We start from the raw sequence: 288,358 nt of genomic DNA, 5'->3' as shown, positions 1-288,358 counted from the left end.
GTCAATCGGGCCTGGTGATGCTTCCTGGGAGGGGAGGCATTTCTACGAGCGAGGCAGTGGGGACCACGCCTCTCTGCCCCTTTGGCTGCCTGCTTGCTGGGACGCTGTGCCAGGCTCCAGGAGCAGCACCATGTAGGCTGCTTGACCCTGCGAGCTGGCAGTGCCCTGCCATGTTCCCGCTGACCCTGGGTTCACTTGATTCTACACCCACCTGCCTGTGATCTCCCTGGATCCCACGTCACTCTTCTGTATCATCGGCTCTGTGACCCTGAAGGGGGCTCCAGCTAGCATCCCCTGGACTTCAGTTGCACTAGCATGGGATGCCTTCTTGCTATAAGATTATTTCTGGACAAAGAGCTCTTTCTTATACACATATGAGTGTCACGGGTTTTGTATCTCAAAACAACCCAGCCTAACATAGTGCTGTGTCAGGGTGTCTCCTGAAGGCAACATATGAATGTAAAGTAACATCTCTCTTCTTTCCACAGTTTCCACACATGATGGTTCCTAGCAGACTAGAGTCCCACAATCCACAAAACCCCACCGTTTAGCAATTACCCAAAGGCAACTTTGCGTGCAATGAATGAAGCTGAGACTGCCTTTGGAGCTGGGCTTCTTCTGGGGAAGACCCTCTTTTTTTTTTTTTTCCTTTTAGTTTTATTGAGTCGTACTTCACACAATGCAATTTCATCATTAAATCATATTAAGATTTGTTCAGTCAAAAAAAGGGGTTCAGTCATTGCCACAGCCCGTTTCAGAACATTTTCTTATTGTACTCATGCTTGGCTCCCCGTTTCCCTAATTCCTCCTTTGCTGTGCCCTTAGGCAGTATTCAGTGTAGTCGCTGCCCCTTTAGATCTACCACCCTGGGTTTTATATACAGGAAATCATACACAACGCAAACAGCAAGCAAAACAAAAACCTCAATGATGACTAGACAAAAATCTCTCAACTGAAAAGAAAACAGAAAATAATAAAAATAATTTTAAATGGGTCAAAAGGGAAATCAAAGGGTAGGATATTACATTTTAACCAGACTGCATCTGCCATAATCATTTTACCATGCTCGCCCTCTGAGAGCAAGGCTGTTCACCTCCCTCCGTTATGGTCAGAGGGGACTTACTGGGGGCTTAATTGGTGGGAACCCTGCAAATGGATTTGGGGCTCCCACTGTCAGTTAAAGCCTCCTGCAAACAGGATGTTCGCATTTGAACTGCTGATACCACTCCCTCTTTTGGATATGGATTTTATCATTTACAATTCTTGGATCACACAAGCTGGTGTGTTTCCTCTGGGTGGGTTTACTTACTACTTCACTTAGATGGCTACTTGTTTTAAGATACGCCTTTTAAGACCCAAGGCACTAATTGCTAGGCACCATCTAGGGCAGGAGAAGACCCTCTTGTAAGTGAAAAAGGAGACTTGACTTTGTATCATCCATGGAGAAGTGTTATAAAAGTGTAAGACTGAGGAGTTGATATTAAGGGCTCAAGGAGAAAGCAAATGTTTTGAGAATGATGATGGAAACAAATGACAAACGCGCCTAACACAATGAATGGATGGATGTTTATGGATTGTGATAAGAATTGTAAAAGCCCCCAATAAAATGATTTTTTTTTTAAAAGAGGCAAGACGGCTATCAAAAGAGATAGTGTCTGGGGTCTTAAAGGCTTGAAGGTGAACAAGCGGCCATCTAGCTCAGAAGCAAATAAGCCCACATGGAAGAAGCACACCGGCCAGTGCGATCACGAGGTGCCCAAGGGACCAGGTATAAGGCATCATGCAAAAAAAAAAAGATATAAGTGTGTGTATGTATGTGTATATATGTGTATATGTATATATGTATATGTATATATATATATATATCATATTAAATGAAGGGGGAAGTGCAGAGAGGAGACCCAAGGCCCAAGTGTCGGCCAATGGAGATCCCCTCATAGAGGGGTTTAGGAGAGGAGATGGGTTAATTAGGGTGTGAGGTAGTATCGATGAAGAACAGCTTTCCCCCAGATCCTGGATGCTTCCTCCCCCCAACTACCATGATCCGAATTCTACCTTGCAGGCCTGGATAGGACAGAGGCTGTACACTGGTACATATGAGGGCTGGAGGTACAGGGAATCCAGGGTGGATGATACCTTCAGGACCAAGGGTGTGAGGGACGATGCTGGGAGAGTGGAGGGTGAGTGGGTTGGAAAGGGGGAACTGATTACAAGGATCCACATGTGACCTCTTCCCTGGGAGAGGGACAGCAGAGAAGGGGGGAAGGGAGACTCCGGATAGGGCAAGATATGACAAAATAACGATGTATAATTACCAAGGGCACATGAGGGAGGGGGGAATGGGGAGGGAGGGGAAAAAAAAGAGAACCTGATGCAAGGGGCTTAAGTGGAGAGCAAATGCCTTGAGAATGATTGGGACAGGGAATGTATGGATGTGCTTTATACAATTGATGTATGTATATGTATGGATTGTGGTAAGAGTTGTATGAGTCCCTAATAAAATGTAAAAGAAGAAAAGAGAAAAAAATGATTAGGGCAAAGACTGTACAGATGTGCTTTATACAATTGATGTATGTATATGTATGAACTGTGAAAAGAATTGTATGAGCCCCAATAAATTGTTAAAATTAAAAAAAAAAGAAAATGATTAGGGCAAAGAATGTACGGATGTGCTTTATACAATTGATGTATGTATATGTATGGATTGTGATAAGAGTTGTATGAGCCCCTAATAAAATGTGGGAAAAAAAAGAGGCAAGAAAAAAAGACACCCCTGAAAGTTAATAAACATTAGGAATCAAAATATATAAACTAAACTCTAAAATACTATCAAGCATTTTATTAAAGCTTGGAAAATGTGCAAAAAAAGTGTAAAACCTTTTTCTTTATAAAATGATGCTTTGCATAGCAAATGAGTAAAACAGGACTTGCAGTAGATCCTAATAGCATTAAAAATCAGAGTAGAATACTTAACTATGAAGCTAACGAAATGTCATGAAAACTAGAGCAACAGGACAAAAGATGGAGAACAGAGAAATGATGAGAAGGCCAATCTGTCTGGGAGAGCTGATCTCTGAGTTCTAGGAGTTCCAGAAAGAAAGAACACAGAGCCACAAAGAAAGAACTCATCCAAGAAGCAATTCAAGAATAATCAAGGGCAATGGTTACCAGGAGGTGCCCACGAGATCGCCAGAAAATTGCATGAAAATTGGTCCAAGCCAAATGACACTGCCTTGAAATAACAGGATAACAGAGACAAAAAGCTGATCCACGCTTGCAGAGAGCTTTTCACACCTGAGTTGAGGAAGGAGAGAGGCCCTTGTAGATGTGCGGGCAGGGATGGACAGAGAAACTCTGACCATGTGAAGTAGTTTATTGTGCCAACCTGGCCAATAAACACATGTGTGGTTAATCGAAGGGCGGAAGGATAAATGACTCTGTGAGCCTCGCCTTTCTAGTTCTCGGGTCTCTTGCTTTCTGATGGTCGGACCAGGGTGCAGCTGCGTTAGCCAGTTCCCTGCTTCAGCTGGCAAGGCTCACTTCCTGCAAGACATTCCTGAGGAGAAGCCGCATGGACCTACCCCGATGCAGCCCTGGGTGCTGGAGCAGCCGTGTGGAGACATCTGCCAGCCCTGAGATGCCCACATGCTCACTGATTCGGCTTTCCTCCTGCAGTTGGCATCATTCCGTGTATTTTGTGATTTGGAGGAGGACTTTGTAGATTGGTGTTGGACATATGGGCTAATGTTGGACTTGTGGGTTTGGGCAGCACTGGGTTGGGATGTTTTCTTGATGTACACTTACCCTTTATACAAAACTCTCTCCTATACATGAGTTTCTGTGGATTTATTTCTCTAAAGTTCCCACACTATCACACCATGTGACATTGTTGTCCACTAAATACATTGATTCTATTACTATGGAAAAAAGCAATAAACGAGGGGGTATAAAAAAACAAACAAAAAACCACGATTTTTCCCCAAAGTTATGTATTTAATTTTTTCCCCTTCAAAGTACTCTCCTTCAAAGTATTCTCCATGACACTTAATATATTTGTCAAATCTGCAATTCCATTTTTGGAAACATTTTTCAAACTCATCTGTTTGGATGGCTGACCGTACCTCCCTTGCTTTTTTTCGTCACCTCTTCTACGTCATCAAATTGCTGTCCTTTGGTGTCCCTCTGCATTTGGGGAGACAAAAAGAAGTCCCATGGAGCGAGGTCAGGTGAGTCAGGTGTGTGGGGCAAGCGAGGCATGCTGTTTTTGGCCCAAAACTGATGCACTAAAATGGCTGCGTGAGCAGGTGTGTTGGCAAAATCAGTGGCCCGAAGAGCATCGTCTTAATCTTTGATTTCAGGTGATGAACTTTCTTGGGTGAGGTCACGATGGTGTCTTCCACTGGTTTGATTGATGTTTGGTTTCAGGGTCATAAGACTAGCACCATGTGTGGTCACCAGTGATGACCTTGGGGGAAAGTCTGGGTCACTTGGGAGCTGTTCTTTCAAGGCAAGGAGTGCTACCTGTCGATGATCTTTCTGCTGGTCAGAACCCGAGGCACACGGTTCACAGTGACCGCTCTCATTCCCAAATCTTCCGTGAAAATTCGCTGAATCAAGCTTGCAGGCAGTCCAGATTCCTTCCCCGTCTCTTCAGTGGTCCGTTGTCCTCATCGTCATCTTCATCATCATCGTTCTTGTCAGTTTCAAGCACAAGTGCATGAATTTTGTCGACATTTTCGTCTGTTCAGGAGTTGATGGACGTCCAGGACAAGGTTTGTCATCAATTGACATTTCAGCTTCTTGGAAATGAGAAACCCACTTGTACACTAGTTTTTCCCATAACCCAGTGGAGCTTTCCTGGGTGTTTTTTTTGGTGGGGGGGCTACTCCCTTATATGTAGGGATGTACTTTTGGGGCAAGGGGGCATTTGTGGGGACCACTTGTTTTGATCATCTACAACCGCACTTCCCTTTTCTGGGGAATGTTCCTGACCCTACCTTTCTCACATACCTGTGTCATGTGTTTCAGACTGTGGTGTATTGGACAGGGTTCTCTAGAGAGACAAATCAGATTGCTAGTAATTATATATAAATATATTTCTAAAGATAATTCAAGAAATAAACCATTAAATAATATACAGATAGATAATACAAGAAATTAACTGTTAAATTTTAAAGCAGTGAGACACTAGCAGTCCTTCAAGTTTTGAGAGCTGCCAGGTACAGTCCCCTTCTGTAGAGAGAGCTGGGCTATATATACCCAGGCAGCAAACAGCAAGGCAGGTCCCCAACTGTCATCAACTGTCAGTCCCCAGCTCCAGAGATGAACATTCCAATCGTGTGGGCTTAAAGGGACCTCAACTTACAGTGACACAGTCCACAGGCTAGGCATCCCACAAGGTGGTGTACCCCTTTAAACTGAGGCACAGAACAACCAAGGTGAGGCTCACCGAGCCATTTATCCCTCTGCCCCTCAGTTATTCCTACTTGTGTTTATCGGCCAGGCTGGCACAATAAACTATAGCAATCCACCCCTTGCCAGCCTGGCACCTGTACACAATTCTTTACCAATACATACTTATATAATTTCCAGATATTAATGAAATCACACTTATACTTATCATCAATCATCTATCATACATATAAATGAAAACACACTGAGTCAAATTATATCTGATATAACATACTTGAACAAAGGAAATATACGTAATAATCACATACAAAGAAAATACATTGACAATTACAAGCCTCGCTTTGCAATTGATCACATGGTCGTAATTGATAGGCAGGACTACCTTCTACTGCTACCCATTCTGTATTACCTTTGCCCTCAGCAAGCACCTCAGCTGGCTGTGGTTTTTGGCCTGGCGGGGTGACCCAGACCTTCATTCCTGAGGGGTCTGGGTCATTATAAGTCCTGTCAGGATTGAGTTGCTGTAACTTACCATTTACTTTAATAACAGGGCATGGTAACACTAAGAGTCGGCCTATGGGATCTCCTGGATTCCAGACATACTCTTCTTTACCTCCATTATGTAACACCAGTCCAATTCCTCCTTGGTAATCAGGATCAATCACAACACTTAGTACGGTGACGCTCTTCCTGACCTGTTGTTGGTCCAAAGGCATGAGAACCGCAAAGTGCCCAGGGGACAGTCTCAGCTGCCAGTTCAGTGGAATCCGTGCTGTGTTTCCAGGTGGGAGAGTTCCTTCCATTGGGACCAGGACCTCCAGGCCTGAGGAACACAGGGTTGCTGGGACAGGAAGCAAAAATGCTGCAAGGGGATCACTAGGAGTAATAGCAAGTGGTGCCACTCCAGCCTCCACCCCTTGGTTCCTGGATCCATGAATCCTGGCTATTGGAGACACAGCACCATATATTGGCCGCTGGTTTAGAGCGTATATAGCTTCCTGGAGAACATTGCCCCAGCCCCGCAAGTTGTTGCCACCTAGTTGGCGCCGTAATTGTGTCTTTAGGAGCCCATTCCATCGTTCTATCAAGCCGGCAGCTTCAGGATGATGAGGAACATGATACGACCAGTGGATTCCATCGGAATGGGCCCATTGCCGCACTGCATTTGCTGTAAAGTGAGTTCCTTGATCTGAAGCAATGCTATGTGGGATGCCATGCCGGTGGATGAGGCATTCTGTAAGTCCGCAAGTAGTAGTTTTGGCAGAAGCATCGCGTGCAGGGAAGGCAAATCCATATCCAGAGTAGGTGTCTATTCCAGTAAGAACAAAACCCTGTCCCCTCCATGATGGAAGTGGTCCTATGTAATCAACCTGCCACCAAGTTGCTGGTTGATCTCCCGAGGAATGGTCCCATATCTTGGACTTAATGTTGGTTTCTGTTGCTGGCAAATGGAACACTCAGCAGTGGCAGTGGCCAAGTCAGCCTTGGTGAGTGGAAGTCCATGTTGCTGTGCCCATGCATAACCTCCATCCCTGCCGCCATGTCCACTTTGTTCATGTGCCCATTGGGCGATAACAGGGCTGGCAGAGGAAAGAGGAGGACCAGTCTCCACAGCGCGTGTCATCTTATCCACTTGATTATTAAAGTCCTCCTCTTCAGAGGTAATCCTTTGGTGAGCGTTCACGTCAGATACAATTACCTTTACTTTCTTGGCCCATTCAGAGAGGTCTATCCACATACCTCTTCCCCACACCTCCTTGTCACCAATTTTCCAATCATGGTCCTTCCAATTCCCTGACCATCCAGCCAAGCCACTAGCCACAGCCCATGAATCAGTATATAATCTCACATCTGGACGTTTTTCCTTACATGCAAACTGAACCGTCAGGTGCACTGCTCGAAGTTCTGCCCATTAGGAAGATTTCCCTTCACCACTGTCCTTTAGGGAGATCCCAGAAAGGGGCTGTAGTGCTGCTGCTGTCCACTTACGAGTGGCACCTGCATATCACGCAAAGCCATCCCTAAACCAAGCATGACTTTTTTGGTCTTCACTTAAAGTATGGTAAGGAACATCCAGGAGGCCATAGGTGCAGACTGGGAGAAAGGAGGCAATGTGACAGGAGTGGAGACTGTTGGCATTTGGGCCACTTCTTCATGCAGCTTACTTGTCCCTTCAGGCGCTGATTTGGCCCGATCTCATATATACCACTTCCATTTAACAATGGAGTGTTGCTGCGCACGTCCAACTTTATGATTACGTGGGTCAGACAATACCCAGTTCATGATAGGTAATTCAGACCTCATGGTGACTTGGTGGCCCATGGTGAGGCGTTCAGTCTCCACCACGGCCCAGTAACAGGCCAACAGCTGTTTTTTAAAGGGGGAGTAGTTGTTTGCAGAGGATGGCAAGACTTTACTCCAAAATCCCAATGGTCTACGCTGTGATTCACCAATAGGGGTCTGCCAAAGACTCCACACTGCTTCCCAGGCTTATGAGTCTTCACCTCCCTCGTTGTCAAAGCCTCCCTCAGAAAGTTATACCCAGGACCAGAGCACATGGCCCTGGCTTCCTTGTAAGTAGTTCCGTTCCTGTAGCTGCTGCCCAGGATGAGTTCACCAGGTGCTGGACACAGAAAAAAGGAATGAGAGAGCTCAGCATCCAGAAGGCAGATGAGAAACTTGGCAGCCTCTGAGCTCCAGGATGCACTTGTTCCTGAGACCCAACTTAACCCTTACATTTCCCACAGTGATGGGGCATTTATCTCTTGGAACAGAGGGTTGTGAATAATATAGAATGTAGAGAGGCTGACCAAACACTTGCTTGCCTAATAATTAATCATCTCACTGACATTGATTGGATAATTATGATATGCTAAGCACTAGGTAAGTGCTTCTAGTGTATTATTTCATTTCATCCTCCCCAGAGCCTTTGAGGTAGGTCCTGTTATTATGTCCATTGCACAGATGCAGAGATGAGTACACAGCCAGAGGGTACTTGTGGAAGTTGTTCTTAGATGACATGAAGTTGACATGCGACCTCATGCACAGCAGAATTAAACACTTCCAGGAGAATGTTTCAGAACTGACGGTGGAGAAGCAACCCTTTTAAAATATAACTAAACTATGAAAGTGTAAGATATGTGAATTAGACGCATATTCCGATAACAATCTCACCGCCTTGTTTGCTCCTGCTTTCCTCGCAGGGGAATGCCCTTTCCCTGGACTCAAACAACAAACCCCCCGCAGTCAAGTTGATTCCAACTCATAGCAGCCCAGCGGACAGAATCCAACTGTTACTTAGGTTTCCGAGACTGTCACATTTAATGTAACATTCAGTGAGCATGCAGCCATGAAATGCTGGCCATTGTTACTCCTAGGAGCTCTGGCGGTGTAGTGGTTGTGCACAGTGAGCTGTGATCCATCCTCACGGTCTGCAGTTCAAAAGCACCAACTGCTCATTGGGAGCAACATGGGCTTTTCTCCTTAAGTTACAGCCTTGGAAACTCATGAGGACACTTTCAGGTCGTTATGAGCCAGCATGGACTTAAGGGCAGTGAGTTTGCTTGTTTATTTTTAATTGCTGTTGCTAGGAGCTCTGGTGGCACCGAGGTTATGCTTTGGGCTGCGTTCCACAAGGTCATCGGTTTGAAACCACCAGCCATGCCGAGGAAGAAGCGGCGGGCTTTCCGTGGCCAGAGAGAGGGGCAGTCTCGGAAGCTCACAAGGACGCTTCTACCCAGGGCTATGGGCCCTATGGGTTGGCATCAGCTCGATGGCAGCGAGGTGGGCTTCATGATCATGCCTGGAAAGCTTGGGTGGTGCAAAGGGTTAAAGCACCAGGCTGCCAGCTGCCAATTGAAAGGACGGGATTGACGATGATGATTGTCGAAGCTGCTCAGTACTTCAGCGCCTTGCATCTGGAGACGGGTGTCTTCCACGGCGGCGGTCTCCAGCCCTGGCTTCTTCAAATATAGCCTCTTTGGTAAGCCCTTCACTTGCAATCCCTGCAGGGCCTGCTTGAAAACAAACAAATAAACCAAACAATCATTCCTGTGCGTGGATTCTAAGTGTAGAGCTGGCCACGGCTGGTCTTTCGGAGAGGTCTGTCCAAAGAGCCCCTGGGTAAACGGACGCCTCCCACGCTGAGTGAGCCGTCATCTTCTCTATCGGCTGCCCTGGGGCTCTGGAGACGGCAGCTCTCCGGGAGGCCTTCATGTGTTACTATTTCCCTCTGTCCTTCCAAACTACATTCTGGGTCTACTTTCCAGTGTTATCATTTTTCTTTTGAAGCTGGAATGTTGGGGCACATTTGAGCTGAATGTGGTGACAGATCAATAAAGAACCGAGGTGTGGTTCATCCAGTCATACCTCACCGGCATGTTCTTATCAATATTGAAATGCGACCATTGAGGAAACTCGACAGGAAGAGATGCTCAGTGTAACATGTAGCTGTAATCCCTTTACAAGCCGTGTCCATTGCGAATGAAAATGGCAATAGCGGAGGAGAGGAAACGGTTTACACACACACACAGGCGCACACACACAACCACATGCGAAACATTTGCTAGCATTCATATTTTCTAGTGCCATTCCAGTGAAATGTTATTAATAACCTAATAACATGTTATTAGGTGGAACAATTTCAAAGGTAGTCAAGAACAAGCAGTCTGTGAATGTTAATTTGGCTCAGCCCAAAGTAAAGAAAGGGTGTAACACGTGTTCTTGTACACACAGCCCAAGGGCCCCTCACTCGCCCGCTGTCCCCAAATTTACCCCAGGCCTGACCACGGCACTCAAGCACACGTCCCCCTCGCCAGATGGACCCATGCCGTCCTGATGACAAAACGGCCGCTCAGGTTACACTCCTCACAGTGCCCGGAGCCAGGTCCCCGAGGGCCAGCCAGCCGAACTGCTTGTACCAGGAGCACAGAATTTACTGCTCCTTCTGCAGCAACCCCGAGCACTGCCCACGACCTCCTTCACCTGTGACCCTAACCGCAGGAGGACTTTACATTACTAATCTTGGAGGCTAGTTGTGATCGCTCTGTGCTAAGTCTTGACCCCGTCGGAGAAAATGCCAGTAAGTTGGGCGCTATTTAAACACACGGGCACATCATAGAGCCCTGGCGGTGTCTGAGCTCCACCCTAGGCTGCTGACCACAGGGTCCTCAGTTTGAAACCTCCAGCTGCTCTGAGGGAGAAAGACGAGGCTTTTTTACCACCATGAAGAGTTACAGTCGTGGAAACCCGCCCTGTCGTATGGGGTCAGAATTATTGATGGCAGTGAGAGCTTAATGATGTCAATTTCTGAAATAAAGCACATCTATCCCTTAGCACACAGGTACCTTCAAAAGCCAAAGGCAAGTTGTTTTAAAATCCTCTTTCTTTCAGTGTCACTTGGTGGACTTTTATAGCATAGTGATGATTGAAAATCGTACAGAAAAGCTGAAGGTATGCTCACTAACAAAATTAAGTCAGTACATGCCTCTTACTGTAAAGGCAGTTGTGAATGTATATTCCATCTGCAAGTCATACCGGTTTTCTTTAGGATGGCATTTTGTACACACAGAACATCACAAAATGTGTTTCAGAAATTTGCTGTTTGGGGACATTTGTCTTCAAATTAGTATCAGGTACTTTATTATTATTATTTCAGAAAAATGGGGAAATGTTATAAACATGTTACCCTTTACGATAAAAAGAGTTAGCAACTAATTGCTTTCTTTTTCTTTACTGTAAAAAATGTTTGTAACTTCATTAGGATTAGATGCTTAAACATTTCTACTTTCACAGCTTCCTCGCAGAGAAACGAAGGAACCACGTGGACTACACCAGCTGCCATTGGCTCTGTTCGGACTGGCAGCGGCTCTGTTCGGCTTGGTAGCGGCTCTGTTCGGACTGGCAGCGGCTCTGTTCAGCCTGGTAGCGGCCCGTCAGCAGAGTAGAATGACTCCCTAGGGTTTGAGGCCGTAAGTCTTCAAGATAGCCTCCCCGTCCTCCTCTGGGAAACACTGCCATCGGTCAAGGCTGACTCAGAGCGACAAGAAGGGCTGGTGAAACCAAAATGCTGACTTGGTGGTGAGAGTCCAACTGAAAGCCCACCACGTGCCCAGGATTCCTCACTGATCAAACTCACTCCATCCGGTCAATGCCAGCTCACAGCGCCCTATAGGACTGAAACTCTCTCCGGGAGTAGAAGCCGTGTCTTTCTCCCATGGAAGCGGCCGGTGGTTTTAAACGGCTGACCTTGTGGCTAGCAGTCCAACGGGTAGCCCACTCTTTCCCTAGGGCTTCTTCGCAACAGAGTATTCCACCCCGTCTTAGAGCAAGTGCCTGTTGGGTAATAAGGCACGGAGAGTCTGTTCATCCTGTGGCACTTGCCCAAGTTTTGCTTCATACTTGGGAGAGGTACGTAGGAAGCCAGACCTGGTTGATGTGGGGAAATGTTTCCAGCAATTTCGTCCCCCTACCCACCCACCCACTGCTTCCCTGTTAATATTGCCAGGCAGGTTTCTGCGGGGCATCTATGCCTTCGGTCTCTTGGCAACCAGCTCCACTCAGATCACAGATGCCAACAGCCTGGGGAGGGTCAAAGACAGAGCAGTACACAAGGCTCTGGCTGCAGGGATCCAGGAGGCAGAAAGGTTGCCGGATGGTCTTCACTGACGTGCTCAGGTGGATCACAGTGTTTATCCGATCAATTTCATCCGGGGCTGCAGCTTGTGTTTCTGTCCTGGGAGAACATTCTGGCAGATAGTTCTGCTGGGGGCCAGTTTCCCCTGGAGTCACATCACCTGAGATGAGAGACCGCTGGTCAAGGAAAGTCTTGAAGAAAGCCTGACTTCTGGTTCCGTAGGCATGAGGCCTTGGGGCAGGTACCTGCTGCAGAGGCGCTTTAGCTGATGGGCGATGTCACCTTGACCAACCGTAAGGAACCCGTGAGCACTGCACGCTCTAGCAGCCTGGACAGCGCCTCAGAGAAAGAACTGGGCCACCGAGCTCTTTCTCATGTTAATGGGTTAGCACGTTTTGTTGTTGTTGATATACCTTTAAGCCACTTTTAAACTATAACCATTCCGCTCCCCAGTAGAAGTGCGATTGTTAATAGAATGAAATATTAGTGTTATGGGTTGAGCTGTGTCTCTCCAAACTATGTGTGGAAGTTTTGGCTCTGTAACTGTAAATGTAGAAACGGATGAGACTCTCTGCCCCTGTGAAGGTTTACAGTCTTGGAAACCCCATCGTGGGTCCCTATGAGTCAAAATCAACTCCGTATCAGTGGGTTTTGGGTTTTTTAGACCCGTAAATATAATAGTACCCGATGCAAGCCAGGATGTTTTCCACTGCCTCATATGTGTATGAAACGTGGACATTGAATAAGGAAGACTGAAGGAGGATGGATGCATTTGAATTGTGGTGCCGGAGAATATCGAAAATACCACGGACGGCCAACAGGACAAATGGATCTGTGTTGGAAGAAGCATGGCCAGGGTGCTCCTTGGAGGCAAGGATGCAGGACTTTGTCGGACACTCTTTGCACACGTTTCGGGAGAGCCCAGTCCCTGGAGGACATCATGCTTGGTGAAGCAGAGGGGCCGTGATAGAGAGGAAGGCCCTCCAGGAGATGGGCTAACAAGATGTCTGCAATAATGGACTTCAGGATGGAAACAATTGTGAGGATGACACAAGCCCTGGCAGTATCTTGTTTGGCTGTGCATGGGATCACTATGGGGTGGAACCAACTGAATGGCACCTAGCAAATGTAATTCTGTTTGGAAAAGGAGTTCCCTTTCTTGTGTTATGTGGCAGTTACCTAATCCCCTGTCAACTTGCGAAGGGGTGGAGTCTAGTCTGTCAATCAGGTTGCAGCTTGATGACCTCATTTGGAGGCAAGACAGAGAAATAGCTCACTGGAGGCCAGAAACACTGTCTCTGCTAGACATTCCTGTTGACAAACCACATGGAGCTACACTGATGGAGCTGAAGGAGCCACATGGAAACCCACACCAGTGCTGAGATGCTTCCACCACCACTGGATCCACAAGACTTACTACCCACTGGCTTGTGATCTTCCTGCATTGTGCATCATTGCACGTGTTGCGTGAGTTTGAAGAGGAATTTACAGACAGGTATCAGACATACGGGTTAATATTGGACTTGGGGACTTGATCTGGATTGGGCTTGGATGGTTTCTTAATATACAATTACTCTTTGATATAAAGTGTTCTATCACACATCTATGAGTGTCTCTGGATTTGTTTCTCTAGTCAACCCAGACTAACACATGTTAATTAGGTCATTCCTGAGTAGGGTGGACTTGAAATCTAATCTCTCCGAAAATCGCAGACAGGGCACAAAGACACACAGTGGGGACAGAGGAAGACAGAATACAGAGACACCTGCACCTACAGGATGCTGGCAGCTTCGAGAAGATGAACTAGCCACACTCTGGAAGCAGACTTCTAGCTTCCTGAATGTGAGAAAATAAAGTTCTGTTCTGTAAAGCCACCCATTTAGGAGGAGCCTTGGTGACACAGTGGCCTACAAATTGAGCTGCTAGCCACAAAGGCAACAGCCGGAAACCACAAACTGCTCCGAGGAGAAAGGTGAGGCTCTTTGCACCTGGAAAGATTCACAGCTTTGGAAACCCGGTCCTACAGGGCCGCCCTGTAGGGTCGGAGTCAACTCAATGCAAGGAGGTTGGTTAGTGAGTACTTAGGACGTGTGAGTCACAACAGCACTTGATCACTGCAGCAGGCACTGTGCGATCAGGGACGTCTTGATAATGGCATGTGGTCGTTAGGTGCCCTTGAGTCAGTTCCAGCTGACAGCGACCCTGAATACCACAGAGCGAGACCCTTCCAGCCCCGCAGCAGCCTCGCAGCTGCTCGTACGGGTGAGCTGCTTGTTGCAGCCCCTGTGTCAATCCAGCTTGTCAAAGGGCTTCCTCCTTTTCGCTGCGAATAGTCAAGCACAACTGTTGAGTGTTTCATACTCTATGTACACTTTATTGATTTGTCACAATAACTGTCAGATAGCATCATTCCAATTTTACAACCGAGGCCCCAAAAGGTAAAGCCACATGGCTAGGTATCATGGACCACAGGTGGTGGGACCAGCAGGAACCAAGGCTATTGGACTCCCAGTGTCTGTCTGTCCCACTCTGCCCACATTGCTCCAAGGTAAATCCTTATGAGCAACATTTAACAGACAAACAAACTGGGTTCTGTGGAGGTGGGACAGAGACAAGGTTTAAAAACGATCCAGAAAGTGTCAGAACCTTGGGTTTATGTGTCCTTTGGAAGAGTATCCAGTGCTGTGGAAGGTCAAGACCCTGATGAGATGACCGTGATATAAGGAGTTGGCTTGCTGCCAGTTGTCAGTCAATTATTCTATTTTCAGGTTGATACCAAGTTGATAGCTAGAAATTGACCACAATAGGAGTACCGACACCATGAAAATTGACAAATGCAACAAACCAGAGTGGCCTTACTACCCCAACAGGCTAATTGTTCAATACCACTGATGATGGCTGGCATGCTTGGTAGGTAGCTAGATTTAGGGATGGGGGTTGTCCCTCCCAGGCCTGCAAAGGCCCCCATAAAGGAGGTTGGAAAGAAAACCATTAGACACCTATGAAGACCCCCCCAAACCTAGCATGCTCATACTCTAGGGCCCGAGTGGTCAAATTGCACCCAGGCTCAGGTGGGCTCACCCAGGCAATGGGGTCAACCAATGCCTTCAACCACACCTCCCCAGCCAGAGGCTTGAAATACCCTGGCGGTGGAAGGCCTTCCTCGCTTACCTTGCTCCTGCTCAGTAGCAGGTCGCAGGGTGAGGGCACACATGCACTGCCTGGCGTGCCCCCTTAGGGCCCACTCCAGGCCTGCTTGGGGCCCAAATGCGCCCTCTCCAGGCCTACGCTCCGGCCCCCTCACTCTGTGGCTTCCACGCCCTCTTGCCCTGCTCTCTCTACCCCTAGGTCCCTGGGTGTCCCTCCCCCAGTTTCGCTCTTTTCCATAAGGTTGCGCATGCCCAATTGTGAACCCCTTTGAGACCATAAAGCCTGAAGCGTGTGCTTGTCCTTCATGAAAACCCACTTGGATCACAAAACGGGCTTTGGCGTGAATTCTTTCATCGTGCGAAGCCAAAAACTGAGGTGTTACGTACTACACGCCGACCACCACTTTCTACACAGAATCATTTCCAATCTGACGTTGATGCTCTTAGCAGGGACTGAGTTGGTTCCGACCCACAGTGACGCTGTGTCCAGTAGGAGAGAACACAGCCCGGCCTGCACCATCCTCACCGTAATGGTCCTGCTGGTCCAACAGTGTTGGAGCTCATCATTGCCGCCCATCTCCTTCAGGAGAGTTCTCTTCTGTCACTGAGCCTCTCCCACCGTGGCGGCCTTCTCCGAAGACTGGCCCCTCCTGATGACAAGAGACAAGTATGTCCCAGGAAGGTGGGTTTCCCCTCACCATCTGATAAGTCTTGCTGAGGGGTGGCGGTGTTAGTTGCCAACACGTTCGTTGACTACCGTATGATGATCCGATGTGTCACAGAAAGCCACAGGGCCCAGCCTCTCAGCTTTTCATGATTGCTCCCGGTCATTCTTTCTGCTGCAATGAGAACCCATCTCACGGAGAGCTGCCCCCATGTTCCCTGGCCCTCTTTCTACCGACCTTGATGTCCTTTTCTCTGGGCGAGAGCTTCCTAGAGTTGACTCAAAAAAGCACCCAGGATGAGGAGGCTCGGGTCTGAGTTTGCGGGGATGAGATGGGCATGTGACCGCTCTCTGGCATTCTGTCCTTGATGGTTGGTAGGTAATTACGGAGGGTCAGACAAGGCCTACGGCATACGGGTGTGAGTTACAGTTCTACCAGCATCAGCAGTGGTTCTCAGAAACGCCTAGAAGGATGTCATATTGACTGAGTCTCTACTTTGTGAGTTTTATGAGACATTCTGATTCTTCCAAGCTTTGGGGAGGAGTCAGAGAAGGGCAAGATTGAGCAGATTTTAATGGTCTCTTAGCCATTAAAAATGTAGAAGGTGACCTGGGGAGGTGATCTTAATTTTTTTATTTGGCAAGAGAAGCTGCTATTTAAAAGTGGCTGGTCGTTTCTCCCCCAAGAAGGACACAGCAAATCACCTAGGGGTCGAATGGCTTTGTCCAGGGAAGCATCCCTGGGGCGGCTACCATTAGTTATGTAAATGTATGTACAAGTGGCATTCTGTGTGCCTTGACAAAGTCTGTAACTCCAAATGGGTGTCTAATCAGAAACCTGAGGAGGGAAGGAAATTTGCATTCTGGAAATGTCTGACTTGGGACCCCAAACCCTTTGAGGGGCAGAATTATAAGACCATCCCCCAAAGGACTGAAATATATGTGTATATATATATATTTTTTTTTCCTTCTGGAATTGCTGTTAAATGTTGGCCTTTGCTCTAAACTCTGTCCTTTATCTCTCCTCCCAGATTTGAAGTTGATTTAGAAAAATTACAACATACTGCTACACAACATTAAAGGGTTGGGGCTAAAGGGCCACCCTAAGGAGCCCTGGTGGCCGTTTTAGGGTACAAAAGAGACTCAAATCCCAGATATAATTTAAGGAGAGCATGTTTCTGGCTGAGGGACACCACCAGCACGAGGTCATCAGAAATGGACACAGATTCACATCACACTTACAGGTGAGGCACTACCGAAGGGGGAATGGAATCACTATGTTAGAGTGGACAAGACTGATCAGGCAATCAGGGCGTGACTTGTCGCTGTGTGACACCCCCACCCCCCCACCCCCACAGTGCTGCTCTCCTTCAGGGACACGCCCAGGCAAGCACCTAAGCACCTCTGGGGTGCTTAGAAGCCAATGGAGGTCATACACTTTCCAGTGCACTCTGCCTGAGGCCAGCAGCCAGTTCTTGTTGGGTTTCTGGGTGGGGTGCCTTGCTTTGCAGCAGTGAGAGAGTTCACCACGTCTGTAACCTAAGTGATTTTGATGAGGGAAAGGAAAGTTTCAGGGATTATTGTCTCCAAAATGTACATGCTGTTTCTGGAAAGTGTACAAGGCTGCGCAGAACTGCACAGACTGAACTTGAAAACCCACGTGAAAAAAAGACTGAAACCAGAACAGGGCTCATAGGAAGCAGGAAATTCCCAGAGACTGAGAGAGGTGCTGGGCTGTGAGCCCTGCCTTTATTCCTGCCTCCCCACTGGCTGGGGAGGCGTGGTTGAGGGTACTGTTAGACCTTAGAGGCTGAGTTTAGACACACCTGTGCGATGTCATGTTCCCCGGGTGGCGGCTAGGTTTAATTTCACCTGCGCGTAGGTGGTCCTAGTCTGCGCATGCTCAGTTTGGATTTTCCCATAGGCGTCCAATGGACTCCTGATTTCCCTGCAAGCCCCCTGGCCATGGCCCTATGCCGGTATCTGGAGAGACCCCACCCCCACCCCGCCCACCCGCCTTGGTCCCTATTCGGGCTACCTAGCATTTTCATCCCTCGCATTTTTCATCCCACATACGGACTCTGCAAATGGATCTCGGACTGTCACTGTTGGCCATAGCCTTCTGCAAACTGGGTGCTCAGAATCTAAACTCTAATACGTGGCACAGTGATTAAGCATTTAACTGCGAATCTAAAGGTGGGCAGTTCCAATCCACCAGCTCATTCCGACTCACAGCAACACTATAGGACAGCATAGAACTGTTCCACAGGCTTTCCAAGGAATTTATTTCGCCTGCTCACTCAACTCGCTGCCATTGAGTCAGTTCTGATTCTAGCTACCCTAATAGACAAGGCAGACCTGGTGGGCTTCGGAGACCGTAACTCTATGAGAGTAGAAAGGTTACAGGCTTAGAAACCCTCTGGGGCAATTGTCAGATAGGGTTATTATGAGTCAGTATGTTTCGGGCACACACAAATGCAACGAACACAGAGACCACCACAAACTGCCCTGCCCCTTTAATTTCCATGTCGTTTGTTGTTGTCAGCTGCGGGGGTAGGGGGGGTCTGTTCCCCCTGGCGGTGACCCAATGTACAATAGTCATCCTCACAGGTTTTCTGTGTTTGAGCCCATTCTTGCAGCCACTGTGTCAGCTAATTTCCTTGAGGGTCTTTTCTTGGGCTCGGGTCCTCTATTTTGTCAGGGTCAGCTAGCGGTCTGGCTGACCTATCATCTCAAACGGCCTCACCTGATCCATTCCACTGGCCGGATCAGGGTCAGCTAGCGGTCTGGCTGACCTATCTCAAACGGCCTCACCTGATCCATTCCACTGGCCGGATCAGGGTCAGCTAGCGGTCTGGCTGACCTATCTCAAACGGCCTCACCTGATCCATTCCACTGGCCGGATCAGGGTCAGCTAGCGGTCTGGCTGACCTATCATCTCAAACGGCCTCACCTGATCCATTCCACTGGCCGGATCAGGGTCAGCTAGCGGTCTGGCTGACCTATCTCAAACGGCCTCACCTGATCCATTCCACTGGCCGGATCAGGGTCAGCTAGCGGTCTGGCTGACCTATCTCAAACGGCCTCACCTGATCCATTCCACTGGCCGGATCAGGGTCAGCTAGCGGTCTGGCTGACCTATCTCAAACGGCCTCACCTGATCCATTCCACTGGCCGGATCAGGGTCAGCTAGCGGTCTGGCTGACCTATCATCTCAAACGGCCTCACCTGATCCATTCCACTGGCCGGATCAGGGTCAGCTAGCGGTCTGGCTGACCTATCTCAAACGGCCTCACCTGATCCATTCCACTGGCCGGATCAGGGTCAGCTAGCGGTCTGGCTGACCTATCTCAAACGGCCTCACCTGATCCATTCCACTGGCCGGATCAGGGTCAGCTAGCGGTCTGGCTGACCTATCTCAAACGGCCTCACCTGTTCCATTCCACTGGCCGGATCAGGGTCAGCTAGCGGTCTGGCTGACCTATCTCAAACGGCCTCACCTGATCCATTCCACTGGCCGGATCAGGGTGAGCTAGCGGTCTGGCTGACCTATCTCAAACGGCCTCACCTGATCCATTCCACTGGCCGGATCAGGGTCAGCTAGCGGTCTGGCTGACCTATCTCAAACGGCCTCACCTGATCCATTCCACTGGCCGGATCAGGGTCAGCTAGCGGTCTGGCTGACCTATCTCAAACGGCCTCACCTGATCCATTCCACTGGCCGGATCAGGGTCAGCTAGCGGTCTGGCTGACCTATCTCAAACGGCCTCACCTGATCCATTCCACTGGCCGGATCAGGGTGAGCTAGAGGTCTGGATGGTCCATCCCAAACGGAGTTTATTGTATCCTTGTTTCTTTCTTTAAAATTTTTTTGTTTCTTTCTTTCTTTATATCAGAACATCAGTTCTTAACAAGGCTATGAGAATGTGAAATCTTAGAGCTATTTTTTGCAGTATATGGAATATTTATTACAATTTACAATGCACACAGCCTTTTGTCTGTCTGGAAATGCATCTAATAGAAACAAAGGGAGAAAGAAAGAAACAAGGAGACAATAAAAGGACAAAATAAAAGCACCTTTAGGTCGAGATACAGGGAATCAGGAGGAGGGTGGACCAAACCCAAGGAGGTACATGTTGGTCTAACACCAAAATGGGAAAAGAAGGGAGGGGGAAGGGTTGAAAGTGAAATGATGACAGAGATGGAGGGAACAGGGCACTAATCCACCCAGAGGGAGAGTACTGATCTTGTCTCCACAGAATTGGGAGTGGGCACGCAGACCCTACCATGGTGCACCAAACAATGAGGACAGCGTGATCACATGGAAGGATACATGAAAAGAGAGAGCTACAGGGCTGGCCCCAACCAGACACAAACTGACCCCTCCCTGGAAGTGGGTGTGGTGGAGCGCAGCACTGAACCTACAGGTTGCGGGGAGAGGCCAGTATGCCACACCCACATGGAGGCAGGCTGGGAGGGAGGGAGAGAAAGAGAGCCGCACTGGACCCCAGGCTGGCACACCAGGTTCGGAGGATGACGTCCCTGCGGGGAGCTAATGGGACACAGAGGGGACTGGGCACCTACAACAGCACGGGTCGCGCTGTCCCCTTACTGGAGCAGACTGCAACAGAGGACATTTCTGGGGTCACGTGGTGGGGAGGCAGCGCGGTCTGAACCCCCAAAATGGAGCGAACCCAGAAGGGAACATACCAGGTCAGCAGCTGGAGCAAGGCAGAGCTGGAAGCCCCTGAGGAGCCCCCAAGGGGATGCTCCAGGCCAGAAGGGGCAGCTCCTGGACAGTCTTGAAGGCCAGCTAACATACCCAGGATTTTGTATATTTCTTCTCTCACTCTTTTTTTAAATTTATTTTTTCTTATTTATTTACTATTTTCATTTTTTAAAACCAGTACACCCTTTGTCATAGTCGATGTATCTACCTATATAGGATAGGTACAGGGAGGCAAGCCCGAGAAGATAGCAACGGGACCAATTGTCCCGGGGAGACCTGGAAGGTGAGGGCTGTGGGGAAGGGGGTGGGGAGCAGGCAGCGCCATGGACAGGGGAACAACTGGGGGTTGAAGTCAATAGCAAGGAGGAGATAGGGATCTGAGGTGGGGTAGGGGGTGTCGGAGCAAGAGCAAACTAGCTAAGCGGAGGTACCAAGAGGCAGAAATAAGGGAAAAGTGACAGTGGGGCAGGAGGAAGGTAAAAGGAAGTCGAGAAAGGACCAAGGAAACAAAGCAATGGATAGCGGTATAAACATAGGTGTGTACATATGTAAATACATTAATCCACAAAAATAGAGGTAGTGGCCCATGTACATATATTTATACAGCAATGCACTCAGGTAGGGGATGGACTTTGGGCCTCTGCTCATACCCTCCCTCAATACAAGAACCTTTTGTTCTAACCAATTAGCAGGCTGAGATGTTCACCCTTCTGACACAATTGCTGGAGACAAAACGGGTGCATAAGCCAATGTAGTGAAGAAGGCGGATGGTACCCGGCTATTAAAAGATCTAGCGTCTGGGGTCTTAAAGGCTTGATGTTACGCAAGCCGCCATTCAGCAGTGAAGCAACAAGTCCACATGGAAGAAGCACACTGCCGGTGTGATCATGAGGAGTCATAGGGACCAGGTAATAGGCATCAGCAGATATACAACATACAAAAACATATTGTTGAGAATGAGGGAGGCGGGTGGAGCAGAGATCCAAAGCCCATCTGTAGACAGAGGGGCCACAGGGAAGGAATGAGTCACCAGGGTGCAGTAAAGCATCGATGTAACAGACTATACTCCTCTGGTTCCTTGAGGCTTCCTCACCTGCCACCACCATGACCCCAGTGCTGCTTCTCATTTCAGACTAGACCGGAACAGGAACACAAGTATAGAAAGGAATGGAGCTCACTGCACACACAATCCAGGAACAGGAGTGGGAATAGTGATACCAGAAGGGAAGGGGGAAGAGGGGGAAAAAGAGAGAACCAATCACAATGATAGACACATAACCATACACCTCTCTATAGGGGGAAGAACAACAGAAAACATGGGGGAAGGAAGACAGCAGTTAGTGTGAGAGATTAAAATAATAACAATGTACAATTTATCAGGGGGTTATGAGGGTGGGGGAGGGAAAGGGGGGGAAGAGCTGATACCAAGGGCTCAATAGAAAGTAAATGTCTAGAAAAGAATTAAGGCAAGAATGTACAAACATGCCTGATTCAATTGATGTATGGATTGTGATAAGAGTTGTACAAGACCCCAATAAAATGATATTTTAATATAAAAAGAAAAAATATAGGAGCATAACTATATAAACGTATAAAGGCATGCCTAAAAGTATATGCTTCTATAGATAAAAGTATAAGTATAGCAGCTATGTTTGTTTTGTTTTGTATCTTCACTTCGGCCTGACGTAATGCCTTCATTCTACTATCTAAATGCCCTGTGCACATGGATGTGGGCCAGGTGACGCTCAGAAATCATAAGCTAGTGAAAGGTGGTCAGCGCAGCCTCCTTTCTGGGCACAGTGAGTGTGCCACGCCACTGACAACACTGCAGGCACGCTGGTAGCTCTAAGTCAAGGCAAGGAGTCAGAAAGGAGAACACTCAACACAGGAGCACAGAGGTTCTTCAGGCCTTTTGATGGACAATTAGGTAGTTTTTATTTCAGGACTATTATAAGGGAATCTGCTGTAAATGTCATTTCATTTATCTATATTTTAATTATGAAATTTTAGAGACAATTGATAAGTGTCACCAAATACCCTTTTGGTCCCAATTAATTAAATCTTAAGGGCTTAATTATGTGAGTATAAAATATAAATTTTTATTCAAAACCATTTTATTGTGAGTTTATACAGATATCATATCATTCCATGGTTCCATCATATCAAGCAGTATTGTACAATTGCTACCACAGCATCAAGTGAGCATATTTTGTGATCTAGAACATTTTATAAATTAAAACACCTTGAAAATAGTGCAAATATCTTTGTTGCTGGATTTTAATTGCTATTATTTTGTATTTATAATATGTAGATTTTTTCATCATTTTACTGGGGCCTCATACAACTCTTATCACAATCCATTGTGTCAAGCACATTTGTACATTCATTGCCCTCATCATTCTCAAAACATTTGCTCTCTACTTAAGCCCTTGGCATCAGCTCCTCATTTTCCCCCTCCCACCCTGCTCCCCCTCCCTCATGAACCCTTGATAATTTATAAATTATTATTATTTCGTCATATCTTACACTGTCCGACGTCTTCCTTCACCCACTTTTCTGTCGTCTGTCCCTCAGGGAGGAGGTTATATGTAGATCCCTGTAATTGGTTCCCCCTTTCCATCCCACCCTCCTTTCACCCTCCCTGTATATATAATATTTTTATAGACATATCTTACTCATTCCAATATATTCCTTCCCTTCCCATACAGTTCTGTTGTTCAATGCCACCAGGTGGGGTTATACAATCATCAATGCTGTCAACTCCCCTCTCCCCATCTTCCCGCCCTTTCACTTCCCGCACCCTCAGGGAACCATTACTCTTGTCACTGTCTCTGAGGGGTCATCTATCTTGAATTGTGAAGAATTTTATGAATGCGTACACACACATTGAACATGAACTTGAACACAATTTTATGTTCTTTATCAAGTTTACATATTAAGGTTATTCCAGTTTTACAAAATAGAGTTAAAAGTACTTATCTCTTCTTGTAAAAACTGTTAGCCTTTAATGAACTCTTCCTAAAGGTCAGGTATTAGTTTAAAGTTGGGTCGACAAGCTCTTTCTGTAGCGTCAGATAGCAAATATTTTATAATGTGCAGAATGGAAGACAAAATCGAAGACAATAATCTGGTTCACAATGGGTTAAAGTGTTGACCGATTAACCAAAAGGTTCCCACACATCACTGCCCTTGGGAGAAAGGTGAGCTGGTCTGAGCCCACTCAGGTTACAGTCTCGGAGCTGGGGAGCAGGTCCACTCAGAGTCAGTGGGTGGGCATATGGAGAGAGAACCAAATGTTCCATGCACATTTCAACGACATTTAAGATGAAAAGAACCATTCTTGGGGTCAACATTATTAACTACTACAAAACCAACCTCACCTCCAGCGAGTGGATGCCGATTCACAGGGTAGAACTCTTTACAGGACTGGAAAGTCTCATTTTTCTCCTGAGAAGAAGCTAGTGGTTTTGAACTGCCAACCTTGTGGTTAGCAGCCCAACACTGAACCCACTGTACCACAAACACTCTACGCAGTCCATCAATCAGCCTTTTTTAATTCTTTATTCTTATTGCAAATTAGAGGGGGGCTTACATTTCAGATCAACAGTTTAAATGACTAATCAACATTGCCCTCAGCAGCTCCCTGATAGCTCTTCTCCCTCCTACGGACTGCTCTCTCCCATTACACCCTCCACAGCCCAGCCTGGGCTGTATTTTCCCTCCTCTGCCTTCCCCTACTGGGCTGTCTGCACAGTTGGCTCCCTTTGGTAGGAAAGCCTTATCTTGGTATTCTCCCAGATGCGACATGAACTCATGGAACGTGTATCCTGACTGGGTAATTTCATCACACCTGATGCTCTCCAGGCCCATCTGTGTCAGGAAGTGCTTTGTGGGTTCCTCATTGTTGAGCGATGTCCAAGATTCCGTTGTGTGTCTGTGTCCGAGTTTCTTTATCCATTCTCTACTGATGGGCATTTTGGTGGCTTGTACCTTCGTGCTATGGTGAACACCGTTGCCAGGAACGTGAGGGTGCAGTCACCCTTCTCCACGACTCTGCCCAGAATGGAGCCGTGGAGTTGTGAGACGTTCCCTTCTGGAAGATGCCTGTGTTTTGCTTCAAAAAGAGTTTTAACACATTTTTGTTATACTGTATATTATAATTGAACTTTTCATTGTGAAAATGAAAAACAAAAGTTTCCCCAGCTCCCTACCCTTCACCTCCTTCTCCCCACCTCACTTCAGGAGGGTGATCATTTGTAGTTTTTGAGTTTAAAGTGCTACTTATCTTCAAGCTGACCGCAAGAGCAAGTGCTGAGTGAGCGCATGAAGCGCCATTCAGTCAAGGTCTTGCGGAGGGAGCCCTGGTGGCGTAGAGACTGTGTGGGGCTTCTAACCCAAAGGTCAGCTGTGAGAGTTAAGGTTCATTGTGCCAACCTGGCCGATAAACACAGGTGGGATTAATTGAAGGGCGGTTTAATTGGAGGGCGGAGAGAGAAATGGCTCGGCGAGCCTCATCCTTCTTGTTCTCTGGTCTCTTGTTCTCTGATGGTCGGACCAGTGCGCGGCTGCCTTAGCTGGCAAGGCTCACTTCCTGCAAGACATCCCTGAGGAGCAGCCACATGGACTTCTCCTGATGCAGCCCTGGGTGCTGGAGAAGCTGCGTGGAGACCCCTGCCAGCGCTGAGATGCTTACACCGCCACTGGATCCAAAGAATTTCTACCCACTGGCCTGTGAACCTCCTGCATTTGGCATCATTGTGTGTGTTTTGTGAGTTTGAGGAGGACTTTGTAGATCGGTGTCAGACATATGGGCTAAGTCAGACTTATGGGCTTGGACTGGTCTGGGTTGGGATGCTTTCTGAATGTCCACCCCTTAATATTAAACTCTCTCTTATACATATATGAGTTTAAGTGGATTTGTTTCCCTAGTTTACCCAGACTAACACATCAGCAGTTCAAAATGCCAGTCATTCCAAGGGAGAAATATGGGGCTTTCTATCCCTGAAGAGTTACATTCTCGAAAACCCACTGGGGGCAGTTCTTCCCTGTCCTCTAGGGTCGCTCTGAGTCAGAAAGGGACTGGGTGGCAGAGAGTTGGGAATAGTCCTGGAGACTTGCCCAGCCTCAGTAGGTCTAGTAAATTTGGATACGTTTAGAATTTGAAATTCTCTTCCTCTTGTCTCTTCTTTTCTATCTGGCTGTATCTACTGCCTCTATCTACGGATCAGAATAGTAGGTAATGGCAGCCATGTGAAGTATATTGAAAGTCTCATGGACTTCCAAAAGAAACCCAAAAAAATCTATCTTGGAAGAAGTACAGCCAGAATGCTCCTTATAGGCAAGGATAGAGGTAACAATTACAGGGTAGGAGAGAAGAGAATCTTCATCTCAAGTATTTCTTTTTTGAATCATTTTATTGGGAGTTCTTACAGATGCTTAATTAAATTAGATCAAGCATAATTGTGCATTTGTGGCCACCATCAGTTTCAAAACATTTGCCTTCTTCTTGAACTACTTGATAGTAGCTCCTCTTTATCTCCTCCCTCCCCCGCCCCATCTCAAGTATTTCTATCAGGGGAGACCAGCCCTTGGTCAAGGACAGCATGCTTGGTACAGTAGAGGGACAGTGAAAAGAGGAAGACTCTTGACAAGATAGATGACACAGAGGCTGCACCAATGGGCTTAAACATAAGAACAATTGTGAGCTTGGCCCAGGCCCAGGCGGTTTCATTCTATTGTACTAGGAGTCAGACAGAGTCCAGGGCACCTAACAATAATAGCCAGGCACCATCTAGTTCTTCTGATCTCAATAGTTTTTCTTAATGCAAACTGTACGAAGTAAAATAGGAGGAGACCTTGGCCGGAGGTGTTATCACAGACTCTTCTGCTCATCAGGAAAGACGTTAGGTGAGGTGTGTGTGCGTGCGTGCGTGCGTGTATGTGTGTGTGTAGATTTGGGCCCTTCTCACAATGTCTGTGGATTCTTAAAAGTATTCTTAAAGTAGGAAGAGATATTCCTGAAGGTAAGTGTTTGGGTCGGGTCTGAAGTAGTCAGCCCCCGTTTGGACTAAGCTGAAGCAAGTCCGGGCCCTGCATGAGCTTCCCTGCACACCCCCAAGGCGCCAGATAAGATAACCAGTGAAACCAGATGTTACTGGCTCAAAGAAAGCAGCAAGGAGTCCACCAGCAAGGAGTCCACCAGCAATTCTCCTGGTTTCCACACCATTATGCTAATTATCCTACATTCCTCACCACCCCTTTATAGTCCTCACCCCCAGCTGCTCTAAGCAAGACTTCCCTGACCTGTTGGCCTAGGTCACTGAACTCGTCCATCCGGGAGCTCCACCCACCGAACACAGCTATTTCTGTTTCTGCTCTCCCTTGTCCTGTCATGTCCATGTTCCTCACTGTTCCTTAGTTTCACCTTTACAGTAAGAAGTAGAGAAGCTGAGGCCTGGAGGCCCGAGAGAGAAAGGTTGGCAAGTTCAGGGAGCTGCAGGGAGCTGTGGGCAGAGGGCGGAGCAACACCAGATGAGATTGGCAGGGCCAGGGCCAGAGGACCAACAGGTCCTAGGTGTCACAAGGGGAATGTGGGCTAATATTTTTGTTTGTTTGTTTTACTTTCATTTTTATTGTGGATTGAGTGAAGGTTGACAGAGCAGATTACCTTTGAAGAGCTCTTTGGCTAAAAGCAACTGAATCTCCCCAAACTAATTTAAGGGAGAAGATGAGTCTCTCTAAGAGAACTGATGCAATCTAAGAACAACTAGATCCTGGGGAGGGAAGAGTGAAAAATATTCTGGGGATCCCAATGTAGGAAAGTGTGGACTGACTCTGCTTAGGAAGGACAGCTTTTTGTAGTGGGCTTCCACCCTGTGCCAAGAATTGCTCTCAGAATCTTACATGTATGACTGAAATTTGCTAGCAGTTACATTGCATTCTAGAATTGATTTCTTTTTTTTACATTTTATTAGGGACTCACACAACTCTTATTACAATCCATACATATACATACATCAATTGTATAAAGCACATCCATACATTCCCCGCCCCAATCATTCTCAAAGTATTCGCTCTCCACTTAGAATTGATTTCTTTATTTTATACACTTAACACTAATTCATTCACAATACCCCCAAAATCTTTGCATGTTGCCACTTGAGTTCTGAGTGACATGATGGCGTTTACTTGATCTTCCCATTGTGGATTCAGCCCTGACTTCAATTTTATCATCGAAACACTATCATCCAAACTGATACATAATGATATTTTTAAAATTCACTAATGTCAAAAGAATTTTTTACCATGTTGTTCACTACCAAGTTTAAAAGTACATAAAACAGATTTCTCTAAAATGGTTTTTCAAGAATCTTCTTTAGAATGTAACTATGTTCTCCTGTACATTGGGGGATATTGCCACGATCATGGTCCCTTGGATTATTTTTGCCTAGATTTAGGTTTGTTTTTTTTAATTACTTCTATTGAGCTCTAATTAACACATCATAAAGTTCAATACTTCAATTATATTAACAAGAGTGGTGCAATTATCACCATCCTCAACTTTAGAAAATTTTCTTCCTTCTTGTACCCACTGATGCCGACTCCTCATTTCCCTACCCGCCCTTCATGTAGCCCCAGATAATTATTATTTCAGTCACTGTCTTCATAAATCCACTCATCCTGGCTTTATACAGAAACGTCTACAAAACAACGACACAGGACAACGACAGGAAACAAACCCAGGAACAATGATGACACGAAATAGAGAATGGCCTCAATCTAAGAAAAAGCACAGGGTATTTAAAATTTTAAGGTAAATTGAAAGTGGGTCCAAAGGGAGCTCTAATGTCAAGGCATCTAACAGTCCAGTCTGAGTGCAGCTGCTAAGAGACACTTCTCACTGCTCTTGGTCTGACATTAAAGCTGTTCACATTCCTAGTTTATGGACAGCGAGGAGCCACTGGGGACTCAAGGATCTTGCAAGTGGATTTGGGGCTCCTACTGTCATCCACAGCGTACTGCAAACCAAGGTTCAGCATTTAGGTGCTGATACCAATCCCTCCTCTCAGTTAACCTCTTATGGTTTGCAATCCTTAGCTCACACATCTGGTGCGCTTCCTTTGTGTGGACTTAATTTTCTGAGGATGTAATAATTTTTCCTTAGTCAGGTCATCTACTAGAAAACTCCTCCCAAATGTTCATAAGTAGATCTATTTTCATTGTAGTGATGGAAAAATCTAAAATAACAGTTATTTGTTCCATGGACTGTAACCCTGGAATTATATTTTAAAATAATTGAATAATATCTAACATGTCTTCCTTTGGTCATGCATGATCTTATTCACTATGATTTAAAGTATTTTCCTTTGTCTCTCAATCCCTAAACAATGTGTAATATTATTTTGTGTCAGTGTTTATATTCTGTGGAAATGTTCTGCCATAATTGTATCAAATTTTGCCACGGTTTCTTGCCAAAGAAAGAAAACTCCCATTTTCACATTCATTAACTTTCTTGGACAAGCTTCTAAGCTTCAGATATTCCTCAGCCAAAAACTGAATCATAAGTATCATGGAGTCAATCGCAACCCTTATTTTTTTCTCATTTTCACATGGTTACATATTTTTTGAAATTAGGTTTCAGTTTGGCTGGTGAGTGTTTCACTTTAGTCTTGTTTATTAGACATATGCAATAAGTGCCGCCAATCTTTGCAGTCAGTCTCAGTCGAGTGTTGATTTGAAATTTTTGCCATCTCCAAAGATTCTATAATGTAGACAAAATATGAATCCTTTGAGATAGAATTAATTAGCCAAGACAGAATGATTTCCCTCCTAGAAGAACTGTGAATATTATGTTTCCAAACACTCTCTATCTGTGCTGCTATTTGCAAACTTAAAATTTTTTCCTTGAGATAGATCATTTCAACCGGAGTTGCTGTTTATTATGCAAAGTAGGTGTCAGGTACCTGAATAGGCAGAAACTGCACTTAGCATAATGACTTCTTCTTGCTGCTCCAGCGCCCATCCTGCTTTTCTTTGACGTCTATCATGTATAGAAAGGAGAAGATAAACTCACCTCTTGCTTCTTCAATGACATATTTTTGCTATAACTCGTGTCTCATAATTATTTCATTTTCTTCTGCAATTCCATTAGTTTCTGCAGATATTGTGATACAGAGGAGTTTTTCAGGCTCTGGCCAGTAAAGCGGGCTGTGTCAATTGAAGTCTTTACCAGCGGTGCAAGAGTTGCTAAATGACATATCCTGCTCTGTCTGAAAAGAGCCTTGGTGACGCTGTCAGATAAGCACTGGCCTGCTACCTAAAGGTCAGCAATTCAAATCCACCAGCTGCTCCGTGGGGGAAGTTGAGGCTATCAGCTCTCTAAAGAGTAACCCTGTACAGTATAAGGTCTCTATGAGTCAGGGTCAACTAGATGCCAATGGTTGTGGTCTGGGCTTTTTGTGTGTGCTATATCTAATTTCTTCATCTCTAAAATGAAGATAAATGACACTGTAGAGTCAAGATTGATTGTATGAGTGTTTTAAGGATGCTTAAAACAATGCCTATATCATAATAAGCAAATATATATATACCCAAACACACATACATAAAATACACATAAGGGGACTTTAAAAAGTTCATGAAAAAGTCCATTCTCTGTTATTTTACATTTAATTGATTAGTTTCTTTACTTTCACAGTTTCACTGACATGTAATCCACAGGTCATATACGTCATTGGTTCAATCACATGTCTAAGAGTTGTGCGACCATCACCACAGTCATTTCTAGACATTTCTTCTCCCTCATACTTGTTATTAGCACTCCATTTGTCACCCACCTCCCTCGCCATGTCCCTTTGAAACTACTAATCCAGGTGTTCCCACTATATAGGGTTACCTATCCTGGGTTTCATATACAGGAAAACATACAAAATCAAAATAAAACACAAACAAAGGGGCCAACAACCATGACTGAAAGAAGCAGAGATAAACCTCAGTAGTAAACAAAGTAAGAAAATATTAAAAACTGGAGCAATTATACATTGGATTAAGAGGGAGATCAAATGACAAGGTGCCACATTTGGGGCCTAATTACCATGACAGTCAACTACCCTGCTCGGTCTGATAAAAAAGCCTTTCCCATCCCTAGTTCCTAGTCAAAGGGGATTCACTTGAAGCTTAATCTATATGGGGGACCCTGCGATATATAGCCGAGTGCAAATCGGGGGTTCAGAACTTAGACTCTACTACCGTTCCCTCCTCTGACTTTGGTTTTTACTATTTACAATTCTTGGATCACATAGACTGATGTGCTTCTTACATGTGGACTTAGTTGACACCTCCCTTGGATGGCTGCTTGTTTTAAGACAAGCCTTTAAAACCCCGGATGTTATTCTTAGATAGGGGCACTGTGCTGTCGCCCTTACATCTTGTGCCCATGTCGTGGGCACAGGGATTGACCAGGGCCGTGCCATGAAAGGGATTGTGCTGAGATCAGAGCTATGAGTAAGTGCAACTTCAAAGCCCAGTCATAGACGGATGGTTACGTTTGTCTCTAGTTCACTGTAAAGGCAACATTGTTACCTTGTTGAAGGAAACGATAAGCTATATTATATATCCAAGTGTGGCCTATGGTAATTCTACTGACACTACCGTTAATGTAGCTGCTGGTATAGAATTTAAAACACTGCCAAGAAGAAGAAAGTATAGATATGACTGTTTTTTTTAATCAAAATACATGGATGGTTGATTTGTACAGATTAACAATTTAGGTGAATGAACACTATTTACACAATTTTATGGGGGTTGGAGATAGGGCAAAACTCTCAATAGTGTTCATTCATAAGGCAGAACTAGACATGTCATAAAAAAGCAAAGAGAGTAGGGAAACAGCACATACATGGCAGTCTTGAGTTGTCATTTCCTCATGGCATGAACTTTGAATGTTTTACACAGGGTTCTCTAGAGAGATAAAACCAGATTGCTAATAATTATATATATATATTTATAAATATAGATAGATGTATAACACAAGAAATGAGCTGTTAAATTATATACAGATAGGTAGATACATAATATAAGAAATGAACAGTTAAATTATAAAGCTGTACAAATGGCTCAGTGCAACTCACTCCCGTGAGACAGTTGTGAGACACTGGCAGTCTTTCAAGTCTTGAGAGCCGCCAGGTAGTCCTCTGTAGAGAGAGCTAGGCTATCCCAGCACAGGCAGCAAACAGCAAGGCAGGTCACCAACTGTCAGCCAGGTCACCAACTGTCAGTCCCCAGCTCCAGAGATCTACATTCCAATCGTGTGGGCTTAAAGGGACCTCAACTTACAGCAACACAGTCCACAGGCTAGGCGTCCCACAGATAGTGTATCCTTTAAATTAAGTCACAGAAAAAACACAAGATTGAAACAACTAAAATTGCCATTAGTGGAAGAATGGAGAAATAAACTTTGATGCATACACACAACGTTGTTAAAGAATAACATGAAACTGTGAAACACTTCCTGACATAGATGGCCTTGGAGGATGTGGAGGATGTGATGCTGAGTGAAGCTAGTAAAAAACAAAAGGAACAAATATTGTGTGAGACCACTGTTATGAAAAGAATTTTAAAGAAAATGCTTCATGCCCAAAGAAAGAGAATTTGATGGTAACTAGGGGAAGGTGAACCAGGTGGCAAGGGCAGCGGTAGGCTAGGGGTCGATGGGTGTCCACTCTGGTGAAGGAGAAGTTAATACGCTATGAAAGAAATGGGGTTCAAAAAGGCTGGGAAAGGGAAGCAGAGCAAGCCACTGGGAGGATCAATAAGTTGTTTAAATTGGTGAATGCAAGAATGATGATCTGATATGTAAAATCTCTCCTAAGTCACAATTTAACAAAATAAGAATGATATGTATGTGTGCCAGTTAGATTTCATGTCCATGTGCACCTGTGTCAAAGGGTAGGAGGCGTCCCATCTATCAATCAGGTCACAGACTGATGATGATGCCTTGGGGGTGTGGCCTTTTTATAAGTCAGACTCTGGGAACTTCTCCTTCCTCTCTGGTCCTTCACCTTCATCCTCTCTGGGACTCTGTGTCTGCCTCCAGGGTGGGCCCCTGTGGGCCACCAACCTGAAGAGCTATCAGTGTGCCCTGCCATATTTCCACTGATCTTGGATCTACACAACTGCCAAAATCATAATTCAAATGTATTGATTATTCTCCAGTCATTGTTTAGCTTTCACATGGGTACAAGGAGATTGAAAATACCATGGCTACCCCACCACACTGAGGCTAAACACTGGGGGCGTGCAATGGAGCGGCAGGGGAAGCAGAGCAAGGAGGTCTCGAGGGAGTATAAAGGATGGGCTTTGGGGCCAGGACGTGGCACCCCATCAGACTCATCCGGAAAACACTCCAAAAGGTCAACAAACAGACCTCGAACTACTAACAGGCATTTTTTTTGGCTGTCTTTTTGTTTTATCTTTTTCTTTTCTTTTAAATTTTGTATGTCAGTGGCTTTTGTTTATTAGCTTGTCGGTGTTGCTGCCATCGACGCCATGTTCTTATGTGACACTTTGGTGCTGTCAAAGCCATCTGCATTTTAATGCACATATTACTATATCTGCAGGTCCACCTAGATGAGATAGGCTGGACAAACAATCTGAGAAGAAAATAACGGGACCAACGGTCCCAGAGGGACATGAGAGTGTGGGAGGTAGGGAAAGGGAGGAGGTGTTGGCCAACCCAGGGACAAGGGAACAATGAGTGGTTCAAAACCAGTGCCAGGAGGGGATGGGAGGACTGGTAGGGAGTGACCAAGGTCAAGGTAACTGAGAGGAATTACTGAAACCAGAATGAAGGCTGAACATGGTAGTGGGACAGGAGGAAAGCGTAAGGAAATAGAGGAAAGGAGTAGGAGGCAAAGGGCATACGTAGAAGCCTAAATACAGATGTACATATGTAAATATATTTGTGATTATGGGGGAAATAGACCTATGTGCATATATTTATAGGTTCAGTAGTAGGGTAGCAGGTGGACATTGGGCCTCCTTGCACGCATTCCCTCAATACTAGAGCACCTTGCTCAGCTAAACGGTCGTTCCATGATACCCACGTTCCTGTCATGATCGCTGAAGACAGATGTGTGCATAAGCAAACGTGGTGAAGAAAGCTGATTGTGCCCAGCTATCAAAAAGATATAGCGTCTGGGGTCTTAAAGGCTTGAAAGCAAACAAGCGGCCCTCTAACTCAGAAGCAACAAAGCCCACAGAGAAGAAGCACACGAGCCTAAGTGAACACGAGGTGTTAAAGGGATCAGGTAGCAGACACCAAAGAACAAAAACCATCATTGTGTGATCACCTTCCCCACATAAACGCTGAAGACGAATGTGTGCATAAGTAAGTGTGGTGAAGAAGGCTAATAGTGGCCGGCTATCCAGAGATACAGCATCTGGGGACTTAAAGGCTTGAAAGAAAGAAGCGTCCATCTAGCCCAGAAGCAACAAAGCCCACATGGAAGCAGCACACCAACATGTGTGATCATGAAGGGCTGAAGGGACCAGGTTTCAAGCAACAAAGGCAGGGGTGGGGGGGTCATATCATCGTGAATGAGGGGAGTGCATGATGGGGACCCAATGCCCATCCGTAGACAGCTGGACATCCCTTGTAGAAGAGTAGTGGGGAGGAGATGAGTCGCTTAGGGTTCAGTGTAGCAATAATGAAACTCACAACCTTCCTCTAGTTCTTAAACACTTCCCCCCCACCCCCAACTATCATGATCCCAATTCTACCTTGCAAACCTGGTTAGACCAGAGGATGCACAGCAGTACAGATGGGATCTGGAAACAGGGAATCTAGGACAGATGGACCCCTCAGGACCAACAGTGAGAATGGCGATACCAGGAGGGAAGGGGGTGTAGAAAGAGGGAACTGATCTCAGGGATCTATGTGGCCTCCTCTCTGGGGGATGGGCAACAGGAAAGTGGGAGAAGGGAGATGCCGGGCAGTATAAGATAAGATAAAATAATAATTTATAAATTATTAAGGGTTCATGAGGGAGGGAAAGCAGGGAGGGAGGGGGAGAGAGAAAAGGAAAATGAGCTGATTCCAGGAACCCAAGTGGAAGGCGAATTTTGAAAATGATGAGGGCAACGAATGTGTAAAGGTGCTTTACAAAATTGATGTATGTATGGATTGTGATAAGAGTTGTATGAGCCCCAATAAAATGATTTATAAAAAAACAAGAAAGAAAAAAGAAAATACCATGGCTTGGGTCAGCCACACCATAGTCCTCAAAGTGATGTTTTTGCCGGTGGTTCCCAGAGTTGGCATGCAACATGGCAGAGTGTTGGCCCAAGGTCAAAGAACAGGAGGCTGATGAGTCAGATAGAGAAGTCAGACCCGGAAAGAAGAAAGCAGGCTTTCCACAGTGACTATTTAAATGGGACATAGGTCACAGACCCAAGGAAGTGGCCTTTCAATTGCTGCAAGATTGTGGACCTGAGCAAAGGGGTTGTACCCCTTCCTAATCTTATCACTGATAGGCTGCTCACAGCAGCTCTCTACACCATGTGAGGTCACATCCTGGGGGATTTCTGAGCCTCAAGGGTCAAACCTGACCCTGCCAAGCTGACACAAAACCCAAGGTAAAAGTAGGGACAATCTTTGGAGGCAATGGACCAGCATATGGACATATGGTCATTCTACCCAAAGACCCAAACCTGTTGATTCTTACTCACGGTGGCCCGTGTGTTTCAGAGTGGAACTGTGCTCTATGGGGCTTCAGTAGCTGGGATCTTTCATAAGTAGGTTGCCAGGACTTTATTACAAGGTGCCTCTAGTTATATTTGAATCATTGTCCTTCTGATTAGTAGCCACGTGCTTAACAGTTAGTGCCAAATCCTTTATTTACCTATCCGGGGAACTTTCAAGTGATTGAAATATATAACAGCAAAGCACTTCCATTCAACCTTTCCATCACGTCTCCCGTATTCTCCCCACTGCTGAACCATCTTCCCACCATTCACCTCTCCTCATTCAAAAGCAATTATTTAATGTACACCTTCAGAATTGCCATGATTATGAATGACAATAATATTTTAATAATATAGCAAAACCTGTGAGAACTGGCATCCAATAAGACTGCCTTGCCTTTTCTGGTCTCTGAGTTTTCCACCTTTCCATCTCTCTATAAGTTGAAAATATTTGAGTTTTTCTTCTCTGACAGATTTCTCTCTTACATAGGGTCTAGCTTTCACAGGGTTTACTGTATTGGTTTTTTTGTGTGCATGTGTGTGTGTTCAAGTTTAACTGATGAGAATAGACCTTTAATTTTTTTCCATAGTCGTATGTATATGTCTAGTCAATTGCCTCTACCTAATGTATAATATTCTATAGTATGCATGCACCTAATATTTTCCATGTACACAACCCCCACCCCTGCCAGAGATAGATACCGGATACCTCATGGTCTCTGCAGACACAAACAAAGCTACGATGGACGTTATTGGGATCCTTGTCAATATTCTTTGGGGTATCTGAGAGGAGGCAATTGTTAGATCATGTTGCTGTCAGCTGCCATTGGCTAGGCCCCTGACGCGTGGTGACTCCCCGCGTGGCGGAATGGAGGCTCTGCTCAGCACCATAGCAACAGGCAGACCTCCACTGTCAAATGAGAGGGAGCTGCACACGCGAGGCTTTGACAAGGAATCAAACCCAGGCCGTTGATATGGAAGGCGGGAATTCTACCACTGGGCCACCATTGAGCCCCTGCTGAATGAGAGCAGATGCTTGTCCTTATCATGATTAAATTCAGCTATCCGGATCCCTAAAATGTCTGCACCAGTCTGTACTCCCACCGGCCGAGCCTGAGAAACCCTCTATGCCTGCCAATATTCAGATGGTCCGGCTTTCTTTCTGCCAGTTTAATAGTGTGAAGTCTTATCTCACCATGGCTCTCATTTGCATTTTTTCTGATGACTAATAAACCTGGACATCTCTTCCTATGCTTATTCGTCTTTTGCTTTTCTTTTTCTGTAAATTGCCTGTTCGTAGCCTTTGTCAATGATCTGCAGGAATTTCGTGGCTTTCAATCCATCCTTTGTCAGTTTTCATTGCTACAAATATCTTCTCCCACTCTGTCTTCTAGCTTTCTCCACAGTATCCTGTTTCGAATCGAAGTCCTCAATTTTAATATAATCAAAATGATGCTTGCTTTTGATTTAAGTTTATTTAAGTTCCATATGCTCCTACTTTACAAATATATGTGTCTGCCTATATTTTCTTGGATTAACTCCAACTTTGGTCTTTCACCTCTTTGCTCCATTTGGAGACTGCTTTGCATGTCCACAGTTCTAGGTGGTCACCGTGCTGGTTGTGACCCGCTTTGCCGAACCCCAGCTGCTCCATAAACCTTTCTTCCCCGTTGATGCCGTGCTCCCTTGGATGGCGTGCCTCTCATGTTCACTCCCATTGCATTGATTTATGAATTCTCTGAATACTTCTGATAGCTTTCAGATGGTTTTGTTGGTCCTTCTACATCTGTCACATTCAAGCAGCCCTTTTACCGCTGAAGTGAGGGTTCCCTCCCCTTTATTACTTTGTTCATTTTCCCAGTAATATGGTAAACAATAGTGATTATAAGTCATCTTGGTCTTATTGCCAGTTTAAAGAGGAAGCGTACCAAATGTCTCCATTAACTGTACCACTTGCTGTAGATTTTTGGTATAAAACCATTACCAAGTTTGCCTTTCTAGTCTTAGTTTGTTAAGTTGGTTTTTTTTTTAATTACAGGTGTTGAATGAACTTTATAAAATGTTTTTTCCCTCAAATCAATTGAGATGATCTTGTGTTATTGCACCTTTGAACATATGAACTAAATTGACATATGTAAAACATGTGGCATCATACTTTTTCCATGGAATGAATCATACTTGATCAAACCATATTATTTTTAAAAATTAGTACCAGGGGCTAATCAATGACACTATTAATGGAAGATCCTTATGCTCCAGAGAGGTGACTGATAAGATTCTTTACTATAATGACCAAGGAAGTCTCTAAGGGGCCCCAAAGTTAAACAAAACAATAACATAGATCTGGGAATGATTTTGGGCTTGCACTATACCCTAGATCCAATTTAAGAACCATCTAGTTCTTACATCCTGGCCCTGTTGATACTCACCCCCAGGAAGGAAAGACAGAGGTATGGTGCTGTAGCAAAGTGTGGTGAAGAAATTAGATGGTGCCCATCTATCAGAATAGCATCTGGGGACTTTAAAGGTTTGTTTCCAAACAAGCAACTATCTAAGTGAGATGTCAACCAAGTCCACATAGAAGAAGCACACCAACATCCATGATCCAAGGATTGTAAATTATATAATCCAAAATCAAAGGAAGGAATGGTATCAGAGCTTGAATTGTGAGATACTGGTGTGCAGAAGGCTATGGACAAAAGTGGAAGACCAAGATACGTTTTGAGACCTACATGGGAAACAGACCTCCGGTGATTTTCTCTCTCCATAATCGAGGGGTGGGAATCAACTGATTACAAACAGAGAGAGTCAAAGAGATGACTATAGGAGATCCAAACGATAAACCTGACTTGAACAGTTAAAACCTTGTCACTTGATCCCTCTTCTGATATCCTTTGGGCCTGATGTGGTTTTCAATACTTTTTAGTTAGTTTGTTTTTAAAATTTGGGTTTGTCTTTGATGTATTTTGTCATTGTGGGGGGCCCTCTTGAGTTTTTACAGGTTCGTCAGTAGATGAAGCCCAGGACTGATGAACCTATAGAGACACCAAGTAGAATAAGGGTTCCTGGGGGGTCTGATGGGGAAAGGGGGTAAAGAGGAGCTGATATCAAGGGGTTCAAGAAGGAAGAAAATTATTTGAAACTGATTGTGGTGGTAATTGTACAATACTGCTTGATGTGATTGAACTATGGAATGGTGTGGTGTCTGGATTTGCTCCCCCCAAAATAAAAATCTAACAGAACAGTCATACCATTGCCAAGATCTAGTATGAAGAGAATAACAAGTCACAAACAATATTGTGAATGGAAAAGGGACTAAACTCCTGGTAAAGCATCGATTCAAAACATATGCGAGTAAACTTGATGCCAATGAAATAAAACATTTGTATATACGGGGAAAATGACTGGAAAATAACAGAATAAAATTGAGTTAAAAATAAAAAATTTAAAAATCAAATAATCTTAAAATATTTGAGATTATATGCTTTAGCATTTGCTCTAGAAAAATGAAAACTTATTTCATACAAAAAGTTGTACATGCATGTCAATAGAAGCTTTCCCCGTGGAGTTTTATCCTCTCAACTGAAACAATCGAAATTTCTTTCAATGGTTGAACCTGTGGTGCAGCCAACCAGAGAATACTACACAGCAGTCAAAAAAAAAGAATGTACTATTGACATATGTAATAACTTGGATGGAACTCAAGGGTATTGAGTGGAGTTTTTAAAAAGAGCAATTCCAAAAGATTGTGTCTGAAAAAATCCTGTAGCAAGGTCAAGTTTCTGGTTGTGACATTGTACCATAGTTACACAAGGTATTTGCCTAAGGAGAGACTGGGTGAAGGGTACACAGGTCTTCTCAGGGCACATTTTTTTTCCTTTCGACTTCTTCTGAATTTATAAAATTAAGAAGAAGAAGATGGTGAACAACTTTACACAAAGAAAGCACCGGATCCTGACAGTTTTCCAGTCTGTCAATTTTCAGTGAAGAGATCAAGATAATACAAGCTAATCTATTTCAGAAGAGAGTGGAGGAGAAGGTGGTGGAGATTCCATCTCAAGTGATTCCATGAAGCCAACATAAACTTGATGCCAAATCCAGACTGAAGAACAGAAAAAGGAAATTACAGACAACTAAGTATTAGCAAGCAATATCCAATGATGAGTAAAGACAACATATTGTAACCAAGCCTGAATTATTCCAGGAATAATATACGAGCACCTATCTCTATATTAGAAGATCTCTAACTCACTGACTTCAAGTTGATGCCGACCGAGATGTTAGTTTATTGTGCCAGCCTGGCCGATAAACACATGTAGGATTAATTGAAGGGCAGAGAGATGAATGGCTCAGCGAGCCTCGCCTTTCTTGTCTCTCACTGTTTGATCATCGGACCAATGTGCGGTGCCTTGCTTGTTCTGTGCCTCAATTTACAGGGTACACTACCTGTGGGACACCTAACCTGTGGACTGTGTTGCTGTAATTTGAGGTTCCTTCAAGACCTGCTTCACCACACAATTGGAATTTATATCTCTTGAGCTGGGGACTGACTGTTGGTGACCTGACTGATGGTTGGTGACCTGCCTTGCTGTTTGCTGCCTCTGCCTGGATAGCCTGAATCTCTCCACAGAGGACTACCTGGCGGCCCTCAAGACTTGAAGGACTGCCAGTGTCTCACAACTGTCTCATGGGAGTGAGTTGCATTGAGTCATTTATACTGCTTTATAATTTAACTGTTCATTTCTTGTATTGCATATATATCTATCTGTATATAATTTAACTGTTCATTTCTTGTGTTATCTATATCTATCTATCTATCTAGATATAGATATATAAATAATTAATAGCAATCTGGGTTTGTCTCTCTAGAGAACCCTGTCTCATACACTGACTCACAGTGACCCTATAGGACAGGGTAGAACTGCTCCTGTGGGTTTCTGAGACTGTGACTCTTTATGGGAGTAAAAAACCTCGTCTTTCTCTTGCAGAGTGGCTGGTGGTTTCAAACTGCTGATCTCACAGTGAGCAGCCCAATGTGTAACCACTACACCGAGGGGCTTCTGGAAAATCTATAGATATTTTATTATATATACATATTAAGGCAAAAAAATCATATAATCATCTCAGCCAATGCGAGAAAGCATTTGACAAAACCCAATATAAATTTGAATGGAATCTGTCAACCTTGAGAGCCCTATTGGCTTGTGGGTTATAAATTGTGCTGTTCACCACAGGGTCAGCAGTGTGAAACCACCAGCAGCTCCCTAGGAGAGAGTTGAGGCTTTCTGCTCTCCTAAAGAGTAATGATCTCAGAAACCTACAAAACAACTGTACTCTTCATTGTGGTTGAGAAGAATTCTAATAGACTCAATGGCCAGTGAGCCGGTGCTGATTTTTGTTGTTTTTCAGTAACCTCTTATGGCCGACTCTGGACCATAACAACTATTGATAGCCTTGAGAAGAATGGGAATAATTGAAGCAGTGAATTGTGTTCATGTGGATCCTGTACGTGGATCAAGCGGCAGTTGTGTGAACAGGACAGAGGCAGACTGCGGAGTTTAAATCCTGAAAGGTGCGCGTCAGGGCGGTCTCCTCTCACTGTATATGTTCAATCTGTAGCCTGAGCAAATCATCAGAGAAGCGGGACTAGATGAAGAAGAACTGACATCAGGATGGGAGGGAGGCTTATAACCACCTGTGATATGCAGATGATACAACCTCGCTTGCTGAAAGTCAGGAGGACTTGAAGCCGTTGCTGATGAAGGTCAAGCATGGGAGCAGTCAGTATGGATTACAACTCAATGTCAAGAAGACCAAAATCCGTACAGTAACTGGACCATCATGATGAATGCAGACAAGACTGAAGTTGTCAAGGATTTCATCTTGCTTGGATCCACAATCAATGCTCTAGGAGACAGCACACAAAAGATCAAATGACACATTGTATTGGATTAATCTGCTACACAAGATCTCTTTAAAGTGTTGAAAAGCAAGAGGGTGACTGTGAGGACTAACTAGGATGTGCCTGACCCAAGCCACGGTATTTTCAACGGTCTCATATGCCTGTAAAAGTTGGCTTGTGAAAGTGGGCCATTGAAAAAAAAAGAAAGTGGGCCATTGAAGAAGGAAGTGTGAAGAACAATCAATGTATTTGGATTATGGTGCTGGTGAAGAATATTCAAAGTACCACAGACTACTAACAGAACTAACGAATCTGTCTTGGAAGAAGGATAGCCAGAATGCTCCTTAGAGGCAAGAATGACATGACTTCATCTCACATACTTTGGACATATTGTCAGGAGAGACCAGTCCCTGGAGAAGGACATCATGCTTGGCAGAGTGGAGGGGCAGCAAAACAGAGGACGATCCTGGATGAGACAGGCTGACAGAGCGACTGCCCCAGTGGGCTCAGACACGTGAACGATTGTGGGGCTGTCGCAGGATGGGGCGGTGTTGCCTGCTCGTGTAGGTAGGGTCGCTGTGAGCCGGAACCCACTTGACGGCACCGACAACAACAACCCGAAGAGAGCTCTGCTTTATGAAAAGCTGACGAGAAAGGCTCTTACAGATGTGGAAACTTTAGGAATCATCTCTTCAAAATCATGACTAGATCGCTACTTCTATTGAAAAATGTGGTGGTCACGGCCTCGCCAGTGCAATAAGAACATAATAAATTCAAGGCATTCGTATTGAAAATTGAAGTATTGAAGAAGTAAAACTGTCCTTATACTCAGATGACGTGATTAGTTTCATAAAAGAAAATGAAAGAATCTATCAACAAGTTATTAGAGTAATAGAAGGATCATAGCAAGATAGCTGAATATAAAGTCAGTATGCAAAGGCAGTGATGGCTGTGTATACCAGCATGACTTCATGATGTAACTATATAAAGAAAACATTAAAGTATCAATAAAACCATGACATCATCATGAATGAATTAATCAAAAGAAGTTTAAAACTTACGCATAGAAAATTATAAGACATTGCTAAAAGACATTAAAGACAACCTTTAAAAGAGTTAACCTATATGGATAGTAGGAAGATATAATCTCAGGAAAATGTCAGTTTTCCACAAATTGATACGTAGGTTCAAGACACTTCCAATTAACATCCAAGAAGAAAAACAAAATAGGAGGCCTCTCACTCACTGATTTCAAAACCTAGTTCCAAGTCAATGTAGTCCAAGCAAGAGGCTATTGGTACAATAGATATATAGATCAATGGATTGTAATAGCAAACTCAGAAATGAAGCCAAGCACCTACAGACACCTGATCTTTTTTAAAAGATCATTTTATTGGGGGCTCTTACAGCTCTTATAACAATCCATGCAACAATTGCATTAAGCATATCTGCATCATCATTTTAAAACCTTTACTCTCTGAGCCCGTAGTATCAGCTCCTCTTTTTTCCATGCTCCCCCACACCTTCATGACCCTTATTCAATTACAAATTATTATTATTTTTATATCTTACACTGACCGCTGTCTCCCTACCCCAAGTTTCTGTTGTTCATCCCCTGGTGGGGTGGGGTGGGGTGGGGGTGGGGGGTTATGTGTTGATCATTGCCATCGGTTCCCCCTTCCTCCTCTTCTCTTCCCACTTTCTCCCTGTCCTCTTGGTATCACTACTCCCATTTCTGTTCATGAGCGGTTTATCTGACCTGGATTCTGTGCAGATACCTGCTTTTTGATAAGGGATTTGACCACTTTTATTGGAGAAGAGATTTTTTTTTTTCAAAAAATGGTGTCAGTAAAATTGGGTCTCCATTTACAAAAGAATGACTCAGGATCTCGCACTGTACAAAAACGAACTCCAGATGGATTCAAGCCCTAAATACAAAACCTAGAATTATAAAGGTCATCAATGAAAAAATAGGGACAAATTTAAGGGCCACAAACAAGGCATAAGCACACTATCAAATACAATGAAAATATAAAACCCCTCAAATTTCAGAAGGCAACATGGAGCCCTCGGATTGCCTAAAACTATGACATTTGCGTACACCAAAAGACATTATCAAAAGAGTAAAAAGAGAACCCACAGATTGGATTTTTTAAAATTAACAATGACACATTGAGTAAAATCTATAGAAAACTACTTCTCAATAAGAAAAACATGACTAATTCAAGTAAAAATGGGCAGAAGGCACAAATAACAGAATTTATCAAAGATGATATCCAGGTGACCCACAATCATATGAAGCAATACTTGCAATCACTAGCTATAAGAGAAATGTAAATTAATGCACCCATGACATTGGCACTGATAGAAAAAATTCAAAAATCAGAAAATTAAAAAAATAATCAGAAAATTACAAATGCTGGAGAGGATGTGGAAAGATTAGAGCCACATACACTGGTAGGAGGATAGCAAAATTGTGCAACCACTATGTGAGGCGGTATGAACTTCCTTAAACAACGGCACAGGTAAGCGCCATAGAACCCGCAGTCTTTCTACTTGGTGCTCACCCGGAGACACAAAGGACAAAGCATGAATAAATATGTACGCACTGTGTTTAGGGAAGCACTGTTCATAATAGGACAGAAACGGGCGGGATCCACCAGTAGGCTCATCTGTGAGGAATGGATGAACTCTAGCACATGCAGATGGCGGACTATGCGCATCCCTAAAAATGCCTTGCTGAAAGGGTCGATCACCTTAGGACACATTTGGAAGATATTATGCTCAACAAAGTTAGCCCAGCCCATCAAGACAAACACTACAAGAGCACTAAGACAGAGGAGGCATAGTGTTCACACCAAACAAAGCAAACTGGGATGCTTACAGGAGGCTGGAGGGACAAAGAAGAAAAGGGAGGGGTGGAATCCAACAAGATTAGACGGACATATTGATTCACACACATACACACACACATCTGTGCATATCTAAATAGATAAACCCATGGAAGAACTAGAATAGCCAAGACTTAATTTTATATTTTAATTTATTATTACATGTGTTTGATATTTTCCATAATAAAAAGATTTAAAATTTTTTTTACTCTTATTATAATGACTCCCATATATACACATCATACACCTTTAAGAATGATCCAGTTAGATCACTCTTGTTTCTTCCTACCCTCTTCTACTTCCCCTACGCGAGATTATTTTGAAGCAGATGTCAGACATTACATCATTTCATCCTAAATAGGGAAATCACTTTCAGTGTTTTGACAATGTAGTTGCACAAGGATTCCTTTTGTTTTCCAGTTAAATTACTCACAGGCTCCAGTAAAATAAAACAGAAGTAGAAGCTAGATTGTCTTTTTCTTAAATAAAATGTCAAAATCCTTTCTGATCTTGTCATCTCTGTAACACAAATAAAATCTATAAATAAATACAAGAAAAGATGAATTAATTACTCTTTCTTTTTAAACAACTCAGAAGAAAATGATCGATCCAAATACACAAGCCAAATGGACTACCGGATTGATCTATCTCAGACATGGTATTTAACCTTAATGGTATTTAACCTATTTAATTTAGTCTTACATTTTGTTAGATGCTTGTCATAGCTATGAACATTTTGGTCTGCAATAAATTTTGAACTCCCAAGTATGTTCAGTTTATGTGTAGATTGTTTGTGTTAAAGAATAAAAAGTATACACACACATACACACTCTCAAACCCACACCAAACTTAGTACTATTGAGTCAATTCTGAATCACAGTGACCCTAAAGGAGAGGCTAGAACTGCACCTCTGGGTTTCTGAGACATAAATCTTTACCGGAGTAGATAGCCCCATATTTCTCCCGAGGAGTAGCAGATGGCCTTGAACTGCTGCTGACTTTGCAGTTAGCAGCTCAGCCCACTGTGCCATCAGGGTTTCTCTCTCCTCTCCTCTCCTCTCCTCTCCTCTCCTCTCCCCTCCCCTCCCCTCCCCTCCCCTTCTCTCTCTCTCTCTCTCTCTCTCTCACACACACACACACTCAAGATAAAATTTTGTATAAGTAGTGAAGTTTTCCTAGGGGCTGTCTATAGGAAGTAGTCAGAGATATCCCAGGCATAATGTTGCTGGGTCAAGTTAAAAGAAAGAATATTTGAAAATTTCATCTACTACATAACTTTATTCCTGGAGTAGCTAAATATACTGAAAACAGTAGTCACGTTTTGATTGTGTCACCCATGCTTCCAATGACAAGGTGAAATGTTTCTGAAATATCTTATCTAAATATATGGATGATACCACATGGAGAAACAATCCACTTAAAAGGTTTTTATTTTGTGGAAATAATAACCTACTTTTTTGATGATTTGACTGAACATAAAAGCCTGCATGCTGGTAGATCCTTAATCATTTCCAAACATTATTCATTTGAAAGGCCTGACGCTTGACTTTCTCAGTTGTCATCATTTCCTCACAATAGGGCAATGCCTTCAACGCCACAGCACAGCCGTTGGCTCTGAGGACTAACCCTGGAGCACCGTGAGTAAGTACTTGTGTCTGGCTTAATATCAATTGGCACCGAGGGGAAGATAGCTCACTTCCTCTTCTTGGTCTGAGGCCTGCATCTGCTTTATCAACCCGCTCACCCTGGGGGCTATTATCTGCCTGCTGACCTGGATTCATCCAATGCTGCAGCCACAAGCCTGACCGGTCCTTCACCTGTCTTTGTTCTTCCTGCTTCCTGGGTTCTGTGGCCCCAGCAACTTCATGAGTCAAGAAGAACCTCCAACTTAATATCTGACCCACGAACTTGGACCAGACTGGACTTAACTGCTTCTAAATTGTGTGAGCCACTTTCTATCCTTCTATTGATCGATTGATCGATCTCTCATCACTGTTTTTGCTTCTCTAAAGAGTCCAGCCTAACACACCATATGATCCAGTAATCCCTCTTTTAGGTATTGTGCTAGGCAGGATTCTCTGGAAAAACAAAAACAGAACACTTATCCATATATAGATAGATAGATAGATAGATAGATAGATAGATAGATAGATAGATAGATAGATAGATAGGCTTATACAGTGTGGTCGTTACATAATCTGGTGTCAATTTGAGACTTAAGAGTGAAGGGTGGAGTTTAGCCTGTCGATCATGTCACAGCTTGATGACCTCATTTGGAGGCGCTAGAGAGATAAATAGCTCCCTGGAGGTGGAACACATGCTCTCTCCCTGGAAGACATTACAGCTAAGAAGACACATGGAGCTATGCCAGTGCCCTGAGCTGGAGGAGCCACGTAGAGACCCCTGCCAGCGCTGAGATGCTTACACTGCCACTGAATCCATAAGCTTTTCCACCCACTGGCCTGTGATCTCCCTGCATTGGACATCATTTCATGTGTTTCATGAGTCTGAAGAGGACTTTATAGACTGGTATCGGACATATGGGCTAATATTGAACTTATGGACTTGATCTGGACTGGGCTGGATGTTGTCTCAATATTAAATTGCTCTTGTATATAAAGCTTTTTCTTATACACATTTGAGTGTCTATGAATTTGTTTCTCTAGTCTACCCAGACTAACCCATACAGCGGGAAGGAATATAGCAGCTAATTAATCCACACTGCAGTACAGAGGGTTCTGTTCAACTCACTTCCGTAGAACAGTTGATATACTGGAAGTCTTTCAACTCACATGGGCTGCCAGGTCCCAGTAAGTAGACAGTAGAGTCGTTCCTCTCGGGCAAGGCAAGCAGAGTCTGTCCACAGGCAGCAAACAGCAGGGTGGGTCACCAACAGTCAGTAGCTCAGGAGATTAATGAAGCAGGCCAGGACGGGATATCAAATGCAAGCAATGTAAGGTGACAGGATTCACCAGCGTCAAGCTCAAGCCATGTATGCACCAGCAGTGTGGTAAAGCAGGTCTTGAAGGAGCCTCAAGCTCTAGCAACACGATCCACGGATTGGCTTGGCCTACAGGTAGTGTAGCTCACAGGTTGAGACAGAGAACTAGCTACAGCAGCAGCACACTCCAGCACACTCCCATCACCAGAGAAGAGAGCGGGGTCAGGCCTTGCTGAGCCATTTATCTCTTTGTCCTCCAATCAAACTGCGACCTGATTAATCCCACATGTTTTTATTGGCCAGGTTGGCACAATAAACCTAACTATCAAAGGTATAACTCCTAGAGAAATAAGAATTCTGACAAAAATAGTTATGTATACACCCATTTTTATCGCAGCACTAGTCACAATTGCAAAAAAGATATAAACAACCTAAAGGCCCTTCGGTAGAACAATGGATAAATCACCTTTGGTCCAGACACACAATGGTAAACTACACAAGATTAAAGATAAAGAATCTGTGAAACACTTCATAATACATAGGAACCTGGAGGACATTATGCTCAGTGAAATTAGTTAATCACAAAATGGCAAGTATTGTATGAAACACTATTATAAAAAGACTAGAAGAGTTTCACACTGAAGGAAACATTTCTAGTAAAGATCAAGAAATCCTTTCTAGTAAAGGCTAGTAAAGACAAGAGAGGAAGAAGAGGGGAGAAGGGAAGTCACTGAGCAGAGGGTAGGTAAGTGCTAACTTGGGTAAGGAGAGGCAGTATACAAGAGGGAGGTTAGGAAAGAGGCATGGGAAGACACCGGGAGGTTTGCCAGAGTTCAAGGCAACAGAGAGGAATCCTGTTATGTACACAATCCTACACTAGTGGTGATCTATAAGCAGATGCTTGGATAGATACCTAAGGTGGGAGAGGAAGAGGGAGAGTAGGCCCACATATATATAGGTTTAACAAAAGGTATTTGTCTATGTGTATTATTAGTATTTACCTTTGCCATAAATATATCCATGAACATGGTGGAGCATAGGACAAGGTGACAGAAACTTCTTAGATCTAACCAGACACCCAAAGAAATGAGTTCCTAAACCAAGGGCCTCATGATCATATTCTTGAAAGACGCTAAGGTAAATGGACGCAACAGAGTTTACAAAGACAGCCTTCTATACGTTGGTGAGTAGCGACTGGGGTCTTAAAAGCTCACAAGCAGTCAACTAAGGTGTAACTATTCATCTCTCCATATCCAGAGCTAAAAAGAATGGAGAAAATTACAAAAAAATTAGTCCAATGAGGTACTGGACCCAACAAACATCAGTCTCCTCAACCCTGAAACCAATGAGGTGGTGCCCTGGCAACCACTACCAACTGCTTTGAAAGGACACATTAGAAGGCTCTGGTTAGACTCCCATTTAAAGCTAGACTCTGGGCAACCTTGTCTTTTTATGCTGGTCTTCTTCAATGGCCCATCACAATGCCCACCACTTAAGCCAATGGCCCACAACAATGCCCGTCAACCCTGGAAGTTGTCAGTGGCCTGTCATATATCCTGTGAGGAGTTGGTTCTAGAAAAACAAAATCATAAGGCGGCTCTGGTGAGAGTGGGAGGGAAATGTAGAACAAAACTCAGAATCAGAGAAGAGAAAAGGTTTACTGGTCATAGAGAAATGCGTGGGACTCCCAAGACTGGCTCTTAGTAACAAGTCTGGAACTGAACACACTGACTTAAGGTCATGTCATCAGTCATTTCAGATCTAAGGGCAGCCCTTATCGTAGGGAAGAGGAATGGAAACAGGAAACTCAGGGAGGAAGTGGGATAAATGCTGGTACATTGAGGGGGGGGGGGGAGCAGTGGATGAGTTGAAAGAAGACGTGTATAGGTTGTTGGATGTGAAACTGGTCCTAGGCTCTAAAACCCTTGGCCTAATTCACAGCAAGAGGTTTTGTTTTTCTTAAAAAGAAAAATCGAATTAAATTTTTTAAAAAGTAGCCATAGTCTTTGTTACTCTAACAAAGAATGTTTCCGAGAAGACGCTGATAGGACTCATTTGTGAGTGATTGATAACAGGGTTCCTTGTGATCGCCATTCTACTGGGAAGTAGATGGAGCCCTCTCAGAAGCAGGATTGGAGGGTCTCACTCTCAGCAAGAGGGCTCATCCTCTGGGCCCCGAGATCCGCGTACATCGAATCTCCTTAATTCGGGAAACAGCAGCGACAGAGACATGGAAGCCAGCAGGACCAAGATGCGGAACAGGAGCGAGAAGCAGACTTTGCAGCCCCCAGAGCAAGCAAAGCTGAGTGTTTTTGGATCCGAGGCTGCCTGTGAAAGGAGGAGCCCCAGGCCCTGAATCGGAAGAGCTAGCTTTGCTGACCCTCTCTGCTAGGGTTGGACGCTGTCACGCTGAGGTTTGTGGTGGACTGCCATGCCCCTGATTGCTATTTATTGGTAGTCCTAAAAGAGAATTCCAACATTGGGCGGGACAGGACAGGAGTTTAAGGGACATGCTCCAGACAAGCCAAAGATCCGAGAGAGACCTGCCAGCAGGCTAAACTGTCAAGAGGCTATCTGGCTGTCGGAGTCACTGGAAACGTCCATCGAGTCATGCAGCATCCCCTTGGGTTCCAATGATCCGCTCTTGGTGGTCTATGTACACTCTCCACACACAAGTATGTGTTTTGGAATCCCCTTCTTCTCAATAGTATCCATAGTTTTATGATCTGCTCAGTTGAAGGCCTTTGCATAGTCAGTAAAACACAAGTAAACAAATAGTCTCTGCTTTTGGCCAAGAGCCATTGGACCTCAGCAATGATGTTCCTCATTCCGTTTCCTCCTTGGACTCCAGCCCGAACCTCTGGCAGTTTCCTGTCAATGTAGTCCTGCACCGTACTTGAATCACCTTCAGCTAGAGCTGATTTTCACGTGATATTAATGATATTGTTGGATAATTGATTCACCCTGTCAGGTCAACTTTCTATGGAAGGAGCACATGTATGGATCTCTTCCACTCGGTTGACCAGGTAGCTGTCTTCCAATTTTCTCTTTCTTTCTTTTCAATTTTCTTGACGTAGGCTAATGAGTGCTTCCAGCGCTCCGTCAGTTCCTTGAAACGTCTCCAATATTACTCTGTCCGTTCCTGACATTTGCTTTTCACCGAGGCTTAGTATGGCTTGGATTTCTTCCTTCAATCCCAGTGGTTCTTGATCAGTTGGTACTCCTGGAACGGTTGAATGTTGATTAATTCTTCTCGGTGCAGTGACTGTGTATTCCTGTCACCTCGTCTTGATGGTTCCTGTGTCATATCATGTTCCTCCCCATATAACCCTTCAAGATTGAGGTTTTATGTTTTTTTCTTGAAGCTTTACTTTTCTTCTCAAGTCCTTTCCGCCGGAACTATGCCGTGTGGGGTCTTCCCTTCTGGGTTTCTAATGTCAGATCTTCACACATTTCATTATGATGCTTCTTTGTCTTTGTGAGCTTCCTTCCGAAGCTTTCGGGTCAGCTTTTACTGCAGCATTTCTTCCATTCACCTGTGTAGGACTCCTTTTATGGGGGGCTCTTACATTATGGGGGCTCTGACAGAGATCGTAACATCCATTCAATCACATCGAGCAGTCTTGGACAATTGCTACTACAATCAGTTTCAAAACATGTTCATTCTTCTTGAACTCCTTGGTATCAGCTCCCCTTTATTCCCTCACGCCCCCACCCTACCCCCCAGGAACCCTTATTTATTTATTCATTTATTTATTTATTGGCATATCTTACACCATCCAATATATCCATTCCCATACAACTCACCCCTCAAGAGGGGTTATATATATAGTCATTAAAGCTATCAGATCCCTCTTCCCCACGTCCTGCCCCTCTCTTCCTCTACCCGCAGTGCTGTACTTCTGATGTTGGGGTTGGAAGGGGATTAGAGGGTGGGCAGTTGACCACCTTGCTGCCGTCGGCTGAGGATGTTCCCAGAAATGGACTTAACTCTGTGTTCACAGCCAAAAGAAGACTAACGCTCAGCTCTGGATCTCCAGCCTCCTTTGGATCTCTGGCCTGCTCCAGATCTCCTGCCTGCTCATGGATCTCCTGCCTGCTCATGGATCTCCTGCCTGCTCATGGATCTCCGGCCTGCGCTGGCTCTCCAACTAGCAGCCACATTCTCTTCATTTTCTGATCTAACCATGGGAGCAGCGAGCGGGTGATTCTACATGGGCACCATCTTCCCAGAATTCCTCCCATTCACCTTAACGACTCTATGTTCAAGAGCAACTTCCAATGGTCACTTTGGTCATTTCTTTATGTCCTATCTGTTTAATAACCTTTTGTTTCCTGTATGATGTCCTTGATGGTGCTCGTGGACTTTTCTTTTTTTTTTCAGCTTCAACTTGAACTTGCATTTAAGTAGTTGCTAGTATGTTCAGCTGCTGGCCTTGTTTTGGCTGACAATATTGATTTTCTCCATCATTTCTTGTCACAAAAGTAGTCAATTTGATTCCATCTGGTGAAGTCCATGTGTATAGTCCCCACTTAAGATGTTGAAAAAGGGTATTTGAAATGAAGGTCATTGGTCTTGTAGAATTCTATCGTGCCTCTCCCCCCCCACTTCATCTCTATTACCAAGGCCATTTTTCCAAATAATGATAACCTTCCTTTTTGTTTCTAACTCTGGCATTCGAATCACTAGTAATTCTTCATGCAGCTTGATTGCATGTGTGATCAACTTCAGACTGAAGAAGTTAGTAGAACCGGCTTTAGTGGTTGGTGAATACATTTGAATAATAGTTGTACTAACTGGTCTTTCTTGTAGGCAAGTAACGATTATCTTATCATAGACCGCATTATGCTGCAAGAGAGATCTTGACTTTTTTTTTTACAAAGGCGATGTCATTCTTCTTGCATTTGCCATTCCTGGCATAGTAAAACACGTGACTGTCTTTTTAAATGGCTAATACAGCTCACAAATTCCTGAGATACTGATCTTTCAAAAAAATCATTTTATTGGGGGCTCGTACAATTCTTATCACAATCCATACATCCATCCATTGTGTCAAGCACATATGTGCATTTGTTGCCATCATCATTCTCAGAACATTTGCCTTCTACTTGAGCCCTTGATATCTGCTGCTCATTTCCCCCTCCCTCCCCACTCCCACCTACCTCATGAACCCTTCATCAATCATATATTATTATTATTTTGTCATATATTACACTGTCTGATGTCTCCCCCCACCCTCTTCTTTGCTGTCCCTCCCCCAGGGAGGAAGCTATACGTAGATTCCTGTAATCAGTTCCCCCTTTCTACCCTACATTCTCTCCACCCTCCAGGCATCGCCACTCTCATCACTGATCCTGGAGGAGTCATCTGTCCTGGATTCCCTGTGTTTCCAGTTGCTATCTGTACCAGTGTACATCGTCTGGTCTAGCCAGATTTGCAAGGTAGAATTGGGATCATGATAGTGGGGGTGGGGGAAGAGAAAGTATTTAATAACTAGAGGAAAGTTATATGTTTCATCGTTGCTACCCTGCACCCTGCCTGGTTCATCTCCCCCACAACCCCTCAGCAAGGGGCGTCTGGTTGGCTACCATTGGGCTTTGAGTCTCCACTCTGCACTCACCCACATTTTCAATGATATGATTTTTTTGTTCCTTGATGCTTGATATCTGATCCCTTCGACAGCTCGTGGTCACACAGGCTGGTGTGTTTCTTCCATGTGGGCTTTGTTGCTTCTGAGCTATATGGCCACTTGTTTATCTTTGAGCCTTTAAGACCCCAGATGCTATATCTTTTGATAACTGGGCACCATCAGCTTTCTTCGCCACATTTGCTTATGCACACGTTTGTCTTCATTGATCGTATCAGGGAGGTGGGCACCAACTGATATGGTTTTTAGCTCTTTGATGTCTGATAACTGGTACCTTCTGCACCTCGTGGTCAGACAGGCTCGTTTGCTTCTTCCATGTGGACTTTGATGCTTCTCAGCTAGATGGCCACTTGTTTATCTTCAAAGACACCGATCTTTATGTGTTCTATTTCACTTTGACTCTAATTTTCCTAGAGTCCTTTGTATATTGCATGTACTGATTATTAATGGATGTTTGTAGCCATGCTCACTTGTGTGTATAGAAATATATTTATATCAAGAAGTGGCCCACACAGTTGTAGAAATGGGCAAGTCCAGTCCAGCTCAAGTCTGTGGGTCAGATGGGAGTCAGAGGCTTCTCCTGACTCCTGTAGCCACAGGGGCTGATGAACAGGAAGCAGCAAGACCACAGCCTGGTGGATGCAGAGCTGAATGAATCAGACATTGTTGAGTGAAGACAAGGTCAGCAGTCCACTGATGGCTATATCTTCTCATTTCTCAGTGGTTCCCCATCAGCAAATGAAGATCTCCAAAGCTTTACTCCATCCAAGTCATTCAGTCAACTCTGCTTCCCCAGTCATATTTTGAGTGCCTTCTAATACCAATGAGCTCATTTTTGGCTCTCTATCAGATAATGTCCCCCTGCTATTGCTGTAGTGCTTACGAGTTGGGCTGCGATCCAATGGTCGGCAGTTTGAAACCACCAGCAGCTCTGTGCCAAAAAAAGTCAGATACTCACATTGGGTCCCTATGAGTCAGCTTCCCTTGACAGCAGGGAGAAGGGATACCTGAGACGTGATAGGTCACTACTCTTTCCTAGTCTGTTCTCCATCCGGAAGCTCTGCTGAGGTCTGCTCACCACAGTCGACCCTGCTGGTATTTGAAACGCCAGGGGCACACCTTCCAACATCACAGCGGCACTCCTGTCACCACAGTGGGCCAAGCTGGCGGATGACTAATGCTTCTCCACTCAGTCTTGCAAGGATCCCATGCTCATTGCAAACTGCACTACGTAAGTGGCTGATCTCATTTTCTTTCAAATCCCATCTTGGTTGTCCGTTGCATGATAAGGGCCAGGCTGAATTAATTAAATCTCACAATGTGAGTTTTCATGTGGTTCTCACTTTCCCACTTCTCCAGCACCCTCTACAGCACCCTCTCGCTGGCTCTATTTAGAGCTCCATCAGACCACACTGTCTTTTAGACCAGCCCGGGTGGTATAGTGTATAGTGGTTATAAGTTCGGAACCACCAGCCAACTGTGTGGGAGAACGACAGGATTTCTACTCTGTAAAGGGTTACAGTCTCAAAAACTCTCAGGGGGCAATTCTACCCCTGCCCTATAAGGTAGCTGTGAGTCAAAATTGACTCCGTGGCAGTGAGTATTTCAGACCATCAGCCACAGAGCACTTCTTTGGTGCTAATCCTTGGTGCTAAGCCAGAGCTCCTAACTCCAAAGGACACTGTCCTTGAGATGGCCCAATAGGCAGATGTCAGCCTCAAGCTCAGGGCTCCAGGTGGCCTGCTGGCTGCTACTGTCCTTTTGGATTTGATAATTTACTGGAACACACTCAGAATCTCATGGAGAGTATACTATACTTAAAACTGCAGATTTATAAAACCCAAAGGGATTCAGAGAGCTATGTAGGGTGAGGTTTAGAAGGGTCCACATTGTATGCCTTCTATGTTCCAAGAGACATGCATACCTTCTTGAGAGATGGTTTTCCCCCCAGCAACCGGGAAATCCATTTGAGCCTGTAGGGTTCCAGACTCTCACTGGCCTCTCTGGCCAATACAGAGAGAGGGCACCAGGCTTCCTAAGTCTATTCAACCTCAGGTCCCTTTGGGCTGGTCAGCCTTTCCTCGTGAGCTTCAGGAGTAGCCAGGCTCTCAGGAATCCAGAACAAAGAACAAAATTGCCTTCTGTACCTCACATTATATTATTTAGTCTCCACATAGATAAGTTTTCAGTTGTTTTTATGGTTAAAGAACATGATATGAGGCTATGGATTTTTTAGGAAATGTTCGAGGCTTGATTTACAATGTAATGTCTGTTCTATATATGTTTAAAAAAACTATAATTCTCTGTTGGTTAGAGATAGTATTCTCTATGTAAATCTCTATCAGTCAAGGTTTTTATTCTGTGGTTCAGTTTTCTATATATTCTGAAAGAAGTACAGTGTGTTATTATCTCTACTATCATGATTGTCTTGCCTATTTTTTTCTGGTGGCTCTGTCAGTGACAGTTACTCAGACTGGATTTGGTGCATAAATTTCTGATGATCTGTAGCATGTTTTAACCTCAATATTTTATGTCAACCAAAAACATTAACAAATGTAATCAACTATTAAGATTTCTACACTAGCTTTTTTTAAAGGTCCACATTTAGATGGCATTTCATTTCTTTTTAAGTGTGTCTTTTATAATTTGGAGTTGCTGGGTAGTGCAAATTGTTGATGTGCTCGGCTCCTGTCCAAAAGGTTGGAGGTGAGAGTTTGCCTAGGAACACCTTAAAAGAAACATCGAGTGAGCTGAAAAAATTCATCCAAGAAAACCCTTGGGAGCCCAGTTCTGCTCTGAAACTTGAGAATTTTCTGGGTTGGAACTCAGTGGAAGGCAACAAGTTTTTAACTTATTTTTAAACTCGTTTTATTGGGAGCTCATACAACTCTTACCACAATCCCTGAAGGCAACTCGTTTTTATCATTTCATCCAATCATAGAGCCATTATCTCTTGCTGGCAATTTAAACAATTCTTTGTCTCCCGGAACTATTCCTTGGCATGTTCCCCTCTCTTTCTTTTGCTTACTTACTATGCTTTCTCTTTTACATTTCCTAACCAAGTTTTCTACTACTATCCACAAGTTATAAATATAATTTTATTTGTATGGTGCTTGTGCTTACCCTTAAACTCATATGTATGGTAATTTTAATTGCTAATAATTTCTTTTTTTCTGTTTATTGTTTCTTTAAAAAATGTCCTTATTAAGATAGACATTTTTTGGAACCGATTACAAGTATCTACATATAACCTCCTCCCTGGGGGATGGACAACAGAAAAGTGGGTGAAGGGAGACATCGGACAGTGTAAGATATGACAAAATAATAATAATTTATAAATTATCAAGGGTTCATGGAGGAGAGGGGAGAGAGAAGTGAGGAGGGAGGGGGAAAATGAGTAGCTGATACCAAGGGCTCAAGTAGAAAGCAAATGTTTTGAGAATGATGAGGGCGGCAAATGTACAAATGTGCTTGATGCAATGAATGTGTGTATAGATTGTGATAAGAGTTGAATGAGCCCCCAATAAAATTATTTATTAATAATTTTAAAAAGATATATATTTAAAACCATCTTATTGGGGGCTCTTACAACTCTTATCACAATCCACACATACATCCACTGTGTCCAGCACATTTGTACACATGTTGCCATCATCATTTTCAAAACATTTTCTTTCTACTTGAGCCCTTTGTATCAGCTCATTTCCCTCCCTCCCTAATGAACCCCTGATAATTTAGAAGTGATTATTTTTTTCCATGTCTGATAATTTCTAAAGTGCATCCATAGCTATATCTTTCCCTATATTTTTGATATTTTGGAAGTATTTTTATATTTTGTCATTTGCTATTGGATTCCATACCCCATTATGTCAATGTTTCCAGAATTTTAGTCTTGAGCTTTTATTTTTAATTTTTCATCCTTCTTTTTGTGTGTGGCATATTTCTTTTTTCCAGCAATAAACTTCCATTTTGATTTCAGCAGGACTTTTGCACTGTTCTGATGTGATTGTACAAGCCACTCTCAACCCTTACTCACACATTACCTTTAGTTTTCCCGAGGTGTCTTATTTAGAATTTGAGATAATTTATTCCCAGACCTGAGCCAGTTTACAGACCCACAACCCCTTGAATGAGGACCCTGCAACATCACCGAAGGTCTATACTGTTAGTCTTTCTTCTAGCCTTCCCAAAAGGGACCTGCGGCCTTTCACAAGAACGACTGTTCACTAGGGGAAAGGAAATAATCAAACTTTTCAGGGATTACTGGACACTGGATCAGAACTGACACGAATTCCAGGAGACCCAAAGTGTTTCAAAGACCCACCAGTCAGAGTGGGGGCTTATGGAGGTCAAGTTATCAATGGAGTTTTAGCTCAGGTATGCCTCATTGTGGGTCCAATGGGCCCCCAAACCCATCCTGCGATAATTTCTCCAGTTCCAGAATGCATCATTGGAATAGACATACTTAGTAACTGGCAGAACCCCCATATCGGATCCCTGAAATGTGGAATAAGGGCTATCATGGTAGGAAAGGCCAAGTGGACACCATTAGAATTGCCATTACCTAGGAAAATAGTAAACCAAAAGCAGTACCGCATTCCTGGAGGGATTGCAGAGATCAGTGCCACCATCAAAGACTTGAAAGATGCAGAAGTGGTGATTCCTACCACATCCCCATTTAATTCACCAATTTGGCTTGTAACGAGGACAGATGGATCCTGAAGAATGACAGTGGATTATCGTAAACTTAACCAGGTGGTGGCTCCAATTGCAGCTGCCGTTCCAGATGTGATTACATTGCTTGAGCAAATTAATACTTCTCCTGGTACATGGTATGCAGCTATTGATCTGGCTAATGCCTTCTTCTCCATACCAGTCTCAAAGGATCACCAGAAGCAGTTTGCCATCAGCTGGCAGGGGTAACAATATACTTTCACAACTCTCCCCCAGAGGTACATCTACTCTTCTGCCTTGTGTCATAATTTAGTTCAAACGGACCTTGATCACCTGTCTATTCCACAAAATGTCACACTGGTCCATTGTATAGATGATATTATGTTAATTGGACCCAGTAAGGAGGATGTATCAAAGACTTTTCATTGGTACAATATTTGCGTACAAGAGGTTGGGACATTAACCCAATGAAGATTCAGGTACCCTCGACATCATTAAATTTCTAGGGGTCCAGTGGTGTGGGGAATGTTGAGCTATTACTACTAAAGTGAAGGATAAGCTATTACATTTAGCTCCCCCAATGACTAAAAAAGAGGCACAACGCCTAGTGGGCCTCTTCAGATTTTGGAGGCAGCATATCCCTCACTTGGGTGTTCTACTTCGACTTATTTATCAAGTGACATGAAAAGCCTTCAATTTTGAGTGGGGCCCAGAACAAGAAAAGGCTCTTCAACAGGTTCAGGCTGTCGTGCAAGCTGCTTTGCCACTGGGACCATATGATCTGGCTGACCAAATGGTGCTAGAGGTGTCAGTTGTAGATAAAGATGCAGTGTGGAGTCTTCGGCAGACCCCTATTGGTAAATCATAGCGTAGACCGTTGGAATTTTGGAGTAAAGTCCTGCCATCCTCTGCAAACAACTACTCCCCCTTTGAAAAACAGCTGAATGCCTCATCCTGGGCCACCAAGTCACTATGAGGCCTGAATTACCTATCATGAACTGGGTATTGTCTGACCCACGTAATCATAAAGTTGGACGTGCGCAGCAATACTCCATTGTTAAATAGAAGTAGTCTCTATGAGATCGGGCCAAAGCAGGGCCTGAAGGGACAAGTAAGCTGCATGTAGAAGTGGCCCCAATGCCCACAGTCTCCACTCCTGTCACATTGCCTCCTTTCTCCCAGTCTGCACCTATGGCCTCCTGGGGAGTTCCTTACCATACTTTAAGTGAAGACCAAAAAAGTCATGCTTGGTTTACGGATGGCTCTGCACGATATGCAGGTGCCACTCGTAAGTGGACAGCAGCAGCACTGCAGCCCCTTTCTGGGATCTCCCTAAAGGACAGTGGTGAAGGGAAATCTTCCCAATGGGCAGAACTTCGAGCAGTGCACCTGACGGTTCAGTTTGCACATAAGGAAAAATGTCCAGATGTGAGATTATATACTGATTCATGGACTGTGGCTAATGGCATGACTGGATGGTCAGGGAATGGAAGAACCATGATTGGAAAATTGGTGACAAGCAGGTGTGGGGAAGAGGTATGTGGATAGACCTCTCTGAATGGGCCAAGAAAGTAAAGGTAATTGAGTCTCACGTGAACGCTCACCAAAGGATTACCTCTGAGGAGGACTTTAATAATCAAGTGGATAAGATGACACGCGCTGTGGAGACTGGTCCTCCTCTTTCCTCTGCCACCCCTGTTATCGCCCAATGGGCACATGAACAAAGTGGACATGGCGGCAGGGATGGAGGTTATGCATGGGCACAGCAACATGGACTTCCACTCACCAAGGCTGACTTGGCCACTGTCACTGCTGAGTGTCCCATTTGCCAGCAACAGAAACCAACATTAAGTGCAGGATATGGGACCATTCCTCGGGGAGATCAACCAGCAACTTGGTGGCAGGTTGATTACATAGGACCACTTCCATCATGGAGGGGACAGGGTTTTGTTCTTAGTGGAATAGACACCTGCTCTGGATATGGATTTGCCTTCCCTGCACGTGATGCTTCTGCCAAAACTACTATTCGTGGACTTACAGAATGCCTCATCCACCAGCATGGCATCCCACATAGCATTGCTTCAGATCAAGGAACTCACTTTACAGCAAATAAAGTGCAGCAATGGGCCCATTCCGATGGAATCCACTGGTCGTATCATGTTCCTCATCATCCTGAAGCTGCCGGCTTGATAGAACGATGGAATGAGCTCCTAAAGACACAATTACGGCGCCAACTAGGTGGCAACAACTTGCGGGGCTGGGGCAATGTTCTCCAGGAAGCTGTATACGCTCTAAACCAGCGGCCAATATATGGTGCTGTGTCTCCAATAGCCAGGATTCATGGATCCAGGAACCAAGGGGTAGAAGCTGGAGTGGCACCACTCACTATTACTCCTAGTGATCCCCTTGCAGCATTTTTGCTTCCTGTCCCAGCAACCCTGTGTTCCTCAGGCCTGGAGGTCCTGGTCCCGAAGAAAGGAACTCTCCCACCTGGAAACACAGCACGGATTCCACTGAACTGGCAGCTGAGAATGCCCCCTGGGCACTTTGGGCTTCTCATGCCTTTGGCTCAACATGTGAGGAAGAGTGTCACTGTACTAAATGGTGTGATTGATCCTGATTACCAAGGAGGAATTGGATTGGTGTTACATAATGGAGGTAAAGAAGAGTATGTCTGGAATCCAGGAGAACCCATAGGCCGACTCTTAGTGCCACCATGCACTGTGATTGAAGTAAATGGTAAGTTGCAGCAACCCAATCCTGACAGGACTTATAATGACCCAGACCCCTCAGGAATGAAGGTCTGGGTCACCCCGCCAGGCCAAAAACCACAGCCAGCTGAGGTGCTTGCTGAGGCAAAGGCAATAAAGAATTGGTAGTAGAAGGAGGTAGTCCTACCTATCAATTACAACCACGTGATCAATTGCAAAAGCGAGGTTTGTAATTGTCAATGTAGTTTCTTTGTATGTGATTATTGCATTTATTTCCTTTGTTCAGGTATGATATATCAGATACAATTGGACTCAGTGAGTTTTCATTTATATACATGATAGATGATTGATGATAAGTATAAGTGTGATTTCATTATATAAGTATATATGGCTAAAGAATTGTGTACAGGTGCCAGGTTAGCAAGGGGTGGATAGAGATAGTTTATTGTGCCAGCCTGGCCGATAAACACAAGTGGGTTTAATTGAAGGGTGGAGAGATAAATGGCACGGTGAACCTTGCCTTTCTTGTCTCTTTCTCTTTAATCATTAGACCAGTGTGCAGCTGCCTTGCTTGTTCTGTGCCTCAATTTAAAGGGCACACTACCTGTGGGATGCCTAGCCTGCGAACCGTATCGCTGTAAGTTAAGGTCTCTTTAAGACCACATGATTGGAATTTACATCTCCAGAGTTGAGGACTGGCAGTTGGTGACCTGGCTGAATGTTGGTGACCTGCTTTTCTGTTTGCTGCCTGTGCTGGGACATCCTAGCTCTCTCTACAGAGGATGACCTAGTGTCTCACAACTCTCTCACGCGAGTGAGTTGCACTGAGCCATTTGCACTGCTTTATAATTTAACTGTTCATTTCTTATATTATATATCTATAGCTGTTTATAATCTAACTGTTCATTTCTTGTATTATATATCTATCTGTATATAATTTAACAGTTCATGTCTTGTGTTATATATCTACTATCTTTATAAATATATATATATATATATATATATATATATATATATAATCATCAGCAATCTGGTTTTATCTCTGTAGAGAACCCTGTCTTGTACAGAATTCATCGAGAGCCTTGACTCTGTGACTTTAGGTTTCTCCTTAGGTTAGAAAGTAAATCCTTTCGTGTCAAATATTTTTTCTGCTCCATTCTTTCTTCCTCTCTGGGTTTCTTTCCAGTTCTGTGCCTGTTACATGATCTCATTCTTATCTTTAGAACGCTGTTCTTTCTCTTTTTCCTTCCTGTTTGACTCAGGGTACTTTCTTCTGGCCTGGGTCTACATTTATTAATTCTCTCTTCAGCTGTGTTTACTCTGCTGATAGTCTCAGTCCATTGGAGTCCTCATTTCTGTTATCATATTTTCAGTCTAGAACTTCCATCTCGTTTTTTTAAAACACTTTCCGGTTTTCTTTCTTTTTTATTTAAAATCATTTTATGGAGATCACTTGCAGCTCTTACAACAATCCAGACAGCAATTGTATCAAGTATTTTTGTACCTATGTTGCCATCATTATTACTTTTTAATCGCCATCATGATTTTATAAACATTAATTTTCTATTTGAGCCCTTATCAGCTCCTCTTCCCCCCCCCTCCTCTTGTGACACCTTGATAAATGATAAATTATTATGATTTTCCTATCTTGACACTGGCTGCTGTCTCCCTTCCCCCACAGTTCTGTTGTTCATTTCCCTGGGGGATGGGGAGTGGGCTTGTGGTTACGTGTCCATCATCGCAATTCGTTCCCCCTTCCTCCTCTCCTCTCCCCACCTTCCCTCCTGGTATCGCTACTCCCATTTCTGCCTCTGAGGGATTTATCTGACCTGGATTCCGTGTGTCATGAGCTATTATCTGTACCTGTGTACATACAGGTAACCCACAGTGAAAGGCTATCATGAGGTTATGATAGTGGGTGGTGGGTGGGTTTGAGGTAGCTTTAAGGAATATTGTGTTTCATCAGTGCTATATTACACCGTGGTTGATTCATCCCTTCCTTGTGACCCTTCTGTGAGGTGATGTCCCATTGTCTACAGGTGGGTTTTGGGTTTCTGCTCTGAACCCCTTGTTCACAGTAATCATTTTTGTTTGTTTGTTTGTTTTGGGTCTTCTGGTGCCTGTTACCTGATCGCTTCAACACCTCATGATCTCACAGGCTAGTGTGCTTTTTCCATACGGACATGTTGCTTCTCTGCTAGCTGGTCGTTTGTTTAACTTCAAGCCTCTAAGACCCCAGACGCTATATCTTTTGATAGCCGGGCACCATGAGCTTTCTTCACCACATTTATTTGTATACCTGCTTTGTCTTCAGTGGTCATGCAGGGAGGGTGAGCACACAGAATGCTAGGTTGTAAGCAACCTAGCAACAAAGTGTTCTTGCTTTGCGGCAGGGCTTGAGCAGATGCCCAAAGTACATCTACTACCTCAACGTATTGCCATATAAATATGTGCACATAGACTTAATACCTCTATTTTATGAATTAATGTATTTACATCTGTACACGCTTATGTTTATAGCTCGATCCATAACTTTGCTTCCTAGATCTTTCTTCTGTTTCCTTTTACTTTCCTCCTGAAACAGTATCATGCACGCCCTTCTTCTGCCTCTTAGTAATTCCTCTCAACTAGATTGCTGTTGCTCCAGCACCCCCAGGGTCTCTAGGTCCTCCTTGTTGTTGGTTTTAATTGCCTCGCTGTTCCCCTGTCTATGGTGTTGTTTTCTCACTGCTCCCTTCTCCTGCCTCCTCCTCCCCACAAGTCCCTCTGGGACGTGGGGTCTGTTGCTTCCTCCTCAGGCTTGCTTCCCATGCCTATCTTACATCGGCAGGCAAACCAACAATAACAGAGACAAAACAAAAAGAAACAAAATATTGAGTAAAAAGAGAGAAAAAATAACTAGCAAAAAAGCCCTGACAAAGCATACAAAGTTACAGGTCGGTCCACTGACCTTTATGCCTATCTCCCATCAGTCCTGGGGGGTCCCGGGCACTTCCCTCCTAGCTTGAAGTCTATTTCAGGAACTCCTCAGGGGGTTTATGGGTTTGCTTTGTTCCCGTTACTGAGCTATGTTCCCTTCTTGGTTTGCCCCACTGTGGGGGTGGTCAGACCGCACTGACTCCCCGCCGCATGTCCCCAGTATTGTCCTCTGTTGCGATATGCTCCAGCGAGGGGACATGATGTCTTGAGCTGTTGGTCCTCCAGCCCTCTCAGTGCCTTAGCAGACGCTCCCTCTTTCTTTTCCTTCTTGGTTTGCTTCCGTGTGGGCGTGGCCGGCCGGCCCCTCTGCCCAACCAGTAAGTTGAGAGTTGTCCTCTGTCACACATACTTCTAGGAGGGGTCAGGTGGCCTCTGATTGGGCCGGCCCTGTAGTCCTCCCTGTTCAGGAGTTGCTCCATGTGGTTACGTTGCCCTCGAGGTTTGGCACCGTGGTGGGGTCAGCGCTCCCACTCCCATTTCTGTGGAGACATAACCAATCCCCTCCTCCTGGGTGGTTTAGTGCCCTGCTTCCCCAGTGCCATCTTCTCCCTCTCCCCCCTCCCCTGCTTGTTCTCCCTTCTCCACCCCACCCCTTTCCCCGTTAATGTGTTGGAATGACATACACACCCTTGGGTTTGGCCTGCCCCATGCCCAACTGCCTGTACCTCAACCCATATAGTGTGAGATAAATGGCTTTTCTTACATACCCACTGTGCTGATTATACTTACCTCAGTGGACTCGTTGTACTTGTCCTTTTGTGATTGGCTAACTTCGCTTAGCATACTTCCCTCCCACTCTTCCCATGAGACAGTGTGCTTCATGAGATCATCACTGCTCTTTAGGGCTGCATACTACTCCATTTTGTGTATGTGCCAGAGTTTTCTAATCCACTCATCTGTCTGTGAACACTTAGATTGTTTCCAAGTCTTTGTGATTGTGAGCTGTGCCCCAATAAACGCGGAAGAGCAAACAACTGTTCCGGTTTATTTCTTACCTCTTCAGGTTATGCCCAGTAGGAGGGATTGCTGGGTTGTAAGGAGCCATCACTCAATCTCCATTTGCTTTAAATATCACCAGATGACTTTTCACAGTGGCTATATGTATTTATACGACCACCAATTAAATTTTTTCAGTCTCCTATTTTATCTTCTTGAATATCTAATGGGCACCAATATCTAGGGTTCTCCGTGATTGTGTTCATGTTATTTCGACTTCTAATTTTCATGGTCACTTTTCTTGGTGGGTTTGATATTGTAATTGCACAATTTCATAATTTATAAAAATAATTCGAGGCCTAGGATGATGCTCTCTTTCTCCAGAGAGCATACAGTTTGTTTTTCTTCTGACAGGCATGTGGAGACATGGGCTCTGGGATCACCTTAAGATAACATTAAATTTGAGATCATTTGGAGCTGGGTTGCAATCCCTATATAGGCTTGTTTATATTGTTCACTTTTGCTTTCAAAGGTACAATATTTTGGGATCACAGTCCAAAGTGAATTTTGTTCACTAAGCTCTTGTTCTTAGAAGGTCTGGATTCGTCCCTGGACTCCTAGCTACATAACTAGTTACATTCTCAGCTGCTACCCCACCGAGAAAAGTAGTCCCATGTGTAGGATTTGATGCCCTTTTGTGTGTCTCCTGGTTCTGATCCTGGCTCAGGAAGTCATCACTAACTGTAGGCTTTCCAACAATTTCAGGTAGACATTTTCCATGTTTCCCTGGGTTTTCTAGTGTTCCTTACCGGTAAGTAAGTCAGAATGATCTAGTGTGTCCTTCCTAGAACCCCCCAAACACTCCTCCCTTCTGCTTCTAGTGGGAAAAACATGCTGATACTCAAGGTCTGTTAAGAAACAAAATAGCCGTGAAAAATATTAACAGTGTAACAATTGCCCAGACATCAAAATAGTGAGCAGAAGTGTCACTCCACAGTACTCGTGCTGTCCTTGTCAGTTGCTGTCTAGTCACCACAGAATTATGGTGTCCCCACGTGCCGCAGAACTAAACTTGTTGTTGGGTTGGTCCTACAGCATCCCTCTCATTGCTAACATGTTCAAGTCCATTGTTGTGGCGACTCTGTAGTTTTAAGTGCCTTCTAAACTAGGGGGCACATCTTCTAGCACTCTACAGTGGCTCATAGGGTTTTCGCTGGATAACTTGGGGAAGTAGATCGCCAAGCCTCTTTCTTTTTCTTTTTTTAAGGCTGTCGTCATAGGCGGGCTGCTCTGCTGAAACCCACTGCAGCCCTACGTGTAGCAAACTGACAGTTGAGTAGTGGAAGGAAGATTCTACAAGCAAAACACATATAAATGTAGCACAAATCAATACAAAAGTTAAAAATTTTTCTTTTTGAAAATCACGATAACTCCAGTTTCCTGCCTGAGAATGCTTATCGTTCAGCTTACACATGCTACTTTATAGTAACTGTCACCAGCGGTCTTATGAAATTTAATCAATGAATATGGCCCTTCTAACCACAATTCCTTACATGATGTATTATTAAGTCTGGACTCTATGCCTGTGGCTATAATTCCATTTGGAAGTCATTTTCTTTTACAAGATTAGAATAAAATGTATCTTAGGCCCTACTGTCGCTGTGGAAGGCATTCTCTGTTATAGGTTTAGGGTGGGATGTGTCTTTAAGACAATTTTACTAGCGGGTGTGACTTACGACACCATCATTCATTTTCCTGGGAGGTATGGTCAGTTGAAAGACAAAAACCTCCCTCCATCAGAGCCATGCCTCAGGGTATAAGAGCCACCTGGAACCAGAGAGAACGCCCAGGCCCATTGGAAGAGCATGTTCCAGATCTCGGTGTGCAGTGGCAGAGGCTGAGCCCAGAGGGCCGAGGGACGGTGGCACAGAGGCTCAGGAGCAGCATGGAGACTATGGAATACCTTCTCCTCTGGCCTAAGACTGTGGGACTGTGAGCCAAAGAGATAGGCAGGCTGACTTCCTGGCCCACAGAGGCAGACACCAAGGGACCGAGGTGGCTGAGAGACCAAGGACCAGAGAGAAACTTGATTGCTGGCTGAGGAGAGGTGTTGCTGTGGACCAATGACTATACCCTTACTAACCACTGCTCCTGCCTTACAGGAACCTATTACCTTCCCTGATAAACTATCATAATTATGAGTATGGTCTGTCAGCTCTGTGTAGCCATTGCGATGATTAGCAAACCCAGCATAGACGTGGCGTGCTGTAGGAGGATCATCGGCATCAGAGGAAGTAAAAAGATCAGAGCATGGAAGCAGGGCTGACTGAGGTCAGAAAGGGCTCGTCCCATGACTCAAAGCACTCGCTATCTTGTGCTGCTATAACCGAAATATTACAAGTGTTGAGCAAACAGGCATTTCCTGTAGAAGTTGGAATTCAGAGGTCTGGTTGTAGGGAAAGGTTTTCTCCCAGGAAGGTCCGCTCTCGCCTTTCAACATCTGCAGGCCTGCCATTTTTGGTGGCAATGAGTTTGGTTTTTTAAGTTTTACAGGGCAGGCTCGAGCTGACTTTAGGCCAGTGGTTCTCAACCTTCCTCACACTGCGACCCTTTTAATACAGTTCCCCATGTTGTGGTGACCCCCCAACCATAACATTATTTTCGTTGCTACTTCATCACCATCATTGTGCTACTGTGATGAATCGGGTGACCCCTGTGAAAGGGTCGTTCAACGCCCCCAAAGGGATCACGCCCCACAGGTTGAGAACCGCTGCCTTATGGGTTTCAGGGCTCCTGCTTCTGTTATCTATAAGGACAAAACGAGTCCTCGTGGTTTAGTAGTTAGGAGCTCCATTGTTAGAAGGCCCGTGGTTTGACCTCACCAGCTGCTTTGTAGAGGAAGGGTGTGAGAGTGCGTGTCTCTGAAGATGCCTGCTTGGAAACCCAATGGAAACCCTAGGCTCTGTCCCTCGCCTGTTGTCAGAACGTCCTCCACGACAATAGGTTTACATAAGGTTCGTGACAATGGCTACACGGAAGGTGGTCACGAATGAGAGCCAACTCAAATGCAACTGAAAGCAATAGGTTGAGATGAATGACTAGGCGTTCGAGTGTTGAAATAGGGAAAGGTGGGCCTCAGGGTTGTATCCTTCCACCATACTTTATTAACTCTGCATGCAGAGGACATACCCTGGCTAGCTGGACTATCTGAAGAAGGACATGGCGCCAGGGGAGGAGGAAGGCTCATTAACAATCTGCAATATGCAGATGACACAATCTTGCTTGCTGAAAGCGAGGAGGACTTGAAGCACTTGCTGATGAAGATCAAGGACTATAGCTTTCACTATACCTCAACATCAAGAAAACAAAAATCCTCACTATGGGACCAAAAAACAACACCATGATAAACAGAGATAGGATTGAAGATGTCAAGGATTTAATTTTACTTGCATTCACAGTCAACACTCCTGGAAGCCACAGCCAAGAAATCAAATGGCATATTGCACTGGACAAATTTGCTGCAAAAGAAAGACCCCAGCCAAGTGTTGGAAAGGCAAGATGTCACGTTGAGGATTAAGGGGTGCCTGACCCGAGCCCTGGTATTTTAAGTCACCTCATATGCACGCGCTGGTAGATAATGAATGCACAAGGAAAACTAAAGAATAGATGAACTTGAATTATGGGGTGGGTCAAGACTATTGGACTGGACTGTGGGAGGAATGAGCGAATTGGTGTTGGAGGAAGTACACCAGAATGCTATGCAGAATTGAGGATGGTTCAAGTGTAGTCTTCAGTACTTGGGACATGGTGTCACGAAGGACTGATCTTGGTAGAGCGTCAGTAAAGAAGTGGTAGGCCTTCAATGAGATGGATTGACAGTGTCTGTAACAACGGCCTCAAGGATAGCCAGGCTTCTGAGGATGGCACATGAAGAAGGGAATGGTGCAGTCGGCTGTACGTAGGGTTGAGCTGGGTTACACCAGGCACCAAACCACCACACAACACACAACAGTTTTAGGCATGACTGACATTTTTTAGCCAAACAACTTCTAGGAAACAGCCTTAGACTATCTATCTGGAAAAATGCTACTTTGGCTTATTAGTCTATGCAAGCCTCAGTTTTATCATGGGTTCATATCATAAGTATTAAAAAAATTAAATCTTAAAAAAATCATTTTATTAGGGGTTCATACAACTCTTATCACAATCCATACAATCAGGTATTTTTGAAAATGAAATACTGAATATGAATATGAGTGCCTAGTACGCAGCAAGCATTTGACAAGAGAGCTTCATGGAATGGCTGGAGGTATGCTTTGGAGACAGTTTTGGCCTGGGCAGGGAGGGCCTTCATGTCTTTTGAGCCCAATTCCTTCAAGGATGGGTGATGGGTCACGGGGCCACATGGTGGTGGCTAAACCGACATTAGAATTTCTTTGCCTGAGTAATAAAAACTAAATTTAAAACTAAGGAGTTCAGTCATGTATCTCGGAATGAAATTATGGAGCACAGAGCCCAGTAACATTCTGGAAACATTGTAACTTAAAAAAAAAAACTATCTGCTGTTTCCTCTTTCTGTTTTCTTACTAGGACTAGTTAGCACTTTCAAGTGTACCGGCCCAGGGTGCTAGCTGCTTTGTCTGCTTTATTTCATAGAATGCTGTTATCCCCTCTATGTTTCAGGGAAGAAGACAGAAGCTCAGAGAGCTTAAGGATGCAAAGGAGTCGGATTTCAAAAGACTTTGTTCTTGCTCCAGAGCCAGATGTTTGAATACAACCTGTTCTTTTAAAGGATTATTGAATTTTGGTCATGCTTGGTCAAGTAGAGAGGAGGCAACGTTTATTGAGTACTCACTTGGTGTCAGGCACTTTATGTATTGTAATTCATTTACCTTTAATCACTACCCTGTGAGAAGAGGGAGCTACTCAAAGAGCTGAGAGCCAGAGTTACCTGCTTAAGTAGCCAAGCTCAGATGTCTAACTTCCCATCTTGTGGTTTTTGGTTTTTAACAAACATGAAAATGTCACTAATTTAAATTAAGTGCTAATTTTCTCATGCACTTGTCCCAATAGGATGTTAACCATTGTTTGAATTTTTTTCACTGGATTAATTATATTTCAAAGTTGCCTTTTATTAGTTATCCTTTTCTCATCTGTTTAAAATATTTCCATGGCCCTGTATTTCATATACCGTAACATTTACCCAAATAAAGCACACAATTCAGCGGTTCATAGCAGTCACAGGGTTGACTGTCAGCATCACTACCGTCGAAGTTTAGAACTTTTTCAACACCCCCCAAAAGAAACTTGATGTCTTTTGGCTATTCTTCCCCATTCCTGCTCCTCCACTTCCCAGCCCCATGCTATTACCGTCTTTAACATATTTATTAACTATTAGTGATTTTCCTGTTTGTCATTGCTTATTTTTGTTTACTTTATTAAACATTGACTAGAGAAGTTCATATATATATATATATATATATATATATGAAACAAAAACCAAAAAACAAGAAAACAAAAACCAAGCTAAACTCACTGTCACCCAGTTGATGACACCTCATAGTGACTCCATAGCCCAGCTAGAACTGCCCATGTTAGTTTCTGAGACCGTAACTGTTTACAGGAGTAGAACGTCCCGTCTTCCTTCCCTGGCTGGTAGTTTTGAATTGTGGACTTCACAGATCACAGCCCAACAAGTAACCACCATATTAGCCATTTGTCTACTATTCAAGCCCATATCAAACTCACTGCTACCGATTTGATGCTGACTCATAGTGATCAACCGGGTTTCCAAGACTAACTATGTACTCGAGTAGAAAGCCCTGTCTTTTTTGGGTGGAGCGGCTGGTGTTTTTGAACTGTTGATTATGCGATCACAGCCCAATGCTTAACCACCACACTATCAGGCCTCCCTTATTTGTCTACTACAGACATTGCAAATATTTTTGACCATATTCTCATTTGTTCTACTTGTTGTTAGCATTTCTCATTGTCTATATACTGAATTTTTTCAGTTGATTGATTTTTTATTATGAATCAAAGGTTTTTATTCACAACGATTAGGTTTTTCTCCACAAATTAGAAACCCCCAATATTTTCGCCCAGCCTTTTAGAGCCTGTTCTTTGCTTGTTTCAATCCATCAAGAAGTTAGTTTGAGGTAGAAAACTAATCCCATTTTGATGATTTGAAAGTCTACTTTTTTTCTGTGGCCGACAATGGGGACATTCATGGTCATTTGGGTGTAAGTTGCACAGAGCCGGTTTAATTTTTTACTGTCGCCATCTTGAAATTCTGAATTCTTGAACAAGGGGCCCTGCTTTGCAGGGAACCCTGAAAATTATGCAGCTGCCCTGCTGAGGAGTCTCCGACCCTGTACGAAGCACTCAACATAACGACCTTTATCATTGTGACAACAGACTTGTGCGTGTCCAAGAGTAAATTTCAACCCATAGCAACCCGGTGTCCGGCAGAGCTGCACTGCCCATGTGGCTTCTTAGCCTGTGACCTTGCTGGAAGCCCACTGCCCTCTCTTTCTCCTGTAGCCTTTTCGTTAGCAGTTCAGGGTTTAACCACTGATCCATCGGAGCGTGCTTCACTGGTCCCCGCCCCGGCCCCAGGTACATAGAGTAAGTATCTTGAACAGTTCGTGGTGTGCTGGTTAAAGCCCTCGCTGCTTACCTGTAGGTCAGTGGTTCAAATCCACTGGCCACCCAACCGGAGAGGGATGCGGTAGTCTAAAGACTACAACCTTTACACTCTCCCCATGCCCCATTGCCAATGGCCATTGGGCCATCCACTATGGGGGGGGGATGTATATACACACATTCATGTATATATGAATATATAAATACATAGAGGCTATGGAAATGGAAGCAGGAATATGAAAACTGTCGAAATTTGGGAGGGAGCTGGGCGCCCGGGGGGGGGGGGGGGCGGTGGCGCGGCCGCGCGGGAGCTGGGGGCCCAGCGCGGCGCGCACGGTGCGCGCTCAGGTGCAGGCCGGCGGGAGCCCGCCTGCTGCTCTCGGCGGCGCGCGTCGGCCTGGCGGGCGGGCCCTCGCGCGCGCAGCGGTTGTGTTTCCTGTGAGTTTCCCCAAGTTCACACAGGCCCCGGGTTGGCATGGCAACCGGGCAACCTGTTCCAGAGCCGCCTGCCTGCTCCGCACATGCCGCTGCCACCGCCGGCGCCGGGGCCGGAGTCTATCCCATGATGCACCGCGCCAGCCCAGTCCCCAGTGGGCCGCCATGTTGTCGGAGTGAAAGGTAAGGGGGAGCGAGAGCGCCGGAGAGAGAAGATCGCGGGGCTGAAATCCATCTTCATCCTACCGCTCCGCCCGTGAGTATCTGCCCCGTGCCGGCCCCAAACGCTGCGCCGGACCCCTAGCGAGCGGATTGTCCCCTCGTATTGGGGTTTGAGAGCGGTTGGCGGGGTGAGAAGGGCTTTGGAAAAGCCGCCGGGGCCCTGGCCGAGGCTCCTCACTCGCCGTTCCTCGTACATGTTTTGGAGTCAGCGGCAAGGCCCCTATTGTTATCAAAGGAGGGAGGGGGTGGGGAGCGGGTGGAAGCGAGCAAAATGCCGGAGGTTTAGGCCCAGGCCAGGGCACGGACGTGCTTCTTGGTTCTGCCCGGCCCTGGTGGGCGCCCGGGAAGGTTGAGACGTGCCATTTGGGGGGCCTTTTCGGTGGCTTTGCGAAGCCCGGAGCCTCCTCTGTGGCCGTGTGGTGTAATTCCGTGCCACCCTGGATTTCTTCGACTTCTCGAGCTCCCGTGGCAGCGCTGGAGGAGGAGGTGGAGGAGGAACAATAAATCGCTTCGGCAGCGGCCATAGCCCTCGTCCACTGGGGAGACCCACCGGGCGGGCGGGGGGGTGGGAAACCGTGCGAGCCTTAAACGGGGAGAAGTGGCCATCAGGAAGTTTCCGATCGCTCTTTGGCTCCTGGGTGCTGGTGGCCTTTTGTTTCCGTGAGAGCTGATGTGTGGGGTGGGTGCTTCCTCTTTTCCGCCGCCTTGTGTTGTGGTGTGTCTCAACTCAAAAGCAGGGTGCCTCCTCGCCCAGACAGACAATGCGAGAGAGTTGGAGCCCTCGAACGTGCTTGGTAAACACAGATCATTTTGTTGGGCCCGTCTCTTCGCTCCCACGTCCAGCTCGCGCAACTTTTCTTCCATTGGCGTCTCCCCCCCCCCCCCCCAGCCCACAACCTAGAGCGGCTTTATCCTGCCCAGAAGTTGTTCCCATCCTTGTCGAATTAAGAAAGACGGTTCGTAAGCTCTCCTTATCAATTCACTCACTTCCGACCCTTAGTGAGATTATTGAGAGAGTTTATGAGGCTTTAAAAAAATAGTTCTGTGTTAAAGGCAGTTACTCCTGAAACAATGGGTTTGTCGCTGTTGGGTTGCTTTTTAGAAAAATGTTAAATGAAAGCTCTTAATAGATTGACCAAGACAAGGCAAGCTGGGGGCGGGGGGGGGGGGGGGGGGCTCCTGCAAGCAGATTTATTAAGTGAGAGAACTATTTTGGCCCATGGCTAATTTTAACTTCCCAACACACTCTTGGGAGCTGTTGGTTCTTTATCTGGATCTTTGGGACAGACAGGAATTCTGAACTTTGAGTTAGAATTTTGCCTTAGCAGCCAATGAATTCATTTTGTTCACGGCCACAGCTTTTTGGAGTTGGAATTTGTTTCGTTTGGGTCTGAGTTGAGCAGCTTTAAGAGAAATTTATGACCCCAGAATGTTTACTCCATGTGGTGAGAACAAACAAATACCTTTTAAACCACAAAGTATTTTAGTAAAGGTGAACCATGTAGATAGGGGACAGGGAAGGGGGGGGCGCGGCTCTGAAGCACACCCTACCAGAGATAGTGAAAACAACAACAAAACCTAGCTTGATGTATGTGGTTTGAAGACTGGGAAGAGGAGCTGGAGTCAGCACTTCGTGCCAGTTACTTACTGAGTATTTATTTGAAAAACGTAACCCTTGTGAAAACCACATTTCAAACACTTTTACTACAACACTACAACTTTTTAGTGAGCTCCAAGACTTCCTTAAAAGACCTTAGCAATTTAAATGTGTTCTAATATGTAGGTGGATGATTTCTTAAATTTTGCCTGGTAGTTGCCCAGAAATTACAGAACCACTCGAGACGCATCTTTTACTTGCTTAGGTGTTTGCTCCCTCTCTGGCTGTCCCTTCTGCCAGGTTTTTTCTTGTTTGAGCAACTTGCCGCATTAGGTGAAGCAGGAAGTTGTTTCAGGGCACACAGATAGCTTTACAGAAGTCGATTGTTTTGTTTGAACATTTTAATGGGAGGCCCCCCCCCCAAAAAAAAATCCCTTACTAGAATGATGTTGTGTTCAGTGTGATTTAGTGGGAAACATCTTTTTAGTAGAAAAGTATCTGAGAGAGCGATTATGGCAAATAGATTGCATTTCGCTGCGCACTGCTACTTTAGGAATGCTCCCCACTGGATCAACGGTCTATGGCCATAACTGGGGCATGCATTGAGGCGACTATTTAAACCTACCCAAACGCTTGATGTCTTGGCTCTGTTTGGGTCAAAACAACAACAAAAAAGTAAACCGGAGAGAGAGGAAGAATTGCTTCCATTTTCTAGATGATGAGAAACGGGTTCTAAGAGGTTGCTAGTTAAGTGGCAAACATGGATCTTGCTCTACAGCAAACAAACTGTTAGGCTGAGGTTCTCTTGTAGAAGACAAATGGACTAGGCCAGTAGTTGTAGTGGAAGGGTTGAGTTCTTTTGAAAGTCCTACAAGAGGGCCTTAGGCTGATTTGCAAGGACTGAAGATGGTGAAACCAGTGCTGACTTTCTGGTTCTGGCACTGAGCACAGATAAGATTTGATCATTCAGGAAAGCAGAACCCAGAGTGAGCACAGCTAGACTAGCCCAGTACCCTAGTAAGGTTCTAATGGATTGGAATTAACTGAGGCTAGACATTTCCAAATTTGGCTTTGGACAATTTGCAAATAACATTGTGTTCAAAACATGAATTAGTGTGGGAGAGTTCTTTTCTGTCAGGAAGTTTAGTTCCATAAAGAGAAATATCTTAATAGATTTCTCATGAATCTTGTGAGGTTGTTTTTGAAAGGGAGAGAAAAGACCTCAGTAGCAGTGAAGTATCAGGTTGACAGCCTTGGAAATCAGACTCTAGTGGCTGTAAGCCAGCTACGCTCCATTGTAACTGATTTCTTTCTTTGAAACATTTTTTACAATATTTTAAGTACCCACTGCTTACAAGCGAATGTAGTTTTTGATTGTAGCATTAAGTACCATAAATGTAGCATTGAGTAGTAATGCTTCATAGTAACATTTTTTCCTTTGTAACATTTAAAAAAGTATCTTAAATATTCATGACTGACACATTGTTCTAGCTTACAAGCAAATGTAGTTTTCGATTGTAGCATTAAGTACCATAAATGTAGCATTGAGTAGTAAGGCTTTGTAGTAACATTTTAGGATTCTTGGTTGATCCTTCCGGAGTACAGTAGCAGATGCAAGTGAGAGAAATAGTGCCCATATTGGATTACTGGGGAGCAGCAAAGGCTTTGAAGAAAGGACTAGGTTTGGGTGCAAAATCTTTACGTTTGAATTGCTTCTTTGCTGCTCAGTAGTTGAATGGCCTTTGGGGCACAGGCACTGGGCACATCACAGCTTTTCTGTATACTAGAGGTACAGAAATCATACACCAGCTTAAAAAATCAAAACCTTCAAAACAAAACTTTTTATCTGTAAAATAGGAATAACAATTCTTTCATTGTTTTCATGATGATTAATATCTGCAGCATACTTGCCACATAATTACTGGTTTTGAGGCCGTTGGGCCTTACAGTGAGTCCTTCTATGGCAGTAAGGTGACTGAATTCGGTTTGGTGAACTCCTGTTTCTAGTTGAGTACTAATGGGGTGCTGACATAAATAAAAGTGTATTGGTAAGTGATTGGTAGAAATAATGAATTTTCCCCCACTGAGGAGGAGATTTACACTGAGTACGTTGCTGTGATTCTTGCCAGCAGATCTTGTTTCTTTGAGCAGTGTCCTAGGAATGAGCTGAACCTCTTCCCTTTCAAGTTTAGACAATTGGAGTCATTGGGAATTATACATAAAGTTTAGGTTTTTGTTCGGCTCATTGGCCCGTGTCTGCTCTAACTGTACAGTTGTGAAATTTTGACGGTAAGGTGAATAGTATCAGTTGGCTTGCATGAAATAGCTTGAGTAGGAAAGCTGTTGATTGACAGCTGCTTCTACATTGTTACCTTTTGATGATTGGCATCTGCTTCCACATGGTTACTTTTGATACATCTTTTGTTGTTGTTGCTGTTTTTGAGTTGAGTATCTTGCCAGAGTGCCTGCCACTATTTACTGGTAGTGAGAGGAGTTTTTGGAAAAGTGGAATTAAAAAACACTGGCTCTCCCCTCAACTTTAGGAAGCCCCCTTGCATTTCCATAAATATATGTTCATCAACTTAAAATGGAAGATTCAGTGTAGAAAATTGTCATATACATTTAGCTGCTGGGTAGAAACTGTAGATGATTGTACTGCAGAGAAGGCATGAATTCCTATTTTTATCCTGCTGTTAAATTATAACGTTTAAAAGAATGCAAACGGAGTCTTTCGAACCTGTCTGTCTATCCTCAGGTGCTGGTGGAATGAGCGTTGCATGTGTCTTGAAGAGGAAAGCAGTGCTTTGGCAGGACTCGTTCAGCCCCCACCTGAAACATCACCCTCAAGAACCAGCTAATCCCAACATGCCTGTTGTTTTGACATCTGGAACAGGGTCCCAAGCGCAGCCACAGCCAGCTGCAAATCAGGCTCTTGCAGCTGGGACACACTCCAGCCCTGTCCCAGGATCCATAGGAGTTGCAGGCCGTTCCCAGGACGACGCTATGGTGGACTACTTCTTTCAGAGACAGCATGGTGAGCAGCTTGGGGGAGGAGGAAGTGGTGGAGGCGGCTATAATAATAGCAAACATCGCTGGCCTACTGGGGATAACATTCATGCAGAACATCAGGTAAAAAAAGTTCACTATTTCAGCTTTCAAACTCTTTTATAATCATTGTCCACTTCCGATGCTTTCAGTAAATGTCTTTAAAGCCTAAAATGCTAATTTAGTATGGCCTGAACAGTCACTTGTTTTAAAGGATGATTATAATTTGTCACTGGGTCATTTACCCTTCCGTGCTAAAGCTTAAAATGGCCAACTCACTTATTCATAAAAGTCTTAGGATTGCTTTTGTGTGTACAATGTATTTATTTCCGAAACTACTCCCCCCTCCCACTTTGACACACAGATGTGTAAGAACTGCTTGGCCAAGTATATATTTTAGAATCGTGTCTGGTGGGTGTGGGTAACTTTTTAAACAAGATAGTATTGTTGAAAATAATAGCAAGTTAATAAAATAGCTGCTAAAATGATATGTACTTGAACTAGAACTGGTATTTTTCTAATGTTTCTTGCCAGACGACCTGGTTGTAGCTTTTAGGTTTTAATCAGCTTTGTCCTCTTATTTTAAACTCTTGTTTGGTTTTGCCTAATTTTAACACCTTACAATCTTATTAATTTGAAACCAGTCTATTTTACCGAGAAGAGCCTTTAACCTGCTCTGGATTTCTTAACTTCTTGAATGTGATGAAAGGATTAGCATATTTATTCAGGCTATTTGAAGTATAGATTGAATTTTTGAAGACTCGTTTTCTATTGAGGGGCTATGTTTTGCCAGACCTCAGGTACTGATGTGTAGGCAGACCCAAGTACACTTGTAAATTTGAGTAGTCAGTTGTATAACCCCCCCAACTCTTTCAAAAAGGGCAGCCAGGGTAGCTGACCCACAGTCAGAAGGAAGAGCCAGAGCACCCCCTCGGACCGGCAGGAATTTAGCGAGCATAGTGATGATGCGGGGTTGGATTACCAGCAGTCTTCTGTTTCATAAGCGCCTCCCATTACAGAGAGAGGATAGTATGGAACCTAAGGCAGAGGGAGCTTGCTCCTGGACTCTCAGGGCATTTGTTTTTGTCTTAATCTTTATTTTGTGTCTCTTTATTTGAGGGCCTGCATTTCCTTGTTTCCTCCTTCCTTGTTGTCTTGAAGGCAAATATCAAATGTAATTTATTTTGTGCTATCTGAACCCCTGGAGTTTGGTATATGCCAATAGAGCTTCAGCGGAAATTTATTGTATACACTAGTCCCTATTCCCTTAGCCTTTCAATAAAATGGAGAATAAAGGACATGAATTGAACTCAGGAAATAGCAGGGTTTTTGAGTATGTGAGTGTGAAGTACTTTATGCAGATTGGATTGCTGGCAGTTAAGACAACTGGAGTGGATGAAGAGTGAAACTTACTGCATAATGACTTCTGCAGCCCTGGGGTGAACAATGGGAAGGGAAAGTGTGGAACTGACAGGCACCGAATTTGGTGACCACGTTTGAAATCCTTAGGTCTCTGTGGGCAAATCAAATTCTCCCCCTCAGCCTTTGTCAGAGGGAAGATTTAAATAAGACCTGGCTGTGATGTGCATGCAGATCAACACGTTTTTTGAAGGCTCCTGGGCTCTCTTACGCTGACCCCATTTATGAGGTATTGTACCTGACTTACTGTACCATCTAGGTCAGATTAGTAAATGAGCGTTAATGTAAAATGGCAAACCTGTGTCCAGGAAGCAAAACCAGTGACCCACCTTAGAATTCACACATGAACAGTACTGTGGGACTCTAGGGGAAGTAGCTCTGTTGCAGATGTGAGTCACATACGTAGTCATTTGGGTTACATCTTGTCATTGCTATGTTTATTTTCTATGCACCTTTCCCAGGAGGTGTTTCTGAAATTTTTATGTTGATTGAATGAGGGAAGAACAGTGCTTTAGGATTGCACTCAGGTTAGAGCAGTGGATCTCAGTTCTGCTGTTCTGCTAGGAGATGGATGTTAACAGCAGGTGAAGGACAAGCAGTAGTGGACCGGTACCGGGCAGTGGAAGTTCTGAGGGAGGCTGAGCACGCTGCTCTCTATTGATGGGAGGGTGTTTGGTCTGTCAGGTAGTTCTAGGAGAAGAGAGCCACCGATGATAATAGAAACTTACTAATAAGCACTTAGTATGTGCCTGAGGACCCTTAGTGGCTCTGAGGACTGCTAGCCATCCGATTGGCAGTTCAAATCCACTCCGAGGGAGAAAGATGAGGCTTTCTATTCCTGTAAGGAGTTACCGTCTCGGAAACCGCCAGGAGCAGTTTTATTCTGTCGGATAGGGTCACTATGAATCAATATACTTGATGGCAGTGAGGTTGTTTTTTTTTTTTTTTTGAGAAGACTAAGTCTTGCCTGTATTTGGTCTTAACAATAGTTTTATGAGGGAGTAGTCTTTTTTTTTTTTTTAAGAGATGGGGAACCAGAGCTTAATTCCCAGGTCCCCAAATCTATTCTTTTTGATGATTACAGAGCTGATGCTGTGTATGTTATTGAGCCTCCCTAGCCTTAAGGACAAAACAAAACTTACTGCAACTGAAGCACATTCCAAGGTCAAAGAATAGTCTCGCCAGATTTTGCCTTGAAACTTAGAGCTTATACACTTAATAATAAAGAGATGAATACAAGTAATGGTGTTTTTTAAAGTCCACATGAGCATTTTAATTTTGTTACTTGCGTGTCCTAAGTAGTAACTGTGGGTTACTTATCACTATAGAGACAGATGACGCACTATAAAGTGATTCTGTTGTTGCTATATTATTCCATAACTGCTGAGCTGAAGCTCGTGGGCCTATTTCCTCAGGTTTTTAAAGGCCCTTTGGCATAATGGAGCACAGTTCTAGGATCGCTACCAGTAACCCAGCCCCTGCCATCAAGTCCATTCCAACCTGTAGTACAAGGTAGAACTGCCCCTTTGGGTTTCTGAGACTAGACGGCTTTCCAAGAGCAGGGAGTCTAAGTCTTTCTTTCATGAAGGGACTGGTAGGTTCCAAGTACTGACCTTTTTGTTTAGTCTGCTATGCCACCAGAGCCCCTGAGAGCCCCAGAAAACAGACGACAAGAATATCATAGGCAGTGATGACCTGTTGGAGGAAAAGAAACCACATCTGTGACAGGAAGCGCTACTCCATTTCTCGCATTGCGACTTCTGTGTTACTGCTGAAGAAATTGAAGTGTGGGAAGCTTTCGAAATTTATCTGGGGTCAGTCTTTCAGAGTTTTCAGCAAAACTTGAGATTTATTTTATGCCTAAATTTAAAAAGTGACCATTCTTAATAACTGTATGGGCAATGACTCTTTTTATTTAAACTTTTTTCGTTTTACTCTGTAAAGCTAGGATTTTTTGCCTAGGAAAAGGAAAGAGTTTTCCTAGCAAATCCTCTTAATGGCTCAATTTTTTCTCTTAAGAACGAACTATTTATGTTGTACTTAAAATATATATGACTGAATTAAAAGTTATTTTGTTATTCTTGAAACTATAACAGCAAAACACACCAATTCAACAGTTTCTACATGTTGAATTCAGTAAAATTGCTTATGTTCTTGGAGTTTGTGACCATTCTCAACTTGTTCCTTCTCCTTCAACATAAGTGCACTGCCCCATAAGGTTCCTATTGTATCTTTTGAGTTACTGTTACCATTTGGAGCCCTTGGGGATAGCTAGTTCTGAGAACAGTACAATGCCCAAGGCAGGCATTCTTTACTAGGTAAACTATGTGGCTTTATGAAGACTTCAGGAGTATTTTTGGTTTAAGATAGAGCAATTGTTTCAGAGGTTCACCTAACCTCCATGGTTCTAGAAAGTCCAGAGTCTGAGATTTTTCCTTTCTGTGTTTTGCATTTCTCCCCCTTTTGATCAGGATTCTTTTACAGAATCGTAGATAGAAATGTTCAGTAATGGTAGCCACACACCCATGCAGTTCTTCTGATGGTTGATGAAGAGAGCAGTTGTTCATGGGGGCAAATAGCCACCTTTCTATTGCCAACTCCTTCCTTCTTCCTTTGTGGTTCCAGGGCCATAGAGGCCAATTATTGTGCCCTGAATGGTGACTTGCTAGCTTTTATGACTTCCTTTTCAGAACCGAAGGAGCCCTGGTGGTTTAGTGGCTATGACTTGGGCTGCCATCCGTGATCTGCATGTTTGGCAGTTTGAAACCACCAGTAGCTCCATGGGAGAAAGATAGGGCTTTCTACTCCTGTCAATCAGAGGGGGTGTGTCTGAGTCAGCTTTTGACTTGATGACAGTGAGTTTGGTTTTTTGATTTTAAGAACAGAAGCACTAACCACATTATTAGGTTAACTGGGATGCCCCATGAATCTATAACCCCCACACTTCCAAATCACGGAACCGATTGTATTGGTTTTATTTCAGAAGTTTGAAAGTTGGCAGAATTTTTGCATAAGGCCCATTAAGTAGTAGTTTACAACATTAAATGTGTGAGAACGTGTGTTGAAAATAGCACGTAATTCTTTCAAAATCTTGGAAGAGATCTAAAGTTAAGTGAATTTTAGAAAAAAATATTTTGGGGTGAAGAAAGGTGTTCAGATTTATTTGTATACTTATTTAAAAACATTTGCAGTACATGAAAACTGTATGATCTTTCTGTATCTTTTTTCTTATTTAAGAATATAAAACTATGAAGTATCAGTTTAATGGAGTGGTTCTCAACCTGTGGATCGCGACCCTTTTGAGGATCGAATGACCCTTTCACAGGGGTTTCCCAATTCATAACAGTAGCAAAATTACAGTTATGAAGTGGCAACAAGAATAATTTTATGGTTGGGGGTGGTCACCACAATATGAGGAACTGTATTAAAGGGCTGCAGTATTAACCACTGGTAATACATAATACTCCATTTAGTGTAGTTAGAAACTGTGAATCTTTATTATTACTATTTTTGGCCTAATAGGTCTTTGGAGGTAAGTGAAGAAAAGAAGTTTCAGGAAACTTTGGTTTGGCTTGTGTGTAATTAGAAATTTCTTAAAAATTACGATAATGAATGTGGGTCACATGCTATGGAATAGTATAGGCCTCCCTTCAAAGTGAATATTTTTAAATGTTTTGTATTGGTTTTAACTAATTTTTATTAACTAAGAATTTTTCTCTGAATAACTATAAAAAGTTTCATCATACAAAGCCCAAAGTCAAATCTTTTGATTTATTGTAATTGCTTTATTTTAGTATTGTGAAATTTGTTTTCTCTGTAAACTACTCTGAGATAAAGGGGATGATGAAACTGGGAAAAGATATTTAAGGTCCTTTGGTTGAGCTCTGTGGCCTTTGCACTGGATTGTAAGGGCCAGAGATTGGTAGAAGCTCTGCCCTTGGAAAGGGAATTTAAAGAACCATTACATTGAGCTTTCTTTCTTTTTAAAAAATCATTTTATTGGGGGCTCATACAACTCTTATCACAATCCATGCATACATCTATTGTGTAAAGCACATTTGTACATTCATTGCCCTCATCATTCTCAAAACATTTGCTCTCCACTTAAGCCCCTGGCACCAGCTCCTCATTTTCCCCCTTCCTCCCCGCTCTCCCCTCCCTCATGAACCTTAGATAATTTATAAATGATTATTTTGTCATATCTTGCACTCCCTTCACCTACTCTTCTATTGTCTGTCCCTCAGGGAGGAAGTCACATGTAGATCCTTGTAATCCGTTCCCCCTTTCCACCCCACCCTCCCTCCAACCTCCTGGTGTCACCGCCACTATCACCATTGGTACTGAAGGGATCATCCATCCTGGATTCCTTGTGTTTCCAGTTCCTATCTGTACCAGTGTACGTCCTCTGGTCTAGCCAGATTTGTAAGGTAGAATTGGGATCATGATAGGGGGAGTGAACAGGAAGCATTTAGGAGCTAGAGGAAAGTTGTATGTTTCATCATTGTTACACTGCACCCTGACTGGCTCGTTTCCTCCCCAAGACCCTTCTGTAAGGGAATGTCCAATTGCCTACAGATAAGGGTTTTGGGTCTCCATTCCGCATCCCCCATCATTCACAATGATATGATTTTTTGTTCTGATGATGCCTGATACTTGATCCGTTCGACACCTCGTGATCGCACAGGCTGGTGTGCTACTTCCATGTGGGTTTTGTTGCTTCTGAGCTAGATGGCTGCTTGTTTACCTTCAAGCCTTTAAGACCCCAGACGCTATATCTTTTGATAGCTGGGCACCATCAGCTTTCTTCACCATATTTGCTTATGCACCCATTCTGTCTTCAGCGATTGTGTTGGGAAGGTGAGCATCATGGAATGCTAGTTTAATAGAACAAAGTATTCTTGCATTGAGAGAGTACTTGAGTGGAGGCCCAATGTCCATCTGCTACCTTAATACTAAATCTATACATATATACACATAGATCTATTTCCTCATCTTCATATATAAATATATTTACATATGCACATGCCTTTATTTAGACTTTTATAAATGTCCTTTACCTCCTAGCTCTTCCTCTATTTCCTTTTACTTTCCTCTTGTCCCACTTTCATGCTGAGCCTTCATTAGGGTTTTAGTAATTCCTCTCGGTTACATTACCCTTGGTCACGCCCTACCAGGCCTCCTTCCTACACCCTCCTCACCACCGATTTGGATAAGTTGTTGTTCTCTTGTCCCTGGGTTTATTAACACCACTACCTTTCCCCCACCTCCCCCTCTCCCATGTCCCCGTCGGTCCAGTTGTTTTCTCCTCCAGATTGTTCATCCAGCCTATCTTATTTAGACCGACCTGCAGAGATAATAACATGCACAAAAAGAAGACAGAGCAACACCAAGCAACAAAATAAAATAAAACAACAGCAAGCCAATGACAACAAAACAAAACACATCGACAAAGAAAAGCTTGTAGTTAGTTCAAGGACTGTTGGCGTTTAGGAGGGTTTTCCAGTCGAGTCTGTTGGGGGGACAAGCCCTGGCTCCAAAGTCTAAATTTGCTATTCCCTGGGGACTTCGTTGCTCTGCTCCCCTTGCTGTTCTGTTGCCCGCCCTTAGTGTTTTGCTTCGGTGTGGTGGGATCAGATCAGGCGAATCGCCACACTGTCTCTGCAGTGTTGTCCCCTGTAGGGTGAGCTTTCTTTTTTACAAGCAGTCTTGGCTCTAGGGTATTGCACAGCCTATGAGAGAAAATGCTAGGTAGCCAGGCAAAATCAGTGGATGCACTTCATTTACTCTTTGACTCCGCTTGTGCCTTCTTTTTCTTTAACTTGGTGTCTCTGACTTCCAGTTGTATAGGGACACCCATGTCTGACATGTCTCCTATTCTCATAACGACTTTGAGTTAATCCTTACCTTGTAATGAAAAGGTTTTAACTTCCCCAAACTATGAACAGTCACATTTGCCATGGAGGCCACCCTGACTCATACCGACCTGTTGTGTGCCAGAGTAGAACTGTGCACACGTCCAACTGTGTTTGCGAGGCTGATTCTACAGAAGTGCATCTCTGGGCTAAAGCACTCCTGGGGGGATTTGAACCACCATTCTCTCGGTTAGCGGCTGAGCCTGGTAACCATTGCATCACCCAGGGACTCCTCAAACTATGGAGTCTGCTATTCCCTAGAGATAATTAATTGTCTTTCCCTGCTGATGAACTGTTCGGTCTTATTTTCCTGGGTGGATTGCTTAGCTCAGCATTTGGGCCAATGGCATTTATTTAACAGCATGGGCCAGGCAGGATAATTTATGCTCTTATACTTTCTTTATACTCTTCTTTGTTTTCTTTATACTCTTAAAAACAAAATTTAACTCACTGCCATCAAGTCTATGCTGATTCATAGTAACCCTGTGAGAGAGGGTTGAACTGCCCCATGAGTTTCTGAGACTTTTAAAAAAATACATTTGAGACTAATTTTTTTTAAAGGAATAGAAAACCCTGTCTTTCTCTGTGGAGGAGCGACTGATGATTTCAAACTGCTGACCTTGCTGTTAGAAGCCCAACTATGCTCAAACAGTTACAGTATTGGAAATTCACAGGGGCAGTGTCCTGCAGGGTTGCTATGAGTTGGCAAGGGTTCCATGACAGGGAGTTGGGTTTGGTTATTAGACACATTGATATGTGACATTGGTTACATTTTATACAGGGTGTCAACATTATTTTGTGAGCCAGTCTTCCATTTGGCAGAAAGATGGCCTCTGGGTGTGATTTCTGTTTAGAATTTAAAGGGTATTTTAGGGTGATGGTCTTAGGGGATAGACGATCCTGTAATCTCTGTTGGTCCATTTAAGTCTGTTTTTTTCCCCACAGAATTTGAGTTTTCTTTATTTTCCTCCTATGGTATCTGGGACTATCTATTGCATCTCTGGTCATAAAGGTTGGTGTAGTGGTAGCTGACGCCACGTCGTTCTTGCGCTTTAAGGATATGTGACCCTGTGGTTCATGTAGGCTATGAGTCCTGTAGACTGCTTTCTTTGAGTCTTTGGTTTTCTGCTTTCTCTTTTGCTCCAGCCGTGTTTAGACCAATAGTTGTATCTTAGATGGTATCATACTATTTTTCATTCACAAAGAATCGATGTTATACACTGGTTGAGAAGGCTCATTAGTAGACCTTTATTAATTATTACTTTAAGAATTATTCCGTTTAAAAAAAGTGTATGCAGTAGTTGCTCTTCTCTTGCTTGTTTCCACATTTTTAAAAATTGTAAACTAAGTGGAGGCTTACATTTTGGAATATCAATTTTGTATCGTATAGTTTAAAATACTAGTCATAACCTCCAATATTTTACCTTTCACCTGCTTCTTGCTTTCTCCCACTGTCGGGTTACTACCCAGTATTACACCCAAATTAACACTGTCCACAGACTGTCTAGCCTTCCTCCTCCCTCCTTGTCCCTCCTGCCCTTGGCCGCACCCACTGTGTGTTCCCTTTGGTGTGAATGTCTTTCTCTTGGATGTATGTGCCTGTGTACGTGTGTACGTGTGTGCGTGTAGTTTCCCTTAGAACAGCAATCTCATAGAGTATTTGTCCTTTGTGATTGACTAATGTCACCCAACATGATATTTTCCAGGTTTGAAAGGTTTTGGATATGGAAGTAGGGAAAAAGAAATGTGATAGGTGTTCATGAGATGTGACAATGGGAAAATAAGGCTATGATAGGAAAACAAAGTGGGATAAATTTAGAAATGTGCACTAGAATGATAGATTGATTATAAAGTTTCCTGAGTGTCCTTGTGACCTAAGAAAAGGAGTAGCTAGGTTTTGAATTTCAGTGATGTATTTGGCTAAGGGCTGTATACAGGCAGTCTCCAGATTACAAACTAGTTCGGTACCTAAAATAGTCTTTAAGTTACATTTACATGAAGATGTAACAGTTCGGTTCAAACCTGATGTCAGTTCATCAAACTACATACTCCGTATGTAGTGACCCTTTCTGTGTGCAAAACAAACACTTGTAGATACACTAAAGCATCTTTAACTTTGATGATAATGTTTGATGTGTTTGCCAACTTGTTATGAATCATTTTATGTTCCTCAAAATTTTCATGTTACTAAGCAGCCCTTACTTATCATGCTTCTACATAGATACTCAATACTTTTGTGAAGTGTCAGAAACATGGGACGGACGCTCTCTGTTTAATGCAGTGCCCAGAAGGTAGTAAGTACTGAGGGTGGGGTAAGGATTGGCCTCATTTTTTCTGGGTTAGAGTTGTGGGCTTCTAGGCTTCTAGGGACTAAAACAAAAAAACGAATGTCACTGTCATGTGGTTGATTGTTGCTTTAAAAAGCTCATGGAAAAATTCCATTTTTTGACAAATTCTTTGAAGTCCCTCTAGTAAAGGAAACCTTGGATAGATAGATACCACCCTAGCTGTAGGTGGTGGTTGGGGAACATTGTGCCTTAATCCTTTACTTTGGGTACACTAGCTCATTCATTTCAGCAACCTACTCAAGTGTTGGGATTATTGCCCCTAAGGTATGAATTAGTAAATAGCGGCTCAGAATAGCCCTCGTCATACAGATAGTAAGTAAGTGGAAGGGTGGGGGTTTGAAGTTTTTATTTCTGGACTCCAAGCCTTCTGTTGCTTTTGTTAGTTGAGTTGGCTGTCACAGCGATCTTATATATAAAGATCAGTGCCATCTTCATAGATGATCGCATTGTTTTTATGGTGCCCCACTTAGTTACACAAGACTTGGTGTAAATAGCAAAAGAAAAAACATTAAAGGGATTTCTGACCCCTCCCCTGTTTCTTTTTAACCTTTATCTTTTTTGTTTAGTGTAGAATCATGAGACCATGTTTTTTAACTCAGTACACAGCTGTGGACTGCCCTGGCATTTTGCTCCCTGCTATCAGTATTATTCGGTGCCCTAGGGCACAGTGGGTTAAGTGTTGGGAGGATAACCTGAAGTATTTTGGTTCAAACCCTTCAGCTGCTTCTGTGAAATTTACAGTCTCAGAAACCCTTGAGCAGCTTTACTCTGCCCTGTAGTATCTCTGTGAGTCAGAATTGATAAAACTCAGTAGTTAAGGGTTCGTACTCTGAGAAGTGGTGGTCATTGATTAGCAGTGGGTTTAGTATTTGGAAGTTTGTTAGCACATGTGCCATTGATGATAAAGTTTGCAGTGGAAACATGAGTTATGGGCCTTTTCCAGAAAAACATTTTAAATATATTTTAGTGTAGTACGTTTTGAGAACTGTTAATTTTGAAATACCTTATTATGGGTTTCATAAGATTCAACAGGCAAGGATTTGTCTAGCTTTTAGTAAGTGTGCTTTTATGGTTCATATACCTTTTTTTAATGCTTTAATGAATCTCACCAAGAAGAGATTTTAGGCTGGTAGAGATTGGTTGCCCCATGATATTTTCGCTGCAGCTTTTAAAAGTGTAATTCACCCATTTAAAATGTACAGGTCAATGGTACAACTACCATTACCATTTAACTCCAGGTAACTTTTCAGCACTCCCAAGAGAAACCCTGTTCTGATTAGCAGTCACTGCCAATTTCCACCCTTCCCCAGGCCCTGGCAACCACTTCTCTCGTCCTCTCGGGATTTGCCTATTCTGGACATTTCATCTCAGTGAAATCACACTATATGGCACTTTGTGACCTTTCTCCGTAGCTGTTTTTCAGGCTCACTCATTAGGTACAGCATGTAGCATTACTTCATTTCTTCTTGTTGCTGAACAGTTTTCCAGTGGTCTAAAGGAGCCTTGCTGGTACAGTGGTGAAAATGCTCAACCACCAACTGTTAGATTGGGTTTGAATTCTCTAGCCACTCCATGGGAAAAGACTGACAGTCTGTTAACCTGTTGTCATAAAGCTTTATGACATGGAAGCCCAGTGGGGCAGTTCCACTTTGTCCTATAAAGTTGCTTGGAGTTGAAATCGACTCGGCCTCGTGGGTATTTCGGGGTTTAGTATGGTTATATCACATTTGATTTATATGTACATTAGTTGATGGACTTTGAGGTTGGTTTCACTTTTTGGTTATTATATATAAATCATGTAGGTTTGGACATTGCCTTATGAGTTTTTATGTGGACATAGGCTTTCATTTCTCTTTTGGATACCTCAAGATGTTTAGAGGAACATGCATTTCTAGTGGCAAATACAGAAGTGAAGTGGTGCTGTGGGTAGTGCTCAAACAAACTCACTGCCCTGGAGTCGATGCCGACTCGCAGTGGCCCTCTAGGACAGGGGAGAACTGCCTCAAAGGTTGACTGTGCAGTAGAAAGAAGAGATCAGGTTTCTCTTAGTGTACTTTAGGGAGCAGTTTTCTTCTGTCCGGAAGGATCACTAGGCCTTTTTGACTTGTACACTGGTGCAAATGCTGTGCACAAGGGGGAGCTGGGAGGGTTCGTTCTTCTGTAATGGTGCACTGTAAGTTTGGACTTCTTCCAGGTGACAAGTTTTGCTGGGACATAGAAAGAAAAGAGTTGCTGTTGCATTTCTATCCATGGAAAACGTGTTTGCTGGTTAACGGTGTAAATAAACTTGTTAACAACAGGGCATGGACTGCTCCGTTCTAGTCTCACCTCCTGAGAATTCGTCCCCAGGATTATAATGTACAATTTATAATACATAACATATAATGTATATGACACCTAGATATAATACCTTACGAATTTTAATATATACATAAGAATCATCTGGGGATTTTAACGCTTATTAAAAAGCCAAGAAACTCCCTGCCATTGGATTGATTCCAACTTACAGTGGCCCTTATGGACAGTAGGACCGCTCCTGTGGGCTTCCAAGGCTGTGAATCTGTAATGGAACAGAAAGCCTCACCTTTCTCCTCAGATGGTCCTCTTTTATTAGGGAGCTAAAGCCATTCCCGGAGGTCACCTTTCAGCCAAATAATAGATTGGCCTATAAAACACACCGTAGCACCTGTGAGGCTACTCAGGTGGCAACATTTATCCAGAAGCAAAGGTGAAAAGGCAAGGGAGGGGCAGGAAAACTTGAGGTATGGAGCCAAAATGTCAAGATAGAAAAGACGGAGAGTCTCTGCTGACACAGTGCAGGGACAGCAGCCAGTGTCATAGAACAATCTGCATTAATGGCTGATGGGAAAATAACTATTAGCTGTGTAAACTTTCACCTACAACACAATAAAAGTGTTTTAAAAAAGGTAGATTCTGAACCAGTTTATCTAGGGTGGAAAGACCAAAAAAAAAAAAAAAATCGGACTCTCTCTCTGAGGGAGAAAGGCAGACTCTCAGCAGAAGTCTTACCTGAAATGAACCACTTGGACCCCCGCCCTGGTTTACAGCCCTGAGAAGGGAATGCTGAAACTATAGAGAACAAGTATTTTTATTTTTTTATTTTTATTTTAACATTTTATTGGGGCTGATACAATTCTTTTCACAGTTCATACATATACATACATCAATTGTATAAAGCACATCTGTACAGTCTTTGCCCTAATCATTTTTTTTTCTCTTTTCTTCTTTTACATTTTATTAGGGACTCAAACAACTCTTACCACAATCCATACATATACATACATCAATTGTATAAAGCACATCCATACATTCCCTGCCCCAATCATTCTCAAGGGATTTGCTCTCCACTTAAGCCCCTTGCATCAGGTCCTCTTTTTTTTCCCCCCCCTCCCTCCCCTTTCCCCCCCCTCCCTCCCCTTTCCCCCCTCCCTCATATGCCCTTGGTAATTTATACCTCGTTATTTTGTCATATCTTGCCCTACCCGGGGTCTCCCTTCCCCCCTTCTCTGCTGTCCCTCTCCCAGGGAAGAGGTCACATGTGGATCCTTGTAATCAGTTCCCCCTTTCCAACCCACTCACCCTCCACTCTCCCAGCATCGTCCCTCACACCCTTGGTCCTGAAGGTATCATCCACCCTGGATTCCCTGTACCTCCAGCCCTCATATGTACCAGTGTACAGCCTCTGTCCTATCCAGGCCTGCAAGGTAGAATTCGGATCATGGTAGTTGGGGGGAGGAAGCATCCAGGATCTGGGGGAAAGCTGTGTTCTTCATCGATACTACCTCACACCCTAATTAACCCATCTCCTCTCCTAAACCCCTCTGTGAGGGGATCTCCATTGGCCGACACTTGGGCCTTGGGTCTCCTCTCTGCACTTCCCCCTTCATTTAATATGATATATATATATACATATACATATATACATATACACACATACATACACACACTTATATCTTTTTTTTTTTTGCATGATGCCTTATACCTGGTCCCTTGGGCACCTCGTGATCGCACTGGCCGGTGTGCTTCTTCCATGTGGGCTTATTTGCTTCTGAGCTAGATGGCCGCTTGTTCACCTTCAAGCCTTTAAGACCCCAGACACTATCTCTTTTGATAGCCGGGCACCATCAGCTTTCTTCACCACATTTGCTTGTGCACCCATTTGTCTTCAGCGATCCTATCATGGAGGTGTGCAGTCAATGATATGATTTTTTGTTCTTTGATGCCTGGTAACTGATCCCTTTGGGACCACTCGATCACACAGGCTGGTGTGTTCTTCCATGTGGACTTTGTTGCTTCTGAGCTAGATGGCCGCTTGTTTATCTTCAAGCCTTTAAGACCCCAGTCACTATCTCTTTTGATAGCCGGGCACCATCAGCTTTCTTCACCACATTTACTTGTTCACCCATTTTGGCTCCAGCTGTTGTGTCGGGAGAGTGAGCATCATAGAGTTCCAATTTAATAAAAGAAGGTATTCATGCATAGAGGGAGTGTTTGAGTAGAGGCCCAAGGTCCTTCCGCCACCTTAATACTTGACCTATAAATATAGACACAAAGATCTATTTCCCCAACCTCCTATATATATTTGCATGTACATGTCTTTGTCTAGACCTCCATGATTGCCCTTTGACTCCTAGCTCTTTCCTCCATCTCCCTTGACCTTCCTCCTGCCCTACTACCATGCTTCATCGCCACCTGGGCTAGAGTATACCTCTTCTCTAAGCAACCTTACCCTTGATCATTTCTCACCAGGCCTGCCACTCCCCCTTCTCTACCATTTGGGGTCCCATGTTTTTCCCTTGTCCCTGGGTTTGTTAACACCACTTCCTTAGCCCCCCTACCCCCCAACCCCAAGTCCCCCCGGAACTGTCGGTCCCGTTGTTTTTCATCCAGATAGTTCATCCAGCCTGTCCTATTCAGACAGACCTGTGGAGTCAATAACATGCACGAAAACTAGACAGAGGAACACAAAGCAACAGTATACAACCAGACAACAAAACAACCAAAACAAACCACTGAAAAAGAACAGAACAAAACAGTTCACAAGAGAAAAGCTTGTAGTTAGTTCAGGTATCGTTTGCTGGCCCTTAGGAGCGTTTTCCAGTCCAGTCTGTTGGGGCACCACGCCCTGGCCCCAAAGTCCACTTTCAGCATTCCCTGGGGACCTTGCCACTCCATTCCCTTGCTGTTCCACTGCACTCCCCCAGTGCTTTGCCTCGGTGTGGTGGGATCAGGTCAGGTGCAATTCCCACACTGTGTCTCCGGTGCTCTCCCCTGTATCGCCCTTAGTCACTGAGGGGCATCATGTCTCATAGTAGGGCCAGCCATGTTGTTCTCTCTGTGGACTGGCTGCTCTACTCAGGAACATCATCATCACGGCCTGGTGGGCCAGGCTGTGCTCCACTCTCTCCTCCTGCCCCTTCATCTGCTCCCGTGTGCTCTGATCAGATATGTCCATCTCCCGGAGCTGCAGAGTCAATGTCGTCCTTTGGAACAAATTCTTTTTGGGGGAGGGGCAGGAATCCACTTAATTTATGGTGCTGGGGCCAGCCTCCCAGACCTCTCCACTGGTTCCCTCCTCCACGCCGGGATATTGTATTCACACCTTGCGACACTGGGTTGAAGTCTGGTCCCACTTTCCCTGTGGAGATATAAACCATACCCTCCCCTTGGGTGGATTAATGCCCCATTTCTGTCATGCTGATTGTACTTACCTCAGGGGACTCATGTTGTACCTGTCCCTTTGGGTCTGGCTTACCTCGCTTAACATAATTCCTTCCAGCTCTTCCCATGAAATAACGTGTTTCATGTGCTCATCGGTGCTTTTTAGTGCTGCATAATACTCCATTGTGTGTATGTGCCAAAGTTTGCTAATCCACTCGTCTTTCGATGGAAACTTAGGCTGTTTCCAAGTCTTTGCTATTGTGAATTGTGCCGCAATAAACATTGGAGCGCATATGACTGGTCGTGTTTTATTTGCTGCTTCAACCGGGTATATGCCCAGTAGAGGGATGGCTGGGTCGTAAGGTAGATCAATTTCCATTTTCTTTAGGTATCGCCAGATTGCTTTCCACAGTGTCTGTACAAATCTGCACGACCACCAGCAGTGGAGGAGGGTTCCTACTTCACCACAGCCCCTCCAACACTTGTTGCTCTCTGATTTACTGATCTGGGCTAGCCTCAGGGGTGTTAGGTGGTATCTCATGGTTGTTTTGATTTGCATTTCTCTTATGGCAAGGGACTTCGAGCACTTTCTCATATATTTATTGGGCATATAGATCTCCTCTCTAGTGAAAGTTCTTCTCATTTCTTTTGCCCACTTCCTTAGGGGGTTAACTGTTTTCCTCTTTTTGCAGGTCATGATGGTGTTGTAGATTTTAGTAATGAGCCCTTTGTCTGACGTGTCATTACTAAAAATCTTCTCCCAGTCTGTGGGTTGCCTTGTCACCCTCTTGGCAAAGTCTTTCGAGGTGCACAGGTGTTTTATTCTTATTAGATCCCATTTGTCGATTTCCAGATCACCTGTGTGTGTCCCCTTCCCTGTTGCAGTGAGCCTATGTGCTCCCTGGGCCAGTGCTCTGAGATTAGTCCCGATTCCCTCCTTAATGGTCCTGATGGTTTGGGGTTTGACTTCTAGATCTGTGATCCATCTTGAGTGTATTCTTGTGCATGGGGTGAGGTAGACATCTTGTTTCAACTTTCTACATGTGGATATCCATTGTTTCCAGCACCACTTATTAAAGAGGGCATCTGCTTCCCACTTGACGTTTTTGGGACCCTTGTCGAAGATCAGTTGTCTATATGCTGATGATTTTACTCCTGGGCTTTCTATTCTTTTCCACTGGTCTGAGTGTCTATCATTGTGCCAGTACCATGCTGTTTTGACCACTGTAGCTGTGTAGTAGGCATTAAAATCAGGTAGGGCGAGTCCTCCAATTGTGTCCTTCTTCTTGAGGAGTTCTCTGCTAATTCTGGGTTTCTTCCCTCTCCATATGAAGTTGGTGGTCAGTTTTTCCAATTCTTTGAAGAAGGTTGATGGTAATTGGATTGAGAACAAGTATTTGAGAGCTGTGGTGCTAACTAGGTACACTGAATCGATCTGCTAATGGCACACAATTTTTCTCTTAAAAAATTCCCTAAGGACTTTAATAAGGTGACTGTTTATTAAGTTATTTCTAGTTATTGTGTATATGTAAAAGCTCTTAATTAAGAAAACGTCATTTAGTTTGTTACTAGTTTGTGGATTCAAATAGTCTCCCCCATCCCCATTGCTCAAGTTAAGGGGGCACTACTTTATCAAAAGCCAGGTATAGTGCAAGATAATTGAATTAGTGTTCGTATAGTTCTTTGAAGAAACAGTTTTATAATGGGAGGAGGAGGTTTTCTAGAAAATTGTTTAAAAAGGAGGACTTCATTTAGGGTGTCCTTGAAGATGCGTGCTCAGGTGAGTTTGAGTTTTCCAAACATATCAGAGCAATTTTAATCAGTTACAGTTAGTTCCTTCATCAATCAGAAAAGGAGCCTGTTTATACACAAGGTCTTCAAAAAATTAGTGGAAAAATTCTATTATGTTTTAATTTAATTCTGCTTTTCCACAAACATTTTGAAGCTCTCTTATGAATATCCACTAAAAGTATCATACATGGAAAAAGGACTGGGAGGAAATACCCCCAAATATTGTTGCTATTTGTGTGGATGGAGGATTATAAGTAATTTCTTTATCTCGTATTTTCCAATTTTCAAACCCTAAAATTTTTAAAGGCAAAAATATAAATTATTATGGACTTAAAAACTCATTTTAGGAGATTGACCTGCCATACTGAATGGAATAGAATAACTGATAACATTTTCAGTGGGCTTTTGTTGTTTACTAGAAAAGACCTTGGAAATCTGAACTTTTCCCCCAAAGCAGTGATCTCCTCTATATCAGTTACATGTTTTAATAGAAATCTTTAGTAATTGTGTTGAACAGAGGTTGCTAGAATAGGTTATGTACATTCAGTGAGGCCTAGAAAAAAGTTTAGTATTGCATGCTTCCCTTCTGTATCCAGAAGTAATAACAACATGTACTTATATAAATCATATGCCAGAATTAGTCTAGTTTTATATGTGTAGTTTGAACTACCATGAAATAGATGTGGTTTTCAACATTACAATTTTATGAATGGAGAAATTGGGGTCAAAAAAGTCAGGTAGTATATGTAAAGATCTCATAGCCAATATATATTGGTGGTGGCTAGTTCATGCTTTTACACTAGGCCCATCAGTTCAGAGACCTAGTCTTCATCTTGGAATTAGGTCAGTTTCCCCTTAAAACACAGACCATATATACTCGGGTATAAGCCACGTTTTTCCAGCACATTTTTTTTAAGACATTAGGGGCTCATACAACTCTTATCACAATCCATACATACATTAATTGTGTAAAGCACATCTGTACATTCTTTGCCCTCATCATTTTCAAAACATTTGCTCTCCACTTAAGCCCTTCGCATCAGGTCCTCTTTTCCCCCGACCCCCTCCCTCATGAGCCCTTGATAATTTATAAATTATTATTTTGTCATATCTTTCCCTGTCCGACATCTCCCTTCACCCCCTTTTCTGTTGTCTGTCCCCCAGGGAGGAGGCCACATGTGGATCCTTGTAATCAGTTCCCCCTTTCCAACCCACTCACCCTCTACTCTCCCAGTATCGCCCCTCACACCCCTGGTCCTGAAGGTATCATCCGCCCTGGATTCCCTGTGCCTCCAGCTCCCATATGCACCAGTGTACAACCTCTGCTCTATCCAGATTCGCAAGGTAGAATTCGGATCATGATAGTTGGGGGAGGGGATACATTAAAAAATCATTTTATTGGGGCTCATACAACTCATCACAATCTATATACATACATCAATTGAGTAAAGCACCTTTATACATTTGTTGCCCTCATCATTCTCAAAATTCGCCTTCGGCTTGGGTTCCTGGAATCAGCTCATTTTCCTTTTTTCTCTCCCTCCCTCTCCATTCCCCCCTCCCTCATGAACCCTTAATAATTTATCAATTATTATTTTATCTTAACCTACACTACCTGGTGTCTCCCTTCACCCACTTTCCTGTTGCCCATTCCTCAGAGAGGAGGGTATATGTAGATCCCCAAGAACAGTTCCCCTTTTCTGCTCCTTCTTCCCTCCCGGTATCGCCACTCCCACCGTTGGTCCTGAGGGGTTCATCCTCCTAGATTCCCTGTGTTTCCAGATCCCAACTGCACTGCTGCGCATCCTCTGGTCTAACCAGGTTTGCAAGGTAGAATTGGGATCATGATAGTTTTAGTGGTCCAGCACATTTTTAATGCAGTTTTTGTGGTAAGATTAGGTGCTTTGGCTGATATTCAGGTCGGCTTATACTTGAGTATTTACGGTGCATTGAACTTGTCGACACAGCACACATTTTTAAAGCTTGTTCCTCATTGAACTGTAACCCAGGTATACTAGTAAAGGAGTCTTTGGTGCTGTGGGGTAAGCACTGGACTCTGCTATTTACAAAGTTGGTGGCTTAAATCCATCAATTTCTCTGAGGGAGATATATGAGCCTATCTGCTCCCATTAAAAATGTATGGTCCCAGAAACACTACACAGGGTCATTATGAGTTGGAATTGATTCATTTTGGTTTGGTTGGTTTTGGTTAGCAAGAGTTTAATTTGCACATCTAATTGTAAAGAGCCCAATACTTGGTGTATGCTCAGTAAGTGCATCATGAAACTCGTCCGTTTTCTTTCTGTCTCCATATCCTGTTTCTGTAGATGGCACCTCAGTACAGGGAATCCTCTTCTAATCCTGCTTCCTGTCTCAAATAGTTCCAAAGTGTCTCCATGTTACCTTATCTGGTAGGCTCAGCTTTCTGACCTGAACATTTGCAGTACTTCTCTAATTAGTTTTCATTCTTTTACCCTTTTCTTCCTTCTGACTGTTTTCTATGTTGGTGGTATAGTGTATGAGTTGAGCTGCTGACCGAAAGGTTGGGAGTTCAAACCTAACAGCTGCTCCACAGGCGCACTATGGGATTTTCTGCTCTTGTAAAGGGTTACAGCAGGGGTTCTCAACCTTCCTGAAGCCACAACCCTTTCACACAGCTCCTCAGGTGGTAGGGACCCCCAACCATAGAGTTATTTTCGTTGCTACTTCATCACTGTCATTTTGCTACTGTCATGAATTGTCACGTAAATATCTGATGTGCCCGGTGTATTTTCATTGTTACTCATTGGACATCATGAAAGCATAGTGATGAATCACAAAAACAAAAAGTAATTATATATTGTGAAATATTTATTTCTAATGACAAATTAAATTTAGTCTCAAAGCATGGTGTCTTCATGCCAGGTACTTATGTGGGTGTATCTGCATATGGGCGGACCTACCTGGAGATGGATAGAGGAGCTGTGTCTTGGTTCCTGAGACCATCAGAAATACGTGTTTTTCGATGGTTTTAGGTGACTCCTGTGAAAAGGTTGTTTGACCCCCTCCCAAAAGGAAGTCACCAGCCACAGGTTGAGAACCGCTGATTTACAGCCTTGGAAATCCAAAAGGGGAGGTTCTAGTCTGTCCTGTAGGCTGTCATGAGTCTGAAATGACTCTGGCAGTTGAGTTTCAGAACAAAATTGATACAATTTTTTGACATTTGTTAGAACTTGAGCTTGTTGAAAATGACTTCTTTTTCTGGGTCTTGCTATTAATGGAATATATTTGAATGTCCCCCCCCCCCCCCGCCCTGACAGGTTTTACGAAGGTTTTACAATATTTCCAAAGACACAAATGTCTTGCTCTTGCCTGAACAAAAGCAAAAAACATTTCCCTTGTTTTCCTTGCTTTTAGGATAACTTCCAAGCATGAGAGTAGACCATTTCAGGCGTTGGCCCAGCTTCCCCCTCCAGTCTCTGTATTGACACTTGACTTCAGTTATACTGAAATATTTGTAGCTTTCTGAACCATGTGCTATTTTTGGTCACTCAGTTCCTTAATACAGTAGTGCTATTTTTAGTCGTGTAGTTTAGTTTCCTCTGCTTGGAATTCCCATTCCTCCTCATCCACCTGGCCACTTCCTAGTCTTTCAGGTTTCAACTAAGTTTCCTTATCTCTGGAATATTCTGCAAGGCTGATGTTTAGTACAGGTCTTATTGGATGAGCTAGCTTCCTGTATTGGAGTTGGAGTATTTCCTTCATCATTGGGTATTTCAATAAACAGATTCTTGGGTCTAGTTCCAGACCCACTGAATCATATGTTCTTTAAAAAGCATTCCCTGGTGCTCCTCGTGTATATACCTTGGTTAAGAAACATAGTGATGGTAACTTTTACATCTTCCAGCTTTAAAAAAAAATCATTTTATTGGGGGCTCGCACAACTGTTATCACAATCCATCCATCCATCCATCCATCCATCCATCCATCCATCCATCCATCCATCCATCGTATGTCAAGCACATTTGTACATTTGATGCCCTCATCATTCTCAAAACATTTGCTTTCTACTTGAGCCCTTGGGATCAGCTCCTCATTTTCCCCTCTCCCTGCTGCCCCTCCCTCATGAAGCATTGATAATTTATAAATTATTATTTTGTAATAACTTACACTGTCTGACATCTCCCTTCACTCACTTTTCTGTTGTCCATCCCCCACAGAGGAGGTTATATGTAGATCCTTGTAATCGGTTCCTCAATCTTCCAGCTTTTTATCCCCAGCACCAGCCAAATAGTATGTACCTTATAAATAATGAATAAACAAATAACTATTTGAGAGCTTATTGAAGATAACTTATGTAGTAGAGTGTTTTACTTTGTAAAGTATTAAGATTCCATTTTTCATGGATATGGAACGGGAATGTAGGATCTTGACTACTGAGACACCGTTGTACTTGAATTACCTTTAAGAGGCAACTTTGGTTTCTTTCTGCTGTGGTGCTGTTTGCTTTTTAACTTTGGGATTTTCTGAGCCTTATTTTCCTTTTCTTTACAGTAGCCATTAGAGTCAATTCTGACTCAAGGAGCCCTTATGTGTGTCAGTGTAGAACTGTGCTATGTAGGGGTTTCAGACCCTCAGTTGTTTGTTTGCTGGTTTTTCTTCAAAGGTCCCTCTGAGTGGACTTGAACTGCTAGCCCTTTTGGTCATTGGCAGCCAATGGGAGAACATTGTGTCTGTCTGCTGCTGTAAAGATTTACAGTAGGATTGCTCTGAGTTGGAATCCACGCACTGGCAGTTGGTCTGGCTTTTGTTTTAGGTATTCTTTGTTTAAAGAGCCTGGCGGCACAGTGGTTAAAGTGCGTGCTAATGGAAAGCTGCCAGTTTGAACCAACTAGTGGTTTTGGTAACCTTCACCAGAATGTCCTTTCGGTATTTCTTTGTGATATCATTTACCTGCTCAAGCTGTGTTGTCCTTCACCTAGCTACTTTTCCTATCACTGAAAAATAACAAGTATCTTCTATCAACAGCAGTGCTTACCAGAGTGGGTGATGCCCCTAGGGCACTGGGATGATGGGATGTGTGGAGGGGCACTGCAAAAGCAGACACTTTGTCCTGGATTATGGGTTCAACGTATCTTAAGGGTTGCTTGGATCAGTCAATATGACAGCCTTCATTGCTTCATGTGTCTACATTTGATTTTTACTTTCTAAGAGCTTTTTGACTATGTTTATATTTATTACTGAAGAAATGCTTTCATGAATGAAACTAATTACTGGGATTACTAATTTATATTTGTGCCTAATTGACATGTATCTGTAGAGGTAATTATACCACACAGAGACTTTAGAGATTAGAAGGCTTAGAAGAAAATGAATTTGGATATATATTTGTCTCCTTAAATGGATGTCAGCATCAAGGGTCGGAGGTAAAATGTCAATGGTTTCTGTTATCTTCGTTGGGGAAATTGAAATGCATCAAAATCACATGTCCCGTAAGCCTACTGTTAATACTTTCCTATGTTTTATGTCCATTTATATCTCTGAATGTTCTGTAGAATCTTTTATTTTTCTATCGGTGAATATATTATCTTCCTAGATTTGTATGTCTTTTAACTTTATTTTTCACAAAGCATAGGGTTTTTAAATATTTTTGGCTTTTTTCACTTTATCTTCTGAAGCTATCACTTGGCCAAACACCTGTGTTTATTATATATTTCTGCTCTTATATATTTATATTTTCATCTTTAATTCATCTGGAGCTTATTTCTGATAGGAAAGGATTCTACTAGTTTTCTCAAGTGGGTAAGTAAGGATCTTAGCCTCATTTATTGATTTTTAAAGACCTGCTTTATAATAAATTAAGTCTCCCGTGGTTAAACAGCTGGCTGCTAAACAGAAGGTCAGCAGTTTGAACTCACTAGCCCATTCTACAGGAGGAAGACATGGCAGTCTGCTTCGATAAAGAGTACAGCTTTGGACAACCTAGGGGTCAGTTTTACTGTGCCCTACAGGGTCTCTAGGTGTCAGAATGAATTCAAAGACGGTGGGCTTTGTTCTTTTTAAATACGCGTAGGTCAGAGGTCTTATAGATGGCACACATGGTTTTCACTTGGCTCCTAACCTGAAGATTGGTATTTGAAAGAAAGGGGTTAGTGACTTGCTTCTTCCATGAAGATTACAGCCAAAAAGACTGGGGAGTAGTTCTACTCCATAACACATAGTCACCATGAGCCAGAATTGACTGGACAGCAACACAGCACAGCAGCAGCAACAACATATAGATGGATCCAGGAATGAGGGTAGTTCATTGATAGAATATGCTCTCCTTACATGCTGGAAACTTGGCCATCAACAGTGGAAGCTTGTGTATTGCTGATACTGGACAGGTTTCAGCAGTTCAGACTAAAGACAGATTACAAAGAAAGTCCTGGTTATCTGTTTCTGAGAAGCAGCTACTTCAAACTTCACGACTCAGTGATCTGACCCACAATTGATTATGGAAATGGTGTAGGACACTACAGAGTATACAAGTAGTCTCTTGACTTTGTTTTATTGATATGTTATCCAATCTGACCTTAAAGGAAATCTTCTTTCATTAAAAAAAAAATTTTAGTGAGGCATAATTGACACAAATAAAATGTAATCTGCTACCTTCCCATGTATTCACAGTCACTTTTTAGAAAATGAAACTATTTTAAGCAATTAAGATGTCCATTTTCTTCAGAAATAGGCTATAGATGTAGGTAAAGTGATTACTGTTCTCAATTACTGTTCATATGACATTAAATATGGAGTCACTTTTGGAAATATAGTTTCCTGAGCATGATGAGATATTTCTTTTTTTTTTCTTCCCTCTAGTTCTTTATTTTTTTAAATCATTTTATTAGGGGTTCATACAACTCATCACAATCCATACGTACATCAATTGTGTAAAGCAAATTTGTACATTCATTGCCCTCATCATTCTCAAAACATTTGCTCTCCACCTAAGCCCCTAGCATCAGCTCCTCATTTTCCCCCCTCCCTCCCCGCTCCCCCCGAGATATTTCTTTAAAAAATAATTTTCTTGTGGTAAAAATAGGAACAATTTATTTTTGCAATTCTAACCATTTCAAAGTATACAATTTAATGAAGTTGATTACATTCACCATGCTGTGCAACCATCCCCATTCCTGCTGCTGCCCAGAGTTTTCCATCACTCCAAGTAGAAACACAACATTCCTGTAAGAACTCCCTGTATCTTTCCCTCTCACCAACCTCGGTACCCACTGCCTCAGTTATGACTCATAGCAGCTTGAGAAGACAGACTAGAACTGGTCCCACAGAATTCCAAAGCTCTATGTGGAGTTGGTGAGTTTGAACTTCACCTATAGCAGCTGTGTGCTCTAACCACTGAACCACTAGGGCATTCCAGCCCCCAGAACCACAAATGAACCACCAACTGCCACCCCTCCCTTTCCCCAGGTTTAATTAATTAACTTCATTGTTCTTGAGTGAAAAATACTATGTGGTGGCCACAGCTGGAGCTGGGGCCCTCTACACAGAGCCTCTGGTGTGTTAGGGTTTTATGTGAATTTCTGTCCTGGATACTTGGCGAATCTGGCCTGTTTCCAGATGCTGAGGGTGAAGTAGTTGAAGGTCTTAAAGATGGTGTCAGAGGTAACCTTGGCAAAGTTGCTCAGGGTGGCATTGCAAGCCCTGGCTGAGGTACAGTAGTTGTCAATCATCAGCAGCAGCTCCTTGGCCCCAGAGTTGAGGACCAGAGATTAGGTGCCCCAGGATACTGCTGCGTCTGCTGACTATCTTGCAGAGTGGGCTCGAATTTGCCAGTCTTGTGCCCCTGGTGGTAGACTTGCTGCACAGGGTTGCTAGAGAGCTTGACCGAGAAAATGAGTCCCCGGGGGTAGCAATTGCTACCTCTTTAGAGGTGGCTGTTCTTCCTGATAGCAATGAATGCCTTGGACCTTGATCTGACTAGCACCCTCTTCTGAAGATAACAGCTTCTCAAAACTATCTTTCAGAGGTAGAAAGTCATTGATCTCAGATTTCCTGATGGGCAGGGAGAAAAGGTAGATCTGCTCCAGGGACTTTCTGACTTGGGGTGGGGGTAGGGGGGAGGCATTCCTTGTCCTCAGCATTGCTCCTGAATTCCTCAACCACAGCTGAAGCCAGACCTTGGCAGCTGTGGCTCCCATCCCTGGACTCCTGGACTGAATGGTCTTCTTGGTACACCAATGCCACTTGCTATTAGGTGCCAATAAACTTTTGTCTCCATACATTTACCTACTTCAGATATTTGATATATCATTGATGACATCAGGTAAATCTTGACTGAAAGCAGAAAATATCAGAACGATGTTTATGTTTTATTCACTATTCAAAGGCATTCAGTTTTGTGGATCCTAACAAACTATGAATAACGTTGCAAAGAATGAGGATTCCAGACCACTTCATTGTGCTCATGTATATAGAACAAGGGAGACTGATAGAAAATCAGGAAAGAGGTACTTCAGGTTTGCATCCTTTTAATGTTATTCAGTCATGATGCTAAGCAGATAATCTAAGAAACTTAACTAAGCATTAGGATTGGAGGAAAATTCACGAAAAACCCACGATTTGCAATATGCAGGTGACACAACCTTGTTTTCTGGCAGTGAAGAGTGGCTTAAAGCACTTAATAATAAAGATCAAAGCCTGTTACATTTCAACATAAAGGGGAAAAAGATCCTTAGAACTGGACCAATAAACAAATTCATACTAATGGAGAAGAGATAAAAATTTCTAAGGATTTAATTTTAGATGGATCTATAATCAATGCTAGAAGGAGCAGCAGTCAAGAACTCAAATGATGAATTGCATTGGAAAAATTTACAAAATATTCCATTGGAGTGTTAAAAAGCAAAGATGTCAATTTGTGGATTGAAGGTGCCCCTGACTCCAGCCATGGCATTTTCAGTTGCTCTCATCTGCACGTGAAAGCTGGGCATTGAATAAGGAAGACCAGAGAAGAATTGATGCATTTGAATCAGAGTGTTGGTGAAGAGTACTGAATACACATGAACAGCCAGACCAGACAAATGTCTCTTGGAGGAAATACAGCCAGTTGCTCTCTAGTAGCAAGGATGATGCGACTGTGCTTTTGCCATATTACCAAGAGGGACCAATCCCTGAGGAAGAGCATCATGCTTGGTAAGTTAGAGTCAGTAGAAGAAAGTGAAGACCCTCAATGAGATGGGCATAGTCCTTATTAATTGGAACCCATTGGACAACACCTAACAAGCACCACCACGTTTTGGTGAGCTGATTTAGAAAAGTCAGCTATACAAAGTGGAAGTCGGCTCTTTCCCTCATACAGACGGACTTGTCATCAGTTTGAATTGTTTGCAACCGGTAGTATTTCGTTATATGGTTGTATTACATCATGTTTATCCATTTCAGCAATTATTTCCGTGAGGGAATGAGTGTCATACTTTATTACTTTTACGGTTTATCTTCCTGTAGCTTTCATACATGAAACACATTATCACAGATCAGTTTGTAGTGTTTTGGAAAACAGGATTCAGTTATGTCGTAGTTTTTTTCCCTTCCCTCTTGCTCTACTTATCGACGTCTATAGCTTTGGGAAAGTTTGGTCAGAATGCAATTTTTGCAAACAATATTGCCGAAGCCTTTTGATCTGCAGCCTCTGGTCTTTTTGCCACTTGAAAATTTATTTCAGCTATGCATTTTGTTATGGTTTTTGAGTCATGAATGATGATTTTTAAGTTGCTAGCCTTTTGTTACTTCCTCCTAGCAACTGCATGTTTTATTTGAAGTTTTGATTTAGATAATTGTCTCACACTGAGTTGTGAGAAATAAAATAATAGATGCATTGTAATATTTGTCCAAGTTCCTCCAGTGGTAACACTGCAAAACTGTATCATAATGAAATAGTGTCTTGACATGGATAAGATTTACTTACTTTTTTTTATTTCCCTAATTTTATTGTGTGTGTATGTATTAAATACAATTTTCCCATCTGTGTAGGTTTGAATAGTCGTCACTACAGAGGTGGTACTGAATAGTTTCAAACCAAAAGTGACATTCATGTTGCTTTTTTATGACCGTACATACTTTTCCTTCAATGATGCCTTACCTGCCATCTCTACAACTTTGCCTTTTTAAACACAGGGAATATGAGAATCATACAGCGTATGTAACTTTTGGGGCCTGTCATCCCACTCTTCTTTGGTGGTGGTGGTATGTTGGATGAGTTCAGTATAACTCCCTGTAATGCCATTCAAGTTGCTGCATGGATCAATAGCCTTTTTTGACTGAGTGGCTTTACATTGGATAGATAGATATACTACAGTCTATCCATTAACTTATTGAAGAATATCTAGGCTAAATCCAGTTTCGGGCTTTGATAAATAGAGCAACTATGATATGAACTTGTATAAGTTTCTGTATGGCCATAAAACTTTTTTATTTGGGCAAATTCCCAGTAATGCAGTTGCTGGTTAATATAGTAGTTGCATTTTTAGTACATTGAAGAAACTGCCTTTCCGAGTGGCTGTACCACGTGCCTTTCCACCATTGAGAGTTGAGCAGTTGAGTTTTCCGCACCTCTCAGGCACTTGGCATCGTGGCATTTCTTCCTTTATGCTGACAGGCGTATGCTTGTTTTTGGAGGAAAAACAACCTGGTCAATAAGTGAAGAGTATATACAAGAGAGCTTAAGATCTATGGGAAAGAGTTACCCAACGTAACATCCCTCTTTCCCAGCAAAATGGAAAGTTGGGCATATGTGTGTGACAGACACAGACAAAAAAAAAAGAGCTTAAGAAAATTCATGGAAAAAGTACTGTCTTCAAATTCCATTGGTCCACACTTTTGAAGCTGCCTTGTATAGCCATATCTTTTTTCTATATGCATACAGATTTATAGTTTACTTTTAGTAGAGTTCTTATGGTAGCATTGTGTGTTTGGCATTAGGCCTAAAGATGAGGTTGCCTGCTCCTGAAAAGATTTACAGTCTTGGAATCCTTGTCTTTGCCCATATTTCTGACTGTTTAGGCTAACTTTCTGGAAGAGGAATTACTGGATCATAGGGTACGGCCATTTATAAATCTTATTGCATGTTGTCAAATTTCTTTCCAGAAAAGTCAGGTAAAAGCATCATTAATTTTTTTAAGTATCTTTTTAAACTGGATGAGAATCATTTAGAAACAAAAAGCCTTTAAAAGTCTAGTTTTTGATAGGTTTTTATTCTTAAGACTAAGAATTCACTAACAGTATTTTCTCATAGTACACATACTTAGAGTACCTATCATGATTTTAATACTGTGCAAGATGGTGTGGATATTAGGGAGATGAGAGAAATGTCATGTCACTATATGTCTGGTGTCATTTTGCTGCTTGTTGCTAGGTCTTGTTGAGTCTGTTCTGACTCTAGTAACTACAAAGAGTGAAACACTTCCTGGTCCTTTGCCATTCCCCCACACTTCCTTTTTGTTGAGCCCAGCCTCTGGGCCACTGTAACTCATTAAGAGTCTTCCTCTTTTTCACTAACCCTCTCTATTTACCATACATGAGGTCCTTTTCCAGGGAACTCCTCATAACGTGTCCAAAGCCCATGAGACAGTCTCTCCATCCTCTCCTCCAAGGGGCATACTGGTTATACTTCATCAGACTGTTCCTTTTTTAAAAAAAACATTTTATTGGGGGCTTCTATAACTCTTATCACAATCTATCCATCCATCCATGGTGTCAAGCACATTTGTACATTTGTTGCCATCATCATTCGCAAAACATTTTCTTTCTACTTGAGACCTTGGTATCAGCTCCTCATTTTTTCCCTCCCTCCCTCTTCCTCCGTCCCTCACGAAACCTTGATAATTTATAAATTGTTATTTTTTCATGTCTTACACTGTTTGATGTCTCCTTTCATCCACTTTTCTGTTGTGCCTTCCCCAGGGAGGGGGTTAAATAGAGATCACTGTGATCGGTTCCCCCTTTCTACTCCACCTTCCCCTTCCCCTCCTGGTATCTCTACTCTCATTATTGGTCCTGATTCCCGGTGTTTCCAGCTCTTATCTGTACCAGTGTGCACATCCACTGGTCTAGCCAGATTTGTAAGGTAGAATTGGGGTCATGATAGTGGGGGTGGGTGGTAAGCATTAAAGAACTAGAGGAAAGTAGTATGCTTCATGGATGCTATACCGCACCCTGACTGGCTCGTCTCCTCCCTGCAGCCCTTCTGTAAGTGGATGTCCAGTTGCCTGCGGGTGGACTTTGTGTCTCCTCTCCGCATTTCTCCTTATTCACAATGATATGATTTTTTGTTCTGATGATGCCTGGTACCTGATCCCTTCGACACCTCATGATCACACAGGCTGGTGTGCTTCTTCCATGTGGACTTTGTTGTTTCAGCTAGATGGCCGCTTGTTTTTCTTCAAGCCTTTAAGACCACAGACGCTATATCTTTTGATAGCTGGCCACCATCAGCTTTCTTTACCACATTTGTTTATGCACCCACTTTGTCTACAGTGAACGTGTCAGGAAGGTGAGCATCATGGAATGCCAGTTTAATAGAACAAAGTGTTCTTGCATTGAGTAAGTACTTGAGTAGAGGCCCAATGTCCATCTGTTACCTTAATACTAAACCTATAAATATATGCACTTAGATCTATTTCCCCATGATCTTACATGAATACATTTACATATGTACATGCCTGTATCTAGACCTCTATAAATGCCCCTTGCCTCCTAGTTCTTTTCTCTATTTCCTTTTACTTTCTTCTTGTCCCACTATTCATGCTCAGCCTTCAGTTTCAGTAATTCCTCTTGGTTACATGGCTCTTGATTAAGCCCCACCAGGCTTCCTACACCCTCCTCACCACTGATTTTGGATCAGTTGTTGTTCCCTTGTCCCTGGGTTTGTTAACCCCATTTCCTTTTCCCCACCTCCCCCTCTCCCATGTCCCCCGGAACTGTCGGTCCTGTTGTTTTCTCCTCCAGATTGTTCATCCAGCCTATTTTATCTAGATAGACCTGCAGAGATAACAATACTACGAACAAAAACAAGACACCACGGCAAAACAAAGCAGCAAAAGAAAGCAAAACAACAACAAAAAACCAATGACAAAAAATGGAAAAGCCTGTAAATAATTCAAGGTCTATTTTTTGACCTTTAGGAGTGTTTTCTGATTGAGTCTGATGGGGTGCCATGCCCTGGCCCCATAGTCTATATTTGGTATTCCCTGGGGACTTCATTGCTCTGTTCCCCTTGCTGTTCTGTTGTACACCCTTAGTGTTTCGCCTTGGTTTGGTGGGGTCAGATCGGGCGCAATTCCCACACTGTGTCTCCAGTGTTGTCTCCTTGTAGGGCTATGTGAGGGATGTCGTATCTCCCTGCTGGGGCCAGCCCTTTGGTCCTCTCTCCTTTGGCTGCTCTGAGTGGGAATATGGTCCTCAGGACTTGGAGGGCCAGGATGTATTCAACTCTCTAACTCTCCTCTCATTTGCTCCCATGTGCTCTGATCAGACATGTCCCTTTCCCTGAGCTGTAGCTTCAGTGCTGTCCTCTGAAGTGAATTCTGCAGGGAGGGGTACTGTCCATGTAGCTGGGTTTGGGGCTGGCTCCTCAGACCTCTCTATTGGTTCCCTGCTTCATGCCAGTATGTCACATTCATGTCTTGGAACACCAGGTTGAAGTCAAAGACTGTTCTTTGCTGGATGACAGTGTCTGATTGATTCTTTTTTTTTAAGCAGAAGGGAAAAAAGTTATTGGAGCCCATACAGGAAACCCTAGAGGGGTCCAGCATACCTTACTGTGTAGGCATGCCCAGCAGAGTCCCACCATTCATTGTACTCCCATGTCTCAGAGGGACTCCCCTTGAGCCGAGCCCCAAAGCCCCAGAACTGGCTGGGGGTGGGGACAGTCTCTGATTCTTTCAATATTCATTGGCAATACAGTTATTCAATTCTTCAGTCTTGTTTGATCCTTGTTCAGCTTTCACATGTATCTGAGGTGATTGAAACTACCATGTATTAGATCAGGTGCACCTTAGTCCTCCAAGTGACTTCTTGGCTCTTTAGTGCTTTAAAAGAGGTCTTGTACAGCTGATTTGCCTAAATACACTCCTTCATTTCAGTTCTTGATGGCTGCTTCCATAAGTGTTGATTGTGAGTCAGAGGAACATGAAATCCATGACATCTTCAATCTTTTCTCTGTTTATCATGATGCTGTCTCTTGGTCCAGCTGTGAAGATTGCTTCTTTACATTGAGTCTCAATTCACACTGATTGTCGCAGCCTTTGATTTTCATCAACAAGTGTTACTAATCCTCCTCCATTTCAGCAAGCAAGATTGTATCACCTGCATATCTTGCTTCTTAAAAACAAAACCAAAAGCAACTCAAACGCACTGCCATCTGCCGCATAGTAACCTTGTATAATTAGGGTAGGACTGCCCTTCTGGGTTTCTCAGTCGGTAAACTCTACAGGAACAGAAAGTTCCCACTGTCACGTGAAGAGCAGCTTCAAACACAACTGTGCTACCCGGGCTCTTTTCTTGCTGCTTAGGTGATGCTGTTTCAGAAGTTAGGAGGAGAGCAGCAAGCAAGTACTGTGGTTTTTGAAACGAACCTTGGTGCTGCTGTGGCATAAGTACTGAACCACAAGGTCAGCAGTTCAAACCCAGTAGCTAATCTTGGGAGGAAGCTGAAGTTATTTGCTCCCCAAAAGATTAACAGTCTTGAAAAGTATATAAGGTTTCCCCGAGTCAGAATGGACTTGATGGCAGCGGGCTGGGTGGTCTTTGAACTTAAGTGTCCCTTTCTCGAGCTCTGTAGTGGGTCAGAAAGGGAGAAATAGCACAGTGGTTGGCTTGTACTGTTCTTATGTTGGCTTTTCAAGCCAATCATTTTCTTATGTTTTAGGAGACGAGAAATCTGAATTCAGGAGTGCAGACGCTAGGGCGGCGCTTCTCAACTGTGGGTTGCGACCTCTTTCACAGGGGTCGCCTGATTTGTAACAGTAGCAAAATGACAGTTATGAAGTAGCAACAAAATAATGTGATGGTTGGGGGTCACCATGAGCTGTATGAAAGGGTCACAGTGTGAGGAAGGTGGAGACCCGCTGTGCTAGGAGAAAGCCGCCTCTGTTGACTTTGGAGGGAAGTCTGTTGAGCTGCTGCTTTCCATCTGTTTGCACGGGCTTGCATAGTCCCTCCTTTTAGCCACCTTGCTTGCTTGTTTTTTGATCTTTAAGTTCTCAGATTAGACTGAGGTAGGGCACAATCACACCAATCCTGCCTTGTGAATCTACAAAACAGTTTTGTAGATCTGTTTAGGGTTTTTTTTTTCTTTTTTCGTTCTTTTTTTAAATCATTTTGTTGGGGGCTTATGCAACTTTTATCACAATCCATTCATACCTCCGTTGTATGTCAAGCACATTTGTACATTTGTTGCCCTCATCATTCTCAAAACATTTGCTTTCTACTTGGTATCAGCTGTTTAGGGTTTCTGAGACTAAATCTTTATGGGAGCAGACAGCCTCATCTTTCTGTAGTGCAGCAGCCTGTACTTAAACCACTGAGCTACCAGGACTGCTTACTATGGGTTTTGTTGTTAGGTGCCATCAAGCCGGCTCCATTGTTCAATCACACATTCATAATTGTTGTGAATCGGCACATTTAGTGTTTACATTTGTAGCAACATTCTGTTATTGATTCCCTGAGTATTCTCTAAGACCAGAGAGACTTTCTCTGTAGCCCTTCTCACTTCTGAGCGCTCCCTCACCAGAATGGCATTTGAGATTCTTGAGTCTTTTCAAACCAATTTAGACTTTTACTCCTCAAGCACTTCAAACCTTTAGCCCTACCCATCAGCCAATTCCAAAACCGCTTCCACATTTTACTTATCTGATTGATACCTTAGGTTTTTCTCTAGAGAAAAAATATTGTGTGTGTGTGTGCACAGTATTTCATTTTAAGGAACTGAAAAACAAAATTTATGTTTGACGTTTAATGTCACTGGATGAGGAATAATCTTACAGGCAAAGTATAGCAATCTATACAACAGGGTTAGAGGTTTGAGATGGGGGTGACCGGCAGGTTCCAAACTGATGGGCTTCCCCAGGCTGAAGGCTTCTTCTGACTCACATGGTAGCAGGGAGTAAGGCTCCCCAAATCAGATGGCAGGCTGCTGGCTGGCTCATGTAGTTGTGGGAGCTGGTGGATCCCAAACCTGCAGGTCAGGTTGCAGTCCCAAGAACCTGAGGTCAGTGGATGACTGGCCAAATGCAGGATTGAGAGAGCTAAATTTGCCACAACATCCATGTCCATTGGATGGAGCCCATCCCCCCAAGGAACCTCCCCTTTCAAGTGATTGGTAGCTCACATAAGATCACGAAATGGCAAATGATTGCACAATTTCTGCCTGACCTGAGAATCATGGCCTACCCATGCCAATATAATCTTAACCATCAAAGAGAGTAAAATATTGAGTGAGTTAGCCATGGCATAACCCTGCCCACAACCTTGGCAGCCCCAATAGATGCGGGGATGATGTTCTGGGCAGCTTCACAACTGTCACACCAGAGTTTCCCAGAGGAGCCATCCACTGTTTTCTGGATGGCAGTGATGGTTTGGACTATGGTCATGAGTCCCTCCACAATGCCCAAGTTGTCATGAAAGATGTAGGCCAGGGGCCCAAGCAGTTGGTAGTGCAGGAGGCATTGCTGAGGATCTTCAGGGAGATGTCATACTTCTTGCGCCATGTTTCACAAACATGGGGCATTGGCAGAAGAGACAGAGAGCTGATCACCCTTTGGACACTGTCCTTCAAGTGAGCCCCAGCCTCCTGTATGGTGGTGAAGACACCAGTGGACTCCACGACATACTTAGCACTTTTGAACAAATACAGATGTCTTCACTCTAGTGAAATGCTGGCTTTTACACTAGGTGGCTGGCTTGTACGCAGATGTATTCCTACCAGGGATTCTGGTAGGAATCCCTGGGTGGCACAGGGACTAATTTCTCGAGCACAGTCAGAAAATGATGGGTAATTTAAATTTGCCCAGAAGTACTATGATAAGGCCTGCTGATGGATGGACTTCAGTGTTAGTGTAGTGGTTATGTGTTGGGCTGGTTGGCAGTTTAAAATCATCAGCATCTCCTCTGGAGGAAGCCTGAGCTTTCTACTCCTGTGAACAGCTCAGTCAGGGAAACCCACTGCAGGAGGTAGGGGTCGGGGTGGGGATTGGTGCCACTATGAGTCAGCACTGACTCATGGCAGTGAGTTAGGTTTGGTTTATGTACTTCAGAAGGACCACAGTTATTGAAAACCGTGGAGTGCCATTCTCATCGGAGTCACATGGAGTGAACAGCAACTGCTGGTGGTGGTGGTGGTAGTACATATTTTGGTAACTTACTGTAGTTTATTTTTATCCCATGCATCTTAGTATAATGCCAATCAAAACATTAGATAATTTGTCATTTTAATAACCTTTGCTTTAATGGCTAAAAATGGCAGCAATTTTTAAATGGTAAATTTAAAAGGAAGAAAAAAAGGAAGTTAAAAACACAGTCCTGACTGCTGTGTGATTTTTGTACTCCCCCCCCCCTTTCTTGGAAGAGAAACTAAAAATAGTGTTGTAATCAGTTGATGGCACAACTGTGTAACCCAGGTGTGCTGTGTCTGTTGTGCTTATCTTTGATGAGCCAGGGAGATGTAGTGAAAAGAGTACAGAGGATGAAGGATGAATCCAACTTGTGATCTTCATCACCTGTAGGACCCAGGACATTGACTCAGAACCCCAATTTTCTTCTATATAAACCAGTCATGTCTCGTTTACAGTGCGCTAGAAGCTCACCAAATGGTGGTATGTATTATTAACCCGCCTAGTGCTGTTGAGTCGATCCAGTCTCATGGGGACCCTGTAGAACAGAGTAGAACTGTTGTCTATGATATCCAAGACCAATGCTTTTCGTGAGTAGACAGACTCTCTCTTTTGGAACTGCAAGTGAGTTCGAACGGCTGACTTTGCAGTTAGCAGCCCAATTTGTAGCTCACTACACCCCATGACCTCTTATTATTGACAGTAAATAAAAAAGAATAGAAACTTACAAAGAATAATTTGCAAATGAGTTTGCTGTCAATAATCAAAAATGAAGAGTAATTCCTTCCCTCACCTTTTCAGTAACCATGAAAGAATGCTGGTTTATCTATTAATTTTGAGAGGAATGTAATAACTTAAAATTTTTTTATGCAAAATACATAGAATATGTCTTTTAAAAATATCTGTTTTTATATTATGGCTATTAAAAGATAAAACACATTAAGTAGATACAGGTTAGGACCTGGTACAAAGTAGCTCCTAGCTGCTGCTATTAATAATACAGATCAATAAGGTAGTGAAGAGTATCCTATATAGACTTATTAGGTGCCTCCGCCCCCCTCCCCCAAATAAGTAATTTTTCATATCCCATTTCCTCTTCTCTTTTATTTATTTTTAATTTTTAAAATCATTTCATTAGGGGCCCATAGAACTCTTATCACAATCTATACATACATCAGTTGTGTAAAGCACATTTGTACATTCATTGCCCTTGTCATTCTCAAAACATTTGCTCTCCACGTAAGCCCCTGGCATCAGCTCCTCATTTTTTTCTACTCTCCCACCTATCCCCTCCCTCATGAACCCTAGATAATTTATAAATCATTATTTTGTCATATCTTGCATTGTCCGACGTCTCCCTTTACCCACTTTTCTGTTATCCATCCCCCAGGGAGGAGGTCACATGCAGATGCCTGTAATCTTTATTCCCTTTCCAACCCACTCTCCCTCCACCCTTCCAGTATCGCCACTCACACCACTGATCCTGAAGGGATCATCTGACCTGGATTCCCTGTTTCCAGTTGCTATCTGTACCAGTGTACATCCTCTGGTCTAGCCAGATTTGTAAGGTAGAATTGGGATCATGATGGTGGGGAGGAAGCATTTAGGAACTAGAGAAAAGTTGTATGTTTCATTGTTGCTACATCGTACCCTGACTGGCTCGTCTCCTCTCCGAGACCCTTCTGTAAGGGCATGTCCAGTGGCCTACTAATGGACTTTGGTTCTCCACTCCACACTCCCCACCTCATTCATTATGATACGATTTTTTTGTTCTGATTATGCCTGATACCTGATCCCTTCGACACCTCGTGATTGCACAGGGTGGTGTGCATCTTCCATGTGGGCTTTGTGGCTTCTGAGCTAGATGGCCACTTGTTTACCTTCAAGCCTTTAAAACCCCAGACACTTTATCTTTTGGTAGCCGGGCACCATCAGCTTTCTTAATGAAGGCATTTTTAATCTAAAGGATACTCTAGTTTAGGTAGCCACAATTTAGGGCATTTCATAATGAAAGACCATCAGGGACTCTCTGAACCCAAGAGCAAGAAATAGTTATATAGACCTGCTGGGTACTGGGAGACCTTCAGTTTCTTCAGTGTCTCCTCCCTGCTTCTTTCATCACATTCATCTTTATGTTGACAGCCTTCTGCTTATTCATATACCTGGGTAATATAAATTTTATCATAAGCTCTGGGTGTGTACTGTGGTAATTGCGAGGATGTTAATCACAAAGGTTAGCTGTTAGAAACCACCAGCTGTTCCATGGGAGAAAGATGAGGCTTTCTACTCTTGTAGTTATAGATTTGAAACTCAAAAGGCTACTCTACTAGATAGGGTCGCTGTAAGTCAGATTTGACTTGATGGCAGTGAGTTGTGAAGTTTGAATGTGTTTGTAACCATCATTTCAGAACTTAAAAACTGTTGTGCCACACACCAAGCCTTATCTCTGCATTCTCTTGTGGTTGGATTTTAACTTCATTTTACATTTCATAATTTTATATATTTAGTGGTGATCTCAGCTGTTACATTTAATGGGTGTCATTTGTAGCAAAATATCAGTTCTAGATTTGAAATACTTGATTTTAAGCAATAAACAACTAACATCTGTAGGCTCACGTCAGGGAAATTATTCTTGGACAATATAGGCAGCATCTTTTTTTTTTTTAAACATTTTATTAGGGGCTCATACAACTCTTATCACAATCCATACATATACATACATCAATTGTATAAAGCACATCCATACATTCCCTGCCCCAATCATTCTCAAAGCATTTGCTCTCCACTTAAGCCCTTTGCATCAGGTCCTCTTTTTTTTTCCCCTCCCTCCCCGCTCCCCCCTCCCTCATCTGCCCTTGGTAATTTATACATCGTTATTTTGTCATATCTTTTCCTATCCGGAGTCTCCCTTCCCCCCCTTCTCTGTGGTCCCTCTCCCAGGGAGGAGGTCACATGTGGATCCTTGTAATCAGTTCCCCCTTTCCAAACCTCTCACCCTCCACTCTCCCAGCATCACCCCTCACACCCTTGGTCCTGAAGGTGTCATCCACCCTGGATTCCCTGTGCCTCTAGCCCTCATATGTACCAGTGTACAACCTCTGCCCTATCCAGCCCTGCAAGGTAGAATTCGGATCATGGTAGTTGTGGGGAGGAAGCATCCAGGATCTGGGGGAAAGCTGTGTTCTTCATCTGTACTACCTCGCACCCTAATTAACCCTCTCCTCTCCTAAACCCCTCTATGAGGCGATCTCCAGTGGTCGACACTTGGGCCTTGGGTCTCCACTCTGCGCTTCCCCCTTCATTCAATGTGGTGTGTGTGTGTGTGTGTGTGTGTGTATATATATATATATATACATACATATATGTATATATATATACATATATATATACATACACACATACATATATTCTCTTTTTTTTTTTTTAACAAGAGAAAAGCTTGTAGTTAGTTCAGGGATTGTTTGCTAGCCCTTAGGAGCGTTTTCCAGTCCAGTCTGTTGGGGCATCACGCCCTGGCCCCAAAGTCCACTTTCAGTATTCCCTGGGGACCTTGCCACTCCATTCCCTTGCTGTTCCACTGCACTCCCCCAGTGCTTTGCCTCGGTGTGGTGGGATCAGGTCAGGTGCAATTCCCACACTGTGTCTCCGGTGCAGTCCCCTGTATCGCCCTTAGTCACTGATTGGCATCATGTCTCATAGTGGGGCCAGCCATGTTGTTCTCTCTGTGGACTGGCTACTCTACTCAGGAACATCATCCTCACGGCCTGGTGGGCCAGGCTGTGCTCCACTCTCTCCTCCTGCCCCTTCATCTGCTCCCGTGTGCTCTGATCAGATATGTTCATCTCCCAGAGCTGCAGAGTGAATGTCGTCCTTTGGAACAAATGCTTTTTTGGGGAGGGGCAGGAATCTACCTTTTTTTTTTTTTTGCATGATGCCTTATACCTGGTCCCTTGGGCACCTCGTGATCGCACTGGCTGGTGTGCTTCTTCCATGTGGGCTTTGTGGCTTCTGAGCTAGATATAGGCAGCATCTTAGTAAACTTCTAAAACTTGTCCTCTCAGTCATCTTCTGACTCGTGCTGTCCATGTTTTTTCTGTTTGCCCAGCCCTAGCTTTTGACTATCTCCACATGTATCCACTGCTAGAAATAGTTAACTCCACTGATTGAGGAGCTAGTGACTAGCAGAGGAGAGAGAGGTTTTAGTGGTTGCCTGCTTCAGGGTATCAACAGACTTTTTTCCTTAGTAGGACTTCTTGATGGAACCCCAAACTTCACTAATGAACCAAGATGGGCAAGTACTATACTGCCAGGCAGTGGGCTAGCATAGCTTGCTGCTACTGAGAAGACTAGTGGACAACAAGGGTTTTTGACTTCATAAGTGTTTTTGAGATTATGCTTTACACTTCTTCCTTGAGTTTGCCATTAACTGTAATCAAAGATTTTTGGAAAAGAGGAAATTGAAGCCCAGATAGGTTGTCATGCTTTGGATAGAAATATATTTAATGATAGGCAAAGTTTGGAGGGATTCTTGTGATATCTGTTATCTGCAGCATGGTTGAGGCATTTGGTAGGAAGTTTGCAGTACACCCAGGTTTACTAAGGAATTGTTGGGTTTGATTAAATGAGCCCACTAATTTATTCTTATTGTTCATAAATGGTGAAGGGACCCTGTGATTTTTAAAAAAAACTTAGTAGCTAATTATATAGGTTAAATAATCATGTCCAAGTCTCAGTGCCCTTTAGCATGTTGGTCGTGCTGTTTTTTTTTACTTACTAAGTAAAAATGTGTGGAAAATACCTAACCCAATTCTCAGATGATGGAATTTGTTTTTTCTGGATTATTTGTAATGATAGCATGGTTTCTCTGTGTTTTTCATTTTGAAAATAAAAGGGGATGGGAGGGGAGAAAGCACGGGGCATTCCTATACCCTGATGGTAAAGGTAAGTTAAGGTTTAATCTCAGTTATTTGAATATTGTTATTATGTTTGTCAATACCTGAAAGTAAACACAGAAAAGCTTTTAAGTTGTGTATGTGTGTGTGTGTGTGTGTGTGTGTGTGAAATTCAAGATAACTGACTTGAAACTTTTTCCTCTTCTCTTAACAATAGGTACGTTCTATGGATGAACTGAATCATGATTTTCAAGCACTTGCTCTGGAGGGAAGAGCAATGGGAGAGGTAAGTGAATTGGTGTCAGGAAAGCAAGCCTGTTTTAAAGGGAAAGTTGGAATTGTCTCTTTTACCAAATGTGTTTGAATCTAGTCTCCATAAGTATGTGCTTGATTTTCCTTGTTTCCATCATCATGATAGGGACGGGATGTTGCAGATTTTTTGCTAAGCCTGTATTATAGGAATAATATATATAATATAACCGTAACTTTCGCTCAACCCAAAAGAAAAGAAATCAAATTAAAACATGATCACAAGTTATTGAATATCAACCACTAACTTGTAAATCAAGGCATTTGAAATTTTTAAAAGTAATTGAACTTTATATGCACCCACTGGTTTTCCCGTTGCCTCACTTTCCAGTTGCTAGGTTCTTTTGCCATGGAAGGGAGTTTTTAGATTGGTATGCTACTAATCTGAAAGTGTTGAGAAGCCTGTTTTTAGAACAGGGCCTTTTTAAAGGAAGTTCCTCCATTGTATGGGGGAGGTGATTAAATTTATGGAGAAATAGTTCCAGAAGGTAGAGGCCTGAGCAAGGCCTCACTTAGAATTCAGAAGGAAGAATTTTGGTTTGTCTGTGACATTTAAAATTTACAAAGCAAAATTTACTGTGCTATCCTTTTTATTGGTAGGGAGGGTTGGTATAATTCTGGAAGGAAGGGGAGTGTAGGTACAGCCAACTCTTGATTAATGTGGAAGTTGGCAATAAGGATGTATTGATGATAAATGAGAATAAACTACCTGAGTCAATTGGCTCCAATGGTACCATTTCACAAGAGGAGAGCCTTTGCTTGTGGTTCTTATTTGTCTGACCAGTATTGGAGAAACTCCAACACTTGTCTTAATGTTTTAAAGGTGGGGGAATGGCTGTTTCTAGACTTCTCATTTACACCACTCAGTAAGTACACTTGCTCTTTGGTGTAACAGCTCTTCTTTGATCCAGGCACTGTGCTAGGTTCTGGGGATTCCAAGTTGAGTTAGGCAGTTCCTCTTTGAAGATTATGACAAAAATTCAGGGACTGTTTTTGGATAAGTACAGAAAAGTTAAGTTCTTTTGCTGATTTGGTCCTTAGATTTTTTTGCTTTTTAAAAAGATTTTGCTTCCTGCTCCCTGAATCAGGTTCTTATCACAGAGTTCATGTCGTGTCATGAGTTTTGGGGTAGTTCTGGTTTTCCTCTGGAGCTTTAATCAAAGATTAGTAGGTGTCCCTGTGTTCCTGTGACTGTGTGAATACCACTGAAACAGTGCACATCATTGGCCACAAACAATTGTCAGCTAACTTTTCTAACAAAGTTTCAATGCAAAGTTCAGCAGCCTGGTCGGTGTAGGGTTTCTGAGGACCTGACTCTGCTGGGGGTGCAGACCGCCCAGCCTTTCTCCTGAGCTTTCCAGCGTTGTCGTTGTCGTGCTTTTCAACCAAGGGCATCCAGACACTCAGCAAAGAGTGCCATGTTGCGTAAATGATGCAGCTGGAGTGGAGGCCTCTCTCCCTTTGTCTCTTCAAAGCACATGGTCTTATTTAGAATAGATGAGGCCAATAATTGTTAAATAACTGACAGAAGATTAATTTTTTTTTCAGAAGATTAAATTTTAGTAAACTTTATATAAATTTGATATTATGGGGATGGATTTAGAAATACTTTATATACCAAACCCAAAATAAAGATATTTACTGAACTTTAAAGGATAGCCCAGTATTAATCTACGGACAAAGGGGGCAGATTGTGTGATTAAGCATGGAATGAAGTTTCTTTAGTCTAAGAGTTCTTCTTACTTGGTTGAAGAACCTGGATAACACGCAAAAAGAGGAAAGACCTTTTTAATTTGTCTAGTGGAAGTTTAGAGAAGGGGGAGTGATTAGTATTGGCAGGATAGTTGGAGATGACTTTAATGGGGGAGGGGTTAGTGTTGATGAAAGCACTCTAGTGTAATTAACACTGCATAGGGGCAGTTTGGAGAAATGAAGAAACTGATCATACAATGCAACAAAATGGACAGCTTCTGCAGAATTTAACTTAATTAATTTTCCTTTCCTTTTATCATTAAAACATCTTTTGGGAAGGGAGAAGTACTGTATTAATACAGTAATGACCATGTAAGCACCTAAAGTTCAAATACGTTGTAGGGACTTCGATGCCAGGCACAGTATATTTCTGCTTATTTTGTGTGCATTTACGTGTGTGAGTCCTCATTACAGTAGAAAGAACCTATTTAAGAATGATTAATATTTAGAATTCAAAGAAAATTCGCCATTTAAAGTAACTGAGATCTAGTAGTCAACAGTGCTGCTTGGCTCTTGTTAAACACTTTCTCTTCAAAGCCATTACTAGATTCTTGGTATTACTTTGAAGATTTAATGTATTTCTTGGTAGATATTTTGGTGAGACGTGGCTACTTAAAATATTACCCTTGAAATCACTGGTTTTCCTTCAAGTACAATCATAAGTTCTGTGAAATAGAACATAGTGTGATATGGATGTTATTTGATTGCCTTTTATACACATTTATATCAAGCCACCCCCTTCACCCCCCATTGCAAAAAAAAATCTGTTCCTAGGTCTCTCTTCCAGTTGAATTTGTACCTAGTGTGCCCCCCACCCCAGTGTGCTTTTCTATGCATAAAAAAATTTAAACAGACACTTCTGGATATATTAAAACATTTTTAACGTAATATAGCAGTTAATAAATGTTTTGATGTGTGTCGCAAAGTAGTGTCTCTTTGTTATGAGCCACTGTCTGTACCTTGAGTTTTTTACTTGATAGTTTTTGTAGGGGTGGGGTGGGGTTGGGACCGTGCCCCATATGTGGTCAGACTTTGTCCTAACCCCTATGTGTTGCATGACTGTACAACTGTTTTTAGCTGGAAGACTCAAGAGTAGAAGTTCTTTTACTTATGTACTTCCTATTCTAGGCACTCAATATAATTAGAAAGATAGAAAATTGTTTCAGGATAGGGGAACAAATTAGTTTCAAACATTGTATCTATTAGCTTGCGTATCCCTGTTATTCAGCTTAGTGTCTTTGTCCCAAAAAGCTGAAGGGCACATACTTGAGCATCTTCTTTTATTTGTAAATGAAAGTTTCAGCTGTTAGTTAAATATTTAAGAAGGCCTCCAATAAAATGATTTTCAAAAAGGGGAAAATAAAAGCGAACATCTTTTTAGTTTAGAGGAAGATTTACAAACCTCAGGGATCTGGGCCCTCTTTCTGCATTGGTTTGGTTTGTGATCTTGCAAGATTTAATTTCACCAGTGGTAGGACAGCATTATTCTTGCCTGCCTCCTCAGAAGGACAGCCTGGTAGAGGGTAGAGGGGTTGCTGTTCACTGCAGCCCTGTGCTGCCCTTGGTGTGCCAGTTGGAAACACTTTGTGGAAGCCCTGTCCAGAAGACACCTAACTAACTTTAAAAAACCAGAAACTTAAAAGATACTCCTTAATGTTTTACATGGATAAACACATAAGAGCAGGAAGATTAAGATAGTATGATTATTTTTGTTTTATATAACAGATAAGTGCATTATTAATTTACTTATTGAATATATTTTAATGCTTAGTACTTCATGGTTGTTTAAAATTCTGAAGTATAGAAATCTCACCCATGGTAAGAGACAGATTTGTAAACCTGATGAAGGAAAACTGAGGAGAGCTCCTGGTGTGTAGTGATGATGAGCCCTACCATGTCCACTGACCATAGGATAAGGTGGAGATGCACTTACATCGTAGCTTCAGATTCCGGTTAATTATTGTATTTCTAGAGCGAAGTGTGAGATAGCAGCATGTTTGGGAGAAGAGTAAGGGATTTGATAGGACTCTCTGGGAAGTGGTGTACCTTAAGAAAGATAGAAGTTGGTGAGATCGAGATAATTCTGGTCCCCTGCCCTGGAATCACAACTTTCATCCTTAGCTGAGGTATTTTCTTTGGCCTTCTTCCCTTTCAGCCTGTGACATACAGGCATTGGGTCAGATAATTTCCGAGGACCCTTTCAAGCCTAAGCTTTTCGGGATTCCTGTCTTTAGAGTACTATAAATTGCATAGATGTTTTTTCCCCCTAGGATATTGCCATAGGACATCTAAAAGATGCCCTGTTAAAGTGACTTCCTCTTTGTATAGATTCTGTCACGCTCCCTGGGTTTTCCAAGTGAGTAATTCACCCATCTGCAACCTACCTAAAGGCATCCAAGTACTCTTCAGGGCTCCTGGCTGATAATTCTACAGGAGGCCTTGTCTCTTACTTCCCCCACCTTTCCATTATGGAGAGCCCTGATGGTGTGGTAGGTACACATGGGGCTGCAGGTGCCCAAGAGAAAGATGGGGCTTTCTAGTCCCATAAAGAAGCCACCCTCTTAGAAACAGGGACAGTTCTACCCTGTCTTGTCTACAGGGTTGGTATGGGTTAGAATCAACACAATGGTAGTGTTTATCTTCACTGCCTCCATTTTGGGACACGACATTGTTTTATAGAATGAGAAGTATTGGAGTAGTTAAAAGTGCTTTTGGATCCACAGCCCTGGAGGGTTACCGCCTACCGGTGTTCCTTGCAATTTGGATCTTTAAGAATGGCACAGTTGTCTAGAAAGTTGATTGAATTTTGGAAAAAGCACATACATTCTGCTGACCATTAAGACCAGGCAACTTTCTTTGCTGAGAGGAGGAAAGATGAATGAAATCTTGTGCTGTATTAGTATAAAAATAAACAGTGTAACTAACATCCTTCCCCCGCAAACATAGATAGCATTGAATACAGACCGGACTGGTAAATGCTCCCTCATTTCATTAGCCTTGTGTCAATACCATTTGGTTGTTGGACATTTTCAAAATCTCTTTCTTAAATTGAAATGTTGAGATAGCTAGCCAGGCCAACTGACCTAGAAAATCTATAACTTAGTTAATAGCTTCCTGTAAACTTAATGTTGTAGTAAGTTAATGACTGTGTATGAACTGGGATTTCATAATAATTTTGGGATTGGGTTTGAGCATTTTGTGAAACAAGGTAGAAGAAGGTGTCTTCTAACCCTGAGAATAGAGTGTATCTGGCATTTGGAACCTGGGTCCCAATTTTGCCCTCTCACTTGTGTAAAACCCCACCCACTGCATTCCCAGGGCCTTCTGTGGTCCCCTGGGAAGATCAGGTAGACTGGGTGCGGCATGCGTGGGTGATCTTTGGGTGTTTAAAGGCAGTATGTATGGTAACCCCTCTGCAGCAGCAGGCTCAGTCTTCCTGTTCATAAATCTCTTTCCCGCCATCCTTTGGCTCACATGTTGCCACTCTTGTCCACATCAGCGTTTTGTTTGGGAGTAATCCAACTGAATAACTCTAATAATACATCATTACCTTTCGGACACCTTGGCATTGAATTTGTTATCTACATGAGTCTCCCAGCAGACTTTTGAGTTATACTATTTTTTAGATGAAGAAACTGAGTCCTAAGGTAAGTAACTTAAACCAAGGTTGTAAATATCAAGATGTTCTGTTTTGTTGAGTTCAGGAAAAACAATAGCTGTACTATATTTAGTATCTATATGATTTTCTAGATAATGTAATACCCATGACATATCTTATGCATTCTTCACAATGATGCAACAATATTATGATTACTTTTTTATATTGACAAGTGAAATAGGCACTAGAGAGGTTAATGTGACCATGAGTCAGCATTTGAATTTAGATCTCTCTGACTCCACCTCTTGAGTTTTTTCCTTGGTCATTTCTACATATTCAGAGTGTATTATTCACAATCAAGCTTCAAGAATCTGTTTCTCTTTAAAAGCTTCCTTCTTTACACTAGTCAAACACAACAGAGGGGAATTCAGGTATGTAGCAGGTGATTTGTGTCATTCTTACAGCCCTAATGAACTTTATTTGTATTCTTTTCTCCTAAATAAGTTTATTGAGGGCAGAGACTTTAGTTGTTAGTGCACCCTGTAAACAGTAACTGTATTGAAAAAGTCAGATACAGTTTTCCGCCCTCCTGGCATGGATTCCTCTTCCCAGTCTGAATTTAGTGCCCCTCAATTCAGCCTAGTGAATTTATACTGGCTGGGCCCTCTGCTCAGATTACTTTTCTTTTTTGACTCTCAGGGGTGTGGGATGTAGAAGAGAGGTTAACAAATAGATTGAACTGAAAAGTTTGTATTTAACTTTCTCCTAATTTTTATGGTTTCAGACCATGTCTATAAATTTGTAAACAGAGTTCTTACCAGCAATGCTGTTGCCATCCATGTTGAATTGATCATATGAAAGCATTTGTTATAAAGAATCTTTTATTTAGAATACTGTTGACTGCAGGATATTTTAAGGAGCCCTGGGAGCATAGTTGTTATGTGTGGGCTGCTAACTGTAAGGTCAACTACCAGCTACTCCTCAGGAGACGGACAGGGCTTTATATCTCTATAAAGAGTTACAGTCTTGGAAAACCCACACAGGCAGATCTACCCTATACTTTAGGGTCACTGTGGGTTGATATCAACTTGATGGTAGTGAGGTGTTTTGTTTTTTTTTGTTAGATATATTTCTCTGCGGCACATATCCTCATTGCACGTGAGTGGGCATAATGATGTTTAGAAAGCTAGAGTTAATTTTTTCTATTTCTTATTCAAGCTTGGGTTAAACTTGCTATTTTATATCATTATTGTTTACTGTTCATTTTGTCAATAAAAACCAAACTCACGGCAAGGAATGTACAAATAGGCTTTACACACTTGATGTATGTATGGATTGTGATAAGAGTTGTATGAGTTCCTAATAAAATGTTAAAAAAAAAAACCAAACTCACTGCCATCAAGTTGATTCCTGACTCATAGCAATTCTATTGGTGTGTTGAGACTATAAATCTTTGTGGAGTAGAAAGCCTCATCTTTGTTCCATGGAGAGGTTTCCAGATCCATTCTTTTGTTGGTTTGTTGATTTTAAGTTTTATTGAGTTAAGAATATATATAAAGCAAACACACGACAAACCAACCATTTCTACATGTACAATTCAGTAACAGTGATTGTTTTTAGTTTCCTTTTCTGGGTTTTTCTTTTTATTAAAATATTTTATTAGGGACTCATACAACTCTTATCACAATCCATACATACATCAATTGTGTAAAGCACATCTGTACATTCATTGCCCTCATCATTTTCAAAGCATTTGCTCTCCACTTAAGTGCTTTGTATCAAGTCCTCTTTTCCCCCTCCCTCATGAGCCCTTGATAATTTATAAATTATTATTTTGTCATATCTTGTCCTGTCCGATGTCTCCCCTTTTCTGTTGTCCGTCCCCCAGGGAGGAGGTCACATGTAGATCCTTGTAATCGGTTCCCCCTTTCCAACCCACTCACCTCTACCCTCCCAGCATTGCCCCTCACACCCTGGTCCTGAAGGTATCATCCACCCTGGATTCCCTGTGCCTCCAGCTCCTATCTGCCCCAGTGTACATCCTCTGCTCTATCCAGACTTGCAAGGTAGAATTCAGATCATGGTAGTTGGGGGGGAGGAAGCATTTAGGATCTGGAGGAAAGTTGTACTCTTCATCAGTGCTACATCGCACCCTGACTGACTCATCTCCTCCCCCTTTTCTGAGTTTTTCTCCCCCTACTCCCCAAACATAAGTGCACTTCCTTCTGAGACTTCCATTTATTCGTTGGAGTTGCTGTTGTATATTTGATCAAATATAGATGGTTCTCAAGAGTTTAATGTATAAGGCAATCATTCTTTATTAGGTAAGCTAACCTATTGTTTGGCTATAAAAAGGTTTCAGGAGATATTTTCATTTCAAGGCGTTACAGCAGTACTTTAATAAGTTCATCTAAGCCCTTTGTTCCAGAAAGACTGGAGTTGGAGTATATGAGAATTTAATGCCCGGTTCTGCATTATCCTCCTTTCGGTACAGATTCGTCTGGAATATTTTTTATCACAATGTTCTAAAGGGACACCCTACAATTCTTGTGGACTCATGTTCACATCTGGTGGATTGAGATCTCTGCCTTGTAAGTTCAGGAACATACTCTGAGGCTGGGACTAGGTTTGTAGTGGGTTTGAGGACTGGTTCCAAACTTGAGGTGAAGGCTCTTTCCTTAGACAATTATTTTTGTAATTATTAATGACACCTATTGTAGCATGTATGTGGTCTCGCTACAGATCAGACCAGTGTTTTTAGGCATATATACAAATATGGCCTTATTGATAGTCATTTCAAACATAATCTTCTGTTTACTTACATGTAGAAAACCCTGGCATCATTTTCTGAACCTACGCCCCTGTCAGTCTAGGAGGTCTTTTTTAAAAGATAATTTTTTTATTCTAGTAAATTGAAGTAGGAATAAAGAAAGACCCCCCCCCCCCCAGTGGATTTAGGTTGGAGTGTGCAGTGGAGAAAGGATTAGTGGAGCTTGTCTCCAGGTTGATTTACAATAAAATAACAAGAGGTCCAGGCTGCTAGCAGGCTTTGAGTTTGAGGGGCTGGAGAGCATGCTTTATAAAATACAAACTTAGTCTTTTGTGTGTGTGCTTTCAAAGGTGAAGTTGTTGACAGTGATTATGTTCTTTGCTGTGCTAAAGAGCACTGGGAAACCTTTGTGATTCTGTGAAGTGAGTGCATTTTGGACTTAAACAGTAGTTATCGATTGAAGAGCCTACTGTTTTCAAGTCTGGCTCATTTGTAGTTGTCCTAAATTTTAGGAACTACAAAAATGTTGTTCCCTCTACTAGATTGCTGTTTTTGCCTCCCATTACCCCTCTGGCTTTTCAGGGCCTCTTCAGAGCTATACCCTTTATATAACGCATGCAGTAACACAACTCCTCTATACTTGGGTGCTGTCTGACTGAAAGGACTGCTGTGTCTTATACTGGTGGCTTCATCTTAATCATCCTAACAGGATAGGAATCGAACTTACGAAACGACGTAAGCCCTTCTTTTGCTTCGTGCTCCGAAAGCTGAGAGCCATCTAAGCATTACTTTGATCTTTGCCCATCTCTTGCCTGTATTATTACTACACGAACCTGTTGTTTAGTCTCCAAGCTTCCCGCTCATCCTGTTTCATGGAAGCGTGTCAGACCTGTCTGTTTAGGTCTTGAGTGGCACAAGTGGTTAAGTGATTGACTGCTAGCCAAAAGGGTTCAAACTCACCCAGAGCCTCCTGTGAACACAGTCCCAGTGATGTGCGTGTGAAAGGTCACGACCTTGAAAACCAGAGCCTGTCTACACTGCTGTAGGCTCTCATCAAGTAGAAGAAGTTCACTCCTAGTAACCAGCAGTGACAGCAACTTGTCTACATTTCCATGTAAAAGGGAGTTCAGGATTAACAGTGAATTATGGCAGTGAAGACAGACTTTCTTTTTAAAAGAACTTTTATTATGTTGCTCCCTATTTATTGGATTAGCACTCAGTTCATTGGTGCTCCATGGAGCCTATGCCCCTGACCCACTCGGCTTGCTTTCAAGTCTGTCCTTTGTGGAAAGGTTTTCGTTGTCCTGTTCACTTTAAACCCTGGTGTCCCTCCTTGAAGTCATTTCTTGAGCCGTCTTGGCCTCAGCTTAGTTTTTCCTTGCTTGGATGTGGTTTCTATTCTCATCTGTAGTAAGATGTGTAACAGCCTGTACTAAACTATTAGGCAGTGCGCTTATTTTAGGCTGCCTTGGATTAGATCAATTTGATCCCTGGTAAGATTATCTTTTTTCCCTACCCTCTCCCCCTTTGAATCTTTATGTCCTTTTATAGCACAGTGCAAAGATGGTTCCGCTATTGCTACTGGTGGTCAATGCAAGCCGTGCACCTCAGGGTATATTCAGATAATGCTTTTCTGACCCCAGGATGTACTTCATAACTTTCTAATTTTTTGAACAGTGCTCCCCCTTCCTCCCAATAAGAAAAACAATGTTGCATTTTCTGATGTGGGAGAGATCAGATTACCTCCATTTTGATTAGGCCCCAGTCATTTGTGTGATTTCATCCTTAGTAGTGGAAGTATTATTTATTTAAAGTTTTATTGGCACATGAATTATGTGATAGTTCACATACCATACAATTCAGTAGTTCAGTCCCATCAAGGAGAGTTGTACAGCCACCACAATTGGTTTAAGAGCAGTTTCTTCGTTCTTGTACCCATAGTTATTAGCTCCCCCATTTCCCTTTAACCCCCAAGGAACCATTAATCTTGCCACTGTCTATTAATACCCATCTTGGAGTTCATATACAAAATAAATTAAAAACAACCAAAAACTAATAAGAGCAACAAAGTAAAACAGATAAAAGCATTAATTGAACAGAAAGCAGTATTTATTAAAAACCAGAACAAATTTAAATGGATCAAATGACATGGTGCTAAATTTTAACCTAGCTTCATCTGCAACAATCCACTTGTATAAGTATTAAAAGGCATTAGTACTTATGGAAAATACTTTAAAACATTGTTAATTTCACATTGCATAATTGTAATGGTGAAAAAAATAAACCTTTTTAAAAAAGAATGCATTAGATTTCAGCCAAAGGAATATTTAGTCAGAGATCATTAATGTTCATTTGTTTGTTAATGTAATTTGTTTTCACTGGTAATCATCTTGCCATACAGAATAATTAATTTAAACGTGTAGAAGTTTACATTGTTATGACATATGAAGAAACAATAGTAGATATTCTTAGACAGTTTTGTGATTTGTATTAAATGAAACAGGACAAAAAATGAGGGGGCTTCAGAAATTTTGTGGAAAACTAGAACAGAAGTAATGGGATTTTTTTCCGTGAAGTTTTTGTGAGGCCCCTTTTATATTTTAAAGTGGTCTTCATGCAGGGCATTTTTTTAATACATAGAGATAATGAGAAGTGAGGTGTTTTTGTTTTTAAAGCAAAAGGGAAGAAATTCATTGGAGCCTATACGAGAAACCCTAGAGGGGCCCGGCATTACCCTACTGCGTAGGCATGCCCAGCAAAGGACCCCCCCATTCACTGTGCCCCCATGTCCCAGAGGAACTTCCTTGAGCAGAGCCCCAAAGCCCCAGGACTGGCTGGGGGTGGTGAGAGAAGTGAGATTTTGACAGTGCATAGTGCTTAACTGGAAGAGAAGAAAGTTTTTTAAAAGCCCAACTTCTTTGTTCATTTATATATTGACTTTTAATTTAAAAAAATCCTGGTTTCCACGAAATCACTGTGTATGTTCAATTTCTTGAATTAGGCTGCTGCTTTCAAAGTGAATCAGAAATTTGATATATTTGCTTGGTTAAAACATCTAAAAATACTCTATGAACCATGCCCATAAAGTTGGCACTAATTGGTGTTTTGAAATTATGTTCAGGTGCACTGTACCTGCTTGAAAAAGAGAATGCCTTATTTATAGTGAGTTGCATAACACCATAATCCTAGTTTCCATTTGTTAGAAACTAAATTCTAAACCACAGTTAAAGTGTATTTAACAAAACTATGCTCTAACATCCTACCGCACTATAAAGCAACGATTTCAAATTTTCTTTTTGAGTCTTTCATCAAAGGGAAAGATGCATAAGGAAAGGTAGTCTTTATATGTACAAATGTGATTTCATAAATATTATCTCTAGTCAATATAGCTATTTTTGGAGACCATACATTTTTCTGCAACTACCTACCTTATTGTTGAATATTTCATCTTCTCCCTATTGTTTGCTCTTCTAATCACTTGGAATGTAGAATATCTTCTCTTAAATTTTGTTGGAGTAAGCTCTCAGGAGTGCGCCACACTCTGGACACGTACGGGCTTGACACATTCAAACGGGACTTGCCGTGTGTGTTTAGTGTAGAGCCTTGTAAAATACACTGGTTTTCTACACGTTTAATGGAGTAAGATAACGGTTTCTTGTTAAAACTTTAGTAATAACATCTAATTCATGGTAGTTGTCAAAGCACTTTGTATGTTTTCCACCTTGGTTTCACAACACTCCTCAGTAGTAGGGAGGGCCACATAAATCCCTAGGGAATCAAAGTTCTGAGAAGGACCTTCTGAAAATGTATATACAATCTTTCATGAGTTAGAGCCCGACTAGGTCACATTCCAACACGTATACTCCATTTCATTTCTTGAAAGGCCCATTTTCTGAACTGATGTTACATTATTTTAATTAAAGAAGTTAAAGTAAACTGGGTATTTTAAGAGCCTCCCCCCCCCGGGGGGGGCGGCAGCTATTTCTCACCAATTAGATAAATATCAGGTATTTGACTCCTGCTTTGGCTAGATCCCAGTGACACTCAGCTTGTTTTTGCGTTGTCAGATACAAGACCATCCCTGATCATGCTGGTCGGCTTGGTAGCATCCACTGAGTGGTACTTCTCAAGGAGCCAAGTCTCCGCTCAGAGACGGCTGTATACAACATGCATTGAGTGTATTGCCTAATACCGAGTAGTTGGAGCGCACATTTAGCAAACCACTGATGTTTCCCTTTACAAATATTAATGATGGTACATTATAAGTCACATCCCCCATAACCATTTTTCCTCGGCAAAGATGTGATCATTTTTCTTGCAGAGTTTTGTTGTCCATTGTCATGGAGTCTGTTCCGACACATGGTGGCCCCGAGAGTAGACTTACTGCTTACAGTGTCCCAGCGGCTCTTTTAGGAAGCTGAATGTCACACTATCAGAGGAAACCAGCCTCCAACAACCGAAAGGCCAGAAGGTGCATCTGTACTAATATAGAAAGATGATAGTAAAGTAATAGAAGATAAGAAAGATAGGAGAAAGAGTGGTAGCATGCACACCCAGCTCCTCTTGATGGACCACATGGAACTGGGAGAAGTGAGAGAGAACCTTTACTATCTTGGGACATTTATAGGTAGCCACAGGACATGCATATTTAGTAGTTACATGTGCCACAAGGTGGGTGGTAACTTCATTAAGGTCCCTGAGCTTGGGAGAAGGCGTAGGGATGGCGGGTTGGGTGTCACAGCGGGAAGAGAGAGCACAAGGATAATGTCCACTTCATAGGGCTGATAGAATCAGCCATGTGCTCACTCTACGGCTGCAGAGTTAAGGGGAGAATCTATAGGAATGATAGTTATTTAAAAATAATTTTATTGGGGGCTTGTACAATTCTTATCACAATCCATACATATATCCATTGTGTCAAGAACATATGTGCATTGTTGCCATCATCATTCTCAAAACATTGGCCTTCTACTTGAGCCCTTAATATCTGCTGCTCATTTCCCCCTCCCTCCCCACTCCCCCCTACCTCATGAACCCTTCATCATTCATAAATTATTTTTATTTTGTCATATATTACACTGTCCAACTTCTCCCCCCCCCCCCACCTTCTTCTCTGCTGTCCCTCGCCAAGGGAAGAGGCTCTACGTGCTTTCTTGTAATCAGTTTCTACCCCACGTTCTTTCCACCCTCCAGGCAGCGCCACTCTCATCACTGGTCCTGAAGGAGTCATCTGCCCTGGAGGCAATGATATTTAAAGCAGGATAATGTACTTGGGCTTTACCTGTAACTTACCGTGGAATACCAGCTTTCCAGGCTCCCTCTGTTATGAGTTAAGGAATATAGTTCTCGTCGTATCTCCTTCAGTGTTGGCTTTCCCCATCACGTCTTTCTCTGGGAGAGTAGATGAGTTCAGATCACTGACCTTCGATCAGCAGTTGAGCGCTTAGCCCACACTCCCCGGCTGCACCTGGTGCACGCTGTTGAGGGCTTTTCATTTTAGGGCATTTTCTTGAAGCCGCTGGGCGATGTGTTCCCTACATAGTAGCTGTGTACTCAAGACATTTCATTGTCAAACTATTGCTAGTGTGAAAGCTATTTAAGAGTAGAGTAAAAGCTTACTCTTTGAGTGGTTACCATCAGTTTAATGTTGTTTTGGCCCTTTACACCATCACATTTAATCTTCATAGCAGTCTATTTTATACTTGTTAAAACTGAGGCTGAATGGAGTTAAGGGTCCCCCCCATTTCAGAATGCTCATGAGCTTTATTCACTTACATTACTTTTTAAAGAAACTCTGATTCGTACTTTTTATATAGCTAATTTAAATAGAAAAAAATAAATGCTCATAGTAGACAAACCTGCTAACAATGAGGCAATTCACAAAATGGATTAATAGTAATTAAACAAAATTTTAAGTCGGCTACTTGAAGGTAACTGGTTCCATTAAAAACAAAACCAAAAAACAAAACAGCAACTTTTCCTTTTGTCTTTCTTTCATTAGACTTTGTAAACGAACTGCTCTTTGGCATATTTTTCCAACGCATCCCCCCTCCCCCTCGATTTTGCACAATGCCTGGTAGATGCCCAGAGGGTCAATCTCAAGATGAAGTGAGACGCTAAGGGTAAACAGTGTTGCTCAACAAATGAGAGAATTGGAAACACAAGTGGTTGACATAAAGGCTCTTGGTTTGCCTCCCCCACCTACTCCCAATCTGTTCTCAAACAGTGCACTTCTTAAAACGATGAAGCCTAGAGGTGCATGGTTTTCTTAGCCCTGTATTGTTTGGTTTTGAGTGTTTTGTAGTGTTTTGAGAGGTTCTTACTGGAGGTTTATGTGAGGAGTGACTGTACAAGAGAGGCTCTGTGTATTATCAACTTCATTAGATGGAAAAAGAAAACATTCAGGTGAGTCCAAACAAGTGGGCATTACTCCTTGTGAACCAGTGCTTGGTTTCTGATTATGTACCCCAGAAACCTCATGAATGAGCTTACCGATTGCTTTACTTTGTAAATAAATGTCTGCTTTTCTTTTACAAAATCTCAGGTTCCCCACTCCCTCCTATAAACTTGAGAACAGCCTATTGGGAGACCATTATGACTGGGGCATTTCAAGGAAGAATACCAGGTCTGGCTGTATTTCAGGGGAAAGCGGATCCTCCCAAGTCCAGGTTTTCAGATCTTTAAATGGACTCTATTAGTAATTTTAAAGATAATTCGATTATGGAATTGTTCTACACTAATAAGTAATGTATAAAAACAACAGTGTTCCTTAATTAATTCATAAAGAGAAGTAGTAACCTCCAAGTGGACAGGATAATTGCATTCTGTGACTTAGATATAGGAGGAAGCCAAGTTCTCCTAAAAAAAAAAAAAGTTGCTTAGTAAGCAGATTCTGAGCGAAGTTACTTGGATTTTAGTGGCTACTGTCATCAAGCTATTATCTAGCCTGATGCAGAGTTGCTTGTTTAGGAATAGACTTGGTACCTCCTTATGCCCTTTCCCTAAACATCTGAATTCCTGGGTTTCCTTTGCTTTTGTTGGACTAGTTCCTATTCTCCATTATCCTCCTTTAAAATTATTGAATCTCTGTATCTGTTTGCTGCTTAATCACTCTTTAAAGTGACCTTCATAAATTTCTTCTGTGATCTTTGGCTTTTTGCCCTGTTGAAGGGCAGTCTTTAGTTCCAAGTTCTTGGTGGAACAAGCAGGAAGCATCCTTTCATATTGGGCTTCTAAAGCTGTAAATGTCTGTGGAAGCAAACTGCTACATCTCTCTGACAGAGTGGTTGGTGAGTTTGCATACTTGGCACCTTTAACCACTGTTCTACTGGTACTCCAGTTTTCATACACTTATTGTACATAAATGGCTCGATCAAATTTAGGTATGATATGAGTATAATTTTGGCCACTCTTGATGGTTATGCCAGTGGCTTGGTGAGCTAGAATGTTCCAGCCAACCCTGTGGAGATATTACCTTTAGAGTTGGCTCTTGGCTTTAAAATTACTATTGGGTAGCACATCACCTCTCTATTTCATCGTCAGTGGATTCCATCCTGTTTAATATGATCAGACTGGAAGAGTTAGATGCCTTCCTTGTAGTTGTCGCTCTAGAACAAATGATTGCTACTAATTCTCGGTAAGCTTGATAGGTTAAGCCTTTAATTTTGCAGAATTTAAAAAGTCAGTGATTCTTTTTAATGCAGAAAGATGCCATGTGACAAATATAAAATATAAATATAAAAATTTTCCAGTATTTCAATTTATGTATTAGAAATGAGGGGCTGGGAGTGGGGGGGAAAAAGACAAAAAAGAAATGGGATAAGACTTGTTACTTGAAAGCAAGCTCTCAATGAAATGTTTGGAATGTAAGAAAGGGCTGTCTACATACTTTTTAACTATGTGTTTAACTGTTGCTGAAAAGTCTCTCTCTCTCTCACACACACACACATACACACACACACACACTCTAAATTCAGTGGCTTAAAACAACATGGTTGCTTAAGCCCTTTGGCTTATTTTAGTCAGGAGCCTAGGTGTAGTTTTGCTGGGTACTTCCTTGATTTCTGGGTCCCTCACAGGCTGTAAATAAGGTGTCACCTGGGACTGCATTATCTCAGGACTTATTGGGAAAGAGCTGGCCTCTCAGCTCATGTGCCAGGATTCAGTTCTTTTGGGGTTCTTGGATGGAGAACCTCTCTTCTTAATGAATGGCCAGAGATCTTTCTTGGCTTCTTGTTATTTGGGCTTTCCCATAGGGCAGCTCCCAGCATAACAGCTGACTTATCCAAGTGAGCAAGCAAGAGGGCACCATTGAAGAGTACAAGCAGCAAGGAAGATCTTTGTATCTTCATCTTGACAGTCACGCCATTGGGGGGGAGGGGATGAGGAGCTGATACAAGGGCTCAAGTAGAAAGAAAATGTTTTGAAAGTGATGATGGCAACATGTACAAATGTGCTTGACACAATGGATGGACGTATGGATTGTGATAATAAAAAGCTGTATGTAAGAGTCCCCAATAAAATGATTAAAAGAAAAAGAAAATCACACTATCACTTTTTGCTGTATTTTTCTTCAGAAACAAGTCTCATTGGGTTACGTGTGGAATGTAGTCTGCCAGGAGGCAGAGGTCACTTGGAGTCATTTCAGAAATTGCTTAGCACATAACAACTCAGGGATATAGATCGATGTATTTTGGAGGAAAGTAAAACATTAGATTTTCTGTTTCTTCCAGTCCCTGGGTGGTACTGAAGCTTAATATGCTTGTCTGCTAAAAAGATTGACGGTTCAAGTCCATCCAGAGGTTTCTTGGAAGAAAGGTCTTCTGAGATTTACTTCCTAAAAAATAGCCTTGGAAACCCTGTTGAGCACGGCTATACTTTGCTACACAGGAATCGCCACAGTCAGACTTGACAGCAGCTGCTGTGAAATAGCCAGAGACTCTTAAGCTTTGCTGAGCTTGGTTGTGTTCTTGCCTGGGTACACTCAGCAGCAGTTTGTTTGCTTCACATTTTGAGAGCACCCAAGCAGCCACGCCCCTCCCCCCCCCCCCAGTCAGAGCACTGCCACCCTCTTCAAACCCTTCCCCACTCACTGCTGTTTTCGTTCATAGAGTTGGTCTCACTGTATGGAGTTGTCTCTAGTATTTTCGGAGGCTTCTAGCACCTATTTGTATCAGTTATTGATGAAAGAAATCATTACATCTTAGTGTCTAAACCAGGAAGTTGTTGAGAAAGTCCCTGGGCGCTTGCAAATGCTTTGTGTTTGGCTACTACCCAAAAATTGACAGTTCAAAACTCACCCTGCAGAGGATGATTCTTTTCTGTAAGATTCTACTCAGGGAAAACCTTTCCCTAACGTTGGGTCACCCTGAGTTGGAATTGTGACAACAATAGGTTTTAGTGTTTATTTTAATTATTATTACTTTGAAGTAGAATCTTTAAAACAATACAACATCTGACTGCATACAAGAAGACTTCAAAAGTTCATTGAAAATTCCACTTTCTTTTTTCTTCCCCCCACTTTCTTTTAATTCCATTTTCCCATAAATTCTTTGAAGCACATTCGTATTTTCTGTGTTGTTCAGTTTTGAGAGAATTTGTCCCAGACAACCTTGCTTCTGCTAGCTTGGCATATTATAACAACTTTGCAAACTACAGTGAAGAATTACAGGATCCCAAAAGTCCGCTTTGCAATCTTGAGCTTGAGGGACACAGCTTTCAGTAAACAGCTAGACAGATGGCAGCAAAACTGTATTTCCAAGAGGTGACTGGTATGTGCAGTAGCTGTTCTCTGAGGTTTGAACAAAGATATCTTGAGTTTCTGTGGTAAGCCATGAGTACTTCAAAAATGAAGGGGCGATGTTTTTGATCATCTACCCTCTTTCCACTGTTATATGGAACATTGATCAACAAGTGCGGTCCCCCTTGAGTTGACCTTGTTTTTTGTGGTACACATAGGGGGACTCTGCTCACATTTCCTTTAAAAGAGAAGTGATAAACCAGAATGCCAAATGGAAAGGGTACAACTAATGGGGAAATAAATATATGTAAGTATCTGAGAGGTCCTTTTTGAACTCAATGGGGGAAAAAAAAGTAAAAACAAGACTTCTTAAATTCTCCCATACATAGTTTACATTCGTGCTCTTTGCCCCTTCTGTGAATTGAGAGCTATTTGCCTAGGCTTGAACCATTGAATACACCCACTACCATTCCTTGAAAACCTGGTTCATGGCAACCTTTGTGCTAGGCTCATCAACAATATCTTCAACTACAGCAACCTGAGAAATACTTTGTCAGGAAAACAGCAAGGTTCAGAGCAAGTCAGTAATTTGGTCTCAGAGTTGGCTAGTCCAGGGTTTCCTGACTTGGTTCTCTCTGCATTTACTACCCGCTGCCCGCTCCTCCCTCCATGCCCCCCCCCCCAAGTTAAGAGCCCAGCAGGGTCCTTCAGGAATGCACCTCAGAGGCATACTAGGAATTGACAGCTTCTCTCCAAGTAAGTAAATTTATGTGACTATGCAATTAAAGAAATGTTGATCAAAGGGTGTCTTTCATCACAATTTTATTTGATGAGAAAATAAGCAAATTAGAACCAGAAGAGAAGTGTATGGAAACCTGCATTGGTCCAGGTAATAACCAGTGTCTATGAGGTAGACCTGATAGAGCATTAAAGATAGATTACCATGATGCTGAGAAGCCTCAAAACTAGGCTTTTATTTTAGCGAGGGCAGCATTGAGTTACTCCTTCATGGTCATTGATACATGCGAGTGTCAGTGTTTTCTGCTTTCTGGTTTTTTAGTTTCTGAGAAATTCAAGTCTTCACATGTGCTTTTTCTTAAATTCAGTATATAATAAGGTATATATATCGAGAGAGATAATAAGGTATTATCGCAAACCAATCAGTTCCCTGGGCAATAGCCCTCGAAAACAAAGCTAGAGAAATAAAGAGTATGCATTGTAATGAGAAAAACTGATGACCAAAATCTAGTGGAATTTTACTTTTGTAAGCCATGTCCTTAATGCTTTGATTGTGTGCCCAAAAAGGCCTCTACTGTGTTTGTTTGAAAAGTGCTTTGCACCTTTTAGTTGAAGCCAGTTTAAAGTTGGGCTCAAGGCCAGTGATAAAACCTGCATTTCTATGGAGTCTGAAGTGCTTGTGAAGCCTCTTTAATGACATTACCACCTATTGTGAAGGTAGAAGAGAAGAGGTTTTATTTCTCTGCCAGTAATAGGGGAATAGCTTTTTCTATCTTCCAAAATCTTGGAACAGGTTAATAATGTGGTTGGGAAGTTGTTTTGTTTATTTTTCCTTTTTCCTTTTTCTGGTAATGACAGTGTCTTGTTAACAGTTAGGATCGATGTATCAAGGAGGTGATTTATAAATGTATAAATCTGTTCAGACTCCAGCTTGAATAACTTTGGTCAGCCGGTACATATATATATATGATCAGAAGTGGTACCATAGTTGTAGGCACTTTGTTTTAGAGTGAGAGCAGTCATCGTAGGAAGCAGTTGGCTTGTAGGTTAACATTAATACTCTTTGCCTCCTTAAAAATCATAGGATAGATTCTAAAGTGAGTAATTCTAGATACTTAAGCCAAACCTCCCTCCATTGTGATGGTATGATCTGCGCACCCCTCACAAGCCCTAGCTGTCTGTATGACTTACTGACTACTTAGTGTGTTCCAGCCCTGAGTGGTGGACTCAGAACACTGGTTAAAGACCTTCAGGGCACATGAGCATCTTCAGTACCCTTGTCTAAAAGAAAGTGTTGACTGCTGTACTTTCCATCCTTTATGAATTCTTTAAAAGCATCTATTATTTTTAATTTGCAGCAGCTCTTGCCAGGTAAAAAGTTTTGGGAAACAGATGAATCCAGCAAAGATGGACCAAAAGGAATATTCCTGGGTGATCAATGGCGAGACAGTGCCTGGGGAACATCAGGTAATCTAGATCTAGCATCTGTACTGTGATTTATGCCTGTCTTAGAGCTCCTTTCCTCAACACCTGGCAAGTCATGACTTTTACATCAGTGACATACGCATGTCAAGCAATGTCCTGTCCTGTGGTATAAATTGCCATTAAGGAGCTTATCTGATGTAATTTATGAAAAAAATAACACAAGAGCGATTCTTCAGTTTTTATTGAGGTTTTAGCTACAGGGGAATAATTTTATTTGAAATGACCACAATTTCAGCTCTGACATCCTATTCTGTATTGCTGTAAGCAATCCATGGAATTAGAAAATCCATGCCTGCCTTTTGAAGTTTATGTTTCACCCCCTCCCCCCAGCCCTGCCCCTGTGCACTTTGTGTGGCTGAGCTTTTTAAATACGGTTGGGGTCCAATCCAGTCATTGGGCACACACACTCTTCTGACCCACTCTCCGTGATGAGGCCTGAGGGGACTTGTAGAGCAGAAACACTGACAGCAGCAGGAAGGGACAGTAGAGAGGGAGGAGACACAACACCCAAAGTCGACATGGCCCTGTGCAGTCTGAGCACAATGCAAGAATGGAGCCTCGCAATGGCAGGGAGGCAGCAACAAAAGATAAGATTAGGTTGTGTGTATGTGTGTGTGTGTGTGTGTGTGTGTGTGTGTTTTAAGGACAGTAAAAAACACGTTTGTTTTTGTAACATTAACAACAAAAGCACATATTAAAAGGAAATTCTGCTACCTGATGGGAACCAACCATTAATTTACCCATTTAGCTAGATAAGCTAGCCATGTGTATTGCTGTATTCCTGTGCTTTCCTTGACAAATGAGGTGTATTCTGATTCCTTAGCCTATGTAGAATAGCATAATTATGGAAGAATGCATTAGGAGGTAAGGCTCTGCTGACCATGGCAGGCGTGTCCTGATTCCCAGTCATTGGTTTATCCATGAGACATCACTCATAATTTGTTTGGGCCTCTGGCTGCACTGTATCATGTTTGTGTATCTTTTTTGTAGATCATTCAGTTTCCCAGCCAATCATGGTGCAGAGAAGACCTGGTCAGAATTTCCATGTGAACAGTGAGGTCAATTCTGTACTGTCCCCACGATCGGAGAGTGGGGGACTAGGCGTTAGCATGGTGGAGTATGTGTTGAGCTCATCCCCGGGCGATTCCTGTCTAAGAAAAGGAGGATTTGTAAGTTGGCCTGAGGAACTTGTTCCTATCTCTCTCTCTTTTTTTTTTTCTTAAAGCAAAATATGCCTGTTGAGTGTCCTTAGCTATTCATAGCACATATAGGATATTAAAAAACTTTTAATTATAATTAGAGCCCAGAAAACATAGTAGAAGGTGTAAATGAAACTTTTTAAAAATGAAGAAGTGGTATTTTTCATAACACATACATCATAATGTGAGGTAAGAACTGGGGTCTCAATTGATTGGTCTACCGGAAAACAATTTGTTTGGTTTATAGTAAAAATACAAGCAGCAAAAGAAAGAACAAAGAAAGCCGAAATTGGATGACAATAAGTAATTCCAGACTGAGGGCTGTGATTTGTGAAAAGCCAAGGATGTTTATAATGGATATGGTATGTGGGTTCATTCTTGTTTTGCCAGCGAGGCCGTAATTATAAAACCATGTTGGGCTCTGTTTGTTGAACAGCTTTGTTTCTCAGACCAAGGCTGTCAGGAAGTTCGAAGTTCTGTTAATTCTTTATCTGTAATTTTCTTCTGATTAGTTCTTCAATTCATTTGCCGGTCTGATGCTAAATTATAGGCAGCACAGTAATTCTGCTGTCAGCAGTCTTCTGCAGGCATCTTGGATCACTTTTCTAATTTGAATCATGGTCTTTCTTGCATTTCTGTACCCAGAAGTCTCAAGATGCATTTCCGTTTTCTTCATTTAATATTTCATCTTGTTAGTCACAGCGAGGAAGGCCATGAAGGGCACCCTGAATCTGTGCTCCCACTTCTTCTCATGAGTCACCTTGTTTTCTGCCCTGGCAAGGCCACTTCTCCCTGAAGTCTCTGTGGGCTTATTCCTGCTGGCCATCATGTCAGGGGTCTTCTTTCTTCCCAGAGTTGGTAGAAACACTCCATTATCTTTTAATCCCATTTCCCCACAAACTTCAAGGCCCTCTCATATTAATAATTGTGCTTCCATAACTTTTTCCTCCTTTATCTTATAGCAATTGTTCCCCACTGTAATATGCCTGTTACTACAGATCAGAGGTGTTGTTCTGTTTCCTTAGTCCAATTTAAGGTTCTGTTGAGTAATACCTTATACACTTGTATATAAGCCTAGTTTCTTAGCACATTTTAATTGCAGTTTTTGTGTTAAAATTAGGTGCCTCAGCTGATATTCAGGTCGACTTATCCTCGAGCATATATGGTAATAATAATTTTTTTTGGAGGAATAGATTCCACAGATGACAAGTACGATGCTTTACATTGTTAGTGGACATTAAATGGATGATTCTTGACTTGGCTGGCATGAAGAATACAGGTTACACATAAGGTAACCACAATCCATGTGGAATGAGACTTCACTCTAGTCAGGTCACAACGGACAGTGACTATAGCTAGGGCTTTAAACTTCTGTTCTCCTGAAAAAGTAGAAAAACTAATTGAAATTCTTAATCTGAGACCGACCAGTTTGGTGTGAGGAATTTGACCCGATGAGTGCCTTCTGTTTTTATAGTAACCCTTGAGCCTTTGTCTTAAGCGCTTAACCTCATTGTAGTCAAGTTGATTCCGACTCCTAATGACTTCTATAGGACAGACAGAGTGGAACTGCTGATGGATTCCGAGTGTGTAATCTTAAAGAAGCAGAGTGCCACGGCTTTCTCATATACAGCAGTTGTTGGGTCGAACCACTGACCTTTTGGTTAGCAGCTGAGCACTTACCTCTGTGCCACCAGGGCTTCTTCAGATGTGACAGACACTGCTTGGACTGACAGTGATTGTGGCTAGGACTTCTAGCTTCATTACCACTACATTAAAAAAGGAAAAAGCCAATTAGATCAGGTTATGGAACTTCTTTAATTCAAGAGACTAGTTTGGCTTTTAGGCTTTTGCTTATTAGTTGGTGTGAGGAATTTAACCTGACTGGGGATCTTTTTATTTGTATCATTACCCATGGGAAGGTTAAGGGACTAAACTAGGGCTTTTGTCTTGAATAGTGGTCATTCTAAAATTGACCTGATGGCTTCTTGGTCTTTTGACTATGCTAAGACTTTAGGCAGGTTTCATTCCCTGTAGATCAGATAAAATCAACTGCCATTGAGTATTCAGATTCACCATGTATATCTTCATGAGAGTCGGCAACCTTTGTCTTTGCCCCATGGAGAGACTGTTGGGTTTGAAACGCAGATCTTGTGTTTGAACCTCAGACTAGCCCACAGTGCCACCAAGGCTCTGTGATCAGATTGGCTTCCTTTATTTGAGTTTTCTAAGAGGCTCCTTGGGAAGGAGTTCTTTCTCTTGAATGTGAAGAATGGGATCAAGCCATATTGTTACGGTACTTGCTGGTTGTTCTATGGGAAGAAGGGAGTTACTTCTCTCTTGTTTAACCTTTTCCCAAGCTGACCTCTTTTTCTGCCCTACACTTTCCTCATGAATGGAGAGTACTCTGAGAAAGTGCTACCTTCTAATTGCTACTCCTAACTTTCAGTTATTTCCTGTAGTTAAGATTCAAGTCAGTGAGTGTCACACATGAATAAGTAGTTAGTGTGGTGAGCTGGAACCTTTCAGAACCTATAACTTGTCATGTGTGTGAACAGCTTTTCATTGTTGGGTGGGCCAGATGACATGTGTCTGGGTTATTGTGAACGTCATAGGAGGCAGAAAAATAATTGAAACTAGAAGAAAGAAATACATTGACTTGTAAAAAAATTTTTTTAAAGGCATGTTATTAGAAGAATACTTTATGACCGAAGGTGAATCTTGTGGGTTCAATGTCTTGTATTTGCTTTTGTAAAAGGTGGTTCTATTTTTAGTTGTCTTGGGAGACAGGTGAATTTCCTCTGTAGTGTACTGTGACCAGAAAAGATCACTTCAGAATAGATGAGGTGAGAAAGATACAAATGATTAATGTACTAGGCTGCTGTTAAAAAGGTTGTAGGTTTGAGCTCACCCAGAAGTGTGCCTAGCAAGAAAGGCCTGATGATAGAACTTGGAAAAATCAGCCATTGAGCACCCTATGGAGCATACCCTGACATGCATACATTGAGCTGGAATTGACTCAGTTGTAACTGGTTAGTTACCAGTCAGACAATTTACTGGACTTCTTGTGTTTGCACAATGATAAAGTTGAAATTTCGAATTCTGTTTTCCAGCTTTTTCTGAGAAAAGAGTTGTGATTAACCAGTTATTAACCCATGTTTTACCTTGAGTTGTGCTTATTATCAAGCCACTGTTTTGGTGACCACAGGCCTGCGGCTCCATAGGCTCTGACTGCTCTGCTGCTCTTCTCTCTCCTGATTTCCATCTTGTTGGTTAGGATGGATGGCAATCAACAAAACCTCTGGTTATGGATACCAGAACTTTCTGGTTGTCATATTTGTTTTCTTGTAAAAGGTGTCTTTCTTTTCTTTAAATCTGGCTCATTATCAAACAATTGACTTCAAAGGCAAAGGAAATAGGATGTCTGCTTCTTGTGGACAGTTCTGAAGAGTGCTACTAGGTAGTTTAGGGGTCAGAGCACTCAGTTGTGTTTACTTTTTTGGGGAGACTGTATGAACTCTACCTCCAGGAAGCCATGAGGAGCCCTTTTTAATCCCTGAGAGCTGAAAACATTTATCTTTGTTCAGCGCAAACTCAGTTTACTGTCATGGAGTTAATTCGGGCTTATAACATCTCTGATGACACAGTAAATGTAGACCTCAACTCCTAAGGGGTCATTCTCCTGTGCTGACAGCAGATAAACTCAGCCAAGTCAGCCTCGGATTGAAGCCTGTACAGAACTCAAGTATTCTACTCACGCTGGTGAGTGGTGTTTTCCCTTTTCAGTGTGATTGTTTCTTGATTATAGCTTGAATGAGCTCTTGGTCCAACTTTTTCTGAAGTTTATTTGATTGCACAAATAGTCCTATATGAGTATTTTGTCATCTGTGATAGGAGTTCTTTCAGGCTGACAAGAATCCAACAATATTATATTCTTAGTATGTACTTAAATATTGGTAATATTCATTACATATGAGTCAGACACACTAGTCAAGCCAGAAATAAGTTTTCCCTTGAGATTTTTCTTTTTACATCTTTCATTTATCCCCAGAATTAGACAGTTGTTATTTTAGGGAGCTTGGTTTCAGGGCGGTGATAAAGTCAGATATAACTACTAAGTGAAATTGCCCATCTAAGGACCTGTCATTGGCCTTCCAGAATTCTAGCTGATATTCTTCGCACAGGCTGAAGCCTAGTCAGTCAAAAAAGGAGCCCGTAATTTCATGTGATTGGGCACAGGCCTTGCTGGTTTATGGTGCCTAGGGAAATGAGAAGACCACTCTAGCTTTGGATTAAGGTGAGAAGTCCTCTAACTTCGCAGGAGAAGGATCTGTAGGAAAAATATCTTGAGGTCTTTCTCCTGTTCTGTAGAGATAATTTTCTTCTCTGACCTGAAGGGTACCTGCAAGTGCATGGGCATTCATTTGAGTCACAAAGCTCGCTGGCTTGGTTCCCTAGGCTTCACAGGATGTGTTTTAGGTAATCTGTGGTCAGCTGCCTTTGTGCAATGTCACGCAGGTAGTGTTTCCGCTGCCTGACTGTTCATTTGAGAAATGAAGAGTCTAGTTAGTGTGGCTATGTTATATATGAACAAGCCCCCCAGAACTAATGAGGCAGTAGCATTAGTGTCCTGGGAGCTTGAGGATTGCAGACCTTACCCAAGTCGTACTGAATCTAAATCTGCACTTTTTACTCCCCTAGGTGATTTTTATGCATGTTCAAGTTAGATAAGCACTGCTGTAAGACATCATTTTGGGGAGAGATTAATTTGCTCTAAGAGCTTATGGAGCAAATTGAGAAATTCTGTCTATTTGGGAGAGTACCCTCAAGTTAGACTTCCTGGGCAAAACTTTTAGACACAGCCAAGGTAAAGACTTAAACCAATACTTGAGAGAGTCATTCTTTGTGCCTTCCTCTCTGTACTAACAACAAGCATCTTTACCTTTCCTGGTTCGAGTAGTTACCACAGCAGAGCAAAATAGTATTTTTACCTTTCTGCACATTAGGGATTGATTATGAGGCTCCTATGAATAGGACCAGATAGGAACCATAGTACATTGCTACTAAAATGCACATTTCTACAGCTTTTGTGCATTTTGAAATTAGGCAGCATCTTTTAAATTACAAATAGAGTATATGATAGTTTCCTTGGCATTGCTTCCTTTTTAATGATATCTAAAACAACGGTCTATCTTGTACTGTAATGGTCTGTCAGATTCAGTGCATATAGTAGTCCTTCATGATACTTGATACGTGATTCTGTACATGTGTGGCAGGAAAATCTGGGATATAGTGGTTGGAGGTTAGAACCTTAACAGTTTTCTTTCAAGGAAGAAGAACAGGAAACATTGAACAGTTTTGACGTCTTAAGAAAGATGGAGGTGATAGTAGGTGTTTCTGTGGAAAAAAAGGCATTGGGGGAAAATTGGATAAATTGCTTACAACCCTTTGGGTAGATGTTTGTCCCTGTACATTTATAGGTGAGGAAAAATGAGACAGGGAAGTAGTGGTGGGGCCAGTGCTAAACTCTAGTGTGTGGTAATTTAGTCTCGTAGCCACTTTAGTTTCTTCAATGCTCTATTGGCTTATGAGTTGGGCTTCTCTTTAAGATGTTACATTTTCAAGTAGTTTATATAGCTAATCACTTCGAACATGCTAATTAAAAAATTTATTATAGAAGCGGTTTAAACTTTAAAGAAATTGACATTTAGTTTTTTGGCAGTTGTGAAGAACAGACAAAGTGTGAGCAGAAGAAAGCAGTATTCTCAGCATTGCCCTGGTTTCTGGACTCTGAGTGAAACATAAGAAAAACCATTCCTTTATAGAAAGAAGGAAGAAAGACTCCTTGAATGTACCTTCTGCCAAGTGGAGCTCTGTGTGAAGGTCCCTGCATTAAGAGGAGGAGGAATTAAACTGATTCTGTGCCTTCATTCAGAAGGAGTAGGTTTACCCTGAAGTATTCCTTCTTTAACATGAGACTTTAGCGAGGAGGCTTTGATGTCAGCAGCACAAGCTTCTGCCTGGGTCTGCTCAGCTCCCAGTCCTGGGGCTGGCAGTGGGAACACATGCCTCAACCTGTGCGGACCTGTAACCTCCCCCCCCCCCCCCCCCCCCCCCCCGTCGGGTTTCTTGGCCTGATGCATTTATACTGAACATTGGTCTAAAGGGAACTTCCAATAAAACTTTACTGCTAATCCTGCTTTGTTTGTCTCCCCTGCCCCCATTCATCTAGCTAGTGTGTTTTTGAGTACTTTATGTATGAGAATTAGGAAAGAAACAACAAAACTTTGAAGCTGCCTTTTGTCGGGTTTCTATTGGACTTGATGGTTCTCATTTGTGGATGTTTTGTTATAGAGGGTTACATGTTGGGGCCGCTAACTACAAGGTCAGCAGTTTGTACCCACCTGCTGTGGGAGAAGGTTGTGGCCTTGAAGTCTTGGAAACTCGCAGGGGCAGTTCTACTCTGTCCATGGGAGTGCCAGGAGTCAGGATCGACCCAGTGACAGGAAGTTTGGTTTAACTGAGTCACCGAAGGAGTTTTTTTTTTCCTTTTAAAGTAACATTTTCAAAAACTATAAACCAAAATCCCTAGGAGTTGGCCTAGACGCCTATAAATTTCTAAAAGATCGTGATATTCCGCTTCACAACTGTCATTGTGAAAATGTTAATGCCTCCATCGGGGGCCAGCTTGGCTCTGAACTGGTGTTTGAGAGTTTTACCACTGGACCGAAGGCACCTAGAAATTTACATCGGATCTCACAGGTAACCTAAAAATCCATAGCTTTTGTTAGCGTAGTATTACATTTAGATAAAATGCTTTACCTATATTGTGTACACGCCTTGTTTCATTGATATTCTTTTCTACCTTGTTTGTTCCCACGTTATTCCTGTTTTAAAGACAGATGAGAATGACCCATTTAAAGACCCGTGACCAGGGAGGTAGAAAACCGCTTCTGTGCTTCCTGAGTCAGTAATTTAAGGACCTGCTTATGATACCCTTTTTTTTTGGAAAAAGCCCATAAAACTTAGCCCATTTATACCAATATTCTTCTTCCTATAGGGTCTTCACATCTGTAATAGATCATTTTAATGTATTCTTTTAAAAATTATAATCTCATTACTTTTTATTATGCAAATTTTAAGCACCCAAAATGGTAGCATAATGAACCATCACTCTACTTAAACACCTTTTTATTGTGATAAAAGCCATGTATAATGAACTATTTGCAGATTCAACATTTCTGCACATGCAAGTCAGTAGCATTTATTTACACACTTTTGCACCTCTTGCCGATATCCCTTCCCAAATGATTCTACCGTTATTGGCAGACACTCAGTGCCCCTCTAAGTTAATAAATCCCTCTTTCCCCCTCCCACCCATCCGTGGCAACTAGTTGCTTATTTTACACAATACGGTCATGTTTCTGAATCCAGAACAGTTATGCTAGGATGGCTTCCCACTGTGCTTTTGTTGGCACGCAGAAATCAGACTCTGAATTAATCTGCTTTTCATTAAGGGCCATTGTTGATTTGCTAGAGCTTTGTTCACTTAAGTAAAGTTTTTATTGAAACATGACTTATATACAGAAAAGTGTACCAATCATAAATGTACATCTTCATGAATGGAAGTCTTTCTTTGGTCCCTTACCCCGTAGTGTGTACCTACTACTCTTTAAAGACTCTTTAATAGCTTATGCAAAATGGAAAACCAGAGAGCAGCATTTTGTATGAAAATACTAGACGGTATTAGATCTTAGCCTGTCCCAGAGAAATCTTTGAAAAGTCAGCCCTTTGAAATATAATTGGGAATCGACTTGTCAGTGGCTGAGTTTTCAAGCCAGAGCTTCAATACTTTCAAGTTTGTAGATGGGCTGAGCAGGTTCTCAGCCAAGCCCTTACATGAGGACCACGATCCCAAACCCGCTTCCATCACATCGCGTCACTAGGGAAAGAGCTTTTCTACCAGTCACCTTGCTTGTTGGTAAAACTTAATAGTGCTGCTTTATCCTGTTTTTACTCCTCACTGGCTAGACATTTTGAACTCCTTGTGAGAAATTAGAGGTTGTCCTGTCCCCCCTGAACCAGTGATTTGCTTTGTAGGCTTGTGTGCAAAATAATTTAGGCATGATATTGAGATGATTCTTATCCAAACTACTTGTTTGGAATTGACATGAATGGATTTTGATTTGGGAGAGCTGCTTGTTACCTAGATCACATTACTCTTGTCTAAACACTTGATCATGATGATAATGGGAAGCGCCTCCTTATTTTAGCACATCAGTTTGACAGGACTCTTTTGGTTCATATTTGTTGATGTCTGCCAGGCACTGTATTTGGTGTCAGTGGTAAGAAAACAAATACAGTCTCTGCCTTTGCAGTAATGGAGGGAGCCATTGCTCCTGGATATTTAAACAAACTTTAACCTGTAGAGCCCTGTTCGTTTTCCACATCCACTCTTGGGTCTCATTGTTGTACTTAATTTGTTATCATTCACTCCTTTTGAGCCATTGTCCACCTCATACTTCAAAGGTCTCCTGAGATTCCCATCTCAGCAGCAGCCAGCGATTGATTGACCATCTTGATGCCATCTGAAGCTGAGTTCTCTCTCTCTTTGGAGTTCCTTCTCACGTGTGTTTATTTTCCCTATTAGCCATAAACTCTTTTCATGTCGGACATTTGAACAGGGAACGACTTTAAGAGTAAAATGGGTTCTGAACCAGTTGTGGTACGTCTTTCTGGGCCCGGGATCTCGTTAAGAGTGACTCTGAGATCATCCATTAGATTTGCACCCAAAGGTCTGTTGAAAGCCACCTGCTGCTCCTGGTCTCCATTACCGCCTTTCTCCCACTCAAGTTCGATTGTGGTGGCTCGAAGTGCGATGCAACAAAGTTTACTGATTGGATCTTGCCAGGAGTTTGAATTTGATCCACGTGCGTTTGTTTCTTCCTGTACCGGGAGTTATTGGTGGGGGCAAACAAGCTTTAGAAAAGCAAAAGTTACTTACTCTTTGAAAAAGTTCTTCCAATGATTTTGTGTCATGTGGAGTCACTGCTAAAAAAAAAGGTTCCCCTTGGCAAATCCAGACACATTTGCTTTCTATATCGGGGCTCCTTATAGGATGTTGTAAGAGGAGACAGACTTAATTTCCTTAGAAGACAGGGCACAAATGTGGCTGGCAGCACATCAGTTAGTTTAAGCTCCAGCAATTCAGAGGTATTTTGTGTGCATCAATATTTTACTAAATATGCTTCCACATCTGTCTCACGAATAACTGGCCATGGGAAAGGCAGATAGTAGAAGATAGCAGACAATTAACCTTTTTGGTGCAAGAATTTCACAGTTGGATTTAATTTAATTTTGAAGACTTCAACAAAGATTACAGTTAGGCAGCTATCTATGAATTGTTTATGGAGTGATCACAGACTTACAGGGTGCAGTTGGGGTGGCAGCAGTGTCGATTGGCAAGGCGTATTTTCCAAGGTCAAGAATAACTGTTGGAATTTTAGTCCCCACCTAGCTCAATATTTGGAAGTTAAGGGAGGAATTTATATAGGACAAAAGAAAAGCAGGAATTATAGTTGAGGGTTTAACCTTCTCCTTTTCTCTGTGGTTCTCAACCTTCCTAATGCCGTGACCCTTTAATACAGTTCATGTTGTGGTGACCCCCCCAACCATAAACTTATATTCATTGCTACTTCATAACTATAATTTTGCTACTGTTAATGAATTTGTCAACCCCTGTGAAGGGGGTTGTTTGGCCCCAAAGGGGTCGCGGCCCACAGGTTGAGAAACACTGCCTTATCCCGTTAGTTGTCATACCAGGGCCTTCCTAGGATTCTTGCTTATTATACAGAGTTAGGTTTGAGAGTAGTGGAATAAGAGAGGTGTTGTAAACTAGTGCTGTGCTATGCTCTGGGCAGGCATAGGCAAAAAGCGGATGGTGGAACACCGAGTATGATAAGATTATTCTAAACTCTCGTATCATAAATGTCTGTCTGTCTTCTCTGTTTGGCTAGATTTTCTGCAGTGTTCCTGCCTCCTTGTTGTCTGTTAATTAGATTGTAATGTCTGAAAGAGCAGAGACTGTCCCCGGTTCTAATTTAGTATCTAGTGTAGTGTGGTGTCCACGGTGGCTGATCATTAGTTGATGATGATTAGTGAAGCTGAAGCTATTTTTTAAACAGGGCCCAAGGGACGCAGACAGTGATGAAAGCGACAAAGGTGAAAAGAAGAAGAAGGGCGCGTTTGATGGAGATAAGCTAGGAGATTTGAAGGAGGAGGGTGATGTGATGGACAAGACCAATGGTTTACCAGTGCAGAATGGGATTGATGCAGACGTCAAAGATTTTAGGTTTGTATGTTTTACACTTTTGGTTTTTGAATGGGGGTTATGGATCTCTGTTTTGTTTTTTACTTTATCTCACCCCTTGCCCCAATCCCTCCAAAACACATTTTTCTTCTCTCCACCCCTGTATTTCCTTTCAGAGAATTCGGTCTAGTGTCATCCATACCACAAAGATTGTAAATTAACTGGTAGGGTTGAAGTTTTAAGGACTATCCATGCCCAAATCTTTGTTCAAACATTAGAGTTTGCATTTGTAGTAACTGTAGAATTGGCACAATGATTCCATAAAGATCATTTTATGTGATTCTCAAATACCAAAATTCCCTGGGATCAGTCAGTGCCTTCCAAATCACCGGGAAGAGCCCCTGTTACAATGGAAGTGTGTGCTATTCCTTTGGAGCGCTAGAGGGGAAATTATTAAGAACCTTGTGTGTTTGAATCTCATAAGCAACTTTTGGGGTAAGTGGGTCAGGTATCATTTCCCTTAGTTTATAGAACCAGCAATGTAGTTTAAACAAATCCCTCCTCATCATAGTTTGTGAGTCTTATCCTCTGGTACTGCAAAGCATTAAAATAATATTGTATATGTATCTTCCACATGTGGCTTATAGACACTTATTTTTATTGGCAATCTTTAGCTATGATATATAAAATTTAGAAATCTTTAAAAAGCCCTTGCTAAGGATTTCAGATAGAGTTTAATTTTAGGATACTTTAAATGTTAGTCTAAAGCTAATGTGCATTTGCGTGTGCATGTAAACATATTTTGTCTTAATATCTACGGGTGACAAAATTAAAATATATTTGAATTATCGTTAACCACTTTCAGTTGTGCAGTATTTTAATCTAATTTTATATCTTATAAGTGTAATGGAAGAAAATTTGAAGCACAGAATAATAAATCCTTATCTAAAGCCCACCTACATTCTACAAATGTCCTTCCCACCCTGAATCTCAAGCAGTCTTCAGTGTTTGGTGATAGTGATTTGACTGGGATGGGAGGTGGGGGGGGGGCGAACGTACATGCGCATTCGTATGTACACAACAGTACATTTAAAAAAATCATTTTATTAGGGGCTCATACAACTCTTATCACAATCCATGCGTGCGTACATCCATGTATAAAGCACATTTGTAGATTCGTTGCCCTCACCATTCGCAAAACATTTGCTCTTCACATAAGCCCCTGGCATCAGCTCATTTTCCCCCTTCCCTCCCCGCTCTCCCCTTCCTCATGAACCCTTGATAATTTATAAATTATTATTTTGTCATATCTTACACTGTCTGATGTCTCCCTTCACCCACTTTTCCATAACAGTGCATTTTAAGTTGCATCAACTGCAGGATTTCTTTCGAGGGTGAAGGGCATGGAATGAATGTGGTAACAGGCTACATTCCCCTTACAAGAACATACTATTCTATGTCAGTCTGAAGATCCTTCAGTCCTGCTGTCCTTTTACATTGGGTGATGCCCGCTTCCTCGAGTTAGTCCTTGTATAGGCCTGTGTCCCAGCATAAGTATTAGTAATGTCCCCTTTGATCTTAGGAATATCTTTGCTTAGGTGATAAATTATATTCTATTACTTTTGGATCTTACAGTTGTTCCTTAGTAGGAGCATATCATACATAATGAATTTACGTTGGAAAAGTTTGAAATTATTTGCAGCTTCTAGTTTTTCACAAGTGGAGACAATTTCAACGTTGGCCAGTAGTATCAAAATAATACCTTAGGGGGTGGGGGATAAGACCTAGGGGTTTTAAAAGTCATTCTCTGATAGGAAAATCTCCCTTAGAAGTTTGCTCTTTCTATTCCCTGTATTTTTAAAAAGATAGACACTGCTTTAGGGAGATGGAGATATTTTTCTACCTGAATTATGAGATTTTTGATTCCATGGATGTCACTGGCATCAAAAACATTTTTTCCATCTAAATATAGACCCTCTTGGTTAAAGGGATTATTATAAACAGCACTTAATATCTGCCTAGGGACTGGGTTGTGGTGGGAAGGCAAACAACAGAAGTGTCATTTTAGAGCATGTTTGCACTGTAAGCACCCAGAGGTTTTCTGGTTGTTTTGTAGAAATGCTTTTAAGTACTATTGATACTGAACTGTGTCAAGGACATTGTTCTTAACTTGGGTTGCTGTAGTATCCCTCCCCACTCAAAATAAGGTTTAATGCCCTTTACTTTTTCTGTTTAGCCGTACCCCTGGTAATTGCCAGAACTCTGCTAATGAAGTGGATCTTCTGGGTCCAAACCAGAATGGTTCTGAGGGCTTAGCCCAGCTGACCAGCACCAATGGTGCCAAGCCTGTGGAGGATTTCTCCAACATGGAGTCCCAGAGTGTCCCCTTGGACCCCATGGAGCATGTGGGCATGGAGCCTCTTCAGTTTGATTATTCAGGCACGCAGGTACCTGTGGACTCAGCAGCAGCAACTGTGGGACTTTTTGACTACAATTCTCAACAACAGGTACTGTGTGTGTCTCTGTCACCCCCTTACTCTCCCTCCAACCAGCACACTATCCACATGGCTACATTGGGGTGGGAGTGGGCAGTGAGGGGAAGGGAGGGATGTTTTAGGTTATCTCTAGCCCACCTTTAATAAGGATTCACATGACTTCTGCCTCGTCTTTCCCTAAGAAATTTGTTTCTGGCCCGAGGTTGCAATCAAGAGACATCCCCCAAAGCGTGCTCTTTGGCACTTATCTTTCAGGAGAGGCTTCAGAGAGCGGATGGAATGATGTTGCTTATAACACTGTGGATGCTAACCTAATCTCTCTGACAAGGATTATGATTGTGATGCTGTTCATTCTTTTGTTTGTTTTTTAAATCGTAAACTCAGCTGTTTATCATTACTAGGAGTACAGGGTCCGGCCACCCCTGTTAACCTGTCTTTTCATTGTGAGCTGCTGCAGATAAACATATGTGCCCCTTTTCAAAGAGTTAGTGTGTGATTGGGTGGGGAGGAGCTCAAAATACAAATTAATTTCTGCTTTTATTAAGAAATTTCTGACCATTTTGTATATGTGTTTGACCATGGTGCAAACATAGTGAAGTCTTCTATTCAGTATACTTAAAAGAAAAATCAGATGTCTGAATTATATAAAAAAAGGGGCAGGATTTCCAGAGCTTGGTCATTATTACATTTTTGCCTGGTATTAGAAGCAGTTTTGTAGGCCATGGGTTTCTGATATTCCTTAATTTTGGAAGTTTACAAGAAGAATCCTTTCATGAGATTGTGCTTATGGTATTAGAGCCTTTTCATACAGATGAATATATGTATTACTCAGGGCCCATGTATAATGAACACAGATTCGAGAGATGACACAAAGTGAATCTGTTCCTCTGTAGTTCAGGTCCTCAGCGCCCATCAGGCTCCCCACCTCCCCCGGTGCGTGTGCGTGATTGTGAGGCTGTGCATTCTTTTGTGTGTACTTGTCAAAACCGAGAACTTTCTTTTACTGTGTGACCCTTTTCACCATGCATCCTCAAATTAGCAGTTTTCAAGTGAGCCAGAACTGACGTAAGGTTTAGATGTCAATTTGTGCACTTAGGATACTAATATAATTTCTGTAATTTGAGGTGTCTGGATGTAGACTCTTCCTAGCTAGAGTCTTCTAGGCTGGGAATTTTATTTGAATTACTTTCTTCTGGTGTGACTCTCTGGCCATATAAGGTTCTAAGTTTGTTTTTTTTTCTTTTTTAATCGTTTTATTGGGGGCTCATACAACTCTTACCACAATTCATACATACATCCATTGTGTAAAGCACATTTGTACCTTCATTACCCTCATCATTCTCAAAACATTTGCTCTCCACGTAAGCCCCTGTCATCAGCTCATTTTCCTCTCCCTCCCTCATGAGCCCTTGATAATTTATAAATTATTATTTTGTCATATCTTGTCCTGTCCGATGTCTTCCTTCACCCACTTTTCTGTTGTCCATCCTCCAGGGAGGAGGTTATATGTCGATCCTTGTATTCAGTTCCCCATTTCCACCCCTACCCTCCCCCCCCCCCCCCCCCCGCTCCACCCTCCTGGACTTGCCACTCTCACCACTGGTCCTGAAGGGATATCCATCCTGGGCTCCCTGTTTTTCCAGTTCCTATCTGTACCAGTGTATATCCTCTAGTCTATCTAGATTGGTAAGGTAGAAATGGGATCATGATAGTGGGTGGGGAGGAAGCATTTAGGAACTAGAGGAAAGTTATGTTTCATTGTTGCTGCACTGCACCCTGATTGGCCTGTCTCCTCCATGCGACCCTTCTCTAAAGGGGGGATGTCCAGATGCCTACAGATGGGCTTTGGGACCCCACTCCACACGCCCCCTCATTTACAATGATATGGTTTTTTTGTTCTTAGATGCTTGATACCTCCTCCCTTCAACACCTTGTGATCACACAGGCTGGTGTGCTTCTTCTATGTGGGCTTTGTTGCTTCCGAACTATATGGCTGCTTGTTTACCGGTTCTAAATTTTTGTTCCCATTTGGACCTGCTCCTCTTTGCTTTTTATTGAAGAGCTTATTTCTGGATCCCTAACCTTTTGATTATCTTTTGTTTAACTGTTCTTTATACTGTAATCAGAACTGAGATTCAGTTTTGATTTTTTAAAATAGTTGATTTTAATTTAATTTTTATATACTTAATTTCCATTTTATTTTTTTGAAGGCTTAAAATTATTAGGGCTTGAGCAGAAACGCACTTTAGTGTGTGCCAAAACAGTTAGTATGGTTACATCAACTGCATCACCCAGTGTTCATGTGTGCCTTTACCCCACCCCCACCTCTACAGTTGTTGGGAATAGTTTATAGACGTTTGTTGGGTTGGGTTCTTGGCTTCCTACACGTTTTGGTTGCAGTGACGTAGGGGATGGTTCCTCAGATATACTAATGTTACATTATGTGGTTATTTTATGTGAGCATAATTGTAGTTTTTCTAAGTAAATCGTTTTTGCAGTTTAGTACTGGTATCTGCAATAGCTTGTCTGGCAATCGTTGACCTAAACCTCATTAGCGGCTCGTCCATGGAGCTAGACTTCATTAAGAAGGAAGGAAACATTTTCTACTGGAAGTGGGTGCTTTGTTCTTATTTTTATACAATATTGCTTACCCTTTAGCTTTTCCCTACATTTTATTTTTCCATTTCTACCAGTTTCCATCCTCCTTTATTCTTAAAAATTCAATGCCACTACCATGTGTTGCCTATCACAAGATTTTAAAAAGTTTTATGCATGCTTCCTTTGCACTCCACTGAATTACTATACTTGCTAGGCTCTGCTTCTTGAGGACGCAGATTGGAGCCTACCTCTCTGTGTCCTCAGAATCACGTTTAGGAGGCCAGACTTTTAAGGAAGCATGCCCTTTCTTGATTATAATGTCTCAGCGTGTGCAATGCATCTGACATACTTCACAAATGTAGAGATTGACACCAGCCTTCTCCAATGCTCTGGCGACCACTTTTTGAGGCCTAGCATGGTTCCTACTCCCCTCTCCCCAAATGTTGTTTTTTTATTGTTGCTCAGAAAATACACAGCAAAACACTGCCAATTTTTCAAAATGCTTACACATTCCATATACAGACTTTAATTATATTCAAGTTGTGTGCAAACCCTTTTTTCTGGGAGGTTCCTCGTCCACGAACATTGATGCCTCTGAAGTGTCTGACTCAGCTTTGCCAATTTTATCCCCATGGATAGTTCTTGAGATGCTCACAGCAGAGTTTTTTACTCAACAAAACAAACTAACAAAGTGTCATCAGTTGATTGCAACTCACATGACCGTGGAAGGCAGAGGAGAGCTGCCTCTGTGTTCCTGAGGTTGTAAATCTTTATGGGAGCAGACAGCCTCATCTTTTCCTCACTGGAGTGGCTGATGGTATCACGCTGCTGACCCCACCTCCTAACGCACCACACCACCAGTGTGCCTGACTTTTTCCCTAAATTGTTTGACTTCAGGGGTTATGATTTGCTTAAGGCTTAAAGGCAGTGCTTAAAGGGGTTTACTCCAGAAAGTCTATAGAGTCCTTAGAAAAATTGGACATTCTGCTTTGCTTTTTATCCCTGTGGATAAGGATTCACCTATGGGACTTTTGAAATCAGGATTCAGGAAAGACAGCTGAGCACCATCTAGTTCTCGTGTTCTGCCAAATGAAGTTATCAACCAGCCCCACATTTTTTGCCCTCCAATTCTTGACTCTTTCTTCTGTGACTGCAGGTGAACAGAGAGCAATTGTACTTTGTGTGGCCACTTGCAAGTTATTAAGATCCAGGCACTACACAATGAACTAGGAAGTAGAAAAACAACACTGAATACGTTATTATTAGGCCAACCAACGGATTTCCCATGAAACCACGGCCCTCAATCTTCAAATCCACAGCCTTAACAGCCACCATCGTTTCCTTTTTGGTGAGGTGGTTGCTATAAGTCACCCTGTCTCACACCTTTGGCCAGTCTTTTCCAAGTGCGCCCTATTGACAGCAATGAAAACAGTTCCGTTCCCAGAACCTCTCGCTTCCCTTTGTATTTGGTGACCGCTCAGAAACTTGGCTCTCTACGTTTGCCTTTTTGTGTGTTTTTACGTAACCGTGGTTATAAAGTATTTGTCTTTTGGGTTTGGATTATTTTGTTCAACATTAATATTTTCACGCTCCATACTGCAGCAGACTTCATTTTTGCTACTGGATCAAGAGTCTTCCAGTATACCAGGGGCCCTAACAATGTTCGTACAAAAATAGAATTAAAAGTCAATGGGGTAAAAAAGTGGAATTTCCCTAAGAACTTTTTTAATCCCTTCTATTTGTTAATCCATTCATATTTTGATCAACATTTAATCCTCCCCACCCACCAATTTTTGGGTAATTTGAATTTGCTGTAATGAACATTGGCATCTTTTTGAGTCTGTATTCTGGTCTTTGGGGGTGGAATTGCTGGGCCGTACGGCATTTCTAGTTAAAAGTTTTTTTTTTTTTAATGAAACCGCCACACAGTTTCCCATAAAGGCTTCCACCATTTAACATTCCCCCCAACAATGTGAAAGGGTTCCCCGCTGCCTCATTCCGTTTGTCACTCTGTGGGAGGAGCTCGCAGCCCACTCTGGTTTTGGTTTGCTTTCCTAGGACAACCAGTGACTGGCACCATCTTTGTGCGTCACTTGAATGTCCTTTTCAGTAAAATACCTTTTCATGTCATTTGACTAATTTATGATGACATGGTTTTTCTTGTAAGTTTTATATATATTTTAACTTGTAGATTTTTGTTAGCTGTCTTGTTTCCAACAATACTTTCTGGTTGGTCTTTCACATTTGGAAGTCTTTTGATGAATAGAGAATTTTTTTATTTATGAGCCCTCATTTAATTTGACTTTTGTTTTTATATTAGTCCATTGTTGAAAGTGAGGCCTGACAGTATTGTCCCTGAGTTTTCTTGTGAGCACATTTGGTTTCGTTTGTATGCTTAATCCATAATGTATTAGAACTTGCTTTGTGTGGATGTGAGGTCAGGAAGGAGTCATTTTCTGCATGTGGAAATCTAATTTTCATGCATAATTTATCCCAGAGACTCATGCTTCTCCTTTGACTGGACTTAGCACCCTTATTATAAATCATTTGAGAGCGTGTATTTTAATTCTGGACTCTCAATTCCTATTTTATTATTTTATGTGTCTGTTGTTAAGTGAGTATCAGGTTCTTTTTATTACTGTAGCGGCATAATATTTTTTAAAATGAGAAAATGAGTTGTACTTTGTTCTTTTCTTTCAGCGTCATTTTACTTCAAGGTTTCTTGCTGTTCCATATAAAGTTGGGTTGGCTTTTTTATATCTGAGAAAATTGCTTGGAATTTTGATTGGGGTTGCTTTGAAACTGTAGATCACTTTGCATAGCATTGACATCGTTAATGTTTTTTTCAATCCATGGACATGGGACATATTTCCATTTATGTCTTAATCTTTTTCAGCATTTAAAAAAAGTCATTTTCATTGTATAAGTCCTTCACAACTCTGGTTAGATTATTGTTGCTACAGTGCCCCCTCCCCTTGTTCTATCACAACCCCTGGGTGGTATTGTGCATTTTGGGAAACACTGCTTTAGATGCTATTGTAAGTGGAATTGTTTCCCTAATTTATTATTATTATTTTTTTAGATTTCTTATTGCTTGTTTATAGAAACACTGGATTCCTGGAATAAATCCCATTTGGTCATGATATATGACTTTTAGTATACTGTTGGATTCTGTTCAGTAGTATTTTGTTTTAGATTTTTGCCTGGTGTGTATTTTAATATCCTGGTCATTTAGAGCTGGCAGGCTAGCTGTGCCTCATTAAATAACCATGCCTGTCTTATGTGTAGCAAATGTACCTCCTGGATACTTATTCTTTTAGGGCCAGGGCCTTCGTGTCATCTGATCAAAAGCCATGAGGCCCCCTCATGAGAAAAATATACCCCTATCTTTTGATACCTAGTTTTGTGTATACGTGGAAGGGGCTTCAAAAAGGTGTGTGGCAAAAATGAAGTTAAAAGCTAATGAAATTTTTTCACAAATCTTTTGAACTCCCCTGTATGTATGCATATAAACTGTGTGGCCTGTGGAGGAAAGGATACGTGGAATAGGAACGATAATCTTCTATTCATATCTTGTGTTCTCTGTAGTTAACTACATCCTTCATGAATAGGGCAGACTTTCCTTCTTAGGTGACTCTTAAATTGTCATTGTCATTTATTGAGTTAGTTAGTATTAAGAATGTATTCAATGCCAAGTAGTGAGACTGTCCGTGGCCGTCACAGAGGAAGCTCAGTGTGCTGAGCATGTACCCTGTTCTCTAGCTAAGGTGTTACTGGTACGAAGTGAGCCTTGAGTTGTGCCTTGGCAGACTTATTTATACCAAGAAGAGAACGAACATTTCATTGGAGGAAATAATAAAGCCGAAAGCCTGAAAATAGCAGGGTGTATTCATTAGATAGTCTAGAAGCAGCCCGCCTGGGTGGTAATTTAGATTGAAAAACGAGCCCAATGAGGCTGCATAGAAATAGTATCTGTCTTATTGGCTATGTTTGCTACCTTTTTAAGAAGTGACTTAATTACGGTTTAGTTTTTTTGTGCTGAGAAAGTTGTAGCTGTTGCCGACATTCCCTGGTGTCACAGTGGCAGAAACAGTTTGTGCTTGACCACGAACCTAAAAGGTTGGTGTTTTGAGTTCTCTAGCCTTTGCTACAGAAGGAAGGCTGGGTGACCTGCTCAGTCTACTCTGACAGTGGGGGTGCCAGGACCCAGAATGGCCTCCATGCCAACCAGGTGGTTTCTTGTTGATGCTGAAACCCGTATTCAGTTGTCAACTTTTATGGCTATTTGTTTTGCCCTCCAGAAATCATGGGTACTGTTAGTCCTCATAATGAAAATAATTGCACATTAAAAAATCATAGAACATTTGCATGTGTTAAATTGGTTGGTCAAGGGTACTATCAGAAAGTGTGTGCGTGCGCTCGAGCGTGTGTGTGGTGGGCTCAGTGAGGGCCAAGGTTGCAAGGACAGATGGACTGTATATGATGGGGAAGGGGTTGCTGCACAATGTTTGTGGAAAATGGAACTTGTCCACGAATCTTTTAAAGCCCCCTCATGTTTCTGGAAGTAGTAGGTGATTAGTGTGGTGTGGCCTACACTCTTCGTGGCGTAGATTACAGAGAAGAATGAGGAAAGAAAGTGTGTTTGGCAATTGATTGCAGGTCACCGTGGCCTTGAGTGCCTCACTTCTTTCCTTACCCTTCTCTGCACTCTACCACACAGCCAGCCAGTCGAGGACCGCCCACCACACCAGCTTTAAATATTTGAAAACTTGAAATCATCTGACTTTAATCCTAAGTTTATTTTCAGTTAGGATTCCTCATCTTTTTGTGTGCCATGAATGTCTCCACAGCTAGCAGACGGTTTTTCAGATGAATATTTTTACATGCAGAGTAAAAGCAGACTTACAATGGGAAACAATTACCTAAAATAGTATGAAAATACTAGAACACAAACTTTATGATATACTTGCTTTCCTATTGTATACAAGAAATTAGTAGGTACACTGACTACTGTAATGAACACATTTTTAGGTGTTTATTAAAAACTAAAGGTGTCATGAAAATAGATGATTTTTTTTGGTGATAAAGCCATAGATGTACCATTTGTTAGAATTAATGTGTTTTGTTGCCTGTATTCAAAATAATTACATGCTGATTTATAGCTGAATTTTAATGAAAATAAAGATACCATTTTTCATGTCTGTGTGCAAAGATCTGAGGTTAAAAAAGCCCATTTAAGGCATTTTGACAGCTTGAAATACTAATTGATGTCTCTGTACAGCATTCTTCTCACTGTCTTCTTGATTTTGGAAGTTAGCAAAGTGTGTGCATAATTGGCTCATACTATTTTGTAGTATGATGGCCTCAGCAATATTCTTTATTTTCATATTGGTATATTTCCCTAAATATACTTCAGAAAAGTATCATTAGATTTTATTGTATTGCATTTGTATGTAGCAGAAACCAGCACAAGTATTACATCGTTATAAGTTTAATCAAATTAAAGCAGTTTAGTGAATATTGCAGGAACTAATTTCTTTACAGCCTAAGCCAGATAGGAGAGGTAATTGGTATGCATTGTTTTCCAACATGGAGTAGTGATTCAATGATATTATTATGAGCTCAAGTGTGTGTATAGTTTTTTTTAAGTCATTTTATTGGGGGCCTCTGACAGCTTTTATCACAATCTGTACACACATCCATTGTGTCACGCACATTTGTGCATAGTTGACATCATCATTCTCAAAACATTTTCTTTCTACTTGAGCCATTGGTATCAGCTCAGTTTCCCCCTTCCCCTCCCTCCCTCTCTCCCTCATGAACCCTTGGTAACATAACTTTTTTCCCCCATGCCTTACCTTCCCCTTCCCCTCCTGGTATAGCTACTCTCATTATTGGTCCCGAGGGGTTTATCTGTGTATGTATCATTTTAATGTACATAGTTCATATTCTCAGTTTCTTTCATTTTTAAAAAAACTTACAAGTAAGTAGATTAGTCTTTCTATAGGTGTCATGTGTATAGTCATTGAGGGCAGAGTTCACTGGTTAGCAAATTGGTCAGTTGAACCCCACTTTTCTTGTTTCTTGGCCTTCCTGAAATTCTATGTACTATATAATTTTCTTCAACAGGTATAATTTGGTTGAATGTCACATTGTTTGCAAGTGATATTGCCACCTCAAATAGAAATAACTTATTTTGAAGTAGAATATTTTTACCTGCTAAAGAAATCAGGAGAGTGTATTTTGGAATTTGGCCACATGGTTTGAATGTGCCTGTTAAATAAAAAATTATCGTAACCTCTAACTGATCGTGCAGTTGTTCAGATAACCCAATCAAAGACAGGGCTTGCTCTCGGAATAGTACCAGGTTATCTTGGAATGCACAGAGACTGGCTCCAAAATAAATACTCTTTTGAAGACTTTTGCCCTATCCACCTTAATTTGTACCATTAGTGATTTTCTGAGTCCTGCTTATAGCAGGACAGGTGTGTGTGTGTGTGTGTGTGTGTGTGTGTGTGTGTGTGTGTGTGTGTGTGTGTGAGAGAGAGAGAGAGAGAGAGAGAGAGAGAGAGAGAGAGAGAGATTTTTTTCCCACTGAATGGTGAATCGGGTGAAGATTCACACCGCAGATCAGCTTTCCAGTCAGTGTATCACTTCTCAGTCCTGTCCATTCTCCTTTCCTAATTCTTACCAACTTTGTCTTTGGGGGAATGCTGTGCTTTAGGTCTCAAACCCCTTTGGGGCCCAAATGACCCTTTTGACAGGGGTTACCTGATTCATCACAGTAGCAACAAAAATCATGTCATGGTTGGGGAGGTCCCCACACCGTGAGGAGCAGCTGTGTATGAATGGGTCACCGCGTTAGAAAGGTTGAGAACCCCTACTCTGAGCCGTAGAGTCTAGATGTGCAGCTCTCCCTGGTGGGATATTGCTCCCTGATGACTGTGTAGGGTTTGGCCAAGAATTGAGCCGCTCAGGCATTTCTACTGCTGGCTTTTGTGGTCCAACAGCCCGCTGCTTAACTCATTGTGTCATCACGGCCCTTATTTGTCATTATGCCACCCTTAAACGAACATTTCCTCTTAAATCTCCTGCTATTGTTTAACAGATAGTTAGGATGCACTGAAGTGAAGGGACTTATTAAAGGCCACCTAATACAAATTGTACTTTGATTTCTAACCCCAACCTGTCTCCTATGAACTGTATCTTAGAAACAAAGAGCCTGTTGGCATGTTCTTATGCTGTTGTGGTTGTCCCACCTACATTTCATAGCTTTTTGTGGAAAGATCATAATGTGCACGGAAGCCATGGAAAAATGGGGTTTCTTTCATCCTTAAACTCTTGGTGTGAGGCTGCTATTAGTTGCGACGCTCCTGAGCATTGGGGCCCACCACTGCATGAGAACAGACCTGCTTCTGATGCTGGCTCATCTGTTACAGGGAGAGAGGGTGCAAGGAGCGACAGAAACGGCTGTGTGTCTGGCTGGGGGCGCTCTCCCTTAGGATCTTGAAGGAAGAGCAATGGATTATCCTAAGCACTTCCTGTGTACTAATTTTAGTACATGTATAAGGCATGCCTTTATTGTCTCATAGAAAGAGGACAGTGAGGCACAGAGAAATAAAGTTACATACCCAAATTCACACAGGCAAGTATGCGATGGAGCTGTGATAGGAACTGTCTGACCACACTGCCTTCAACTGTTCAGACACTAGGCTTGGCAGTGCGTTTACGGTTTGTGGGAGTGCTGGTCTTCCACACTTGCTAGCTGCAGGTTTAGACATTCCTTGTCCATACTTGGAAAACACAACAACTATATTTCTCTGCTAATAGCAGTTACTGTTGATAACAATGGCAGTAATAATAGTATAGTAACTACTTTCCGTCAAATACCTGCTGTCTGTCAAGTCATTAAAATGGTGGATGTTTTACAGTGCTTCACTCTGCCTATTCCCATTCCTTCTGCCTTAAGAAGCCTGCAGAGTGCGTAAGGTCAGGTGGCACAGGGAGTCCAGCCAGCCCATTTGTCCAGCTCCCTAAGGATGGCTGGCTGCAGTGTTTCTCAGTAGGAACCCTGAAGTAGTGTGGATGTGGATGTATTTCTCCTCACGTCCGAGAGCCTCGAGCAAATTTTGAACTCAACCTGAGTCTGTTGTGGTTCGTGTGGCCCAGATCCGAGACCTACTGCCAGTGAGTTGATTCTGGCTGAGCTGGGCTCTATCCTGCAGGATAGAGTGGCACTGCTTCTTAGGGTTTGTTTCTTAGACTATATGGGCCCAGACCAGTCGCATCTTTTTCCAGAGGGACAGCTGGTTGGTTGGACTGCAGCAGTAGGAACTCAGCCCTAAGTTCTTATACCACCAGGCCTCCTTATTTGTCTGTACCGACCTTAGAACAGCCATTTCCCCGCCTAAATTGTGTAATACTGTTTTCCAGTGAGGGAGCCATCGGCTCTCTGTGCGTCCATCGTGAGCATGTTGACCAAGCTCAGTGTTGCCCAGCAGATGGTATTTGTGAGAGATTTTCTGGACCCTTTTGGAGCCCATCCCTTGCCAATTACCCAATTTTGTTTTGAATACCTTGCATTTCCCATTAATATTGGACCATTTACACAGAAAGAATGTGCCATAATTGCTGTAATCTATAATCAAATTGGTAGATGCATAATTAACTTAGGATAAATTGCTTACTGCAGAATCTTCTCATAATCACCAAGATATTCATCAGTTCTCACAGAACACATGGGTTCTCTTGTTGAGCCTATGGAAGGTTTTCAGTTATATGGAATAATCCCTGTCTTCAAACTTGGTAACGTGGTAATAACTGCTTACAGAATTTAGACTGATTTCCTTTATAATGTTTATGATACTATGTATGTACATTTACAGCTACAGTACACATGTAATGAACTGTGGGTAATGTTAACATGCATATAAAGTGAGGATATGTTACATGGAATGGGATTTGCATGCTGTTGGTTATTAAGTCAAGGTATCCTCAAGATTTATATTCTGAACATACTTTTTTATTTTCTAACCACTGTGTCCTAGTGTCTAACTCGGAATAGGTGCTCAACAAGTCTTTGCTGAATGAAATGTGTTCCTTTGTTTTCCTCAGTTCACAGAAGGGCGTGGCTAGCATGAGCAATGTCTGAGGAGCCAAGTGTTCTAAGAGAACTTGGGGTAGGGACAATTCCAGAGACTCGTTCAGTAGAGAGTACATCTGTAGTGAGATGAATTAATTTGCTTACCGGGTGGTGGTTTTTACAACTTTGGAAAATAAGTAAAATTGTGATAAGTTTTAAAATAGTTTTCTGCCTCATAACTGCTGCTCTTTGGTACACTGCCATGTTGGTAGGAATATTATGGGATACTGTCTTTTAAATAAAATAATGTTTTGAAGACAACTTGGAAAAAGTATCAAAAGATAACAGTTCCTAAAGAGAAGTGACTGGCTCCCTACCTGGAGTAGATAAGTGTTTTTGACATGTTTGGCATGATTCCAGCGGGTTTTTTTTAATTAAAAATTTATATTAACATAAATCATATATCAAACAACTTAGTTTAATCATTTTAAAATTGTATAATTGTCACTACAATCGGTCTTAGACTATTTTATTTTTTCTTATACTTCATATTATTAGTGCCTTATTTTCTTTCAACCCCCCATTAAAGCCCTAGAAACAATTGATCCATTTTCTGTTTCTATAAATTTACCTATCCTGGAGTTCATATACAGATAAACACCCCCCTCAACCCACAAACAAATAAGCAACAACAACAAAACCCCACCCACTAACAATAACAAAACAGATAATAAACCTCAAGTGAAAAGAAAACCGCAAACAGCACAAATTAGGACAAAATTGAAATGGGTCATAAGGGAGAACAAATAATTAGTTGTTTAATTTTAACCTAACCACTCTGGGTTAACACACTTTCCAATATACTCTGTCTGATAGGACACAAGTCATATCCCCAGTCAATGGTCCGAGGGATTCACTGAAGATTTAACCCAAATGGAGAGCCTGCAAATGGATTTTGGGCTTTTCTCAACCTGTGGGTGGCGACCCCTTTCACATGGGTTGCCTGGTTCATAATAGTAGCAAAATTACAGTTATAAAGTAGCAACGAAAATAATTTTATGGTGGTGGGAGAGTGTCACCACAACACGAGGAACTGTATGAAAGGGTCGAGGCTTTGGGAAGGTTGAGAACCACTGTTCTAGAACCTTCTGTGAAGCAGGTGCTCAGAATCTAAGCTCAAACGCAGTTACCTCCTCCAAGCTTAGGTTTTATTATTTACAAACTTGGGATCGCATAGACTGGGGTACTTAATTTAGACCTCATTAGATAGATGGCTGCTTGTTTTAAAACAAGCCCAGTCACTGTTCTTTCTGACAACCAAACATCATCTGATGTCTTCACCACATACACTTTGCTATAGTGCCCATATCTTTTAGTGAGCTCTCCATGAGAGCTCAAAATCCATCAATCTATCTATGCTTTATATATGTCCCTGGCTCATTGTCAGTTTATTTTACTGGAGAACATTATAAATGATCCCCATGAAGCATGTGGTAAATCTGTTCATAATATCATTAATTTTACCACTTAAAAGAATTTAAGATACTGGTGAAAGAGGAAAGTCCAGGAGGGGAGGGAAAGGGGAAGATATGGGGAGAAAGGGAGAACAGGTCACAATCATCTACATATAACCCCCTCCCTGGCGGGCAGACAACAGAAAAGTGGGTGAAGGGGGATATTGGCCAGTGTAAGACATAAAAAAATAACAATAATTTATAAATTATCAAAGGTTCTGAAGGGAGAGAAGGTGGTGGACGGAGCAGGGGAAAATGAGCTGATACCAAGGACTCAAGTAGAAAGAAAGGGGTTTGAAAATGTTGATTGGTACAAATGTGCTTGATACAATGGATGGATGGATGTATTGTGATAAGACCTGTATGGGCCCCAGTAAAATGATTTAAAATAAAAGAGGGAAGTATGCACGTGTAGGATATCTTTTTAGATGACAATGCTTGGATTGATACCTTGTACAGGTTAAAAATGAAAGTGACTGGGCATTCTTTATACCACAGTGGGAGTTAGAGATGGGCCAAAACTTTCATGAAGGGAGAGCTAGGTCTGCTGGATTAAGACATGTTACAGAAAAAGCAAAGAAGGGATTAAAAGATAGCAAATACGTTGTAGTCTTCAACTGCCATTTATTAGACACCCCTAAAGCAAGAGATTTGAACCAAAGCCTGGACTTCCAAACCCATCACCTTGGGATAATAGTCATCTGCTTCTCATAGGGCCTTTCAGGCATGAGTCCAAAGGAGCATTTCAGTTCCTTTAGTCTGATAAAGGTGTTTTTAAGGAAAAGTCCAGTTCATGTAGTGGCGTTTCCAGTTTGAATCCTTCTGGAGTGACCTATGAAGGATGTTGTGTACCTTGAAAGGCCAGGGTCTAAAGTCCCAGTTGTCTATACCATGCATTCTGGGTCACAGAGGACTGGATAGAAACGTGGGTAAAGGGGCCATACTGGCAAGCCAGTGGCAGGCAGTCTCACTGAATGTATCCAACAGAAGTAATCACGGTCTCCTTAAAGCAGCGGTTCTACCCCTGCCTCCTGACCCGACCCTTTCAGACAGTTCCTCCTGTGGTGGGACCCCCACCATAGAATTGTTTTTGTTGCTACTTCATAACTGTAACTTTGTTACTGTTATGAATCGTCATGTAAATATCTGATACGCAGGATTTATTTTCATTGTTAAAAATTGAGCATAATTAAAGCATAGTGATGAATCACAAAAACAATACGTAATTATAGATTGTGAAATATTTACTTATAATCACAAATAACTGAAATTGTATCTTGAAGCATCGTGCAGCATGGGTAACAGTCTTCATGTTGGGTACTCGTAGGTGGGCGTATCTGCATGTGGGCAGACCCACCTGGAGACGGATAGAGGAGTGGTGTCTCGGTTCCTAAGACCGTCAGAAATATGTTTTCCGATGGTCTCAGGTGACCCCTGTGAAAGAGTTGTTCGACAACCCCCCCCACCCCCCCAAAAAAGGTTGCAACCCACTGGTTGAGAACCAACTGCTGCCTTTGACAGACATGCCTTCTTCGCCCTACCCCATCCTGACTTGAGTTTCTATTAAAGTTCACTAAGCACCCTTGTATGAGTGTCTGTTGATTTGGGCGTGACTGTAGATGAATGTTACATAGCAGGAACTGATTGGTAAGACTTCGTATTTAGTACATCCCTACAAGTTATTTATTTTTCTTTTTATTAGGATCATAATGGAGTTTTTCTTTTGAAGAGAAATCAGCCCATTGCTCTTTTTGACATTAAATTTCGAAATGGAAAGGATTAATTTAGTGATTTATTTTTTAGAAAGATAAATGGCTAGCAGGTGAAATTGGCTAGTATATTCAAAATACCTACCAATGCATACATTATTTTATTTTAAATCATACTGCTTCTGTCTCTGAGACATATAGATAAGCCAAATCACAGGATACAGTCTCTCCATCACCTCGGATAACAGTTCAGTCCTGTCATTACTGAAGTTGAGTTGGTGGAATGACATTATCTCCTCATGTCAGAAGCTATCAGGTCTCTTTTGACACGAACGCAGGGGTTCTGGGTTTTCTCCCTCTTGTATCCTTAGTTCCTCGCACAGTGCCTAGGATGTATAATTTGTTTCATAAGTATTCATTGAGTGAATGAGTGATTGACTTTGCATTAGGACAGAGTCTTGGGAATCGTCTTAGTGCCAAGGATGTGTGTGAACTTCTTGGAAACTCCTCCGTCTGAGTGCATGCCTAAATCTTGCTAGCAGTGATTGTGCTTTTGCCGTTTTGTTTCCTATATCTAAAGGTGTCCCAGGAGATATGACTGCCTCCATATCAGGTAGCCACCAACGTGATTCATTACTTTCAGTTTCAGCTTCTCATCAAACGATAATTTTAGACCAAGCTACTAGTTGAAGGAGGTATCCAATACCATTTCCCTGGGAAGATGTAGACTAGAGGGTGAAATGAACACTTTTCATATTGCTTTCGACTGGTTGGCAACCACTAGCACTTAACCATGTTTGTTTGTGGTTCAGGGAGCAGGTTGACATTTGAGAACTAGCTAGGTGCAAGATAAAGGAGGAAAACAGAAGTACGCAGCGCAGAGCCCACAGAGCTGGAGTACAGTATGAGAATGTTCGTTTTCATGTAGTGTCTTGCTTAAGGGTTTATTCAAATGTGTGCTGAGAGGCTTTGCATGTTCATGCCGGTTTCCTTAACCACACTGTGTGTCTTTCTCTTACCTCAGCTATTCCAAAGGCCTAATGCACTTGCTGTCCAGCAGTTGACAGCGGCTCAGCAGCAGCAGTATGCACTAGCAGCTGCTCATCAACCTCATATCGGTAAGTCCTCATCACAGGGTGCTTAGACCGATTGTAAACATCCAGACAGACTCCCCTTGTCTTGGCACCTCTAGTAGCCACATTCTCTTATTCTCTTCCCTGCTCGGTTCACTTCGCAGGACTCCCTTCAATATCAAACTCCAACTGTTTCAGGATTAAAAGTGTTTATTTTAGTAATGGTAGGCATCAGCTCTCTTTTTCTATAAAACAGATTAACACTTGTTTTGTCCTTTTGGTAGATTGTATTGACTGTAAACATAGCAACTTATAAGGAGCAAATAGTGCACCTATAAATCCATTTCTAAGTTGTATGCATTACCAATTTTAAAAAGTGTTCTATAATGAATGGTTTTTACACTAATTTTGTCATTTCTTTATGGCAGTTATTTAAAAGGTTTTTATTTAAATTATGTCTCATTATTCAGACCTTTTTTTTCTTTGGTAGGGATGGGGGTGAGGGAGGATTATGCCCTTTAAATGTCATTTTAAAATGAAGTGTTATAGCTGTAAACAAATAGTAGGAAAAATGTTTTTTACAAAAGGTGCCCAGATGGCATAAAGGAACACAGATATTGCCAATCGAGGAGTTCAGTAAGCTAGAAAAAGAAAAGACTTGTTTCCAACCAGGATAAACTTAAGGCCAAGTGTGAAAGCTGCGAGCTGGGTCTGGCATGTTATAGCTCTGTGTAACTACCCAAGGACCCTAGTGGCAGAATGGCTAAGCGTTGGACAAGATCACCAGTTTGAAATGACAAGGCATTCTATTCCCTTAGAGCAGCGGTTCTCAACCTGTGGGTCACAATCCCTTTGGGGGTCGAACGACCCTTTCACAGGGGCTGCCTGATTCCTAACAGTAGCAACATGACAGTGTGGAAGCAGCAATGAAATTAGTTTATGGTGGGGGGTCGCCACCACATGAGGCCCTGTGTGAAAGGGCTGCACATGAGGAAGGTTGAGGACCGCTGCCCTAAAGAGTCACCGTCTCGGAAACCCACCGAAGTAGCTCTCTTTTGTTCTATAAGGTAACTGTGAGTAAAAAAAAAAAAATTTTTTTTTTTTACAGGAGGGGTGGGAGAGTGTGTGAGGAAAATCGTTTTAAATGGATATAAACTTCAATTCATGTCAAATGTCCCTTAAATTGCTATCTTTTAGTTTGCTAATTTTGGCAATATTTCAGAAGTTGTGCTAAATTTAAAATGCCTTAAACAGTTTTAAAAGTTTACATTTTTTAAGCGAAGATTTTAAAAATTGACTTTTTATAAATGCCAGTATATCTTAAAAAAACGAGGCAAAAAATTCCTTTAGTCTAAACACTGCCCCCCATCGCCAACTTTGAATGAATAGCTAAGCTGTGTAGGTATTTGTTAAGGGCCGTAGGTTTTAGTCAACGTTGTTTTTACTGACAGGTATGTTTTCAGCAGGTTTAGCGCCCGCTGCATTTGTCCCCAACCCATACATCATCAGTGCTGCTCCCCCAGGGACGGATCCATATGCAGCTGGATTGGCTGCAGCAGCGACACTAGGTGAGACTTTCTGCTGCATAAAATGTGCTCTTTTTACTCTTTATGAAATTCATTTCTGCAGTGCTGATTTTGCTTCTGATATCCATTGCCATTTAGCTGCTAAAGGAGATCTTTCTCTAGCTGTAGCTGGGGCACCTCAGGTTTCAGCTTGACCACCGGAAACTAATCACTTCCCCGTTGTAGTTAGATTTTAGTCCACAGAGCAAACATAAATACAGTGTTTCTGGCATCTGCTCACATTACCGAGATCTTTCTATTGTTTCTAATCGTGTCGCGGTTCAGGCTCTTGTGACGTCGGTGTAAACATTTGTAGCTGTTCTCCTATCGACTTATACTTTCCTTGTCTCCTCTTTCCTCGTATTGCTAAAAAAATAATGATCTCAAACACAAATCTTACCATTTCACCTTTTATTGATTTAATCTTTTAACAACCTATATGCAAAAGTAACTATCAAGCATGCCTGATCACCAGAAGCTATGTGGATGGGTGGGGTGAGGTATTTTCCCTTGGAATCAGCAGTTTCCAGAACTTAACAGGTAAGTCAGGGATTGCTGGGGCTGCAGCCCATAGTGTCTAGAGCGTTCTCGATGACTTGTGCGTGTGTGTAAGTTTCTCCCTCTTAAATTGGCTCACATCATACCTTCTGATTTTTATTTCTGGTCAATGCCATGCTGCTTTCAGCCTTTGACTGTTGTGCTAGTTAAGGTTTATTGTACCAACCTGGACGATGAACACTTGTAGGATTAATTGAGGGGCAGAGAGATAAATGACTCGGCGAGTTTGCCTATCTGGTCTCTTGCTCTGTAATGGTCGGACCAGTTGCAGCTGCCTTAGTTAGATATCTGCCTCAGTTGGGAACGCTCACTTCCTACTAGACATCCCTGAGAAGCCACATGGACCTGCCCTGATGCAGCCCTGGGTACTGGAGAAGCCGATTGGAGACCCCTGCCAGCACTGAGATGCTTACAGGCTCACTGATTAAGCTTTCCTCCTGCAGTCGGTGTCATTGTGTGTTTTGTGAGTTTGAGAAGGATTTTGTAGATCAATCGGGGACATATGGGCTAATGTCAGACTTACGGGCTTGGACCGCACTGTGTTGGGATGCTTAATGTACAATTACCCTTTATATAAAACTCTTTTATAAAATATGAGTGTTGATGAATTTTGTTTCTCTAGTCTACTAGATTAATACACCTTTGTCATTCTTTGCTGGGGCTGATGGTCCTTAGCTGGCATAGCCACCTCTAGGAAGATTCTTCGCTGACCCTTTTCTGAGCTGTTTGTTTGCTTGTGGGTGTCTAGGTGAATGTCCCTTTCCCTTGAGATAGCACTCTGTGAACAGCCAGCACCTTTGTTACTTAAATCTTTGTGGTACACTGGCTAGCTCCATGGTGGGTTCATAAATGTTGGGTGGGTTGAATTCAACTTTTGGACCAAATAAATGCTTCAACAAGCTGATGAAGCACTTGTCTTTACGAAGAAATTTGGAAGATAGCTACCAAGCCAACCAACTGAAAGAGATCCAAAGAAAGGTGGTCAAACATTGTGGAAATTATTGAACAATTATTAATGTCACCTGCAAACAAAACTTTGCTGAAGATCAGATAGGAATGGTGCAGAAGTATATCACTAGGGAGCTTCCAGAAATCAAGCCAGATTAAGAAGAGGACAAGGCAGGAGGGATATCTTCACTGGCATCAGGTGGATCTTGGCTGGAAACAGAGAATATTAGGAAGGTGATTTCTTGTGTTTTATTGATTATGCTGTGTAGATCATGTAATTGGGAAGCCTTGACAACAATGGGGATTCCAGAACATTTCAGTGTGCTTTTGGAACCTGTAAAAGACTTTTGGTCCTTTTACAGGAACTACAAACCAAGGAACTACTGCATGGTTTAAAGTCAGGAAAGGCATGTGTCTGGGTTGTAACCCTTGAGGATCTTCCTGGTTTTTTTTGTGTGTTTTTTTTACTGACAGCTTTGCCAAGTATGGTGTGCGGTCTGATCTCTCCTGACAAAATGCCCCAACTAGGAGGAGTTATCTTTAAAAAACCCACAAAACAAAAAACTGCTGGGCGGAGCTTTGTAATATATACACTTCTCCCTCTAGGCGAGCACCGAGCAACCCACTTTGAGTTAGTGCAACCAGCACCCATTGGCGGCCTGGGAAGGGTCTCTCTGGTCATAGTGAATTTATTTGTAAATGCAGTTTCACTTGAACCTCTTTTCTTGTGATGACCAATTTAAGAGAACAGCGTGCGACTGAAATTTTGTTTCCTGCTCGGAAAAAATGCTGCAGAAACTGTTGTGATGTTGAACACAGCTTACAAGGACAGTGCTAGGGGGGAAACTCAAGTGTACGAGTGGTTTTCTTGTTTCAAAAAGGTGAAATGTCAATTGTTAACCTCATTCTGGACGCCTGTCAACTTTCCGGACAGATGAAAATGTCAACAAAATTCATGCACTTGCACTTGAAGACCAACGACAGACTAGTGAAGAGATGGGGAAGTTATCTGGACTATCTTGGAGCTCAGTTCAGAGAACTGTAATGGGCGATTTGGGAATAAGAAGGGTCCTGGGAAATTTGTGCCTCGGGTTCTGACTGACCAGAGAAAGAGCATCCAGTGGAAACTGCCTTGCTTTGGAAGAACAGCTTCAAAGTGACCCAGAATTTTTTCCCCAAGGTCATTACTGGCGGTGAGACATGGTGTCATTCTTACGACCATGAGAGCAAACATCAATCAAACCAGTGGAAGACGCCAAAGGCTTGTCCAGTGCAGTCAAAGATCAAGAGGTGCTTTTTTTTTTTTTAATGGGATAGTGCACCTTCACTATTTGGAGTTCGTTTCACCAGGTCAGACTGTTCATCAAGGTCTATTTAGAGCAGTGGTTCTCAACATGTGGGTCGCCCAGTTCATAACAGTAGGAAAATCAGTTGTGAAGTAACAATGAAAATAATTTTATGGCTTGCGGGGGGGACAGGGTTTTCTACCACATGAGGAACTGTTTTAAAGGGTCACAGCATTAGGAAGGTTGAGAACCACTGACTTAGAGGTTCCGAAAAGATTGCGTAACAGTGTACAACAAAAAGAGGCCTGAATTGTGGCAAACGGGGGACTGGTTTTGCCACAACGACAATATACCTGCTTATACAGCCATATCAGCTTGCCAGTTTTTGGCATAAAACAGCATGCCTCTCTTTGCCCATGCACCTTACCTGACCTCGCTCCCTGCGACTTCTTTTTGTTTCCACGAATGTAGAGGAACATGAAACAACAGTGATTTGATGACATAGAAGGTGGTGAAGGGGGGAAAAATGAGGGAGATGCTGTCATCCATCCAAACAGATGAGTTTGAAAAATGTTTCCAAGAATGGATTCGCAGACTTAACAAATATATTAAGCGTGATTGGAGAGTACTTTGAAGGTGATAAGGTTGTTTTGTAAAAAAAAATTAAAATCATAGCTTGGGGGGAGTGATTTCTCTTTTGGGGGGAGCACCCCCTTGTCTGTGAGGTAAAGTCTTGTCATCCTCACTTGAGGAGCATTTTGACTCTGCTTCTTCCAAGACAGACCTGTTTATTTCTCTGAGTCCTGCTTGCCTCCACTTTTCTTTGCCAGCACCATAATTCAAATACATCTCTTCTTTCTGCTTTTCCAACTTTCATATCAGATGAGGCGATTGAAAATGCCATGTCTTTGGGTCAGGCTCAGTTTAGTCCTCAGAATGACATCCTTGTTCTTCAATACTTTCAAGACATCTTGCGCACCAAATCTGCCCACAATCAGTTAGAACTTTAGATGTCTGTTTCTATCCTAGCTTAATATATGTTGCTTGGAATTTTAAAAACAAACCAAAAAACCTGGTCTTTGAGACGACACACTTGCCCTGACTCAGATGATCATTTGGTGATGAAAACTTTTCTGCTTACACTCAGCTGGGGAGCCAAACAGAAAGAATGACATGCTCTCACACAGAAATGTTAACCATTCAACCTGTTCCAGGATTGTGTATTCCATACTTGTTGATGAAGATCCAAGATCGTGCCCTTTCAGTATGGATTACATTTCAGTGTGAAGTAAACAAAAATCCCCGCAGTGAGCCCAGTAGGTAACACGGTGACGAGTGGAAAAAAGACTGAAATTGCCAAGGATTTCCATCTTGGAAATCTACAATCAGTGCTCCTGGAGCCAGTGACACATTCTATTGGGGACATTTGCTGCACAAGGCTTCAGAATGCTGTTGAAAAACACAGATGTTGCTTTGAAGATTAAGGTGTGCCTGATTCAAGCCATGGTATTTTCATTTGTCTCATATGCATATGAAAGTTGGATATTGAATAAGAAATGCCGAAGGATTGATGCATTTGAAATATGATGGCAGAGAATATGGGAAGTATCATAGAGTGCAAAATGAATTTTGTTCCGGTAGTACAGCCAGAAGCTCTGTAGAGGCAAGAATAGCTAGATGTCGTTGCATGCACTTTGGAATGATCTTTGGAGAAGGGCGTCATGCTTGATAAAGTGGAAAAAGAGGAAGGTACTCTAGATGGACTGACACAATGGCTGCAACAATAGGCGCAAATGTAAGAACAGTTGTGAAGATTGTGCCGTGTTTCTGTTGTATGTAGGATCGCTGTGAGTTGGACTACAACAACCCGTAGTGTCATTTACAGAAGTGAAAAAGGCGTGTTGATGAGCGAAATGAAATGAATTAGGTGCCTGGGTTTTTTCTCGAGTGGCATGCTTGGCCACTGGGTGAGGGTTAGGTTGTTTAGGCCAATGCAATGGTTTGCTTTCTTGACTCTCAGGTTATCTTCTTTGGAAAACGTTGGTTTCAAGACTTTGTATTTATTTCACTTGGAGATGTGGTTTTTGGTGTTGATAGGTCTACAAATAAACATATAAAGCCTTGTTAATAGTAGTAAAATAACCCTTCTAACAGTTTTTTTCTAAAGCAGGCTTAATTCTATACCAAGTGCACACATTTGGTGTGTTTCAGTAGGCACCTTTGTTTTATGAACAGCATCTTGATTTTGGCTTAAACCCATAGTCACAGGAAATACAAGTTAGAAATGTCAGAGCATATTATTGGACATGATTCAATCTGATTTGTGTTTTAGAAACTTAAAATGGAGAAGAACAACAGCAAAAAAAACAAACAAACAAAAAACAAACCAAACAAACACAAAGCAAACCGGGAAAAAAGTTCTAATTTATTAAGGCGTAGTGAACAGTTTCCCCAGAATTAAGAAAGAGTTTCGATAATAGTAAATTTACTCCTTGAAACTATAATCTGCTTTTTTACCATTGAACGAAGAGGACACCACTTTGGCTGTGTTTCTTTACACCCATGAACTCACCATTTCTGTCCTTTCCAACAAGCTTGATCCGTACTTGTCTCATGTCTTTTACAGCACCTTTTGGGGTGCGAGGCCTAGGTCATGGCTTCTCGGCCGTTCCGTCAGCTGTTTCTAAAGCTCACCTTCCCTTCGTGCGTCAGTTATTCTTTTCCCTCTTTGTCTTTCGTTCCTTTCGGCACATTACTGAAATTTGAAGAGCTAGCAGTAGAGATTTTATGTGGTATTTTCTGTGTTTTGAAGAAATTAATGATTCGCTAGAACGGACGAATGAATTTTGAGTTAATATTTGATAGTAGATGCCGTCTTGGGGCCCCTGAGGTGAGTTGTACAGTGTCAGCTTTTTCTTACCTTTCTCTCGCTCTTTTCAGGCCCGGCTGTGGTCCCTCACCAGTATTATGGAGTTACTCCCTGGGGAGTGTACCCTGCCAGCCTTTTCCAGCAACAAGCTGCCGCCGCCGCCGCTGCCTCTAATTCCGCTAATCAGCAGACGACCCCACAAGCTCAGCAAGGGCAACAGCAGGTAAAAGTCAACAACATGTACCTTTATGTGTCACTTTGTTACTGTGCATCATTAAAATGTGTCGACTGCTCCTAACAGGGAGACATGAATAGATGAGTTCTCTGATGGTATGTGTGTCAGTGAGACAAGATGAGAGAGGGGAGGGGGAGCAGAGACCACACCCATGGGCATATGTTGAGTTCAAGCTCAGATTTGAAATCTCTTTATTGAAGGCCTGTTATATCCAACGACTTTCAGTACACTTAGGCCGACAAAGAAAACCACTTAGAGCACGGTTGAATTACAGGTGTACATGGGTGACATGTGGCAGATCTCTTGAGATGGCTTAAATTACATATTGATTGTACATACATCTTAGGCCCATCGTAGCCATTTTAACTTACAGTAATAGCTTTTCTTTAAGCCAGGAAAGGATTGTTAAAGTCAAAACTAAACATGTCTTTTACAAATAGTCTGCTTTTTACTCCTGATTTACTAGAGTAAGGCCTAGTACTACTGCTGAAAACAGTGTTAAGTTTGGGAAACAGTAGGAAAGAAGGCAGGAAGGGCTCCTAAATTTTCTTGTCAAAGTAATAGTAGCCAACATTCCAGGCTTTATTTATTCCTCACAAAATTGGGCTTATTCTGATCACATGGCTTTATCTTAAACCTATTAGAATTTTCCATAATTAATGTTATTTTAAATTACATCTTTTATTAGCGACAATAATATCCATCATATGAGAGTGTATACCAAACTTTATCTCAACCCAAACCCACTGACAAGTTGATTCTGACTCTTAGCAACCTCGTTAGGACGGAGTAGATCTCTTCCACAGAGGCTCTCAGATTCCAGCTTTCCTCTCGCACAGCAGCCGAGCCACCCACCCCCGCGTTCTTACTCAGTGCCCACAGCTACCCAGCGTGCCAAAGGGTTTCTTTTATTTTAATCAGCTGCTCGTTTGGATTTAATTTAGCAGTATTTTGTTGTCATAAATGAGTCTCTTTGCATGTATCTGAGACTATTTCCCTAGAGAAACGTGTCTTGCATTTCTATCGATTTCATCTCAGATCAGTGTTTTTAGAGTAAGGAATTCTTTGGAAGCCAGTACTTTATGAGTCAGATACCAGCTCCATGAAGGCATCCATACAGGTTTGTTGACAGAAAAAGTGATCCCTATTGACTAAATTTCTTAGTGGTGGCCTTCTGTGGTAGTCTGTATTTCTTTTGGGGGGGTGGTTTTTTGTGTTTAAGTGGCTACCAAATTATTTTGGATTTAAAATAGTAGTAATTGCCACATAGTAACATAGCGGTAACATAGTGGACAAATAATGACTACGATTTACTAAGGTTTTCTGTAAAGTTAGATGTTCTGCATGTTCTTTTTATTCATTTTCATTCTGACCTACTGTTCGGCTCTTGTGGAAATGGGAATTTTTGTGCCTGGGTCACACACTACCGGGTGCTCCGTTTGAGCAGCCTCTGTCTTCACAACTTGAGCCGATATCTGACCGCATTCTGGTCATAGCTGGGCTCGTAGAGACCCGAGATCTTGTTTCTGCTCTGCTGTGTGCTGGGCACTGTATGGACAAGGGGCACCACTCTGAATGCAGCTTTCTTAGCTCTCCAGTAGCTGTGATGACCATTTCATAATTTAGATCTCCTGGCACATACAATTATAAATCCTACTTTCCAAAAGTTGGCATTCATTTTTAATAAGAACCATTATATTTACTGTTTTTGTAAGATTTAAAATAACAAGTTTTAAAGGAAAATGTACTTTTTCTAAGTGAACTTCATTGTTGCAGTGCAGAAATGAGAGATTCTTTTTGTACTCTGCTTTTGTCCTTGTGGAGCTTTATAATTTCGAAGACCGCATTTATGTTCTAAGCTCAGAAACGATTTCAGAAATAGTTCATGGAAATTGGTGAAATTCCAGTTAAAACTTCATTTTCGTTGTGTCCTTTGATACTTAACACCTCAAACCCCCCCACCCCCCTATTCTAGACACTGGGTTGAAGCCAGGTATGGCCGTTGGGATTTGTATTAAACACTACATTTTGAGAGTCGTGCTTTGGATGACTTCTGAGCTGGACAGCTTGAGTGAGATTGTGTTCATAATGATTTTATCAATCGTGATGGGAAACTGTAGAAGGAAATGTGATTGTTAATCAGAATATACTCCCGTGGACTGCCTGCTTGCTTATTATATACTTGGAGCTCTCAAACAGTGTACTTGAAACTAGTATTTTTGAAAGCAAATTTAAATGTTAGAGTTGCCTTCCATGATCGGTAGCAAGTAATTCCTAGGGTAATGTCTTTTTACAAATAGGTAATCAGTCATTTTGTTTATTTGTTACACTCTATATGTTTTTGGTAAAGTTTTGTATATAGTTGGTTCTGTAAAATGTGAAATAGGAAAATGAGAAGTGGCAATTTATGAAAGACCTTAGATGTATACTCAGTGCCCACGTATTTCTAGAGAGACAGTGCTGCTTCCCCCGCTATAGGATGGGCTCCTTCTGTCTTCAGACATCTCTCCACTGAGCCGCGACACTGATTGCTTTGGTCTGATTTTGTTCCCTTTTAACTTGCTTTTTACTCTTCCTAGAGTGAGATTTCTTCTGGGCTGTTGGATAGCCACTTCCCAAATGTTCTCTTGTTACAAACTCCCTAGATTGTATTGAAACATTCCTTCTTGTGTACATTTGGCTACACGTCTTCGGCTACCAGCAAAATAAATCTTACAATACTAGAGAATGATAGAGATTAGCCATTGGTCTTTAATTACTTACAGGGATCCAGATACTATGCTTTATGTGCATATTTCCAACCCTCCTAGAAAATCCACAAGAAGGACATAAGACTTGGAGTAAACCAAGTGTTCACACATCTTCCCCCTTGAGTGCAGTGTTGTACATATTAAGCACATTTAATTAAGGTGTGATTGATGACTAGTGTTTCTCTTTAACATTTTTCACTCCGTGGTACCCGTAGAAATCTGTACCCAAGCTTTTTTTTTCCTTTTAAGTTAATTTTTTAATTAAACAGTTTTTAAAAAAACATTTTATTAGGGACTCATACAACTCTGATCACAATCCATACATCCATCAATTGTGTAAAACACATCTGTACATTCTTTGCCCTCATCAATTTCGAAGCATTTGCTCTCCGCTTAAGCCCTTTGCATCCGGTCCTCTTTTTTTTACCCCCTCGCTCCCCGCTCCCCCCTGTACCCAAGCTCTTAACCACAGTCTTGTGTTTTCTCAATCACACATGCAAACTGTTAGGTGATAAGAACTTTGCCTTTGAAAACATTGCAAAACACGTTGACATAGGCTTTTGTACTATTAGCCTTGGTCTGTAGGTTTTGCAGGTTTGCATGCTGGATTATGAGGTGTGTAAAGTAAGTTCTTCAGCATATTCAAATTAAGAATGATTATAAGCAACTTAATCCTTATGTGTTTGTTTTTTTTGTCCTTTGTGACAGGCACACCTGGTTATTTGGTGCTGAATTCCAAGGGTTCTTCACTAATGCTCATCTACAGTTAGACTGCTGTGTGTGTGTGCTGTGTATGAGAGTAGTAGATGCAGAAGCAGGCCAGAATGCTCCTAGATCAAATTTGCTGAGCTCACTTGGGGTTATTTAGGTCTTGATGAATGAGAATAGAGTTTAATGGGTAGAGAAAAGAATCTTCTTTTCCATATAAAGAGAATACGGTTTCTTTGGGACTTTGGTTTTTGCTTTTAAAGAGAGGCATTTTAACTTAAATATGTTGGAAAATGATCCGTCTTGACTATCAAAACACCCCTCCAACTTAGTCACGGCTCTCTTACACCTCTCTCCCTCGTTGTCACAGCACTGACAGGAAGTCTTCATTTGTTTTCTCTCTCTTTCCTTAGAGTAAAATTCTACCAGGGTGGGCCCGTACTCTTGTAAGAAGTGCTATTGATTGAATTTATGCCCTTACAGCCTTGCCATATTATCTATTTAGGGAAAATGTTACAAGCATTTCATTTTAAAGGTTGACCCAAATTGAATCCACACTGGTCGTCTGTAAGTACGGGAAGTGAGTGACCAATAGACTCTGCTTCCCATCCAGGTTCTCCGAGGAGGAGCCAACCAGCGTCCTTTAACCCCAAATCAGAATCCGCAGGGACAGCAGACAGACCCATTAGCGGCAGCCGCAGCAGTGAACTCGGCCCTTGCCTTTGGACAAGGGCTGGCAGCAGGGATGCCAGGTAAGGCTGCACTGTTGTTTTAAGTCCCTTATCAAAACACAGCACTTTGGGGGTGGGGCTAGAGGCCATGGACCCTGCTATCATCTTTTACTTAGGCCTGTTACTAGGGGACTGGCAAAGATGACATACTTGCCCTCACTTAGACCATAGTTCATTGATGAGAGCATCTACTTGTTCTGAGCCAGTCTCAGATTTGTTGGGGTTGGGGTGTGCTATTTCCTTTGTATGATGGAGTGCTTATCATTACTCAGAAGCTTTTGTGTTTATTCACATGGTCTTGACAGCATCATTAGATACACATTTGTTGTAGCTCTTGTTAAAAGGTCAATCCTTAATTTGGGGGGCTTATTGAGAAGCCTTTTCTGCCCACCTCTGAGATAGACAGTCTCGCATGCACGCGTGACTGTGTCAAATTAATAACTTACTCTAGTCTCACTGTGAATTGACCATGTGCTTTACTATAGATGGAATGTAGCTGATAATTCTTCCATTGACACAGATCTCTTTGAGACTGCAGGATATATACAAGTCTGGAATCTGGAGAGAATATTTTGAAACATGGTGGTAGCAATTATACAATACTGCTTGATGTGAATGAACTATGGAATAGTATGATTTCTATTAATTTCCAATAAAATGGTTTTGGGAAAGATTTTTTTAAAAGTCGGAAATCCTTTTTTGCTATGGACATAGCCAGATTAAGTGATCCATTTATCAATTTATTGAGCTCAACTCAGACCATTCTTGGTTAGAAACAAAGCAGTGAATATTTTTCATTTCTCATGGCTCAGAGTAGGTTTTGTAGGTTTCATTTCAGGTGGTATTGAACAAGTCCTGTCAGCTGTTCATTCAGGGCTATCTGGGTAGGTCCTGTGTATGCATGTTTGCTCTTGGTAGCTTACAGGATATTTATGCTCGGGTTACTTTGTGGCATGAATGCACACAACTGTACCTATTTGAAGTCTCTTGTTTTTGACAGAGTCTAGAACACAGACGAGGTGTCAGCGTAAGGCTGTTGGTGAGAGCTTGGTTAGCTCTCACACCCCTGGACAATGGTGACTTTGAAGAGTGCAGCTATTCCCTACTCTGCCACCCTCCTAACACTTAGCAGATGATAATACTATTCTCCCGAGTGGGTACTTAATACTTGCCAGACATCAAGCTCATTGCTCCCCATTCATCTTTTGACTTACTTTTCAGACGAATCCTATGAGACAAGTACAGTTACCTTCACTTGACAGGCGAACAAGTGGCTATCCAGAGATCCAGGGTTATGAAGCAGCCATTTAATTGGTGGGGTCAGGCTATAAATGCAAATCTGTTTGACCCTAAAGCTGCATTTGTAACGCGTTTATACTGTGTGGGTGCCCGGCAGTCACTGGTTGGTTCTGCGCATGCTTATATGTTGGTGCAATGTTCCCAGGGTATCCTGTCTTGGCTCCTGCGGCTTACTACGACCAAACCGGTGCCCTTGTGGTGAACGCAGGAGCGAGAAATGGTCTGGGAGCTCCCGTTCGACTTGTAGCTCCGGCTCCGGTCATCATTAGCTCCTCAGCTGCTCAAGCAGGTGAGCTTACATCTAGGAGATTTGTGTCAGAGATGCTAAAGAGTGATTGCTGAGGGCATGCTTAATGCCCTATTTTGGCAGATAGGAGGGCACTCCCAAAGTTTGTGAAAAAAAAAAATAGAATTCAAAGAAAAATGAATGGTCCCATGATCTCATCTCCCCAGTGATCTTTTTGAAGACCCCTTTATCCAATTCTCTGTAGAGCAACTCTGCCCTTGATATTTCAGAGAGAATTGGAGCAGCAAATGCATTTAGTGGGTTCCCGTGATCTTGCGGGCATGTGCCGTCCGGTTAACAGCAAGGACTGGACCCACCGAGAAGGGGGAAGTTGGGTTATACTTACAAAGTGACATTGTTGGCTGATTAAGTTCCAAGAAATCCACGGTGTTATTTTAAGACCACAATTTCTTTTTCTTTGTTGGTTGGTGGTGATGGTAGGTAGGGCAGGTTAACACGGCAGGGAGAACAAAGATACTGACAGTTGGCAGAGTAACTAATAAGTGGTTTTTTAGGGTATGGAGTTTTATTTTAAGCTTCATAGACTCTTTGGACTTAGAGTAGAGGGCAAATGTAGAAGAGAATCAACACGCTGCTAAGAAAACTTAGTAGGGGCTTTAGCATCTGGCTGTCCTATAACCGTCACACATAGATGTTTGTGGAATTGTGGGAGTGAGGAAGCCGAGTTTGGCCCCCTGGATGCTCACCAGTGGGCACAGACCCTTTCCCACTCCCAGCAGAGCTCATATGCGTCACTCAAGGGTCCCATTCACATGGAAAATAGAAACCCAACATGAAAGCCTCAGGCAAAAGGCGCAGAGATGGCTGTGTCTGGTTCTTTAGAAAGGGTTATGCTCACCTTGAAAAGATAGGGTAGCGTCAAACGATTTTTTAAAAATATATACGACTGTAGTTTACAAATGTGGCCAATCCTTGCGGTAGCCAAACAATGTTCTCTTTTCCTTCGTAGCTGTTGCAGCAGCCGCAGCTTCAGCCAACGGAGCAGCCGGTGGTCTTGCTGGAACAACAAACGGACCGTTTCGCCCTTTAGGCGCCCAGCAGCCTCAGCCCCAACCCCAGCAGCAGCCCAATAACAACCTGGCCTCTAGCTCTTTCTATGGCAACAACTCTCTGAGCAGCAGTTCCCAGAGCAGCTCCCTCTTCTCCCAGGGCTCTGCCCAGCCTGCCAACACATCCTTGGGATTTGGAAGTAGCAGTTCTCTCGGCGCCACCCTGGGATCAGCCCTTGGAGGGTTTGGAACAGCAGGTAGAAATCAGGCTGATGTGCTGTTAAAAACGGAATTTTAGTTGTTGTTACAATCCTGATGGATCACTGACAATGCATGGAGTCCTGGACAGATACCACAGGCAGATTTGGATCCAGCCGTCCCACACATCTTTGAGATGATGGACTATTGAAATCAAGTTATACAGTTGGGGCCTACTTCAGGTTTATGCTTATGTTGCTACTTATTATACTCACATAGTCCATTTATTTCAGAGACTAGAGACCCAGGGAGATTTTGCAGGCATTGGGACGAATGTGGAGGAGGCAAGTAGAGAAATGTGGCTCTTAGAAACCGAGGGAGAAGCACTTGCCAAAGATCTCTGGGTAAGGTACTCCACAGTCGAGACGAGCCGAGAGCTTAAAAAGTCACCAGTTGCTACAGTCTTTTGAGGAGAATTAAGGTGGACATGATGGGAACTAGGATGGAAGGATCTTAGACCGAGTTACTTTCAGTGTTGTGCTGAGTTGGAGGGAGCCGGGGCAGTAGTAAGGAGAGCCGTGGGGTAATTGCAGTGGTGGTAGAACAATGCGATCTCCACACAGATGGGCATGTGTGAGGGAAAGTGTCCTGTTTCAAACTGGGAGCTTAGTAATAATGGATTGAACCCACTGAGCAAGCAGACTTTCCATGTATAAATCTCTTGTAGCCGGGCAACATCCCATTGATCAGTCTTTCTCCTGTGCTCTAGTTTTCTCTAAGAACTTTTTGGGTTGATGAAAGGCATTCTTTCCAGCCCATTTTCTTTCCCCTTTCTCATGGCTGTGACTGTCAGAGCTGCTTAACCCTGCCCTACCCCGTGATACCTGACACACAGGAAGGTAAATTTGGCCTCCGTGTGACGGTTTGAACAAAAGGTTCCTGTTACCCTGAGCCATGTCCTCTTGGTTGCTTTAACGGCCCCCTTTACGACAACACGTACAGTTAGGGTGTCTCTGCTGACAAGCATTGGTGGTGGTAAGGAGTCTGGATCAAAGTGTCAGGAACAGGTCACTGGGCTTGTTCTTTGAAGAACAGGCCTGTTCTTATCTGCGTTGTTTTAATTCCATTTTAGTTGCAAACTCCAACACTGGCAGTGGCTCCCGCCGTGACTCCCTGACTGGCAGCAGTGACCATTATAAGAGGACATCGAGCAGCTTGACCCCCATTGGACACAGTTTTTATAACGGCCTTAGCTTTTCCTCTTCTCCTGGACCCGTGGGCATGCCTCTCCCTAGTCAGGGACCAGGACATTCACAGACACCACCTCCTTCCCTCTCTTCACATGGATCCTCTTCAAGCTTAAACCTGGGTAAGAACCATGACTCTCCCACCACCTGCAACTTTAGAAGTCACTTGCCACCAATGACATTAGGAGTACTTTGCATAATCTCAGAAGTGTCCTGAGTGTTCGGCCTTCCTTGTGGCTGTACCCAGAAAGCACGGCAGTTTTGAATTCTGTTTGGGTGCATCTCCCCTATTTCACTTCAATATTATTATGAGCATCTTAGTCTTTGGCTGCTTGTGAGAAGTCTTTCATTTACAATGACAGTGCAGGCTCATTTAGGCAAAGCCGGAAAGCAGAGGGAGTAGGGAAAAGGAATCGCCCAGTATCGTCAGCTGGGACACCACCACAATGAATGTTTGTGCCTCTACACGCCCCACCCCCCAATACATATGTGTTGAACACCCAGTGGTGTTTCTTTTTTCTTCTACCCACAGCATTTTATTTATTTTTATGCCAGATTCTTTGAAAAAATAATCTTTGTCAAGCCAATCTTAAGCTACGCATTTTAACGCATTTGCAACTATTGAGTCGATGTATATTTTTCCTGTTGCATATTTAGGTGGTTTTATGTGTGGAATTTTAAAATGTTAACATCAAAAGGTAGGAAGGAAACAGTAAACGGCACGTTCTACGACTGAGGAGATGGTCCTGTTTGGTGGCCGTGTTCTGCGTCTTTGCAGCTGTTCTCTCATCTCAGGAACAGGACCTGACGCGCTTACAGCACGCACACCCCTAGTCTCCTTGCCTCTTGAGTTGGGCTTGTGGTGTAGTGATTCATTTCAAAGTTGGGGGTGGGAGGGCAGTTTCAGGATAGAAATAGGGTGCAGACCAGGACAATTTTAAATTCCTATGCAGACCAGGACACTTTTCAGAATGAAAGGGGACACTTTTGAATCATTTATTGCTCTGTCACGACAGGTTGAACCAGGAATGTCCAGAAAGATCCAGATGTTCCCCATCTTACCCCAAAGGTCCTGGTTTTATTCTCCTGAAGGGAAAGTGCCTCCAAGGACCCCGAAGTGAGCACTGGCTCCAGCTGGATCGGATGCTTCCATTCGGAGAGAGGGCTGGGGGCTGGGAAAGGTTCTGGAAAAGCAGTATAACAATCGGAAGGAGTAGGGTAATAAGCTTCCTCCAATAGCTCATATTATTTTAGAACGAAGAGTGATAGTGAGCTATCTGAGAGTTTGAAAGGGCCGAGTTTTAAGGCAATACGTACGTACATATTCACATGTGTTTGTGTCTTCAGAATTTTCGCACACAGGAAAAACTGGCTGTGGAGTTCATTGTCTTGGATCGTCCATAGCTAGTACTCTAGAAAAGTTACAGGGCATTCCTGAAGGTTACTTGTGCCATGGGTGTCTAACAGAGCAATTGCACAACGGTGTTCTGCATTGACAGACCCCTTTGCTTGAAGGCCAGGGCTTGCTGTAATCCAGAGGGGACAGTAACGTTCTAAACAAGCTATGTGGGTGGAAGGATGGAAGGAAGGAGCTACCCCCGAGCTGTGCTCCTGCTTCCTTGTCTCGAATGGGGTTGGCTGCTGGACCTGCCAGCTCTGGGAGTGTTGCAAAACTGAGTCGACAGTGTCTCTCATGCCTAGAATGTCTGGCCTAAGTTTTCTCAGTTTTTGAATATATTAGAATTACGCTGTTGACTCCCAAGCAATGCGATTTTTCAGTTTATGTCCAGTCACAGGATGTGCCCAGGATATATTTTGAGCGACTGCATTATTAGGTCCAGAAATTTTTTATTTCCTTGGTTTAAAGGATATCTGCATATATGGAGTAGTCTTTAAATTCTATTAACCTTTTCCTCTGGGGTGGCTGAGGGGAGGCAGAGAGAAACATAAGCTAATATAATTGGGGCAGTCCTCCAGTAAAACCATTTTTAAAACCAGACGGCAGGCCAGACTGGTGGATTTTGGTTTACTCCCCCTGAGCTCAGATCTGCTGCTCTTGACGCCTGAAGGTGGGGCTGGGACCATTTCTTGCCTGCACAGTGCCACGTGTCTTCCTAAGGTGTCAGCAACTTAACCAATGCAGCCTCTTCTTCATGGTGGTGGTATTCTCTGCGAGGTAGGAAATCACTTTTGGTGAGGGGGTTTCTTTTTACCACTTTTGCTATCTGCCTGGTTTTATTTTTTTCACATCGCTCTCAAAAATTCACTTTCTCTGAGCACTTCAGTTGTGTCATCTCCATTGGCCTTTGCATTGTTGCATGCGGTACATAAGCAACTGCCTTTCCCTTGACATGTAAAGCTGGGCTTCAGTTGGCTCAGTGACCTTGAGAAGATTATGCTTCAACACAATGGGTTTAACCTAGAGAAAATAAGAGGCAACCCCTTGATTGCTAGCAGGTTCGTGAAAAGACCCTAAAAACATCTTTGTGCAAGAAGTCTAACATTTCTTCACTACATGTAGATATTGGGCCACACTGAAGTTCGTGTCTACGACTTATACTAAACAACTCCTTCACCAGCCAGTCACCGGTTCCTAGAACAGTGGCAACCATGCTAAGCATCGTGTATTATGTTGAATACCCATACTCACATTCTGCACCCGGAAAAAGAAATTGAGCACAATTAAATGTGTCGCCAAACACCACAGAGCTAGTAAATATCCGTGCTGGCCTGTATTCCTCTCACCCAGCAAGGATCTCTTCAAACATCACCCTCCCTCTCAGTCGTTGGGTATTCATTTTAAGATATTGGGGTGGGGGGAGTAAGAAGGAGTTCCTTGATGTTCTTTGTCATTTCCTCATCTCGTTATTACTTATTGAGAACCTTTCCATTAATTATTGCTTAAAGTCTAAGGTTCTGTTTTTTCCAAACAACTATTTAGAGTTTTTAAGTTCCCTAAAGTTCATCCATGTGTAGTGCACAATTCACTGATTTTTAAGTAACCTTATGAATTGACTGGTGGTTTTGAACTGCTTACCTTGCAGTTAGCAGCCAACACATAACCCACTACACTAACCAGGCCTTTTAACGAGTTATGCAGCCATCCTCATGCATCAGTTTTATAAAACTTCGAGTAAGCATGCATTCTGTCAACTTGCAAAGCCCATTTACAGTCGCACACCAGCCCAAATTAGCCACCAGTCTATTTTCTGCCTCTGGCCATCTCACATCAATGCATCAATCATTACAAAATCTGGTCTGTTGTGTGGGCCTCCTTTGCACATACCATGTTTTGGGGGGAGTTCATCCCTGAGTAGCATGTTGTTGTATGTTGAATTAATTGCATGGGTATACCACATTGTACAGTTAACCAGCTTATGTCTATCCATTTACCTCATCATGGGCAGTTATTTCTAGTTTGGGGTTATTGTAAAATAATGCTGATAGGGATATTTGCATAAGTCTTAATGCAGACGGAGAGAGTATCAGAAAGTTCATTGAAAAATTCCATTATCTTTCAATTCAACTTTTGTGTGAACTCTATGAAGCCCCGGGTACTTTTTCTTCAGTGGAGACCTAGGAGTGAGTGAGTAGACTTGCTTGGTCGAAGCTAGTCTGTACACCGGTTCTTGAGAAAACTGCCATGCTTTTCCAAATTGCTTTCAGGAACTTCTCACCAGCAGTGTGTGAGGTAACATGTTTTCTGAATCCCCACTAACCTGTGTCATTGCTCGCCCTTTTTAAATTAGTGTCTGTTTTTACGATGCTGTTAGTATTGACTTGATGGCAGTGAGTTGGGTTATTTACAATTCTTATGATTGTGAAATATTGTTTGAATGTTATTTTAATGTCTTTGCTTTTAATGATGAATGATATTGAGCATGTTATCATATTAGCCGTTTGGGCATCTTTAGTGAAATGTCTGTATACATCTCTTTTTTTTTATTGGGATGTTTGCCTTATATTCAATTATAAGAGTTCTTCGTGGATAGAAGGTTTTATTGGCTATTTTCCATTTAGTCTAGTCTTTTAGCAGGTTTTTATTTTTTTAATGTTTTAAAAAATTTTTTTCCAAGTTCACACATTTTATATTTTAATGAAGCTCAGTTTAATTTTTTAAAATTATGAAACATTTTGATATATACTGTAACTCAAAACAAACTCACTGCCCTCGGGTCAATTTTGACTCTTCGTAACCCTTTAGGCCAGAGTAGAGCTGCCTCTGGTTCCTGAGGCTGTAGCTTTTTACGGGAGTGAAAAGCCGTGTAGCGGCAGAGGGTGGCTTTGAAAGCCTGACCTGGTTGGACTCCCTTTTGGTATGTAATTTCTGAGAACTCTTATTTTAACTCAGGATTTGGAAACACTTAGCCTATGTGCTCTTCTGAAAGTTGCTGTCGCTCTTGCAATTAAGTCTATTTTACATGAACTTTTTGCGGTTTGGAATTAAGTAGTGTATACAGCATGAGTTGAGGCTTATCGTTTTTACATGTGACTATCTTACTGTCCCAGCACCATTTTCCTCAGCGATGTACTGTAAACCCCAGTATCCTAGCCGGCACTTCTTGTGTGTAGCTTATTCTGGAGGATTCTGCTGGGACGCCAGTGCGTATGAAGTACTCAAGTGCACAGCGCTGCCACTGACTCGCGGTCTACCGGTGCAGCATGCCCCGTTGTCCCCTGAGGGGTAACCAGTGACTGGCTTCACGGCAGTCTTACTTGGACGCCTTTCATTTATTTCTTTGCCTGATCGCCCTGCTAGAACCATTGCCTGGGTGCTTATGTTTGTAGCCTGTATGGTGGCAGACCTCCTTACTTGGTTTCTCGTGTTAGCGTTTAATCTTGTATCTGTAAATGTGGTGGTTGTGTGTGTAACGTAGAGGCAATACCGACGTACAGTGACCCAGTGGGCAGACGAGAACTGCTCAGGTGGTCGACTTTACGAGTTTTACAGGAGCAGGACGCCTCACTTTTCTGCCGCAGAACAGTTGGCTGCCAGTTCGAACAGCTGAGTCAGAGTTGACTTGGTGATACTTAAGTTACTGGCAGAAAATACTCTTTTACAGTTTTACAAAATACCCGAAGCATGCATAAATACAACTACATTAAAGCCCTTGGTTTCTGTGGAAGGCTGTCACAGAACACTGCCGTATGAAGTGTACCACTGTCACATACAGAGAACATATTTATGAAATTACTCTAGCCCCCTCTGAAGCCTCCTCAGAAATGGGCTCTTTAGAAGCCGGACTGCAAATTCAAACACTTCTCTGGTGCCTCCGAAGTACACGTTGGGACGAGGACTTAGTGAATTTTCCTACATTCCCCCTGTGTAGGAGAATCAAGCAACAGTATAGACCCAGGAGCTCGCTGGTCCAAACAACTTACCTGTGAGCTGTTCATTTGCCACATACTGTTGCATGCTTGGGATCCTGCCACCACGCCGACCATCTGCCCCTGTCTTGATACTAAAAGCCGAGTGTGTGGGCGGTGGGGTGGGGTGGGGGTGGCGTGGGCTCTTGTCGGTGCATATGGTGGTGTGCCCTGTTGCTGACCAGATGTTACTGGTTCAGAAGAAACCAGCCATTTGAAAACTTTGCAGGGTCTCTTCTGCCCTGACACCCATGGAACCACCGTGCGTCAGAATTGACTGGATGTCTACGGATATGTGTGTGTGCGCGTGCCCATTTGCGTATGTGTGTATGTACCTGTTCTGCCATCCCAGTAGGCCACAGACAAAAAACGAGAACTTCACGACCTATGGGAAAACTTTTATGGGAGACCTTTAAAATCACCGTGGCGCTTTCCCACTCTGTGGTTTGAATGAAGCTCGCAAGCTCTTGGCCGCATTCACGGGACGCTGGTGGCTTGCAGAACAGTGTCTTCTTTCTATTGCCGTTGCTGGCTCTGAGAACTGGAACTGGGCAGGGCTCAAGGGTTGGTTAGCTCTTCAGTCAACAGCATCTCCAAAGCTCTTGGGCTTTTAAGGAATCGGTTCTGCTTCTCTGTTACTTTGTGCTTTCCCCTGAAGTCCCGGTGTCAGCGCCACTTTGAACATGGCCTGTGTGCGCATGCGCCGGACTTGCTCTCATCACATTGGCCCTGTACTTGCTGACCTTCCTCAGGCACCCCCGCTTTGCTCCCGGCTCCCTAAGTGCTTGCATAGAAGCCTCAGTCCAGGCAGAGCTCACCTTGTAGTGCCTGTGGAACAAACGCAGCCCCGGGTTGAACAAGTCTGTTGGTGCCACTTTTCCAAAAGCAGCGTTTCAATTGTATGTGTACCGGGAAACTCTGGAACGCCCGTGGCTCTCTTGCTTGCCACATTGGCCGAGTCGCGGGGGTCTGGAACTGAACCCACAAGCCTCTCCGGCCGTATGGCAGGCGTGGCAGGGAGCAGGGGTTTGAGCCGAAGCTGTCGAGCTGAGCAGTCATGTAGCTGCTTTCTCTTTTCCTCTGAATCACCTTCCTTTCCCTAGAATATTTCCCATTTGGTTTAAAACTCGTGGTGGAATTTGGAAAGACTAGCAATATACTTTAATAACGAGTCTGAAAAGGACCTTGGCATCACAGCAAAGTCTTGCCCTGACCCTGATGCTAAGATCCCTCTGATGGGTCTTGGCCATGGCAACTTGGGCTTTTGTATTTTTGGACAAGCTTCGCATCTCTCTGAGCCTCCACCCCACTGCCAGTGAGCCTTCTTTTGAAAGTCTTTGAAACACTTTGGTCCTAGTCCAGGACTATTGCTCACTACAGGTTTCCAGACTTGAACTTCGAGCCGTTCCCTTTCGGGCCTATCATTGTCGTCGGCATCCAGGTGATTTGGGGCCCTTCCCCAGCCACCATTCCACCGCCAGCACAGCCCTCCATGCCAGCCCTCTGGACAGTGCTGGCAGGCGACGTTGAGGTGGTGTCTTGTGGATCCTAAATTATTCATCTGAGCGGTTTGTGGTTTGTGTGGTGTCCCTTTCATACTTAGCTGCCTTGTTAAAAAGGAGCCTGGGCCAAACGAGAACAAAGCTAAGAGGCTTCACTTTCTTTTTTGGTAAAGTCTCAAGTTTACAAAGGGCTAAAAATAAGACAAATGAGGATAGATGGTATAATTTATTATGCTCCTTTCCACTTGGATAAAATCTTTTGGTCTTATCTCAAGTCAGTCTCCTTGGGGATTTACAGTGGTTATTCCCTTATCACCAGTGGAAAGAGCACCATCAGTGGTGTGACACTTGTTCCTGCCAGCACTTCAGAGCGAAATGACTCAGAGCTGCCCGTTTCTCATGAAGAACTGGAGACGGCTGCATTTCTTTCTCTCTTTCTCCTGCTTGCTTGTGATCCTTGAATGTGATTTCTACACTTCATTTAACAGCAACCCATCCTTTCAAAGAGCACCGTTATGGGGGAGCTTCCTATCAAACGGTGTCCTGCTGGGTCAACAGCTACAGGCTGGGCTGCTGACCCACCCAGGGACAGACTCTATGGGAGTACAAATTTCCAGCCTGCTTCGAGAAAGACGGCAGCTTAGCTAACCCGTCGGTCAGCTGGACTCTGTCCTAAAACTCCACGGCAACCGACACCAACAATAGCTTGCGAAGCGGACTAGTCTGCGCTCTGAGATGTGGGGGAGTGCTTCCAATAGGAGTAGGGATTATTCAGAAGGGAATCTCTACAGATCTTAATCACAGTCTGATTTCTTGCTCCTAAGGGTTATGTTAACTACTGCCCCCATGTGTTTAGTTAGCAGCCTGCGACTTGTGAACTTTGTAGAAAGGTTTCTTCCTAGTGAGGAGGCTTGGTGACACTCAGATAACAGTAGTAACCCAGAAGTCGCAGCACTGAAACCAGCGTGGTGATGCAGGCCTCTGTGGAGAGGGGGGGGGACTTTTCCTCGTTCGATGAAAGCCTCCGCAGGATGGGCCTTGAGTTCTCCTCTTCTGTAACCAACAGGAGGACTCACAAATGGCAGTGGACGATACATCTCTGCTGCTCCCGGCGCGGAAGCCAAGTACCGAAGTGCAAGCAGTGCCTCCAGCCTTTTCAGTCCTAGCAGCACCCTGTTTTCTTCCTCCCGTTTGCGGTATGGAATGTCTGATGTCATGCCCTCAGGCAGGAGCAGACTTTTGGAAGATTTTCGAAATAACCGGTACCCCAACTTGCAATTGCGGGAGATTGCTGGGCATATCATGGAATTTTCCCAAGACCAGCATGGGTCCAGGTGAGGACTTGGCCTTGGCGTTTCAGGTCACTGCAGTCTTAAGGTTTTAACACCCCACCCACCCCGCCATAGACAGGTATAGACTCACCGGAGCGCTCAGAGCATCCCTTGACCCCAGGTGTCTTCACAGTGGCTTTCCGCCGTTTATTTCAGAGGGAGCGGGCTGTGAATGTTACCTCATGCACACGTGGTGTAAATGGGCTTTTGTAGTCTGGACTGAGTGTGTAAAGCCAGCCCTCTACCTTTCTCAAAAAGGAGCCTCGCATGCCTAGTTCACAAGAATCCTACATGTCCACAGTTTAAGAAACAGAAGCATCAACACAAAGACACACTGGCACATTCACTAATTTAAGTGTTGTTTAAAAAAATCTTTTGACCTCAATGAGGCATTATTAAAACATGAGGTTGGCTTTCTGGTGCCAACCTCACTTTCTTTTTGCTACATTCTGTAGCTGCGAGAGCCCGTGTTGAGGGTGAGCGGGAAGTAGCTAGTACAGACAACGTTTGGCACGGGCCTCCGAGAGAGACCTTGGTCCTGGTAGTACATGCTCGTCAATACATGGGGTCACCCACCCTTTCTTTTTTGTCACACTTTCCTTACATGCTTCATTCTCTCCCCGTATGTCCAGGGAATCAACTTCTAAAGAACTTTCCTTTTTAAAGTTCTAGCTGCTTACCGTAGGACTAGGATTTCTCATATTTAGAGTTTCCAGGAACCGTTTTAGAGATGTCATGATTTTCCTGATGTGTAGATACCAGAACTAAAAACAGGTAAACCGAGGAGCTGCTACCTCAGGAAACCTTGCAGATGGAAGCTAGCAAGGAATTGTGTACCCCATGGCTTCTCAATACTGCTTCATGTGAATGAGGTCCAGAGCAGATGTGGGATGGGCTTTAGAATCCCACCTTCATCCCCTAATCTCTTTTCCTGCCCCAATTTTTATCCTTTTGTAAACCCCACAAATACAGTACGGATGCCTAATGTAAGGAAATACACAAAAGTGTAATATGCTTTTTATAGCCCAGATCCACACCAGACTAATATCCTTTTCGTTCATTTAGAAGCCCTTAAGTGATTGTGTTAGTTAACAATATATGTGCAAACACACATGCAGAGACAGAAGTTTTCAACGTAAATGTGCATTGATTGGCTTTATTTATTTTGTAAACCGTCTTTCAGTGCTGTGAATCTCTTTTTATCTTGCACTAAAGATTTATTCAGCTGAAACTTGAGCGTGCCACACCAGCTGAGCGCCAGCTTGTCTTCAATGAAATTCTCCAGGCCGCTTACCAGCTAATGGTGGATGTGTTTGGAAATTACGTCATCCAGAAGTTCTTTGAAGTAAGCCTTTGTTCTTGCTGTCCTTGGACTTTAGAGATCCTCCAAAGCATTTTGATTTTTCTTTTGTGGCTTGAGAATGGCAATCTCATTTCATTTCTCAAAATGAATTGTGGTGGGTCTTTCTTCGCGTTTCACCAGCTCATTAGTAGCCCTCTGTCTGTTCGTTCTGCTATGAGTACCGAAGCAGATGGTGCCAGTCCACTTCTGAAGTGGGCCCTCATTTAAGGGCGCAGGTTCATGTTGTTTTGGGTGTAAAAGCAATTATTCCAAGACAATGCCACTAAGTTCCTCATAAAGGATTCTGGAGCATGACATTTTACTTTGCTTTTGCAATTCTTAGAGAACTGTCATTCCATCAGGAGATCCTTTGGCCTTTCTTGTTTTTTTAATTCCCCTCTGTTTATTGGCGTCATGTCCACTCTGGTCATTATCTTTGTAAAGGCATCCTGGGATGGTTGGAATAAGGTCTGTTTCCAGCTAAAGTAAGCTGTCAGAGAGGTAGGCCTGCCTTCTAATCTTGGTGACCCTGAGAGTCAGCAACCCCAAGGTAGAAGCCCAGGAAAGCCCCAACGATGTGATGCAAGCCCAAGTCCCAGGGCAAGGCCCTGTGTACGGCTTGCCACCAGACAGGAGGCGTTTGCAAATAGCTTGGACAGCTGTTAGTTAGGCGAAGGTCAACATTTAGGAAAACCCTCGTAGGATTTTTTATTTTATGGATTTTATCATTCTCTATTTTCCTAGGAAGACGCAAGTATTTTAACTGAGTTCTCCAGCTGTGATCTAAGAAAACAAACAGGACTTTTAAGTTTTCGAATGTTTTTTCAGTGCTATTTTGTCACAAATACAAAAATACAGAGGTCTTCAGCTCAGCATCCTGCTACAACTTGGAGTGGTGCAATGAAGAGAGTTACAGCCAGTAGAGGCAAAGTAGTGAACTTCTCTGGACTTCATTTGTAAGGAGCAGGGGGAAACATGGCTGAACATGCTGATCATTAAAATCCCCAGTATAGTGATTAAGCAATTCAAACAAAAATAAGAGGCCAAAGTGGGAAGATCATTATAGGTGGAGTTTTCATAGTGTGTTGTCTTCTTTCTTGATTCTGCCTTTTCCCCACGCTTGCCTTGCCTAGCTAACCCCTATCGATTCTTGTAATGGTGGGACACCAGTCGAAAGCAGTGCCTCGACGTGCTTCAGTGTAAGGTGACTGTAGATGAAAGAGAAGCATTTCAACCTGTGACCCCCCAAGCACCCAGGTTGCTGTAGATATACTGCAAGGAGCCCTTGGGCCCTCCCCAGACATTGCTAAACACCTAATAAACAGTGACGTCACACGCTGTAACTTGTAAGAATAAGTACTACTGCATTTGTGTCGTCAGGTGTTAGTAGGAGTGAACCTACCCCCTGAAAACTCCTGGCTTCAAAAAGCATAGGGTCAAGAGGTTATAACAGGGCTAAAAGAGTTGACGGATGCAGACAACTAAGTACTTTTCTGGTTTCTTTCCCTCTGCCTAAGTAATGGTGTTCACCCACACATTATATCTAGTTTGGCAGCCTTGAACAGAAGCTGGCTTTGGCGGAGCGGATTCGAGGCCACGTCTTGTCGTTGGCGCTGCAGATGTATGGCTGCCGTGTTATCCAGAAAGCTCTTGAATTTATTCCCGCAGACCAGCAGGTAATTGTAAGTTTCCCCTTTAACTTTTCTCTTGGTGTTTGATGTTTCCCCATGGTCCGTGGAGTGAACCATGTCAACCTGTCGGTCTGACTTTTTCTTGTCCACTTTGCATTGGTGGCTGTGGCTGCCTCACTGTGCATGGCAAGCATGACCTGTGCAATCACTGCTGTAAAACTGTGGGTGAAGTGTCCTGTTAAACCCAGGAGATTCCTGCAGTCATCTCTTTGACCAGGGTCCACTTGTTAGGAGATACAATATTATAGGTAGCTTTTCTGTTTGGAAAAAAAAATCTCGAAACAGGTCAGATGCTAATAAGTTGCCATTTTCTTAACCCATCCCCCACCCCGCACTGAACATTCTAGCAAACCCGACCTTGATCCACGATAACTATCATTTTTCTACCATATTCATTTCACCAGTGTGTGTCATGCAATGCCTGGTCTGGCGCGTTGACCTTAGACATAGCCTGGAAGACTTGACCGAGACCCGATCCCCATCCACAGAGAACACGTTTTTGAGAGAGGCCACAATAATGGTGAGCTCATGGATCGTGTGGAAGCACACAACAGTTGCCTCTGACTGATCCAGGGTCTTAGAGGGAAGACTTTACAGGAAAAGTCAAGGCCAAGGTGACGCTAGGCAGGATAAAAAGGAACCGAAATCTGACACTCAGCTGCTGTGAGTCAGGAACTTAACCTGAAAGCTCCTGGAGAGGCCCATGACCTTAGTCAACAGCATGTCCAACTGGCCCCACACAGACCACAGGGTCCAGAAAGCAATCCACACTGACAGGCAGTCCTGTAGCTGTGTTTGTAGGGTGCTGCCACAATCCTGTGGGTACTTCTATTTGAAGCCTCAGTCTCTGGGCTCCCATTGTCTGGCAGTGATGACCCACTTGCCCTCACTGAGAACAAAGTTCGATAATGAGAATCTTTGTTATGGACTCAAGTTCTGAGCCAGACGAGGTACCCGCTGACCTGTGATTCACACATTGGCGGTGGCAAGGGCCATTTAGGTGAGGCCAAGCCTGGTCACGGGGCGAAGCTCGTGGAGAAGAGTGGAAGGGTGTCGGAGACAGGCAGCCAGCAGTGATCAGATCGCGCCATGGACATGTGATTCTCATTTGGTGCCAAGCCACTTTTGGTTTCCCCTGAAGCATCGGTGTTCACTACCCGTGCAGTTTTCCCTGGGTGGTTCAATCTACCCTGTTTGTGATGTTCTTGTTGCTTTGAACATGGCCGTTTCTTAGCATTACTGACTACATGTCCACTTGCTGAGTGAAAGGAGAGTAATGACAATTTTCCAGGCTTTTTTTTCAGTCTTTATCTTTGTCCATAAACATAACTTGCTTTTTGTGTCCCCCCTCAAAGTTACCGTTTTCTGATTGGTTGGCTAAAGTAGTTTTTCTCCTTTCCTCTAATGTTGTGTTCTTCTCTTCCCTGTATATCTGTCCTAAATTTTGCCCTGCATTTTGAAGTATCTTTTTTTCCGGTCCAGTTTCTGTGATTATGTTATTCTAGGCATAAACTGCTTTTTCTGTTAAAGATAATTCCATTTTCTAGATGCAAACTCATTATTTTAGGTGAAATTAACTCATCACTTTTCACTCCAGGAAAACAACTTCCTGTTCATTTTAGTTAAAGCGTTCTTTCCCTGTATCTTTATAGAAATGCCATTCTCTACTATTTACCCCCCTAATTATATTTCCAAAGTAAATTATTCTCTTCTGACATTTGATCACTTGCTTTAGGAAAATATCCGAAGCCTTTTGCCATTTGCTTTTTCAGTTGCTGTCATTTTGATCTTAAGTTTCTTTGTTTAGATGATCTTTTAGTTGCTTTGACATACTCAGTGTCTCAGGAATGTAAGGCATTGCATATGTAACCACCGCCATTCCAAGTGTGCTTGTATTCTTCTAATCCACACAGAATTAGCAGAGCTTGGAAGCAGCAGAGAAAACTGGGCTGTTAGGTACCAGGGCTCCATCCTGGTGCGGTCATCTGGCCTCAGGATACATGAGAGCAGAAGTCGAGAGAGTTTGGTGCATTCAGCCAGGATCCCCGATTCTCTCTTTTTGTCCCCCAACCTCTCTCCCGTCGTCCTTCCTCTTTCTCTCAGGTTGGGTGGGAGTGAATACAGATGTTGGAGTCATAGACCCGGAGTAGAATTCTGCTCCAGTCACCTTCTAATTGTAGGCTTAAAATAAAACAGCCAAATCCCTCTGATTCCCAGTTGGTTTCTAGGCACTGGGGGCAGAAGGGGGGTGGGAGGGTTGGGGATAACGCATGATCAAGTTAGCGTAGATGGCTGGAGCCAGATCGCTTGGGTTTGCATCTTGGCTAATCTAATCGAAGCCTGTTCTTTTGAACAATTCATTTAAATGGTCTTTGCCCTGGCTTCTCTCATAATAACTAGGGCGTGGAATTGTTATGGTAATTTGTAGTCTTAAAAACCTGTCAAGCAGATAGAGGTGCCCCATCCAGAGTAAGCATTAGCTAAGTATTAACTTGTTATTATTGTTAATTGTGCCTGCCATTTAGGGTTTTCATAACAAAAGATCATGAATTATGTACTTGATGTAGGCTCCTTTCTGTTTTAAGGTGACTGCAGCTTTAAAATCTCGTAGAGGTCTTTTGCAAATTAGGGAGCATATTTTGAGGCCAGTCACTGTTGGATACTCTCTGGAAAAGTGAAAATCCCCTGGCACTGATTTGATTCTAATTGATAGTGACCTTATGGGACAGAGTGGAACTGCTCCTTAAGGTCTCAGAGATTATAAATTTTTCCAGAGCACATTGTAAATCTTTCTCCTGTGGGTTTGAACTTTGCAGTCAGCAGTCCAAAGCTTAACCCACAGTGTCACCAGAGCTTCCTTTTTGCCAGATTTTGCCATACCAAGTTGTCTCCCTTCCATCATCACCGATCCCTGTTCAGTGGTTGTGTGTTTGGTAAGAACACCGCTTGTCCAGGTGTTTGCTTGTTATGATTCTGGTGGCACTTGCTCTCTCTGACCCCGATAGAACGAGATGGTCCGGGAACTAGATGGCCACGTCTTGAAGTGTGTGAAAGACCAGAACGGAAATCACGTGGTGCAGAAATGCATTGAATGTGTGCAGCCCCAGTCTCTGCAGTTCATCATCGATGCGTTTAAAGGGCAGGTAAGTCACTGAGGCAGCAAAGACATGCCCTTCCCTAGTGAGCAGAGCACAGGCAGGATCGGTTTTGACTGCACTGCCATGTTTGGCCTGTCAGTCATGTCAATTCCCTTGCCCGTGTCCCCAGAACGAGGGACGTAGGAGTGGGGCTGAGGCATATTGTTGGAGGTGGTATTTGGAGGTGGTATTTTTTCTTTTCAGTTGCTGTTTTCAGTGTTTTTAAGATTAAATCTTATGCTAATCTTATGTCTTTCCCTTCTGAATGCTATTAAAGGGTCTTTTACAGCATGTAGATAATGCACTAAACTAATCCAACAGGTCATGTGGGACCTATATATTTTTAAAATAACAGGGCACTTCTTCTTTTAGTATTTTTGTTTGAACTTCTTTGTTCCTCTCAAAACACTTGATATTTTCTGAAACCATGATTTTCTAGAATTGTCTTTGTATTGACTGCAGTTGTGTGTGAGATTTTTTTGTTTTTCTTTTGGTATAAAACTACTCCACAAGAAAAACAAACAAACAATATTCTTACATTATTCCAAACTGGACAAGACAGGAGACTCAAAATTACTTGATTTGTGGATATCTGAAAATGGTTCTTTATTAGAAAAGGAAGCAAGAACGGAACAACCATATAGATGTGCGGGCTTCATTGTGCACCACTAAGCTTATATCCAAGTGAGATTTTAGAGTTGTTCTGTCTTCAGAGTTTACTTAATTTTGGTAGTGACTAGGAGATATAGAATGTAGCCCCGGGGATTCTTGGGAGTTCCCTAATTAGTGTGTGTGGTGAGGTAGGAATGGAAAAGAGTAGATCTGTTTTCTTTAAAATTAAGATGTTTTATTGAAACATACAGGGATAAGTCAGAAGGAATTGCTACCAGGGCTCCAGTGTGCACCCACGTGGGTTATTCCAAACCAGAGGTGAACATGTCTCTGCCGCCAGGGGGGCGACCGCGGACAGACTCTCCACACCATTGTGTTAGGCTTTCCTCCTCCCAAAAAGGTTCCATCCCACCCATGGCTTCTGGGGGTATCTGCTGGGTCAAGTAATATGCACGGAAGAGAAATCAGCTCGAGAAGGTGATGGGATTACTTTGGGGAAATTCCACTGGGTAGTCTTAGTAGGTTTTTCTCTCAGGACAGAGGGCTGTTGTAGGGGTTTCGGAACATATAATGGAGTTTTAAGGAAATTTAAAACTGGATCGGTCAGAAAAAGACCATGAGAGTTGTGTCCAGGGTATTTCTCCCCCCGCCCCACCCCCATCACGACAGTGTCGCACCAGCCTATTTTTTGAGTGTCTTGAGGGCTGAGAATTTCTTTGGAAAGCTGCTCCCTGATCGTGCCCGTTCAGAGTTGTTTTTGACTCTCAAACTCAAAGAATGTTGATAAGGGACATAATTTGAGCCCCTTGAGAATGAATCAAAAAACTCAGAATTCTGTCTGGAGAAGAATCCGAGAGGTGGAAACACTGTTTTCAGAAGTGCTTCAACCTGGATTGATAATGTATTGAGAAACAATAGCTTCACCTAAAAAAATTTTTTTTGGTAGCAGTATTTTTTATTTGCCCTCATGTAACAACTTGAGCTATCAAATGGGAGAGAATGTTTATAACATTAAACTGGTAAAGGGTTGGTAACTAGACTGCATAAAGAATTCATAATTATAAAGAACAGTGCAAAAATATATCCAAATCAAACATTTCACGGAAGAAACACAAACTACCAGAAGACCCAAAGAAAAGATAGTTCCATTAGTAATCGGGAAAATTCAAAATAAGACCATATAGGATAGGCATTTTCTCTACCTGTTGATTGCTCATTGCTGACAGGAATGTGACTCTGGCATGTTGTGAGTGTAGACACACCCTGACACTGCTATTTTAGGGAACCAGAGCTGGAACTTTCCAGTTTCAGCACTTAATTTCCTCTGTCTGATTCCGCACCCCTGGCCAAGGTGTGTATCTGGAGAAAGGCTTGCCTGCGTGCACTGAGGGGCCTCCATAAAGTAGAAGCATGCCCACCACAGCACTGCCCAGACAGGGGTCAGAGCATCTCATAAACTTACCACAATAAACATGTTACACAGAAACCCAAAGTATTATAAGTGATAGAGGAAATATTTTGAGCAAAAAATATCTTGAAAGTTGTGTGACTTTTTCAAAAGCTAAAATCTAGCAGAACCAGACAACCCCATATCCTGTTTGTGCAGTCATGTTTAAAAGTACCATACACTTCTCTCCATCTCAGCGCCATCCCGCAGATTCCGACTCCTAGCGACCAGGTATGACTGAGAAGAACTGCACCTATGGGTTTCCGAGACCATGGATCTTGGCTGGAGCAGAAAGCCTCATCTTTCTCAGCAGAGCTCCTGATGCTTTCCAACTGATGACATAACCCATTATACCATCAGGGTTCTGTGCCGTCTTCTCAGAGAGGTTTATATCCACACAGACCTTAAGTTCAGGACCTTCTGTTGTGCTTCTGTGGAAGCAACTTGGGGTTTGTTCCTTCCGCTTTGTGTTTCAGTCCTGTCTTTTGGAGAAGCTGCCCTTTGACACTGGTCTTTGGTAATCTTTAACTAGTTCTGAGTTCTTCTCCAGGCTTCTTGGAAAAATTCTTTTCAGACCTGAATTTATGCATTTCTTTGAGAACACACACACACACACCCTGATTTCCTAATTTGTAGAGAGGATTTAGATGCCATAGTTTGAGTTTTGACTCTTTTGAGTTTGATTAGGAATTAAAATCTGCCATTTACTGCTTCTGCAATTGTAGTAGGCACATTATTGAAATCTTGAGGAACTGCTGTTTTCTGATCTGTGCCCTAATAATAATCACGGGAACCTTGGGTTTGCTGGGCAGGTCAGTGGGGTGTTGGATATAGGATTTCACACTGAAGCATAAAGCACTGAAAGTGGCAGCTGTCATTTGGGGCTCCTTCTCCTTTGTCTGTCTGCCCTAGGTGTTTGCGCTGTCTACGCATCCCTATGGCTGCCGAGTGATTCAGAGGATCCTGGAGCACTGTCTTCCTGACCAGACACTCCCTATTTTGGAGGAGCTTCACCAGCACACAGAACAACTTGTCCAGGTAGTGAGACCTTCCAGTAGAGTCAATGCACTATCTGGAGTCTGGTGTGGGTCCAGAGGTCGTGTGTCTTTATTCTCACAGTGATCCATTCCAGCGGAGGTCATCGTTGGTGTATTTGAAATGGTCAAGGCTTTCCCTTCGCAGGAGCTGTTTGTGTTGTATGAGTTTGGATAACGAATAGGGCCCTGACCTTGAGCCAGGGATTCAGGTTGCAGACTCTGTCATGAACTATTTATGTCTCACCTACCCACGGTCAAGGAGTTGCTTCTGACTCATTGCAACCTTGTGTGTTATCTAGAATCGCCTAGACTGTAAATCTAAGTGGAAGCACAAATCACCTCATCTTCCTCTTGTGGGATGGCTGAGGGGACTTAACCTGGGGACACCGAGGTTAGCAGCCTAATTCCCGATTCACAGTGCCACCGGGGCTCCTTTATCTGTATCTTCGGAAAGCTAGTTAGAATCTATGGGGGGAGGGAGGGAGAAGAAGAAGAAGAATCTGTGTGCTGGAATGGTGGTGCTAGTGAAGATTATTGAAAGTACTGTGGACCGCTGAAAGAACAAGCCCACCTGTCTGGGAAGGACAGATGGCCAGAGTGGTCTTAGAGACAAGGATGGCGAGACTTTGGGTGTATTGTCAGGAGAGACCAGTCCCTGGAGAAGGACATCATGATTTGGAAAAGTGGAAGGCGGTGCCAAAATAGGAGGCAGGCCCTCGACCAGATGGAGTCACGTGGGGGGCTCCAGCAGTAAGCTCTGGCACGGGAGCAGTGGCGAGGCTGGCGCAGGGCTGGGGATGGTTCTGTCATGCACGGGCTTGCTATGAGTTGGAACCAGCTTGATGGCATCTGACGACGCCCCGCTTAACCCACACGATGGGATTCCAACAGCAAAGGTGTTAAGCAAAAGCCTGCACTGTGCTACAGCGAAGGGTGACCACATCCATCACACAATGGATCTCGACACCATCACTGGAAAACTTCCAAATCGCATCGTTACGTCATTGCTGAGCCCCGGAGACCCGTGACTCAGCCACGTGGACCCATAACTCAACCCTCGGAGCTGGGGTGCTCTCATAACCTAGGCCTATGTGGCTTCCTGCCAGATATACGTCATGACTGCCAGGCGCCAACTAGTCAGTGAGGAGTAGGTGTCACTGGGTTAGACAATTTCTTTCTAGCGTCGATATTTTTTCTGCTCTGTCACTAAAAATTTCCCCACACTGTATGAACCATTTGAGCATTTACTATTTTTCATGTATTGTTTTGAAGCTTTTAAAAATTGTTGACGGTTTTTGTTGTGGTGGGAGGTATCAAATATTAAATCTCAAATATTGTATTAAATATTCACTTGAAAAATGTGGGCTTGCAGAAAGTAGGAACAAACTACTCATATTTCGACCACCCAGAGGCAAGATCCTTTGGCATTGTCATTTATTTCCTTAATTTTTTTGCTTCTTAGAGTCTGTCAGTCTCTCAGCAACTCACAGAGAATCTTTTACTTTTACATTGTAACCTTGATATTATTTAGTTAAGGTATGTTTTTTTTCCTTAGTTTGGGCTGTTAATTTTTCCCTGTTGGACGAGATTTAATGAATCAGTTGTACATTTTTTTTTAGAGAAATACTACTTTATTTGTAATGATAGGGGTAAAGGATAATTGTTGATTCATAGGAAGATGGCCTAGGTAACCCACAGAAGTGATTTTGCATACGTTTTCTTTCTGTTGTGTCTCAAACAGGATCAATATGGAAATTACGTAATCCAGCACGTATTGGAGCATGGTCGCCCTGAAGATAAAAGCAAAATTGTAGCAGAAATCCGAGGCAACGTACTTGTGTTGAGTCAGCACAAGTTTGCAAGGTATGAGCTTTGAATCACACTGCCTCTGTTTTTCTGCAGAGAAGAATGAATAGTATCCCACGTGTAGCAAGAAGGGGTGATGTTTCCTTTTCAAGGTACACATAGCTGTAAAAATCAAATATAAAACCATCAAGTTATTAGAAAGCTTATAAGTTGAGAGCAAATGTTTTGAGAATGATGAGGGCAATCAATGATCAAATGTGCTTTACACAATTGATCTATGTATGGATTGTGATGAGTTGTATGAGCCCCAAATAAAATGATTTTTTTTTTAAAAGAAAGAAGGAAGGAAAAAATAAAGCTTAAACTAAAAAATTCCCGTAATTGGCTTCTTTCTTCCCCCAGTTCAGCTACTTTGATGCCTGGGAATTATGAGTGTTAAGTTTTGCACTTTGGCAAGCTGGATATTGTATTAACTTAGTTCATTGAATGATTTTTTTCTCAGTTTCCATTGAGGCCCAAGTAAAGAGACCTTGTTTACCTTGTCTGTATGTAACCCTACCCAGGTGGCAGAATGGTTATATGTTGGGTGCTAGCCACAAGGTTGGCAGTTTAAACCCGCCAGCCGTTGCTCCAAGGGAGAAAGAGAGGGCTTTCTACTCCTCTAGAGTGACAGCCTCCCAAGCCACAGGGCAGTTCGACTCTGTCCTGTCAGGGCTGCTGGGAGTAGTCAGCATCAACTCGACAGCAGTGGCCTTGGTTTTGAAGTACAGGGTGTGGTACTCCGAGAATCCCTTCTCTAGTCTTCATTTTGTGCCAGGACACGAATGAACTTTGTTCCTAGGTTGTGACTGGTAGGGTAGGTCACTTACAAGCAGCAGCGGAGAGAGAAGAAAGAAACTCAGGGTGGATGTGCAGGTGACCCTACTGTGATGTCAGTAGTCTTCTAGCTAGAGCCTGGAGGTCGTGCTGGTCACATAACATAGTACTTGCTAATTGTAGAATACTTACTTCTCTGGTTTTCAGGTTAGATTACAAGGCAAGCATGATTCAGACGTTTTGAAATTGCTCTATCAACATTTAGGAAGTAGCCCCCAGCCTGGGAAATGGGGAAAAGAACTATAAGTCCCTAACGAAGCACTCATTCTAAGTCTGTGCCTGGACGTAGGAGCTGATTCTGCCAGGGTCTTGGCTTGTGACCTGATATTCCATCTTCTGCAGTTGGCACACCCAGGAAGCAGAGGTCGAATTCTTTTGAGTCCTTCATGATTTACACTCTTCTTTAGCCCCTTCTCCAGTTATGTTCAATACGTCTCCCTTGGATACCATTTAAATGTTAATATTAACAATAGCTCAGTGCTTAGTCTCATGGTGACCTACTCTCTGGTCAGATCAATCCTCACACAGTTAACAATCAGACTGTAGACAAAATATAGACAATAACTACGCAAAAGCATTGTCGGTGGTGTGCAGTTCTAAACCACCAGTTGCTTTTCAGGAGAAAGATGAGGCTCTCTACTCCCATAAACATTTACATTCTGGGAAACCCACAGGGGCAGTGAGTGCTACACTCTCTCTTAGAGGGTTGGGCATCAAAATTGACTGGGTGGCAGTGAGCTAGCTTAGTGTTTGTTTGTTTGTTTGTTTGTTTGTTTGAAAGACGGGAGTCGGGGGGTGGGGGGGTTAACATTCAGATGGGATTTCAGTTGAACTCAATTAACCACACCAAACATGGGGAAGTCAGTCGTCTGTGGAGGAACATACTGGAACTGGGGTTTCTGCACTGTGTCATTCACAATGTCTCGGTAACAGGGGAATGTGACCTATATGCAAGAACAAAGCAAATCAGCGAAGCTGGTTTCAAGATGACCCAGTATTATAAAACAGTTACTTTAATTGTACTTTAGAATTTTAAGGAAAATGTGCTTGTTATAGATGATATGTGGTAGGAAATGAAAAAATATATATACCAGCAAGGGGGTGGGTAGGAAATGTCAGTAGTTGATTAAAATTATAGCAATTACAAAGTGTAAATAAAGAGATCTAAGATTGGGAGGAAATGTTCTCTCTGGGCTCGGTAGCAGAGTAGAGATGACAGAAGAGCCAGAAGGTAATCAGCACTAGCTTAGTGAGGTCCCTAGAGCCCCACGTCCATGTTCACACCCTGGACCCTGCGTGCACATGTGCCTGCGTGCACACCCGCAGTCAGTCGGGAAGTGTGGCAGCTGGGGGTCCCGTCCCGCGCAGCACCTCTGAGGAGCGGGCAGCTGTAGACGAGTTTGCACAGAACACACGGTACTGTGCCTGCTGCAAACAACAGGTCCTGAGAAGATGCGGCTCTGGGGCTCTGCTGGTGGCGGTGACTTTGCGGCCTCCATAGGGTTATCTTGATAGACTTTCTCCGAAGACACAGGATGGTGAGGAGGACTTAAGCTGAAGGAGTTTAAGCTTGCATTGGTGAGGAGAAAGCCAGGAAGGTTATGTCAGGGAAATGTTTCCATCACAGCAATGCAGTCACTCGTTCTTGGAAGGGAGCAAGGGCCGTCTTAGCAAGATTTCCTTGCCTCCTCCAGCCTTGCTCTTACCCTTCAAACTTCCCTCTGTTTCCCAAACTCAGAGAACATTGGAAAGGGACACGATTTAAGCTCTTTGAAGATGCGAAAGCTACTATGTTGACATCCTGTAAATCCAGGGGTGCAGAATGCGTTGGGAAGGGATTGGTTCCACAGCTGTCAGGTCGATTTAGAATGACAGCAGCCCTCTAGGACAGAGGGAGCTGCTCCACAGGGCGCCCGAGACGGCCGTCATCCTGGCAGGTCAAGCCGCCAGCTCTGCAGTCAGCAGCCCGCTGCTTGCTGACCCCATGCCTCGGGGGCTCATTTTGAGGAAGGGTATGGAGACGGAGACACTGCCTTCAGAAGTGTGCTCACCTAGAGCAGTGGTTCTCAAGCTTCCTCAGGCCGCGACCCTTTCACACAGTTCATGGTATGGTGAACCGCCAACCATAAAACTATGTTCATTGCTACTTCATAGTATACTTTTACTACAGTTATGGATCAGGCAACCCCTAGGAAAGGGTTGTTTGACACCCCCCTCCCAAGGGGTCACGACCCACAGGTTGAGAACCGCTGACCTAGATAGAGGTGATGTGGAGCTTTGAAGTAATAACTTTCGACTTAACCCTGGGACAGTATGGGGGATAAGTCACTTAGATATTCACTGGTTTTTTTAAAAAATTCATTAGATTGGTTTCGCTCACTACCCATCAATGGGTTGAGAACTGCCATTTCAACAACCCCAGAAGAAACCAAAGACAAACAGTGCCAGTCATTCAGTGGGTGGTGGTAACTGAGCCACCTGCGGCAGTTCTTCAAAGTTGGGTTGTTTCTGCGCATTGAGACCCTCACCCACAAGAAAGAGAGCCCTGTTTGTTCCCAACCCGGTTTAGCAGCCAGTCCTGTTTTAATTCGGACCCAGTTGAAGTGTTTGATTCACTGGGGGTGCGGACACAGTCCAGCTCCAAAGTCTTCCAAAACAAGGAGCTCTTTGCCTGAACAGTTGGAGGTGCTGACTGGCCTCACGCATTCAGAGCCAGCTTATTCCCCGGGACGACAGCAGCACTACCTGGGAGCGCAGCAGAACCCTGTGGAAGGGCGGTGGGAAGACCAGTGGTCTCTTGTAGCGTGGTGTAGTGCTATGATGAAAGGCCAGTTGGCATCTTCTTCCTCTCTAAGAGGCAACATGAGGTCGTGGCACACATGCTACAAGTTTGATTTGGTCATAGATGCCAAAGGCCAAGAGCCTTGTAGCGCTGACTAGTTGATGAATCACCCTCTGAAGATGTTTGTGGGTGCTCCCTGCTGGCACTGATAGGGCAGGAGCGAGGCAAGCCACAGCCCATCAGGCTCCTCTCCTGTCTCATTGCAGCAACGTTGTGGAGAAGTGTGTCACTCATGCCTCACGGACAGAGCGTGCCGTGCTCATCGATGAGGTGTGCTCCATGAACGACGGTCCCCACAGTGCCTTATACACCATGATGAAGGACCAGTACGCCAACTACGTGGTCCAGAAGATGATCGATGTGGCTGAGCCCGCCCAGCGGAAAATTGTCATGCATAAGGTAGGCTAGGCTGGATGGGTCCCAGGAGGGTGCAAGGCCTGGGTGACTTCCCTTCCCAAACCACCAAGGCCGGCATCAGTGGCTCTGATGAGGTGCTTGTCACTGGTCTGCCTCTCAGCTGTGTCCCTGACTGACCACTGTTCCTTCATCAGTAACCTGCAGGTGGGGAAGTCTCCGCCTCAGCCGCTATCGGGCGTTTCATTGATCTTCAGGCCCATCCCAACCCCTCTGACGCCTCCCGCTCCTTGAGAGCAGCCTGTCAGGCCAACAATAGTCTGCGTCTTTGCTGCTTGCCTTCCTATCTCTTCTTCACGAATTCTGCCAGCATTTACGATGCCCTGCCTGCGTAGCGTGCAGGCCCAGAGGGAAGGGACAGGTTTGATCCCCTCGGAGAGAGCTGGTGGGAAGGATAGTGGCAGAGCAGTACAGGCCTATGAGTGGGTCTGGAGTCTTGCCCCTGGGTCATGAAGGCTTTGCAGGAGAAGTCAAGGTGAAGGAGCTGCTAGGCAGGAGGAAAAGGAACCAAAATCTGACTCTAGTGGTCAGGAACTCACCCAGATAGCACCTGCAGAGACCCCAGGGCCTCCATCAGCAGAGCAGGTCCAACTGGCCCCTCAGACCCAGGGTCCAGAAAACAAACATACTGACAGGCGGGGCATCCTGCAGCTGTGCTTATGTCAGGCAGAACTGAAAACCTGTGGGTGCTTCTGTCTGAAGCCCCAGCCTCTGGATTCCCTCGGCCTTCTCGTCCAAAGAGGTGGCCATTGTCTGGCAGTGATGATCCACTTGCCCTCACTGAGAACAAGGTTCGATAATGAGAATCTTTGTTATGGACTCAAGTTCTGAGCCAGACGAGGCACCCGCCGGCCTGCAATTCACACAGACAATAAGCTGGATTGGTGGAGGCAATGACGGTTGAAGGTGGGCTGAGAGCCCCTTACACACAAGTGCCCTGTGGGAGTAGAGTGAACGCTCTCCCCACAGCCCTCCCTCCCTTCAGCAGAGGTCCCAGTGAACAAACTCCTCTCTGGGCATGCTCTCTGCATAGCACAGCTGTCCTACTGATAAACATGGCAGGGGGTGTGTAGTTCCAGTGTCACTGGGGAACTGTGGGGCCACCAGGCATTGTGGCAGGGGCCCCTGCTATGTGAATACAAAAAGGCTCCCAGTGACTAGAACCCTGAATCTTCCTGTGCAGAGGAACATGGTGTGTAAAGGCTTAGGAACAACCCAGGCTAGATACCAGGGGCTTTAAACAGTTTATGGGGGAAATTCCACTGGCCTGATTCCATTTTTCTGCTAATTTCTGAGGACCATTCTGCCCCCACTTAATATAGATATTAATGACTCTGTGGTGGCCTTATGATTAGATGTTGGGCTGCTAACCATAAGGTCTGTGAGCAGCCTCGGCAGCAGCGGGCATCGTGGGAGAACAGATAGTGGGTGGGCAGGACGGTGGTGCCTTGGGCTTCACATGGAGTGGACAGAATTGAAAGCTGCCATTTCACCCCTGCCTGTCACTGGTGCTATGACTTCGAAAGGCAGCTAGGGCTGCTCACACAGCAGATGGAGGGAGAGCTGACACAAAAACCGTGTGTCCTAGGCGCAGCTGGGGGTGGGGGCGGTGGGGAGAGGGCAGAACCTTCCCTGTCTCTGGGAGTGTGCAGCACGGCGGAGGCAGGCGGAGCCCTGGGAGCAGGGCGGGGATCAGGAGGGCCCGGGCTCTCCTTCTGTGGAACTGACACTCTGTCCGACATTCTGAGAGCATGTTTATTCACTGAGCTCCCAGCAGTGTTACTGGCATCTGATCGGCTCATGGTTCCGTAGTTGAGTCCCATCGAGAAGAGTTGTACAGTCTCCACCACCGTCTGTGCCCCTGATGCTCATCATTCACGCCTGGCCTCCCTGCCATCCTCCAAGCAAGCGGTTTTTTGTTTCTTTTGATCCACGTACTTTTCTGTGGATTATTTTGTTTGTTGGGTTTCTTTTTTATTTCCTGTTTTTTTTCCTCTTTTTTATTATTTTTAAAAATACTTTTATTGGGGGCTCTTACATCTATCATAATCCATACATTCATCCAGTGTGTCAAGCAAATATGCCACCGTCATCATTTTCAAAGCATTCTCTTCCCACTTGAGCCCCTGATATCAGTGCCCCATTTCTTCCCCCATCCGCCCTCCCTCATGAACCCTTGATAAGTTAAAGATTATCATTTCCATATTTTACACCGTCTTCCATTGCCCCCACCCAATTTTCTGTTATTGGTCCCCCTGAGAGGAGCTTATAGGCTGATCCTTATGATCAAGTCCCCCTCTGTGCCGTGCCCCCCCCCCCCCAATCCACCTGGTATCTCTTCTTGTTGGCCCTGAAGGGTTTATCTATTCTGGATTCCCTTATCTGTATACAGCAGTGTGCATGCTCTCATCTAATCCGATTTGTGAGGTAGAATTGAGGTCATGATAGTGGGGTGAAGGAAGCACCAAAGAACTAGAAGAAAGTTGTTTGTTTCATCGGTGCTATACTGCACCCTGACTGGCTCATCTCTTCCCTGTGACCCCTCTCTGAGGGTATGTCCAATTGCCTGCAGATGGGGATTGGGTCTCCACGCCATCTGCATCCCCCGCGCACCCCCCCAACCCCAATACACATTGGATATGATTTTGTTCTGGGTCTCCAAGGAACTTTTAATCCAGTTACTGTCCCTATAGATTTTATATACAGGAAAATTGTTTTAAAAGAGGAACGAAAAACAAGAATAACAAAGTAAAACATAAATATCTCGCAGAGTAAATCTAAATGGACCATAAAGGGGATGGAGTGAATTTTACCCTAACGGTGTCTATAACAATCTACTTTCCAGTGCTCTCTGGCTGTTAGCAAGGCTGGTCACACCCCTAGTCTGGCCACACCCACTTTGAGGGGCAATTCTGAGGTTGACTCACGGGGCCTGGCTCAGAACTGCCAGTCAACTCTGTGCTCCAGTGTGGGCCCAGTAGTGAGCTCGGGATTCCATGGGTGCCCTGGAGTAAACTGCCAGTGGTTGGGAGGTCTGGGCTTGGCTAGGCCCAGGAGCAGGTACCATCGCATGATTGGGCTTGGGTGGTGGGATTGGGCAGTCGGGGTACTATGTGTCTTGGGAGTGGCCAGCCACCCTGCAGAGTTCCCCTCCTCCCTCTGCTCTTGGGATAGGCCCCGAGGTTGGGTGTCCTGCTGAACCGGCGGGGGTGGGGAAGGGATGTTGCTCCAGGCTGGGTGCATGGACGTGGGGGCAGTGCTGGGATGGAGTGTCCATGGAACCATTTCTGACCCCGTCTGATCCAAATTCTCCTCCTCCCCAGATTCGACCGCACATCGCCACTCTCCGTAAGTACACCTATGGCAAGCACATCCTGGCCAAGCTGGAGAAGTACTACATGAAGAACGGCGTCGACCTGGGGCCCCTCTGTGGCCCCCCCAACGGCATCATCTGAGCTGGTGCCCCATGCTCCCTTCCCGCTCACCTCACTGGCCCACTGGTGAACCCAGCCAGCAACCAGAGACGCCCTCGGTCCAGGTCTGAGATGGGTAACGATCGCTCCAGGATTACCCCTCCAAAAACAGGATCAAATCCACATGTGGAAAAGCCTTTGTAAATTTGTTTAATTTTACTACGCATAACATGTACTAATTATTTTTTTTAATTGACCGATGCCCTGCTGTTTTACTGGTGTGGGTACTTGTACATAGGTCACCTGTGTCCACGAGGCCGCGTCTTTGTCCACTGTGTAATCTATAGGCCTTGCGTGGACACACTGTCAGGGCGCTTGATTTAACAAAAAAAAGTTTTAAAAAGAAAACAAAAAAGGTTTTTAACTCATTTGCCTCGCTGGCAAATTTTGCAAATAGCTCTTCCCCATCCTCGTTTTATTAAAAAACAAAAATGGCATAAAAAAACCTGAGAAGTTTGAATTTTAGTTAAATGACCCCAGGCTGGCATTTAACACTGTTTATAAAGATGAAAAGCTATACATACATATATATATACATATATATATAAAATGAAAACCGTTTCAGAGTTGCTAAAGCTCCAGTTTACGGCATTGAGTTATGAATTTGTCAACCGGCTTTTTCGGGAGGCTGTCTCAAGCAGACAGGGCTAGTGTGCGCTGTCTGTCTGTCTGTCTGTGAAGGAGGCTGCGGCGGCAGGAGCACCCAGGGAGGCTCTCGTGGCTGAGCAGGTGCTGTCGACACCACCAGCTGGATTTTTTTCTGTTAACATGGAAAGGCAAAATCTGATTATTTAGCATGAGAAAAAAAATCCAACTCTGCTTTTGGTCTTGCTTCTATAAATATATAGTGTATACTTGGTGTAGACTTTGCATATAAACAGAATTTGTAGTATTTTCTTGTTTTGATGTCTAATCTGTATCTATAATGTACCCTAGTAGTCGAACATACTTTTGATTGTACAATTGTACATTTGTATACCTGTAATGTAAATGTGGAGAAGTTTGAATCAACATAAAACACGTTTTTTGGTAAGAAAAGAGAATTAGCAGCCCGTGCACTCAGTGTATAGCCACACCTTTTACGGTAGTAGCATATAGTGTTGTATATTGTAAATTGTAATTTCAACCAGAAGTAAATTTTTTTTTCTTTTGAAGGAATAAATGTTCTTTATACAGCCTAGTTAATGTTTAAAATGAATTTAAAAACAACAACTTAGCTTGGTTTTTTTGTCATCTAGTCCTACAGTAGCGAGATCCTTTTAAATGTTACTCGATGATTCAGTTCACATTTGTGTTTTTTTAATCCTGAAGCAGTAATGTTTTACTTATTTTGTGACAGGCAGAAGGACGTGCAAAAGTTGAGCCCTGCCCTAGCTTTCCTCAGTCAGAGGCCTCACCTTGTAAAGTGTGAATTGCCCTTCCTTTTTGTACAGAAGATGAACTGTATTTTGCATTTTGTCTACTTGTAAGTGAATGTAACATACTGTCAATTCTCCTTGTTTGAATATAGATTGTAACACTACACGGTGTACATTTCCAGAGCCTTGTGTATATTTCCAATGAACTCTTTTGCAAGCACACTTGTAACCATATGTGTATAATTAACAAACCTGTGTATGCTTATGCCTGGACAACTATTTTTTGTAACTCTTGTGTAGATTGTCTCTAAACAATGTGTGACCTTTATTTTAAAAAATACAGAACTTTGAAATCTGAGTTTGTGCTTTTTAAAGCTCTTCCCCCATGGGGAATGCTCAGGGGCAGCCCTGGCCCGACTTGTCCCCTCAATTTTAAGTGACTCTTTTTTTAAGGTGTTCAGCTTTAACAGCGAGGAAATACCACGCACAAATCCAACTTCTCTTCCAACTATCAGAATTTTTATCTTCTGGGGCCTTGACCCCCAGGTTTCTCTCCTGGCCTCGTCTCTGTCCCTCAGCGGAGTCAGATGGAGGCAGAGAGAAGTCACTGGGCAGCTCTCCGCATCTCCCCTCACCCCGTTCCTGGCCCACTGTCCCCACGCCTAAGCTGTCCTGCTTTCCTCACTGGAGGACACCCTTCTCCTGCACCTCGGCTCCAGTCAGAGTGGGCTCAGCCTGGGAGGCCCCGGGGTAGCAGGGTAGTGGGGTCCACACCCACCGTGGCACCTGTAGACAGAACTCGACATGCTAACGCCTCTGGGCAAGAGGCAGGCTCGATGTTGCTGCTGCTGCTGCTGCTGCCCAGCCCTTCCCCTGCACGCAGGTCCTTGGGTGGCCCTGACCTGGCTGTGCAGGCGCCTCTGGATGGACCCTCTGACCCGGCTTCTGCCACTGACCCAGCGTCCCAGGGCAATTCCCAGCCCCAGGTTCCTAGCTGGACACTGGTCAACAGGGAAGAGATTCGCTGGCCGGCTCTCCTCATGTCACAAATTTAGGGTCCTTGGCAGAGGCCACTGGTGAGCTAAGTGCAAAAGATGTGCCTGGAGGCTAGGATGTGCTGTTGGCTCCTGTGGGCGACGTGGAGCCCCAGTTTCCTGATGTGTAGGATGGCGGGAGGTTCCTACCTCATGGGAGGGAGGAGGTAAGGCTGAGTGTTCAACGTGAAGACTTCCACCCTGTGTTGACTTCAAGTCTGGTGCATGCAGGCTTTTGAGTCATCTGGGATTTCATCTGGATTCAGTCTGGTGGTGCGGCGGTTTAGGCGTGGCCTCTGACTGCAAAGTGGCGGGGCTCATACCCACCAGCCGCTCCTCAGGAGGAAGACTGACTGCCTGTTCCTGTCACGATGACCCTATCAGACAGAACTGCCCCGTGAGCATCCGGGCCCGTTTCCTGGAGTAGAAAGCCTCATATTTCTCTCAAGGGACAGCTGGTGGTTTCCAACTACAGACCTCACTGCCACCAGGGCCGTGAGTCGCACTGACCCCATGGCAGCGAGTTGACCTGCTCCTGGAAGGATTTGCAGCCCTTGAAACCTTACCCAGGGTCCCTCTGGGCTACTGTCTGCTTCTGGGAAGATTCACAGTCTCAAGAAACCCCATGGGTCCTATAGGGGCCCTATAAAGGTTGCCCTGAGTTGGAATTGGTTTTTCTCTGAGGTCCACTTGCTCTGCCAAGTACCTGTGGCAAAGGTACGGGCACCCTGGAGGTACAGACTCATCCAGTGTCCAAGTAGCCAGAAGCCTGGGGGGTTGAAGGCACCCAGACGTGCCCCACAACAGTGTGGTAGTCGGCTTCTGGAGGTCACTCGTTGCAAATCCAATGGGGCAGTTAGTTGGACCCTGCGCGCACGGGCCTGCTGTGCGCCAGGATCAGCGTGATGCCACTGGCACAGCCGCCCACAGCTGTGTGGATGAAAGGGAATGAGGGCACCGGTAGGTTCACCCCACCCTGGCACAGGGATCTAATAAGTGGTCTCCAGGGGTGCTCTCCTCCGTTGCAGTGCCCCTTCTCGCAGACGCAGGGACAGCTGCGAGTCTGGCCTGGAGACCTTTCCTCGGTGTACTAGCAAGCTGGGCGGGTGCTGGGCAGACCCCTTGCAGCACTCACTGCCCTTGGGGCTCAGTGGGGGAGCGGGTGGCCTCTACTCTCCACTGTCACCAGTCTTCCCCAGGTTCCGTGTCCCAGGCTGCCAGCAGATGGCGGGCACCTGCACTCCAGCCTACTCCAGGGGCCCGCCACCCTTTTTGGATGCCCTGGTGGACACAGTGCCTGGCGGCTTGTGGAACGCTTTCCTAGCCAGGCTTCCTGCGGGCCTCCCCAGACCCTCAGAGCCAGCCGTGGTTCTGACCCATCAGGACAGACTAGAACCGCTCCCTGCGTGTTCCTGTGGCGTGAGCTGGGCACCTGGGAGCAAGGGTGGGATTCCGGCCCAGCCATCCACTGCGTCACCAGGCACCTTAGAAACGGATAGGCATTAGCTCTATGCAAATGAGTTTGAGACCCACCGAGAGGACTTTACTTCCCCCGCCACACCAAACCAAGCCAAACCCCGCCATCAAGGCCAGACCAGCTCATAACGACCCTGTGTCTAGGGCCCGGTAGACCTGCCCCTGTGACTTGCAGAGACTAACTCTCTACAGGAGTAGAAAGCTCCGTCTGTCTCCTGCAGAGCGGCTGCTTGCAACTGCTGACCATGCAATTGATCAGGCCCCCTCGTAATGGCTACACCACTCGGCCTCCCCCAGCTCCCCACACAGGGAGCCAGTAAAAAAGCAGTGGTTCTCAACCTGTGGGTCGCCACCCCTATGGGAGGGATCAAAGGCCCTTTCACAGGGGTCACCCGATATATCACAGTAGCAAAATTACAGTGCTGAAGTAGCAACGAAAATAATTTTATGGTTGGGGGGCTCACCAGAACGTGAAGAACTATCAAAGGGTCGCGGCCTGAGGAAGGTTGAGAACCATGGCAGGAAAGGATGGAGGAGTGTGTTGGACAGGGTTCTCTAGAGAGACAAACCAGATTGCTAGTAATTATATATATAAATATATTTATAAAGATAGATAGTACAAGAAATTAACAGTTAAATTATAAAGCAGTGAGACACTAGCAGTCCTTTAAGGCTTGAGAGCCGCCAGTTGCCAGTCCCCTTCTATAGAGAAAGCTGGGCTATATATATCCAGGCAGCAAACAGCAAGGCAGGTCCCCAACTGTCATCAACTGTCGGTGGTCCCCAGCTCCAGAGATGAACATTCCAATCATGTGGGCTTAAAGGGACCTCAACTTACAGTGACATAGTCCACAGGCTAGGCATCCCACAGGTAGTGTACCCCTTTAAACTGAGGCACAGAACAAGCAAGGCGAGGCTCACCGAGCCATGTTTATATCGGCCAGGCTGGCACAATAAACTATCTCAAGGAGTCATACAAGATGCTGTCATCTGGCGGTTGCTCTCTCCAGCCCCTTACAGCTGTCTACTCTTACTGAGGCCCAGAGGAAGACTGGAGGTGGTAAAAATACTGAGAAGAGAGCCATCCTTTTTGGGAATTGGTGGGGGCGGTGGGGAGACCGCCCCCCAAACAAACCAAAACAAAAAACCTGTAATCTTATGTAGTGATCTGCTGCAGCCACACGAGGGTGCTGTCACACAAGGAATATTTTGGAAGTTCAAGTTCAGGAGCCCTGGTAGCCTGAGTTGGGCCGTGGCCCTTGTGGTCTGCAGTTTGAAACCACCACCTGCGCTGCCCAAGAAAGACGGAGCTCTACTGCCGCTGGTTGCAGCCACTGTGCCAGTCCATCCCGTGGAAGGGCCTTCCTCTTTTTAACCGGCCCTCCAACAAGCCTGATGTCCTTCTCCAGGGACTGACCTCTCCTGACAACATGTCCAGAGTGTGTCAGGCAAAGTCTCGCCGTCCTTGCCCCTAAGGAGCATTCTGGCCATTCCTCTTCCAAGACAGATGGGTTTTTCCTTTTAGCAGTCCCTGGGACTGCAATATTCTTCTCCAGCACCACACTTTTTATGCACCGATTCTTCTACGGTCTTCCTTCTTCACTGTCCATGGAAAATGTGACGGCTTGGGTCAGACTCACCTTAGTGCTCACGGCAGTGACCTTGCTTTCCAACACTTTGAGGAGGTCTTATGCAACGAATTTACTCAACACAGCGCGTCATCTGATCCCTGGACTGCTGCTTCGATGAGCACTGATTGTGTGTCCAAGCAAGATGGAAGCCTATCGCTTACTCTTTTCTCTCCTTTGCCCTATGTCTTTCTAGATGAGCTAGGCAGAACAAACAATTTCGAGGAGAAAACAACGGGACCAGCGGTTCCAGGGGGAGCAGGGAGCCAACAAACTCAGGGATAAGGGAACAACAAGATCTAAAATTGATGGTGAGGAGGCCATATACTGCCAGGTGGGGTTTGATCTACTGCAATAGATCCGAGAGGAATTACTGAGAGCCGAATGGAGGGTGAGCATGACAGCGGGATAGGAGGAAGGTGAAAGGAAATAGAGGAAAGAAGTAAGAGGCAAAAGCTATTTAGCGATAGGCATGTATATATGTAAATATATTAACTTATAAAGAAAGGGATAGAGGCCAATGCACATGTATTTATGTGCTAACTATTAAGATAGACAGACTTCGGACCTCTACTCAAGGCCTCCCTAAGCACAAAAACACTTTGTTCTAATGACCAGGCACTCTTTGATACTCACCTTCCTGACACAATTGCAGAAAATAAAATGGGTGCATAAGCAAATGTGGTGAAGAAAGCTGATGGTGCCCAGCTTTCAAAAGCTATAGTGTCTAAAGGTTCTTAAAGGCTTGAAGTTAAATAAGTGGCCATCTTGCCGAGAAGCAAATAAGCCCACACGGAAGAAGCACATCAGCCTGTGTGATCATGAGGTGTCGACAGGATCAGGTATCAAAAGATCCAAAACAAACAATTATATCCATGTGAAAGAGGGGGGTTGGAGTGGAGACCCAAAGCCCATCTGTAGACAATTGGCTATCGCCCCACAGAAGGGTTACAAGGAAGGGATGATTCAACCAGGGTGGAGTATAGCACCGACGGAACACACAGCATTCCTCGAGTTCCTGAACGCCTCCCCCGCCCGCCACCACCACTACCTAGACCATCTAGCTAGACCAGAGCGCACACATTGGTACAAATAAGAGTGCTCAACATGTGCAATTCACAGATAAAACCCAAAGGAACAATAGTGGGAGTATTGATATCATGAGGGTAGGGAAATGGTGGGAGGAAGGGGAGAAAGGGGGAACACATCACAAGGTGGACATATAGCCCCCTCCACCCGAGGGGGACAAATAACAGAAATGTGGGTGGAGGGAGACAATGGACAGTGTAAGACACAAAAATAACAATAATACATATGTGAGGTAGGTAGTATACATGTGGGATTAATTGAAGGGCGGAGAAATAAATGGCTCGGTGAGCCTTGCCTTTTTTGTCTCTTGCTCTCTGATCATCGGACCAGTGTGCGGTTGCCTTGCTTGTTCTGTGCCTCAATTTGCAAGCTACACTACCTGTGGGACACCTAACCCGTGGGCTGTGTCACTGTAATTTGAGGTTCCTTCAAGACCCGCTTCGCCGCACCATTGGAATTTACATCTCTTGAGCTGGGGACTGTCAGACCTGTCACCTGGCTGACTGTTGGTGACCTGCCTTGCCGTTTGCTGCCTGTGCTGGGATAGCCTGAATTGCTCTACAGAGGACTACCTGGTGGCCCTCAAGACTTGAAGGACTGCCAGTGTCTCATAACTGTCTCACGGGAGTGAGTTGCACTGAGCCATTTGTACTGCTTTATAATTTAATTAGCTGTTTATTTCTTATGTTATATATCTATCTATCTGTATAAATACATATATAATTATTAGCATTCTGGTTTTCTCTAAAGAACCCTGTCTAACACAGTGGGAGGAAGGGGGAGAAAAGGGGAACACATCACAAGGTTGGATATATAGCCCCCTCCACCCGAGGGGGACAAGTAACAGAAATGTGGGTGAAGGAGACAATGGACAGTGTAAGACACAAAATAACAACAATAATACATAATTGATCAAGGATTCATGAGGGTGGGTGGGGGAGGAAGGGAGGGTAAAAGAGCTGATAAGGCTCCAGTAGAAAATATTGTAGAAATGTGGATGGCAACACATGTCCAAGTGTGTTTGATGCATTCGAATGATGTATTAAGATTTGTAAGACTCCCCCCCAATAAAATTAATTAAAAACAAAGGATGAAACCCTTTACAACTTCCATCTTTTCTCCATTGATCATGATGCTACCTATTGGGCCGGTTGTGAGGATTTGAGTCTCCTTTACATTGAGTCTCACTCAGCACTGAAGGCTACAATCCTCGATCTTCATCAGCCAGGGCTTCAAGCCCTCCTCACTTTCAGCAAGCGAGGTTGTGTCGTCTGCACCTTGCTGGGTGTTAATAAGCTTCCTCCGATCCTGATGCCACACTCTTCTTCATGTTCATATTCCAGAGTCACTGATGAGTTGCTCATCAAACAGTTTGACTAATTGTGGTGAGAGGATACAACCCCGATGCACACCTTTCCTGATTCTAAACCCTGCAGCACTCCCTGGTTCTGTGTGCACAACTGCTTCTGGATGCCTGTTCAAGTTCCATATGGTCGCAGTAACGTGTTCTCCAATCCTCATGCTTCTCCAGGCTCTCTGCGGGTGGTCAGGATCCACACGTCTGAATGCCTTGGCATAGTCAATAAAACACAGGTAAACAATCGTCCTTGTGCCACCTCCTCTTCTGAATCCAGCTTGCGCCTCTGGCGGCTCCCCGTCAATGGACCTTTGTTGGGTGCTCGTCAGCAACATTTTTCTTACATATGTTATAATGATGTTGTTCTATAATTTGAGCTTCTGCTGGGTCACCTTTCTTTGGAATGGGTGCAAAGATGGATGTCTTCCGGTCAGTCGGACAGGTAGCAGTCTTCCAGAGCTCCTGGCACAGATGAGCGACTGCTTCCAGTGCTTCGGCAGCTTCTGAAATGTTTCGGTTCATGTTCCATCCATTCCTGGAGCCTTGCTTTTGGCTGATGCTTCCGGTGCAGCTTGGGCTTCTTCCTTCGGCACCGCTGGCTCTTGCTCTTCTGCTGCCTCCTGACCTGGTGACTGTCGACTCGTTCTTTTTGGCACAGTAACTGTATTCTTCCCATCTTCTTCATTTTTTTCTTTTCCTTTTTCCTTCCACCTTCTTTGGGTGCTTCCTGCATCATTCAATATTTTGCCCATAAAATCTGTCAGTATTGCATCTCGAGGCTTAATATTTTTTCGTGAGTTCTTTCAGTTTCAGACGTCTTGAGCATCTTCTTCGTTTTTGTCTAAGTCTTCGCACAGTTCATTATAATGCTTTGTGTTCTCGCGTTGCAATTTTCTATTCCGCTCTTTCCCTTTGTCCTTTCCTCCAAGTGCCTTAGCTGCTCTCCGATGAAGAGCAAGTTTCAGATTCTCTCTGACATCCGCTTTGATCCTCTCGTTCATCTCTCGCTTTTTAATGACCATCATGCTCTTCGTGGCCTTCCACAGCTGCTCATCAGGCCTTCCGTCCCTCCGTCCGTCATTAGTGGCGAATGCTTCAAATCTGTTCTTGAAACTCAGATGGGAAGGACTCAAAGTCATCTTTTGGCTAGAGTGGACTTGTTTTTATTGTCTTCAGCTTGATCTTGAACTTACGTATGGGCATCTGTCGCGCGCTCAGTCTCGCCAGCAAGAAGGACGCGCCACAACAGGATTCTTCCACAGGCGTTTAATGCGGGTTCGATTTGCAGATGCAGAAAAAGACCCCGAAGCCCCAAACTACTGCTGCTTATATGCGCTCTATGGGGACGTGCTGTGCATTGATTGGTGCGTTCGCCAGAACCCTTATTAGCATACTCCAGGGTGGAGTCATGACTACATCATCTAAGCAGTGCGCATGCTCTAAGTGGTTGTTTACCACTTAACTGGGCCACCGCCCTGACTGCCCGGCGCCATCTTGTAATGGCGGCGAGAGCTGCAGCTTCCCACATCTCTTCCTTTCTTATTTATTTTAGGCCTAATCCATCGATCCACCCCGGAGCCTCCAGCAGCCCCAGGAGATCAAGATGGATATAAGAACCCAAATCTGGTCACCCTGATGCGTGCAATGAGCAGAGCTCCGCATGGTGCAAGGGCTGGCCAAGATCCAATTTCTGTCACTCTTCCCAGTGCAATGGGGTCTTCCCCTTGGGGTGCGAGAGCTGACAACTTATGGGGGTTAGTTTTCTTTTAACAAAGAAAGCCAAAGATCATGGGAACCACCGCGCTCAATCAATCGCTAAGAGCGCCTGCGCAATGATGACCTTGTCACGCCTTTGCTGAGCTTTAAGTTTGCAGAGCAACCATAGCAACAACACTCCTCCACAGCACATTATTGCAGCAAATGTAAACACCCCCACCCACTCCTTAAAGTAGGAAAATGCAGATGAAAGCCAAGAAGAAAAATTTTCAAGGGTAAGGGGTTCCACGCGTGTTCCATTCAATCGGACAACTTGATTCAGGAGGTCTTCTTGCAGCTGGTTCAACTCTTTGGTCCATTGTCCATTAGCGTCAATAGTAGCGCTGGATGGATCGCTGTCCTCTTCATTCTTTCTGCTCCCACGATCTTCATCCTCCTTCTTAATTAGTCTCACCAGTCTCTCTGGCACCCAGATGGGGTTTTCTTCTTCCTGTGGAAAAACACAAATTGCTCCCCTGGGCCTGATTAATATGGGGTCCGGGCCATACCATTTGTTGTCTAGGACATTTTTCCACCAGGCCATTTCCTTTGGTGGCTTTGGCCATTGCCCGTGTCTGTCTACAGCTGATTGGCCTTTCTCATTTAAAAAATTTAGGTGAAAAGGGTTAGAGATAAAGCCATTCTAGGGGTAGTGACCGTCACGGTCTCTATTCCCCCTTTTTGCTAACTCAAGAAGCTCTAGTTCTCGCCACGGGTACAAGGGCTCCGAATGGCGGGCACGGCTCTTCTTCTGTTGATCAACTTCCTCTTTTAATTTTAACTGCGCAGCCTCCTCATTTTTAACAGCTTTGTGCTGCTTCCTACGAGCTCCTTGTTCTTCCTCCCGTTCTGTTTCTGACATGCTCTCCTGAACATCTTCTAAAGCCTGCTGCCCTTGGTGCAATGGCTGCTCACACTCTTTGTCCTCAATGCATGCTTTCACTAGCTTCCAAATGGGTCTAATCCCCGGCTTCAGCCATCCGGCTTCAGCGGCTCGGTCTATGTCTCGCCCCAGCTTATTCCAGCTTGCGGATGTTAGCGAGCCTGTGGAAACAAACCATAGTGCTATCTCATCTATGTTTTTTACAAATTTACACAAAGTCTGTTCTGAAATTTTTAATCCTCTCTTTCTCAATAGGGCATCGAGAGCCGTAACCATAGTCTTTATTGCCGCGTTCCCCATGTTGCCTGCTTATGCATACAAGGACTTAACACACGGGCGCGCACAGATTTATCTACACCCGATTTATGCGCGATAAAGAAAAGGCGGCTGGCTGTTCGCCGTTAAAACCGAAAGCGGAAGTATTCACACGCCGACACTCAAGCACCAGCAAGCGGCTTAACAATCATTCAGGCTCATGTCTCTCAGAACTTACCGTTTCTTCCCACGCCGTGCGGTTCTGAATCCTCCCTGATGACAGGGGGGTCTCCGCTCGTGCCGGAGGTGGTCGTTCCCGAGTTTCGGCACCACTTGTCGCGCGCTCAGTCTCGCCAGCAAGAAGGACGCGCCACAACAGGATTCTTCCACAGGCGTTTAATGCGGGTTCGATTTATAGATGCGGAAAAAGACCCCGAAGCCCCAAACTACTGCTGTTTATATGCGCTCTATGGGGACGTGCTGTGCATTGATTGGTGCGTTCGCCAGAACCCTTATTAGCATACTCCAGGGTGGAGTCATGACTACATCATCTAAGCAGTGCGCATGCTCTAAGTGGTTGTTTACCACTTAACTGGGCCACCGCCCTGACTGCCCAGCGCCATCTTGTAATGGCGGCGAGAGCTGCGGCTTCCCACAGGCATCGACGGTGTGTCTGTTCCACAGGGGTCCCCTGGCCTGGGTTTATCTACTGATATTGAGCTTCTTTGTCGTCTCTCCTCACAGATGTAGTCCATTTGGGTTTTGTGTATTCAGTCTGCAGAAGAACACATGGATCGTCACCTTTGTATTTTCTTGAAAGAATGTGTTTGCTTTGCTATGAAGAAGTCGTTGGTCTTGCAGAATTCTCTCGCGTGATCTCCAGCTTCGTTTCTATCACCAAGATCACCTTTTCCAATGAGTGCCCGATCCTCTTTGTTTCCAACATCTGCATTCCGGTCACCAATGCACCTTGGCTGCGCTTCTGACCATTTCAGACGGAAAGCTCTGGTAGAATTTCCGTGCCACTAGCTGTAGAGGTTGATGCACACGTGTGCATAATAGTTCTTTTAAAAAATCATTTTATTGGGTACTCATACAACTTTTATCACAATCCATATATACATCAGTTGTATAAAGCACATTTGTACATTCGTTACCCTCATCGTTCTCAAAACACCTGCTCTCCATGTAAGCCCCTGGCATCAGCTCCTCATTATCCCCCCTCCCTCTCTGCTCCCCGCTCTCTCGTGAATGAATAATAGTTCTATCGACTGGATTTCCTTTGTATCCAGCCACAGACAGCTCTGTACCGCAAGGCAGACCTGGAAACGTCCTTTAATTGATGAATGTGATGGTGTCCTTCCCGGCGCAGTCAACCACAGGACTTTCTGATGCCAAAGGGTCACCACTAGTCCACTTTAGCTCAAGCATGACTTCATGCATTCCATCCCATTCTTGATAATGTCTGGTTTTCCTAGATTCAGGCTTGGTGTGGTCCAAGTTCAAGGGGGTGGCGGCGGGTTTGGGAATCCGTATAGAAGCAGACTGCCATGGTTTTCTGCCACCGGGGGAGGTCAGACCACCAGTCCTTCTGTGAAGCAGCTGAGTGCTTGGTCGTCAGGCCACCAGTGCTCCTGAAGCTATCGGGAGGACCTGCCACTGTCTTCAGTGTCTGCCCTCCACGTTGGTGCCCCCTGAGTGGACTGGCATCCACAGCAACTGTCTGTGTAACCCAGTGAAACACTGCCTGGTCCAGGTTTATCCTCCTGTTTATTGAATGTCTCCTCCAAATTTGGGACATTTGGCGACAGTTAGGCATGAATGTGGTCTTACGTGGGTCCCACACCTCCTGTTGCCCTTCCCCCACGGAGGACTGTGGACCCAGCAGGGTCACCTGGAAATGGTGGAGTGTGAGGTCCAAGGTGAGCTGACAGACAGGCTGTGGGATGCCCAGGGCACGCTCTCTCATTGGGGGACTGTCTGGGGACAGTCCTCTGCTGTATCCAGGGAGGTTCCTGTGGAGAGGAGCGAGGACATGCTATGGACCAGTGTCCCCTTCTCCTGCTCCTGAAGCAGAGGTGCCAGTGCCCACCCACTCCCATCCCCAGCCTCTGATGACTGCAGTCCACAAAGGACCCCAAACCCAAACCACCCATTGAAGCCACTCCTGAATTTCTGACCCACACAAGCTGTGTGAGGTACTGAATGTGGGCTGTGTTTGAGGGCAACACATCCCCCACAACAGAAAAGCAACCTCCCACATGTGCACAAGAACCCACAACCAATAAGAACTGGCGTAGATGAAGGTTATCCCAAGTCCGGCCTGCTCTCCTTTGAGGTCAGCCCGCCATACCCTCTGTGAGGGTCCTTGAGAGCCTGTGTCTGCCTCTACTCACCCCATCCCTCCTGGCTGCCCACCCTCAGAGCTCGGACAGATGCCCCTGGGCTACTCTGCGCTCAGGCTGGACGCATGTTCTTGACAGGACTGGACTAGTCCGCAGACCCCGGAGGCCATAGCCATCCTGCTCCCGGGCCTGGCAGCCTTGCCTCTGTCCTCAGTCCCAGGGTGGCGTGCCCCCACCCAGCCACCTCCGGTCTCGGCTGTCCCATGCCAGTGTGACTTCAAAATAATGGAGCTTGCAGAGGACCGGAGTAGACATTTCAGACAGAGTTATGGAAACGGCCACCAAACGCACGAGAAGATGCTCAGCGTCACTGGCTCAACCAAACCCGAACCACGCCCGCTGCCGGCCAATGGAGCCCCCAGCCTCATCTTCGTCCCGAGGAGTGGAGGCTCGACCGCTGACCGTTCAGGTAACAGCCCAGTGCCCAGTCCTCCATACCGCCTCGGCTCTTTTCATTAACCTTGTCGTTGTCGTCGTCGTTAGGGAGGGGATATCAAGTGAGTTTCAACTGACAGCAACCCTATGGCTGACAGAGGCAATTCCCCCGGACTCGCACCATCCCCCGGACTCACACAATTGTGACATTTGAGCCCATTGTCGCACCCACCCTGTCAACCTGTCTCGCTGAGGGGCTTTCTCTTTTGCACCGACTTTCTGCTTTCGCAAGCACAAGCTCCTTTCTCAGGGCCCGGTCAGTCTCGCCACCCTTGCTTCTGAAGAGCATTCTGGTTGCGTTTCTAAGAAAGGTCCGCGTGGTTTCCTGCTAGAGCGTGGCACGGTCCGCCATCTTCATCAGCACCATCACGGAACCCCGTTCACTTCTCCTCGGTCTTCCGTCTTCAGTGTCCCACCTTCCCATCCCGATGAGGCGTTTGGAAATACCATGGCTCGAGGCAGGCAGCTCGTGGTCCCCAGAACAGCATCCTCGCTTTTCCGTACTCTGAACGATGCACCACCTCGAGAAGAACGGGGATTCCAGGACATTTGATTGTGCTCATGTGGAACTTGTACACGAATCTCAAGAGGCAGTTGTGCAAATAGAGAAAGGGAGTCCTGCCTGGCTAACGGCCAGGAACAAGGTGTGTCAGGGCTGCATCCTCTCACCAGACTTATTCCATCTGTGTGCTGAGCCAATCCCCAGAGAAGCTGGAGGCTGTGAAGAAGAATGGGGCATCAGGCTTGGAGCAAAGCTTGAGTGATGCAGACGACACAACTCTGCTTGCTGACAGTGAGCAGGACTTGAAGTCCTTGCTGTGAAGGTCAAGGACTGAAGCCTTCGGGATGGTCGAAGACTCAAAATAAAGAAGCCCCAAAGCCTCTCAACTGGACCATTTGTTCGGTGACATAATAAATAGAGAACAGGTTAAAGCTGTCCTGGAGTTCGTCTTGCCTGGGCCAGTGCTTCACTGGGGAAAGTGCGGCACAGGCCCTCTCTAGCGCATTGTAAGGCAAGGACGTTGGGTTGAGGTCTAAGGCGAGCCTGACTCCAGCCAGGGCATTTTCAGTTGCCTCATCTGCATGTGAAGGCTGGGCATGGACGAAGGAGAACTGAAGAAGAATCCATGCATCTGATCGCTGGTGCCGCCGGAGAAGATGATGGGAGGTCCCTGGGACTGCTAACAAGACGGCCCATCTGCCTTAGAATCCGGACGGCCGAGGGGTCCTTAGAGGCAAGGATGGCGAGACTTCATCTCATGTACTTTGGTCTTGTTGTCAGGAGAGACCAGTCCCTGGAGAAGGACATCACGCTTGGTAAAGTGGAAGGTGCAGTGAAAAGAGGAAGCCCCCCCCCCCCACCCCACACACACAGGGTGGACGGACACTGTGGCTGCCACCTGGGCTCAGGCATGGGAACAACTGTGAGGCTAGCCCAGGACCTGGCGGTGTTTCCCCCCATTGTGTGTAGAGTCGCTACGGGTCGATGGCCCCTGGCCACAACACTGAGGCCTTGTGCAGCAGATGTACCCAGTGCAGCACGCCTCTGCATCTCTTGAGGCCGCTTCCGTGAGCATCGGTCGTGGGCCCCAGCAAGATGACTGACGGCGTCTATCCTTTCTCAGTTTGCCGTGCTATCATCTACCGGCTCAGGTGTAGGGAGTTCGGGTTTTCTTTACCTTGAGGTGGAATCCCTAGGAAGGCGGCAGATCTTGGTCTTCATCAGCCAGTGCTTCGAGTCCTCTTTGCTGTCGCCAAGCCAGGTGATGCCACTAGCACATCTGCCTGTCTCCAGTCCCGGTGCCCGGTCACCTTCCTGCTGGCGGCTTCTCAGATGACTTGCTCAGTGTGGGCGGCCTACCCCACGCGTTGGGCGCAATCACCCTGGCCGGCGAGGACGTGGAGCCATGGGAGTCCCGGGTACTGCTGGGGGGCAGGTCAGCGATGCAGCTGCTGCGGAGAGCAAGGCTGGCAGCTCCTCTGACAGCGGCGGTTCGGCCCAGCACTTCCACTCCTGGAGCCTTGAAGCAGCGCCCAAGCCAGCAGCCCGGGCCCGACCCTCATGGCCATACAACGGGCAAAAAGAAGGCAGGAAATGGGCCAACAAGGCATGGCAGGTGCGTCCCAGGGACAGTCCGCAGCCGGAGGGAGATGAACGTATTGCTATCCCATCACAGCATGAGGACCCCGGGGCAGAGCATGCAGGGAAAGTGCCAGCTGGTCTAGTGGGCAGAGATGCCCGAATAAACAAGCAGATCGAACCTGCTTTGGTCACCAGGGTGGGCGTGCCCGGGCCGGAGGGAAGCCCTGGTGGCTGGAGCTAGACCAGGGAGGAACGTGGACTTGGCAGTCATGCGCTGGGCTGCAATCTGCTAGGTCAGCAGTTGTGGGGGGAAAGGTCAGCCCCCCCCCCAAAACTAATCACAGGTTCAGTAAGCACAATTGTAGGGTTGAGAAACATGCAGATTATAATCAAGTCATAGAGAATGAGACAGGAGAGAAAGTAAAATAAATAAGTCAGACATATTTCATAGTAGCATGCTCACCTCCAGGATGGCCATGCTCTCACCAGCCAGGTCTGAGCACAGTGAGATTTTTTTGCTAACCAAGCCTTTTCTATCTCTTTAGGGGGCGTGATTACAGGTAACCACACGTCACAGGAATACAAGCAATAGGAGGGGGGTGTACATGGGCATAGGCGTAACAGGAAGGGGGTGAGCTAGGGGTGCACACATGATAAGAAGGGGTGGAACTAGGAGCATACATGTGACAAGATGGGCGGACCCTAGATTCATGATGGTGGCCTAACCTTGGCCGCCCTTGAGTGGGCTTGACCTCCCTGGGCTCTCCTTCAGGAAAACAATTTACTATTATGCTTATCAGAAGGGAGTGGGCCCAACTTGTGTGGGATAAACAGTGGTGACTGCTTGCTCTGGATGGCTGATAACCCTTAGGGAGAATAACCCCTGACCTACTTCTGTTGACCTCCAAGTGTATAGATATCTGCCATGTGTAGCAAGCAGCTAGGTTTGGGATATATTTGGGGGAGACAACTTGAGAGAAATCTTTCTGTTTCCCACAAGCAGTCAGTTTCAGGGAGGAGGCTTTCTGCCTTTGTGAAGACACAGTAGCGGAAACCCACAGGGCCAGTCCTGCCGGGACCTCTGGGCTGGCTCTGAGTCGGCACGGACTTGACGGCAGTGAGCTTGAGCTTTGAGGGTGTGTGTGTGTGTGGTTGTTATTTCACAGCAATAAAAACCGACCGAAAGAGTGGCCCCTGGGGTCTGATCCAGGGTGCAGACTTGGGAACCCCTTTGTCTTCCAGGGAAGGAAGCTGTCCCCCGGTCGCCAGCCAGGGAGTTGACCGGTCCAGGACCTGCTTCCAGAGGGAGCCTGCAGGATGGATGCCGGGGACACAGTTTGGCTCTCACAGAGGGAGGAGGAGGAGCCGGGCCGAGCGCATGAGAGGCAGAGCAGGGACCTGTCCCCAAGGGAAGCAATTGTTCACAGGCTGTGGCCGAGACCTAAGAGCAGCATCGGCTGTCCTTAACTGCCAGCGCCTAGGTCTGTCCCTGCACATGCCACAGGGTGGATCTGCCTCTGGAGCCCGACCCCGAGGGGCTTCCAGACCAGGGCCTTCCTGAGGCAGATCCCCAGGCCTCACTTCCTGCTGAGGTGCCCCTGGGCGGATCTGAACCCTCATCTCTTGGTTTGGAGAGGAGCACCTGTCAGTGCCACCCAGGGATCCTCCCAGCACACAGCAACTGCGCAAGAAATGCCGGCAGAGGGTCTGAGCGATCGCCCACCTCCCAGGATCTTGAAACCCACACCTGACCACAGGTAGCAGTGCCCCGAAGGGGAGGGGCCGTCCCCAGCGCTGTGGGCCTTGGGGACAGAAGGACCCCCACTTCCTCAGTCTCTTTCTGCATCCCCTGGCTCGGGTCCACTCCCCCTCATCTACTACTCTACCTTGTTTTGGTGTTTGGGGGGTTGACACCCAGCTGGCCTGCCTCAGGATGAGGTGAGAAAGAAAATCTACTTTTAGGGCTGCTTTTTTTTTTTCTTCCAGGAAAAAGATCCCAAATGTGCAATTTATTCCGAGGAGTGTGGGTGTGGTCGTGGAATGGTTTCTAGGACAGCTCCCTGTCCCCCCACTCCACCCCCCAATCACTCCTACGCATCTCCTTTCTCTCCCCTGGAGCCTTGGCGGCCTAGTGGGTTATGCGTTGGGCTTTGATTCCAAAGTTCATCAGTTGGAAACTACCAGCCACTCCCTGGGGGAAAGAGGAGGCTCTCTACTCTCCTCAAGAGTGACAGTCTCAGAAACCCACGGGGTGGGCCTGCCCTGCCCTGTCCTATCGGGTCTCTATGCGTCTGCCTTGACTTGGTGGCAGTGAGATTGTTTGTTTTGGTTTTCTTTCCCAGCACACAGAGCAGGCCGTGAACCTGTGCTCACAGCCTAGCCCCTCCTGCTGCCCCCACCTCCACCATCTCCTGTCCTTGTGACCTTGGATCAGTTGCTTTCCTGTCCTGCAGCTCAGTTTTGTTATCTGTAAAATGGAGACAGAGTGTGTCTTTCATGCCCAAGAGGCAAGATAGATGGAAGAGGTTTATATATATATAATTTTATTGGAGGTTCCACACATCAACCACATTTGTACATATGCTGCCATCATCATTTTCAAAACAGTTCTGTTAGGTCTCTCTGGAGCTAGAGCTATACCTCGGTCCTTGGCTCCGCGCGAGAAAGAATTCACACTGAAGCCTGGTTCGTGATCCAAGTGAGTTTTGTGAGAGAAGAAGTTTCAGGTTTACACGGCACCCATAGGACTCCTCGCGAATATGCAGCCTGGCGCAAGCTGCTCGGCGTCATGCAGAAAAAGTCTGTCTTGACTCTGGTCTCCTGTCTTTTCAAGGATTCCATGGGGAGGCGTGGTGGACGACCCCTCATCGACCCCATTGACTGAATTGAATTCACCTGGCCTAGGTGGGCCAATTGAGGTTCAGCGCCACCCATGCCTACCTGCGGGAAACCTGAACCTCTGAGCATGTGCAGCGCCACGCCTTTGTTCCCGTGCTTGGCTCTCTGGGCATGCGTTAACGGACATTCCCCCAACCCTGTGCTAGCCTGCCCAACAGTTTTTTTCTACTTGAACACTTGGTATCACTTCCTCCGGCCCCCCTCCTCCCTCACTCTCCCACCCTGGTGAAAGCTTGAAAAATTATAAATTATTATTTTCATGTCTCATACTGTCCGATTTCTCCCTTCACCTACGTTTCTGTTCATACCCCTGGGGAAAGGGTGTTATATATCAGCCATTGCTATCAGTGCCCCCTTTCTCCTCCCACCTCCCCTCTGCACTAATTTTATCGCTACTCCCATTACTGTTCCTGAGGGGTTCATCTGTCCTGAATTCCCTGTGTCTAGAGTTCTTTAAAAAAAAATATTAGGGGCATATACAACTTTTATCACAATCCATACATATATCAATTGTGTAAGCACATTTGTACATTCATTGCACTCATCATTCTCAAAACCTTTGCTCTCCACTTAAGCCCCTGGCATCAGCTCCTCAATTCCCCCGTTCCCCCTCCCTCTCCCTCATGAACCCTTGATAATTTAGAAATTATTATTTTGTCATATCTGGCACTGTCAGACGTCTCCTTTCACCCACTTTTCTGTTGTCCATCCCCCAGGGAGGAGGTCACATGTAGATCCTTGTAATCAGTTCCCCCTTTCCACCCCATCCTCCCTCCACCCTCCCGGTATCACCACTCGCACCACTGATCCTGAAGGGATCATCCACTCTGGATTCCCTGTGTTTCCAATTGCTATCTGTACCAGTGTACATCCTCTGGTCTAGCCAGATTTGTAAGGTAGAATTGGGAATCATGATAGTGGGGAGTGGGAGGGAGGGGGAGGAAGCATTTAGGAACTAGAGGAAAGTTGTATGTTTCATCATTGCTACACTGCACCCTGACTGGTTCGTCTCCTCCTCAAGTCCCTTCTGTGAGGGGATGTCCAGTGGCCTACAGATGGGCTTTTGGTCTCCACTCCGCACTCCCCCCATTATTCACAATGATATGGTTTTTTGTTTTGATGATGCCTGATACCTGATCCCTTAGATACCTTGTGACCACACAGGCTGGTATGCTTCTTCCATGTGGCTTCTGAGTTAGATGACTGCTTTGTGGCTTCTGAGCTAGATGGCTGTTTGTTTACCTTCCAGCCTTTAAGACCCCGGATGCTATATCTTTTGATAGCTGGCACCATCAGCTTTCCTTCAGCACATTTACTTATTCACCCACTTTGTCTTCAGCCATCGCATCGGGAAGGTGAGCATCATAGAATGCCAATTTAATAGAACAAAGTATTCTTGCATTGAGGGAGTACTTGAGTGGAGGCCCAATGTCCATCTGCTACCTTAATACTAAACCTATAAATATATGCACATAGAACTATTTTCCCATCCTCATATATAAATATATTTACATATGTACATGCCTTATTTAGACCTCTATAAATGCCCCTTTCCTCCTAGCTCTTTCCTCTATTTCCTTTGACTTTCCTCTTGTCCCACTGTTATGCTGTCTTCATTTGGGTTTCAGTAATTCCTCTTGGTTACATTGCCCTTGATCATACCCTACCAGGCCTCCTACACCCTCCTCACCACCAATTCGGATCACTTATTGTTCCCTTGTCCCTGGGTTTGTTAACACCATTACCTTTCCCCCCACCTCCCCCTCTCCCATGTCCCCCCGGAACTGTGGGTCCCATTGTTTTCTCCTTCAGATTGTTCATCCAGCCTATCTTATTTAGACAGACCTGCGGCAATAATAACATGCACAAAAACAAGACAGAGCCAAACCGAGCAACAATATACAATAGAACAACCACAACAAACCAATGACAAAAAACAAAACAAAACACAACAAAAAAGAAAAGCTTGTAGTTAGTTCAAGGACTGTTTTTTGGCCTTTAGAAGTGTTTTCCAGTCCAGTCTGTTGGGGCACCAAACCCTGGCTGGCCCCAAAGTCCACATTCAGCATTCCCTGGGGACCTTGCCACTCCATTCCCTTGCTGTTCTGTTGCACCCCTTAGTGTTTTGCCTCGGTGTGGCGGGATCAGATCAGGGACAATTCCCACACGGTTTTTCCAGTGTTGTCCCCTGTAGGGCTATGGGTCAACGAGGGATGATGTGTCTCATAGTGAGGCCGGCCATGTGGTCCTCTCTGTGGACTGGCTGCTCTGAGCAGGAACATCGTCCTCAAGGCCTGGTGGACCAGGATGTGCTCCACTCTCTCCTCTTCGCCCTTCATCTGCTCCCGTGTGCTCTGATCAGACATGTCCCTCTCCCAGAGCTACAGATTCAGTACTGTCCTCTGAAATAAATTCTTCTGGGGGAGGGGCAGATGTCCTCATTGTTGGGATTGGGGCCGGGCCCCCAGACCTCTCCTCTGGTTCCCTACTCCACGCTGGCATGTTGCAGTCACAGTAGAGCTCTTATCGGTACCGTGCACGTGCTCTGGTGTAGCGGCTTCTAAGGTCGAACTGGGTCATGACAGTGAGAGGGGAAGCATTAAAGAACTAGAGGAATGAATGCTGTGTTCGTCAGTGAGTGCCGTGCTGCACCCTGCTTGACTCGTCCCTTCCTTGTGACTCTTCTGCGAGGGATGTCCTATTGTCTACAGATGGACTTTAGGTCTCCACTCTGACCCTGCTCATTTGCATTAATATGATTGTTTTGGGTCATTTGATACTTGATATTGTCAACACCTGGTGATCACACAGGCTGGTGTGCTTCTCCAGGTGGGCTTTGTTGTTTCTGAGCTAGATGGCTGCCTGTTTATCTTCAAGCCTTTAAGACCCCGGATGCTGTATCTTTTGATAGATGGGCTCTATCAGCTTTCTTCACCACATTTGCTTAAGCACCTGCTTTGTCTTCAGCGATTGTGTTGGGAAGGTGAGCATCAGAGAATGCCAGGTCATTCGAACAAAGTGTTCTTTCGTTGAGGGAGGATTGGGAATAAGCCCAATGTCTGTCTGCTACCCTAATATTAACATATAAATATATGTACATAGACCTATATCCCTATTGTTATTTATAAATATGTTTACATATGTACGTGCCTGTATTTATACCTCTATAAATGTATTTTGCCTCCTAGTTCTTTCCTCTATTTCAGGGACTAGTACCATAGAGAGAGGGTGTGTTCAAAGGGTGGAGACTGTCACTGATGTGGACACAGAGCCCTACTATGTGCCCAGGTGTGTGTGTGTGTATGGGGGGGATCAGGATGGGATAAGGCAGCTCACCCTGGAGGAAGGGAAGAAGGCAGCCTGGAGCTATGCCCCAAGGAGTGACTGGCCCAAGGGAGAGTGGCACAGGGCCTGAGGGCTTCTGGGCTGTTCCTCCAGGGTGGGCATTGGACTTCAGCCTGTGGGGACAGCTGGAAAAGGCCCACAGGCAGAAGGGTGGCACGCCAGGAGGTTGCTGCTGAGAGGAGCCTGGTGAGCTGGGCAGGGCTGTGCTGAGGGTCTGGCTGGGAATAGCCCGGAGGAGACAGCAGAGCAGGAGGAGGATGTGCCTGCAAAGCAGATGGAAGAGGAAGAGCCAGAAGCCAGAGGGGTGCCCAAGGCTGGCATGTCAGATAGGGGTCTGCTGGTCTGGGGTGAGAGAGGGGTGCTAGCATCCACACTGAAGGAGAACTCTGTACTCTGTGTGTGTGTGTGGGGGGGGGGTATGCAGGTGGGGTGAGAACTGACCAGGAGAGTGCAGAGGTGGCTGACAGAGGGTGAACTTGCATGCACAGGTAGTCAGAGGGTCGGCTCTCGTGTAGTTGGGCTGGTGGTGGTTATGCGCACAGGTAGTGGGTGGGTGGGGCTTACGTGCACAGGTAGGTGGGGAGCAGGATGAGATCCTCAGGATCCAAACCTCCTCCAGCTCTGGCAGGACTAGTACCCCAGAGGGGCAGCAGATGGCGCTCCAGGTCTGTCTGCTCCAAGTCCTCCCCGCTGGGACGTCAGGGAAGGGGGTGCAGCTGCTCCTGGAAGCCAAGAATATGGGTCAGGCCCAGAACCCTCCTTGTGCCCGGAGACCACCCTCCCTGCCTGCCTGCCTGCCGGCTAGCTGTCTGGACCCGAATACCTTCCCAGGCAAGTCCTCACGACCTCCAGAGAAGCCCAGCTCCCACCCAGACATCCATGGTCCATTGCTCAGCGGTCGTCCTTACAGGGAGCAGACACCTGGTTCTTCCTCAAACCCCACCTGGCCCTGTCAGCCCAGCTGGACCCTTTGGGGGCCTCTCAGAACAGGTCTGTTCCTTGAGCTTGTGACAGACCCTCTGCCCCCTCCCCCAGCCCCTTCCTTTGCAGTGGTTCTCAACCTTCCTAATGCCACGACCCTTTCATACAGGTCCTCATGTTGTGGTGACCCCCCCCCCCCAACCATAACATTATTTTCATTGCTACTTCATCACAGTCATTTTGCTACTGTTATGAATCGGGCTACCCCTGTGAAAGGCTCATTGGTTCCCCAAAGGGGTCGCGACCCCCAGGTTGAGAACTGCTGCTTTACAGGCACTGTCACGGTTGTATTCAGTGCCAAGGCAGGGGGCATCCCCGGCAGACTGGGTCCCCAGCCCCTGGCTCACAGTGGGCATTTGGTTTCTGTTTACTGAATGAATGAGCCAACCCAGAGTGCTCGTTGTCACCATTTTATACCTGGGGACTGAGGCCCAGAGAGGTCGAGTCTTCCTTCCAGCTCATCCAGCTCTCAACGGGCAGAAGCGGATTCTGTACACAGGTATTTTCTGAATCAGAGCCTGACCCTGTCAGCCCGCAGCCATGCTGCCCCCACTAGCACTGCCCCACCCATTCCTCCGCTCCACAGCCCCTCCCCACACCTGCCCAGGAGCCCAAGGGCCTGGATTGCAAAAGGCTTGAAGCCGGGGTTTCCCGAGTCTGAGGCCTCAGCATCTGGATATTGAGTCAGAAAACACCTTCCTCTGGAGCATCTGTGCAGAGGCCGCCTGAGGGCCCCGAGGGCAGCAGGCCCAGCCTTACATTCCCTCCCTCTGAGAAGCCCCCTCAAAATCTGCCTGGACCTCCGGCTGAGCTGGCCGCTGGGCCCTGGACCTCTCCCCATGGGTCCTACCTATAAGACAGGTTTGGGGGTCCCCACCCCACAAAGACCATGGCTATCCCCCCAGGTCTACTCCTCCTGGCCGCACCGTCTCCCAGGTACCCTTCTCTCATCTGTCCCACCCCTCCTGGCTTCTGGTCCCTTTTCCCGGCCAGTTTCCATTCAGTTCAGTTCTTACTTTCTGCTGCCAGACTCTGCTCTGGGTGCCAGAACGCAGGACAGAGAGGGTGATGGCTGAGGACAGTGATTTCCAGCCTTTCTGCAGACCTCAGTTTCCCCTCTTGGCACCCACCGGCCAGGACTGCTCAGAGGATGGAGTGAGCTGACCCATGGGCGGGGGCTGGCATGGGATGAGGGCTTGATACATGTTTGCCCACCCCCAGGTGAATGAGAGCACGGTCACTCACTCAACTACTGAGCACCTCCTAGGGTCTTGTTCTAGTGTCGGGGACGTAGCCGTGAGTGAGGCAGGTCCAAGCCCCCTACTCCACTGCCATCCAGTCAGTATCGACTCAGGGTGACTCTGGGTAGGATTTCTGAGCCTGGAAATCTTCATAGGAAGTATAGCCTCATCTGTCTCACTAGATAGGGCCGGTGGATTTGAGCCATCAATCTTGCAACTCGCATTCGAAGCTGAACACTTACCCAACAGCCCCACGGGGCAGTGAAGCACACAGCATCTTGTTGGGAGGTGCCCTGGAGTGGGTTCCGACCCGTTATGACACTGTGCACAATGGACAAAACCCTGCTCTGCCCTGAGCTGTCCTCACAACTGCTCCCAGACTTGAGGCCGTGGTTGCAGCCACAGCGTCCATCCATCTCATCGGCGCCTTCTTTCCTTTCACCGCCCTCGACTTCCCCAAGCATGAGGTCCTTCTCCAGGGACTGGTGTCTCCTGACAAGCTGTCCCAGGCTTAGAAGGCAGTCTCGCCATCCTTGCCTCTAAGGAGCATTCTGGTTGCACGTCTTCCAGGACAACATCCTCCATCAGCGCCACAATCCAAATGCTCCTCGTAGTCTTCCCTAGTCGTCTTCAGTCAACCTCCGATTGTCACATGCATCTGAGGCGATGGAAATACCATGGCTTGGGTCAGGCGCATCTTAGTTCTCAAAGTGACATCATGCTTCTCAGTACTCCAGAGAGGTCTCGCGCCACAGACTTACTCAATACAACGTGTCATTTGAGCTCTCATTTGCTGCTTCCGTGGCTCCAAATAAGAGAAATCCTTGACAACTTCAATCTTTTCTCCCTTTACCATTATGTTACCTGTTGGTCCAGTTGTGAGGATGTTGGTTCACTTAAATTTTTTTATTATTTTCTTTTTTTAAAATATGGAACGCTTCACGAATCTGCGTGTCATCCTTGCGCAGGGGCCATGCCCATCTTCTCTGCATCGTTCCAACTTCAGTATATGCACTGCCAAAGTGAGCACGTTTTATTAAAAGATCATTGGGAGTTCTTACAACAGTCCATACATCCGTTATAGCAAGCATATTTGTACATATGTGGTCATCATTATTTTCTAAACATGTACTTTCTATTGAGCCCCGAGTATCAGTTCCTCCCCGCCTCCCTCCCTCGTGACCCCTTGATAAATTGTAAATTATTATTATTTTCATATCTTACACCAACTGCTGGATCCCTTCACCCATGTTTCTGTTGTTCACCCCCCTGGCGGGGGTTGGGGGTGGTTATGTGTCGATCATTGGGCTTGGTTCCCTCCTCCGCCTCTCCTCTCCCCTGTCGGCTTACTTTACACTGAGTTGTCATCCACACTGAAGACTGCAATCCTTGATTTCTCATCAGCAAGTGCTTCAAGTCTTCCTTGATTTCAGCAAGCCAAGTTGGGTCATCTGCTTTTCACAGGTTGTTCACCAGCCTCCCTCCAATTCTGATACTGCATTCTTCGATAATGCACTTTCTCTGATGATTTGCTCAGCATTCAGTTTGAGTACGGCGGGAGGCCACAGCCCTGCTCCACACCATTCCTGCTTCTAAGCCAGGCAGCATTCCCTCATTGTGTCCACTCAACTGCCTCTTGATTCATGTTCAAATTCACGTCATGAGACACCAGTGACAGCTTCCACCATGACGGCACACAAGGCAACACAGTTTGACAAACCGACAGACAAGGGGTGGGCACAGCTATCAGCTGCGGGTAAAGGCCCTGGAATAATGCCTGGCACAGGTCTCAAAGACCACCATGGCAGGCCACGCAGGCTTTGCTCTCAGCTCGAATCTGTAGGGCAGAGTAGAACTGCCCCCTAGGGGTTCCTGGGCTGTGAATCTTTATGGGATTAGAAAGTCTCATCTTTCTCCCAAGGGATGGCTTTTGGGTTTGAACTACTGACCTTGTGGTTAGCAGTCCGTTGGTAACTATGCCACTGGGGCTTGCAGGCACCCTTGTTTACTCCGAGCTTGGTCTGCTCCTGGAAATGAAGCTCCGGGAGCTCCCAGCCCCTGCTCCCCACCCCCACCAGGGGAGGGTGGGCTAACCTCCACCACAGCCTGTGCCAATGGGACTGACATTCATTCTGGTGCGTCAGGCTTCCCACCCACCCAAGTGGTGAAGAAGAAGGCCATTATGCCGACCGGTCCTGGAGGCGCAGTGTGCCCAAGGCCAAGCAGTGCTCAGGTGGGGGATGGGATCCGGGTCAAGACCGTCATCAGGGACCCAGGGCGAGACACAGCCATTTGAAGGAAGCAGGTGGGAATAGTCGAAAGGCTGGTGGGAGGGGCCAGTCTGAGAGGGGTGTTAGCAACAGCAGACTGGGGCTTCTAGTGGAGGCAAAGTCTGTGGCCAGGCCACCCCAGGGGGCTGTCTGGGTCACCCCTGTCCACTGGAACCCTGCCCATCCCTGTGCTCTTCAGGCGGGTCTCTAAGCTGACCAAGAAAAAACGCATGCTGAGGAGCGCAATATGAGTCTGCCCAAATTCAGGACGCCAGGCCCGTGCGGGGGGGGGGGGGGTGTCACAGGGGTGGGGCAGTAGGCGTTACAGGTCCCGTGGACCGTTTGCCTGCACACAGGTACTCAGTATTCAATAGCGCCCCCCGCCCCTCGCCGCTGTGTTCGGAGAAACTGAGGCCCAGAGAACCAGGCCCCGTCTGGGGTCCCACAGCCTAGACCGTGTTTCTGGCCTGGCAGGGGTGACAGGGGGCTCGCACCGCAGTGTGTATATGTGTGTGTGTGTGGGGGTGACGAGTGAAAACCCCATCGTGGTACGTGTCCTGAGACCCCCGCTGGGCCAGACCCCTGCCGGCCTTGCCACGCAGGACCCTGCGCTCGGGTCCTCCCCGCCAGCTCGCCGCGCTCGCGCCGCAGGTCTCCGCGGGGGGCGGCGGGGCCGGGGGCGGGGCGGGGGCGGCCCCTGCGCTCCGCCCCCCGCCCCGCCCGCGCTGGGGGCGGCCCGGCGGCGGCGCACGCTTCCTGCGGGCGCGGCTGCCGGGGGCGCGGAGGCTGCGAGGCGGAGCCGGGCCGCCGAGCCGAGCCCGAGCCCGAGCCCGAGCCGGAGCCCGAGCCAGCGCCGCGTCGGTCCCGCCGGCGGAGCAGCCTCCGCGCGCCGCGCCTGGGAACAAAGGCGCCCGCCGCCCGCCGCCGCCATGAAGCCGGGGCCGCCGCGCCGCGCCGCCGCCGCCGCCGCCACCGGGGCCCGCGGGCTGCTGCTGCCGCCGCTGCTGCTGCTGCTGCTGGCCGGCCGCGCCGCGGGGGTGAGTGACGCCCCCTGCCCGGGAACCCCGCGCGCCCTTGCCCGGGGGGCACCCCTTCCTGCCGATCTCCGGGGAAGACCACCCCCGCCGGCGGTCGCCTTTTGGGGTTCAACCCCCTCGTTCTCATGGAAGCTCAGCGGGAAGCAGAGACACCACCCCCCCGCCGTGGTTCCTGGCATCCGCCTCCCCAGGGGCGAAGCGGGGTCCCCTGCCGGGGTCCGAGAGGCCCGGACTGGGTGTGTCCAGGTCTGGCGTGCTCGTGGCGCGTCCGTGGGTGTGCCTGCACCGCCGCGGCGGCCGTGGAAGGGGCTCGATTCCCCACGGGGTGAGGCGAGGCGGGGAGAAGGTGCGTGGGGTCCCTGGGTTGGTCCTCGCCGAGGCGACAGGGGCGGGGGCAGAGGAACCCCAGGTGGGAAAAAGGGGAGGGTGGCCTGTGTGAAGGTGACCTGGGGGGTGGGGGGAAGAATTGACTGTGACCCTGTGTGTGGTCCCTCAGTGGAGGGCGCTGGGGCCGGTGGGGGACCTGTGGGGCGTGTGCACTTCAGGATGGAGGCTGGGCGTGTGGGCACCAGAGATGGGCGGCTGACACCCTGTGTGCCCTCCCTGTGCGAGTGCTGGGATGGGGGGTGTGGCCGGACAGGGTGACCTATTGTGCACAGTGTGTCCTGGTGATGGCTGGGCAGCAGTCGGTTGTGGCAGTGTATTGTGGCAGTGGCATGGGTGTTGGAGAGACCTCTGGGGGGTGTGTGTGTGCTTGGACTCAGGGGAGTGTGTGTGTGTGTGCATGACCGAGCGTGCACATGCAGAGGTGCATGGGTGACCCTGTTGTGCACAGGCTGTGTACCCTTGGGGCGGGGGGCCGAGTATGTGCAGGTAGAGGTATATGTAGGGTGACCCCTGAGTGTCCCTTTGGCCATAGCAGCCATGGTACCTCGCTGGCTCCCAGCCACATTGGGAAGCAGGAGGCTCAGGGTAGAAGGAGGGAGGGCCCCATCCTGGTAGGGGTGGGGTGGGGGTGGGGAGGACACATGTCTGGAGCTCAGGTGGGGTTGGGATGATTTTGAGAGCGAAGCCTGCCTACTGTTCCCCAGGTTGAAAAAGACCCAGGCTCTTCAGGTGACTCCTTTGGGTGTCAGTCTCTGGTCCTGTGAAGTGGGAGTCTGTACCTCACTCCCACCCACCCCATTGAGAGGCTTCCACCTGGGGGGAAAGGGAATTGGTCACTCCTTGATGGCGTAGCTCCCTCATCTGGAAGCCTGTCCTAGGTAGAGTGAAGTGGAGAGGCCCCCCAGAAAACACAAGAGCCCCAGTCTATCCCAGTAGCCAGAGGCACTTTTAGGTTCAGATCTTGTTATCTCCCTTGGACTAGTGTTCTCTCGGAGCCTCTGTTGTCCCCTCTGCAAAATGGGACTAAGAACCTTGGCCTGGGTGAGGTGTGTGTGCTTGTGCGTAAAGAGAGTCTGGTAACGATTTGGTGTGAAAATGAGTGGAAAGGGACTAAGATCGAAGTCTTCCAGATTTGGAGGCCTGGTGGGACCCCTGGGCTGGGTGTTCTTGGGCAGGTCACTTCCATTGCCAAAGGCGGGGTCTCTACCCACAACAGATTAGTCTGTGCCCCATGGGACAGTGGGAGGGATGTAGGGGGAGGTCAGAGGGCCTGGTCGCAGCAAGGCCCTGGGACAGCAGAGGCCCAGGGTGGCAGGTGAAGCATGTTTCCAGGATCGGGCCCTGAAGCTTGACTGGGGGTGGGGCCTGGACTCCAGGTGAGACTGAGGGGCAGGCCTGCTGGTACTCTTTCAGAGGTCAGGTGCTCAAGGAGGGGCGTCAGCCCTCATCTGGCCTGGGAGGCAAAGGCAGGGGTGCTCTGCTCCCAGCAGCTCTGTACTAGACAGAGGTGGTGCTGCCTGCAGCAGGAGACACAAAGGGTGGATCAGGGTGTCTCTGGGAGCGGCCACTGTGGCGGTGTTCTCTAAGGATGTTCCTAGGGTGAGCAGGGGCTGGCTTTGGGTGAGGCTCTGCCAGCCCACCTGTGAGGGCGTGTAGCAGTGGAGAGGGGAGCTCCAGGTGGCCTCCGGAGAAGGAGCAGGTCTCCTATGTGCTGCTGGCGAGTTGGGTGGGTGTCTCCTTTGGAGAGTTCCCCCTTCCAGAGAGACCACTTCTGTCTTTGGGGTCCCCATCCCAATCTCTTTCCTTCAGTCACCTCCCAGTATGGCTTGGACTGTGGACTTCCTGGCCGATTCAGCTCTCGAACACATCCTTTTAGAACTCCAGAGCAGGAAGGAACTTTCCCTATCATTTTACCCTCCCCAGCGATGGCTGTGTGACCTTGTGAGAGTGACTCGGCTTCTCTGAGCCTTAAATTCTTCCTTGGGCCAATGTGAGACTCAGAGAAAGAAGGAGTTAGGATGGAAGGTGCCTAGCACAGCGCCTAGCTTGTAGTTTGTGTGCAACTAGTGCTGCTGTTTTATCCTGTTCTGTGGGTGGGAAGATGGCTGGGTGGAGAAGGGGCTCTTATAGGGGGATTCGGTTAACAGGTGACCTACTCAACCGGGGGATTCTAGGGTTGGGTGGGATCGGGTTGGAAGGGGTAGCCCCTACCTGCAGGACCTCAGGCATTCAGGACCACCCCCCTGCTGCCCTTCCAGGCTACACTGGTGGACCGACATCCTGGGCTGCCTGGCTCAGGTTGTCCTCACTATAAAAACCAGAAGCTGAGTGTCCCTGAGCTGTTCTGGGTGGGGGCCTGGGTCAGCCATCTCTCCTCCCAGTAGGAGGGGCAGGTCCAGGCTTAGCTGCCTGTTAGCCCCCAGGGTCCAAGGCAAGACACATGCTGCATGACTGCAGGCAAAAGACTTCTTTGCTGCATCGCAACTTGTCTCTAAAATGGGGATCCGCCTCCAGGGACTGGGAGGGGAGGGGGTGGGGTGGGGCTGTGAGCTGTTTGTGTCGACCCAGACAGCCTGCCACCCTCAGTTCTCAGGAGCTGGGGCCCCTCCAGGAGGGAGCCAAATGATGGGACTTAGAGCAAACTGCAGCTTGCCTGGTCTCCGCTTGCTCACCTGCCACCTGGGGACAGGTACTTGACTGGAAGCACAGATGGGCAGCACAGTGTGCACGTGCTTGTTTGTGTTGGTGAGGGGTTGGTGTGGGATAAGTTTTGCTGGAGCCAAGGACAGCTTGGCCGGAGGGTCGTGTTCAGATGGGAAGGGGCTTGCCCAGGGCTGGGAGCCCTCCCCCCTCATCTCTTCACAGGGCTGAGGGCCAGCAGGGCTGGGTGTGGGAGAGCTCTGGACACTGTGCAGAGTAGATGTGTATGTGAGAGAGTGTGTGTCGGGGGATGGGGGTCCATGCCTTGGGCAGAGCCCCGGTGAGAGAAGTTTGGCGCCTTACGACTCTAAAATGAGTAGGGTCTGCTGGGTATGTGCAGGATGGCCCCGGTAGAGCCTCCAGGCAGGCATTCAGCCTCATCGGTAGTGGGTGATGTGATGCATGTTGGGCTGGGATCCAAATGGTCGGTGGTTTGAAACTACCAGTAGCTCCACTGACCAGAGACTGGGCTTTCGGCTGTCGTTATTCACGCGTACAGCATCTCGCTGTGACGTGGCGTTGACTCGGTGGCAGTGAGGGTCTGGGCCCTCACACAGCCATATTTTGTGGAGCCCAGACCTGTGCCCACCCCATCACCCATGCCCCCTACCCCTATTCCTAGCTCCCCTGCATGGACATCTCTGTGGTCTATCAGCTGTGGAAGCACAGAGATGGGGACTGACATGATGGGGGTCACACAGCATCCATCATACGCATGATCCCCGCAGAAGCTCCAGCTCCAACGCTACCTGGGGCTACCTAGGGCAGGACCCAGTGGCTTGAAGAGTGACTGAATGAACCAGTAAGTGAAGGAAACCAGGCCTGCCTGCTTGACTCCCATGCTGAGGGAGCCTGCGCAGGAGGCTGGGCCTCATCCAGGCTGGCAGGGTCGACTGGGCCCCAGGCATGGGCCCATGGCCTGGGAGGCGCCAGGGGGCCGAGTGTGGCGGGCCTGCGGTCTGAGACCAGGACCTGCCAGCACTGTGTCGGGGGCACAGAGGGGTTGTGGCTCCAGGCTTTAGCCCAGCTCCTCCGAGCCTGTGATTTGGTGTTGGGGGTGGGAAGGGGAGGGTGGCCAGAGCTGGGAGCTGCCGTTTGCTTCCCCAGCCCCACTCCAGCAAGGAGTAATAAGGTGTGCGCTGGGCCAGGGCCATCTGACTCGATCCTCTGACCCACAGGCCCTCCTACATCCTGGGAACAGCAGGCCAGCACTAAACATTTGTGGACTGACTGGCCCCTCCTTTGCCTTGGCTCCCAACCTCCCAAGATTCCTGGAGGCTGGGTAGCCTTTACTTCCGGCCCCCTCCTTTTAGGGTAGGCTTGGCCAGAGGGGTGGCTGCTCCCCTCCCCCACTGGCCAGGCCCAGTCTCAGTTCCAAACAGGAAGCTGTGATTATAGGGGAGCTGGAACAGTGAGAGTTGAGCGCCCAGGGGCCAGGGTGGGAGTGGGGGTGGTCTTGGACAAGTGACCAGGCCCCCTCCCTAGCTTGGCCACCCAGCAGGGATGGCAGGGAGTGCCCAGGCTGGCCTGTTTACCTGGTACAGAGGGTTCCACAGTCCCCCCCGTCCAGCTTGCTCTCAGCTACCTCCTTCACACCACTGCGCCTTGCCATCTCCTGATCTCCTGTCTGGGACCTTGGCCAGTTCACTGACACTCCCTGAGCCTCATTCTTCTCCTCTCTGAAATGGGGCTCCGACTCCCTCTGCTTCAGAGCTGGTGGAGCCTTGCCGCTAGGAAGTCACAAGGTGCCTGGTGACAAGTTGCCTACCTGCCTGCCCCTTGTTCGTCCTGCTGAGGAACTGCTTTGGGGGGTGGGGTGAGGAGAGGGCTTTCCCTGGGTGCCTGGGGAGTGTGGAAGCCATGCTTGAAGGACCATGGATGATGACCTAGAGCAGCTCCCTGCTGCACTAAGAGACTCTGTGGGTCAGGATGGCCAATGGCAGCAGGTCAGACCACAAGAAGCACTTCCCTGTGTTTTGTGCTGACTTCCTGGGGAATGACGCCTCACAGCCCTCTGCGTCTGGGACCTCAGAGGAAGTTGGTTTGTAATATGTGCCCAGAACCTGGGGACATCAGATTCATCACATTTCCCTCTTCTGGGAGCCCCTAGCACAGGCTGGAGTAGGTGACCATGTTTGCAGACTGCAGGAGCACCAGACCCCAGAGGAGGGAAAAGCCCCATGTGACCAGTCCCACAGCGACTGCCACCACCTCACAGGGACCCTGAGACCCAGGTGTGCCCCAAGCTTGTCTGAGGGTGGGGCTGCCTCTCCACGCCCCCTCTCCTAAGCAGCTTTGAGCCTGCTGACCGCTCTTGGAGGCTGCAGGTGACATTCCCTTCATTCTTAGACTCAGAGATGGCAAGGCACCTGCCAAAGCTCACACAGCCAAGAGTGGGCGGAGTCTAATGTTCACTTGTCCCTGCCCCAACCAGTGGAAGCCCTGCAGAGTTCTGTCTGTCCCTCGGCTGGCAGGGTCCTGGCACCCTCCCAGGACCCGTTTCCTCGGGTGACATAAGGGTGGGCCCAAGGTCTTGAGCCCTGGGATGCGGTGGGGTGGGGGAAAGGTGATCAGGGCCTCCCTCCTGGTTCTGGAATGGACCAGGAGCGTCTGGGCTGTTGGCTCTCGCAGCCTCTGCCAGGCTTGGCCGCCAGGAACCCCATCCATCCTGCCCCCCTTCCCCCCAGCCTGGTTCACAGGCCCAGACTTTAATGAGGGTAATTTAGAATCATTCACCAGCGGAATCTGGGAAATCTAATTGCAGCAAACTGATTGCCAATTCTATTGCGGGCATGGGGTGTGTGGTGGTAGGTGGTAGGGGGTAGGGGGACGCTGTGGGTGGCTCATTAGGCAGGCCCCTCCCTGGGCGGGGGCCTTGGCAGGGCACATGGGCCTGTAGGGGGTGAGCGGGCAGGACTCCTGTAGAGCAGGTGAGCGTATGGTGGGGGGAGCAGGGGAAGGGGATCTTTGCTTCTTGGGGTGTCTGGCAGAACCCACCCCCACTGCCCTTTCCAGATCCCACGGCTGGATGTGGGCTCCCTGTCAGTCCTACCCTCCTCCTTGGGGCCACACTGCTGTTGGGGCGATGCCTCTGCTCCTGGTCCCCGGCTAGCTGTGTGAGGCACCCGTAGTGGAGGAGGGGGTTTGACGTGATAGCACACCACCCGCCACACGCCCTTCTCAGTGGGGGTCCTGGTTTGGTTCAGCATGCCCTCATTGTGGTCCTGTGAGGCAGCTGTTGTGATCCCCATTTTACAAACGGGGGTGCGGGGCCCTGGAGGGGCTGAGCACCATGGCTCTGCTCAGTCGGAGGGGCTGGGAGTCAGACCCAGGTTGTAGAGGCGCAGGGCCAGGCTGAGGGGCATGCATGATCCATTTGCTCACTCAGTGGACATGCATTGAGCACCTGCTGAAAACCAGGCCTTGTGGAGGGACCATCGCTGCACAGGTAGGCTATGGGTGACTTCTTGCACCTGACTGTGCCGTGCTTGGGTGGGGTGTGTTTGAGGAGGTAGGCTGTCCCTGTGTGATGTTCAGGGGGACACCCGGGGAAACATCTGCCCTTCCTCCTCCTCGTTAATATGGGGCCAACAGGGCCTACCTGCCAGGCTGCCACAAGGAGTGGGGCAGGGCCGGGTCTCACACAGTTTGGGCCAGTGAGTTCCAAGGCTGTGCCAGCCAGGGAGTTCATTGAATCCTTGCACCTTTCCTTCGCTGAGGTGGTTCTGTCCGCCTCAGGCTGACCAAGGCCAGTGGTCTCCTTCCACTTACACATCTGGGAAATGGGGGTCTGGACTGGGTGGCCAGGGCCCTTCCCATGTTTGCCGATGAGCCCTCAGAAAGGCCTGAGGCCAGAGGGGGCAGGGCTGGGCCCCTCAGGGGAGAGAGGCCCTGCCCCCTGGGTAGGGGAGGCCCATCCCCAGCTCCTCCTTGGGCAACCCTGGGAAGCACCCCTCTCCCACCATCGTGATGCACTCCGGGGGTTGGGCTGTCATTCTCACTTCCTATAGGCATATGAGAAACTCTGAGTAGAGGGGGTCCAGCAACTGAGTTCTTGCCCCCCACTTTGCAGTCCACTCACGGGCCCCTCTGACAGCCCCCTGTGGACTGATGTCCCCTCTGTGTTGGTCTGCGCTGGCCTGGGTCTGTTGGCCAGCTGATTGGCGAGGTCCTTGGCCTCAGAGAGCTCCTTGCTTGGGGAGGGAGGCTCACCTGTGTCCAGATGCCCACTCCCAATGGGGGCAGAGGTGAGTCTGGGGATAAACCATTGGTTTTGACTTTGGAGAATCGGGGACGGCTTCCCGGAGGGGGTGAGCTTTGTACCTAACCTCGAAGGATGACCATGCCTGGATAGGCTGAGATGGCACAGTGACCGGGGTGGGCAAGGCCTAGGGATGGGAAAGTCACAGGATCTTTGGGATCTGGGATGAACACAGGCAGCTTCCCTCAGAGCATGGGGCAGTAGGTAGAGGGGCGTCCCTGCTGCTGGAGCTGCTGTTTCTGGTGGTCAGCAAACACTCACGGGCCTTCCTGGTGTGGCTGGGCCGTGATCTGGTCCTCAGCTGCCTGACTGCCCCTCCCAGGTGCTCATGGGGAAGACCTGGGTGGATAGGGCCAGCGGGGCCCTCGGTGGGCTCTCTGAGTCTTGGCTGGTAGAGGGTGTCGGGGTGGCCGTGCAGCGGTGACCCCTGTTGAGGTACAGCTGTGGCACAGCTGCCCACCTGCCATGTGCAAGGCATCCTCTCAGGGAGCCTCGGATCAGCAGCCTGGTGAGGGAGGGGCCATTGTACCTTTGTGCTACCGAAGAGGCAATGGAGGTGTGGTAGAAAGGAAGCTGCCCAGGTCCCAGCCATGCCCCAGCAGTGGCATGTGAGGATTCGAACCTGTGACCGGTCCCTCGTGCTGCCCTCAGGGATGTTCCCCGCCCCCCACCAAGGGGAGCCTTGGCAAAGGGGAGTTCTTTTCTCACAGTTTGGGGGCTGGGAGTCTGAAGCCAGGGCAGCAGCTTCAGGGGAAGGCTTTCTCTCCGGGGGAGCTCTGGCCCTGGGGCTTGGCTCCCCGGGGTACCTTCATGGTGGCAGCGTGGGTTAAACAGTGGACTGTGAACTAACTACAGGGTCAGCAGTTCCAAAGCACCAGCTTCTAAATGGGACTTTCCACTCCCCTAGAGAGTTGCAATCATCTGGGAAACCCCCTGGGACAAGTTTGCTCTGTCCTTCAGGATCACTATGAGCCAGGGAGGGGGTGGGGGAGGTCATCTTCCTGTGGGGTGTCCAATTGCTCGTGGAATCTCTTTCCTCTCAGGAGGCTGATTTGTGATCCCTGCCCAAATGGACTCATTAACATAACAAAGAAATCCCCGCCCCCAGATGTGATCATCACTCCAGGGGTTCACAAAAGGAAGAGCCCAGGCTGGGGCCCTTCAGTGGATCAGAGTGGAAGCCTCCTTGTAATCAGTGGAAGCGGACTGCCACTTTCAGAACAACTGGCTCGTGGGTTCGAATGGCTGACCTTAGAGCAGCTGAGGACTGAACCACAGAACTACCGGGGATTAGGGTTTACAGGCTACTTGGGGGGCAGGGGGAGGGGGACAGTATGCCCCACCCGGCATGTAAGCGTTGCTCCCTGGTACCTCAAGCTGTAAAGCGTGAAGTCCCTGAGATGTGAATCCAAGGCCTTTCGAGGTAACAGCCTGAGGTTGTCTGGGGGGAGTCCTGGGGGTGAGGCAGTTAGCCTGCCCTTTGCTGCACTGTCTGCTGCCATGAGGGTCCGTGGCTTGAGACCAGCTCCTCTGGGGAAGGATGGGGGAGACTTGAGCTGTTTCTAGCTGGAAGGACACGCTCCTGTCCTGCTTGTCCCCCGTCCCGCAGGCTACCGGCCTGTGTCTAGTGTGGCACCTCTGGGAGACCAGCCTAACAGAGCAGAAATGTGTCTCCTGACCCCTGGGCAGGACCCCCTCGTCTGTCCCATGTTTCTTCTCCTTTCCTGTATCTGTTCTGCATGGCTTGGAGGTCCAGATCCTCATCCCTTCTCTTCCAGGAAGCCTTCCCTGATCACTGCAATTACCCACCAGCCCAGCGCTCCATGCGGATCAGTTTTTGTCATGGCATTTAGTGTACTCCTCCGGCCTCCTCCCTTTGCCCTGAATACTGCACACTCCTGTCAATCGCGACTCCTGGTTGTCCCCAGAGCAGAACGTACCATGGTCACTTTGTTAATATCCGTGTTGGCCATGTGCAGTGCTCTCTACCTGGACTCTTTCCTTCTTTGTTAACAAACTCCTATTCATCCCCCCAAACCCTCTGCTAACTCTTTACCGCCTCCTCCTTCCAACCTCCCAATTCCAACCTCCCAAGCACGCCGAGCCTTTTGCAGTGCCACCTCCCCTCCCGCCCCCCGCCCCCCGCCCCCCGCCCCCCCCCCCCAGCCTCCGGTTCTCAGATCCCTAGACACAGCTTCTTTCTCCTCGCTGGCAGGATCCTCTGCCAAGCCCCGATTCTGCTACATTGCTTCATAGTATCCACTTTCCCCAAAGGGTAACGTTGTCACCTCCTTGGAGTCTTCACTTAGATACATTGTTACAGCGACGACTCCCCCATGACATCATCTCCCTTTTCAGCTCTAACACATGGCACTTTGTTTCATTTCCCTAAATCCTGACATTGCTACATTGTTTCCTTTTGCACATCCCCAGCCTGTTTTACTTCTAATTCTCCTAGGATGTCACACCTTGTCCTTTTCTTTCCAACCCCCTGCTCAGGTGACCACCAGCTTTGGAGAAGGGAGAGGGCTGCTTATGTCACCCCCAAATTTGGCCAAGGGAGGAGGGGTGCTAAGCAGCAGGGAGAGGTAGGCTTACCAGACACAGCTTCCAGCCCCAGCAGAGGTGGTTCAGGGAAGGGACATCTGTCCTGGGTCACTAAAGAGCCCATCTTTCTTGAGGGTAGATGCACTGTGGGCTCTTGAGAGCTTGGGCTTGGTTACCAAGAGACATTCTCCCTCTCCCCACTTGCCCTTTGCCTTCTTGCCCACCTGCCCCCCATCTGCTACCTCCTCTCTGTGGGGAGCATTTGTCTCTCCATTCCTGCCTGCCGCCACCTCCCGCTCAGACTCCCCCGAGGCCCCTAGCTCACCTTCCCTGGCTGGTTGGTGCTCTCATCTCCCTGGCTGCGACTCAGTGGGACTGGCATGGGATGGGGGTTCTCCTGGTAGCAGGTTCATGGGGCCAGCACCCCAGGGTGTGGTGATGAGGGGCAGGGCAGGAGGGGCTCTGCTTGGGCTTCTTGCCCCTCTAGCCCCCCATTCCTCCTGCCTTTTAAGCAGTGGTGTCTGAGGATGAGCAGCCCCAGGAAAGTGAACTCCCACTTGGCTGGTCAGAGAGGAGACCAGGTGGGGCTGAGCCTCAGCATTCAGTATCGCCCTGTACTGAGGGCCGAGAGGGTTCCCCTGGCCAGGGACCCCTAGGTCACTTCTAGAGTGGAGTGCCAGCTGAGTGACACCCTGTGCTCCTGAGTGATGGGGCCTGGAGTCCTGTAGGGGACAGTCTCAGACCCCTGTGTTCCCAGGATGGGGTATAGGCTGTGGGGGACCCCAACATCCTGCTTTGTCCAGACAGCAAGGCTGTGTGTCAGTGAAGAATGTTGGCCTGGGTGGCAGCTGAGCTTGGCCAGTGTGCGTGTGCATGGGGGTGTGGTCATGCACCCTTGCGGGTGCACTCCGGGGAGGGGCCTGGGTGTCAGCATGGGGAACCATGCGTGTGACTGACACCTTCATCTCTAGCTGTGTCCATGACTCAGGTATGAGGCCAGAAGCAGAGGGGGACAGGACTCCCCAGACTGCTACCCCTCTTCTCTACTGTCAGCACCTTGCCCCAATTCGGACCCTTGGAGACATGCAGGCCCCCAGAGGGCCGGCCTGCCCGCAGACCTGTGCACACACCAAGCCTGTCGTGTACCCATTGCAAGGGAACATATCCTTTTTTCTGTGCACACAGGCAGGGCCCAGTCCCAGAGGCCTGTCCAAACAGACACACCAAGGGCATGCGTGCTCATGCTCACACCATGTGCATGTGAATGACACTCAGCCTTGAATTCATACATAAATATGCCCAGGCCACACAGGCCTGGAAACCCAGTGAAGCCCCCAGTTTACACACATGAAGGCATGTAGACTCGTGCCACGGTAAGCCCAGAAGCAGTTCATATAGATAGGCCTGCCTGTGCACCTGTGCACACACATGCATGCTCACCTGGTGCACTGGTGCACACATGGGCACTCACACAGTGTGCGCACACACACTCTTCTGATGCACGCACTCTTACGATGCACACTCACATAGTGTGCACATGCACTTGGTACACACACACGGGCGCCCACACAGTGTGCGCATGCACTCACATGGTGCACACACAAGCACATTCACACAGTGTGCACATGCACTCATGCGATACACACACAGTCACATAGTGTGCACACACATGGTGCACAGAGGCACATAGTGTGCACATGCACTCACATGGTGCACACACAAGCACATTCACACAGTGTGCACATGCACTCACATGGTGCACACACAAGCACATTCACACAGTGTGCACTTGCACTCATGCGATACACACAGTCACATAGTGTGCACACACATGCTGCACAGAGGCACATAGTGTGCACATGCACTCACATGGTGCACACATAAGCACGCTTACGCATAGTGTGCTGCTCACACTCATGTAGTGTACTGGCACACACACATTCATGCCTAGCTCACCTGGTACCCTGGTGCACACACATGCAATCTCATGTTGGTACTGCATGCATACTCACTTGTGCACTGTGCCAGGCACTGAGCTGCCAGCAGTGGGCGCGCCCTTAATCCTAGCTCTTAATCCCAGGGCTTGGGAGCCCAGACCCAAGGGCCAGCCGCCCCGTGTGGCCTCCTTAGAGGTGATTAAGGTGAGGGCGGGGTGGGCGGAGGGACTCAGCTTTGTCTCCACCTGACCCCCTCCCAGATCTGTCCCTGCCCTGCCCCAGATTCAGGCTCTTCAGAGACCCAGTTATAGGCGGTTTACTAAACCATGGGGAGCAGGGGGAAAGTGGACTGACTCTGTGTCCCTGGGGAAAGTGACAAGTGGCCAAGGAGGTGGGTCACTAACCACCTGCCTGCTATGAACCCGAGTCAGAATAGTCAGCACGAGACCCCCTGGGGAGCCCAACTGGGAACCAGGGTCCAATCTGGAGATGCTGAACTGGGCCCTAAGCGGCGAGGAGGGGCCACAGTGGGCAAAGGCAGAATTTAGAAGTTTCCAGGGGAAGATGAGGCCTGAGCTGGGCATTGAAGGAGGAACGGATGCCAGGGATGTTTGGGGACACAGTAGGGGCATCTTTGAACTCACCTTCCCTTGCTGACCTTGGCATTCCCCCTGCAGGGCTCAGAGCTTGAATGGTCACAGTGCCCAGAGCAGGCCTGCCCAGTGGGGAGCTATCTTGGTCAGCTTGGACAGGCTGTCAGGTCACCAGGAGGGGCCCAGATACTCCAGCAGGGAGGGATAGTGTGGGTCCCATGCTGGGCTGAGACTGATCTTGGCCAAATTACCGTGCTGCTGTGGGCTCACCAAGGCCCCACCTCCTCTCAGTCAAGGGTATGAAACTCCCTCCTTGCCTTAACCTCGCCTCCCTCACTCCATCCATCCCACATCTGCTTGGTTGGGTGACTGACCACTTCCTGAGGGCAGCAGTGGTATTGGTGGAAGCAGGGAGGTGTGAATACCAACAGGCTGTGATTCTGACTTTCCCGTGCAGGCCTGGACAGGTCGCTGTGTCTATGTTCTCCTCTGTAACATCAGCTGCGTCCACTTGCATGGTAGGGTAGTGGTAAGTCTGCCCCGGTGGCGTTGACTACTAGCGATTACGTGTGTGGGGGCAGGACCCCCACTGTGTTGTCCAGTGCCCTGTGGGTGGAGAGTGGGGGTGCCTGGGGAGCACCTGCCAGATGGATGCCCAGCAGCCCTCAGGAACCCTCTTGCAGGGGGTGGGGTTGGGGGGAGAGGTTTGGCAGCTGCAGGCTGGGCTGGGTGGAAGTTGGTTCCTGGAGCCAAACGGAGGTGGTGCAAGGCAGAGAGTGGGCCAGGGTCTGATGCTGGGCAGCCTCAGACAGCCACCAAGGGTAAGGCCTGGCAATGGCCTTCAGGCTCACATGAGTCCACTGGGGTCCCGACACCTGGCTGCCCCCTCCCCCAGCAGCAGATCCTCCTGGCTGGCCACGTGGGCAGAGGGCTGGAGGAGCAGAGCAGATGGCTCAGGAGGGAGATCCCAGCTCAGCAGTTGCCCCGCTCCCCTGAGTTCATTCTGAGCCGAGACCTCCCCTGCCCCTCACCTGACAAAGTGGCCTTTGACAAGCTGAGCTCTGAGCGGCAGTTGCTGGGCTGGACGCTTCCTGGCTCTTAGTCTGCAGAGTCAGTGTTTGCCTGTCTGACGTGGGGCCTGGCGCTTGGCTGGGGGTGTGGGGATGAAGGAGGGAGTGGGGGAGGGGTGGGAGCAGAGTGTCCTCAGGAGAAAGGACACTGAGCTGTCCTGGACCTGCATTGAACCCCGACTCTGCTCGCTGTGTGATGGGGCTGCGCTGAACCCCGACTCTGCTTGCTGTGTGATGGGGCTGCGCTGAACCCCGACTCTGCTTGCTGTGTGATGGGGCTGCGCTGAACCCCGACTCCACTCGCTGTGTGACGGGGCTGCGCTGAACCCCGACTCTGCTTGCTGTGTGATGGGCCTGCGGTGCTTGCCCTCGCTGAGCCTCAGCCTCAAGCTCATCTGTTTCACAAAATAACCGCTTTGTGGAGCTGCAACTTAAAGTACGCACTTGAATGTAGGACACGCAACTCGGTTGTTTTTAGTATGTTCAGAGTAGTGTGACTATGCCTACAGTCAATTTTAGGGCATTTCATTCTCTTAAAAAATAGAATCCACACATACAATCCAATGGTTCCGTCATATCGAGAAGCTAGTTGTGCAATCACCACCACAGTCACTTTTAGAACATTTCTTCTTGTTTGTGCTCACCGTAACTAGAGCTCCGTTCCCACCCACAAAGACATTTTCATCCCTTCCCCCAAATAGCGTTCTCAGCATTCGACCACCACCCAGCCCTTCTGTGTCTGAGGATGTGTCTAGTCTGGATGTCATATCAGCCAGACCAGAACCCACAAAGTGACCCTATAGGACAGGGTGGAACTGCCCCCACAGGTTTCAGGGACTCTGACTCTTTACGGGAGTAGAGTCTCAAAATTCCCCCGGTGGAGCGGTTGGTGGATTTGAACTGCCGACCTTGCAGTTGGCAGCCCAAATGTGTGGCCTGCCACCCTGCCACCAGTGACTGCCTCTTTCTTTCCTCCTCCCATTTAGCTTCACATTTCTGGGGTTCATCCCGTCCCAGTGTGAACAGCCTCTCATGTTATCCCCTTTCCTCATTGGATGCTCCAGTCACTCCGGAGACTGGGTGGCTCTGCCAGTTCGCCTATGCATTCATCACTGGGTGGACCCTTGGGCCGTTTCCACTCCCTGGCTGTCACGATGCGCCCTGCTGTGAGCATTTGTGTATGAGTTTTTGTGCGGCCCTACTAGGAGTAAAAGTGCTGGCTCCCATGGTAACCCTGCTTCATCTTTGGAGCCTGACAGTTTTCCAGAGCAGCCGGCCCGTGTTACTCCCCCGCCAGCAGTGTGTGAAGGCTCTCTCTGGTCCCTCGGCCTCCTCGCCTACACTTGTTCTCTTTCTTTTTATCACTGGTCTGTATTTATAGAGCACGGCCATTGTCCGGGGCAGGGGACTCAGTGCCACATGAGGAAGAGAGCTTGTGCCTTGTGGGGCTGTGTGAAGGCTCTGTGAGATGCTCCCTAGCCCACTTGTGGAGCCTGGCACACAGTAGGTGCTCAGCAAGAAGCCACGGTGGGGATCTGGAAGCCCGGGACCCTCTGAGAAGAGGAAGAGAGGAAGAATTGCTGCGTGTGCTGGCCACCTCTCGGGTGTCAGGACCTGCCTTTGGTCCCTGGGGCCCTCCAGGCGCCATTGTCCCATTTGCAGATGGGAGGACTGAGATGCAGGCCTTGCCACAGGCCCGCCCAGCTGAGCAGTAGGCAGGCTCTGGGCTGAGCGTGTCATTCAGTCCTCTCGGGATTTCAGCTTGGTCCTGATATCGTACCCATTCGCTGGGAGAGGAAACTGATGTACTTGCCTGGGTCACCCTGCTAGTGGCCAGGCCTGGGCTTTGAACCCATGCCTCCGAGTTTCCCTGCCCTTGTTTGTTTCAGAGTCCCAGTCAGCCTTCCAGGACACAGGCGGTGGTTCCAGGACCTGGGGGACAAGTGTTGCCCTAAGCAGCCTCTGGGGCTCTGCCACCCCACTCTACCCCCCAATTAAAAAAATTAGGTCTTATTCTGTGCCTCAGTTTCCCCCTGGGAGCCAGAGACACTGAATCTGGCTCAGGAGCCAGTGGGCTGGGGGCGGGGAGAGGCACGATGTCTCCACCGAGTGTGACTTTGTGCTGGTTATAAATAGTCCAGCTAACAGTGGGTGAGGACAGCTTCAGACCTCCTCCGGAGGCAGGTCTGGGCGTGAGAGCACATGTACACACTCACACCAGACATGGGGACACTCTGGCCATGCAGGTGGGGTATCCTCGGGGTGTGTGCTTGGCCTGAGCCCTTCTCAGGGTCGGTCGCAGGGCCTCGGTCTCCCAGAACAGCCAGCAAGGTCTGTTTGGCTTTCTATAGGAGGGGAGGGGGTCAGCCCAGTGAAATGCCGTGGCCGGTGAGGTTGGTGGCACCCCCTCACTTGACTTCAGGTGGACTTGAAGAGTAGAGTGCTTTTGGCTTTGGGGCTGCCCTTTCAGGAGCCCATTCCCTCAGCTCCTTCCCCTGTCTTGCCCCCCCACTGCCTCTCCCTCTTCCTTCCCCCCACCCACCCTGACTTCACTCTTGGTTCTCTTGGCCTTCGAGCCTCTGGGGTGGCGGGGCCCGTTCACCTGACTCCTGGGAGGCACTTAGGAGGTACTCAGTCTACCCAGCCCAGGCCTGGCTGTCTAGTGGCCAGAACCTCAGGGCCACTCACTGGAAGCCTGCTGATTGGTATGCTTTTGCATAAGCATTTTTGATAGTCTGCTGGGGTGAGTCTCAGAGTCTCTCTTCCTGGCTCCTTTGGAGGGCCAGGGTAGGTGTGGGGGGCCTGGACCCAGCTTTGTTCCCCTCCCTCCTCCACAGGTGGGCAGGCAGAGCCCAAGATGCAGGGTGTGCCTGTAGGGGGCAATCTCACCCATTGTGGCCCTTGAACAAATGCTGGTCGGGTCTGACCCTGGTACAGAACTCACCTGGGCATCTAGGTGTGGACATAGCAGGCCAGGCCCCACCCCCAGCAGCTGCTCTTGGAGCAGACAAGACAGTCAGCCAACAAACCCGTAAATAAACTGGCTGCTTATAGGTTGGGCTGAGCCCTAAGTTGTGGCTCTGGGGTGACAGCCATTGCCCACTAGGGTGGATTAGGTGGGGGTGGGGACTGCCTTGCGGAGGTGATGTTCGAATTGAACTTTGACGGTCGGACAATGTCGTGTGCTCACGTGGAAAACAAGCTGACTGCCATCAGGCCATTTCTGACTTGTAGGGCTGCGTGGAATTGTTCTGTGGGCTCTTGTGACCAAATGTTCGTGGGAGCAGCTTTCTCCCGAAGGGTAGCCGGCATGTTTGAACCATTGACCTTGTGACGAGCTGCCTAAATGCCTAACCCACTGCGTCACCAGGATTCCACATTGTACCCTGTCCTGTCCCAGGGCCAACTAACCATTAACTCAGTGCAAACGGAAACAGACCCCGGGGGGCAAAAGGATGGGGCCTAGCCACCAGTGTGGGAGCTCGGTGGGGAGAGGAAGGCGCTGGCTCTGCTTGACGGTTGACTGGGATGACTGCAGAGCCTGGAGTCTCACTCCCAGAGGCGTCTGCTGGTGCTTCATCAGGGTGGTTGGTGGGGGTGCAGCTGACCTGAGTGGGCCACATGCTGTCTGAGTACAACCTGCCCTCTCTTTCTATTCATCCCCAGACGTCCAACCAACCTGTCTGCCTGTGTGTGTGTGCGCACGCATGTGTGTGAACTGTCATGTCACTTGCCCCACCTGCATTGAGGAGACCAGGGGATGGAAGGAACGGCATGTGCGACATTATGAAGAGCATGGCCCCTGGAGGTCAGTTAGTCCTGGGTCCAGATCCTGGCCCCACAGCGGTTACTTTGGGCCAGTTGTTCCACCGCTCTGAACTGGACTGCCTAGTGGAGCCTTGTCTGAAATGAGCCCTGTGTCCATCAGGAGCCTGGTGCTGTGGACTGGGGACTGAGCACTGGATTCAGAGTCAGCGAGGCCAGGTTCAATCCCTCAGCCTGCTCCCCTGTGCAGAGAGGGCCGCATGCATCCTGGGAGAGCGAGGGAATGTGTTTGGACAGAGTCACCCTCTGCTCCTAAGTGACAGCCTCTGGAGGCACAGAGCCACCTTTAGTTGACCCAGGAAGTTGTCGGTGTGTGTGTGATGTCCTGGTGGGCTTCACAGAGGTGTGTCTGAGCTGAGGACATACCTGTCTTGCTAAGTGTAGGCCCTTGTGGCCCTAGAACAGAGCCCAGGACCCAGCAACAGCAAGAATCAAACTACTGTCATCCTGGCTCACAGCCACGCCTGTGGGACAGGGCCTGACTGTAGGTTTCTGAGTCCGTGTGGTGAGGGGAACAGCTGGAATGGGACGGTGGGGCAGGCAGGGCAGGAACAACACGGGCTGGACCTCAGAGAACCATGAAATTAGTGTGGGGGGTGGGTGTGTGTGTGCTGGTGTGGCTGGAGGGAGGATGACCTCAGTGGGTGGTCCTGGGTTTGGGGACAGGAATAAATGGACTGTTTGAGGGTGACGTGAGTGGGCGGGTAGCTGGGATTGATGGGGTGGCCTGGTGGAGAGGTGGGGGGTGGGGGTGGTCAGGACAGCCAGCCAGCCTGCACCCTAACTGGGACAGGCAGGGGCATCAGGCCAGGAACCCAGCTGGTGGGAGAAGGTGGGCGGGTGGGGTGTCTGGGCACTGTGGGCCAGCGTGGCCGCCAGACGACGGTGCCAGGGGAGGGAACTAGGCACTGCCAAGACAGTCTGTGGTGAGACGTGGCTGTGCCCACACCGGGCCACATGGCCTGCCAGCTCCCTCAGCTCCTTGTGCACTGGTTTCTCTTTGCTTCCTTAGAGCAAGGGGTTCCTGGGGGGGGGGTGGAGTGATGGTCCTGGTGGCCTTGACCCAGCCAAGGGGCTCAGGAGCCCCCCGGGGAGGGACTCAGAAAGGGACAGCAAGGCTGCAGAAAGGGCCAGAGAAAAACACCAGTGGTCCCCAGCCCCAGCTTCAGCCCGCCTCTGGGAGTCTTTAGTTTAATTCGGTGCTTAGAAATTCACTTTGGAAGTGAGTTCATTAAAATGGGATCAGGCCCCACATCCATTTTGGAGCCTATTTTTTAAACATAATGATGATACCAGTATTAATTGCCAGCATTTATTGAGCGCTTGGTTAAAGTGCGGTGTGGGGAGATCCCTCAGGGCAGCCTGAGGAGGTGCCAGGTGGGGTCTTTGTAGGGAAAACTGGGTGGGGCCTGCCATACACATTCCCTGTGTCCTTGGAGGCTTTGCACCAGGTCCAGAAACCAAAGCCCCAGCCCTGATGCAGGGTCCCCTTTTAGGGACCCAGCCGGGCCTTGTGAGTTTGTGAGGACCCAGGTGACCTTCGGATTCTCCTCTGATTCACTAGTCCCCTGGGCTGGGGATTATAAATGATACTTCCCCCATCAGTGCCTGTGACCCCAGGGCTGCATTCTTGGGATGCCTGATGGCTAGAGTCAGCGCAGCTCTTGGGTCCTCCAGCCCCTAAAGAAGGGAATGCCGAGGAGGAGGCGGCGGGCTGGGCTGGTCTCCGCTCGCTGAGGCTGCTGCCTTCAAGCTCAGGGTGCTGCCCACCTTCCTTCTGGGCCCAGGAGAGCCTGTGGATGGGGCAGGTGTGTGCAGCAGTGGGAAAGGGGAGTTCTGGGAAGAGCCGAGGGGACACAGCCTGGGTATCGGGGCTGGTGCTGATGGTGGGAATTGGAGTTCCTTTATTATTGTGGTGAGGTGAAGGGGACTCCAGGATGCCCTCTGCAGAGCAATTGTCTCAGCTGGGCCCAAGGAGGGCCCTGCACCCGCCTGCTCTTGGGAAGGGTGGGTGGGAGGCCGGTGGGTAGGAGTGTGAATATGAACAAATGGGAGTGGATCAGGGACAAGGGAATATCTGGGATTGCTAGTTTTAGGGGTAGTAGGCATTCCTGGGTGGGGCAGACTGCTAAGTGTTCAGCTGCTGGCTAAAAGGCTGGGGACTTACTTGCATCTCAAGGAACCCTGGTGGTGTAGTGACTTATGTACAAGGCTGCTAACAGCAAGGTCTCCAGTTCAAGTCCACCAGCTGCTCTGAGGGAGACTGCTGAGGCAGGCTGTTCCCATCATGTTTTGTTCTTGGGAGTCGATGTGATCTGGAGCCCACTTGATGGCAGTGGGTTTAGTTTGGGGTTACCAAGAATATTGGCAGCGTCTACTCGGCAGCAACCGGCATGAAGAGGGTGAAGGCCTGTCAAGTTCAGCTGGGGCCTGGCTTGCCCCCCACTCCCCCGACTGGCCTCTATCCTCTCTGGGATTCTGCTCTGTGTGGCCCTTTCCCTGCAGGTGCAGCCTGCATGGCCCTCACCTCCTCCTCAGTGTATGGGGTGGGGGGTGGGGTTACTGGGCTCCCAGCCAGGCAGCTGTGGGGTGGGTGAGGGGGGCCCAGCAGCCCCCCTGCCTGGTCAGCCTCTCATTGTGAGGCCTCCTGGCTATCCTGCTGCCCAGCTCTTGGGCTCAGCCCACATTCCTGCGGTGACGCTCTGGGTCTCCGGGGTGGAGCTGGTGAGCGTGAGGGGCACTGAGTTCTCAAAGGATAGACCACCCCCCCTTCCCTGACCTTGCCTTCAGTCATCCAGTGACATTGCGTGTCTCTCTACCCCACCCCACCCCACCACCACCCAGGCCTCAGCCTCTACAGCGGTGGTAGTGGGGTGCTTGAACACAGCCATCTTCCAGGTCTGGTTCACCCTGAAAGGAGAGGCCTGGGGTACGGCCCCAGGCCAGAAGGGTACACTGAGGACTGAGCACGCCTGGAAGCACCTACATTAGCATTCTTTCACCTGGTTCTGGCACACAGCCCAGTGAGACCTATCATCTTGTCACTTAAAGCTAGACCAGAGAGATTAAGTCACCTGCCCAGAGTCCCCCAGCAAACACCGGAGTTGTATATAAACAACGTGCCGGGATGTTGTGCTTAGTAGGAGTCACTGCCTCAGTTCCTACCCAGAGTGAACAGAATGGAGCACTGTACCGGTCCTCAATGTGTTCCGATGCCAGAGCCCATCACTGTAGCCCCTGGGTCCACCCATCTCCTGGAGGATCTTTCTCTTTTTCTCTGTCACCCCTCCACTTTACCAAGTGTGATGCTGGCATCCCCCCGCCCCTGCCAACTGTACAGCCCCGCACACTGGAGCTTCCTGCGCACCGCGCCGTGTGGGCGTGCAGTTATTTGTGCCTGGGAGAGCTGGTTTGAACCCAGGGTCGTCTGACTCGAAAGCTGGCCTCCTGGTCCTGCTCACTCACCTCTGGTCGCCCGGCGGGTGGAGCCTGGTTAATTAGGGGAAGGAAGCTTGGGCAGAACTAATTACACTTGATTTTATTCTTAGCTTTTGCAGCATGGTTAGCGCTGAGCAGGGGTGCGGAGCTCCGGGACCAGCCCGTGCTGGTCTCCTGGCCCCCTGCCAGCTGACCTAATTTGTTTCTGGGACTTGCCCGTTCTCCCTCCCGGTCCAGTCTCTGCACCCTCTCCTGCTTGTGGCCTCAGCCTTGCCACTTACCCTCACTGGGCCCGATAGCCTGTCTGTCCGAAGCCTGAGTGTAATCACCAGCACTTCCACTCCCCTGAGTGGAGACCCTGCGGTGGAGACTCACTCAGACTAAGACTCAGACGGAACATCAGGAACACTGGTATGTAACCGACAGTGACCCCTTGGCGACATTTGCATACCTGCATGATCTCATGTTGTTCTCCCCGCAATAGTGATACTCTTACAAGCCCCATTTTACAGACAGAAAACTGAGGTGCGAGAGAGTCAGGGGCGCAGAGGCAGTCAGTCTGAGCTTCTAGACAGCCCTCTCATTTCCTTGGGAAGGCTCATGATGGGAGCTGGTGGGGGGTGAGTCACTCTGTGGACTCAGATGTAGGCAGAGTGAGACAGTAGTGGAAGGGGTCTCTGAACTGGGGATACCTCGCTGGCCCCAGTGGCTTCTGGGAGGCTGGCTAGGGGGGGAAGGGGCGGCCTGGGGCCCAATGCCTCCTGTGCTCCATCCATGGAGGGGAGGGGGCTGGGATTGGGGATAAGGAAGGGCAGTCCTCATTCCTGCTGGGCCGGGAGGTGGGGGGGGGGCACTGCAGGCATGACTGTGGGTCCGCTCAGATCAGGTGGCAATGAGCAGGACAGTGGGTGTCTGTCCAGCAGGAAGGGTGCTGTGTGGGAAGGAGAGTCGAGCGTGCCATGTGGCCCACGTGTGCGCTGGAGTGTATGTGGCATGTGCATTGGATAAGGAAGGCTATATGCATGGGGGCCCAGGGGCCTATTTTGACTGTGCAGGCAGGTGCACGAGTGGGTACTGCGAGCACACAGTGTGTCTGCGGGATGGACGTGTGCGCACCAGGGCTGTGGCATTTCTCAATCTAGGTTGTGCAGGGGGTGGACCCTGGATGACCATCGAGTCTGCGGGTGGCCCTGCAGCCATCAGGGTGTGTGAGACCCAACACCGGTGCTTGAGCCCCACCGCTTCCACCAACCACTGGAGTAGCCATGTCTGTGGGGTGGGGATATGGAAGGCCTGGGGCACAGTGCCTGCCCCTGGGGCCTCATCAGTTACCTGGGGCCCTATCCCCAGACCTTGTCACTTGTGTGGGGGATTGGTGATTTAGGAAGCTGGCATTCAGGTGCTCCTGCAGCGGGCACAGCCCCTTGCACTGACGGTGGGGAAGGCATGGGGACTCCATTGCCACCCCGGGTTGACTCTGCGTGGTGAGCTAGCAGTGTGCCAGCAGGGACGGTGGCACAGAAGTGGGGGATGACGAGAGGAAGGGCTCTGCTGGGTGGTCTGTGTGCTGTGGGGGAGGCATGGGGTTGTAAGATTTTTCTGAGGTTTGTGTGAGGAGTGTCAGGGGGCTGGGGGGATGCAGTGGGATGACCATGAGGGGCCCTGGGTGCGGGCCTGGGCAGCTGCAGTGTAGTAGTAAGTAGGTGAATGGGTGATGGTGAGTTCTGAGCTGTGTTGTATATAAGCTTACTGGGTATCCAGATAGATGTTGGTAAGGGTTGCTTTTAAGTGTGTGTGTGTGTGTGTGTGTGTGTGTGTGCACACACAAGGGTGCCTACAAGTGTGCATTTTTCTAGTGTGTGTCCATGCTGCGATGTGTTGTATGTGTGAGGCTATAGGGCTGTATTGTCTGTGGGGGGAGGCTGTATGTGTGTGTGGGGGGTGTATGCATGTATTAGGCATGCAAGGGTGTGTGCTTACCTGGATGGGTGCAGTGAGGGCCCAGGAGGGGCTGTCAAGGTCCTGAGGCAATTGGATTCAGTTCTCTTTTATGGGGATTCCATGGATATTTATGCTAATTCTGCATAGGATTATGCAAATTGAAGAGGTCATTTGGGGGTCAAAGGCTGCTTCTCACCTTCCTGCTCAGGCACTGTGTGTGTGTGTGTGTGTGTGTGTGTGTGTGTCTGTGCAAGAGAGAGAGACTGAGAGACTTCTGAGCTCCTGCCCCCCTCCCTCTTGGGTTCTGTTCCCCACCCCACTTCTCTCTCCTTCCCTGTCCTCTGTAGTGGGCTGGTAGGGTTCCCCAGGAGGCACAAGGGGAGGAAGAGCTTGGGGCTTGGTTAGATGGCACCCCAGGGCCTGGCTGGTCCCGGGTATCCCCGGAGTGAAGTCTCCATGGAGCTCACCAGAGAGCGCTCAGGGGTGACTGGGTTCCTGGCCACCATCCCCACCCCCACCCCCAAATCTGGAGACTGTTTATTATTCGGAAAGAATGTTCCCTTGGATGCAGGTTTGGAAAATCACTGGGGTGGCCCCCTCCCCAGCTTTCTCTGAGCAGCGTGAGGCTAAATTAAGATGTGAGAGAACTCTCTCCCCCTGCCTCCCACTCACGCCTTCTCTCCCTCTCTCCCCTTGAGGCCGCCCTCCACCACTACCCCCATTCCCTCTCTGCCCCCAGCTCCCCTCTTTCCTCTGCCCATCCCCTCGTCTCCAGCCCCCCTTGCCCTGCTGTTCTCATGGTTCCTCCCTTCCTCCATGGTCTCTCACTCTCTTGCCTCCCTCTGACTCTGTGGGGAGCTGGAGCTCCTGGTCCTTAGCATGGAGGAGATGGTTGCCATGGTAACGGTTGTCATGTCGATGGCTACTGAGCTCAGATGAATAGTATCTAGGTGAGAGCTACCTGAGTGGAGGCTGATGGAGTCACAGGCTGCTCTGTGCATGTCTCAGGTCCTCTGAGCCTTGCAGCATGACCCCATGGCCCCACAGCTTCATGCCCAGGCCTGTTTGCACCACGGCAGCGTGACACGCTGGGTCTCTGTGGGTACCTGTAGGGCTGTGTTTGGGGTGGCTGTTTCTTCTCTGTGTGTCATCAAGGGTCTGAGTGCCTTTGAGGGGCGGTCTGTGCATTTGTGCAGGCCTTTCTGAGAGTGAGGTGTTAGGGGCTGGTGTGTGGCATTGGTAATGAGGGGTCCTGAGCTTTTAATTTGGTCACCACTTTTATCCCAGGGGGATTCCCAGGGAGCACAGGCCTCTTAGGGCCCCTCCTCTGAACCAAAGGCCTCCCTGCCCTCCCTGGAAGATAGCTGCAGGCTGGGCTCCTCTCCTGCCCTGTCCCATCCTGCTGTGTGTGGCCCCGCCAGGTGCCCCATGTCGATGGCTTCAGGCTGCTTGTCAGCGCACTGTAGGGACAGGAACAGAGCATCTCCCAGGGACTCTAGTGTGGTCACTAGACCTGGTTATGGAGGCAGCCCTCCACCCACACCCTCGGACTCGGGCTTGTTCTGGGCTGTGGGGACAGGGGGAAATGGGAGAAAGTTGGACGAGAGCTGCTTGGAGCTCCTGGAATGTCTAAAAAGGAGGAAGACCCAGCAATTAGTCACGGGAGCAATTACACTAATTGTTCCACTCCATGACTCACTGGTAGCAAGTAAATACTGATTAATTCATTACTTGGAGGGTGTGTGTGTGTGTGTGTGTGTGTGTGTGTGTGTGTGTGTGTTGTGTTGTGTTGTGTTGTTTTCGGGGGTATCTTCTGGTCTATTGCCCTGGCTGAGCTTTGGAGCAGGTGGTCCAGGCAGGGGGTTAGAAGCCAGGATGGACGTTCTGAATCAATCTTTCTCTGGCTGATATGAACTCTGGAGTGGCAGAGGGTGGCTTCAGCGTGGGTGGGTGTCGGTTAGAGGACCAGTCTGGCCCCTCTCCTGCTCACACGCCTCTGTGGCTCCCTGCTGTCGGTAGCTCTACTCAGAGAGGCCACCTCTTTGGTGCACAGGCTCCACTGGCAGACCTGCTGAGTTACCAGGTTCAGCTGTGACAGAACTCTGCTGTGTCACAGCATCCAAATGACCAGTTTCCCAGACCATGCAGCTGGTGGGCCACGGACGGAGAGCCCACAATCGGCCTTCTGACTCTCCCACCTCCACTCCAGCTGCCCTGTACCCCCCAATCTCCCCCGTGAGCCAGGCACAGCTTCTGACCCGACAGCCATTCTGTAACAGATCACTTTTGAATGCCTGCTGTGTGCCAGACACTTGCTGGACTCGTCCGGCATTCCCTTTGCCCAGTGTGCATTCAGTGGGGCTGGTGGGGTGTGGGTCGCAGTCAGGGACCCCTTTGAGGAGGGCTTCTCGAGGGTTTCTCGCAAGCAGCAGCATAGGTGCTGAGTGAGTTGGGGTCCAGTCGAGATACTCTGCCTTGGGCAGGAAGGGTGTTGTGGGCAGAGGGAACAGCTGCGTTCAGGAGGCAGGAGAACCGGTTCAGAGCAGAAGGGACCCAGCGGCCAGAACCCCGTTCCCCAAGCTCAGCCTGCACTTCCTCATCTCGGAGCCTTTGCTTATCTCTTCCCTCAGCCCCAGATGCCTGCCTCTCCTTATCTCCATAGGCGAGACTCAAATACCATCCCTTTCCTACCAAGCTCCCTTTGGGAGTTCGGGGGCAGGGGCTAGCTGGAACAGGGAGGACCAATCCTGGCCACTCCCTGCCAGGCATGGCCCTCTTAGGGGTTTGCCCTCCTGCCTTTGAGGTCCTGAGGTCCTGGGCATGGGTTCTAGGGCTGAGGTGGGGGTGGGGCTGGAGTTGGGGGGGGGGCGCTATCCCAGCTCCCAGCCTCCCCTGATTCTGACTCAGGCCTGGAGGGCTGAACTGTAGGAGAACCCCCCTCACTTCCGCAGACCCTTGGGGACAATCAGGGCCTACTGGGAGGTTTTGAGATACTTTGCGGGGTGGGGATGTAGGAGGGGACTGATATCTTGTTTTGGGGAGGATCCAAGGCCAGAGCTGGAGTTGCACTCCCCACCCTCCCTTCTAGAGCCCCAAAGGTCCCCAACACCTATGCCCATTGGATGACATCACTGGGATTTTGAGGTGGGGGTGGTGGGTTCCTAGCCAAGGCTGGGTCTCCTGCACATCACATGTTATCTCAGTGGTCCCCTGCAGGTGAGACTGACGACCTACACTCCCCCTGACCCCTCTCTCCCCCCACTTGAGGACACTGGGTCTTGTCAGTGAAAGACACCTTGTGAATCGGAGTGGTGACGCTGCCTATGTTGTTTCAGCATCGTGGGTGACCTGCGCCGTCCACCTGCGTGAGCCAGGGCTGCCTACCCACTGCGCGTGCGTCAGTTAGAGCCTTCTTTCACGGCCGGCAGCTCACACTTGGAAGTGATGGGTTCAAGTCCGGCTAGCCTTCCCCAGGCTGCTCCAGACCTGGCTCTGCTTCCCGAGTTAGGGCAGGAGAGAGGGACCCTGGGCTCCAGTCTGAGGACAGGGGGCTGCAGTCCCAGAGTGGGCGGGGTCTCAGGCACACCCAACCATTGGTTGCCCCTATGTCCCCGCCCCTGCGGGTGTGTCCAGGCCCCGCCACAGGTGCTGAGCCCCGCCCCCTCCGCAGGCTCAGCGCTGGCGCAGCGAGAACTTTGAGAGGCCCGTGGACCTGGAGGGCTCCGGGGACGACGACTCCTTCCCGGATGATGAACTCGATGACCTCTACTCGGGGTCCGGCTCGGGCTGTAAGTACCCCTGGACAACTGGCTAGGGCCCCACCCGCAGCCGGGCTTGCCCAGAATGGATCCCCCTCTGCTGATGGATGTCACGTGGGGGGCTCGTGGTTGGCAGGGAGGCAAGGGGCTTCATGGACCCCGGGAACAAGGAAGGTGCCGGCCTGCCCAGGGCCTCTGCAGCCCTGCCTCAGGCACAGCTCTCAGTCGGCCATCCAGTCACTGGACGTTCTGGGGCTCTTCTCGGTCCATCCCCCAGGTGGCTGTGGTCCCCCTTGATCTGGCTCTTTCCTCTCCTGCCCTTCAGGCTTCCTGGCCTGAGTCAAAATGGCCAGGGGGGCACCTTCTGACGCTGACCCTCTACTGGCCTCTGTCTTTGCCTCTGGGGGAGCCCTTAGTTTCTGTGGTAGGGGTGTACCTGGGTTGGCCCCTCCTCCCAGAATGCTGCTCCTGTGCCCCCAGGGCCTTTAATGAGCTTTGCACCTCTAGGCCTCAGCTGCTGTGTGTAGGGGTGGGTGGGTGGTGGGTGGGGGGTGATGGAAGCTGTAAGCTGAGTGGGCTGGAAGTATCAGGGAAGGCTTCTCGAAAGAGGTGGCCCCGGAAGGACATAAGAGCAGAAAGGAAATAAGGAAGGTCTACTAGCCAGATGTCAGCCTTTGGCCATGCTGTGCCCTGCCCCCTTCTCCTGTCTTGTCCTGAGGGGGTGGGGGGGATTGGGGCAAAGCAAGGGAATGGGAACCCCCAGTCTTGGCAGCCTTTGCTTGCGTGGGCTCCTGGTGTCCCTGACAACTTCCAAGCTCCCTAGCTCTCTTCCTCTCTCACCCACTCAGATTTCGAGCAGGAGTCAGGCATTGAGACAGCCATGCGCTTCAGTCCAGATGTGGCCCTGGCAGTGTCTACCACGCCTGCTGTGTTGCCCACCACGGACATCCAGCCTGTGGGCACCCCGTTTGAAGAGCTCCCTTCTGAGCGCCCCACCCCGGAGCCAACCACCAGCATCTTGGTGGTGACTGAGGTCCCCGGAGAGCCCAGCCAGAGAGCCACCACCATGGCCTCCACCGTGGCCCCCACTGCTGCCACAACCACAGGGGCTCCCACTGTGCCCGCCACTCTGGCCACTGCTGCCCCCACCGCCCCCGCGGCACCGCCGTCCACGGCCACCACTGCTGTTGGAAGGACCACCGGCGTGCAGAGGCTTCTGCCCCTTCCGCTGACCACAGCAGCCACAGCTCAGGCCACCACCCCAGCGGCACCCTCACCTCCCACCACTGTGGCCGCCTTGGATACAGAAGCCCCCACGCCCAGGCTGGTCAGCACAGCTACCTCCAGGCCCAGAGCCCTTCCCAGGCCAGTGACCACCCAGGAGCCTGTTGTCCCTGAGAGGAGCACCCTGCCCTTGGGGACCGTGGCCCCTGAACCCACAGAGGTGGCTCAGGTGAGAGAGTGGGAGCAGAGGAAGAAGGCCATGGCCTGCCCAGGAGGACCAGGAAGGCCAGGCTGGAGCAGGGAGGGCAAGCGGGATGGGCTAGGAGTGAGGACTGGGCCAGGGCTAAGCAGACAGTGAGGCAGGCACGGGTGTGGGTGCAGAGGCTGTAGATGGAGATTCAGTAGGATGGGCTGGGCTGGGGGCTCAGGTGACAGAACTGGGGCAGGCTAGGTGGTTGGGTTTCAGGATGCTGGGGTGAGACATGCGGAGGGAGCTAGGTGCCCGTGTGTTAGTGGTGGGGTCGGGGCGGGCCTGTGTTTTGGCTAAGAGCAGTGTGCAGAGCCCGCAGCTGGGCCTGGGATCGTCTTCCCCTGGCACCTCATAGTGCTGTGAACGCTGGCAGAGTAACCACAGAGCGCTTGCTTTCCTCTCCGTGAGAAGGAGGGAACAGCAGGCTGTCCGTCAGGGCAGTGCGAGGATTGTGCGTGCTGCTACATTCAGAGTGCTTAGAATGGGCCTGGTCATCGTCCACAGCAGCATCTTAGCCGCAGCCGCTGCCACTGCTGACACCTTGTCCATGGCTAGACCATAGAATAGTATGCATACTAGTATGTGTAGTAACCGTCAGAGTGGGCTTTCTGGGAAAAAATGTCTGTGGCATGCTCAGTGCTAAGCACCCCCCCTGTGCCATCTCCTCTAGGTGGATACCCCCCTGCCCCCTGCCTCCTGCCCCGATGAGGCAACTGGGACACAGAATAGGAAATGTGTCCCTAAGCTTTCACAGTTCACAGCCAGGACTCCAAGTTGTTGGCTCAGAGCTCCTCCTGGGGTTTGGGAGTGAGTGGATGTGCACGTGCATGCGTGCATGAGAGAGAGAGGATGTGTGTACTTGTGAATCTGTGGATGTGAGTGTGCGAGTACGAGTGTGTCTACCCGTGAGTGCGGGTCTGAGTGTGAGTGAATGTGGGGGTATGAGAGCACGCGGAGATAGCTGTGGGAGTGTGTGATATGAGAGTGGGTGCGTGTGAATATGTGGATGTGAGTGTGCGAGTACGAGTGTGTCTACCCGTGAGTGTGGGTCTGAGTGTGAGTGAATGTGGGGGTGTGTGGGTCATGAGGCCGTGACTGTGTCTATGTGAATGTGTGCGAATATGTGTATACGTGTGTTTGGATGTGTAAGTGTGACCATGACATGAGAGTGTGAACGTGGCTGTGTGTATGTGAGAGTGAGGGTGTCCGTGTGTCTGGCGTGATGTGGTGTGTGAGTGCGAGTGTGTATGAGCGTGGCTGTGTGCAGTGAGAGTGGATGGAGTGGATGGCGGGTGGGGATTGGGGGAAGAGGGTGGAGACTGGCAGGCGTCCAGGTGCAGGGGAAATCAAGGAGTGGGACAGGGAGGCTGGCCCTGCTGGGGGTTCTGTGGGAGGAGGGACTTAGTGAGGACTGATGGTGGAGTTAAAGCCCCCTGCAACCGGTCTCACTGAAGGAGGGGTTCAGGCTGTGGTGACCTCCAGTCTCTTGGCCATCCCTGGTAGGACATGGACCCCTCCCATGCCCCTCCCAGCAGCTGGCAGCCTGGTGTTCTTACAGAGACTTGGACCAGCAGGTGGGGGAACAATGACAGGGCCTGGAGCCTCCACACACACTGGGCTCACCCTTGCCTCACCCATCTATGCTGTGCCTCCCCCCTCACCCCCATGTGTTCTCATGGTTCCCAGCTCTGGCCTCACTCTGCATCCTGGGAGCCATCAGGAGTTGTGGTCCCTGGGCTGGTCCCCTGAACACCTGGACATCCAACCCAGGGGTGATGTTCTTGTACTGACCCCAGGCAAAGCACTCACCTTTACCCCAGACATGGACTAGGGACCGAATCCAAGTACTGTCACACCCAGCAGTCTCCATGGGACTCCCCCAAGGATTGTGACTGAGGCAACCATAGGGGATAGGGACAGGCTGGGCTGGGATGAGGACGGGATGTGGCCGGGGTGAGGACATAGGTGGCATTTGTAACGTGTAGGTTACAAACTCTGACCATTTAGCTGTGTGCTCCTGTGGGAGTCACTGGACCTCTCTGAGCCTATTCCCTGCTCTGTAAATTAGAGCGAGCATCTCCTTGGTTATACCTGGAGCTTTTAACTGCCTGGTCACAAACCCTCCTCCCCGGGAGAAAGATGCATCCATCGCTCCCCTAAGGATTTAGTCTCTCACCAGCTTGAAGGGACAGTGCTCTTCTGACCGAGTGGCAAGGGGCTTGCTTTCAGGAGGATGTCGTGAGAGTAAGAGGCATGTGAAGTACTTAGTACAGTGAAGTACTGGCACATAGTAAGTGCCCAGCACAGGGCAGAGTGGTGGTTGTGGGCTGGGGGGTGGGGGTGGGGCTGCCTGTGGCTCCTGGGCTCATGCTGCCTTCCCTGCAGACCCCAACTCCGGAGTCCTTCCCGACTACAGCCCGGGATGAGCTGGAGGTGCCCGTGAGTGGGGGGCCCAGCGGGGACTTTGAGCTGCCCGAGGAGGAGACCACGCAGCCAGACTCGGCCAATGAGGTGGTGGCCGTGGGAGCGCCCGCGGCCAAGCCCTCACCTCCACCTGGGGTGCTGCCCAAAGGTGCTCGCCCAGGCCCTGGCCTCCTGGACAATGCCATCGACTCTGGCAGCTCGGCTGCGCAGCTGCCTCAGAAGAGCATCCTGGAGCGGAAGGAGGTGCTCGTAGGTGAGGCTCCGGGGGTTGCGAGCCATGGGCCGTGGGCCGGCTGCCCCTGGCCAGGAGGGAGAGAGGGAGGGGGGGACTGGGATTTCCTGTTAGGAAGGGAGAGTTGGAGACCTGGCTCCCAGGCCGGACCTCTGATTTCTTGCCTACAGCCCTGTCCCCCTGCTGGCGCCTGAACCGTCACCACTTCCCATGTTTACTTCAGTGCCCTCGGGCCCCTGCTTCCTGTTGCCCTGCAGGGGGACCCCTGTGGGCTTCACCCCTGGACCCTAATCTCTGGCCCCATACTTTGCCTTGGCTTGCCCCAGGTCCCTGGGCACATCTAAACTTGGCCTGTATCCTCGCCCCCCACCCATGGAAGGCTCGGCCTTCAGTAAGGCACCTCCTGGTCAATCCTGAGGTGCCTGCCAGATGCCAGATAAACTCTTCCTCAGACATGTAATAAATGTGCCCTCGTTTAACTGAGCCCTGGTGGCATTGTGGGATGCACATTGGGCTGCTTACTGCCAGGTCAGTGGTTCAAACCCTCCAGCCTCCCTGTGGGAGAAAGATGAGACTCTCTGGCCCCATGTAGACGTACAGATCAGAAAACTACAGGGGCAGTTCAGCCCTGTGCTCTCCGGCCGTTCTGAGTCAGAATCAACTCGTTGGCCGTGAATTTGTTTTTGTTTTGAATGGGTGAGTGTTCAGCCGCGACCCCACCCAGTGTCTCTGCCGTAGCGAGGCCCTGTGACGCGCTGGTAGAACCTGAGAGCCAAGAAGGCCCCAGGCGTAGGCCTCCTCTGTCCTGCGGGGTCGCTGTGAGTCAGAACCGACTCAGCGGCACACGCACACCCAAACCCGAGTTCAGGGGGCACGTCATGTTCCCTGCCTGCTCGCAGCAGCCCCACAGGACAGAGTAGAGCTGCTCCCCAGAGCTTCTTCAAGGAAGCCGAGCCCACGTTTCTCTTCCGGGGTGCGCTTGTCGGCTTCCAGCTTTTGGTGGGGCAGTGCGTCACGTGGTTGTGGAGCCCTGGTGGCACGGTGGGTTTTGTGGTGAATCGCTAATTCCAAGGTCCGTGGTTCAAGCCCACCAGCTGCTTTAGGAAAAAGAGGAGGCTGGCTGCTCCTGGAGAGGTTGACCGTCTCGGGAAAGACCCAAGACAGTCCTGCCAGGTGCTGCACCCTGCTGTGAGCCAGAGTGGCCTCAAGGGCCGCGAGTGGGTTTGTCTCGTCTGCTGATGAGACCAGGGTATCTGCTGAGCCTGCTGGGGGTTGATCACGGGGGCCTGGCAGGGCTGGGGCGGTTCTATCATAGAACTCCTGGCCCTCCCCCGGCTTCCCCCTGCCCAGAGTCAGCCCGGCCTGACCTGGGTCCTCTGCCTCTCTACAGCCGTGATTGTGGGCGGGGTGGTGGGCGCCCTCTTCGCCGCCTTCCTGGTCACGCTGCTCATCTACCGCATGAAGAAGAAAGACGAGGGCAGCTACACACTGGAGGAGCCCAAGCAGGCGAGCGTCACCTACCAGAAGCCTGACAAGCAAGAGGAGTTCTATGCCTAGCGGAGCCGCAGGGCCACCGCAGCCTGCGCACTGCCCACTGCCCGGTCCCCGCTGTGCCCCGCTGGCCTGTGCCCGCGCCTGGCAGGGGCCCAGCTCCAGCTCTTGTCTGCCCTCTCCCGGGCCTGCCCAGGCTGCCGTAGACCTTCCCCGGGGGCTGGGGGCACTGCCATCTGCCCCAGACTGTGTCCTCCTAAGCTCATCTCCTGTCCCCCACCGGCCCTGGGCTCCGACATCCTGGCTGTCCAGAAGGAAGAAAGCTCCCCATTGACTGGTGGACAAAGGGCTGGGGCTTCAGACAGGCCTATTCCCCGCCAGCCCCCACCTGGCTGGCCTCGGCTTCAGCACGGCTCTCAGGCTGCCTTCTGGAACAAGCATTTGGCAGACTCAGCCCATGGAATCACCTGCACGGCAGCTCCTGCTCTGCGGAGAGGATGTCTCCTGCCCTAGCTTAGCTGGGGTCATGGGCCACCCCCACCCAGTGCTCCCATAGGCTCAGCTCCCCCTGAGTCTTCCCCTGAAGATATGTCTTCCTGAGGGGGCCTGGCAGCCTCTGGGAAGATGGGCACCCAGATGCCCCTCTTGCTAGAGGATTCAGTACAGCCACCACTCACACTGTCACAATGAGACAGAATCACACACCATCCTGGTCTCTCCGCCGCTCTCATACACACTGCCTCCCAGAGAATCTCATGCATTCCCTTTGACCCCCTCAACGATGACAACCATGCAGGCTAGCCGTCAGAGTGACACTGTGGCCGCCCTGTCCCTCTCTGCCCTCCCCTCCTGCTGCCAGGCTCACGGGGAGGGCAGACTAAGCCGGGACAATCAGCCCATATTGGGTGACCCAGGCTGTCCCACCCCACGCACCCATGTCGCTGCCAGCCCTGCCCGGGTTGGATGCAGTCCCACGTGGATCCATGTGCTCAGCCCACATGACCTCCCCTTCCCCCAGGGGCCTGGGTTCTGGTGGGAGGGTGGGTGGGGGGGGGAGTTGCCAGAAGCACTCCTCCCCACTCAGCATTGCACACTGGACTGGGCCCAATTTTGCCCCTTCCTGCGTCCCACCCCTTGGGGCCAGCCCTGCCACTGGCTGGGAGCCTGGGGGGGGGGGGGCTTCTCCAGAGCAGAGGCAGGATGGCTCTGGGATGCAGCCCACACCCACTGTGGAGGGTGGCTAGGCTTTCCCGATGCAGGGCATGTCAGGTTCCTGACCTCCCTCTGCTCTGAGCTAGGAGCTGACCCTGCCTCCCAGAACATCAAGTCTCCAAAGTGCCTGCGGGGCCTGGTCCTGCTGCCTGGCTAGCCTCTCCCCTTGTGGACACCGCCTGCCCACCTGCCCTCCCTCCTGCTGGCCCTGTGAGCCAGCAGTCTGACTGCAGCAAGGTGGCCCCTAGCTGGACCAGCCACCTGGAAAAGCCCCCCTAGGCCCTGAGGACAGGCTGAGACATCAGAGCAGGGACCCCAGCCTGCCCCTGTCTGGGCCACCTCACAGGTGGGGTCCTTTCTGTAGATATTTTAAATGGAGGGTCGCCCCTCCCTCCCAAGGAGGGTGTACTCAGCGGGCACTAGTAGTCCAAGGGAAGTGGTGTGGATGTTGATTGGCTCGCGGTCCTCCCCGCCCCACAGTCAGACCCAGGCAGGAACCAAGCTTCCCTCTGGCCCCTTCTCCGATCTCCCTGGCAGCTGGTTTCTGCCGGCTGCATGGTGAGGAAGGGACTTATGGGAGGCCTCCGTCTGCCCATCTGTTCTGGGGGTTCCACTTCTGGGCTGGACCCCCTTTTGTAGACCTGAAGTACCTCTTGGCAGGGCCCGGAGGCTTATGAAGAACCCAGCCCTTGAGGAGGGATGGGGGAAGGTGTCCTGGGGCCCAGTACAGTTGATCTGCCTCTGTTAAGAAGGTTAGGGCAGGAGAGGTGGAGACTCCGAGTCCCTGCCTCCCTCTGCCCTACTGCTTGCATGGGCTGGTGGTTTGAAGGCCTGGGCAGGCCAAGGCTGAGAAGCCAGGGAGTGTGGAGGAGGGGACCTGAGCACCTGAAAGCTCAGGTACCCCGTGGGGGCTGAGTCCAGCACCGCAGGGCCAACTGGGTCAGGTGGAGTGGCCTGGTCAGTGTACAGACCCCGGTTGGCTGTCCTCCCTGCCTCTGGGGCACTGGCCGCTGGGGCGCTGACCTCCATCAGGCTTTTGAGCTTTGCCTCCTGGCACTGGCCTTGCCTCTGTGGCCTGAGCATTTGAAAACACAGGCTAAGACCTTGTTCCCAGAGCCCTGGACCTGAGACATGACCAGCCTCTTCCCGTGGAGCCTGGTGCCCGCTGCCAGCCCAGGTCAGGCAAGACATCTGAGGGTGGGGATTGGGGGAACTCTCCCAGGTGTGGTGTGGACCCTTGGGATGATTGGGGGGATGGTGCGGAGGGGGTCTGCCCATGGAGCTCCCAGTCCCAGTCTCTGTGGTCTACACATCCTGGGTGTGTGGCTTCCGGGACAGAAGAACTTGGGAATCCTGGTTTCCTGAGAAGTCAAGGCAAACTTCAGCCTGCAGGCCTGGAGACGAGGCCATTCTAGGGCAGGGGCGGAGGGTGGCGAGGCCTGATGGCCAGAGCCCAGGGGGCTGGAGGTGTGGGATCTCCTGAGTCTTACAAGAACCTCCTTAAGTGCTGGGGCATCTGGTGGCAACCAGGACTGCCTGTGGGCAGGGGCTGGGGTCTCAGACCAGACCTGGGCTTGACCAGTCTGACTGTCCATCTGGGTCTCCAGGAGGAGGGTCTCGGGCACAGGAGTGACTGCCTCCGCAGGGTGTGGCTGGGCCCTAGGGCTTGCCTCCCACACCTCTTGTCTGTAAATAGGTGCCCACCCACCATGTACAGACTCGGTCGTCCAGATTCTGCTGGGTTGCCCTCTGAGGGCTGATGGCCAAGCGTGCCCGGGGATCTGTGCGGTTAATGCATGTAAATACTTCTTGTAGGCAGCGAGGCTCCAGAGAGCCCCTGAGAGTGCTCCCCTCTGTACAGAGCCCCCAAGAACCTTCCCAGGTCGGGTGGGGGATGAGGTCCTTCCCTCCCCCGGGCCTTTCCTGCTCCTGCCCCATTCCCATAACCCGTTTATTAACCAGCCCTGTCCCAAGTCCGTGGTCCAGCATTTAGTAGGGGAAAGAGGCGGACCGTGGGAAGAGGCCGGAGTGCCCCTGGGGGGCATGCACCTGTCCCTGCGTGTGAAGGAACTGGTTTCCCCCTTTGCTTTCTGTTGTTCCGTTTTTGTTTGTTTTTTAACGCTTCCCGTGCTGTGCCCATTTATAAGAGGAAATAAAATTAAGCTGAAACGGTGTCCTATGAGTGGCGTGGGAGGCTGGCTGGGGAGGGACAACCAAGGGCTAACCTGGAGCTCAGCCACCCTCCTCCACAAAGGACCGAGAAGACCTAGCTGGGCGGGGAAGTGGGCCAGCCGCCCCTGGTGCTGGGGGGTAAGGGAGGGCATTACGGTTGGAGCTGCCACCAGTGGCGCCCTTGGGAAACCGCAGAGCCAGGCGGGGTGGGGCTGTGGTCACCCCCAGGGGGAGGGCTCTGGTTTCAGGTCACTTATGGGGCCTCTCGGGGCCACAGGCGGAGGCAGGACGGCTCTGGGGTCTGACTGCCTGGCTAGCTGGAAGCCAGGGTGCTGACATATTCTCACTCTGACTCGGGAGCCAGTTGACCTCGCTGGGCATCAGTTTTCTGTCCTGTGAAATGGGCAAGAAAATAATCAAAAATAAACCAAAAAGAACCCCTGAGGCCCAAACATGGAGCCATTTCCGTGGAGCTGGCCACCACGGGGTGTCTCTCCAGGGGCCGCTGGTAGGTGGGACTGCCCCCCAATTCTCTTGGTAGCTTGGCCCTAAGCCTCTGTGCCCCCAGGGTGGCTGAGTGAGCGGGCTTTGTCTCTTAGGGGAGGAGAGTTCTCAGTGCAGCCTGGCTTCCTGAGGCCTTGGGGGGGTGGGGTGGGGTGGGGACAGATGGAGCCACCGGACAGATTTCAGTGGAGTCATTGAGGACTTAGGGTATCAGGGCCACAGAGCTGGGGCAGCTACCCCCACACACTGGGCCAGCAGGTCCCTCTGTCTGGACTGAAGGCCGACCCTCGCGCCTGCTGAGAGCTGTCTCACCAGTGTCGTCGTCCTCTGCTCCCCATCCTTCCTGGGCACAAGTTGCCTCGGTCACCAGGTCTCTCCTTGAAGGAAAACTGGCACACGCACCCCTCTTCCCCTCATCAATGTGATCCCATCCCTCCTCTCTGCCTCCTGCTCCTCCACGGCCCCTGTGTGCCAGGCCCTGTGCTTGGGTTTTGGGCGCAGAGCAATGAGCAGGTACACGACCCTCTGGGAAATGGACAGGCCCAGGGAATGGGCCAGACCTGCCACTGTGGGTCCTGACATAGGCCTGAGTCCACCAAAACCTGCAGGGATGCAGTTTTACCACCACGTAAGGTCCAGCCCATGCTGTCTGTCCTCCGGGAAGCTGTCAGAAGATCATCCACACACACCCCCACGCCTCCCACCTGGAGTCTCTGAAGGGCCTCGTCTCTCACCTTTCCTGCATGCTGATGATGCACCTTCAGACTGGAGGTTCGGCTGTGAAGAGGAGGAGGGGGTCAAGGGGCAGCAGCTGTGTGTGCTGAGGCACCTGGCTCGACCTCTCTGAGCTGCAGCCCGGTTTCTGAAGTGGCTAGCATGGAACCTGGCACCCAGTAGGTGCTCAATGCCTCTGAGTCCACTCCTGGCTGCCAGTAGCTGGACTGACATCCCCACCCCTTCTCAGTGTTAGCCCCAGCTCCACTCCAGTCCTCTGCCATCCAGCTATGTGTCCTGCGGCAAGGGCCTCGGCCTCTCTGTGCTGGGTGTCCCTACTTGCAGGAGGGGCTGATCCCTGCCCCCGTCTCTCATGCAAAGATCTGGATACAGATGTTCCTAGCTTGTGTATGCCCTGCTCTCAGCACCCAGACTGCAGGGCCCCAACCACTGCTGCCTGAATTGGGGCACGCGTGGCACTGAACAGAGGTGGATGATGTCCAGTCTCAGTGTCAGGTGGCCGGGCTCCTCTGGACAGAATGGCTGATTGTTCCCACAGCCAAGACCTGTGTGCGCCAATCCTGAGGGCTGTCCCACCCCCACCCCCACCCCCCTCATGATGCTGGCCTGAGGGTGGGCTTGGGGTAGCCCCAGGACCCAGGGCTGCAAGCCCTACCCTCTACTGGCAGCAGGCTGCAGAAGCCACCAGAGTGGGGCAGTGGCTGTGCCGGGGGCTCAGGATCACAGGAGGCCCCTGGCCTGTGTGTGTGGGGAAGTAAGTGAGGCTCAGAGGGCCTAGAGAGCTCCCGAAGATGCCGAGAGTATTCCCCCAAGTTAGAATCCTTTCCCAGCAGTCTCCTCCCCTCCATTGGCTCAAGTGTGAGCATGGGTAAGTTACTCAGCGTCTCTGAACCCCAAAGGCATCCGCAGAAAAGCTAAAGCGACGACAGCAGATACTGTGTCAGGAAGACCCCAGGAAAGTGCCACAGGTTCTCAGCTCCTGGGGGCCCTCCTCCCCAGACACGGTCTGACTCTTAGAGAGAGTTAGCATCCCCATGGTAAGGCACGTTGGTAGTGCAGTGCTTAAACGCAGGCTGACAATGGGAAGGCCGGCTGTTCTAACCCAACTAGCACCTCTTCGAGACAAAGACCAGGCTATTTGCTTGGTAGAGACTACAGGCTATAAGCCCCTTATGGACACACCCAGACACATGAGCATGGAAGGGACACGGCCCGAAGATGGTAGCAGAGGTCGGGCTGATGCAGCTCCCTGCCAAGGAGCTTCTGGCCACCAAGGAGGCTTTGCTGTGGGAATCAGCTCTGCTCCGTTGACAGCTGTGTTTGGGACACCGGCCTCCGGGCTGGACAGGCTCGATGCGGAGGTCTGCTCTAGAAGCCGCAGGACGTGGCCGGCACATGGAGCAGGTCCCCGATGGTGCGGGAGGACCCGGGAGGGCCAGGGCTCATGTGTGCCCCCGATGGCCGGTTCTCACTGTCCTCAGTCGTCTTCGAGTGGTAGTGGGCAGATGGTGCCCGGAGACAAGGCGGGCACTCCGACGAGTAACAACACGGAATGAAAGCACAGTGCTGACTTATTTTTAGACTCCACGTCAGTCTGAGTGCATGGATCCGTTTCCTAGAAAGCCTGTTGGCTATCCTTCGCTTGTGAACAGGTCTGGGCAAATCCAGCCAGCTAGATGAGGTCGGAAAGGAGGGCAGGGTGGGGATTCAGAATTCAGTGATGGTGGGGTGGGGCAGACAAAGCCCCCTCGGAGGGCATCAGAGGGCAGCATGGGGCTTCCTGGAGTGGGCCTACTTGAGTTTCACAGGCTGTGTAGGAGTTCTTCTCTGGACGAGGGGCAGGTAGGAGAAGGGAATGTGGGAGGAAGGCCAGAAGCTAAGCGTGGTGGGACTGCTGGCTTCACAAGGAATGGGCCAGGGGCAGAGTGGCTGGGACCGGGTCAGCTGGAGCCCCACATGCCATGCTAAGTGGTTTGGATTTTAGCTCATAAGCAGTGGGCAGGGTGGGACCCGGCATGTCGTGGGTGATCCGTCAGAGCGTGGTTGGCAAAGAGCACCCCGGAAGCAGGCGTGCTAGGTGGTTCTCAGGGGCTCATGGCCAAGTCACCAGCCCCACCCCCTCACCCCCGCACCCGGACAGGGATGACCAATGTCTTCTCCTTGTCTCTCCTGGGACACCTGCAGGACACAGGCATGCAGCTGGTGCTCAAGCGTTGCTTGCTGTGTGACATGCATTAGGGCCCAGGACGCACACCTGCTGGCAGGTGGATTTTAGGAGTGCCCAGAGCCTGGCCCTGTCCATGGTACTGCTGCCCACTGTAAACTGCAATCCCCACTTGTGTGTGTGTGTATGTGTGTGCGCGCATGTGTGTGTATGGTAGGAGAGAGAGGTGGCTAGGGGAGGGGACCCACAGTGTCTCGTGGAATCAAGGGAGCTGCTCCTGGGCTGGCCAGGCACACATGTCTGGAAGGCAGGTTCCAACTTCCTCTGGCCAAGCCTCTGCATTGATTGGATGCAGCCAGCAAGAAGGGCCGGACTGTCTCGCTGGAGGACTCAGGGAGGAGCGGGGAGGCCCCGCAGGGAGAGCACAGATAAAGCCAGTTCTGGAGGTCGGCCTCATCAGCATGGATCAGAACAAGCCTAGAACCTCTGGCCTCAGTCCACTCTCCTCCTCCCCCTTTCTGAAGCCCATCTGAGCCGGGAGGGGCCCGGTTTGGGACTGAGCTCTGAGATGTTCCCGGGTGTCCCAGCAAAGGCCCCTCCATTGTGTGTGAGGCCAGGGCAGGGCAGCAGAGGCGGGCCCATAGAGCCCTTTGTCTGCCGAGACGCCCACCACACTCACCAGTGGCCTCCATAGCCCTGCTGCCCTTGGCCTCAGGCCGTGTCATAGAGACAGGTTGTTCTGCCTTGCTGCCCCTGATGTCACAGCCGGGGGAGGGGAACAGACTGGGGGTGGACACTGGTGACCTTTAGGATGGACTGAGGCCTGAAATATGGCGGCCTGTCTCTCTCCAGGTTCAGCAAATAACCAGTTCATCCAGTCCGTTAACTCTCTGGTCCACAGGCTGCTGACCCCAGAGAGTCCCAGGGTAATGGAATCTTTTTAGGGTCGTGCAAGTTTCCATAATGGATCCCGTGGGATTCCTAGGCTCCTGTAGGAGGACAGACTCCTAAACACTACAGACTCTGTCGAGAGCTTCCTTCTGGGCCTGTGATGGGGACAGAGTGGACGGCTACTCAGAAAACGCAAGGAGTCCTGGAATGTTCCAAATGCTCCCTAATGTCAGCTGAGCTGAGACCCAGGCACACACAGCTAGGAAGGGTGGGGGCACAGGATGACACCTGGCGAGAGCCCAGCTGGGCAAGGCCCTCTGATGCTGCATGCCCTATGGCGGTGCCAGCTGCTGCTGTGCCTGGCATTAAGGCTCTGAGCAGCGGGCTTCTTGTTGGGGGTGGGAAATGGAGAAGAGCACAGAAGAGGCCCCTGGGATGCAGGCACTTGAGCTAGTCCTAGCCATTTCTATTGATCCTGCGTGGGCCTTGGGCAAGTCGCTTAATTTCTCTGGATTGGGCTGCTCCCCGCAAGGTCAGCAGCTCGAAACCACCAGCCACTCTGCAGGAGAAAGATGAGGCTCTCTACCCACCCACAGGTCGGCTCCATCCTTGTCCTATAGGGTCTCTGTGAGTTGGAATCCACTCAATGGCTGTGAGTTTTTGTGGGTGTTTGCTCTCCACCCTCCATGCTCCCACCCCAGGGGCACGCCAGGCTTTGAAGGCGAGTAGCCCGTGGTCTGAAGTCCTAGCTGTGTGTTTCTGGGCAAAGTGTGTCACCTCTCTGAGTCAGTTGTTACCCTCTGTGCAGTGGGAAGAACTCCCTTGAGGATGGGGTGAGCCGGTGCTCTTCAGGGCGGCATTGGGTCAACATCAAAGTTTTGGAGCCAGGCTCCCCTGCATCCAGATCCCGGCTCTGCCACTCAGTGGTGGATGGATTAGGCAAGTCCCAGAACCCGAAGATGGCTCAGCTTCCTCTGTACAAAATGGACACAACCAGGATACCTACTTAGATTGAATGAGTTCGTGTGAGTGGACATCCTGTTCTAAGTGGGACATGCTGAAGTGTTCACTGTCATTGCCACTGTGGGTTGAATTTGATGTGATAGCAGTGAGCTCAAATTTCTTTTTGGTTTATCTCTGTTGCAATGTATCACTGCCACAATGCATCACCACCACTGTTACAATGTATCGCTATCACTGACACCATGTAATACTATCACCACCACAATGCAGCGCCGTCATTGTTATAATGTATCACTATCACCGCCACAGTGTATCGCCACTGCTGCCACAGAGTATGCCACCACTGTCACAATGTATCACTATCACCGCTACACTATATCGCCACCGCTGCCACCGCGTATCACTTTCACAACATAACTACCACTGCCACAATGTATCACCACCAGAATGCATCACCATCACTGTTACAACGTATCACCATCACTGACACACACAATGTACCACCATCATTGCCACACTGTATCACTATCACTGTTCAATGCATCGTTATCATTGTCACCATGTATCGCTCTCACCGCCACAGCCTATCGCTATAACCGCTACAATGAATCACGGTCACTGCCGCAATGTATCGCTCTCAGTGTTACACTGGCTCCTTATCGCTTTTACACTGCCGACGACGGGATCCCTGCTACAATGGAAGGCTCCATCATGGCGAGCAGCTACGATTCGTAATCAGCAGGGAGCTTGGAGCGCACTGTGTGCGCGTGCATGTGTCTGAACATGCGTATAAGTGCATCTGAGTTGTGCATGTATACCCAACCGTGTGTGTGAGATAACATGTGTGTGCGCGCGCAAGCTTGAGTGTGTGCATGCCTGCGTTTCTTGTCCTGTGCGTTTGCATCTGAGTGTGTGTCTGAGAGAGTGTGTGTGAGCACCGTGATACTGCTTCCTGAAAGCAGCGCCTGTGGCCCTGAGTGGAGCCGTGTGCTCGGAATAGCTGCCGCTCCTGGAGGCCTCTCTGGGGACTGGTGTGTAATGAGTGTTTACGGAGCACCCCACCAGGCGGAGATGAGAGGCGCAGCCGAGGAGCATTGAGTGCCAGGCAGCAGCCGGGAGCCCAGCGCTATTATATTAATGAGCATCAGGGTGATGATTAACATTAAGGAGATTATTCACAAGGTGGCTCCCCATCCCCGTCTGCCCGCTGCCCCAGGCTTCATATCTACAGGGAGGCAGGCAGGTGGTCCCTGCACCCACCCCTCTCCCCTCTGGCACCCGCTTTGCAGATGAGACCACGGAGGCTTGGCTGGAGCTGGGGTCCCATCAGGCCTGTCTGACTTCAGAGCATGAATGTTTTTATTGCCTGGAATGCTACCCACAAGCACATTTTGCATGGATTAACCCTCGGATCCTCACAGCAGGGAAGGGATGGAGGCAGAGCATGGAGTTAAATCATTGGGGTCCACGTCACCCTCTCTTCTGCCTTCCCATGGCTCCCTCTCTTCTCAGCAGTTAAGACCAAGCAAGGCTCTTTGTTCTTCTCTGTAGAACAGCTGGTGCCAAGGGCTCTGCCCTCAGGGCTTGTGGATGGTTTCTCTCCTGGCACAGGTTCCATCCCTGGGCTCCTCGTCATGATCAGTGCCATGACGGTACAGGACTGAGGCTGCCCACCCACCCTACCAATGTCATGTCATCCAGATACCTCCTTGGGAAAAGACATAAGAAAACCCCAAGAGGTCAGACTTCCTCATTTTAGCTTTCCTGAACAGCTACCTGGTGGCAGGCTCTGGCTGAAAGAGATAGGAGACCGGGCGGGCTCAGCACAGACAGACCAGTGTCTGGCATCCAATGTCCTTACAGCTAGGCTGACTGCTCTAACGCAGAGGATGGGGATTGCCTGAGAATTGGGGTGACGTGCTTGAGAGATTGGGGTTGGACCAGGCAAACTTCTCTCTGGCGCTGACAGTAAAGGTGAGGCCCCCTGTCTGGGAAGGAGCTACCTAGCCTGGGGAAGGGGCACAAAGCAGCCTGTGTGGAGGTGACCCTTCAGGAAGACCACTGTTCACATGTGGGTGCTCCCCAAGCCCAGAGCCATCCACCCAACCAGCTGTCGTTTGTCCCGGAAACAGTTCCCATTCTGACAATCCCCTCACCCACCCAGTCACCCTGTGTCCCCCATGCCTGCCCTGCTCCCACTTTGCAAGGGATGCAGCATCGCATCTGAGGCGGTCCCTGCCCTCAAGTGATCTCTGGTCTAGGATGGGCGATGGGTGACTGCCCACCCCTTGCACCCCGGCACACAACACCAGGGGAGCAGGGGACACTGGACCCTTGCTTCCAGTGGAGGTCCATCAGCAGGCACTTAGTGGACAGAGAACTGGAGGTAGGCAAAAGTTCACAGCAGTGACCACAGTCCCAGACAGGGCTACAGGCTGGCTGTGAAGGAGGCCAAGTGCCAGTCTGTACAGAGATTGCAGCCTGTCCCCTAGACTCCACCTACTTCCAGCTGGTCATAAGACCTGTCTGCCTGGGGGAACAGACTGTCTCCCAGGCCCCCTGTTACCTTGGTGTGGCCACATGGCTTATGTGGCCAGTGCAATGTGGCAGAGCACTGTGGACAGCCTTAGGGTGGCTGCCTAAAAGGGCAGTGGTGTATGCCAAGCCTCTTTCCATGCCTTTGGCTGGAAGGTCGCTGTGGTCCCACTTTGGAGCATGATATTGGGCCCACAGCAGGAATAGCAGAGCAGCACGGTGGAAGTGACCCAGGCCCTCAGTGCCAAGGGCACCACCACAGTGGCCCGGAGAGTTTATGTGCCAACAGCAGCTAGATGACAGAGAGAGATGAATGGCTAGATGATAGATGATGACAGATAGACAGATAGAGAGCTGTGACCAAGTGCAGGCACCCCGATGGCTCTGTCAGGTGATCACTGACCTGCTAGCCACAGCTCAGTGGTTCAAGATCACTGGCCTCTCCACGGGGAGATGAGGTCATCTCCTCCGGGAAAGGTTTGCACTGGGAAGGTACCTTCTAGTTGGCAAGGAAGGGCCATGTGGGTATTTATAACAGCACCCAGAGGCCACACTGGTCAAACATTTAGTGAACTCACTCATGGGGTGCTGGCAGCATCTTGGGGGAGCAGTGGTTAAGCCTTGGCCTGCTGGCAGCAAGGTCACAGTTCGAAACCACCAGCAGCTCTGAGGGAGAAAGACAGGCTTTCTACTCCCACAAAGAATGACAGAGATTTCTACTCCCCTAAAGAGTGACAGGGTTTCTACTCCCGTTAAGAGTCACAATCGGAAGGGGGAAAAAAAGAGGACCTGATGCAGAGGGCTTAAGTGGAGAGCAAATGCTTTGAGAGTGATTAGGGCAAAGAATGTACGGATGTGCTTTATACAATTGATGTATGTATATGTGTGGATTGTGATAAGAGTTGTATGAGCCCCTAATAAAATGTAAAAAAAGAAAAGAAAAAAAGAGAAAATGATTAGGGCAAAGAACGTACAGATATGTTTTATACAATTGATGTATGTATATGCATGGATTGTGATAAGAGTTGTATGAGCCCCTAATAAAATGTTTCAAATAAATAAATAAATAAATCACCAAAAAAATTCTGGCAACCCTACTCATGGGGGACACTTCAGGAAAAAAAAAAAAAAAGAGACAATCTGGGAACCCACTGGGGCAACTCTACTCCATCCTCCAGGCCGCTGGGAGTCAGAATTTAATATGACAGCTGCAACGGGTTTTCTTTGGCGAGGCGGGTGGTGTTAGCTGCTATTAATGCAGTGTGTGGGCCTGATGTCCCCTACCCCTGATTCCCACCCTCATAAGGCAGCAGTTCTCAACCTGTGGGTCACAACGCCTTTGGGGGTTGAAAGACCCTTTCACCGGGGTCGCCTGATTCATCACGGTAGTGAAATGACAGTGATGTAGTAGCAGGGGAAATAATTTTAGGGTTGGGGGTCGCCATCAGAGGAGGAAGGGTATGAAAGGGTCGCGGCCTGAGGAAGGTGGAGCCATCACAGGAGCCGGGTGGCAGCATGTTCTGCGCTGGCTGCTAACCCGAAGCTCGGGGCAGTCTGACCCCACAGCTGCTCCTTGGGAGAAAGACGAGGCTTTCCACTCTCACAAAGAGTGACAGCCTGGGAGCCACAGGGGTGGTTCGACACTGTGTGAGGGTCGCTATGAATCAGATGGGACCCACATGGTGGCCGTGGGGGTTGGTGATCATGGTGAGTCTGCGTGGAGACTTCATGCCCAGAGGAGCGCAGGGTTGCCTGCTCCCCCATCACTCTTGCTCTGCTCGCGGCGGCAGCCAGTGCAGCTGCATGCCCCGCGGTGGTCATTCCTCTCACGAGGGTCCCCTTGCCCTCCGGCATCTGTGCCACCAGACACGACGGATCTTTCCTGGCCAGGAGCACACAGCAGGTGCTGAGGAGACGGGAAAAGGGGCAGCGGGCCCACAATGCCACAGGTGTGGTCCTTTGGGTTTCAGTGGGCTCCGCTGGCAGTAGCTTGCCTGGCTTTCCCACCCTCCATTATTGGGATAAACCAGGAAGCATGGCTATGGAATCATAGGAACTTTTATTCAACAAAAGCCTCACACACAGGAAGCTATCTTTGCTCACTGTAGCTCCCATCCAGGTCCACGCTTCCAAAGGCCATGTTTCCACGCCTCTAGCCCTTCCTTCCTGAAGAATCCCTCGCTCTTCCCCGGACACCACTCCATTCCACGGCCTCGGCTTTCCGCCCTTCCCGGTGTTCTCTGAGTCTGAGGACAACCAGGAGTCTGAAGGGGCAAGGTGAGGGTGGGCGCTCAGTGGGTGAGGTCAGGTTTCCAGCATAGTTCTCGCAGGCCAGCCCTTGTCACCCTTGAACAACGAGGGACTGGCTTGGCATGAGGGCTCAAGGAAAATGCTTGGGGACAACTTCTCATTTTCCATGTCCTGACTGCCCCCTCAGAATGAGGCGCTGTGACCAGATCTCCGTCATAATCTTCTGAGCTGATTTCTCTGCCCTGAACTTAGCCAACCCAGTAGACACCCCCAGAACCACGATTTCAATAAGACCTTCTCTGGATCTTACTGGTGACCATTCATGTCACAAAACCATCTTCATTCCCTCTGACCTTGCTTACACGACGCATGGAAAGGGCAGCTCTTAGAGCTAGCTGAAGTCACACAATATTTTGGGCATCAATCTGTCCACCCCACCCGCCCTCCCCCCCAGAACCCTAAGAAGACTAAGGCAAATGCATTCCTGAGAGAGCTTGTCTGCAGCCATCCGCCCGTCGCAGAGACAAGTCTAAGTACATGCTGTTTGGAATGCACCACACATGTGAACACTGGAACGTGGGTCCCAAGGCTTTCTGAATGCGTCCTCGCTCCTTCGTCCGGAAGTTTCGGTGAGACCTGGTATTTGAAATACCAGTGGGTTAACTTCCAGTGTCACAGCAACACCGGAGAAATAAACTTCTCTTTTATGGAAGCCAGTGTTATTTTGGGTTTTGCCGCAGAAGCTAAACTTGTATCCTAGCTAAGAGCCAGGCCGAGGGCTGCTATCCCCAGGGCACAGAGGGCTGCTGGCAGTTCTGTGGGAGGAGAGGGTGACATTGTCTTCTTTGGGGACACTTTGGGGAAGATCTTGACCAGAGGGGAGGACGGGTTGCAGGGGGTTCCTGGTCCCAACCCAGAACAGACCTGCTCTTTATCTCTAACAGCAAGAAGGCCGGGCCTCCTCCTCCTCGCTCAGTCCTGGGAAGCAGACCACCTGGGCGGCCTTCACCATTGTTCCTGCCCTTTCCACCTCTGCAGGGGTGGGGCACCCCTGCAGAAATCTAGCCTTTGGCACCTCCTGCTGGGGAAAGTGGGTATTGCAAGGCTCAGGGTGGGGGAGTGGCTTGGCAGGAAGTGTATTTGGCAGTGCCTGTGGCAGGAACTGTCTCAGGGTGGGAGGAGATGGAGAGGCAGGGACGGTGCTCAGGCACTGTGCTTGGCAAGTCTCCTCTAACTGCAGGTGGCAGACCCCCAACTGGCACCCATGGGAGGGGACCCTCAATGCCCATCCTTGAGGAGGATGAGGTGTCTGTCCAGGTACATCTAGATCAGGCTCTCCAACCCTGATGATCAGACTATTTTGCTTTCCACTCTGCAAGTCTTCCCTCAGACCCAGAAGCCGGCCCGAGACTGGGGGAAGGGAGCTCCGGAGGGAGGAGACCATGGCCTCTTCCAGTGGCCCTGCCACAGTTCCAGTGGAGGCGATGGATTGGCCCAGCTGGGGTCACATGCCCACCCATGGCCCATCACACTGACCAGGAGGAAGGAAGGCTTTCCTGGACAGATGTGGGATTGGATCACCTCCCGGAGCCAGGAGATAAGATTCCCCCGAGGAAGGACGAGGTCTTGGCTACCTGAACAGCAGGGGCAGGGCTTCTGCCACACTCAGTGGGGACCAGTCTTGGAGGAGGCGGTGGAGTATTTGGGAGGAAGTCAGGCAGTGTCTGGATCTGGGCAGAGATTCTGGGGGCTGAGCCGGGTGGGAGGGAGGCCCACGGAGGGTGGAGGCATGTTCTTTGTGGGCCCCACCCCCAGCAGGGAGCGCTCTGTGCATGCCCCCTTTCTCTCTGGACTCCTGCTGTTTTCTGTAATTGCCAGAAAGCGAAGCATCTGACCATTCTGAGGGCATGGGGACTGCAATCCCCTAGTCCCCACATCAGAACCCCGGTGCCTAGAGATGACTGGGAGGACTGTGATTGCACGGTTGGCATTTGAAACAGTTTCAGTCTCAGAGACCCACAGGGGGTTCCTGTGCTGCGTCAGCACTGACTCACTGGTAGTGAATTTAGTCTTTTTCTTTTTCGGGATGTTAGCCTGGGTTGACTAGAGAAACAACTTCATAGACACTCATCTGTGTGTAAGAGAGAACTTTATATCAAAGAGCAATTGTACATTAAGAAAACATCCCAGCCCAGTCCAGATCCAGTCCATAAGTCCCATATTACCCTGTATGTCAATACCAGTCCATAAATTCCTCTTTAGACTCATGCAACATATGCAGGAGAATCACAGGCCGGTGGCTAAAAAGCCTTGTGGATCCAGTGGCGGTGGAAGCATCTCAGCACTGGCATGGATCTCCACGTGGCTCCTCCAGCTCCAAGGTTCTGGCTCCATCAGTGTAGCTCCATGCGCTTGTCAGCAGGAATGCGTAGCAGAGAGAGTGTGGGTGTCCCACCTCCAGGGAGGAAGACAGGAGTTCCCAGAATCCTTAGGAGAAGGCCACACCCACACAGCAGCCTTATTGACTGTGACCTGATTGACAGGCTAGACTCTATCCCTTTGCAAGTTGACAGGAGATGATGTCACTGCCACACCTGGTTTTCCCCAGCTCACGCCCGCCCCGCCCCCCTCGCACTCTCCTGTGTGTGCAAGAGCTGGCTTTTCCCTCTTCCGGGCCTTGTGCCCCTGTGGTTGCCCTTCACCAGGGCTCACCCCACCCTGCGCTGCGGTGAGAGACCCACCCCGTCCCCCTATCTCTTAACCGTCACGCCAAGACTCCAGACCAGCTACTTCTTGGGTGTCTGTGTGCGTGTGTGCTTGTGGATTATGGGTGTATCTGCGTGGACACGTACATCTGTGTCTGCCTCTGGTCTATATTGCCGTCCTCTTAGCGTGTCGTCCCATGGTAGCTTGCGTGGCTGTGCTGCTGGAAGCTCTGTCAAAGGTATTTCAAATGTCAGGTGGGTTACTCTGGGGGAATTGGCTTCGGGGAGCTTCCAGATGAGAGCCCTCAGGAGGCTTGGGGATCTACTTCTGAGAATTAGTCGGTGAAACAATGAATGCCGGAACACTGGACACATCATTTCAAAACTTGCTGCCATCAAGTTGATTGTGGCACAGAGACCTGCCAGGCAGGGCAGAACGACCCCGAGGTTTTGGAGATGATAATCTTTACAGAAGCAGAGAGCCTCGCCCTTCTCTCTTGGGGGGACGGGTAAATTCAAGCTGCTGGCCTCGAGGCTCACAGCCCCACAGATGCCCCTGCACCGCTGGACTCCTGGACCACATCGCCAGGAGGGGGCAATGCCAGGGGGTGGGACATCATGGTTGGGGAAGTAGAGGCTCGGTAGGGGGAGATGGAATGGCTCTGCGGCCTCAAGGATGGACTTGAGCATGCTGGCAATTGTGGGGAATCCATCCATCTGTCTGTCAGTCTGTCCATCCACCCATCCATCAAGTCCTGTTGGCACAGTGGGCTGCACATTGAGCTGCTAACCACAAAACCAGCAGTTCAAACCCAACAGCTGCTCCATGGAGGAAAGCTGAGGCTCTCTCCTCCTGCATCCTCTACAGACCCAGAAAACCAAGAAAGGGGGTGGGGATTCTACTCTGCTCTATCAGGTTACCATGTGGAGGAATGGACTCAGTGAGTTCTTATTTTCTCTCTCCATCTGTCTCTGAATTGACCATCTCTCTCTCTCTCTCTCTCTCTCTCTCATTCGTTTATTGTATCTATAGACTAGATGTGTGGTGTGTCGGTGTCTTGCATGTATATGTCTGTGGGTCTCCGGGTGCTGTTTGATTACAGAGTTTCAGTTTGTCTGTTGCTGTGTGTGTGTGTGTGTGTGTGTGTGTGTGTGTGTGTTCTGGGGCATCCCTCCCCTCTGGGGCTGGGCCACTTTAAAGAACACGCAAACAGACCCACACAGAGTCAGAGACACACAATTGCACACCCAGCCACATTCGAGTACAGTCTGCCCGCAGGCCTGTGGCCCTGCTCAGGACTGCTCTGAGGGGCTGCCTTCTGGAAGAAAGGCTGGACGGGTTCCTGGTTCCCTACCCCGGACAGAGCCGCTTTCCTGTGCCGAGAGCCATCCTGTTGTGCTGTTGACTTCCCCCTCCACCCACGTGGGCACACTTCTGACGGCAGGGCAGGCCTGAAGGAGAGAAACACCAAGGTGCTGGGGCCTGGGGTGGGCGGAGGGGGTGCACAGGGACAGGGAGGGAGTCCCGACAGCAGCCTCTCTCCTGAGGCAGCAGGCCAGAGCGCCATCATCTCTCAGCCCCAGAATCTTAGAGCCACAGGGACAGGTATTTAAGGCATGTGTGCAGGGGCAGGGCCCTAAGCCAGAAGTTGTGGCTCAGAGTGAATACATGAAAGCACTCGGGATGCTGAACACAGCCCTGGTGCGTCATAACTGCTCAACAAGTGCCAGGGGTTACTGGTGCCTGCCCTGTGCCAGGGGGCCGGGCTCAGGACTGGGGTGGTGGCAGAACTCTATTATCTCATGGATCCTCTAGGCAGGCCTCTCCTTTCAGCTAATGAGGGCGGATGTGGCTGCCTGCGGGGCCTTCCTGGTGCTGAGGCAGCACGCAGGAGTTTGCGCACACACAGGGCTGCGGGGGCCAGCGCATTCGGAACCAGTAACCCTCAAGCCTTTCATCTGTAGCCAAGTCTGTGACGGTGGCTCTCCCTGGGCACCGCCCCTGGCCTCTCCACCAGCTGCCTACACGGCACAGCTGGAGGGACTGGCCCAGAGTAGACACCTGGCCCAGGGCCTGCCTGGCTCCACACTTTCCAGGCCCCACCAGGCCACATCCGTGTTTTTCTTGGAGCCCCCTGCACATGGTCCCGATGTGATCTCCTACCTGATTCCCACCCCCACCACTGCTCAGGGTTCACGTATCCCTTCCAAGGCGACATCTTGGTGGCCCTGTGCACTTTCTGCTGCTGGCCCACTTACAACCTCACCCTCCTCCCAAGTCCAGCCCCAAGGCTGTGGCCTGGACCAGAGGGGTGATATGGAAGCGAGGTTTGGGGTCCCCTGGGAAAGGTGCAGACACAAGCAGGGGGAGGATGAGGTGGTCCAGTGGGCTGCAGGCGCCTGGTCACGGGAACTGCTGTAGTTAGGAGCCGGCTCTGAATTAGTGTCGCTGGATCAGAGTCCCAGCTGCCTTCTCGTTGGTGACCTTGTGCAAGCTACTTGGCCTCTCGGTACCTCTCGTTCCTCCTCTGTAAAATGGGTACAGTGGGCCCTCCTCACAGGAGTGTGGGGAGCAGGGATAAGAGCTCCATTTGGTGGTGTGCAGACAGCGAGTGCCCGACCTTACAATGATAGCCGTGTGTGTGTGTGTGTGTGTGTGTGTGTGTGTGTGTGTGTGTGTGTGTGTAGAGCACAGGAGTCAGGACTCCAGGCTCAGAGCAGCTGGACAGCAGGCAGCCAGTCAAGTCGGGCCTGGGTGCAGGGGCAGGAGAGCCAGAGCAGGCTCAGAGAGGTCAAGCCACCCGTCCCAGGCACACAGCTGGCCAGTAGCAGAGCCAGGCTCTGAGCCAGGGCTGCTTTGTCCCCAGGCCCCTTCTCCTAACCTGCTCTCTAATTCTGGCTGTACAGCACCCATCCTCTTGGACTCTGCTGTCCCAGGAAGCTGCTCAGTTAGGCAGACAAGGGGTCCAGCAAAAGGGACGGCTGGTGGGGGTTGGTGGTGGTGGCGGCTGAGAATCTGCCCCCAGGGCCCCAGTCACTGCCCATCAGGCCCCAGGAACCCTGGGCACCGGTTTCCTGTGGAGAGTCCATTGGGTGCAGCGGGCCCTGAGTGAGGCTGTTTCTAGAAGCCTCAGGTTCTAATCCAAGCCTTACCCCCCCCCCCCACCCCCCCACCCCCGCCACAGCTTCCTGCTCTGGGACATGTGCACGAGGCTCCCTGGGCCTCGGAGAGCGTGGTGGGGTGAGGGGAGAGCAGGGTGCTCTGGAAGACAGAAGGCTATTGTCCTGGTCTCACCCACAGCCTGGCCGGAGAGGCCATGGCTTCCCCTCATGGAGGAGCAGAGCAGCTGGGAGGGGCGCTGGGTCCCTCTGGGAAACAGGAAGTGCACGCTGCCCAGGTCATGGCCTGCCTCGGAAACCAGCCCTCTCGGCCCCCTCCCCCACCCCGGCAGGGATTTGCTGTAAGGTCTCAGGGGCGGGAGGCAGCATCCAGGCCGCCCTCCTCTCCTTGTGCCGGAGGGGCTGTGAGGCCCAGAGGCAGCAAGCAGTCTGCCCAGGCCACACAGCACACCTGGCCCATCCGCAGTCAGATCAAGACACACAGAGCCTTAGAAGCTTAGCGGCGGCAGCAGCAGCAGCACTAACGGATACCGGTCTCTGATTTTCCTGCCAGACTCGCTTCCACAGCTTGTTCTAACATTACAGCCCCATGAGGGGAAACGCCTAGCTGCCTAATGAGGAAACCAAGGCACTGGCCACACAGCCAGTGGGCAGTGGAGTCAGGCCTCAGAGCTGATAAAGCTTTTGTCCCATCCAAGTCTCCCAATCTTGGAATGGGGAAGTTGAAGCTCAGAGTGAGGGAGGGGTCCTCCCATAGCCACACAGCACAGGAATGGCAGGCTGGGCCTGGGCCCAGGACCCGAGGGGCCCTGCTCTCCTCCTCTCCTTGCCAAACCTGGACACCCTTGGTGGGCCTTCCCCATGCGTACTAGGGTGTCCTGTGACACTTAACCTGAGTCAAGGGGGGTGGGTGGTGGGTGGGGGACTTCTTCAAGAGTCTTTTAAGGGAGGTCACTTCACTAGTATGGGCTTTGAACTCTGTCTTCTTCCTGTCCGGAACATAGACTAGACCCTGAGCTGGAGCAGCCCCGAGGCCACAAGTCTGAGGTCACAGGCTGAGGAGGCTAAGCAGGGGGCCCTGGGGTCCTGAGGTATTGAGAAGTGCATCTCTCCAAGCCTCGGGCGCCCTTCTTCTGGGCTTCTTCCTACATGAAACAAAGATATTCCTTTTTTGGTGTGAGCCTCACCTCAGTTTCTTTTGTGTG

General features: G+C 46.7%; 2 protein-coding genes and 4 non-coding genes across 15 annotated transcripts; 5 read left to right on the top strand and 1 right to left on the bottom strand.

Annotated features, from left to right (window-relative positions):
• Nucleotides 1–71,195: 71,195 nt before the first annotated feature.
• PUM1 (pumilio RNA binding family member 1) lies at nucleotides 71,196–210,010 on the top strand. Of its 10 annotated transcripts, none has more exons than XM_075553267.1 (22): nucleotides 71,196–71,348; nucleotides 75,667–76,040; nucleotides 115,578–115,646; nucleotides 135,628–135,733; nucleotides 136,742–136,920; nucleotides 147,132–147,298; nucleotides 149,493–149,763; nucleotides 165,679–165,772; nucleotides 167,179–167,295; nucleotides 173,025–173,176; nucleotides 177,260–177,398; nucleotides 178,822–178,965; nucleotides 179,933–180,229; nucleotides 181,303–181,539; nucleotides 189,353–189,620; nucleotides 190,833–190,962; nucleotides 192,507–192,641; nucleotides 195,656–195,793; nucleotides 198,759–198,884; nucleotides 200,625–200,746; nucleotides 204,614–204,806; nucleotides 208,145–210,010. In XM_075553267.1, the coding sequence occupies exons 2-22, from the start codon at nucleotides 75,678–75,680 to the stop codon at nucleotides 208,274–208,276; spliced, it is 3,579 nt and encodes a 1,192-aa protein (XP_075409382.1). In that variant the 5' UTR covers nucleotides 71,196–71,348; nucleotides 75,667–75,677; the 3' UTR covers nucleotides 208,277–210,010. The 10 variants fall into 10 exon arrangements, with proteins under 10 accessions (XP_075409382.1, XP_075409405.1, XP_075409400.1 ...); XM_075553290.1 differs by having other exon boundaries at nucleotides 135,625–135,733; nucleotides 167,194–167,295; nucleotides 192,507–192,635; XM_075553285.1 differs by having other exon boundaries at nucleotides 135,625–135,733; nucleotides 167,194–167,295.
• LOC142438396 (small nucleolar RNA SNORD103/SNORD85) lies at nucleotides 177,509–177,584 on the top strand. Its single transcript, XR_012782775.1, has one exon. It is a non-coding gene; the product is annotated as a small nucleolar RNA SNORD103/SNORD85 (small nucleolar RNA).
• LOC142438394 (small nucleolar RNA SNORD103/SNORD85) lies at nucleotides 193,512–193,596 on the top strand. Its single transcript, XR_012782773.1, has one exon. It is a non-coding gene; the product is annotated as a small nucleolar RNA SNORD103/SNORD85 (small nucleolar RNA).
• LOC142438395 (small nucleolar RNA SNORD103/SNORD85) lies at nucleotides 205,574–205,658 on the top strand. The gene has a single exon (XR_012782774.1). It is a non-coding gene; the product is annotated as a small nucleolar RNA SNORD103/SNORD85 (small nucleolar RNA).
• Nucleotides 210,011–221,831: 11,821 nt separating the features above from the next.
• On the top strand, nucleotides 221,832–271,288 carry SDC3 (syndecan 3). Its single transcript, XM_075527718.1, has 7 exons — nucleotides 221,832–221,943; nucleotides 223,765–223,889; nucleotides 235,390–235,824; nucleotides 262,194–262,311; nucleotides 263,130–263,734; nucleotides 266,141–266,432; nucleotides 267,802–271,288. Exons 1-7 carry the CDS (start codon nucleotides 221,832–221,834, stop codon nucleotides 267,966–267,968), a joined length of 1,854 nt encoding a protein of 617 aa, XP_075383833.1. The 3' UTR covers nucleotides 267,969–271,288.
• LOC142438217 (U6 spliceosomal RNA) lies at nucleotides 233,441–233,543 on the bottom strand. Its single transcript, XR_012782640.1, has one exon. It is a non-coding gene; the product is annotated as a U6 spliceosomal RNA (small nuclear RNA).
• Nucleotides 271,289–288,358: the final 17,070 nt, after the last annotated feature.

The sequence above is a fragment of the Tenrec ecaudatus genome, chromosome 1, assembly GCF_050624435.1.
Source record: "Tenrec ecaudatus isolate mTenEca1 chromosome 1, mTenEca1.hap1, whole genome shotgun sequence".
Taxonomy (NCBI): domain Eukaryota; kingdom Metazoa; phylum Chordata; class Mammalia; order Afrosoricida; family Tenrecidae; genus Tenrec; species Tenrec ecaudatus.
The sequence above is the reverse complement of the archived record's forward strand: the minus strand, read 5'-3'. Positions and strand labels throughout refer to the sequence as shown.

Excerpts from the sequence above, each read along its gene's own strand:
- PUM1 (XM_075553258.1), top strand. The coding sequence starts at position 75,678 with ATGAGCGTTGCATGTGTCTTGAAGAGGAAAGCAGTGCTTTGGCAGGAC. Across the intron at positions 135,734-136,741 it reads CAGTGCCTGGGGAACATCAG|ATCATTCAGTTTCCCAGCCA; the intron begins GTAATCTAGATC and ends TCTTTTTTGTAG. Across the intron at positions 165,773-167,178 it reads TGCTCATCAACCTCATATCG|GTATGTTTTCAGCAGGTTTA; the intron begins GTAAGTCCTCAT and ends TTTTACTGACAG.
- SDC3 (XM_075527718.1), top strand. The coding sequence starts at position 221,832 with ATGCTCAGCGTCACTGGCTCAACCAAACCCGAACCACGCCCGCTGCCG. Across the intron at positions 221,944-223,764 it reads CTCGACCGCTGACCGTTCAG|TCCCGGTGCCCGGTCACCTT; the intron begins GTAACAGCCCAG and ends GCCTGTCTCCAG. Across the intron at positions 235,825-262,193 it reads TGGCCGGCCGCGCCGCGGGG|GCTCAGCGCTGGCGCAGCGA; the intron begins GTGAGTGACGCC and ends CCCCCTCCGCAG.